Genomic DNA, 287,774 nt, shown 5'->3' on the forward strand with positions numbered 1-287,774 from the left:
AAGGAGCAGCCCTGACCACAGAGTCCTCAAGCTGAAGCGAGGTGGGTGCTGGAGGGGAGTGCGGGACTGTCGTCATGGAGATGCATCGGCTAGATCCCCCTCCAAGGAAGCCTTGCTGATTGGCTGCAGGACTGCTCAGCAGACAGGCACCAGTGGTCAGTGCTGTCAGCTTCAGCCTCAGCTGTAGAGTGGCCTCACAGGTGGCCACGTCCTTCCCAGGGCGACCTGTGTCCAGCGACTGAGCAAAGAGGAGGTATAAAGCCCTGGACCTCTGTGCCTGACCTGAGACACCGACAGACAGTCCTGAATCCAGAGCTCCCCACCACACCTGCAATACGGTTCAGCTGGTTCCTGGGCCTGGTCCTGCTTCCTCCCTCTTCCTTTCATAGGTGTTGGTCCCTAATAAACATAGTGCACCCCCAAATTCCATTTCAGGGTCTACTTCTGGAAAACCCGATCTGTGATGATGGGTCAGGGGATGGGGAGCACCTTGAGATCTGGCTCCTTTTTCTCTCTTTTCCTCTCTTGCAGCTCTGAGCTCAGTCAACACCACCCCCACTTCCTACCAGCTACCTAACCATAGGCTGAGGGGGGGCTTTTCCTGTTGCTTCAGGCACCAGGGCCCACAACTGAAAGCAACAGGCAGTAGTACCCCCCATCTAAAGAGAGCTGACAATTTAGGTACAGCCGCCTTTCCGGGGCTTATTAAGAGGTGGCAGAACCAGCCCCGTTGCCCCAGCAACCACCACAAATACCTCCTCCCCCCACCAAGCCTGAGGAGGAGAGAGGGTGGTGGAGAGATGCGGGATTGTCAAAGGCAGACAGCAGAGTATCCTGCTCAGGATGGTGAAGGTCAAGTGGATATGTTGAGCCAAGCTGGGTCTCCCATCTGGGGGCCCTCAGAAGAGTTCTCACATGAGCCTGCGGCCAACCAGCCCCAGATACCTGCCACACAGAGGACAGGTGGGCCAGCCAGTATCAGTCAGGGAGGCAGTGACTGCAGAGAGGATGACCCAATGGCTGGTTAGGGAGAGTGACATCCTCCCCCCTCCCCTTCCCTCCTGACCACCCCTCACTGGAAGTGTTGGTCATCATCAGAATCCCAGCTCCAGTACAGGTGAGTTTGAAAATATAAACTACCTTTTAATTAACCAGAAAGGAGGATTTGAAAGAGTATGGTTGAAGAGAGTAATTGAGAAAGAAAACAATTTGAGCAATTTTTTAAGTCCCACCAAATGTTTTAGAATTGCGCCACCCTCCTTAGACTTCAACTGGACTGTCTGCCGCCCTATATGTACTCCAGAAAGGGTTGAGGACATCAGGCAGAAGCCACCTCTGCTCTGTCCCTCCAGCCTAGGGACTTTAGTGGACTGTGGATGCCAGCATTTCCCCCTCCCTGCAGTCTCAGCAGTGACGGTGCTGGGTTGAGCGGTTCCCATTTGGCAGATGGCAATTTTTTTTTTTTTTTATGTTGGGAGCAAAAAATTTAATATGTTCTGATATGGTGCTCAATGTAGGTATAAGAAACAAGCACTAGTTATAAAGCAGAAACTAACACACCATTGTAAAGCAATTATACTCCAACAAAGATGTTAAAAAAAAGAAACACTTATCTTTTTTTTTTTTCTTGAACAGATATCAAAGATTTTACTTAGCTCATTAATTAAACAGGGAACCAGAAGGATATTACAACAGATTCAAAAGACATTACAAAGAACACACAAAACACATCAAGAGTGTTGAAATAAATTTGTTAATATATATAAAACTGGTTTCTTGAGAGCAATCAATAGTACGTCCACTCGACAAAATTAATTTGTATTTCTATGAATAAGAATCACTTCCACTACTATCATTTTTCTATAACTTGCCACATTGTACAATAGTTCAAAGAAAATGAAAGGCACAGATGACCCAGAAGGGTGCACTGGACACTAAATAATCTTTTTTGCCTATTTCAGAGTCAACAATTTTCTTGACAGTACTTATTTATTTATTTTTAAAAAATTTTAAAATTTAATTTTATTTATTTCTTTACACAGCAGGTTCTTATTAGTCATCAGTTTTATACACATCAGTGTACACATGTCAATCCCAATCGCCCAATTCATCACACCACCACACCCACCCCCTGCTGCTTTCCCCCCTTGGTGTCCATATATTTGTTCTCTACATCTGTGTCTCTATTTCTACCCTGCAAACTGGTTCATCTGTACCATTTTTCTAGGTTCCACATATATGCGTTAATGTATGATATTTGTTTTTCTCTTTCTGACTTACTTCACTCTGTATGACAGTCTCTAGATCCATGCACGTCTCAACAAATGACCCAATTATGTTCCTTTTTATGGCTGAGTAATATTCCATTGTATATATGTACCACATCTTCTTTATCCATTCGTCTGTCGATGGGCATTTAGGTTGCTTCCATGACCTGGCTATTGTAAATAGTGCTGCAATGAACATTGGGGTCCATGTGTCTTTTTGAATTTTGGTTTTCTCTGGGTATATGCCCAGTAGTGGGATTGCTGGATCATATGGTAGTTCTATTTTTAGTCTTTTAAGGAACCTCCATTCTGTTCTCCATAGTGGCTGTATCAATTTACATTCCCACCAACAGTGCAAGAGGGTTCCCTTTTCTCCACACCCTCTCCAGCATTTGTTGTTTGTAGATTTTCTGATGATGCCCATTCTAACTGGTGTGAGGTGATACCTCACTGTAGTTTTGATTTGCATTTCTCTAATAATTAGTGATGTTGAGCAGCTTTTCATGTGCTTCTTGGCCATCTGTATGTCTGCTTTGGAGACATGTCTATTTAGGTCTTCTGCCCATTTTTGGATTGGGTTGTTTGTTTTTTTAATATTGAGCTGCATGAGCTGTTTATATATTTTGGAGATTAATCCTTTGTCCCTTGATTCGTTTGCAAATATTTTCTCCCATTCTGAGGGTTGTCTTTCCGTCTTGTTTAAGGTTTCCTTTGCTGTGCAAAAGCTTTTAAGTTTCATTAGGTCCCATTTGTTTATTTTTGTTTTTATTTCCATTACTCTAGGAGGTGGATCAAAACAGATCTTGCTGTGATTTATGTCAAAGAGTGTTCTTCCTATGTTTTCCTCTAAGAGTTTTATAGTGTCTGGTCTTACATTTAGGTCTCTAAACCATTTTGAGTTTATTTTTGTGTATGGTGTTAGGGAGTGTTCTAATTTCATTCTTTTCCATGTAGCTGTCCAGTTTTCCCAGCACCACTTATTGAAGAGACTATCTTTTCTCCATTGTATATCCTTGCCTCCTTTGTCATAGATTAGTTGACCATAGGTGCATGGGTTTACCTCTGGGCTTTCTATCCTGTACCATTGATCTATATTTTTGTTTTTGTGCCAGTACCATATTGTCTTGATTACTGTAGCTTAGTAGTATATTCTGAAGTCAGGGAGTCTGATTCCTCCAGCTCCGTTTTTTCCCCTCATGACTGTTTTGGCTATTCGGGGTCTTTTGTGTCTCCATACACATTTTAAGATTTTTTGTTCTAGTTCCATAAAAAATGCCATTGGTAATTTGATAGGGATTGCATTGAATCTGTGGATTGCTTTGGGCACTATAGTCATTTTCACAATATTGATTCTTCCAATCCAAGAAGGTGGAATATCTCTCCATCTGTTGGTATCATCTTTAATTTCTTTCAACAGTGTCTTATAGTTTTCTGCATACAGGTCTTTTGTCTCCCAAGGTAGGTTTATTCCTAGGTATTTTATTCTTTTTGTTGCAATGGTAAATGGGAGTGTTTCCTTCATTTCTCTTTCAGATTTTTCATCATTAGTGTATAGGAATGCAAGAGATTTCTGTGCATTAATTTTGTATCCTGCAACTTTGCCAAATTCACTGATTAACTCTAGTAGTTTTCTGGTGGCATCTTTAGGATTCTCTATGTATAGTATCATGTCATCTGCAAAGAGTGACAGTTTTACTTCTTCTTTTCCTATTTGTATTCCTTTTATTTCCTTTTCTTCTCTGATTTCTGTGGCTAGGACTTCCAAAACGATGTTGAATAACAGTGGCGAGAGTGGACATCCTTGTCTTGTTCGTGATCTTAGAGGAAATGCTTTCAGTTTTTCACCAATGAGAACGATGTTTGCTGTGGGTTTGTCATATATGGCCTTTATTATGTTGAGGTAGGTTCTCTCTATGTCCGTTTTCTGGAGAGTTCTTATCATAAATGGGTGTTGAATTTTGTCAAAAGCTTTTTCTGCGTCTATTGAGATGATCATATGGTTTTTCTTCTTCAATTTGTTAATATGGTGTATCACATTGATTGATTTGCGTATACTGAAGAATCCTTGCATCCCTGGGATAAATCCCACATGATCATGGCGTATGATCCTTTTAATGTGTTGTTGGATTCTGTTTGTTAGTATTTTGTTGAGGATTTTTGCATCTATATTCATCAGTGATATTGGTCTGTAATTTTCTTTTTTTGTAGTATCTATGTCTGGTTTTGGAATCAGCATGATGGTGGCCTCATAGAATGAGTTTGGGAGTGTTCCTTCCTCCACAATTTTTTGGAAGAGTTTGAGAAAGATAGGTGTTAGCTCTTCTCTAAATGTTTGATAGAATTCACCTGTGAAGCCATCTGGTCCTGGACTTTTGTTTGTTGGAAGATTCTTAATCACAGTTTCAATTTTATTACTTGTAATTGGTCTGTTCATATTTTCTATTTCTTCCTGGTTCAGTCTTGGAAGGTTATACCTTTCTAAGAATTTGTCCATTTCTTCCAGGTTGTCCATTTTATTGGCATAGAGTTGCTTGTAGTAGTTTCTTAGGATGCTTTGTATTTCTGCGGTGTCTGTTGTAACTTCTCCTTTTTCATTTCTAATTTTATTGATTTGAGTCCTCTCCCTCTTTTTCTTGATGAGTCTGGCTAATGGTTTATCAATTTTGTTTATCTTCTCAAAGAACCAGCTTTTAGTGTTATTGATCTTTGCTACTGTTTTCTTTGTTTCTATTTCATTTTTTTCTGCTCTGATCTTTATGATTTCTTTCCTTCTTCTATCTTTGGGTTTTGTTTGTTCTTCTTTCTCTAGTTCCTTTAGGTGTAAGGTTAGATTGTTTATTTGAGATTTTTCTTGTTTCTTGAGGTAGGCTTGTATAGCTATAAACTTCCCTCTTAGAACTGCTTTTGCTGCATCCCATAGGTTTTGGATCGTCGTGTTTTCATTGTCATTTGTCTCTAGGTATTTTTTGATTTCCTCTTTGATTTCTTCAGTGATCTCTTGGTTATTTAGCAACGTATTGTTTAGCCTCCATGTGTTTGTGCTTTTTATGTTTTTATCTCTGTAACTGATTTCTAATCTCATAGCGTTGTGGTCAGAAAAGATGCTTGATATGATTCCAATTTTCTGAAATTTACTGAGGTTTGATTTGTGACCCAAGATGTGATCTCTCCTGGAGAATGTTCCATGCACACTTGAGAAGAAAGTGTAATCTACGGTTTTTGGATGGAATGTCCTATGAATATCAATTAAATCTATCTGGTCTGTTGTGTCATTTAAAGCTTGTGTTTCCTTATTAATTTTCTGTTTGGATGATCTGTCCATTGGTGTACGTGAGGCGTTAAAGTCCCCCACTATTATTGTGTCACTGTAGATTTTCTCTTTTAGAGCTGTTAGCAGTTGCCTTATGTATTGAGGTGCTCCTATGTTGGGTGCATATATATTTATAATTGTTATATCTTCTTCTTGGATTGATCCCTTGATCATTATGTAGTGTCCTTCCTTGTCTCTTGTAACGTTCTTTATTTTAAAGTCTATTTTATCTGTTATGAGTATTGCTACTCCAGCTTTCTTTTGATTTCCATTTGCATGGAATATCTTTTTCCATCCCCTCACTTTCAGTCTGTATGTGTCCCTAGGTCTGAAGTGGGTCTCTTCTAGACAGCATGTATATGGGTCTTGTTTTTGTATCCATTCAGCAAGCCTGTGTCTTTTGGTTGGAGCATTTAATCCATTTACGTTTAAGGTAATTATCGATATGTATGTCCTTATGACCATTTTCTTAATTGTTTTGGGTTTTTTTTTGCAGGTCCTTTTCTTGTCTTGTGTTTCCCACTTAGAGAAGGTCCTTTAGCATTTGCTGTAGAGCTGGTTTGGTGGTGCTGAATTCTCTTAGCTTTTGCTTGTCTGTAAAGCTTTTGATTTCTCCATCGAATCTGAATGAGATCCTTGATGGGTAGAGTAATCTTTGTTGCAAGTTCTTCCCTTTCATCACTTTAAGTATATCATGGCACTCCCTTCTCGCTTGTAGAGTTTCTGCTGAGAAATCAACTGTTATCCTTATGGGAGTTCCTTCTATGTTATTTGTCATTTTTCCCTTGCTGCTTTCAATAATTTTTCTTTGTCATTAATTTTTGCCAATTTGATTACTATGTGTCTTGGCGTGTTTCTCCTTGGGTTTATCCTGTATGGCATTCTCTGTGCTTCCTGGACTTGGGTGGCTCTTTCCTTTCCCATTGGAGGGAAGTTTTCGACTACAATCTCTTCAAATATGTTCTCTCGTCCTTTCTCTCTCTCTTCTCCTTCTGGGACCCCTATAATGCGAATGTTGTTGCATTTAATGTTGTCCCAGAGGTCTCTTAGGCTGTCTTCATTTCTTTTCATTCTTTTTTGTTTATTCTGTTCCACAGTAGTGAATTCCACCATTCTGTCTTCCAGGTCACTTATCCGTTCTTCTGCCTCAGTTATTCTGCCATTGATTCCTTCTAGTGTAGTTTTCATTTCAGTTATTTTATTGTTCATCTCTGTTTGTTTGTTCTTTAACTCTTCCAGGTCTTTGTTAAGCATTTCTTGCATCTTCTTGATCTTTGCCTCCATTCTTTTTCTGAGGTCCTGGATCATCTACACTATCATTATTCTGAATTCTTTTTCTGGAAGGTTGCCTATCTCCACTTAACTAGTTGTTTTTCCGGGGTTTTATCCTGTTCCTTCATCTGGTACATAGCCTTCTGCCTCTTCATCTTGCCTATCTTTCTGTGAATGTGGTTTTTGTTCCACAGCCTGCAGGATTATAGTTCTTCTTGCTTCTGTTGTCTGCTCTCTGGTGAATGAGGCTATCTAAGAGGCTTGTGAGTTTCCTGATGGCAGACGGCATTTTAAATTCTATTTGTGAATTAGCTCATGTTGTCTTCATAAACAACTCTGTAAGGTACATGCGATTGCTCTCCATATTTTTGGAAGAGGAAGTTAGGACACAGAGTACTTAAGTAGCTTGTTAAGTCCCTTATCTAGTGCCTCAGTTAACTCCTGCTGCTATAACAAAATACCATAGATTGGGTGGCTTAAACAACAGATATTTATTTCTCATTTAGTTCTGAAGCTAGGACGCCCAAGATCGGGGTGTTGGCAGATTTGGTGTCTGGTGAGGACCTGTTTCCTGGTTTGCAGACAGCTGTGTTCTCCTTGTGTCTTTTCACATGAGAGAGGAAGGGAGGGAGGGAGAGGAGCAACCTCCCTGGTCTCTTCTTAAAAGGACACTAATCCCATCATAAAGGCTCTACCCTCATTCTTGATCTAATTATCTCCCCAAAGCCCCACATCCAAATACCATCACATTGGGGATTAGAGGGGATTAGAGTTCCAAGATATAAATTTTGGGAGGACATGCACTTAGCAAATGGCAACAGCAAGACTGAAGCAGACAGTTTAATTCCAAACCCCTTACAGGCTTGCCTTCTATACTCACTGTCTCCTGAGCAAAATCGTACCCTCTGGGGGGGGGGGTCTTGTTCTATGGTTTATACCCCACTTTTCTGGATTTTGAATTACCCCTTCTCCTCTGGCCTTCTTCCCACATAACATGACTCTTCTAACTTCTGCCTGACCTTAAGCTTGTTATTTAAAGAGCAGCCCATTCCTGCTGCCGCTATGGCTTCTCCTCTTTCTCTAGAACTGCTCCCACCCGGTCAGTAATGACCCAGTTGATATCTTTATAGATTTGCTGCTATTGACCACTCTCTTCTTGAAAACTCTGCCTTGCTTCCTTTCTCTGACATCTCTTCCTGTGAGGTTTGTCTTCCCCCTGGATACTCTATCTGACTCTGGTTGTTTTCTAGCCAGCTCTCTTGCTGTGCCTTAATATAGGTGTAACCCTGGATCCCATCCTGAGCATTCTTCTCAGGGCAATTCTCTCCATAGTCCTGTTCTTTCCTGGGCCTTCAATTACTGCAGCTATGGGGACTCTGTATTCAGACAACTGCACTAAAACCTATAGATCTTTGCTTAATGGTCTGTTCCATCACGGCATCCCTCAGGCAACCTAAACTCAGCATTTCCAACACTGAACACATCATGTCTCCTTAAAAGCCTGTTCTTGACATAATCCCCATCAGGAGAAAACTGTTCTTTCTCTCAACCCCCATTAATCATTCCCCCAATCCTATTGTTTCTACCTCTTAAACTAGTGAAATTTTGGGGTCTCCAAATCTTTTTACACTCTTAAAAATCATTGAGGAGCTCCCAGAGTTGCTATGTATATGTGCTGTATTCAGAGGTATTTTCTGTATTAGAAATTGAAACTAAGAAATTTCAAAATATTTATTTAAAATAACAGTAGACTCATCACATATTAACATGAATAAAATATTTTTATGAAAATAACTCCATTTTCCAAAACAAAAAAAAATTAATGAGAAGAGTTGCATTCTTTTAAATTTTTACAAAGCTCTTTAATGTCTGGTGTAATAGAAGACAGCTGGATTCTCATATATGCTTCTGTATTCAGTCTCTTGCAATATATTATTTTGGTTGAAGTATATGGGAAAATATAGCTTCACACTGATAAGCAGTTGGAAAAGTGAGGGGTGTTTTAATAGCTTTTTCAGATAATTGTAAATAATTTTCTTTGATACTACACCTAAGCACAAGTAGTTTCTTAAAGGTTAGCTGCAATGTGGATTCTGAAACCTTATAGTGAACTTTTTGCTCTGTTTTATGAAAATCTATTGGTTATTTTACACTTTGGATGGCCCTTTCACCCATCCATCATTTTGTGACATTATACACTGGGCTTTTGATAATATTGCTTCACTGAGTTATGCATATCTTTCAAATGTTGACACATTTCCTGCTACAATATCAAATAATCACATTTGATGTTATCATCGTTGTATTAGTTTCCTAGGGCTGCTGTAACAAAGTACCCCAGACTGGCGGCTTAACAGACATTTCTTGGTTTTTTGCTGCATTGCTTTAATCTCTGCCTCCGTCTTCACATGGCCTCCTTTCATGTATGTGTCTGTGTCTATTTATCCAAATCTCTTTTTACTTAAGGACACCAGTCATTAGATTTAGGGCTTATCTTAATCCACTATAACCTCCTCTTAACTTAATGACATCTGCAAAAGCTCTCTTTCCAAATAAGGTCACATTCACATGTACCAGGAGTTAGAACTTCAGCGTGTCTTTTTGAGGGGACACAATTCAACCCAAAGCAACCACCTCATCAAAAAGATCTTTAAGAATTGGGAAGCTGTCACATTCACAGTCATGGAAACAAGCTTTCCAAAATTCTAATTTTTGCTTGAAAACGCAAATTTCACCATCAGCAACAATTACACCTAGGAACAAATACTACAACAGAAACAAGGAACAGTTGTTTTCTCTAAAGTGGCAGGTTCACATTGTTCATTTTCAAGAAAATGTCTCCCAAATTCTCAAGTCTGAATAACCTGAGTTAGTCTTTTTTTTTTTTGGGTGAAAATGGTGTCCCACGAAAAAAGTGGTCAGTCTGACTCCCAACTCACTTGTGAAAGTATTTTTCTTCGAGACAACCATCATATTTCTCTCCTCAACTGAAGTGCTTTATGTATCTTTCCTTTTGCATTATACGGAGTATTAATTAAAAAGGGGTGTACTCAAAGATTAAGAGTTAATGAAATTGATCATTTTTATTGCTTCATCCAGGATATTTAAAAGAGAAATTGACTCATTTTTCTCTGTGAGTGCATGGTGGTGAAGAATGCAGGACTCTTAGTGGAACTCAGTGCCTTCTTGATTGTGCTAAGACACCAGCAGTTTTACCCATCATCGTGCTTTTGTATTATCAGTGCAAACGTCAACACAGTGAAAAAGCCAAATATTGCCTTAATATTACTGTGAAAACAGTTTTGACCTCACAGCCCCCCTGAAAGGGCTTTAAGGACCGCTACTGGTCTGTGGACCGTACTCTGGAAGCACAGTCCTGGACAGTTCTCCCCGACTCTGCCTCTGCCTTACAGACCATCAGTTCTTAGGAAGACTATCACAGTACCCATAACCAATGCCTGTCTCTAGAGCTGTCCTCCACATGGCAGCCAGGAAACTCCTAGAGAGGCGTATGTCATTGGGACATTCTTCTGTTTCAAACCCTTCAGTGGTTCCCATGGATTTTAAGTTCAAATTCCTCAGCATACCATGGCATCGGAGGTCATCTCTGATCTAACAATGACTTACCTTCACCACCTCTTCTCCAGCTGCATTTCCACATGCTGTTCAATCCAGCCCCACTGGTTATTTTAATCCATCATGCTGTTCCCCTGACTGGAATGCCCTGCTCTCCTCACCTCTTACCAGGCTAAGTCTTACTCCTTAAAAGTCATCTTCTGTCACCTTTTCCAGGAAGCTTTCCTTGACTACCTTTTTGGATTAGCAGGTTTTTCTCCTCTATGTTTCCATGCCATCATATACTTATTCCATCATAGCGTTTCTAATAATGTACTATGGTAGTAGTGAATAATAATAATAATAATAATAATAATAATAATAATAATAATAATAATAATAATCATTATTATAACCATGAACATTTATTTACTACTTATTATTTGCTGGACATGGTGTCAAGCTCTTCAAATGCCTCATCATTTATAGCATATTTATCTATTACTTGCATTAAGACTTAACTCCAGGGTGCAGGAGGTAAGATAACAAAATGGTTAAGTGCGTGGTTCTTAAAGTCTAGGAGATAAGAGTTTACATCTTAGCTTCAAGCGATGTGAAGTTAAGTTTCTCATTTTCTTTTCTTAAAAATCTTTGTTTTTACCAAAGCATGTTCTGTAGAGAAGTACAAGGAAGAAAGCAAAAAAATGACCCCAAATCCCACCATTCAGAAAAGAAAATTACTTGTGAGCATGATTGTAGATATTTCCAAGTGGATCCGTATGTTAGAATGATACACAAAATAAACAAAAAAAAGAAGCCATTGGATTGTATTCCATAATCTATTGCTTGAAAGTTAAAAAAATACAACAACAACAATAATAAAAAATGAGTGTAATTCAAAGGATTGCTGACTTTCAGAGAAAAGTTGCTTCACCACGAGGGATATTGGTATATTGGCAGCTCCTTTAAATCCCTCTAAAGCAGGGCCCAGCCTGGGCCCAGCAGTCTGCATATTGACCCACAGAAGGGCTTTACCTGGCTGTGTACAGTTTATTTAAAGAAATAGAAGCTCAGTGCCTTCGTGGGAGCAGGGGTGTACACACTCTCATTCGTGGGATTTCTGCTCATCCCTTGTTATCTCACCCTGGCCACCTCCCATGGTAATGAGCTATAGGAAAGGGTGGGGTGAAGTATATGAGCTGGGGAGCCAGACTGTCTGGGTTTGAATTCTGCCTCCATGACTTGCTAGCTTTGGGGCTTTGGGTAGGTAAGTTAACTTCTTCGTGTTTCATTTCCTCTTTTGTAAAATGGGGCTCAAAATAGACTCTACTTTATGGGGTTATGGACAGTATTACATAAATTAATATGTGTAAAGAGCTTAGAGCAGTAAGCATATGGTAAACAGTAAATGTTTGCTATTATTACTTGCTATCTGGCTCTGTGCTAAGTGTAAGGAGAAAAAGGATTATAAAAACCATTAAAAGTTGGAGTTAATTTGCTTTCAAACATCGTATTTTAATTTTGGATATCACCAACTGATGGCCTACTAGAAAATATGAGACCAGCAGTATTACACTTCTTCCCACCTCTTTCTCCCCTCCTACTGTTTTTCACTGGTCAGTATTATTTCTTTGCAAAGGTTGTGACAGTTTCAATCCATTCTGTCCTGTAACTTCCCCTGTTACTCAACTTTGCTTTGATATTCACATGGGTTTTATGCTCACCACTAGGGTTTTTGCCCCAGCATTTCTATTTCTGAGTGTTTTATTCTGATTCAACTCTTGGTCAGGTAGAGCTTATGTTTTCAAGAAGGGCTCATGCATGCATGCTATATTCCTTGCATATTTGAGAACATCTGCCTTTTGCATTTATACTTGAATGGAATTTTGAAGGGATGTGATATTTTGGGGTCACTTTTTCTTTCCCTTGGAACTTTGTAGACATTGCTCCACTATCCTCTGCCACTGAACACTGCAATAGAAAATCTATTTTTTTCACCCTTATAGGTGATTGGACTTTTCTTCCTGAATACCTAAAGAAACCTTTTTTTTTTTTTTTAATTCCTTAACTTAAATTAACAAGCGCATGTCTAGATTTCTCTCTCTCTCTCTTTTTTTTTTTTAACCAATATTATTGGAAAACAGCACATCTTTTGGATTAAAAGGTTGAATTCTTACATTTTGGAGAAATTTTCCTCTATTACATTTCTACACAGTTTCTCGACTTAATTATTGTAGCTCTTTACTCCCAGGACACCAAAAATTCTTGTGTTAGATAGTCTTTGTCATCTATTCTTTGTTTTAAATTTCATGTCCTTTCTTCAATATTCATCATGATTATCTCAAGTCTTCCCTCTGTGAAAATAATTTGATGTTCAGCTGCATCTATTCTGTTACCTGTTTATTTTTCTAAGTTATTTGTCAGATCCGAAGTAGGATTTTGCTACACACCTTGTCTCTTTGACACTTTAATCTCCTTTGGTTTGATACAGAATCTGGGTGACTTCTCCTTGAAACTTATCCTCTCTTATCTAAAACTCAGTTGTCTTCCCATCAGAACTATAGCTCAAGGCTGTGAGTTGCTTGCTGTAGTTTTAGGTCATGGGGAGGGGATAGGGCTGCATCCAGCTTTTGTTATAGGACCCGGAACCTGTGCTTTTCCGAGATCCCATTAAAATCTGTAGTTCCAGTACCCACGCCACCCAGCTGGGTGTGTGTACCACTCTTGTGGGCTTGCCCCACCCAGCAGTGATCCGGAAACTGTCCAGCCTTGGGTGTCCTCCTTCACTCCACCACGGTCCCACGGTGTTCAGTGCTGCCTCTCCCAGGTGCTTTCTCTTGACTTCTCTCCAACTTGCCTTTTCACCCTCTCAGTCATATTCTTTCCAAATTGGAATAGGGGGTGTTGCAATTCCTGAAAATTATCAGGATTTTTCCATTTCATCTCTTTTCCTCCAGACTACTTCTTGGGAAGGTAAGTATGAGATTATGAAGCATGTGGCACCACATCAGAACTCTCTTTTCCTTTCTTGGACAACTTCTTTTCAAGATTCATGGCCTAAGGTTGAACCTCTTTCCTTGTTACTGCTGGTGGATTTAAAAAAATGCCTTTACTTGGCCTTTATTTTGGAAGGATATTTTCAATGAACATAGAATTCTGGGTGTCCCCTGTCCCCTCCCCCAGCGCTTTAAAGATGTTCCACTGTCCTCTGGTCTCTATAGTTTCTAACAAGAATTCAGCAGTTATTCAAATGGCTTTTCCACTATGTCATGCATCATTTTTTCCTCTGGTTTCTTTCAAAAACTTCTCTTTATTTTAGTTTCCAAAAGTTTGACTATGATATACCAATGTGTGTCTTTATGTATACTTATGCTGCTCTGGGTTCATTGAAATTCTTGAATCTATAAATTTGTCTTTCAATAAATTGGGAAAAAATTAAGCCATTATTCATTCAAAAACAATTTTTTGGCCTCATTTTCTCTTTTTTCCACCTTGAGAATTCAAATTACAAGTATGTAGACATTTTTTATTGCTCCACCAGGTCCCTTAGACTCTGTTTATATTTTTTGATGTCTCTTTTTCTTTCTGTTCTTCAGGTAGAAAATTTCTATTGATTTGTCTTCAAGTTTTTTGACTCTTTTTTTCTTTTTTTAAAAATAAATTTATTTATTTATTTATTTATTTTTGGCCGCGTTGGGTCTTTGTTGCTGTGCGCGGGCTTTCTCTAGTTGTGGCGAGCGGGGGCTACCCTTTGTTGTGGTGCGCGGGCTTCTCCTTGCGGTGGCTTCTCTTGTTGTGGAGCATGGGCTCTAGGCGCGTGGGCTTCAGTAGTTGCGGTGCACGGGCTTCAGTAGTTGTGGCGCATGGGCTTAGCTGCTCCGCGGCATGTGGGATCTTCCCAGACCAGGGCTCGAACCCACGTCCCCTGCATTGGCAGGCAGACTCTCAACCACTGCGCCACCAGAGAAGCCCCAGTAATTTTTTTTTTTTGATGTTTTGTTGTTTTTTTTCTTCTGCCATTCATTGTGTAAAATGTTGGGTGTTGGGTGAGGCAGATCCTCTAATCTAGAGGCATTTTGCCATTTTTACCCAGAAGTTCTCTTGTGAAAATGTCTTATCCTTCCTTAGCCTCAGCTTTATAATGTATAAAATGGAGGAAACAGTGTCTTCTTGGTAGAGTTATTGTAAGTGTTAAAGGGGACAGTGCACAGAAAGTGTTTTAACACAGCGCTGGCAGTTAATAGATTATTACCACTATCTTTGGTGTCCATATCTCATCCCTACCATAGTGCCTGGGGAATGGTTAGAGGTTAACAATGATTGTTGAATAAATGAATTAGAATGTAAAAATAGAGAAGGAAGAGAATGGATATAAGAAATGGTGGAATCACAGGAAAACTGAAGAGACACTTCAAGGCTGGCATTTCCCCCTTGGCCCTGGGCACGTAGCAGACACACAGGCCTGTGGCCAGATGGCTCTTCCCTCTGGCCAGGCGGAAGTGTAACAGAAGTTACACAAGGTGTTCTCTCCAACTTGTGTGCTGATTCATCATGCAAGCTGCAGCATGAGGCCAAGCCTTCAGAACTAGGTAAAGAGTCTCCACATTCCTGCTTTTTACACTTTCCAGGAGGTACAAAGGAATTCTGGGGGGATTCTGGAGCCAGAGGGGGGACCCCCCCCAGATTTGTGAGCATGGGAGGCAATACCTGAAAACCGCATTTATGCGGAACAATATCAGAGACAAAATGAAGAGGCTTGGGGATGGGAGAGGCCCCTCATTACCCAGACATGAGAAGCCTGCTAACACTCTACTTTAGGGAGAAATCATTCCCCACACTGGAGGGCCGAAGTGCCAACTCTCAGCAGGCAGTTACATACTCCAGAATCATAATGGTGTTTAGTAGGGCAGAGGGGTGGGAGCGTTTGGGTACCAGCAGTGGCCATGCTTCCACTCAGAGCGCTGGTTGGGCCACCATGGCAGGATGGCAGCATCAGCAAGGTCCTGAGTCTGGGAACCTTCTTCACCTGAGAAAAACACAAGACTTTAAATAAAAAATATTATTAATTGAACTGTATACCTAAAGATGGTCAAAATGGCAGATTTTATGTTATATGTTACTACAGTTAAAAACAAACAAAATTATTAAAATAATACATGCCCATTGTAGACAATTTGAAAAATAAAGAAAGATTGAAAGAAACAAAATGATCCCTATTCCTTCCTTCTAACATTTTGGTAATTTCCTTTCCTTCTTTTTACATACAAATTGTCTGTAATGTGTGTGTTTCTTGGGTAATTTATTATAATCTGAGCATATTTGTTATTAAGTATTGTTTGAAAATATCATTTTAATGGATTCAAAGTGATTCATTGTATGAATTCATGAAATTGTATTTGATTGTCTCAGTGGCTGTTTAGGCTATTTCCAATATTTGCAGAAAAAGAACACTACAATAATCATCTTTCAACATATGTCTTTGTTTAATAGATCCTTTGAAAGTGTAAAAATTTTTCGTTTCTTCCTCTCTCATGCTTCTCACATTCTACACTTCCTTAAATGCCGAGATCAGGTCTGACCTCTATGAGGAAAACTTCCCTGAGCACTTCAGCCTGCAAAACTCCCTTCCTTCTCTGACTCCAATTGCATTAATTTGTTCATTCATTCATTCATCAAATATTATTTGATGGCATACCAAGTATGTATATGTAAATGTTCATCAAATATTAATTTTTTACTCTAATAATGTGATTACTTATATAATAATTATGGCTAACGTCCATTGAGTATTTACTCTGTGCTGACTTTTTTTTTTTTGCAGTGGCTTCTCTTTTGCAGAGCACAGGCTCTAGGCGTGAGGGCTTCAGTAGTTGCGGCACGTGGGCTCAGTAGTTGTGGTGCACAGGCTTAGCTGTTCCATGGCATGTGGGATCTTCCCGGACCAGGGCTCAAACCCATGTCCCCTGCATTGGCAGGTGGATTCTTAACCACTGTGCCACCAGGGAAGCCCTGTGTTGACATAGTATTTTATTTTATTTGTCTTAAGTCTTTATTGAATTTGTTACAATATTACTTCTGTTTTATGTTTTGGTTTTTTGGCCACGAGGCATGTGGGATCCTAGCTCCCCGACCAGGGATCGAACCTGCACCCCCTGCATTGGAAGGTGAAGTCCTAACCACTGGACCACCAGGAAAGTCCTTGTGCTGACATTTAAAAAAATTACTTTATGTTGTATTATCTCATCTTTACAATACTATCTATGCTTTACCTATGGGAAAGTTAAGGCACAGAGAGATTAAGTAACTTGCCCAAGGTTGCTCAGCTATACTTTGGGTGACCTAGGATTCAATTCCAGATAGTTTGGCACCAGAGTCTATTAACTATGTTAACAGTTATATATGCTGCCTCAGCTGGACTGTTCTAGGGACAAAGCAAGTATACGTCCTGTAGTGTGGAGCTTACTTAGGGCTTGGGTGCCCCACTGAGCTCTGAATCATGAAGCTGTTCCTTCATGGCTGTCTGAGGGTAACTCTTGCTTCTGCATCCTGTGAACTCCTACAGGGCTGGGGCCCTGTCTCCCCCTGCCTTCTACCCCCAAGAAGCACACAGCTAGTACCAAGGGTTGCTCAGTAATGCCTTTAAGCCAATGGATGGGGGTAGCCGACGGAGATCTGAGCACCTAGAGTGCAGGTTTTGCTTTGGACTCCATCATTGTGCAGGTGGTGTTTCTCTATCACCCTGGAGTCCATTTCCTCATGAGGGACATGAGATAATCTTTGACATCCTATGAGTGTAGAAAAATCTCCCAGTAATACCTTGAGTTTTTCTCACATGGTGATGAGCAACCACTAGCACAAGACCCTACTGTGGCCTCCAGCTCTCTGAGTTAGTCCAAGGCCTATAATTTCAGGGTTAAACATGAGAAAATTGTCTCCATGTTGCTTCTTTTTCAATATGCCCAGATGTGAGCAGGCATCTTCAGAAGCCAAAATGAAGTGCTAATTTTCTCACGGACATTTGTCTATTTCATGAAGTAGGTATCTTAGATGTTTGGGCTCCTGTAACAAAATACTATACATTGGGTGACTTATTAAGAACCAAAATTTATTTCTCATAGTTGTGGAGGCTGAGAAGTCCACAATCAAGGCACTGGCAGATTCAGTGTCTGGTGGAGGGTCTGCTTACTGTTCATAGATGCTCATCTTTTCTCTGTGTCCTCGTGTGGTAGAAAGAGGTAAGGGGACTTTCTCAGGCAGCTTTTATAAAGGTGCTAATCCCATTCATGAGGGCTCTACCCTCATGACCTAATCACCTCCCAAAGACCCCACTTCCTAATACCATTTTTTTTTTTTTTTTTGGCCTCACCGTGTGGCATGCGGGATCTTAGTTCCCCGACCAGGGATCAAACCTATGCCCCCTGCATTGGAAGCACGGAGTCCTAACCACTGGACTGCCAGGGAATTCCCTAGGTTTTCTTCTCAACGTATGAATTTTGGGGGGACATAAGCATTCAATCTATAACAGCAGATAATCATAATTACAATGTTTAATTTTTAATGGGATTAAAGGAAGAAAGAGAAGAAAAAGAAGCAGAGAAGTAGGAGGCTTCTTATGCAAGGTCATAAGCATTTGTATGTGTGTGTGTGTTTTAATTGGCCCTAAGGTTAAAAAAAGTTAGTTTTTCTTCTTTTTTTGATAGGGTTCACATCTAATAATTATAATAGCTTCCACTTTTTGAGTTCCTATTAGATGCCTCGCACGGCACATAATCACTGATACTTACTGTGGTCCTTCAAGGACTATAGTACCTCCGTTTCATAGGCTCAGAGGGGTTAATGGCCTTTCTGAAAGCCACCTGCCCAGCAAAAAGCAAGGCAGCAATCAAACTGTGTTTTGCTCCATCCCAAAGCCTACTGATGTGCCACTACAGCAGAGCTAGCTACCGCCTCATTAGTTATTTAGGGAACGAGCTGTGTCATCAACATGATGGAGAGGCACACGGCAGAGGTATGACCTTTTTGGAATTTTATTAAAGACCTTGGAGGGGATCAGAGAGGCAAATGTCAGCTAAGAGGAGCAAGTCTTTTTCCTGGCCATGGATGGAGCCAAGAGGGACCCCTACTTCTTTACCCCTGTGATCCTGGATCAAAGTTTGGGGAATGGCTAAGTGAGGAGAAAAAATCCTGAACCAATTCAAATCACCTCTCTGAATGTGTTACGAAAAATGTATCCTGATTTGTAGATTTATTTGTTTAAGACAAAGAGTGCTTCTGTGAAATATCTAATGCATTTTATTTGAAAGAGCACTTAGTTATACATTTAATGAATGAAAAATAAATGACCCCAGGAAATTCTGCAGGTGTTAATAAGACTTTGGAGAAGGAATAGGTCATTTTGGACTCAGGGCTTCCTGGAGCAGCTTAGGGTTGAACTAGACCTTAGAGGACGGGTTGTGTTCGTGCAGGCGGAGGCGAGATGAAGGAGGTATTTCAGAGGAATGAAAAAGTATAAGCAATTCCTAGGTGGAAAGATAATGGGGAGATGAGTCAGGTCATCCTCACATCACGTTGCCTTCAAGGAAAAACTGATGAGCGTAGTGGTTAAAGAGCGGCTTTGAAGTCATATACATGCTGGTTCAATCCCCAGCTCTGCCAATTACAAGGCATGCGGCCTTCCACCAATTACTTAAACTCCTGAAGCCTCAGTTATCTCGTTTCCAAATGCAGTTAATGATGCACCCTGCACAGGGGCTTTGTGAGGATTTACTACTGCATAGTTTAGTTCCTGGTTCAATAACTTGAGGAATTTATTATCTCTCAGATCATTCTGGAACATGCAGATCCTAATCTTAACATGCTCTATTTCACCTCAGTAATCAATAACTAAGAATTACGATTTCTTCTGCCTCCTGAGATCTAAGAAGCAGTAAAGCCACCTCCCCCTCTATGCCGAAACCCTGGGTGAAGGAAATGTATTATCAGAGGTTCAGCTTCACACAAAGCTATCTCGGATTAGGGACTTCCTTCTTCCCAGCAACAACAGTAACATTACACCAGTCTTCTGGTCATTTCCTACAATCTCTTCTTATCACTTTCTATGTTTTTCTTAGCCTCTTGAAGAGACAGGCTGCAAAGCTAGCCCTGACCACTAAGAAAAGTCAGAAGACAATGAGCAGGTACCGATTCCTCTCAGGGGCCTCGTTACGGGAGGCCCATAGCAATTTCTGCTTTTTCTCAAGTCTTTGGCTCTCTCTATACTTTCTGGGCTGCCCTGTGGCCCCTGATTAGCATCTACAACAGAGTCAGATGTAGACTTTAGTCCAAACTTTTATTAGCTAGGTGCTCTTTGATAGGTCATTTGAGTCTTGTGACCTCAGTTGATTTATCTGCAAAATAGAGATCAATTGAAAGATATGTTAGGCAAGTGCCTTGGACGTTCTCTAAATGAGTAACACATATTTAAGTGGGGAGATTAAAATCAAGCAGGTGCGCTGTGCCCCTTTCTCTTGAACTCAACCATCAGATGAGTCCCAGATTCTGCAAATAAAAATCCCTCCTGAATGTGGTCTTATGACCTTCACATCTTTCTTGGGCAAGGAAATGAGTTTCTTAGTATTCATCCTTCCTGTAAGTTTGAGAAAGACCTCACAGAGGAACTGCCAAAGATATACGATAGATGATATCCCTTGCTCCCTGGAAATACAGCCTACTTGATGGGATCCCGAGCTGAAGTTGATACAACCCTTTGAATACAAGTGACTGTAATCCTCATCCCCAAACATTCACAAACACACACAAATCTTCGGCCTCAGTGGGCCTGCCCTGGTGTCCCTGCCTTCTGGATGGAGTCATTCTGAGGCCTTCAGTTCATGACCTTGCGATGCTCTGAGCCATTTAGGTTAGAGAGTGCAGGCTGTTATTAGCTTTATAGACCCCCCTGCTTGCTAATTGAACTAGACAGTTGATGCTTTATTATAGCACCATGTAATGGATAATGCTTCTTCATTCAGGGGCTACTTCCTGCACTGAACTTTGTCAGCGCTCCCTGAATGCTCATCTAATTGCCCACACACTTAGGCCATAGCAGAGATAGTTACCGGCTAATTCAAATCACCAATCTCCCCACCAGCTCCTGGTACGTGAACGCTACAGCTCTACACTCGGGTTTCTTGTGGGAAGTTACCAAAGATTTTGTGCTGTACGCTATACAAAGAGGGGTTGGAAAATTAATGTAGCTTTGCAGGAGGCATCTGTACCTTAGAAACTATCCCTGCAGTGGGGAAATACGACCTGGGCAAAGGTCATTGTCCAGCTGGTTGTGATCAATTAACTATTGGTGATGATGGTTAATAAGATAGCAGTTGAGGCTGCAGCCTCGTCTCAGCTGTCTAAAGTTCATAATCCCATGGCAAAGGGTCCCTTACTCGAGGCAGTGCCAGGAGAGAAGGCTCCCCTGCTCATGGAGTACCACGTGGTCAGCCATGGTTGGTGGCCTTTTACCCTGTGGAGGAACTTCTCTGGGACAACCTAGAAAGCCTTAGAAGTAACCTAGTGATTTGTCCGCAAATGCTGCTGATCATCGGCATTGCCTGGGGAGAGTGTTAACAATTACAGTCACCCAGAATCCGACCCCAGAACCACTGGGTGAGAGACTAAAACTTACATTTTACAGGATTTTTGTAGGTGATTCCAAATGTCAGCCAGGTTTGGAAACAACTTATTTAGTCCAACTGCCCTCGTTTCACAGAAGTAGTGCCTTGGCTGAGGTCTGCATGCTGAATCGTGGGAGCTGGGAGTAAAATGCAGTCTGTTGATTCTTACGTTGGTATCCTGTGTGTTGTGTGGCTTCTCTCAAAAAACATCAGCTGTCTTTGGGGAGAGATGTGTAAAATACATGTGGGTGAAACACAATAAACAATGGCATAATCCTCTGAGTGTCTAAGTCACCAGAAGCTAACACTGGCCATTAGCTTACTGCAAGAAATTAAAACTTGGTTAAGAATCCGGCTTCACCACTTACTGCTTGTGTGACCCTTGTTAAGTCACTTACCTCTCAGTTTCCTCATCTACAAAATATGAATAATAAAGTCAAAAGTAGCTACCTAGGGGCTTCCCTGGTGGCGCAGTGGTCGAGAATCTGCCTGCTAATGCAGGGGACACGGGTTCGTGCCCTGGTCTGGGAAGATCCCACATGCCGCGGAGCAAGTAGTCCCGTGAGCCACAACTACTGAGCCTGCGCGTCTGGAGCCTGTGCTCCTCAGCAAGAGGGGCCGCGACGGTGAGAGGCCCGCACACCGCGATGAAGAGTGGCCCCCGCTTGCCGCAACTAGAGAAAGCCCTAGCACATAAACGAAGGCCCAACATAGCAATCAATCAATCAATAAATCTTTAAAAAAAAAAAAAATTGCTATACAGAACATCTTTAAAAAAAAAAAAAAAAAAAAGTAGCTACCTAATAGGGTTGCTGCAAGGGTTCAATGAATGACAGAATGTCTGAAAAGTGCTTGACGGAGCACTTGGCATGTAGGAAGTGCTTAGTAACTGTTAGCTTTAATTTTCGAGCATTTACTATGTGCAAACACTATACTAAGAGCTTGATGGCTGTCACTCCCAAGGTCCAGCCCTTCTGTGAAGCAGGCATTCTTGATCAAGCCTTCCCAATGGGCAGCTGGGGGAAGGACTGACTGGGCTTGTACCTTTGGCTGCACTGGTCTTTTGAAATTTGGCATTCTGTGATTGCTGTCCACATAGGTGATATGTAGAAATATGTCATGGTGAAAATATCCTCTTGGAGGTAACAGTTGTGGAATTTTTGTAAATCTGACTAAAGCTCCTTGAGGGTGGAGCCTGTCCCTTGATCATCTTGGTGTCTTCTATTCATCTCGGTGTTCCCTGATCTAGTCTAGACCCTTTCTTGGCCCATAGTGCTCAATAAATGTTTGTCAAGTAGAATTAAATATCATCTCTTCAAGTTAATTCGATGCCTCCTTCCAAGAAATACTCTTCTCGTGGGTCATTTATCTTAACTTTCTTAATTCTTCATGGCTTATCTTGGCATGCTTTCGCAATGGACTTTCAATCCACTTTTCCTCCTGTCATGCATGCTGTAAATGGTTTATTGCAGGACTATTTATAATAGTGGAAAAATTGAAAATGACCTTAATGTCCAGCTGTGGGAAAATGGTTGAATAATTTATGATGCACTCATATATTGCTAATAGCTATCACTTACCCATGCTTACTGTGTCATGTACAGTAATTACACTTTTCGTGTAATTAACTCGTTTAATCTTTAGAACCACTTTGTGAGGTAGATACTACTATTCTCATTTTACAGGTAAGGAAAGAGAGCCAGAGAGGTTAATTAATTTGTCCAATGTCACACAGCTAGGAGGTAGCAGAGTCAGGATTCAAACTCAGGCAGCCTGACTCCAGAGTCAGTATTCTCAGCCATTAAACTAAACCATCTCTCATATTGACAACAAACAGTGCAACAAACCGTTAATAAATTGCGTAAGAATATTTGCCTTGCATCTACTAAGGGCTGAAGTGAATGAATACATTTATTGTTCAATATACAAGGGAAAAGCTTATGATATACTCTAAGTGGGGTAGAAAAGCAGGATATCCTTTATATACATTATGATCTCAACTATGGAAAGAAAACTGTACAGGAAATAACTGGAAGAAAATAGGCCAAAAGGTTGATTCTGCTTGCGGCTGACGGGATGACATTCTTCCCCACTTGATTCTTTACACTTGTCTGACTTTTCTATTTGTCAATTAAAAAAAATTTTTTTTTGATTTATTTTTGGCTGCGTTGGGTCTTTGTTGCTGCGTGCGGGCTTTCTCCAGCTGTGGAGGGCGGGGGCTATTCTTCGTTGTGGTGCAGTGTGCAGGCTTCTCATGATGGTGGCTTCTCTTGTTGCAGAGCACCAGCTCTAGGTGCATGGGCTTCAGTAGTTGCAGCACATGGGCTCAGTAGTTGTGCCGCACGGGCTTAGTTGCTCTGCAGCATGTGGGATATTCTGGGACCAGGGATTGAACCCGTGTTCCCTGCATTGGCAGGCGGATTCTGAACCACTGCACCACCAGGGAAGTCCCTGTGTGACTCTTCTAAATTTCCTAAAGCAAACTTTATCTGTAAAATGAGAGGGGAAAAAAACCTGTTAGAAATCGATGTTTAAAAATGTGAGGCCGTACAGAGGCAGGTTTGGGACGAATCACCAATAGGTATCAAACACTTGTTTTCACCGCCCCCCCCCACCCCCCCCCACCCCGGGCCAAAACCCTTTGTTAATTTCAAAGACGTTTCATTGGCTCACCAGCCCTCTTGCGCCAAGCCTGACCATTCCCGCAGGTTATTCTGACGGTCATCCTCAGGTCATAAATACACAGGAGGCAGCTTCTACTTCGGGTCTGGTAGAAGTCCCTTGGGAAAAGCCAATTTCCTGGATCTTTTTGAGAGAATTTATTACAAGCATCTGCGATTCCTCAGAGCTCCTTTCCCCCTGTATTTCCTGCCATCGCTGGTGCATCTGGTCTCCTGGGCATAGTTTTTGAGTCTTGCCCCCAGGGTAGCAGGGCAGCAGTTTGGGCCGCTGCAGCCTGTGAAGTGTCAGCAACGGTTTGATGGGCTTGTCTGGTCTTTTGCAGCTCTGGGGACAGATGCAGTATGAAGGACAGAGGCCTTGGTTTCAAAGCACAGCTCAACACTCACTAGTGGGCTTTAAGCAACTCACTTTACCTCTGAGCCTCAGTGTTCTCATCTGTAAATGGGGATGATCAAGAGGCAAATCTACCTCACAGGTTATTGTGAGTCTGAAGAGGGCTCAAGTGGGAGAATGTATATGCAGGCCATCAGCAAATATAAAGGTCCAAATATAAAGTTATGTGAAGTTTTCTTTTCTCCTCCCTCCTTTCCTTCCTTCCTTCCTTCCTTCCCTCCCTCCCTCCTTCCTTCCTTCCTCTCCCTCTCTCTCTCTTTCATTCTTCCTTTCTTTTTGTAGTTTCCCACTTTCTCATACCTTTTGGAGTCGCTGACAGAGGCTAATTAAAATGAATTAACATTAAAATTAAGGGAGCCTGTTAGAGGGAAGGACCTGGGAAGGGGAAGGGAGCTGGAAGAGCATCACAGCAGGGGGAGGGATGTTGAGGAAGGAGGTGTAAAAATGTGACAGGGTGAATGTCAGGAGTAGAACTCTGGGGAGAGGAATGTTGTAAGCGGATATCTAGGAAGTTTGCCTCAAGATGTTTGGTGTAACACCATTTTGTCTCCTTCAGAAAACTTCTGTAAAGACATCTCTCACTTTTTAATGTTCTTGAAGTGAGATTTGTAGACATTTCCCCCCCACCCCCCACCCAATGTATTATTCTCTTACTAAGATTGGCCTTAAGGCAAGAATAGGAAAAGGAGCTCAAGAAGAATTAGGCACACTAGGGTTCCAGAATGATTCCCCTCCCCCCAAGTGAGGATTAAATGAGAGCGTGCAACAGAGGCTGGCTTGCACACAGGAGATGTTCAGTACATGGCAATTATTATTATTATGAATCAAGAGACATTTTGCTAAAATGTAAGTGACTTAGAAAAGAGACCTGGTTTCTCACTGTATCTTCTAGGCCAGAGCTGGACAGGAGCTGACTGGGTGAAGTGCAGTCCAGCCACACACGTGGCCCCATAGTGTGTCCGTTTCTCTGACCTATCCTGATCACACCGTGCCGATTCCCCACTCTGAGGTTGTGGAGCCATCAGGCCACTGCTTGCTGCACCAGCCATTTCCCTGTCCTGCGGCTGCAGTCCTCCCATGAGGCCTATCTCTACTGTCCAGCCTCTGCCCTCTAGTGTTCTTCTCCCCTGGCCCACTCCATGCTCCACTGGACCATCCATGTAGGGACAGCAGGAGCAGTCCTCGGGTGCTTAGTTTACAGATGCTGTTACTCTATTTCTGTTTTCTGACTTGGGTTTTAGAGACTTAGCTGTGTCTGGGTATCTTCATCCTTGAAGCCGGCAGCACTGAGGCCCAAGGTAGGGGGCTCAGACAGACCACAGAGCGGTTCCTTTAACCTGGAGCCTACCTTTATGTTGGACAATAGGTGCTGAAAGTGTTGCAGGAAGGGGGACCCCTTCCAGGGCCCGAGAGTGGGCTCTTGTCTAACATTTGGAAATGAATTGTTCGAGGAGACACACGTGCTGACAAAGCAAGAAACTTTATTGAGGAGCGCCTGGGCGGAGAGCAGGAGGGTGAGGGAACCCAGGAGAACTGCTCTGCCACATGGCTCACAGTCTCGGGTTTTATGGTGATGGGGTTAGTTTCCGGGTTGTCTCTGGACAATCATTCTGACTCAGGGTCTTTCCTGGTGGTGCGCGCATCGCTCAGCCTAGATGGGTTCCAGCAAGAAGGATTCTGGGAGGTTGGTAGGACATATGGACTGGCGTCTCCTCTCTCCTTTTGACCTTTCCGAATTCTTCCAGTTGGTGGTAGCTTGTTAGTTCCGCGTTCCTTACCAGAACCTCCTGTTGTAAAGATAAGGCATGCAAGTGGTTACTATCGGGCCTGACCAGGGTGGGCGGTTTTGGTCAGTGGTACCCCTAACAAAAGCATGCAGAGGAGGGAGAGCTATCTAAGGGCTTGATGAACATCTATAGTGGGGTGAGGAAGAAGAGTTTAGAAGGTTATTTTCAACTGCCTGCGTCTCCTTTCGCCCCCACCCAAGACTTTGTAATAACATTAACCTCCACTTCAAGAGTGCTATGAAAATATTGTTTGCCAGTGGATTGTTGTATACGAATGTTAAAAAGCAGGGAGGCATTATTTGCATTAGCCAGTAAACTGCCTAAAATGATGACTGAGAAAGGCATGACCTAAAATATTATTCATGGGCAAAGGCTGAGATCAGTGGGGGGCAGGGAGCTGAGATGGTGTCCAGAGGGAAAGTAGGTATCTATGCTTCTAAGGAAAACATGCTGTCAAGGCAGGGGCTCCAGAGACAATGAGGAGTGAAGCCTCATAAACAGGCTCGGGAGGACCGGACCATCCCCCATCCAATGGTCCAGCCTCTTGCTTCTCACTTATGGGTGAGAAGGCCCCAAAGGCTCTGAAGACACAGCAACCTTGAGGGAGCAGCCCCCAAAGGGAATAACCCAGAGCTGCTCCCAGCCTGGAAATTTGCCAGCGGCACTGCTACTTGCCTCCTCATCTGCCTTGGAGCCCCAGGATCTTCCTGGGCTTCTACTGTCATCTCTGGTCATCCTAGTCCTGCAAGCCAAGAATTCAGAGTGAGCCTGTCTCCTGTTTTCTCCATACCTTGGCTGGAGTTCTTCTGGTGATGAGAACCTTCTAGAGAAAACTCTCCCCTGTTTCTTGTTCTTGGTTCCTAAGTAGTGTTGACACAAAAGTGATGCTGAGGACGGAAATGATGAATGCTTTCAATTAATGTGGAGGAGGTTCAAATTCTGGCTCTTCCATTTCCCAGTGACTTGAATTTCCTCATCCATAAGATAGGGCTAAGGCCACCACGTATCCTAGGATGAGGAGAGAGCACTTTTGCTCCCCAAATGGTAGCCATTGTTTGGATGTCCTTTTCTTATTCCCTCTGTCATTGCTACCACTCCTATTATATCTCCACTGATGTTAACTTCCAAGTTGGTCTCTGTGTTCCGTGCTTTCATCTCTGATCCTGCCATCCATTTTCCAGGAGGCTCACTGCCGGAGGAATCAGTGTAAAACACAAAGAGGTATGTCATGCCCCAGCACAAAGTCTTGTTTCCATTTTTTTCGGAATAAAGTCAATGTATCACCCTCCCAGAAACAGTCTTAAGAGTTTGTCTGTTTCAACTCATTCATTTTACTGTGATGCGCACCTTCTCCACACCAGACATAAACAGACTGAGGAGCTTACATTAGAGTGCATAGCTAGTTGGTCATAGAGATTTGAATTCACTCTGCTTGTCACCCTCTCCAGCTGGAGCTCTTTGTACTGAGCAGTAGTGCATCCTCAGCAGCTGGGAAGGGCCAGCAGTGACAGCAGGAGGGGTCCAGGATCTGGGGTGGGGGGGGAAGCAGTGTTTGGAAGAAGGATGTTGTTGATGAGATGAGGATGCCACCTCCCCTTTCCCAGGATGGTGGTGGGGAGAGGACAACTCGATTTGGAGACAAAGTTCTGGGCCTGGGCTTCACGCATTCTAGTGTGAACTGGACTCTTGTTCCCAGAGGACCCACACTACCTTCCACTCTCCTTGTCTCCTCTCCCCCACCACTCCTTCCCTCCAAGTACAGAGCCGGGTGCCAAGTGGGCCCTCGATAGACCTTTGGGAGATGATTATTGCCTCTGGTAGTCACGTCTTTTCTACGGGGACTGCATTGGTGGCCAAAGGTCGCTTCCGGCCCTCCTACAGGGTGGTTTTCTGTCTTAGGGAAGTGGTCCCCGGGGTCACCAGGGATGGTCAGTGTTTACTGATGACGCTTGCTCAACAAGTGGTTTCCTCTCATCTCCTCCCGGCAGCCCCAGCTCAGCCCCAGTGAAGGAAGGACCCTCACTCCCTTTTCCACCCTCCCTGAGGCCTCCTGCCCACCAGCCTGCAGACAGCTTGGCGTGGAAATCTCCACGGGTAGGGACTCGCCGACCCTCCTTCCCTTCTGTATCTGCAGTGTGTGGGAGGTTCTTGTCACACCCTGTGAAATAGATTTTGTTGTTTCATATTCTACATAAGAAGAATTCGAGGCTTCAGAGAGGTTAAGGGACGTGCTCAGGGTCATGTAGCCAGTCAGTAGCAGAGGCAGGATTTATAGTCTCTGCTTGCTAGGAGAGTGCTGGATTCAACCCTCCGCCACCTGTGAGGATAGGGTAGAGCCAGTATTTGGGAACCTTGCCCTTCCGCGTTGCCCCTCCCCCTCGGCCCGCCCTCGGGGGAGGGGGGGCGGGCGGGGAAGCCGGATCCTAGCATCACTCGGGGGTTAAGTGCACCACCTAACCAGGCACCCCTAATCCCGAGGCCTGCTCGCTAGCGACCTCCGGAGGGCTGGGCCGGTTTGGGGCGCGGTGTGGCGAGGGGACCCACCCCGTTTTCCCGACTATTTGCATAACGGAGACGGCTAGTTTCCCCCGCCCCTTCGCCGCACTCTTCTTCCCTCCTTCCCGCGTCCGCGCCACCCCTCATCCCGTGTCCCCCCTGCTCCTCCCCAAAGACCCTCCTTCAGGGACTCTTGCATTGGGGCTCCCAGCGCCCGGGCTCTCTGGCCGCCGCCGGGCGAGGAGTCCGGAGGCATCCGGGGGAGGGGAGTCCCGCGCAGGGCCGGGCTGGGGAAGACGCCTGGGGCACTGCCCCGCGCTAACAAAGGGAACCCGCTGCCTGCCGGCTGGGGGCGTGGACCTGGCGGAGCTGCCGCAGCTTCGGCGGCCGAGAGCGCAGCGAGTGAGTAGGGCTGCGGTGGGCGGCGGCGCGGCCCGAGCCCCCCGGGAGGAGTGGAGCGAAGGGGCACAGGATGGGAGCGGAGCGGCGGGGTCCGGGGCGAGCCTAGGGAGCAGGGAATCGGTGTCCAGCACCCCTCAGACGCCTTGGCCGCGCTGACCGGCCACCCTTTGGCTGGGGGTGTCTGTGGATTAATCCGGGCGGAGGGGCCGCCCTGGCTTCTCCCAGGCTCCACTAGCCTGCTGACCCACAACAAACACACGTGCGCGCGGCCGCGGGGAACCCCGCTTTGTCCACTGCACAGTCAGCATGGGAGGGGGATGCCTTGCAGAGTCCAGATTCCTTCACATCTCGCCTGCCGGATTTACAGACGGAGAAACTGAGGCCCGCGGCGGGGGTGGGGGCACAGGTACCATAACAAATGCACGTGCGCCCAGTGCTGTGAGCTTGGCGCGCCGCAAGCCCTTAGGAGCCGCCCTGCGCAACCCGGCCATTGTCTCAGCTGCCGGGGAGGGAGCGGCGCTGGGGGCGTCACTTGCTGGAGGAAGACGACAGACCCGTTTAAAAGGTACCACTTGGGTATCAGACCAAATTGCCAGACTTAAAAAGGGAAACACGAAAAGAGAAGGAAGCTACAAAAGATTACCCCAGGCCGGGAGTGTGTCCCCGGCCGTGGTGCATGAGTTGAGATGACCCGGACCACCCCTCACTTCCACCTCACGGTGGTTTCTTAGGGACAGGGGTTGAATTAAAGGTCTGTGGGTCCCCCTCCAAAAAAAAGGACCATGCCCAGCGCACCATTGTCTCTGCACTGCCTCTGTTGGGGACGGCGAGTACCTCCTTAGCCTGCAGAAAGAGCAGTTCGATTTAAACGGCGCCCAGCGCAGTCTTGGGTTTCGCTTGCGCTTTGCCTTAGTAGGTCCCTGCGTCTGGCCAGCCCCGGTGTCACTGGCCCCTTTTGGCTTGTTGTGTGTTTGTACAAACAAGGCCAGCCGAGCACTCTTGTTCTAGGTGGGGACGCTATTATTTTCAGTTCTCTCCGAGTTTATTTGAGGGAAATTCCGAGGTCCGGAAAGAGAGGCCTCTTGTTTGTTTTGCTTTTTCTTTGCCTACGTATGCTCAGCTCAGCTTTGCAGATTTTAGTTCATCAGACCTGTTCAGGCAGCAGTGAGGTGGTTGGGAGGCGGGGGAATGCATTGGCTCGGTAGGTGATGGTGTGGGTGCAGAAGGAAGCCCGTCAGGCTGTGGGAGTGGGTGGTGTGCGCGGGAACCTAGGCACCGCCCCCCTTGTGCTTGCGGAGCGGTCGGGCTGCGGCGTCACCTTGGCCAGCTGCGCAGGAGATTAACCTGTCCCTTGGGCGGGGGGGAGGGGGGCGGAACTGGAGGGCCTCCGGCGCTGCGCCCCGGTTTTTGGGAGTCTAGAGAGCATCCAGTGAACCCTCTTATTTTACAGGCCGGGAAACGGAGGCCGGGAGGGTTCAGCTCCTTGTCCAAGTTTAAACCGAGTGAAATCGGCCACCTACAGAGGACTTGAGTCCGGGTCTCCCAACTCCCACCCTGCACACTGCCGTGCGGTCGACTAAAGGCAGAACCGGGATTCTGTGGTTGGCTGAAAAGGCAGTGGCCTTAGGCAGAATAGAGTTAAACAAAGAACGTTCAGATTGAAAGCTGCACCCTTCCATTATCCCTTTCAAGAGTTCTTTACCCATTTGAGAAAAGATAGATTTAGTAATTCCTTACTCTCCTAGCCTTTCATGAGTGTAGTTAGTTTTCTCTTCTGGCTGCCCTTTCCCCTCAAAGTTGGAGCCCGGCCGGCTGTGGAGACTTGGACGTTTTGCCTGTCATCCCTGTGCCAGGAGGCCTTTGTTTGGGCATAAGCACTCCAGGAAGAAAGTGTCTCCTAGGGCGCTACTCCTGAGTCACTTGTGGGAGAACAAAGCATTGTTTTCATTGATTTTATTTAATTAAATTTTTAAAAATGAGAGTCCCACGAAGTAGCTACTTATGTTTGCATTTGGCAGAGGAAAAGTTGGAAAACCAACGAAAACACGTTGAGTCTGGGTTTCCCCAAAGCGAACGTGCTGTTTCACCCTGTCCCTCTTATCTCCTGATTGCACCTGTTTCTTTTCTTAGGGTTTCCAGGCTGTTTCATTTTTGTGGTAATTGCACTTGGCACTTGATTAGAGATCTCATCAGGACTCTCACCCTGTCAGGAACTTACGGAATCGCCTGGCCAGTTTTTCTAAACGGAAAAGCTGAAGCTCAGATGGGAGAGATTACATGCCTAAGGACACACAGCAAGATGTCTGCTTTTAGTGCCTCTTTTTACGTGAAAGGGAAACTGTTGCATCAAATGAGTTTTTGTTGGTACCCCAGAGTACAGTCAAAGTTATGATGGTTGTCATAACAACACCCTTTAAGTCACAGAATGAATTCCTTAAGGACTTAAATAGGTTTTGGTTATTAAACAAAGCCCTGGATCCCAATGGTAGATACGGTGAGGAGTATTATATTGGTAGTTATCATTGGGGATCGGTTTTCTTTAGTGTTTACTAACTGGTTCACTTTACTCTTGCCCTGGACTCCTCTGCCTTGTGCTTCCCCAGTAGGGAGCTGTTTTAAACTATGATTGTAAAACGAAAGGCAGCAAGAAGTCAGAAGAGAGACCCCACTTAGCTCTTCATGCTACTTAATTTCTTGGGCTCCGGTGTCCTTCTTTGTACAATGAAAGTCCCTCCTGCCCAGTCTCTGCACAGGCTGTTTGGGGGCAGTGGAAGCTGCTTGGCCCTTAGAAGCAGAGGATCGGGTTTGGGTCAACCCTCCTCTCCTGTGTTCGTTGCGGACCAGGCGGTTGCATCTACACGGTATAATGTAAGGGGAAGAACATGTATGCATCTCCTGGGGCTGTGGTGGGTATTAAGTCACGTGACTCATGCTTACACCTTTTCCGACCTCTTGTCAGGGTTGGGTGCTCACCAGCTTTTTAGTGGTAGAGAATGATGGTTGGAGAATAACCCCATTGGGTAAGCCCTGTGCTTAAATGAGAGACCCAACCTAGTCAGTAACTGGGGTGAATGTCTGCCAGACGGTAAAAAGGGCCTTTGGGCGGTTGTGAAGTGTATGTGACTCTAAGGTAAATAAACCTAGTAAAAAACAAATAAAAAAACCGAACCCAGAACTTTCCCACCCAGGTAAGTGCAATCTAAAGTCTTTCTATTCATGCACTCCATATTTACTGACAAGCAGGCAGGTCAGTGTGGGGATGGTTCCTGTACTGGACCTGGAGTTACAAAGGGCCAGATCCACTCATTGGCCACCCACCCCTGCTTGGAACACATTTGGATCTCCCCTCAGAAATTGCCGTCAAACACAGATGTGGAGAACAAACGTATGGACACCAAGGGGGGAAAGCCGCAGGGGGTGTGTGTGTGTGATGAATTGGGCGATTGGGATTGACATGTATACACTGATGTGTATAAAATAGATAACTAATAAGAAGCTGCTGTATAAAAAAATAAATAAAATAAAATTCAAAAATTCAAAAAAATAAAAAATAAAAAGAAATTGCCCTAAAGAGCCCACAGAAAATAGATCTAATTTATCTCAAAATTGACCTCTGTGGTGGCGGGGTTGTCCCTTTTCTTCATAAGTTAAACCAAGAGCAGGTGGTCAGCGAGAGAGTGGAAGAGGGAAGGCTTCAAAGAGAATGTGGATCTCTACAAGTGTGAAGATGTGGTTGCATTAAAAAGTGACAGGAATAATTCATTAATGAAATTTGCAGTAATATTCTGGAACATTAGAGTCCTGAGAATTTGCTTAGACTTGGTATCAGTGACTTATTCAGTAAGAACTGAACTGGGGGAAAAAATACCGTTTTTCTTGCTTGTCTGCAGGTATACTGCATATATTCTGACTTGGACAGATGTACTTTTTATAGTTGTACATGTAACAGTAACATAGTAAGCCATGTGGTATCATCACATTAAAATACTGGAGTGACTTTCTAAGTCATTACTAGAAGGGTCAGGTTAGCCTTTAGAATCAACTTGGTGATTTAAATTTTGTTTGTCATTATGATTATAAAAATATAGCATGCCCAATGAGGACAATTTGGAAAGTACAAAAAAGTATAGAGAAACAGCAAAAAAAATTCCATCATTCAAAGGCAACCACTGTTAACAATTGGCAATTTTCCTTCTTGTCTTTTTTTTTTTTTTTAGTGGATTTGTTTTTTCTAAATGGTAGAGAACATACTGCAAGTACAGTTACTCTTGGCTTTCTTACTTAACCTTTTCACATACCCATGTTACAGTTTATATCCTCATTAAAGCTGCACCTTTTCATTCATCACCATATCAGCATCTCCAAGGTCACATGGTCCCATGGGATCTGATCACTCCAGTGGGCATTTCAGTGAAGGCCTGTAGAGGAAGGAGTCTCCAGCTTCTTTCCCCTTTCCCAACCATGCCTCAAGCATCCAGATACCATTTAAAAATATATATATATTTTTCATGTTAGAAGAACCTAAAGTCTAATGGAAAGAGAAGGGCCCTGCCTGTGGCCTTGGGTTCTAGTCCTGCCCTTGTGACAATTTATTTTTACACCCTGGTTTTCAGTTTCCATATGTGTTAAAATAAGCAACTCCAGGGTCGTTTATTAATTCATTCCTCCCATCTTCGAGTGCCCACTCTAAACCAAAACTGTATAAGAAGAGCTCATGGTCCAATGGAGAAGATGGGGTGACAAAAGACTAGTTCAGGGTATCCTGGGAATGCAGAGGAGGGGCAACCACCCCAGACTGGAGCGGTGCGGAAGGCTTCCTGGACGAGGGCCACTGTGGGCCTGTCAAACTACTTCTAATTCTTCTCTATTGTAATTGATACCATGATTAATGTTTGTGAATAAATCTCTGTCCATATTCCAGATAATTCCCATAGGATTGTGGGAACAGTAGGAATTAAGAGCGTAATTCAGGATTTGAATTCTTGTTCACCAATTACCACCAATATAGACGAGCTTCAATTTCCTTCTCTGTAAAATGGGCATAACAGCCCTTACCTCACTGGACCATTGTAAGGATTAAACAAAATCATAGTTAAAGGGTCCAGTACAGTGCCAGGTTTACAGGAAGTCCTCTGTAAGTGATAGCTATTAGTGTTATAATTGGGATTTTCACAAGCTGCAGAAACTTTTGGTCCTAATATTTTTTCTTACCATGATAGCAGGCAGAAAGTTAATTAAAGTGGTACCTCCTACCAGGTGACAAATTGAGAGAGAAATGATCACTTGCATGCTGCATTACAAAAGTCTTCTTATGGAAAATTTCCAACACATGAAAGTAAAAAGAATGGTGTAATTACCTCCTTCCCCCCATTTATAATCATTTACCTTCAACAATGATCAAAACTCATGGCTGGTCTATAACCCCACACTCTACCCCACATGACTTTGAAGTACATCCCAGACACCTTTTCAGCTTAGCCATAAATATTTCACTGAGTTGCATGATGCATATTTGAGGCAATGGGTCGTGCTGCTCTTGGAGCCCGTGTCTGCTGTCACTGTTACCTATGGAACCGTGTGTGTGTGTGTGTGTGTGTGTTTGTGTGTGTGTGTGTGTGTGTGTGTGTGTGAAAGAGACAGAGAGAGAGATAGAAAGTGCCAGTAAAACTTAAGTAGTCTTACTGCTCAAGTGAATTTTCCTGCTGTGTCCCGTGTCCCAAAGAGATGCGATAAAAGGAGCACTGAATTTAGAGTCAGGAGACCTGATTTTGCATAAAGGCCCCACCCTTTACCATTTGTATGCTTTTAGCAAGTGACTTCTGAATTTCTTTAAACACATTTATAAAAAATTTGGTGAGTACTGAATGAAGTAATCCATGTGACAGCCCAAGCAACTCAGCATTAGTTGGCCCTGAATCAGACTTGAACCCAGCCTTCCCTGCCCAGAGGCAGAGTTTCCATATGGAATGAAGGTCAGAGGCTGACGGCCTGGTGGTACTAGGATGCCTTCAAGTAGAGTTGCTGCCTGTCTCGTTCTGAAGATGAGGTCTTCACTCAGATGAGTAGCTGGCACCCCATGCTTGCGACTCTCCTGTCTTTCACTCAACCCCTTCCCTCTGATTTATGAATGAGGGCAAGGAAGCCCAGAAAAGGTAAGACCCTGCCAGCTGTGCCTGAGAAACAGATCTTCTCTGATGCCTCTTTTCCTCCATGGGAAGACACCAGGCTCCCCTTTCTCCTCCAAGTTTGTTGTCTTGGTCTCTCCTAACTCACTGTTGCTCCCAAGTAGGAATTTTTGACTCAACTAAAAGGAGAAAATTGGTTTGATTTAGTAATTAAATTAAAGTCCTCTCTTTAATCCACTGGGACTCCCATTATCTCCGGGCCTGCACCGTGACTTGCGGTCTCCTCCGGCTGTCTCGAGCTAGCTGTGTGGCCTTGGGCAGGACGCCTGCCACCACAGGGATTCGACTCGCAGCTCTCTAGGCCCCTTCCAGCTCTGAGATCATCAAATGGGGAACAAGTATAAAAAGAGGAAACGATACATAAAGTTAGGGACTTCTTCACACAAATAATAAATGTAATGTTTTCTTTTAGAATAGGGTAAAAAAATTAACCACCTTACCTTTTGTCATTTCCCCCAATCCCACTTCTCTGCCAAGTGACTACTGTTTGCAGTTTGTTGTGGGTCCTTCAGCCCCCTTTGGATGTACATATGTATGTATTCGTGGTTATATGCAGATACATTTAAAAAACTCAGTAAATGGATTACATTGTAACTGCAACTTTACGAACTTGCCCTTTTCACTTTACTATAGGTATTGGAGGTCTTTCCATATCAGTATATACAGATTATTTTCTCATAGCTGCATCACAGCCTGCATCATGGATGTGTTTATTTAACCAGTCTTCTGTTGATGGATATTTATCTATTTCCATAAAAATATATTTCTAAGTGTATTTAGACCTTGGACATATGGAACGCTGGTTGTAAATGTTATGGTTAAATGAAGTCAGTCCATCAAGCTCTGGAAAGGGTGGCGAGAGAATGGGTGCAGGAACACTGAGAACCATGCCCTGGAAAGCTGAAATGAAGGGCTCCCGGGAAGCTACTAAGAGCCGGCTGTTTGGATGGAAGGTTATTTTTGGAGTTGGCCTGCCTGATTGGGTGCCCTAGGCTGCAAGTGCAAGAAACTGAACTGCGTCATCACCTTCTCCTCATTCCCCCATCCCTGGCTCTTCCACATTTGTTTCTCTTCTCAGGGTCGGTGGCATCTGGTGGGAGGACTGGAACTTGAGTGATGGGAGGGAGGAGAGAGAAGCGAAGAAGAGGAGGAATTGATCTCAGGCTCTGGAGAAAGGAATGTGCCGGTTCTACTCTACCTTGTTGTTCAGACCCATCTGGAAAGTCATGTTTCACCGGGTCCTGTACAGATCATGATAAAATGAAGCACACCCAGAACTGGGCTTACTTGGAAGACAGAGGTTTAGGACACCATATTGGAGGTAGAATAAATGTGGAAACTGGAGTGTTCTAGCCTGCAGGAGATCAAATAAGAGGCAGTTTCTTCATGTGGAAGAATGATTAGAGTTACACTGTGTTGCTGCTGGGGGGAGGAAAACCAGTACAGAGTTGCAGAATGGCAGATAAGGAAGAACTTACTCAGCAGAACTGCCCAACCAGGGAACAACCTAGGTTGCAAGACAGTGAACTCCCTGCCATGGGAGTATGTAAGCAGAAGTCTCAAGTGAACTTGTTTGCCATCAGAGGATCCCTGCTTTTCAGAGAGGTTGACCTAAATGCCTGGTAAGGCCCCTTCCAACTCTGAGAGTCTATGACTGTGGGGCAAGAAGCAGAGAGATGGAAAATAGGACTGAGGGGGTGGGACGAGTTACGGACAATGTGACTGGAGCTTTTTTCACCTGCTCTAAAAAGGTGGAATAAAATGGAAGCCTTCAAAGGAGACTTAGACCATTGTTTCCCCTGGATCTTGGCAACCCTCCTCCTGTTTTGTCCTTGGCTTCAGCTCAACTTGACTTTATATTCATAAATTATTTCCACAGAAATAAATATATCACATACACTTTAGATGACCAGGAAATCTGGCAACCAGAAAAGAACTACATGTCCCAGGAGGATGATTGTAATATTATTTTTATTTTTTTTATTACAGTCTTTCTAAATTTGCATCCATCTCCTGGTTTCCCTAGCACAGGACTGAGACGTCATTCAGCTTTAATTTTAGGAACACTCTCCCCTTTGCAACCTCTCAAAGGTTCTCTGAGCTGGAGTTGAAATGCTTGTCTCTTTCTTTCCTGTGGATGAGGAAGAACCTCTTGGACTTAAGTCTTAGCCAAGTCTTAGTGAGGGAAACATGGCAAGTTTACCATCTTCTAGGCTTTTGCTGTGCTCCTGACCCTGATAAGGCCCTGTTTGTTCCCTTATCCAGTCCTCATAGCCTTGGTGTTTTGGTATCATCAGCTCCATTTTGCAGATGAGAAAGCTGAGCTTCAGAGAGGGCTAGGGAACTACCCCAAGATTCACTGCTGCTAAGTAGTGATGCTGGCACTGGGTGTAGCTCATTCCCTACATCATGTTACAGGTTTTTCCACTGCTAATCATTCCCAGTCCTTTGGGGCTGAGAAGCCCTTCGTCCTTGTGTTACACTGGGAGCTTGGCGGAATTTCTCCTTATGGGGCTGATGAAAGCTTTCTACCATTCCCCTAAGAACAGATGAGTGAAAGAACTCATGGGACAGCCATGTGTGAATAGCTTGACATTCGGATTCAACATACATTTGCTTATTCCCCTTTTTCGTAAGAGTTATTTTCGTCAAGGCTGGTTTGCCTTTTTTTTTTTTTTCCACCTGCCTTTTAAAGCACCTGTACTCATTATCTGGTTATAACCGGAATAAACACACCCACCGGTAGTGAGCGTGGCTGCAGAATAATGGGTACCATTGCTTGGCTACCTTTGATGCCTTTAGGTGGTAAGTGGAACTCAATATTGGCATTGTTAAGGGCTTATCTGCAGCTGTGCTTGTAGGCGCTTGAACAATCTCTTCTCTTGTAAAGTTTATTCAACATTATGTTGTTCACTAAATGTTTATTGTGTGCTAGGCATTATGCTAGGCATTGGGAGTATCTACCCTAAGAACACACATTGTAGATATGCACACACGCATTCAGTGTAACTGGCGGGGCCTTAGAAGTTAGTGGCAGACAAACTTTCTGTATCCTTTCTCAGAGTCCTTGCTTTGTCCATTCGTTCAAGTAACACTAGGTGCCTGCTGTAGCCCATGCACAATGCTCATTTTTAGAACATAGACCCAAATTGCCCCACAGTTCTCTTCCTTTAAGAGCTCAGTTGGAGGTGGGCATGCAGATGTTAATAACAATATAATGTGATAAATATTATGATTTGGATGTATACAGAGGTTGAGAAGATGGTACAGTGAGATTGGGTAAGCTCTCTGGAGGACCTATGACCTACCTAAGCTGGGTTGTAGAGGGTAGTAGCTGCTAGCCTCTGGGAAAAGAGCATTTGAAGGAGAAAAGGGAGTGCAGGAGTGAAGGTGTGGGGTAGAGAATGGCATGTGCGGGGGAGCCACTAGCAGGTTAGTGTTCCCAGAGGGGAACACATAAGGCAGGAAGTGCTGGGAGATGAAGCTGGAACCGTTATACCCATCATCAAATATAATTTTCTTAACCTCTCTATGGTGGCATATACTATTATCATTTCTGTTTAATAGGTGAGGAAACAAAGGCTGAAGGAGGTTTGGTGACTTGTTCAAAGTCAGACAGCGAGTGAGTTGAGGTGCTTGAACTTGAATGTAGGCCTGCTCAACCCTCACAGCGGTGCCTGCAGGGGCCGAGAAGGTCTGCCTTGAAGACTGAGGTGATCCTTCTGTCTCTATTAATCTTTCAGAAGTCACACCCTTGCTGAATTCTCTTCCTCCACCTGCCTTATGGTGTTCTCACTAGTGAGTCTGATGTTGAAGGCCTCTTCTGAGTCTCGGTTCTAGTTTTCATCCTCCTTTTCACTCAGAGAATCAGCAGCCCAGAACTCTTCAAAGAAAACCTTTATTGCCCAACCAGGTGTAACAAGGGAGAAGGAGAAGATTCATCCCCTTTCTCAAAAGGTCCAAGTTCATTAAGTAGCCCAGGCATTACCTGTGGATCCTTTAGTTCAGAGAAGCCCTTTGGGGGCTGGAGAGGGAGCAGTCTGGGTGGGCTGGAAGAGTCTGGAGCAGGTGGGCTTTGAGCTGTCCCTTGAAGGGTGGGTAGGATCGGGAAGGTGGAAGGCATGGCACGTAAGTAATATTATTCTGTCTCACTCAGTGATAAATGGCTTATTCTACCCATCCCCCAAGATAATTTCTGGGTTGGAGTTGGTTCTTGGGCTGAAGAGGCAGTAGGAAGATTCATTCTTTTATTCATTCAAAATAAAGTTTATTGGGGCTTCCCTGGTGGCGCAGTGGTTGAGAGTCTGCCTGCCAATGCAGGGGACACGGGTTCGAGCCCTGGTCTGGGAGGATCCCACATGCCGCGGAGCAACTAGGCCCGTGAGCCACAATTACTGAGCCTGCGCGTCTGGAGAGGCCGCGATAATGAGAGGCCCTGCGCACCGCGATAAAGAGTGGCCCCCACTTGCCACAACTAGAGAAAGCCCTCGCACAGAAACGAAGACCCAACACAGCCATAAATAAATAAAAAATAGTGTTTAAATAAATTAAAAAAAAATTAAAATAAAAAAGCCAGCTTGTATATCACCTGCTCTTTAAAATAAATAAATAAATAAATAAATAAAGTTTATTGAAAACTAATCAATTGAGAGCTCAAAGATGAGATGATGAAACTACAGAATGAAATAAAAAGGGCAATTACAGAGCTAAGGAAAAAAATTGAGGATACAAACTACATCATTAGAGGAAAAGTTAATAAAGGAACAAAGTAGAATCCACTGAAAACTAAATTACTAACAGAGAGAGAAGGCGTGAGGAAAATCACAGTATATGCTGAGAAAAAGGATGAAGAAACTAATCAGAGAAAATCAGAGATCTAAAGGTTGTAAAAAGATTGTAAAAAGATCACTCAGAAGGGTAATTGGGCTATCTGTGGAGGCACAGGTCACTTCTCAGTGCTCCATTGACCAAAACATAATCACGCAGACAAGCCTGGCTGCAAAGGAGCCTGGGAAAACATCTCCAGCTGGGTGGCCATGTACCCTCTTAGAGCTCAGATTTGGAGAAGGCCTTTTATTACTGAAAGGAAGATGAGGAAAATGGATATTGGGAGCAGTTCATTTCTGCCCCAGGGGAAAAGTCATGCTGGTCTCAGACTTGATTTGCAGCAGAAGCAAAACTTGAGAACATGGAGCGGAAATATTTACAGAGTTCCAAGGGAAAGGTCGTGTGACTGAAGACTTTTACACTCAATTACATAACTCTGCAAGGATAAGGCAGGTAGCCATTCTCATCTCTTCCTGTAACACATATGAGCCCTTCATGGGAAAACCTACTTGATGATGAAAAAGATTAGTCAAAAGCACCCTTTGGAAGGCATGGTGATAGGTCATTTGGAGAGCCCTTCTTCTACTCAAATAGAGAAAACCTTGGCATGGGTGGGCTGTAAGTCTAAGGAACAGAATGGGAGGAAGTGAAAAGAGTGTAATGGAAATGGAGAGCCGCGGGAGGGAGTGGGAGGACGTTAGGTGATAACTTTCCCTCTCTCACACTGCGTAAGTAGGGTGTTAGTATCATGGCTCCAACCTTTCAATTAATTTTTTAACCCTTTATTTTATTTTTAAAAATTTTATTGGAAAAAGAATCTAAAAAAGAATGAATATATGCACATGTATAACTGAATCACTTTGCTGTACACCTGAAACTAACACAACATTGTAAATCAATTATTTTTTTTCTCTTAAACTTGGAGGAGTCTTTAAGGAAATTACATCTATTTTGATGTAGAAACATTTATTAAAAGTTCAGCTTTTCCTCTATTTTACTTTTCTGTTTAATTAAATTAAAAAATAAAAAAAACCCAGCTGTTTTATTAAGCAATCCCATCCATTCTTCTGTCATGCATTCTTCCATCCTCCACACTTCTGTCCAAATGTAAATGTAGAGACATGCAACGAAGGCTATTAATCCATTTTTTTTTTCCTGGATGCAGGGATCTTCGGTGATTTTTAGCTCTGTATAATTTTGTGCATTGATTGATTTAAAAAAGTAATGAGCTGGTCTTATTTGTTTTTGTCTTTTTTTTTCAGTTTTTTACTTCTTTAATCTTTTTTCTTCTTTTTTCAATTGAAGTGTAGTTGATTTACAATGTTTCAGGTATACAGCAAAGTGGTTCAGTTATATATATATGTGTGTATATATATATATGTGTATATATATATATATATATATTCTTTTTCAGATTCTTTTCATTATAGGTTATCAAAAGATACTGAATATAGTTCCCTGTGCTGTACAGTAGGGCCTTGTTGTTTACCTATTTTATGTATAGTATTGTATATCTGTTAATTCCAAGTTCCTAATTTATCATTCCCCCCCACTGGTCTTATTTGAATCAAACTACTAAGGCTAATTTAAAAGGCATCATTAAACACTAATGCTCAGGGTGTGGGGAGTGAGGTGGGAGATACAAATAGATGAACAAGGCCTTGTCTTTTCACAGAGAAGTTGGTGAGTCAGTTACGTGAACACTGGACTCTAGGCAGAACAAAATACTTTGTAAATTAGATGGACAGTTGGGGTGTTGGGGTCCCCAGGACAGTGGGGAAGTTTTCACGAAGGAGATAGTGTTTGAACTGGATGTTGAAGGATGAAGAGAGTCCCTATAGGTGGAGGATGGGAGGCAGGGCATTCCTGGCCTGGAGACAGCAGGAGCACCAGCAGGGAGGAGTGAAATTATGTGGTGTGTCTGGGTAACCCTGGGTAATCTATTGTGGTCAGAGAACAAAGGGTGAATGAAGGAATAGCTACTGTTCATTAAGTGCCCACAGCGTTCCAGGTGTGACACATAGATCTCGCTAGGCTGCCCAACAGCCCTACAGAATGGTGATAATTATCCCTACTGTGCCGATGAGGAAACTGAAGCTGAGAGAGACTTATCTGCCCAAAGTCGCTCAAGGGTAAGACTGTGATTGAACCCCCTGAGCTGTCTGTACTCCAAAGCCCATAGTCTCTCTCCTGTGCTGTGATTTGCAGGGCACAGAAGATCTGAACTAGCCACCTTTGTGAAACATAACATATACAAATACAAATAAATATCAAAACATTTTTATAGGTAAATATGTTTTATGTATTTCCATACACGCAGACCTATGACATAGCCATATATTGGTTGGCCAAAAAGTTCGTTCGGGTTTTTCCGTACCATCTTACCGAAAAACCCAAACGAACTTTTTGGCCAGCCCAATATATCGCATGTAAATTTTCTAGGTAAATTTTTAGGTAAATATAAATCCTAAATTGTGGTTCGGACTCTACTGTCCAGAAGCTGTGTGGTCGCACGCTACTCAATTCGAACTCCAGTTTCCTGATTCATAAAAGGGAATAATGATTCTGGTGCTGCCTCCCCTCAGATTTGTTTTTGTGTTCCAGTTAGATCATAGATGTGAAAAGATGAGAAAGGATAAAAGAGCCACCCAGAAAGGTTTGTTATTGCTGACACACCCCTCGCTCTTCTGAGAGCTTCCAGACATCTGTTCGAGCACCCACAGGTGTCTGTAAAAACTCTCACAGTCATGGACACGGTCCCTCAGGCTTGCAACAAACAATGTAGTCAGCCAGCCAGAAGCTGTGCTTTCCTGATTCAGATAACCAGCTGGGGGCTGTGGAGGGAGCTGGGGGGGCTGTTGGGGGGTGGGGTGGAGGGAGGGGAGCGAGGCAAGCAGTCGGTCTGGCTCCCCCCACTGCAGGGTGGGGGAAGGCTCCTGCCTCCCTTCCTGGTTGCTGGGTAAGTCTGGGCCAGAGTGGAGTCGGGATGGCTGTCAACAGCTTGGTGATTTATACCGGGCAGAGAAGGGTGTTTCAGACATGCCAGGCTGCGGGAAGGAACGTTGGAGCTGCCAGGCGAGCAGGCCCCTGCCACGTCTGTCTGGTAGAGGCTCCTGGTCTGGAAAAGGGACAGGAGGGACAGAGTCATCAGGGGACTCTGGAGCTGGCTTTAGAAGTACTAGGAGCGCTGATGAGGACAAGGCAGGGCCCTGGCCCCAGAGAAACTGGGCTCTGATGCAACACATCAGGGTGGACGGGCAGCCAGCCCTTGGCACTGGGCTAGAGTGGCTCAAGGCAACTTACTTGTGCTCCAGGAAGGATTGGGATTGTTCCAAGGTCTAGGTTGGGGCCTGCTGTGCTCCTGGGGGCCCAAAGCCCTGTTGTGTGTGTCGTGTGTGGGGCGGCAGTGGTGGAGGTTTTAGAGAGAGCCAAGCTACGCCTTACTGGCGAAGAGATCACTTCCTTCCTCACCCCCCTGGTCTCTGCTCTGCCCAGACAGGCCTTTTAGCTCAGCCTCAGCTCAGGATGAGTCCCTCAAATTCATGGCACCCAAAGCAAAGAGAAGACCTTTCATCTCCTACACTGTACTTACTAGGTTCTACGAAGTTAGCTATGTTAGACAACGTCTCCCCGACGGCAGGGACGCTGAGGGGGTTCTCTGCACAGCGCCCCACCCTTAGGAGGCCTGGTGGACTGAGCTCAGCCTTCCCAATGCTCCCCGCCCCCACCCGCCTGCTGAGACCAGGATGCGGTCTGCACGTGCAGGTGCTCTCTAGGTAAAGCCAAGGTGTGAGAGCACATGGCAGGAACACCCTGGGGCTCCCCTGGGCCCTTCTGCCCCACTGAATAGATCTTTTTCTACCTGTCACTTCCGGCCTTGGGAGTGAGAGACAAGCAACAAGGTGAAGTAGGGAATGCTCTCTGGGCTGATCCGTGGAGCTGAGCCCTGGCCGGGGCAGTCAAGTTTGGGACCTTGCTCTTCCTTTTCTTATCCTGCTGGGAACCGGGGTCATAGGAGTGTGTCCTAGGGGTGAGAGGGAGGAAGGCGGTGAGGGAGCTCTGAAAAAAGCAGTTAGGCTGAATCATCTTGTATCTGAGCAGACTGCAGGATCGCCTTTGTCAATTGTATGCTGTTGGGAGGATGCTGGCCCAGGGCGAGAGTGGGGGTGGTTAATGATGACGGTGTTAGGAATAAATCCCCAGAAGATGTTTCCTGCTGGAGGGTTTGTGGCGGTTCCTTTTCTGCTCTACACAATGAACAGCTTATTCTGGCCTGTAGATTTGGAGGAGAGGAAATAACAGGTAGGGAGGAGACGGATGAAAGCTGCCTCTTAGGGAAATGCTTCTGGGCTCGGAGGGTCCCACCCTTGTCTCCCAGCCAGTCCAGGGGACTCACAGTGGGAGGGCTGGGAGGCAACTCCATCACCATCTGTAGGGTCACCTTTCTCAGAAAGCCCCGACCTTGAGAAAAAAATCATAGGCTTTGCAGCCAGACAGACTTGGGTTTAATTCCAGATGTGCCACTTCTCAGCTATGTGAATTTGGGAACTTAACTTCTCCAACCCTCAGCTTCTCCTCTGCAATCTGTGTTCATCATTCCTGCCTCATAGCATTGGTGTGAGTACGATGTAGTGATTAACCTAGGGCAGCATGTAACTAGTGATGAATAAATGGTCGCTCTTTTTAATATCGCAGCACTTCTTAATAGTTATTCTCAGTTATTGGTCACCAAGCGGGCCAGACACTCTGCTAAGCCCTGGGGATATGAGGATACACGAGACCCAGTCTCTCCCTGGAGGAGCCTCCATCTAGGAGGACAGACAGGCACGTGGGATCAGGGACCAGATGAACAGGAGCTGCACGAGGTGCTTCGGGAGCAGGAGGCAGGGGTGGGGTCGGGGAAGAAGAGGTGAGACCCCAGCAGGAGGCGTTTGCCAGGCAAGTAGAATGTTCTCCCCAGAACTGCAGCAGCAGATAGAAGGAGGTTCACAATTGGGACTTGTCAGTAGATCCACCCATAAGTGGGGGACAAGAGCCAATAGTAGGGGCTCCCCAGCAGGCGAGCTCACAGGGCTTCTGCCCTCTGCTGGCATTCGAGCCTGGGCAGTCTGGCTCAAGATAGAGTCTGCAGTCTTTTTTTCCAGTGGTGGGGTGAACGTGGACAGGGACCCAGCCTGGCTGGACTGGGGCACTTATCACAGAGATCTCTCCAGGCTCAGGGCTAGGGTCAAGGGGGGACCTCCCTGGAGGGAGCAGAGATGATTACCAGACAAGAATTGCAAACATGGAACCTACTAAAATAGAGGCTCCAGATGGTGTGGACTGGAGGGGCTTCATGAAACGCTGGCACAGAACTGTTTTATTAACACTGGGACACTGGGAGGGTGGGTAGGAGGGGTGACCTGGGATTTCTGCAGTTGTTGGGAAGCCCAGCGACCCCATGTGCAGTGCTCAGTGTCGCATAAAAAGAACCAGAGGAGACCTCCTCGAGCTTCAAGGATATACATTTGTGGTTTTAGTTATTTGCAAATGACTTCAAAACCCTATGATGTACACTGATTGGGTGAATCATTTGGATGAGATAAAAGCAAAATTATGTTTGCTACAAGGATGGTTTATATCACTTAGCTGGTGATATAATAAACATAGCAGCTTTCATTTACTGAGCTCATACCACCATCCTGACTGGTCTCACTCTAATTCATGACCATGACCCTTAAGTGGACTTTGGTGTTGTCAGGTCATCTTACTCTGTTCCTTTGGTCCAGGGGTTCTCAACTCTGGCTTCCATTGTCATTACCTGGGGAAGATTATAAGAAGTACTGCTGCCTGAATTCCACCCCAAACTAATGAAATCTAAATTCTTGTGGGGTGGATCTGGGCATGAGTATCCTTCTTTAAAGCTCTTCATTTATTCCAGTGGGCAGCCTTGGTTGAGAACCACTGCCATTCTCTCCAATCTCCATGACTGTTTCACACTTTTTTCTCTCTCTTTATATTTTTAACACCTCCTCTCCCATCTCTATTCTCAGTCGAGAAACTGATTTCCCACTTACCTGAGAAAATAATGACAAAGGATTGCTTTCATACCTTTCCACCATCAAATCTATGCCCATATATTCTACTTTCTGCCTGTTGCTACGGTTGATGCTCCTTTTTAAGACCACCCCCTCCACTTGTGTATTGCATCTTGTTCCCTTCCTTAGTTAAGGACTTGACTCCGCAGTTCTACCTTCTCTTTCCAATGTTCCTCTCTTTATGGACCACTCCCATCTGCCCCCCGACACCATCTGTCTATCTGTGGCAGTTGTTTCTCCCACTGACCCCACACATATGCACATACACATCTTCTCCTGACCGCATCTACCCCTCCAGCTACTGCTTCATTCCTCTGCTCCTTGAAAGAGTCATCTGCCCTTGATCCCTGCAGTTCTCTTTTCTCATTTTCATTCACACTCAGTCTAACCAGTGTTTTGCCTCCATCACTCCACAAAAACTACACCTGTCAGGTTTACCAGTGACCTCGGTGTTGCCAAATCCAATGGTTAAGTCTCAGTCCTTATCTTGATGTGTCAGTAGCATTTTATGTATTTGATCACTCTGTCCACCTTGAAAAAGTTTCTTCTTCTGGTTCTGGAACATCACCCTCTTTGGTTCTCCTCTTCTGTCACTGGCTTCTCCTTCTCAGTTTCTTGTGTTGGCTCATCTTTGCTTGTTCACTTTGGAGCACTCCAGGGAGCAGCCCTTGGACTTGGCCTCTTCTCTGTCCCCTCACTCCCTGGAGATCTCCTACCATCTGAATGCTGACAACTCTCAATGTATAGCTCCATCCCAGACCTTTCCCCCGAACACCACACTCATGTTTAACCATCTACTCAACAAGCCTCCTTACACGTCTAACAGACATCTCAGTGATGACAAGTCCATGGCTGAAATGCTGCCATTCTCTCTCAAACAGCCTTCCCCACTTCAGTAAATGACAGCTCCATCTTTGCAGTTGCTTGGGCTTAAAACTATGGAGGCGCCCTTGACTCTGATTCTCTCATGCTGCACCCAATCTGTCAGCAAACCACGCCAGCCATACTTGCAAAATACACCAAGAAACTGACTGCTTATTTGATCCACCAAATTCACACTGGTCCAAGACAGATCAATCTCTACTTCTAATTTTTAGAATAGTTTCATACCTGGGCCTCCAGTGGTAGTGTGTCATTTTTCCACTTAAAACCAACAAAGGCTTCCTATTGCACTTTGCAAAGCCAGAGTTCCTAGAAGGGCCTCCACGGTTCTGCATGAGCCAGCCCGCAGGTCCTCCCAGGCTAAATTTCCTGCTCTTTTCCACCTCTTAATTCTGCTTCACTTTACTGACCTTACTCCTTAAACATAAAGCACATTTTTACCACAGAGCCTGTTCCCTCCACCTGGAACACCCTTCCTTCATATATTCCCATTGTTTTCTCCATCTCTTCCTTTAGGTTCTATTTCAATGTCACCTTATTAGAAAGGTCGTTCTGATCACCTTACATAAGATAGTAATCTGGTGCCTGTTTCTTCTCCCATCACACCTGGCTCTCTCTTTCCCTTTTATCCTGCTTTGTGTTTCTTCTATGGCACAGATGGTCATCTGACTTATTTATTCTGTCTCTCTTCTCACTAGGAAGTTGTTTTTGTGAGGGCAGGGACTTCATCTCTTTTGTTCATGATTGTTCTCCTAGGGCCCAGAGCAATGCCTTAGGAATAATAGGCACAATACCTAATTGTTGACTAAATTCAACTAAATCCACACAACGGCACTTCAAAATTAGTTGGAATAACCCACGATTTACAGATGAGGAAATTGTAGCTCAGAGAAGTTAAGTAACATTTTCAAGGTAACACAGCTTGCTAGCTTAGAGACTCAAACCTTCCAAGTGACTGTGTCATCAGACTGTCTCCCTGTTAAGCCTGGCCTTCCCCCAGCACCCACAGCTCAACTTACCTCATTTTTTCCACATCTCATTGCAAGCAGGCAGCCCCACAGAGTGACAAAATCCTTGTGAAAATGCCGCAAATGTGCCTGGAGGTGTAGGAGGTGTATAGGAAATGCATACACAATCCCTTATTTGCAATACCCAAATCCCCAAATCTGTGAAAAACTACGTTTTATTCTTAACCCATTTGGTGGCAAAACCTGATCTGGACTAATGTGAGGCTATTTATAAATCCTTGTTTAACGTACTTGGTTAAAATATTTATTGTTTTGTTGCAGAAATATTAATCCATATAATTATGGAGAGTTGCCGTGCCACTGCTGCAGGTCTTTAGGCAACATATTGCTTTTCTAAAATAGGAAGAATTGTGAATTCTGACACTTATCAGGCCCCAAAGATTCCTGATATGTGGTTGTGAACCTGTGTTAATGCTTTCCTAAATGTCTGGCATTTGAAACTATGCCTAAGAAAAAATTAAAAAAATTTTTTCCTGGTAACTACAATTTCTTTTAAGGACCTTTCCAGGAACAGACTCAATTTTACGATCTGATTAAGATCAAGCACAGCAGGCCAAGCTGAGGAGGGCATGCATGAGATGCCATTCTAAAACAGAGGGCATGAATAAAAGTCCACATACTGAACAGTGAGACCACCCCTTCCCCAACCTTCCTTTTTTGTTGTTTCCAACAGTGCTGGCAAGCTCGGGTTATGAGATTTCCCTAGTCATGAGATTAGTCTATGATTAAATTTAACAGCCTAAGAGGAAAGGCCTATAGATATTGATATTTACAGTTCTTCAGATAAAATGGAGAGATTATTTTCAGTCCCCCCTGGTAAGACCCACCAGTCCAGCAGCCCTGCCCAAGCACACAGAGCTTCTGGTCAACTTTTTAGTGTATCACTTTTCTTCTTTTTTTTCTTCTCTCTTTTTTTTTTTTTTTTTGGCCGTGCGGCTTGTGGGATCTTAGTTCCCTGACTAGGGATTGAACCCGCGCCCTTCCCAGTGAAAGCGTGGAGTCCTAACCACTGGACCGCCAGGGAGTTCCCAGTGTCTCACTTTTAAATTTAAGGTAGAGATCAACCGATATCTGAGAAAGTTTGAAACATGAAAGACAGAAACCAAAAGAGACAAATAACAACAACAACAGCAACATAAAAGTATCATAGAGACAAGTGAAGATATTCCATTAATAAAATAAAGACTGTGCAATAAAAGGAGTATTCAGAGAATAAGAGAGAGCTCTTGGAAATTAAAAGTATGTTAGCAGAAATAAATGAATTGGGAGAGGGTTTGGAATATGAAGTTGAAGAAATCGTGTAGGAAGTCAAGTAAAAAAAGGCTATGAAGTAAAAAATAAGAAAGGATCATTCTAAGAAGTTCAACATCTGAATAGTAGGACTTACACGGAATGTACACAAAAGGAATTAATCAAAACACACCACATGGCTCCATGGTTCAGCTGTGAACAACAATTTATCTGGTCATGATAATGTAACTTCTGATGCTGACTTAATAAAAAAAACAGTCTAAAGCTATTAGGAGAATGTGGGACGGAGAAGAGTTATGTGGGGTGTGGTAAAAGAGAACTAAATCCTCATTTTCTGTAATAGGAAGTCAGTGGATAATATATAACATTGAAAAAACAGAGCCATATAAGCATGCTATTTAGACGCACTGATGTAACCCCAGAAATAGATAAAAGAGTTGAAAGTTGTTGCATTTGAGCAGCAGAAATTAGGGGGGTGGAGGGGTGGGACAGGGCCTGAAATCATGTATGCAGAGGGCTTAGCGTCGCCCCACATATCCACACTGGCACCAGAAATAAGCACAGTCAAAATGGAGTGACTGTTCGCTGCAGACAATATAGTGACAACACAGTCAAAGTTCTCAGCAGGAGCACCGTCCTTTGGATGCTTTGCACATGGCAGTGGCAGAAGAACTTCCCCTTTCTGGTTCTCTGAAAATAACATCCTACGCCATTTCTCTTTTTGTCAGAACCTGTGTATTCAGTGCTCAATTCAAATTTAATTTCAGCTCTTTTATTGAAAGAGCTGGGCCTAGCTCTCCCCTAACCCACGGAAATAATCCATGAAGTCTGCTGATTTTAGCAGAAGTTCTTACTGTATCTTGGGTGTAGTGTCTTCTGATTGGACTGCAGGGCTCAGCAAACTTGTAGTGACCCAGATCCTGGAATGTTTTAGGCCCAAGGACTGATAAAAGCTCTTAGCTCACTTAGCTTCCAAGTCCAAACACAATCAGAACAATTGGTCACATCTCAGATAATGTGGATTAATGGATCCAGGGTTAACAGGATTATCTTTTTTTTTTTAAAATTAATTAATTAATTAATTTTTGGCTGTGTTGGGTCTTCGTTTCTGTGTGAGGGCTTTCTCTAGTTGTGGCAAGTGGGGGCCACTCTTCATCGCGGTGCGCGGGCCTCTCACTATCGCGGCCTCTCTTGTTGCGGAGCACAGGCTCCAGACGTGCAGGCTCAGTAGTTGTGGCTCACGGGCCTAGTTGCTCCGCGGCATGTGGGATCTTCCCAGACCAGGGCTCGAACCCGTGTCCCCTGCATTAGCAGGCAGATTCTCAACCACTGCGCCACCAGGGAAGCCCAACAGGATTATCTTTTACCCCAAGGCTCCTGTGTGCTTGTGGTGATTGCCCATTTAAGCCAGGGACCTGGGGCCAGGGCCCTAACTCTGTGACAAGCTAACCCATTCTCTCACTCAAAACTGAGCCCTTTAGTAATGGTCTTGCCAGGAGGATACTTACCTGTGGGGATGCTAGGGTGTGAAGTTCTTAGTGTGTGTTCTTGGCTCATTTTATGAACTTCTTTGGTTCTGGGTGGGGTCTCTAAATCCTGGCTCTGGTCTGGGGTCAGGGCCTCACACAGTGTGCCTCTGAAGGAAATGCTTGCTGGGGGCATGAGGACAAGGCAGCCTCTCATGTGTCTGCTCTCTTCCTTAGAGTCATGTTTGGGTGCTTCTGGGTCTGACTGAGCACAGAGGAGGAAGGGGATTAGCTGAGAAGCTGCCAGCGACTATAAGGTGTGAGGACCGTGTGGGCAGGAGTGATGGCAGGGAGAGATCAAGCAGAGAACACACCCTGAGTATGAGGAAGGAGGTGGGTGAAACTTCGGCTGAGGGAGAGTAGTGAAACTACATCTTGGTGTCAAGCCAGTGACCCTTGCAGGGTAGGAGGGAGGTCAGGGAGCAGAAGTGGTGTCCTGCATTAAATGGGTGCTGTGTTAAAACTACAAGGAAGCACATGAGTCTGTAGGGGGCTCAGGGACAAGGGGGATGCAAGAAGACCCTGGGATCGAATGTGTAACACTCGTAGGGTGATAGGAAGTGTTGGTATAAGCCACTTAATAGAAAATTCTTATAATACAATAGAAAAACCTGAAGTTTCTACAGCTCTGCTATTGTTTATTTCTCATGTTTCTGCAATGCACAAGATACACTTGCAATCCAGAACTGTCCTTTCCCGTTGCCTCATCTATCAAAAGCCCAGCCACAATGTTTGGAAGAACGTTAAAAAAAAAAAAAAAAAGGCTTTTGAGCAGCCACAATGGATGGCTAACGCCCTATCACAAAGCCACGCACTGATTCATGGGAGAGCCCCTCTGGTCTCACAGCCCCATACGGCTTTTAGTGAGTCAGAGGCAGCTGGGACCCTTGGGCGGGTCTAAACCAAGCTCTTCAGAGGTCTATTGAAGGGATTCAGGGAATGCTTACAGGAACAAAAATAGGAAGTACAGACGAGCCTCGAAGCCACTGGAAAGTTCCTAACCATCTGCCTTCTCTGGGCTGCACGGTTTCCTGTTTGCCTCTCCGCGGGCCTCTGTCCTGTTCTCTGTGTAAGACCAGCTTCCTTTCCTTCTGCAGGGCCTCGCGACCCCATCACCTGATCTTGTGCATGGCATTTGCTTCTCACATTGTGCCCACTACCTTTCCTTCAAGGGAACTGGGTCTACCACAAGTTCCCTTATTTATGGGTGAGTTGCTTTTGTTTGTTTGCTTATTTATATTGACGTATAGTTGATTTACGATGTTGTGTTAGTTTCTGGTGTATAGCAGAGTGATTCATCTATATGTGTATATATATATATATATATATATATATATATATATATATATATATATATATATCTCCTTTTTCATATTCTTTTCCATTATGGTTTCCTAGAGGATATTGAATATAGTTCCCTATGCTATACAGTAGGACCTTGTTATTTATCTATTTTATATATAGTAGTTTGTAACTGCTAATCCCAAACTCCTAATTTATCCCTCCCTCCCTCACCCCCCTTTCCTCTTTTAACCATAGGTTTGTTTTCTGTGTCTGTGAGTCTATTTCTATATTGTAAATAAGTTCATTTGTATCATTTTACAGATTCCACATACAAGTGATATCTTGATATTTGTCTTTCTCTGTCTGACTTCACTTAGTATGATAATCTCTAGGTCCATCCATGTTGCTGCAAGTGGCATTATTTCATTCTTTTAATGGCTGAGTAATATTCCATTGTGTATATATACCATCTCTTTAACCATTCATCTGTCGATGAACATTTAGGTCACTTCCATATCTTGGCTATTGTAAATAGTGTTGCCATGAACATTGGGGTGCATGTATCTTTTTGAATTAGAGTTTTCTCTGGGTATATGCCAGAACTGTTGCTTTCTTACCCTTGCTTTTCTTACCAATAATAGCAAGTAGCACAAGGATTAAGTGATTAGTAGAGTTTGCTTTGCTTCATCTGCAGCTCGCTCTGAAATTGCTCAGCCCCAGAGGGGTAGGTCTGGGTGAACAGATGGCCAGGTTGAGCCCTGGGAAGGAGGCTGGAGTTCTGGAAGGGGTTCTGAAGTGGCCGGAGTGACCAGGGGTGGGAGGAGCGAGGGTGTTTACCCTCCTGCGTGTATTAACATATGTGCCTCTGATGCTTAGCTGCCAACTTGGCTTTGTTTTTTTTTTTTAACTTCCTGCAGGCAGAGTAGAGTGAATTGGGTAGAGATCTGCAAAGAGCATCTTAGAGAGAAGCAGTGAAGTCCTGCACCGCAGCTGAAATGAACTGGCCCACTTGAACCTGCCCAAGTTCTGGGGCAAGGCCTCTGTCCCAGCGCTGAGGTAAGAGCACTCGAATCCCAGCTTGGGGACAGAGAGGGCAGAATGCCTCCTGTTGTGGGGTGGTGAAAACCTCCTCTTCTCAGTCTCAGGAAAGAAGGGGCAGTTGTTTCTGGTTCAAACCATCAGCTTCCATCTCAGCCCAATCGGAGGCAAGGTCATTTGGTGGCTGAAGAGGTTTTGATTTTTCAGAGCAGGTCTTTTGGAATCTTAACAGGATGTTGTATTTTCTCAATTGCTGGTGAAATTTGAACTCCAAAGGGAATGAATTTATCCTCCAGGTAAGACTGCACCAGATTCAGGGGAATGCTTAACGTTGGTGCAGCTGCTCTGTTCTGCAAGGGAAGTCAAACTTTCAGGAAACACACACACACACTCTCTCTCTTTCTCTCTCTCCTACCCAAGGAAGACAGAGTGACAGAAATTACGTGGGGAGGTTATTGGAAAACATTCCATTAAGCTCACTAAAAAATGACTTTAAGGGACTTCCCTGGTGGCACAGTGGTTAAGAATCCACCTGCCAATGCAGGGGACACGGGTTTGATCCCTGGTCCGGGAAGATCCCACATGCTGCAGAGCAACTAAGCCCATGCGTCACAACTACTGAGCCTACGCTCTAGAGCCCGCGAGCCACAACTACTGAGCCCTCATGCCACAACTACTGAACCCTGCACGCCTAGAGTCCGTGTTCTGCAGCAAGAGAAGCCACCGCAATGAGAAGCATGCGCACTGCAATGAAGAGTAGCCTCAGCTTGCAGCAACTAAAGAAACCCTGCACGCAGCAACGAAGACCCAACACAGCCAAAAATAAATAAATAAAATAGAGGATACAGGGCATGCAGGTCTTCAAGGGCCTGGCTCAGGTTCTTTTCCATGGCCATGGCAGGTTCCTTAACGTCCAGGGTTTTGCCCAGTGCATCTTGGGATGGCTTTTGCATGTCCTGGAAGAGGGCACCGCCACTGTGCTGGTTTTGCATCTTCAAGAGATGCTGGGTGCCCTCAGTCTTCTCCACAGTGGACTCATGGAAGAAGTGACCCACACCCTCCAGAGCTGCATCCCTGAGGGAATATAGAAGCCCAGAGAGAGATGGCAGAGGAGTAAGACGTGGAGATCACCTTCCCCCCCACAAATACATCAAAACTACATCAACATATGGAACAACTCCTACAGAACACCTACTGAACCCTGGCAGAAGACCTCAGACTTCCCAAAAGAGCCGTGTGGCTGACAGGGTCTTGGTACTCCAGCCTGGTGTCAGGCCCGAGCCTCTGATGTGGGAGAGCCGAGTTCAGGACATTGGACCACCAGAGACATCCCGGCCCCACATAATATCAATCAGCAAGAGCTCTCCCAGAGATCTCCGTCTCAATGCTAAGACCCAGCTCCACCTGATGGCCAGCAAGCTCCAGTGCTGGACACCTCATGCCAATCAACTAGGAAGACAGGGACACAACCCCACCCATTAACAGAGAGGCTGCCTAAAATCATACTAAGTTCACAGACACCCTAAAACACACCACTGGATGCAGCCCTGCCCACCAGAAAGACAAGATCCAGCCCCATCCACCAGAACACAGGCACCAGTCCCCTCCACCAGGAAGCCTACACAACCCACTGAACCAACCTCACCCACTGGGGGCAGACACCAAAACCAATGGGAACTACGAACCTGCAGCCTGCGGAAAGGAGACCCCCAAGCACAGTAAGTTAAACAAAAGGAGAAGACAGAGAAATACACAGCAGATGAAGGAGCAAGGTAAAAACCCACCAAACCAAACAAGTGAAGAGGAAATAGGCAGTCTACCTGAAAAAGAATTCAGAGTAATGACAGTATTTTGGATAGTAAATCCAAAATCTCGGAAATAGAATGGAGAAAATAAAAGAAACTTTTAACAAGGACCTAGAAGAACTAAAGAGCAAAGAAACAATGATGAACAACACAGTAAATGAAATTAAAAATTCTCTGGATGGAATCAATAGCAGAATAACTGAGGCAGAAGAACGGATAAGTGACCTGGAAGGTAAAATAGTGGAAATAACTACTGCAGAGCAGAATAAAGAAAAAAGAATTAAAAGAATTGAGGACAGGCTCAGAGAGCTCTGGGACAACATTAAATGCACCAACATTCGAATTATAGGGGTCCCAGAAGAAGAAGAGAAAAAGAAAGGGTCTTAGAAAATATTTGAAGACAGTATAATTGAAAACTTCCCTAACATGGGAAAGGAAAGAGTCAATCAAATTCAGGATGCACAGAGAGTCTTATACAGGATAAATCCAAGGAGAAACACACCAAGACACATATTAATCAAACTATCAAAAATTAACTACAAAGAAAAAAATATTAAAAGTAGCAAGGGAAAAGCAACAAATAACATACAAGGGAATCCCTATAAGGTTAACAGGTGATCTTTCAGCAGAAACTCTGCAGGGCAGAAGGGAGTGGCAGGACATATTTAAAGTGCTGAAAGGGAAAAACTTACAACCAAGATTACTCTACCCAGCAAGGATCTCATTCAGATTTGATGGAGAAATTAAAACCTTTACAGACAAGCAAAAGTTAAGAGAATTCAGCACCACTAAACCAGCTTTACAACAAATACTAAAGGAACTTCTCTAGGCAGGAAACACAAGAGAAGGAAAAGACCTACAAAAACAAACCCAAAACAATTAAGAAAATGGTAATAGTAACACACATATCGATAACTACCTTAAATGTAAATGGATTAAATGCTCCAACCAGGGGCTTCCCTGGTGGTGCAGTGGTTAAGAATCTGCCTGCTAATGCAGGGGACACGGGTTCGAGCCCTGGTCTGGGAAGATCCCACATGCCGCGGAGCAACTAGGCCCGTGAGCCACAACTACTGAGCCTGTGCATCTGGAGCCTGTGCTCCGCAACAAGAGAGGCCACGACAGTGAAAGGCCTGCGCACCGTGATGAAGAGTGGCCCCCACTTGCCACAACTAGAGAAAGCCCTCACACAGAAATGAAGACCCAACACAGCCATAAATAAATAAATTAAAAAAAAAAAAATTAAAAAAAAAATGCTCCAACCAAAAGACATAGACTGGCTGAATGGATACAAAAACAAGACCCGTATATATGCTGTCTACAAGAGACTCACTTCAGACCTAGGGACACATACAGACTGAAAGTGACGGGATGGAAAAAGATATTCCATGCAAATGGAAATCAAAAGAAAGCTGGAGTAGCAATTTGCATATCAGACAAAATAGCCTTTAAAATAAAGACTATTATAAGAGACAAAGAAAGACACTACATAATGATCAAGGGATCAATCCAAGAAGAAGATATAACAATTGTAAATATTTATGCACCCAACATAGGAGCACCTCAATACATAAGGCAAATGCTAACAGCCATAAAAGGGGAAATCAACAGTAACACAATAATAGTAGGGGACTTTAACACCCCACTTTCACCAATGGACAGATCATCCAAAATGAAGATAAATAAGGAAACAAGCTTTAAATGACACATTAAAGAAGATGGACTTAATTGATATTTATAGGACATTCCATCCAAAAACAACAGAATACACTTTCTTCTCAAGTGCTCTATTCTCCAGGATAGATCATATCTTGGGTCTCACATCAAGCCTTGGTAAATTTAAGAAAATTGAAATCATATCAAGTTTCTTTTCTGACCACAATGATATGAGACTAGATATCAATTACAGGAAAAAAAATGTAAAAGATACAAACACATGTAAGGTAAACAGTATGCTACTAAATAACCAAAAGATCACTGAAGAAATCAAAGAGGAAATCAAAAAATACATAGAAACAAATGACAATGAAAACACGAAGACCCAAAACCTATGGGATGCAGCAAAAGCAGTTCTAAGAGGGAAGTATACAGCAATACAATCCTACCTCAAGAAACAAGAAACATCTCAAAAAAAACAACCTAACCTTACACCTAAAGCAATTAGACAAAGAAGAACAAAAAAACCCCTGAAGTTAGCAGAAGGAAAGAAATCATAAAGATCAGATCAGAAATAAATGAAAAAGAAATGAAGGAAACAATAGCAAAGATCAATAAAACTAAAAGCTGGTTCTTTGAGAAGATAAACAAAATTGATAAACCATTAGCCAGACTCATCAAGAATAAAAGGGAGGAGACTCAAATCAATAGAATTAGAAATGAAAAAGGAGAAGTAACAACTGACACTGCAGAAATACAAAGGATCATGAGAGTTTACTACAAGCAGCTCTATGCCAATAAAATGGACAACCTGGAAGAAATGGACAAATTCTTAGAAAAGCACAACCTCCCGACACTGAACCAGGAAGAAATAGAAAATATAAACAGACCAATCACAAACACTGAAATTGAAACTGTGATTAAAAATCTTCCAACAAACAAAAGCCCAGGACCAGATGGCTTCACAGGTGAGTTCTATCAAACATTTAGAGAAGAGGTAACACCTATCCTTCTCAAACTCTTCCAAAATATAGCAGAGGGAGGAACACTCCCAAACTCATTCTACGGGGCCACCATCACCCTGATACCAAAACCAGACAAAGATATCACACAAAAAGAAAACTACAGGGCAATATCACTGGTGAACATAGATGCAAAAATCCTCAACAAAATACTAGCAAACAGAATCCAACAGCACATTAAAAAGGATCATACACCATGATCAAGTGGGGTTTATCCCAGGAATGCAAGGATTCTTCAATATACACAAATCAATCAATGTGATACACCATATTAACAAACTGAAGGGTAAAAACCATATGCTAATCTCAATAGATGCAGAAAAAGCTTTTGAAAAAATTCAACACCCATTTATGATGAAAACTCTCCAGAAAATAGGCATAGAGGGAAGCTCCCTCAACATAATAAAGGCCGTATATGACAAACCCACAGCCAACATCGTTCTCAATGGTGAAAAACTGAAACCATTTTCTCTAAGATCAGGAACAAGACAAGGTTGCCCACTCTCACTGCTATTATTCAACAGAGTTTTGGAAGTTTTAGCCACAGCAATCAGAGAAGAAAAAACAATAAAAGGAATTCAAATCGGAAAAGAAGAAGTCAAACTGTCACTGTTTACAGAGGACATGATACTTCACATAGAGAATCCTAAAGATGCTACCAGAAAACTACTAGAGCTAATCAATGAATTTGGCAAAGTAGCAGGATACAAAATTAATGCACAGAAATCTCTTGCATTCCTATACACTAATGATGAAAATTCTGAAAGCGAAATTACAGAAACACTCCCATTTACCACTGCAACAGAAAGAATAAAATATCTAGGAATAAACCTACCTAAGGAGACAAAAGACCTGTATGCAGAAAACTATAAGACACTGATGAAAGAAATTAAAGACAATACAAACAAATGGAGAGATATACCATGTTCTTGGATTGGAAGAATCAACATTGTGAAAATGACTAGACTACCCAAAGCAATCTACAGATTCAGTGCAATCCCTATCAAACTACCAATGGCATTTTTCACAGAACTAGAACAAAACATTTCACAATTTGTATGGAAACACAAAAGACCCTGAATAGCCAAAGCATTCTTGAGAAGGAAAAATGGAGCCTGAGGAATCAGGCTCCCTGACTTCAGACTATACTACAAAGCTACAGTAATCAAGACAGTATGGTACTGGCACAAAATAGAAATATAGATCAATGGAACAGGATAGAAAGTCCAGAGGTAAACCCATACACATATGATCACGTTATCTTTGATAAAGGAGGCAAGAATATGCAATGGAGAAAAGACAACCTCTTCAGTAAGTGGTGCTGGGAAAACTGGACAGCTACATGTAAAAGAATAAGATTAGAACACTCCCTAACACTGTATAAAAAATAAACTCAAAGCGGATTAAAGACCTAAATGTAAGGCCAGACAGTATAAAACTCTTAGAGGAAAACATAGGCAGGACACTCTATGATATAAATCACAGCAAGATCCTTTTTGACCCACCTCCTAGAGAAATGGAAATGAAAACAAAAATAAACAAATGGGACATAATGAAACTTAAAAGCTTTTGCACAGCAAAGGAAACCATAAACAAGACGAAAAGACAACCCTCAGAATGGGAGAAAATATTTGTAAATGAAGCAACTGACAAAGGATTAATCTCCAAAATGTACAAGGAGCTCATGCAGCTCAGTATCAGAAAAACAAACAACCCAATCCTAAAATGGGCAGAAGACCTAAATAGACATTTCTCCAAAGGAGATATACAGATTGCCAGCAAACACATGAAAGGATGCTCAACATCACTAATCATTAGAGAAATGCAAATCAAAACTACAATGAAGTATCACCTCACACCAGTTAGAATGGGCATCATCAGAAAATGTACAAACAACAAATGCTGGAGAGGGTGTGGAGAAAACAGAACCCTCTTGCACTGTTGGTGGGATTGTAAATTGATACAGCCACTATGGAGAACAGTATGGAGGTTCCTTAAAAAACTAAAAATAGAACTACCATACGACCCAGCAATCCCACTACTGGGCATATACCCAGAGAAAACCATAATTCAGAAATAGTCATGTACCTCAGTGTTCATTGCAGCTCTATTTACAGTAGCCAGGACATGGAAGCAACCTAAGTGTCCATTGACAGATGAATGGGTAAAGAAGATGTGGCACATATATATAATGGAATATTACTTAGCTGTAAAAGAAACGAAATTGAGTTATTTGTAGTGAGGTGGATGGACCTAGAGTCTCATACAGATTGAAGTAAGTCAGAAAGAGAAAAACAAATACTGTATGCTAACACATATATATGGAATCTAAAAAAAAAAATGGTTCTGAAGAACCTAGGGGCAGGACAGGCATAACGACCCAGATGTAGAGAATGGCCTTGAGGACATGGGGAGTGGGAAGGGTAAGTTGGGACGAAGTGAGACAGTAGCATGGCTATATATACACTACCAAATATAAAATAGATAGCTAGTGGGAAGTAGCACAGGGAGATCAGCTTGGTGCTTTGTGACCACCTAGAGGGGTGGGATAGGGAGGGTGGGAGGGAGCCACAAGAGGGAGGAGATATGGGGATATATGTATACATATAGCTGATTCACTTTGTTATACAGCGGCAACTAACACAACAATGTAAAGCAATTATACTCCAATAAAGATGTTAAAAAAAAATTGTTGGTGACCTGAAATTGGCTATAGTGAGAAAATTGATACCACAGAAATTAGCCTTTGCTGCAAACCAGGGCTTTTTTGTTTTGGAGATTCAGATTACCAGCACACCTCTGGTTCCAGTGCTCGCTCTACCCCCGACAGGCTGGGAGGCATGGGACAAGTCCCTTCACCTGTGCATCCCTTTCTTTCTCTTCTATGAACAGTAGGTGCTCAATAAGCATTAGTTGAATAAATGAATAAGACTGAGGTTCTGTTCTTATTATCCCATAAGTTAAGGTCCCATAAGACAGTGAAAATGGAATGCTTTGCATATTGTGAATTTCCCTGCCTGTGGAGGGAGGGGGTTTAATTGATTGGTAAGCCTTTTGTTTATTGATGAAGTGAAGTTGGCTGGCATTTCCCTTTTTGGCTCTCACCTCTTGGGAAATCTGTGAATTACTGACACCCTTTCATAAGGGCAGATGAAAACTCTCCATTTACTGACCGACATCTGGGGCAAATTTCCTTCCTGGAAAAATCAAGAAGTCAAGAGTAGCGTGAAAAGGAAGCCCTGGCCCTGCTGGGTATGAGAGCCAGGGCTGAAATCAGAGCTTTGGACTCACAAGCTTTGATGGTGGGGTGGGGGGGGAGGGGCGGGGTTAGAGGAGCAGGGGCACTTCCTGCCAAATGTGAATTTTAAACAAAAGCCTCTTTCTTCAAGGCCCTGCTGTCAGCAGATTAGCGCTAATTAAATTAGCATAATGCAGCCCCAGCTTCTGCCCCCTCCCTCTGCTTTCTGAACCTTCTGGCTCCTTCTCCCAACCTCCTTTAAGTATCTTGAAAGAGGGGATGGGGAGAAGGCAGGGCATCAGTTAAGCACCAGTGTACTGTGTAGAAGTGTAGTTTGTAAAATTACAAAAGTGGAAAGGACTATAGGGGCCACCTGGTGCCACACTTTCATTTTAAGAAGCCAGTTCACACAGCCATGCTTATCGGTGCCTGAGGTGAAGGTGTGTGCTCCGGGGGAGGGAGGGACATGGGCTGGTGAGACGGGCACTGCTCCTGAGGCCACTTGCTCACTGAACCTTTGCGTGTGCCTGGCAAGGGGACATGTGGGTGTTCTCCAGGTGCCAGCCCTGCGTCCCCCTCCTCAGCCCCTCCCCTGTGTCTGCTGCCCCAGCCCCAGTGCACTTCACAACGTGCCTCTCCAGTGCACTTGGAGTTAAGTCCTCTTCCTCATCAGAGGCTTGCCTTTCTAGGTCAGTGAAACCAGTTGAGAAGATGTTATCTGAGGACCTTTAAAGTATATATACACGAGGAAGGGTAGAGAAGGGCGTTGACTGAGCTCAGGGTGGTTCCAGGATCTGTGCTTGTGCTCTGGTCTCTAATTCTGTAATGGCCTAACAAAGTGGGTATTTCTATCCCCATGTGGCAGATGTAGAAACTGAGTCTCAGAGGTAAAAGAGACGTACTTGCCCAAGATTTCACAATTCAAAAGTAACAGGGATGTAAACTAAGCCTGTCTGTGCCCTCTGCAGCTTCTCAAAGTTCGTGAGTGTTCTTTACAGTAAGTACTTGCCCCCCAGTACTTGTTCCCCCAGGCTCCTTTCCCTTGGGGAACATCATTTCATCTCTGAGGCTAGGGGAACAGCTGCAGCTGGAAGTGCTCGGAGCTTTATGAAAAGCTTCACTGTTCCTTTCTAACCCCAATGGCTGTTCCCTGTGCAGTAACACAGCATCAGAGTGAGGGAGAACCCATAGAGTGCTGAAGCCTAGTTCCCTCATCCATGGGATGCCCCAGGCCTCTCCGACAGTGAGAAGCAGGGGCCTTCTTGGCCTCTGTCCTCTCAGTGCTCTTTGCAGGGGGAATGTACCGAGTTAGGTCTGCTGGGTTTTCCTCCATGTTTAAGCAAGAGATTATTCCTCTGGCAACAGGGATTTAATTCAGTTTTATAGATATTTACTGAAAGCCTACTGTGTACCCAGCCAAATATCCTGGCCTGTTTGGGCAAGAGATTCTGGCCCAGCCTTGGGCACATGGATGTGACAAGGGACAGGGGAGGAGCTGCCTACATCAAGACTGTATATGACATACCTTAGCCAGTAACCACTCAGCTCCAATCTTTCCTGCAAGAATTCGAAAGGGAGAAATTATGTCTCAAATGGCTCTGTGTGTCCCAGGGTTCCCAGAACCCTGAAAACTGGGAATGAAGCAGCAAAGGGTGGGTCAGGGTCTATGGAAGGTCCTTGCAGAGGGGTTGGGGCAGGGGGAGGAGGTGGAGTGGCTGAGGGAGCGATTTGGGTAGCTGCTAAGTGGGCTGGCTATGTTTGTCTGTGGAGCTGGGGTCTATGGGGGAGCCGAGGGTACAGTTTTGTAGATATTCTAGAATCCTTTTTGTCTGTAGCACATGATCAGTACAGAAGGAGGAAAAGCTCACTTCAGCAGAGCCCTCAGAATATGAATTAGGGCTGAAAGAGTTCCTTGGAGAGCGAGTTGGTTGGCCTTCACATCTTATATCTGAGGGAGGGGGGCCCAGAAAGGGAAAGGGCCTTGTCTGTGACACAAGTGGAGCTGGGGTCTATTCTGAATGTCTGGTCAGGGTCTGTCACACCAAACCACTCTGGCTGCAGAGGGAAGAATGTTCTGGGGAGGAGGTACAGCCCACTCTCTGCCTTAGCCTGTCTGGCCCAGTACCTGTGATGGGCTGGTCTTGACCGTTAGAGGAATTTGTGGCAATGGCAACCCAGAAGGGAGAGGGTGTCATCTCAGTGATGCCGGAGATCCCCTGGCATCCCAGTGGTTCTTTCAGATTCCTCCTTGAGGCCTTTCTTAGGACAGGAGTCTTCACGCTGGAAAGTCACTATTGTGGGAAGGCATCACAATGCAGAGAAGAGTGCCCCAGCTTTGAAGACGTTTGATCTGGGTTTGAGCCTGGCTTGACCGTAGCTGCATGACTACCTCGCCTTTCTGACTCAGTTTCCTCATATGTAAAATGGGCTGAATAATACCTAGTTTGAGTGAAGATTAAAAATTATTTTTATAATGTTCTTCCCATAAAGTAGATGCTTATTAAATGATACCCATTTTTTTTCCATGTAGCTCTATTAAGGTATAATTGAGAGACAAAAACCTGCATATACTTAAATTGTACAATTTGGTGAGTTTCGACATATGTATACACTTATGAAGTTCTCCGCACAAGTCAGGTTAATGAGCATAACCATTAACCCCCCAAGTTTCTTCCTTCACCTAATCCCTCCCTTCTGCGCCTCTCCGTGTCCTGCCTCCCATCCCTAGGCAACCACTAATCTGCTTTAGTGCTATAGATTGGTTTGCATTTTCTAGAACTTTACATAAATAGCACAATACAGCATATGCTTTTCTTACACTCAGCATAATTATTTTGATATTCATCCGTGTTTGTGTATCAGTAGTTCATTCCTTTATTGCTGAATAGTGTCCCACCATATGGAAATACCAAGATTTGTTTATCCATTCATCTGTTGACAGAGTTTTGGGGTTGTTCCCAATTTTTGGCTGTTAAAATAAAGCCTATATATATATTTGCAGCAACATGGATGGACCTAGAGATTATCATACTAAGTGAAATAAGTCAGGCAGAGAAAGACAAATATCATTTGATATCACTTACATGTGGAATCCAAAAAAATGATACAAATGAACTAATTTACAAAACAGAAATAGACTCCCAGGCATAGAAAACAAACTTATGGTTACCAAAGAAGAAAGTGCGTGGGGAGGGATAAATTAGGAGTTTGGGATTAGCAGATACAAACTACTATATATAAAATAGATAAACAACAAGGACCTACTGTATGGCACAGGGAACTATATTCAATATCTTGTAATAACCTATAATGGAAAAGAATCTGAAAAACAATATACATATATATATACATATATATATATACATATAACTGAATCACTTTGCTGTACACCTGAAGCTAAACAACACTGTAAATCAACTATACTTCAATGAAAAGTTGTTCGGTTTGAAAAAAAAGCCACTATAACATTTGTGAAAAATTTTTTGCGGGGGCATATGCATTCTTTTTGGGTGAATACCTAGGAGTAGAATGGCTGGGTCATATGGTAGGTGTATGTTTAGCTTCTTAAGAAGCTGCCAAGCTTTTTTCTAGAGCAGTTGTACTAGTTTATACTTCCACCAGCAGCATATGAGAGTTTCAGGTGCTCCACTTCCTTGTCAACACTTGGTGTGGTCAGTCTTTTTAATTTCAGCTATTCTAATAGGTGGGTAGTGATAGCTCATGGTTTTATTTGCATCTCTCTGAAGATTAATGATGTTGAGCATCTTGTCATGTGCTTATTTGGCATCTGCATGTCTCCTTTGATGAAATGTCTGTTCAGATCTTTTGTTCGTTTAAGAAAATTGGATTGTCTTCTTATGATTGGATTGTAAGAGTTCTTTATATATTCTACAGACAAGTTTTTTTATTTGCAATATATTGCAAATATATTTTCCAGTTCTGTGGCTTCCACATGGTAGGAGACAGTAACACATAAAGTAAGAATTACAATTCAGTTGACTAGTGCTGTGCTCAGGAAGTACAAAGGAAGATCAGTAATCTTAGCGTGGGAAGTCAGGGAAGCTTCCAGGATGTAAAGGTATGTGACTTGGGTCTTAAAGGAAATTATAAGTTAGCTAGGCAGGGGAAGGGCAGTCTAGGTAGAAGTTTGTATGTGCAAAGGCATGGAGATACAGAATGTCATGGTGCATACCAAATTGTAAGTCATTTGATTGGAGCCCTGGGATTTTTGGAGTAGAAGGATGTGGGCTGGAATCCCAGATGCCCTCTTACTGTCTGTGCACCTCTTTTATTTATGTATTTTTAACTTTTAATTTGGAAACAATTATAGATTCAGGGGGAGTTGCCAAGATAGTACAGAGAGGTCTGGTGTATCCTTCATTTAGCTTCTTCCACTGGTTTCATCTTATACAATTATGGTACAATATCAAAACTAGGAATCTGAGGTTGGTACAACTGTGTGTAGAGCTCTTTGTCATTTTCTCACATGTTTAGATTAGTGGAGCCACCACGGCAATCAAGGTACAGAACTATTCCTCCACACAAAGGTCTCTCTCATGCCACCCATTCATCATCACACCGGCCCGGCCCTTTCTCCCTTTTCTCATCCCTATAATTTTGTCATTTTGAGAGTGTTCTGTAAATAGAGTCATATGATATGCAACCTTCTGAGGCTGGCTTGTTTTCACTCATCATAATGCACTCAGGTCCATCCGGGTTGTTGAGTGTACCAATAATTTGCTCTTTTTTACTGATGAGTGGTATTCCATTGTATGGATGTATCACAGTTTCACTATTGACCTAATGAAGAACATTTTAGTTGTTTCTAGTTTTTGACTATAACAAATAAAGCTGCTATGAACAATTGTGTACAGGTTTTTATGTGAACATAAACTTAATTTTTTAATTGATTTTTAAAAATAAATTTATTTATTTTATCTATTTATTTTTGGCTGTTTTGGGTCTTCATTGCTGCACGCAGGCCCTCTCCAGGTGCAGCAAGCGGGGGCCACTCCTTGTGGCAGCGCGTGGGCCTCTCACTGCGGTGGCCTCTCTTGTTGTGGAGCACGGGCTCTAGGCACGCGGGCCTCAGCAGCTGTGGCTCGCGGGCTCGAGCACAGGCCCAGAAATTGCGGCGCACGGGGCCCAGTTGCTCCGCGGCATGTGGGATCCTTCCGGACCAGGGCTCAAAGCCGTGTCCCCTGCATTGGCTGGCGGATTCCCAATTACTGTGCCACCAAGGAAGCCCATATAGATTTAATTTTTCCAAAAAAACAGAAGCCAAAACATTTTTTCTGTATTTTTCCAGGATAAATGCTCAGGAGTGCAATTGCTGAGTTGTATGGCAAGTGTATTTTTAATTTTTTAAGAAACTGCCAGATTGTTTTCTAGAGTGACTGTATGGTTTTCTGCTCCCACCAGCAATGTAGGAAAGATCCACTTTTTCCATCTCCTCAGCAGCATTTGGGGTGTCCTATTTTAATTTTAGCTGTTCTAATAGGTGTGCAGTGGTAGCTCATGGTGGTCTTCATTTCCACTTCTCTAGGGGCTAGTTGTGTGACTCTTACCCTTTCTGCTCTCAGGTCAGGTCGGCTGTATGAATCTAGACCCCAGCCTGTACTTTTTAAGTGTGAGAAGCAAAAGGACCTAGTGCTGATAGTCCCCTCCCACCATTTCTGGAGCTGCCCTGGAAGTCTGGCTTCCCTTGTTTTCTGATCCAGTTAGCCGGCTACAGGATCTTTCTTCATTGTCCTGGGTGGCTCCAGGAAAGTGATATTTTATAGAGCTGAGTATTTTTCCAGGGGAGGTATTTTTTGTTTGTTTGTTTCCCATAGATGAGCAAACAACCTGTAAGTGTTGATTTTTTACCGGGCTGTGGGTTAGGTTCTCCTCCACCCTTTCCCTCCCTGGTCCCCATGTGCCAGCATCTGTACTTACTGGCAGCTGAGTTGAAGAAACCTCTGGAGCTGACCCAGGATGACTTTTCTCAGTGTTTGGAGGTCTGAGGTGCCAAGGGAAGCTGCCATGGCCTCAGGCCCTCCCTGTGCTCGCGATCTTCTCTTCTTTTCACTTACAGATGGAGAGGCAACTTTAATGTGCTGGGGAAAATAATAATGGTAGCTGAGAATTATATAGCACTTATGATGTACCAGGTACTAAGTGCTTTATGTATATTTACTCATTTAATTACCACAACAACCTGACAGATCTGGGTTCCAGGTGCAGAGCCTCAGTTTCCTCACTGTAAACAGGGCAGTAACAATACCTAGTGGATAGATTGGGAGGGCTAAGTAGGGGTGGTGTAGTGAGTTACCCCCCTGGAGAACGCTGGTTCCCTCTCCTCTCCAGGGGCCCTTAACAATCATGAACACCCAGCTGCACTGCCGTGCTGCACTGAAAGAAAAAGGGGTGTCTGTATCCCTTGTTCCACTTCAGTCAAAGATGAGTGTCCATTCACTCATTCAGCATCCAATCAACTTTAAGAATGAGCACCTACTGTGTGCTTGCTTCCGTACTAGGCACTGTGAGCACCAGAGCTAGAGTCCTTGACCTCATGCAGCACGTGGTCTACAGAGAGAGACAAATATGAATTTAATAATAACACAACTGAGTGTAAACTCATGAATTGTGGGATTTCTGTAAAGGAAATTCTCTGGTGCTGTGTGAGTGAACCAGTCTGAGATCGGAGGATGCGTCCTCGGGGAAGGGATTCTGGCTTGGAGTCTGATTCCTTAGCCTTGATCTACTGCAGAGGCCCATGTGGAACGTTCTATAGGATCAGCTCACTTTAAGCTGCACCCTGACTGTAGACTGACCCAATGCCTGGCCATCCCAGTGCTCTCCCTCCCCACCCTAACAACCCAGACTATTCCGTGAGGTTACCCATCCCCAGCCATTCACAGCTGCCGCTGATCCCATGGGGGCCGAGACTAAGCTCAGGGCCACACCTTACAGGGCTGTGTCATCCTTTCTTGTTGTTTCTTTGTTTTTGAATGTGCTCATGACTCAGTCAACTTATTACACAGTGAGCCACCGTGGTAGAGTTATTCATCATACAGATTTTTTAAAAACCATCTTTATTGAGGTATGATTTATATTCCATGAAATTAACTTGCTTTAAGTGTAAATTCAGTGATTTTTAGTAAATTTCCTGGGTTGTGCAACAATTACCAGAATCCAGTTTTAGAACATTTCCATCATTGGTTGGGTCATCTTCAAATGGAAAAGGCAAGGGATTATTTTTCATGGCAATAGCTCCGTAACTATTTTTTATGGAATTAGTTCTGTGCTCCCAGCAGGAGGATCTCATTAATTAATTCAATTAGTATTTACTGAGAGCCTGCTGGAGCCCACAGCTGGGCTAGGTGCAAAAGGCAATAAAGAGAGAAACAAGTGGAGATGGCAGCTTCCCTGTGGCTGACAAGCTTCCTATTGAAGATACATTGTTAAATGTAACCTACCTGCAGCTTACAGTTTACTTGTGGCCCATGCAGGGCAGGTGATTGTTTTCTACCTTGTGGCTCGTAATTGATGAGGCAAGGGCCTTGCTTTTGCAATACCTGCTATTGTACTGAAATTATCGGCCAAGCAGAAGGAGGGAAGTGTACTCTCCAACATCTGCAAACCGCTGTAGGCTTTGGCAAGCCTGGATGCAGGATCTGGGAGGAGAGGGGATTGGGTGTGCTGTTTGCAGTGCGAAGATTCGACAGGTGGACTTGGGGTGAGTGGTGAGGTGTACTGAAGGAGGAAGAGAGTGCGGGGAAAGTCAGGGGGTTGCGGCTCACCAGGTGGCCTACAGCTTAGGGGTGCCTCTGCATGCAGTGGGGTGTTGCTTGGAGGCGTGGCGGTAAGGCGGGAGTGCAGGCTTGGATGCTAGACTGAGGAATTTGGACTTGGTGGAGCAAACAGGGAAGGTGCTATTTTAAGTCTTGGAGGAGGGCTGTGACTATTCAGAGCTGGGCTTGGGAGAGTAATCTCGCGTGAGCTGAGAGATGGGAAGTGGGCATGGGTTAGGAGGCTATTGAGAGCGTCCTAACTTTAGGTGACGTGGACCTGATGCGAGCAGGGGAAGGGCGGCAAGGAAAAAAGAAGTGGGTGGGAGAGAAGAACCTGCCAGGTAGGGGAGAAAATCTCTCTGTCCCAACCCCTTCTCCCAGGTTCCATACCTGCCTTATGCAGCTGCCTTTTGTACATCAACCAACCGCTCAGATTCAGCCTGTCCAAAGCCTCCTCCGCATCATGCTTTCCCCTTGCCTGGAGTACTTTTCTCTCCCTGTCCCATTCCTCTTGCCCAGGAGGAAGGAGAGGAGCCAGAAAGAAGCGGAACACTGTCCCTTTGGAAGGCAGCGCCATAGAAGGTAGTGGCAAGAAATTTCCAGGGAGGGAGGTGCCAGATGCAAAGGAGGTGAGTGAGTACCGGCACTGAAGATGGGCCGGGGACTCAGGTACACGTGTGAGGCGAGTGAGGTGCCTCGGGTGCAAAATTTAAGGAGGCACTGGGTGCCAACCTGGCTTGCACAACCCTGAGAGTGAGGGTCCTGTACTAGGTTCCTGGAGAGAACCGGTAGTTGGGAGGATGCTGGTGACTTTGGAGAAAGCATTAGCTTTCAAAAAGTTAAGGACCAGGTGTGGAACTGTTTCTTCAGAAGAACACCTGCCATAGGAAGCTTCCTGAAGCTGCCTGGGGACCTGCCTGTCTGCTTTCTCCCCACCCCGAGACAGCCCCTCAGTGTCTCCACGGACTCTCTAGGCTTCCTGGAGCACAATGTGAAGACCACTGATTAAGTCTAGCCCCCCATCTTACCAGAGAATTCTGAGACCCAGAGAAGTACGTGACTTTGTCCAAGGTTACACAGGGAGGGGTGGCCTTAGGGGTCTTCTTTACTTTCCTTTGATTTATCACCTTCAGTTGCTTTACCTTCTCTTTTCATTGTTCCTCCCAATCTCCTCCTCCCTCTTCCAACTATGAGAATTGGCAACAGTTGATATTCAAGGACTCATCTATATTGGAGGACTGAGGGCTAATTCTGAGCAGCCTGTTTTCTAGAGTGCCTACCGCCTACCAAGCATTCTTGTAGGGGCTTTTCCATTCATTATTTTATTCTTATAAGAACTCTCAAAGTACTTGTCATTGTCCTATTTTCCTGATGAGAAGACTGAGGCCCAGAGAGGACAAGGGGCTGGCTTAGATTTGCATGGTTACTAACTGGTGCTGCCGGACCCGGAGCCCGTGTTCTTCCTCCACCACGTATCTCTTTAGTTATTCATACACCTGAGTGCGTTGAGGCCAGGCACTAGTTTGGTGCTGATATGATACAAAGGAGACAAAAGTCCTGCTGAAACTTACTCCACTTGTCCCACTGCTTGTGCAGGGGATTGACCTGCGCTTCTTAAGGTCCCCTGCCTCAGGGTCTCTGGGCTGCCTGTGGTGGCGGCTGTGTTTGGGGCTGTTGCTGAGATGCTATCCGCGGCCGAATTCATTCCTCAGCCATGTCTCACGGACTCCTTTCTCTGTGCCTCTGGGTCACTGAAACATTCCACTGAAATCACTCATAGGTGACATAGGCAGTTTATTCTGCAAGGAACACATTTTCCCCTACATTTCTTAGCTTTTATCACCAACCATTTCCTTTGGCCACCACCCATGAAAAGAGCTCTGACTCAATCCCATGATTTAGCCCTGATAAGGCAAGTTATTTTGGCCTCCTCTGCTCTCAGCCCCAGTGAGAATTTGGACTCAATGTTTTCACTTCTCACTTTAGACTGTTTGCCAGAGTTTGTGGAAAAAGCTATGTATTATTAATGCCTTGGCTGGGAATGGCTGTGCCCTGCCAGGTTGTCATGTGAGCCCTCTGAAAAGCCCTAGGCTGCAAGGCCCCAAGCTCTCCTGGGCCCAGGGGCTCTGGTGGGAAATGTGATCCTATCCTACAGAAACTGCAAACAGCCACCGAGGGCAGAGAGAAACTTGGAAGGGATGGATCAGGGTCTCACCTAGGAATTCGTAACTGCTTAGAGTGTATCTCATGGGGCTGATTCCATTCTGCTTCAGTGGGACCCATGGTTTTTTGAAGGTCTTTTAGTCTGATGTCCTCCTCCCCCATAAGACAAAAATGAGCTGATTTAAAATCAGCTAAGTAATATTAAATATTAAAATCAGTTAAGTAATATTTAGAGATCCATCTTACAGTGGATGATATGCTGGCCACTTGAAATAAGTGATGTAGTTTTAATCCTCAGAACAAGTCTTTGAGGTAGCGTTTGTTATCTGCATGTAATGGATGAGAAAACCGCCTCTGAGATGTCAAATGAATTACACAAGGTCATGCAGGTGGTAAGGAGTAGAGATGGCATTCGAACCCTGGTCCATCTGGGCCAAAAAGCTCATGTTCCTTTCAGGACATCGTGAGCCAGCAGACATAAAATACTTCCCTGACCTCCTCTGGTTTATCCCTATAGTTGGTCCCAGCTCCTCTGTCTCTCATCTTTGTGGCTTCCCATCGCTCTGTAAAGATCTTCTGGAACTTGTATTCCAGTGGAGACTTGACTAGAGTTTAGTATTAGTTGGGTCAGGGTTTGGTGGGGTAGATGGTGAGGCTGCAGGCCAGCCCAGGGCTGAGGAGAAATGGTCTCTGGCACCTTCTCCTCTGTCAAATGAAATGGCTCCTCTTCATGCCCCATCAAAGTTCCTTTTTAGTGCTAGGAGCTCAACTCGGAGTTTAGAGAAAATAATCTAACAATATCACTTGCTTGCTTAGAAAACCTCCATCAGTCCTAGGTTTTTTTCCAGGATAAACTGGGACTAGATACACTTATGTCTGGAGGAGATAATCCTGTTGAACCCCATTTCCCATCCCTGAAGCTCTCATACCCTCACCCTTCACAGCTTCTCACCATTCCTTAAGTACAACAGGCCCACTTTCATGACTGAGCCTCTGCACTGTGGGTTTTTTTTATTTCTGTTGGGCATACCTTTTTCTGCCTGGTAAGCTCTTATTCATCCTTCAAAACCCAGGATGAACTTTACCTTTTCTGACTTCCTCTAGCAGAGTTGGCACCACCCCAGCTCTTAGTTCTTAATGACTTACTTGATCTTTCCACCTATCAGTTTATGGGTCTTCCCCTTTCTCTAAGGCCTCAGGAGTAGGAACTGGACCCTATTTATTTCTATATCACCTGTACTTGGGGCATATTTGTATGGACAAATGAATACGGGCTCCTTAATTAAACTGTTTAAGTATGAGTCACAGGTGACCCCACTTTAACTGAAATGCAAGGTCACGGGACTTTAGAGAAAGAGAAGCGATAGGCTAAGGCTGTGGTGCTATTAACTGATTGGCAGGTGAGCCAGGCAGTGTGCTGGGAGCATTCCTGCAAACGGACCCCATTGCAGAGAGAGAGGGTCCCAGAGGAATGAAGCAATAATGCAAAGTCTCGCAGTTGAGGAGCGAAGCACGGCCTGCCCAGCTCCCCAGGACAGCCTCTTCAACTCTGTCCCCAGCCTGCCTCCCAGGAGAGCTAGGTACAGACCTGGAGAAAAAGTGGGCATTCTGAATGGTCCCAAAAGGAAGGGGAGGGGGGTGGCATATAGGGGAGAAGCAGAAGCAGAGGCAGGAGGAAGTCCAGGGCAACCTTTCTTTCCTTACTGTGGCGCTGGGGGCGTCTTGCTGGCCAGAGCTCCTGCCCGATGTTGGCTCCTGAGGATGCAATCCGAGCTGAGTCCGAGAGTGAATTTGGAGCCAGGACCTGGTCATTCTGTGCCACTGGGCCTCTTGCCCATTTAACTCCTCCTTCCCCTGCTGCTGGGTGTAGGCACTTAGACTTTAGAGATGGTCAGACCTGAGTTTAAATCCTTGTCTCACCCATTTTAACTGCAAATTTTGTAGCACTCAACAAAAATAACAGGGTTGCTATGGAGTCAATAGGGTCAGTGATGATGACACTATTGGCAGGGTTTGTGCTAAGTGGTTTATGGCGTTTCATTTATTCCTCTGAATACCCTAAAGGTAGATGCTGTTATCATTCTGAAGTCACAGATACAGGACTGAAGCTCAGAGAGGCTAAATAACTTGCCCAAGGTCACAGAGTGAGTAAATGATGGAATCAGGTAGTGGACCCAGGTTTGCCACACCTGATCCACTAGGCCGCCAGTCTCCAATTTGCCTGATCTTAGTCACCTGGGGCTCTCTGATTCAGCCTGGGTGGGGCCTGGGGAGCAGTGGATATAATAGGTACCCAGGATGATATTAGGATCTGGCAAGTTCAGGAAACACTATATGGTACTTTGCTGCCTGTAAGGTGTGACTTACTGCTGGCCCACAATAAATATTGGCTGTAAGTATTATGACATGAATTGATTGAAAAAATATCATGCAAAGACTTTCATCTTTTAAAAATTCATTACTCTTAGAACTAGATCTTAAAGGTAGAAGTCAAGGGAAGTAGATTCTGGATCAGTGAATCTACATTCTAAAACTATAAACTCAGAGCTATCTGCAGATGGAATGAGCTGCCTTCAAAGATCCCTGTTGCTCCTGTTCAAGCAATCTGTGATACCACATAGTGGGTGTGCTTTAAGGACTCGGGGCCAGGTGTGTGTCTGCCCTCTGCACGCATGTGCTGGGGAGGACTTGGGTGTGTGAAGGTTCCAGCGGAGGTTGAGTTTAGGAGCTATGCAAAGTCAGAAATGATCCCAACTCTGGGAGGGAAAGCAGAGGCCAAAGCAAGTATATATTTTGGGGCCATAGCTTCCTGTGTTGTGTCCTGGGCAACCTGCACTGGTCTCCTCCATAGCTTCAGAGCCTCTAGACCCACAGTCCTGCCATCAGGGCACTGAGCACTTCATGTTTCTCAGGGACTGCTGGTGGGCAGATGTCTTTCTATCTCTTCCCAGTATTCCCAGGTCTTCTTGTCTTTGTTTTTAAGTTCTCAAGGCCCATCCTGTGAGCACATACATTACAGTTCATAGTCAGGGAATGTTGTCCCATGAGAGCCTGGAGAAAGGCTTGACCCCTACCCTGGCCCATTGATCTTCTGTTTCCAACCTCAACCTTGATAAAACTCAGCATAAGCTTTCTTACATACCAAGAGCAGTCGATAAGACCCTGCTAAAAGCTGAAGGAAACCTACTGAATGATTGCCCAGGATACTTCTGTTTCTAAGATCCATGATAATAGCTGCCACCTTGAACACTGATTGTGTGCTGGGTGTTTCTTTTCTCATTTAACTCTCCCCACAACCGTATGATAGAGGTAACACTATCCCTGTGTACAGACGAATAAACTGAGGCCCAAGAATTCAGCTAAGTTGCCCTAGGTGACAGAGCCAGTAAGCAGTGGAGGTGGACTTCAAACCTAGCTCTATGTGACTCACAAGTTAAAACTTATTATGTATATATAATTTTGCCTTATTGGAATAATAGGAAGTTTTGCTTCTCTTGACGAGGAAACTTAGGGACTGGTTACCCTGACTGGTGACAGAGAGCAAAGCTCTATACAGAGCGTATCACAGGGATGGCAGATCCTTATATTCACATTTGCAATCATCCCTAACCTTTATTAATGTGGACAACCATGACCTTCCTCAAGGCATCTTTTGGTGATTGTGGCAGAGATAGATTTCTGTTACTAGTGACTCTCGGTGAGACTCCATTAATGCTAAGGATGGTGGCCGACTATGCTGGGGAACGCTTGTCTGCAAACGGTTGGGCTCTGCGGCAGGCAAGTACGTTGAGGTCCAGGAATTTGTTCATGAGGAGTGAAAACATGTGGGAAGATGAAGTGAGAAGGTGAGAGGAAGGGAGCGTGAGCTGTGCGTCATTTCATCAACCTTGAGCTTGAGCTCAAAGGGCATCTGTGTGTATTAACTTTGATAAGGAGACCATCTGAGCCCCCATCTCCGTCGGCCAACACAAAGAGATTGTATCTTCTGATGTACAGATCTGTTGTGTAAGGAGAACAAAAATCATCCAAGAGTGGCAAAGGAATTTGAGGGCTTTCTCCAACTCAAGTTTTATTTTCTGTAACTGTGAACAGATCTTATTTTTAGTTTTACATCATTTGAGTACTCAAGATGGAGGGTCCTCACCACCCTCTCCTTTCTGATTGACTATCTGCCATTTTTTTCTTCCAACAGCTCCTTTGGGCTCCAGTTTGAGCTGGGCGCCCTTACACACTACCATTTCTCATCTGCTATCCCTGACCACTGATGAAGCCCCCAGGGGTCTGCCTCACTTCTCAATCTTCTATTCAAAAATCCTGCTCACATCTTTCTTCTTGAAGCCTTCTGGTTATAGCCAGCCATTTCAATAACAGCACCTGTCTTCATTTCTAACTCTAGCCAAGATGGTATCTTTTCTTGGGGCTCTTTGTGTAAATATGGTCAATATCATATATAGTTTGCTTTGTCATTAATCTCATTACATTTATTCAGCTATTTTGTTTTCTGCCTCAGGTGCACTAAGTTTGTCTCTCAACTCTTTGAGGGCAGGAAATGTAGTTTATGTGGAGGTGGTGATGACTGTATTTTAATTTCAGTGTCCAGCAGGTAGCCAAAAAAATTGTTTTTTCATCTGTGCAACTGATGTTTATTGGATGATTTCCACGGTCTGGGCGTTGGACACAAAGGCACTGGGGCTATGGAGCTAATCATTACTTGATGGTTGAAATGCTTACAGTTTTAAGGGAAGCCAGACATGTAAGCAAATTAAAATTATATTTTAATTTTATTTGAGCTATAATTGAGGTTTAAATAGAATTTATTGGGAGCTCACATGAGAAATAATGAGACGAGAGATGGAGACAGATTTAAGAAATGTTTGAGAGTAGCAATAGTAGAACTTTGTTTCCTATAGAGTTTGACTTAATACCTTTACGGGCTTGTTCTAGGGGCAGTGAGGTACCAGGATGAACACGTGATCCAGGAGCACCCTGAGTAAAGGATGAGTTGAATAGGGGATAAGAAAGAGAGAAAAAAGCTTAGCAAGATAGTAAGTGATGGAGAGACTGAGGGAGAGGATTATAATTACTAACATATATTGAATGCTTATTACCATGTGCAAGGTAATTAATATGAATTGCCTCATTTTTCCCTCATTATAACCTTAAGAGGTAGGTACTGTTATCTCCATTTTTACAGATGAGGAAACATCATCAGAGCAGTCGAGTAGCCTGTTAAGATCACACAGCTGAGAAGTGGTAGAGTCAAGTTTAAACCTGTGGACTCTTGTTCCAGAGTAAACACCCATATGCTTGGGTAGAGAAAAACTCAACCAGCTGATCAAGAACCTCCAAAGGGCCCTCAGCGCTGATAACTCCCACATTTATACCTCCAGCCTGGACCTTCCTCCTGACCTCTGTAATTTCCTATCAGGCTGCCTATTTACACTCCACTTGAGAGTCTAATCTCAAACTCAGGATGCCCAGAGCTGAACTCCTGATCTGCTCTTCCCACATCTTCTTCTCTTCTGTTGAAAGCAGCACCATCCTTCAGTTGCTTGGACCCCAAACTTTGGAATCATCCTTGCTGTTTTCCTCTCATGCCCACGTCCAATCCATTGGGCTTGATTTTTGAAGCACATCTGAATCATATCCACCTCTCACCACCTCCACTGCAGCCAAGCCACCGGCAGCTGTCACTGGGATCTGCCTGGTGGTCTGCCTGCTTCTGCCCTTGTCCCCTATCCTACCCCCACAGGCAATCCTGGCAACATTGAATCACATTAGGTTGCCCCTCTGATCAAACCCTTGCAGTGGCTTCCAATTTTACTTGGAGTAAAACCCAAAGTCCTCACCCTTGTTGCCTCTGTTCCTCTAGGATGCCCTCTCCCTGTGCCCTCCCCTGCTCCTTTCCTTCCAGTCAATACACAACAGTGCATGCCTGCCTTGGGGCTTTGCATGGGTCTTACCCTTGCTTTAAATGGTCTTCCCGAGAGATTGCAGGGCTCACTCCTTTGCCACCTTTGATTCTTTGCTCAAATGTCCATTTCTCAATGAGGCTTACTCTGCCCTTTTAAAAATGGAAACCTGCCTCAATTCAGCACTTGTGGTCCTCCTCTTCCCATACTCTGCTCTGCTTTGTTTCCTATAGCACTTAGCATCTTCCCAGATACTAAATAATTCACTCATTACATTTATGGTTTTCTGTGTCTCACTCTGCTAGAATGTAAAGCTCTAAGGGTAGTGTTCTTCATCTGGTTAAGCATCTTAAGCACTAAGAATTATGCTGAACACATAGTTAGTGGTTAACACATTTTACAAAAATGAGTAAATTTGGGGTGTAAAGTTTCTGTACAGGTGTCTGGTTTAAATTTTGTTTTTAAATGTGGTCTAGAGTCTGGGGGAGGTGCCCATGGGTTTGCGTAAGGGGGTACAGAGTGAGGGGAGACCGTGAGGCTGAGGCTGGACTCCTGGGGATGTGGACACTTCAGGGCTGGCAGGAATCTGGTCACCAGAGGAGGCTGGGTTGGGGAGGGAGGAGGGAAGCTGGGAGGATGCCTGTTAGAGGGAGGGAGTTTGAAGAAAAAGAACCAGGGAGGCCTCACTGAAGTAGGTGCTGGAGAGGAGTCTTTAGATTTTGCAATTAGAAACGCAACTTCAATGGAATGGTGTGGGCTGATTCCAGTGATCTGAGGAACAGGTGGAAAGTGGGGGAAATATAAGCATCTCAAGAGGCCCTGCTCTGAGGAAGAAGAGATTAGGTTGTTGCTTGAGGAATTGATTTGTTTGAGGGTGTTTTCTTAATCTGTAAAAAAAAAAAAAAAAAACCACCAACATTTTGAGTGTGGGCCGGTGAGGAAAGGTGAGGAAGTGACACAGGAAGGAGTGGGGAAGTGAAAAGTAAGCTAATAACATCCAGACTGGCAAATGGGACATCGAGCAAATTATATCTGGTCCTTGCCAAAGAGTTGCTACTGAGTCCAAGCCCCAAGCTCAGGGCCTGGCACATAGTGGGCCCACAATATTTATTATTATTATTTATGAACCACTGACTGTGGGCAAGTGGCATTTCTCTCCTCTTAGCAATGCTCTCCTTAGCGTTTTGAGCAGCTAGCTGTATGCGGTTATATTTTCGTTTCCTCTTTTCTGCACCATGGTTATGCTTTTAGGAGATAAATCTGTAGGTGACTCACTTGGGTGACTAGAATGACGTGTTACCCAAGAGTTCTGTGTGGTTGTAATGGTGACCAAGTCTGTTTGGGCTGCTTATAAACAACAGACATTTATTTCTCACAGTTTTGGGGGCTGGGAAGTCTGAGATCAAGGCGCCAGCATGCTGGCGTTCTGGTGACGGCCTACTTCCTGGTTCATAGCTGGCACCTTCTTGCTGTGTCCTCACATGGTAGAAGGGATGATGGGGCTTTCCTGGGGCTTTTTTAAAATAAGAGCACTAATCCCATTCATGAGGATTCCACCTTCATGACCTAATCACATTCCAAAGGTTCCACCTCATACCTTCACATCTGGGGATTAGGATGTCAATACATGAATTTGCAGGGGACACAAACATTCAGACCATAGCAAATGGTAAGTCCAGGGAAACAGAGGCGTTGGCCAAGGGTGGCAGAAAGACCATTTGACTCTTGGTCAGTGCCTAGCATTGAACCAGCTCCACCTCACACCAAGTTGTACTACCCCTGGGAGCTGGATCTAAATGATCCAAGTTTGTTTCCTTTGGATTTTTTTTTAAAATAAATTTATTTATTTATTTGTTTTTATTTTTGGCTGTGCTGGGTCTTCGTTGCTGTGCGCGGGCTGTGTAGGGCAAAGGCTCAGTAGTTGTGGCACGTGGGCTTCAGTAGTTGTGGCTCGCAGGCTCTAGAGCGCAGGCTCAGTAGTTGTGGCGCACGGGCTTAGTTGCTTCACGGCATGTGGGATCTTCCCAGACCAGGGATCGAACCCGTGTCCCCTGAATTGGCAGGCAGATTCTTAACCACTGTGCCACCAGGGAAGCCCTGGATTTTTAAAAAAAATTTAATTAATTAATCTCTTTATTCATTTTTGGCTGCATTGGGTTTTCGTTGCTGCACACAGGCTTTCTCTAGTTGTGGCGAGCGGGGGCTACTCTTCATTGCAGTGCGTGGGCTTCTCATTGTGGTGGCTTCTCTTGTTGTGGAGCATGGGCTCTAGGCACGCGGGCTTCAGTAGTTGTGGCTCGTGGGCTTCAGTAGTTGTGGCTCGTGGGCTCTAGAGCACAGGCTCAGTAGTTGTGGTGCACAGGCTTAGTCGCTCTGCGGCACGTGGGATCTTCCCGGACCAGGGCTTGAACCCGTGTCCCCTGCATTGGCAGGCGGATTCTTAACCACTGTGCCACCAGGGAAGCCCCACCTTTGGATTTTATAAATAGAATAGTGTCAGGAAAAGAAGAAATAAAGGGAAGTATGACTTACAAAATGTATCAAGAACTAAAGTCTTTCTTTTTCCTTCTTAAAAAAATGGTATGCAAAGAATGCAGGTTTAATTCCCTGATGGTGGCAAATGACATAAAGTTCACAGATGTCCAGGGAGAAGGCAGAACAATTAGATTCCTATTTTTGTAAAATATTTATTTATTTCGTTGTGCTGGGTCTTTGTTGTGGCACGTGGGCTCCTTAGTTGTGGCATGTGAACTCTTAGTTGCAGCATGCACGTGGGATCTGGTTCCCTGACCAGGGATTGAACCCAGGCCCCCTGCATTGGGAGCACGGACTCTTAACCACTGAGCCACCAGGGAAGAATTGGACTCCTATTTAATTCCTACCTTCTCTGAAAAGGCATTGGCAGACTGCGTAGGAAAGAATGAAAGAAAAAAATCCCTACTATTTACAAAATATCCTATGTGCCTGGAATTATGCTGGGCACACGTGCACATTACACTCATCCTCATTAGGGAAAGGGCATTATATCAGTGTTCAGTGTAACCTACCCAAGGCCACACAGCCAACAAAGGGAAGAGGGGATTGAAACCCATGGCTAAAGAGGGATGAATCTAAGAAATGTAGCTACTTGAAGTTAGCCAGAGTCCCTAGTGCCCTGCACAGTGTCTTATTCTCAGGAAAATCTTGAGAAATATTTATCAAAGGATAGTTAGTTGGTTTAATGAATTACCAGGGCCCTGAGAAAACTTGCAAATAGTTTTGCTCAAGTGCTATTGGAAGTCTTCAACATCTTCTAGAGGGTGGGAGAAACCCAGGGAGAGAAAGACATTTGAACTTTCAAAAGGAATAATTACAAACCATCAGCATTAGGCGATCACTAAGATGACCTATGTAAAATGCCTGCACATGGTAGCACTCAATAAGTGATAACTGATGCGTAAGGTAATTATTAAATCAGTACATCGCCGCTGCTTCTCCTCACCCCAGGACACAAGACATAGGGTTCCATGACCTGACACTTTCAATTTGGGGTTCATATTGGAAAGCACCATAGCTTTTCTCTGTCCATAATGTCTTATTATATAAGATAATGTTTTTCCCAGTTGGCAGTCCCAGCGTCTTGCCCCTCAGTTTAGCAGCTCTTTGTGGTGTCTGCACAAGGAAACTTGTGTATTGCCCCAGAACCTATATTTTAAAGACCATCCCAAGTACCCACTCAGTGGCCAATCATTTTTGTGTGATACCATAGAGAAACTTTATGTTGATTATGATGATAATTAACTTAGAACTCTTCTATCAGACAGTGAACATATTTGTATCCTTAATAACTGAGGATTTATATTCTCATAAACAAGATGGAAAATGTGGGCTAGATGGTGGTTCATTTGGCTTGAATGTACTGCTTTTATAATCATCACTTAAGATAGTTATAAAACGGACACAGACACAAATGCTAATTTGTGTCTGTTGGGAAGATAGTGCCTATCTAACCCGTGATTTAGAGCAGTACGTAGACAGGGCTTGCTGATCCCATTTATGGATAATTTAAAGCCAGGAGGGGTAGCAAATGTTGGGTGTGCCAGGCTCAAAGTTCTGTAAGCTTCACAGGCTAGAAGAGGGACTGAGTGTGGGAAGATAAAGTGGAGCACCAGGATAAATAGAGGATAAAACGTGAGCTCCAAATACCAATGGCGCACTAAGGCAGCCCAGCTGGGAGGTAGGCAGTAGGGCTTGTAAGAAAGTCTGGTGAGCTTGAGTTCAGTGGATGCTCAACTAACCGAGGGTCATTAGCATGAGGCTGCTAAGAACTAACCAGAAACGCTCCACATTTGCATGGTGGGGTATGGTCGGCCTCCTGTTCCATATTAGTCAGGCCACACCCGGACACTGTGCGGAGTTCAGAAAACGTGTTATTTAAGGAAGGAATGGTTCAAAGAATGAGAATGCTTAGCTCGAAAAAGAAAAGGTTTAGGCGGTGTAATAGTTTTAAAGCATTGTTTTATGGAAAAAAGAACAGACATTTGTTTTCCTCTTGGGAGGAGATGAGTCCAATGTAAGTAAAAAGATTTTTATAACTAATATTTGGCTGTCTGCAGATGGGCTGCCTTGGAAGAAGAGCTGATCGCTATTACAGGTGTGAAAGCAGATGCTGGCAGGCTGGCCATTTTTTGGGTGCTCTTGAATAGGGAATTCATTCATCAGGTGGTGGGTTGACCACGTGACTGTTCACTAAGGTCATTTCAAACTGTGATGGGCTGCTACACCTCAGAGAGCACTCAGACGCCACACATCATGTACAAGGGAACCCAAATAAGCATGTACCTGATGCGAGGGGCTGGAGTGGAAGGCTTGGGCTCTGGGCAAAGAGCTAATGGAAACCTTCCTATAGTTGACTTTCTTGGCAATTAATGAAAAATTTGAATTCTAAAGTACCCACAGGTAGCATTTCCTATTTAAAAAATGGCGGCATAACTACAGGGCACTGGAATTTGAATCTACATCTGTCACTCTATTTCTGTATTGTAGATAAGTTCATTTGTATCCTTTTTTAGACTCCGCATATAAGCGATAACATATGACATTTGCCTTTCTCTGTCTAACTTCACTCAGCTGACTGATTCCTTTTTTTTCCTTTTGTGGGAAGGGACCTTTCCATTGAAGCTTTTAGTTTATAATATGGGAGAGGTAGGCAGGACCTAGCCAGTCGCCTTCTCGTGGACTTTTTCTGACTTGGCTTTTCAGTCAGGCCAGGCATTTTTTTGCTTTATTTGGGTGGAGTGTGATTCTGGTATAGGCACCTCATTCATGACTCATTCATTCAGGGCATGCAGAAGTCCTTGCTAAGGACCCAGTCTAGACCTAGCAGTGTGGTAGGTGCCCGGGCTTCAGAGAGGACTGGAATGCTTCCTGCACTCTGGAAGGTCACACCCTCTTAGAGAGACAGACGTAGAAACTGAGAGGGTGTTGGGATGGGGTCTTCACAGGGTGCTGTGGGAGCACAGAGGAGGGGCTCCTATCTCAGACTGGGGGTCAGGGAGACTTTGGCTCCTATACTAAATTACCTCATAGTCAGCACACTCTTAAGAACCAATCAGACCCATTGGTTCCTCCCACATGTTCAGTCAAAGGATGCCTGTGGCCCCTCCCTGAATGGCCCAATGTAGACCTTTCACAGTTGTCCCATGTGAGGACTGTCTTCTCTAGCCTCCCCAGGCCTCACCAGTGAAGTGTGTGCTCTTGTGACCTGGGTTCCTTGGAAGCATGAGTTAGTCGCCTGATGGTCTCATCCCATACTGGGCGGGGGTATGAGCTGCCATGGTGCCTTCTATGGTGATCCTTATTCATCTTGCTTCCTTTGCTACTATAACTCCATTGCTGGGGATGGGGAGGGGGCGTTGAGCTCATGGGCAGAAGCGGGTTCCACTGAGTCACAGAGCTTGGCCTCTGCTCACCTTCCCACAATAGAAGCCAGCATGGACTTCCATTCCCCAGCCACCTCGCCTCCCTTCTGAGATGACAGAGGGTCACTGCCTATAATCTTTTGGGATATCAGTGGATCCCACCGTTTGAGAGGCCTTCTGGGTAGCACTCTACCATCTCCCTCATCTCCAGCTGACCTCCCATACGGCCAAATGGAGTTTGAGGACAGGAATCCAGTTCCTCAAACCAAACCTTCAGATTCTGCTGTGCACCTGAGAACAGTTTCAGTATTCAACCATAAATATCTTTTAAAATTGTAAACATAGTGCGTGACCATGATCTAAAATATCCACGACAAATATCTGAGGCCTACTTGTCTGGGAATACAAAAACAAATTAGACATGGTCTTTGCCCTCAAGGCATTCACAGCCCACTGTCCTATCCAGGTCAGATGGTTCCCATTACTGGTCATCACTTACGAGGTGAACCCTTTACTAACCCCCTCCAACACCACCCATCTCCTCAAATCCTTCCGGGGATGGTAGAATTTGAGGAGATGGACTCGTGTGACAGAGGATGGCTGTGTTCCCCCCATGCCCACTCCCCATGATGCCTGGAGCTACCTATGGGCTGGGACTCTGACTTGAGTGTCCCTGTCCCCACAGCACCCAGCCTGGGTTGGGGCTTTCTTTGCAGGCATTTGATAAACACTTGCATGAGGAGTTGTATCAAGTTGTATCAAGTAACGAGTTCATAAAGGAATCCATTCCAAGGTCAAACTCCCTGCGGGGTCCCTGTGTCACTGCTTGGCTGGCCCTCGGGCAGAGCACATCCTTTGTCAGTTCACTTTCATGAACAGCCAGTCTAATTCAATTATTAAGTTGCCATAAATAACCCAATGGACTTGAGATTTAAAGAAAAAAATTGTCTTACAGGGCCTGTTTTATGCTGGGGGGAGGGTTATGAGGTCACTGGGACTTCTGTCATTCCAAACAAAAAAGTCATTTCCTGTTTTGTTCTCTCAAGTATGTCACATGGAGCGAAGAGATGCTGGAATAGCAAAGGGAATGCCAGAGAAACTGGAAGTAAAGCTCAACAGGGCTGCAGACTTGCAGAAGTCATCCTGGGAGATCATGGAGTACGGTTTTTGTCTGCTTTTCAGTTAGGCAACTCAACAGGTTTTGTTTTTTTTTTAAATTATTTAAAAAATGTTTTAGAAGATCAAGGGGCCTTGTTAAATAACTGTGCCTTAAAGGCCTCATTTGTAGGCAAGGGTAGCAGCGTGGTAGAAAGGGCTAGACTTGGGGAGTGAGATCTGAATCTTGGTTCTGTCCTTTTCAAGCTGTGTGGCCTTTGGAAACTCACTCCATTGCTCTGAGTTTCAGCCTTCTCATCTGTAAAAATAACCCACAGAGTTTTTCAGAAGACTTAAAATAGAGAGTGCCTAGGACATCATAGGGGCTCAGGAAGTGAAACTTACAATAATGGTGATGCATATGGGTAGACATAGCGATGCTTCCTCATCAAAGATGGTCTCTGTGACCTGAATCACTCTGCATGCTCCTTATCGTCCATATATTCCCATGTGTTAAGATGTGATTTTCTTCTTCTCCTAAATATCAACTCTAATACTAGAAGCTTGGTATAGCTTCCTCTCAGGCAGCATATGGGTACCCAGTGGCATGTCAGTTCTACTCAGCACATTTTTAAAAAGGGAGACATTGGGAAAGAGAGAGTAATAGCAATAGTGCCCACAGTTCTGACAGCCACTCAGTCAGCTTAATTTGAGGCTTGCACAAGTGCAGGTAGGGAGACTTGAACCAGGGTTCCCTCAGTCTCTGTAGAGTGAGCATCTTGTGTTGGATATGATCCCAGTGTTGAAATAGTTGTCTTCTTCATGCACATGTTACTGAACTCAAGATAATTATTTCTTCTGGTCCCCAGAAAAAGAAATCATAATCTCCTCCAGGGCTGGAGAATAACCCAGCGTGTTGGATTCACTGAGTGAACTTTTATATGAGTGTTCCAGGGTTGTATAAACAGACTATGTATTCTGTATTTTATGGGTGATTTAAGATAGGAGGACTTTTTGTCTGTTTCTTTCCTTTACTGCACATGAATGTCCTTACAAAATAAGGGCTTATTTTAATTGACTTCTAATTCAGGTTTATTAATTCAAATTTATTTTTTCATTTTATCTATCAATATTTCAATATGTATTTTTAAAAGGGACTTTTTAAAAATAAAAGCCACTTAACTATAATAGACTATTATCACATTTAAATAATGAACAAGTCCTTTGTATAATCAGATATGGAGTCAATATTTAAATTTCCCCAACTGTCATATGTATGTGGATGTGTGTGTGTACACAGATATGTATGCATATTTATGTGTGTATATATGTACATGTATATAATTTTAAAAACAATGTGTTTATTCAAATCAGGATCCAAATAAAGTCACTACATTGCAGTAGGTTCATACGACTTTTAAAGTTCTTAAAATGCTTTTAATCAATAGTTTCCCAAGAGAGGGGCATTCTCGAGCCTAAGCACTGATTTTGTAACCAACCATTGGGTGACGTGTGGCTCCACCATCTCTATACGCAGAGATGGATGTGAGGCCCACAGATGTGACCTCTGCTCAGGTGCCTATTTACTTCCATTGCTCAACTGTCCCTTTCAGAAACACCCACTTCCTGATCTTTTATTCATTCTTAAATGAAAAGATGAGCTTTTGAGATTCTTCTTTAAATATCTGAAAACCAATCTGAAGGATGAGTTCAGCTGCCGAAATCTCAACTTCAGATCTTCACCCAAGAAGCTTTTTGTATTTGCTTTTCCTGGGCCATGCAGGTAGAACACCGTGTTTTTGATGAACTGAAAGTTTGCAGCTTAGCTTAACTAGAAATAATATGCATCTCACCTTGGAATTGGGAAGAAGCATGCTTTGACGTAGAGAAGGCTGCCTGACCTCCCACACGATGGTGGAGCTTTGTGCTTTTCATGCCTGCTGGCCTCGGGAGGAGGTAGATAGAGTGTAGACGGTAAGGAGGTATTTCTGGGTAAAAATAGTAACAGGATGTTTTGAAACAGGGCTCCTGTTCTCACAAGCCTCTCTCTGCAAATAGCTGAGGTTTCTGCAGTTGGCACCGGTGGAACTTAAGTTCCTAAGAGCTCATTGCACACCTCCTTGAGTGGACCGTAGGGTGAGCTGGGCGAACCTGAAGTAGGCAAGTCAGGAGGGCAATGGTGTTTCCATCTGTAGAAAGGACCTCTCAGCCAGGGACCTCTCACGATCAGACTCATATTGTTAGATGGCCCATTGTACATCCTATGCTGATGTTCACCTTGGATTAAATGCCCTAGCATTCCATGCTCACTCATATCTTTATGCCCTTTTGTTTTGCAAATGCCTCCAAGAGTCCTTCCTGTTGGCCGTTTCATACCTCTTCCCCACCTCCACCCTTCTCTGCTTCTCCCAAGTAAGGTGCACCCTCCTCTTGGTCCCTGGTGCACTTACACGTATTCAATTCCTCCATTACCCACATGTCCCATGTTGCGTTGTCAGTTTCTTTTTTTGCCGGGCCATCTGCACTGCTGCACTCTGAGCTCCCTAAGCTTACTACCCAGTACACAGGATACGCTCAGCTTGCGTGGTGGCTTGGGGGGTGGTCTGCCTGCAGCACTCTGCTTGGGCTATGTTGTGGGCACATGAGAAGGAGGAGGTGTGTTCTTGGGAAAACTTGTTTCCAGAGACCTGAGACATGGAAAATAGTTAAATAACAGTACAGAATGGAAGGCAGAGAATAGCAGGGGAGGCAGACAGGACTGCCCAACCTCCTTCCTGTGCAAATTATAGTACTTAATCCTGGCCCATGCGGTCATTTACAGTTTATCTAGCACTTTCACACACGTTTTCATCATTGCCCCCTGTTTTGTGAAACTGTGGCTCAGAGAGTGAAATGACGTGCTTAGGGCTATCCAATTAGTAATGGTAGAACCAGGACTGGGGCCCAGTCTTCCGCTTCTAAATCTAGTTTCCTTTCTACTCTTGGCCCCCAGTCTCAGGTTGGTAACCTGGAGCCTGGAAAGGAGAAGGGACTCACCTGGAACTGCAGGTGTGATGAAAGACTTTAGACAGCGCTGATAGCGCTGAGTGCTCTATGTGGCCCATGAATAGGAGGGGAAAACAGACAAAGAACATTGAGCGGTTACTATGTTCAATGAAAATCAAGTCACAAATGTGGGCCACATATGTAATTTTAAATTTTATAATAGTCACAATAAAAAAGTACACATGAAATTAATTTTAATAGTATATTTTAGCTAACTCTATATATATTCAAAATATTATGTACTTTCTTATGTAATCAATAAGAAAAGTATTAATCCAACATCTTGCTTTTTTTTGCCACATGAAATTGTCAGACTCTGGTGTGTATTTTACATTTTTAGTTCATCTCAACCGGGATTAGCCACACTGCTGGGGCTCTGTAGACACATGTGGCTAGTGGCTACTGTATCGGGCAGTACAGTATTTTTAACATGTTTCATGCATTTCAGGAATCACATGAAGAATTTATTACAGTACTGCCTAAGAACTGAGAAATGTAACCGGGAGAGGTTAGGTAGCTTGTCTGGGGTCATGAAGCTGGAGAGTGACAGAGTTGGATACTGACAGAGCAGATCTGTCCCTCTGCTTCCCACTCTGGTGGCCTGCCACTCCTCAGGCAGAGAGGAAAGGAGGGGTGCTTGATCCGGGCCTGGAACGATGGCAGAATTGAATAGGTGGAAGTGAGTAGTGTTCTCGATGTTGTGACGTTACCCCTGAGTGATTGAGCTGCTGCTGGTGTGGATAGTATTGCGAGTGGTGGGGAAGGGGGCCCAGGGGCAAAGCAGAAGTAGCCCATTTCCAAACCATTGTTAAATTTGCTTCTGGAGGTAGCTGAGAGATTCTAGGGAAGTAAGGGGAACCATCATCTTCAAATGCATATGCCAGAGTTAAGGGAGTCCTTTGAGTAGGTGGAGAGCCTCTCTTCCGGGACATGGGGTCATTAAGGACACTTTCCTTTTAGAAGTTATGTGAAGAGTCTGTTATAATACATAGAGAGAGCTCAGCTAGCCAGGGCTGGGTCATCAGGTACCCAGTACAGTAAGTCCCCTGCATACGAACGAGTTCTGTTCCGAGAGCATGTTCGTTAAGTCCAGTTTGTTCCTAAGTCCAACAAAGTTAGCCTAGGTACCCAAGTAACACAATCAGCTATATAGTACTGTACTGTGATAGGTTTATAATAGTTTTAACACAAATAATACATAAAAAGCAAACAAACACAAAAAACAAAGAAACATTTTTAATCTTACAGTACAGTACCTTGAAAAGTACAGTAGTGCAGTACAACAGCCGGTGCTTCTTAGCAGTAGCAGCTACATCTCTGCTGCTTTTACACTTGCTTCCAGACATCCTGGACTTCAAATAAAGATACTGTACTACTGTACTGTATACAGTACTATACAGTAAAGTACACAAAAGCACAACCACTTGTAGAGGATGCACGCACGTGACAATGTACGCCAGACACGTGAACTAACGTACGTGACTGGACATGCAAACGCATGTTCGCATCACTGAAAGTTCGCATCTTGTAGGTTTGTATGTAGGGGCCTTACTGGAAATGTATTTGCCCTCCCCTGTGCTAAAGCAGAAGATCCTGTGGAGAAGGCCCAGTTTTATCTTTTTTCCAGGAAGACTACCATATCCTAATGCAGGAGAAACTGAATTGGGAGGGCCACGGGCTTCTCCTGTGGGCAACCAAGTTGGTTCTAAGTTTGTTTTTCTTGTTTTATTCATAAACATTACAACAGCAGTAAAGACACACGTTGAAAATCCTGGCATCCTGACACATTGCTATTCATTTTACAGTGTTCCCTTGCAATCATTGTCCTTTTGTGGAAAAAAATAAATTTTTAATATAATTTTAATGTGGACAAAGTTTATTTTATTTCTCCTGTTATCATAAACATTTTTCCATCTTTATAAGGCATGTAGTATGTTAATGGCTTCAGAGAATATGACTAAATTCTATATCACAGTTTGCTTATTCCTGTGGCTAGATATTTGGGTTGTTTCAAAATTTCTTGACATTGTATTTGATGCTACTGCCTGCAGCCTCATGCTTATTTTCTTTTATATCTTTTATAATTAGATTGTGAAATTATAAATTTATAGTTGTCACTATATCTTATTTATAAATATAGATATAATTACAAATTTAAAACTATTTCTTAATAAGAAATTATCCAGCCTTTGAATTCTAAGCCAGAAGGCTTACAAACATTTTAAAATGTATTGGTTCTTCTGGCATATTACTTCTGTTTTCTTGAGGTGTTGCTTCTGTTCCTCCTGCCCCCGCCCCCAGTTTTATTTGAAATGTAACTGACATACAGCATTGTGTAAGTTTAAGATGTACAGCATAAACTTCTGTTTTCTCAGCAACAAGTGACGTGTGAGCTCACCAGTTTTGCCACAAAACCACCAGCACTGGGTATGAAAATTTACCTAAAGTTTTGCTAAATTTCACAAAGGTCAAAATGTGTCAAGTGTTTGTGTGTTCTTCCCCACATGCTTCTTAGAACACCACTGATGTAACTGACCAGAAGAATAGGTGAGGCTACCATCCGTGCAGGGTGCTTCCTTGGAGGAAGGTTGGTTAAACAGTTTTTTTTTTGCAGACTGATGGTGAGGGCCAACCCCAGATACCCACAGCCTTTTTTTTTTTTTTTTTTTAATTTATTTATTTATGACTGTGTTGGGTCTTTGTTTCTGTACGAGGGCTTTCTCTAGTTGTGGCAAGTGGGGGCCACTCTTCATCGCGGTGCGCGGGCCTCTCACTATCGCGGCCTCTCTTGTTGCAGAGCACAGGCTCCAGACGTGCAGGCTCAGTAATTGTGGCTCACGGGCCCAGTTGCTCCGCGGCATGTGGGATCTTCCCAGACCAGGGCTCGAACTCGTGTCCCCTGCATTGGCAGGCAGATTCTCAACCACTGCGCCACCAGGGAAGCCTCCCCCCACAGCCTTTAAGTCCGGACACGGCACTTCCCCAAAGCTCAGCCTCAACCTCTCACAGCTGCACAAAAGCACAAAGCTCCAGTCCGAACCGCATAGAGCCTGTGGGAAAGGGATGACCTTCCTCTTTTCTTCCACACCCCGGATTGCACATGGATCTATCACAGGCTTTGGAGTCAGGAAGATGTGTGACACTGGGCACATTATTTAATCTCCCTTTCATCTAAAGGCGACAACAGTGGTAGTTCCCTATAAATTTTCTGGAAGGATTAAATGTGTCAGTACTTGAAAAGTACTAAGAACAGGGTCTGACATAATCAGTACTCAATAAAATGTTGTAAATGTGGGTTTGAATCTCAGTTTCAACACATCCTAGATGCCTTCTTCAGGCAAATTACTTAATCTTCCTGGCCTTGAGCTTCCTCATCTGTAAAATGGGATTATAACACCAGCCTCACAGAGATATCAGGGGATTTTAGTGAGATAATGTATAGAGAGCATTTAGCAGAGTCCTGCACAAAAAGGCCCTCCATGAATGTAATGTCAAGAAAAACATTGCTTTTTAGTTTTATTTTCTGTCCTTAACATTGGTCTAAGCAGCAGTTCTATTGTAATTAGCTCAGATTTTGACATATGTGTGGTTACAGTGTATTTTTATTGTCCACGTTGTAGGTTTGGGACCATCCTGAAACAAATGGGAGGCAAACATTTTCATGTCCCTGAAGCTTTTAACAGGTTTTAATGAAATCTTGTTTTTAAGGTTAGCGAGAGCATAATTTCAGAGAGGGATGATATTTCATATGCTTATTAATTTTGTGGCTTTCCCCTACAGTTGGCATCAAAGGAAACTGTCAGGTTTATGGAAGATATCAAGTGTTTTTTATGCTCAGCAACACAAATCAAGTCTGTCTGAATGATAAGGTAAAAACCCAGCCTTAGGGAAATGCAAAAAATGACCAACGAGGTACTTGAACACAGCACATCCCATTCGCCTTCCTTTTGTCTGTCCCAACTCCTCCTCCTCTTCATGTCTGAGTTGAGATCAAACATGGGAGGTGATCCCCGGGCTCCTCGAACCATCCAGACTGCATGGCTGGCTTCTCCGTGTGGCACATGCTCTGTGGCTGTCATTGCTTCTTCCCTGTCTCTCTCCCTCCGGAGGCAGAGACCTCTGCAGTCACCCCTGCATTCTCATTGCCTAGTGCCGGGCCTGACCAGCATAGCACTCCATAAGTATATGTTGGCTAAGTGGAGAAACTGCAAAAATCTGCCTGTGAAGTTAGAAGGTGTGTGTAGAGTAATGACAGGTGCATCTGCAAAGTGAGGCAAGTGGGCTGAGGAAAAGGAACGCAGTAATATTTACGTTTGGAAAATGCAAAGGACTTTTCCCTTGCCTACACTTTCCTGTACCCTGTGAGGCATCAGTGTTCCCTCATCCCAGCTGTTTCTCGCCCCTAAGCAGCTTCTCTCTTTCAACATCTCGCCTACTCCCATCTGTTCCATCCACCCTTGCCAAGGATTTGGAGTGAGGCTAGTTCTGTTGTGCGTTCATGTCCAATTTATATCCTTCCGGTTTTTTGGGCAAAATCTGGACTCCAGGCACACCAGCAGAAAGGAGGAACGTTTCCTTCTTTAATCCTCATGCCCTGTGGGTTTGAGAAGGGCCAGGGCCTCCCTGGCTTTCCTTGGATGGTGGTATCTGGTGGCGTGGGGTGCTAGGCAGGTAGAGGAATAATCTTGGTATGAAACGAGCCTTTGCTATTCAAATGTTGTCTTCAGGGCCTTCTGCTTTGTCACTGCTCGTCTGGGAAGTCAAATCTAACCTAGTAACAGGATTCTTTACTGAGCACCCACTATATGGTGGACAATATACTGAGAGCTTCACAAATACTGGCTCAGGTACTCACATTTGTAAGACCAACGTGAGTCCCCTACAACTTCTGAGAAGCCTGGACAGACCCTGAAGCCAGCAGCAAGACACAGACTCAGTGGTAGACGGAGAATTTGTCAGGAAGCCAAGAAATCTGAGTTCCGCTTTGGCTCTGTCACAAACCAATACTCTGTAGCAGTGGGCCTCAGTTTTTCCAGCTATGAAAATAGGATGGGGAGGGTTTGATCAGATGTGTTTAAATTTCCTTCTGTTTCATGCCATCAGTGTGTCGACTCCAGTCCAACCTGCTCTCTTCTTTGCCTGAGTGAATTTTGGATTGTGGGTTGGAATTATATAGTTTGGTAGTCTGAGTGAGTCTATCTCCTAGTGATACTCTGATCTCCCAGTGACAAAAACCTCGTTCTCATAAATGCTTCCTAACCCTGGGCCTACCATATTGGTGAGATACGAAGCTTTTCCCCTTGTGTGAGGTCCCGAAACAACTTGGCTGCATGTATTTATCCTGGGACAGTTGTTTCCAGGCCTGGATCTTAAGTCTTTCTCACACTGAAAACTGAAATTAGTTGTCAGGGCCACTTTTAAATAACTTGGCCTTTAAATGTGTTGAAGTTCTTATTATTCTCCCTTTTATTATTAATGCTTTTGTGTCTGGTCTAAGAAATCTTTGCCTACCTCAAGATCATGAAGATATTCTCCTATATTTTCTTCTAGAAAGTTTATAGTTTGAATTTTCACATATAGGTCTAGGATCCACTTCAAATTAATAGGGTGAAGGACAGTTCAAGATTCATTTTTTCCCCTATATAGATGTCTAGACACTCCAGAACAATTTATTAAGAAGACCTTTCTTTCCTCCATTGAATTTCACTGATACCACGTTAAAAAAATTAAGTTACTGTAAAAAATTAAGTTACTGGTTTTTCCAGATTCTGGTCTTTTTCATTGATCTGTTTGTCCTTACATCATTGTCTGGATTACTGTGGTTTTATAACAAGTCTGGTAATTTAAGTCTTTTAACTTTGTTCTTCTCTTCTCAGATTGCCTTTGCTCTTCTAGGTCCTTTGAGTTTTCTTATAAATTTTATAGTTAGCTTGTTAATTTCTACAAAGTGACTGTTGGGATTTTGATTGAAAATGCACTGAAGCTATAGGTCAATGTAATAGGGTTCTCCAGAGAAACAGAACTAATAGGATATGTGCGCATTAATCTTATTAACACCCTTACAGACATACCTGGAATAATGTTTGACCAAATAAATATCTGGGCACCTGTGGCCCAGTTAACACATAAAATTAACCATCACAATCTATTTGGGGGAAAATGAACATTTTAACAAAACTGAACCTTCCAATTCATAAACATGGTATATGTTCCCATTTCTTTAGGTCATCCTTAATTTCTATCAGTAAAGTTTGTAGTTTTCAGTAAGAAGTCTTGTCCATCTTTAATTTAATTTGCTTCTTGGCATTCAATGTTTTGTTATTATAAATTGTATGTAAGATATATTTTCCAATTTTTGTGTACTCGTACTTTTAAATAATACAGAATTTTTGCAAGAAACATAATTCCCAATTTGTCAGACAGCAGTGATGTTTAGGAGCTATCATTCTGGATGTAACCATAAATCATCACTAAAATATCCTATTCATCTCTATGCTACTTTACCATTTCCAAAGCATTTCCTTCCTTTGGGCCTCACAAGGGCTCTCAGAAAGAGACAGGGGAGCTATTATTATTCCTATTTTCATATAAGAAAATTTGGCCTCAGGGATATTATCTAAAGGTCCTGTGACTGGCAAGTGACAGTGCCAGCCCCAGAACTCAGAACTTTCCTAAGAGAGAGGTCCTGCTCCTGATACTGAAGTCATTCTATATAAAGGTAACCTTTTATTGAGAACACGCTGCAAATGCATCTGGCTTTATGGAGAATCTTCTGCCTATGGCCTCTGTGGACAGCGTAGAAGGCAGGGAAGAATTCAGCAGAGGGAGAAAAGCGGACCAAGGTAACTATAAGCCACTAGATCACGGAGGGAGGACAGGGTCACCGTCAGCCCATAGAGCACTTTTTTGTCTATTGGGAAAGATGCCCTTCTACCAGTGCAGCTAGAATGTGAGGGCTGTATGCAGTGCACACCTTGCACAGTCATGTGTGGCATCCCAGAGAGAAAACAGCAAACACAGAAGCCTTAATTAGGCAGGAATTAATTAATGTTGAGGAACCTAATTTAGTGAGTATTTTGTTTTTTTTCTTTTGAGAAGTTCAGCAGAAGTTGATTCACTAAAAGGGAATTCGCTAAAAGGGAAGAGACTCTCTTCCTTTAATTTTCCTTTTACAACCTTTCCAGTTTCCTTCCTTTCTCCCTCCTCCTCTTTCCTCTGTAGTAAGCGCCAGGCCCTGTGAGTGCAGAGATAAATGAGGGGGCATTTCCCCCTGGGAACTTAAAGTCTTACAAACTTTCTGGACTGTCACCAACAATCAGGAACGTAGTTTATGTTATTATAGTTATATAAAAAAAAAACTTTATTTAAAAAAAAAATTTATTTATTTATTTATTTAATTTATTTTTGGCTGCATCGGTTCTTAGTTGCAGCACGTGGGATCTTCGTTGAGGCACGCGGGATCTTTTGTTGCGGCACGTGGGATCTTCATTGCGGCGCGTGGGCTTTTCGTTGTGGCGTGCAGGTTTCTCTCTAGTTGTGGCGTGCAGGCTCCAGGGCACGTGGGCTCTGTAGTTTGCGGCACACGGGCTCTCGAGTTGAGGCACGCGAGCTCAGTAGCTGTGGTGTGCGGGCTTAGTTGCCTGACAGCATGTGGGATCTTAGTTCCCTGACCAGGGACCAAACCCACGTCCCCTGCATTGGAAGGCGGATTCTTTACCACTGGACCACCAGGGAAGTCCCAAAAGTCTTTATCTTTTAGAAATATATACTGAAATATTTACAAATGAATGCCATGTTATTTGGGATTTGTTTAAAAATAATCTAGGGGGTAGGAATGGGTAGAAATATAAACAAAATAAGATTGGCCATAGTTGATAATTATTGAATCTGGGTCATGGGTCCATGGGAGTTCATTTTGTGTCATCCATCCATATCCGTCTTTCTAATGATCTATTTCAGACAAAAGTTTCCTGAAGCACTGTTATTAACATGCAGTGAATTCAGATACTTTCAAATCTAGTTTACTCTGTTTTTAAAAAGCTGGTAGTGATGTTTTAAATTGGTTTTGAGACTCATTAATGTAAAATAATATGTATTTTGAAAAACACTGCTATAGTGTGGGAGAGAAGGACTGTAAAATAAGTGATTACCATCCACCCCGAAGTGGTACTAGGGTGTTTATAGAGAGCTATGGGACACAAAGGAGAGGGAGGGACTGACCAAACAGGGTCCTGGAGGGTCCAGGAGAGCCTCAGAGACGTCCTTGAGCAGTTTGCATGGAAGAGGAGGCATTTATGTGTTGAGAAGATGGTAAGGAGAGATATTTGAGCTCAAGGATGAGGGCATTGGTGCAAGTGGGAATTGGTGAGGTGGGCTGGGTGAGTCTTAGTTAGGTCAGTGCAGCTAGAATGTGTGGGCTGTGGAGGAGTGGCCGGAGATGAGGTTACAGATAGCAGCAGAAAGCACTAAAGGTCTACGTTACGGGACAGCTTAAGGAATTTGGAATTTATTCTGTGTGTTTCAGGAAGACATTGGATGGTAAACTGAGAAATGACCCTATACCATTTGCCTTTTATGAAGATTCCTATCAGCTATGTGGAGGTAGACCAGCCTATCTTATACAGTCATGATTTACGATAGAAAACACAGACCCAAAGGAGACCCGGTCCTGGAAGCCAAATCTCCCAACGCATCTCATGCAGTTATCTTCCCACTCTGCCACATGCTTCTCAGAAGATCCACACAGATACACAAATTGGACTCTTACAAGTATTTACTAAAGCAAAAATTATAGTCACTTTCAGGACATAGTAAGAGTTGGGAATAGAGCAAGCTCTGTCTGCTCTTTCCTCTTCCCTCTGCAGGGTTCTCTCATCTGCAGAGTAAAGTTATGGTAGCTGTGAGAGATTGATAATAATCACTTACACTTACAACATGGAATTTCTCTAGGTGCTTTACAACTATTAACTCAATGTTCACAACAATTCTATGTGGTAATTATTATTATTTCCATATCATAGATGAGGAAACTGAAGTACATAGAAGTAAGTGATGTGCTTATGGTCCCACATCCAGCAATTAGCAAAGCTGGAATTTAGGTGAAGTCTACTCTCTTAACCACCATGATGCTTCTTGGCTAGGTTTGATTTCATTCCTTGAACCCAGATGTTTGAACAAAGATAGTCATGAAAAGATTCGGCTGTCAGCTTGATTCTCAATATTGCTAAATCTGAATCTTCCCTAATTCAGAGGAAGGAGAAAGTTTTTCTAGCTGGGAGAAGAAGGATGGCTTCTTGGAAAGAAGTGGTATTTTAATGGAGCTTTGAGAGATGGGTGAAATTTTGAGAAGTAAAAATTGCTGAGAACAAAGGACTCAGTACCAGCCAAGGTGAAATAATCCAACTACCACCTCTGTCTACCACTGTTTATAATGAAAAACTGGACTGAATGCAAAGGTCAACTACATGAGAACTTGAAAAGTAATAGGCAGATAAGATACTGGAGTCAAAACTTGAACAGTGACCCATGATGGCCCTTGTCACGTGGAACTGCACAATTGTTTGGGAGGCTAAAACTCTGAGATAACCCCATCTTTCCAGTCAGAGGAACTAGGAAAATGAGCCGCTGGAAGCCAGAGAGTGTGAGGAAATTCCTGAGAGGAAAGAGCTGGAAAAGGGGACCCACTAATTCTGTGTATGGATTGGCACAAGTCCTGGGTGTGCTACAATGTGCGCATGTGTGGAACAGATCCCAGGAAGCACAGCAAAGGTTTTGAGAACCTATCTGTGTTATGAACCACTAGCCGAGTCCCAGATAAATCCTTGAGTTGCCTATGTGACCGGCATACCCAACTGGCTTAGCAAAGCCTTTGAAAACTGAACTGACATCAGAGCTACCAGTCACAAAAGGTAAGACAGAATTTTCTATCTGAACCTAAGTGGGCTACATGCCTGCTAAAACAAATAAACAAAAATATCAACGTTTCAGAAGAATTTAACAGAATTCAGAGCCTCATTACATAATATCTAGAAGTCCAGGATGCAATTCAAATTTACTAAATCTAAGAAGTACCAGGAAAATCTGAACAATACTCAAAGGGAAAGACTATCACCAGGTGCTACCGCTGAGATGTCTCAGATGGTAGAACTCTCAGAGACTTAATGTAGCTCTTAGAACCATTCTCCACTCTTGAAAGACATGAAAAGATAGAGGTTTTCAGCAGAAAAATGGAAACGATACAAAATAACCAGATGGAAAATTTAGAATTGAGGAGACAACATCTGAAGTAATGAATTCACTGGGTGGGCTCAGTGGCAGAATAGAAAAAAGTCAGTGAACTTGAAGAGGGAACAAAAGAAATTATACAATATTTTAAATATATTTGTAAATATGTTTTTTATTGGAAAGAATGGATAGAATCTCAGGATCTGTGGACCAAGATCAAAAAGTTGAAAATTCATGTTATTGGGGTCCCATCCTAGAGGTGAAAAGAAAGATTTTCATGCAGCAAAAGTATTTGAAGACAGGATGGCTGAAAGTGTCCCATATTTGGTAAAAGACATAAATTTACAGAGTATAGAATCTCTGTGTGAATCCCACACAGAATAAACCCAATGACAACTACTCAGCCGCATCATAATCAAACTGCTGAAAACCAAAAATAAAAAAATACTGAGAGCAGCCAGGGACAGATGATACATTACATAAAAGGGAAACCTATTCAAATACTGTGGAACATCTTTAAAGTGGTAGAAAAACAACTGTCAACCCACAATTTTATGTGTAGAAAAAATATCCTCTGTGAGTGAAGGGAAAATAAAGATATTCTCAGATGAAGGAAATCCAGGAAACTCATTTCCAGCAGACCTGGTGTTAAACGCTGAAGGAAGTTTTCCTGGCTGAAGGGAAATGATACTGGAGGGAAATGTTGAACGTGAGGAATGAAAGAAGAGCAAGAGAAATAATAAATATCCAACACAGTAGGTACCCCATTAGTGAAAATACACTCAAAAATACAAAAGTGAGCAAAAATAATCTAATCCCATGCCACAGGGGTAACTATAGATTACTGGCAATATTTTGAATATATTTCCTTCAAGTCATTTTTCTTTGTGAATGAGTATTTCTTTCTTTTTTTCTCTCCTTCTTCTCCTCTTTTCCTCTAAGGTCATATAGTTTTATAATATTTTTTTCAATTCACATATATTATGAACACTTTCCTATTTTGTTGAGAAATCTTATTAAAAACTTTTTTTTTTTGGTTTGATAATGGTATTTTGGTTATATTTTTAAAAGGAGTGCATTTTAGAGATCCATAGTGACATAATGGATGCAGTGATATGATGTCTGAGATTTGTTTAAAATACCCAAGATGAAGCACTGGGGTCTTGTGTCAAAGAAACAAAATTGGTCATAAATCAGTCATTGTTGATGCTGGGTAATGAGTACATGATGGTTCATTATACTACTGTCTATAGTTTTCTATACGTACATTTTAAATTAAAAAGCTTTTAAGAAGCCTTCACAAATGTGATTTTTAATTGTTTAATCACATCCTGTCCCGTGGACATTCCATAAAAATTGACTAACCTGCTATTGTTGTGAATTGAGGTTGTTACAGGTTATGAGTGGGCTGAGACTGAACTACAGTCTTTGACAGGTTCTCTGATTATTTCCCTTTTGAAGATGTAATTGCTAAGTTAAAAGAGAAAGGACATTTTTAATGCTTTGATACATTTTGCAAATTGCCCTTCGTTTTTGTTCAAGAGATATATGGGAGTGCTGTTTTCAGCTCTAGATTATATGTATTTTTAGCTTCTATTAATTTGATAGAGGGGGAAGGTAGCATCTTGGTTTTTTCTTTTAACATCTTTATTGGAGTATAATTGCTTTACAATGGTGTGTTAGTTTCTGCTCTATAACAAAGTGAATCAGCTATACATAAACATATATCCCCATATCTCCTCCTTCTTGCGTCTCCCTTCCAACCTCCCTATCCCGCCCCTCTAGGTGGACACAAAACACCGAGCTGATCTCCCTGTGCTATGTGGCTGCTTCCCATTAGCTATCTATTTTACATTTGGTAGTGTATATATGTCCATGCCACTCTCTCACTTCGTCCCAACTTACCCTTCCCCCTCCCCGTGTCCTCAAGTCCATTCTCTATGTCTGCGTCTTTATTCCTGTCCTGCCCCTAGGTTCTTCAGAACCATTTTTTTTTTTTAGATGCCATATATATATGTGTTAGCATATGGTATTTGTTTTTCTCTTTCTGACTTGCTTCACTCTGTATGACAGACTCTAGGTCCATCTACCTCACTACAAATAACTCAATTTCATTTCTTTTTATGGTTGAGTAATCTTCCATTGTATATATGTGCCACATCTTCTTTATCTATTCACCTGTCGATGGACACTTAGGTTGCTTCCAAGTCCTGGCTATTGTAAACAGAGCTGCAGTGAACATTGTGGTACATGACTCTTTTTGAATTATGGTTTTCTCAGGGTATATGCCCAGTAGTGGGATTGCTGGGTCGTATGGCAGTTCTATTTTTAGTTTTTTAAGGAACCTCCATACTGTTCTCCATAGTGGCTGTATCAATCTACATTCCCACCAACTGTGCAAGAGGGTTCCCTTTTCTCCACACCCTCTCCAGCATTTATTGTTTGTCGATTTTTTGATGATGGCCATTCTGACTGGTGTGAGGTGATACCTCACTGTACTTTTGATTTGCATTTCTGTAATGATTAGTGATGGTGAGCATCCTTTCATGTGTTTGTTGGCAATCTGTATATCTACTTTGGAGACATGTCTATTTAGATCTTCTGCCCATCTTTTGAAAGGGTTGTTTGTTTTTCTGATATTGAGCTGCATGAGCTGCCTATATATTTTGGAGATTAATTCTGTGTCAGTTGCTTCGTTTGTAAATATTTTCTCCCATTCTGAGGGTTGTCTTTTCATCTTTTTTATGGTTTCCTTTGCTGTGCAAAAGCTTTTAAGTTTCATTAGGTCCCATTTGTTTATTTTTGTTTTTATTTCCATTTCTCTAGGAGGTGGGTCAAAAAGGATCTTGCTGTGAGGTCTGTCATAGAGTGTTCTGCCTATGTTTTCCTCTAAGAGTTTGATAGTGTCTGGCCTTACATTTAGGTCTTTAATCCATTTTGAGTTTATTTTTGTATATGGTGTTAGGGAGTGTTCTAATTTCATACTTTTCCATGTACCTGTCCAGTTTTCCCAGCACCACTTATTGAAGAGGCTGTCTTTTCTCCATTGTATATTCTTGCCTCCTTTATCAAAGATAAGGTGGCCATATATGTGTGGGTTTATCTTTGGGCTTTCTATCCTGTTCCATTGATCTATATTTCTGTTTTTGTGCCAGTACCATACTGTCTTGATTACTGTAGCTTTGTAGTATAGTCTGAAGTCAGGGAGCCTGATTCCTCCAGCTCCGTTTTTCTTTCTCAAGATTGCTTTGGCTATTCAGGGTCTTTTGTGTTTCCATACAAATTGTGAAATTTTTTTGCTATAGTTCTGTGAAAACTGCCATTGGTAGTTTGATAAGGATTGCATTGAATCTATAGATTGATTTGGGTAGTATAGTAATTTTCACAATGTTGATTCTTTCAATCTAAGAACATGGTACATCTCTCCATCTCTTTGTATTGTCTTTAATTTCTCTCATCAGTGTCTTATAGTTTTCTGCATACAGGTCTTTTGTCTCCTTAGGTAGATTTATTCCTAGGTATTTTATTCTTTTTGTTGCAGTGGTAAATGAGAGTGTTTCCTTAATTTCTCATTCAGATTTTTCATCATTAGTGTATAGGAATGCAAGAGATTTCTGTGCATTAATTTTGTATCCTGCTACTTTATCAAATTCATTGATGAGCTCTAGATGCTTTCTGGTAGCATCTTTAGGATTCTCTATGTATAGTATCATGTCATCTGCAGAGAGTGACAATTTTACTTCTTTTCCGATTTGGATTCCTTTTATTTCTCTCTGATTGCTGTGGCAAAAACTTCCAAAACTATGTTGAATAACAGTGGTGAGAGTGGGCAACCTTGTCATGTTCCTGATCTTAGAGAAAATGCTTTCAGTTTTTCACCATTGAGAATGATATTGGCTGTGGGTTTGTCATTTATGGTCTTTATTATGTTGAGGTAAGTTCCCTCTATGCCTACTTTCTGGAGCGTTTTTATCATAAATGGGTGTTGAATTTTTTCAAAAGCTTTTTCTGCATCTATTGAGATTAGCATATGGTTTTTATCCTTCAGTTTGTTAATACGGTGTATCACATTGATTGATTTGTGTAGATTGAAAAGTCCTTGCATTCCTGGGATAAACCCCACTTGATCATGGCGTATGATCCTTTTAATGTGCAGTTGGATTCTGTTTGCTAGTATTTTGTCAAGGATTTTTGCATCTATGTTCATCAGTGATGTTGGCCTGTAGTTTTCTTTTTTTGTGCCACCTTTGTCTGGTTTTGGTATCGGGGTGATGGTGGCCTCGTAGAATGAGTTTGGGAGTGTTCCTCCCTCTGCTGTATTTTGGAAGAGTTTGAGAAGGATAGGTGTTAGCTCTTCTGTAAATGTTTGATAGAATTCGCCTATGAAGCCATTTGGTCCTGGGCTTTTGTTTGTTGGAAGATTTTTAACCACAGTGTCAATTTCAGTGCTTGTGACTGGTCTGTTTATATTTTCTATTTCATCCTGGTTCAGTCTCGGGAGGTTGTGCTTTTCTAAGAATTTGTCCATTTCTTCCAGGTTGTCGATTTTATTGGCATATAGTTGCTTGTAGTAATCTCTCATGATCCTTTGTATTTCTGTAGTGTCAGTTGTTACTTCTCCTTTTTCATTTCTAATTCTATGGATTTGAGTCATCTCCCTTTTTTTCTTGATGAGTCTGGCTAGTGGTTTATCAATTTTGTTTATCTTCTCAAAGAACCAGCTTTTAGTTTTATTGATATTAGGTATTGTTTCCTTCATTTCTTTTTCATTTATTTCTGATCTGATCTTTATGATTTCTTTCCTTCTGCTAACTTTGGGTTTTTTTTTTGTTCTTCTTTCTCTAATTGTTTTAGGCATAAGGTTAGGTTTTTTATTTGAGATGTTTCTTGTTTCTTGAGGTAGGATTGTATTGCTATAAACATCCCTCTTAGAACTGCTTTTTGCTGCATCCCATAGGTTTTGGGTCATCGTGTTTTCATTGTCATTTGTTTCTAGGTATTTTTTGATTTCCTCTTTGATTTTTTCTGTGATCTCCTGGTTATTTAGTAGTGTACTGTTTAGCCTCCATGTGTTTGTATTTTTTACAGATTTTTTCCTGTAATTGATATCTAGTCTCATTGCATTGTGGTCAGAAAAGGTACTTGATATGATTTCAATTTTCTTAAATTTACCAAGGCTTGATTTGTGACCCAAGATATGATCTATCCTGGAGAATCTTCCATGAGCACTTGAGAAGAATGTGTATTCTGTTGTTTTTGAATGGAATGTCCTATAAATATCAATTAAGTCCATCTTGTTTAATGTATCATTTAAAGCTTGTGTTTCCTTATTTATTTTCATTTTGGATTATCTGTCCATTGGTGAAGGTGGGTTGTTAAAGTCCCTTACTATTATTGTGTTACTGTTGATTTCCCCTTTTATGGCTGTTAGCATTTGCCTTATGTACTGAGGTGCTCCTATGTTGGGTGCATAAATATTTACAATTGTTATATCTTCTTTCTGGATTGATCCCTTGATCATTATGTAGTGTCCTTCTTTGTCTCTTGTAATAGTCTTTATTTTAAAGTCTATTTTGTCTGATATGCAAATTGCTACTCCAGCTTTCTTTTGATTTCCATTTGCATGGAATATCTTTTTCCATCCCGTCACTTTCAGTCTGTATGTGTCCCTAGGTCTGAAGTGGGTCTCTTGTAGACAGCATATATATTGTTCTTGTTTTTGTATCCATTCAGCCAGTCTATGTCTTTTGGTTGGAGCATCTAATCCATTTACATTTAAGGTAGTTATCAATATGTGTGTTCCTATTACCATTTTCTTAATTGTTTTGGGTTTGTTTTTGTAGGTCTTTTCCTTCTCTTGTGTTTCCTGCCTAGAGGAGTTCCTTTAGCATTTGTTGTAAAGCTGGTTTAGTGGTGCTGAATTCTCTTAACTTTTGCTTGTCTGTAAAGGTTTTAATTTCTCCATCAAATCTGAATGAGATCCTTGCCGGGTAGAGTAATCTTGGTTGTAGGTTTTTCTCTTTCATCACTTTAAACATGTCCTGCCACTCCCTTCTGGCTTGCAGAGTTTCTGCTGAAAGATCAGCCATTAACCTTATGGGGATTCCCTTGTATGTTATTTGTTGCTTTTCCCTTGCTGCTTTTAATATTTTTTCTTTGTATTTAATTTTTGATAGTTTGATTAATATGTGTCTTGACGTGTTTCTCCTTCGATTTATCCTGTATGAGACTCTTTGTGTATCCTGGACTTGATTGACTATTTCCTTTCCCATATTAGGGAAGTTTTCAACTGTAATCTCTTCAAATATTTTCTCAGTCCCTTTCTTTTGCTCTTTTTCTTCTGGGACCCCTATAATTTGAATGTTGGTGTGTTTAATGTTGTCCCAGGGGTCTCTGAGCCTGTCCTCAATTCTTTGCATTCTTTTTTCTTTATTCTGCTCTGAGGTAGTTATTTCGACTATTTTATCTTCCAGGTCACTTATCCGTTCTTCTGCCTCAGTTATTCTGCTATTGATTCCTTCCAGAGAATTTTAAATTTCATTTATTGTGTTGTTCATCATTGTTTGTTTGCTCTTAGTTCTTCTAGGTCCTTGTTAAACGTTTCTTGTATTTTCTCCATTCTATTTCCAAGATTTTGCATCATCTTTACTATCATTACTCTATATTCTTTTTCAGGTAGACTGCCTATTTCCTCTTCTTTTGTTTGTTCTGGTGGGTTTTTCCCTTGCTCCTTCATCTGGTATGTATTTCTCTGTCTTCTCATTTTACTTAATTTACCGTGTTTGGGGTCTCCTTTTCACAGGCTGCAGGTTCGTAGTTCCCATTGTTTTTGGTGTCTGCCCCCAGTGGCAATGAGTTTGGTTCATTGGGTTGTGTAGGCTTCCTGGTGGAGCAGACTGGGGCCTGTGTTCTGGTGGATGAGGCTGGTCTTGTCTTTCTGGTGGGCAGAACCGCATCTGGTGGTGTGTTTTGGGGTGTCTGTGAACTGAGTATGATTTTAGGCAGCGTTTCTGCTAATGGGTGGGGTTGTGTTCCTGTCTTGCTAGTTGTTTGGCATAGGGTGTCCAGCACTGTAGCTTGCTGGTTGTTGAGTGGAGCTGGGTCTTAGCGTTGAGATGGAGATCTCTGAGAGAGCTTTCGCCATTTGATATTATGTGGGGCCGCAGGTCTTTGGTGGACCAATGTCCTGAATTCAGCTCTCCCACCTCAGAGGCTCAGGCCTGACACCCGGCTGGAGCACCAAGACTCTGTCAGCCACCCGGCTGGTCTTCCTAAAGCTGGGCTGCCTGCAGCAGCCTGACCATTGGAATATTCAAATTGGAAATGTTGCCTTTGCACAGGGTGCTAGAGGAGATCTCCGTCGCTCCATACCAGAAATAAAAAAGGATGGACAGCTCTTCTTATCCATGATGCGAAGTTAAATTCTGTTCCTCCAGGGAAAATTTCAGGGCACTGCCCCTGCCACCACCAGTGATAGAGACGGTTTGGGAAACATTAGAACCACCTCTAAGTTGGGGTTTTCATGAATCTGAAGTGGCTCCTCCACTGTCTCTTTCCCTTTCTGCCAACTGAAGCAGAAGACTCTGAGGCTTTAGAACAGGGCAGTATTCCTCAACATTGTCGAGGCCATCAGAAATGAGGAAAGTATGAGAAATTGTCACAGCCAAGAGGCGTCTATGGAGACATGAAGACTAAATGTAATGCTTGGTCACCCGCGGCTGCCCAGGTCTGCGTCCCTGGCAAGAATTGGCTCCCGGGCCCGAGCTTGTTATTTTATTTTAATGTGTATTTTTTTGATTTTCAGTGACATTGAATCCCCAGCCTGCCACTGAGTTGGTCCCCACCCTTTTAGGGAGAAAGCAGGGGAGAAGAGTAGAAGAAAAGGGATTTATGGCCCCCTCCCCATTCATCGCTTTGAAGATGAGAAGCAAATGCAGACACAGAGAGCTCTGGGTTCAGATCCTATCTCTGCAACTTCCTAGCTACTGACTTTGTGCAACCTTCACCTCTCTGAGCCTCAGATTTTTTCACTGAAGGATAGAGCATTCATACTGTCCTCCATGAGGGTGAGGTAATAGAGATTTATAAAGAAAGAGTCTGGTGTGCAGTCTGGTCAATCTGAAGGTAGTAGCTTTTGTTGTCTGTGGGGAGCTGAAGCTCAGGATATACAAGCACCTCCTGGTGCACAGAGGCAGCGAGGAACTCAGAGCTGGCTCTCCTGTCCAAGGACGGCCCCTGCAGGGACTGCTGCTCATGTTTAGGTCACCGCCTCTTCCCCTTCATTCTTCGCAACCTCCCTGTGGGGTGGTCTTCTAATCACCTCTGGGCAATGGAGGCAGCTATCCCAAGCCAGGAAATTAATCCTGGGGAATTGGGTGACCTTGGGGGAGTGAATTCTGACCGCTACTGTATTTATCTGGTTCTGCGGGAATCCACCTTTCAGAACTTGGCTCGGGATCAGGGTGGACTTCAGGTGGGTTTGTTTGGCAGTGTCTCCCCTTATTCTCTGGAGCAGAATTCAGAACAGGAGCATGCTCTTTCCAGGACAGCCCAGCCAAGCTGGGTCTCTGCCTCAATTCATTATCCTTCCCTGACCCCTCATCTAAATTGGACATGTTCTTTTTTTTTTTTAATTTATTTATTTTTGTCTGCATCGGGTCTTCTTTGCTGCGCACAGGCTTTCTCTAGTTGCGGCGAGTGGGGGCTACTCTTCGTTGCAGTGTGCAGGCTTCTCATTGCAGTGGCTTCTCTTGTTGCGGAGCACAGGCTCCAGACGCGCAGGCTCAGTAGTTGTGGCGCACGGGCTTAGTTGCTCCGCAGCATGTGTGATCTTCCCAGACCAGGGCTTGAACCCGTGTCCCCGGCATTGGCAGGTGGATTCTTAACCACTGTGCCACCAGGGAAATCCTGGACATGTTCTTGTTACACACCTATAGAAGGTTAAGTGCAGCTGATACGGAAGAGGCGGCTGTGGCTCCAAATAAGCTGTCCGCCCGCAGCACAAGAGAGAACCCACGGCACTCTTCTACTACTGCTTTGATCGGTGGTGGGGGGCGCTACTCTTCAGGTTATTTGAACGCCACATGAGTAGGCCATCTGGACCCAGGCTCACAGTGAGGCCAGAAAACCCTACCACACTCTCAGCTCAGAGCGTGGGTGCAGCTGACTGGGCTGAGAAGTATTTCTCCTGAAATCAAGGTTGGGTGCCTAGGCCCTGGTGCTATCAGCCTACCCTGGTTTTGCTCTGGAAATACCTCATTGATTTCCCGTTTTCTTACCTGGACACATTCCACTTGCAAGAGACCTAAGGGTCGAGCTGGGAGGTGGAGTGACTTTGGCTTATTTTCTAAGTTGAAGGAAAATTCAGAAAAAAAGTCAGCAGGCTTTCTTGTGAGAATATGGGTCTACTGACTTTTTCTGTGTCGGGCAGCAAGCCAGCCCTCTACTCTGTGGCTGTGAAAGCAGAACTTCTCCAGACGTTGGTCTGCAGAAGGCTCTCAGGTGTATCCATGCTTGGAGAGAATTGAACAATTTTGTGTTTTCATTTTGATGATCATCGAGAAATGATTCTTATACCAGTTATAATTCACATCAATTCATAGTTGAATGACCCTTTAGTAGAAGAAACCATTGGTGTCTTAAGTAAAGGTTTGTCAAACAGCAAGCATTTCTTTTTCCTCTTTCAAATGGAAGGGTGCTTGATAAAGCACAAGCTTCATTTCCTATGGCTTTACAGAAGTGGTGAACTCATGCCACTGTCTTGGAGCTTTAAAGCTCCTTTTCATCTCTTATTTCCCTTGTGTTTCCACCACAACCCTGTGAAGTAAGGATTATTAAGCCCCTTTGATCATGAGGAAACAGCGGTTCAGAAAGGATGAGTGACTTCCAAGGATATGCAGTGATTTGGCTGGAGGGCTGGGGGACCTCACATCTGTGTTACGGTTTCGGGCTTTTCCATGAGTTCAGCCTTCCCAGTAACACCCCCTTGTCTCTGACTCCTTTGAGAGTCCCAGATTCTGGTTCCCATTGCTGTGGGGCAGTGTTTGAAATGGTTAATAGTGAAAGAGGCTGATACCAGTTTTGTTGAGATGGACATCAAGGTCCCATGCTTAACTAGACAAATATTGAGTCATGCACTCTCGGACAGTCCATCTCCTCTTCTCAGAAATGAAGACTTCCTCCGTCCACAGCAGATAAGCCATGACCAGCCTCCGGTCCCTCCTCCTCGATTCCTGGCAGGTTCAGGTTTACCAGGCACCATTTAATAAGCACCTACTATGTTCTGGGCATGGCAGGATCCTTTTTTCTAACCCTTACAGCAATCCTGTGAGGTAGGTGGCCTTGCACACATTTTACAGATAAGGAAACTGACGCCCAGAGCACTCATGTTATTTGCCTAAGGTCATACGGTGAGGACAAATGAAGCTGGGATCCAAATCTAGATTTGTCTGACTCCAAGGCTGGGTTCACAGGAAATTTAGCACCACTCTTCCAAATGGGGCCTTGTGTGGGGTCTTCCTCATCTCAGTCCTGGTCCTCATCTCATCAGTGCGTGGGGTGGAGGAGTAGAGGAGGGGGGCCGCAACTAGGTTTTCTTGGCCTCTGGGCCCTGAGTCATATCTGAGTTGAGGTCCTGGCTCTGTCTCTTAACAGTGGGGTGATTGTGGGAAAATCCCACAACCTCTCTGAGCCTGTTTCCTCATTTGTAAAATAAGTTCGGCAATCATAGTGTTATTCTGAACACTAAACGGGTGCTTGGCACCGTGCCTGGCCCTAGTAGTTGTGTAAGAAGAAGTGGCTCTTATTTGTTTATTGGTCTCGTACTTTCAGGGAGTGGAGAAGGGGTTGCGGGAGGGCCAAGGCTGCTGAACTCACACAGCCCCCCACCGGCTCCGCAGCACCCTTCTCTGCTCTGGAGCTTTTGATCTGCTCTCCACCACACCCCTGGTGAAGGCCAGACTCTCCCACCTGATACTCACGGTGCCGCACAGTGAGGCCTGAGGCTCCCTCTCAGCTTCGCCTCCCGATGCTTGGCTTTGCGTACCTGCTTGGGCTGACTTGACCCTCTCTGTGCCCCAGTGCCCCACCCTCGCCCACCTCCAGGCCATTTCCCTCCCATCTCACAGGTCTTTCCCATCTACTGAAGGCTTCTTTGATCCCAGACTGGATTCAGGCCCCTCCTCCTGGGCTAAGATTCTTGAACAACTTCTTTTCAAGAACAAAACATTCACTTATTTGGCAAAGTAAGCGGAGCCACAGGCCCTGACTCAGGTCCTGGGAACACAGAGGTAACTACATGGTTCAGGTGCCCACTGTCTAGTGGGGGGAACAGACAAAGTAAGTAGTGCATTAGGTATTTGGTCCTTGTCTGATTTCTTGTGGTATTTAAGACGATTAGCATCTCGAGGGCAGGGGGAGTACCAGTTACCTCTGGGCCCGCTGTTCTGAGCTCACAGTTACCAATGTCTTGGTTGAATTGATTGATCTGAACAGATGTGGTCAAAGGTAAGCTCACAGTTCTGGCACGCCCAGGCCAGCACCAGTGGGGGGCTTAGGGGAAGGTGGGGAGCCCAGGGGCAGCCTTCTCCCATCTGTGGCCCTCCCTTCTCCCCCTCCATCCTCCTAAGTCACATTCTGTGATGGAGTCAGCATTCAGGGTTTGGCACTTTTTTTTGGACAATTTGCCATTGGCTTCTAAGGAGGGAAGCACACTGGCTTTAGAGCCAGACATTCCTGGGCAAGTCATATGACCTCCTCCAGCCTCAGTTTCCTCTTGTATAAGATGTTGAAACAACAGACTCGACATTCATATGTGAGTTCTCTGGAGATCTTTGAAAATTCTCCAAATCATCTTCATCATTCTTACCAAGTTCTCATTTATTGACAACGGCCCTAAGGTGAGGCATTTTGATGTCATTTGACAGATGAAGACATGAGGCACATGCTACAAGAGCACCTAATTTCCCCCATTTATGCAGTCATGCACAATCGAGCTATGTTAAGTGACTTCTGTCCTGTATTGATTTCATGAATATGGAGCTGTAGGCGTTTGTAAGTCTATTAAAATAAATTCATCATTGGGTATAAACTTTCCTGAACATAGACTAGCAGTCTGGTTTCTTTGGGAGCTGTAGCTCACAAGCAAGTGGTTATTTCTATCACGTCCTGATACATGAAGGGCATGGAACTCCCTGCGCCCTGGGTCATGGCCTGGGGGCGAGCTCTCTCGCAGACTAAGGGACGGGCCCCTGCCAACTTGCTATTGCACATACCTCACTCCTGAGCAAAATCAGGAGACCTTTGGTGGTGTTCTCAAATAGTCAAAATCCCAAATGTTGACTCTGTAAATGCCAAAGGTCAACTGTGAGGACAACAACCGTCCAGGGCTGCTGAAGGATTTGGTGAGATGATATGGCACGAGTCTAGCGCTCTAAGTGTGCCCTGGGCTTAGAACTGCAGCACTGTTGCTTTCCTTTTAACTGAAACCATTTGCTTCTAGCGGCGTTAGTGGGCTCTGCTGTGGCTGAGAGAGTCATAAGTCAAACAAGATGAACCTCTGAGCACAGGCATTAGGAGCATGGTCCTTATATTCAGACAGTTCTGGATTTAAGTCTTGCCGCTGCCACTCACTACCAGAAGCCCTTTAACCTCTTTAAGATTCAGCTTCCTTATCTATGAAATGGAAAGGATAGCAGTGCCAACCTCAGAGGACAGTGAAGGGAGGGAGGTTTAGGGGTGGGATCAAGCAGTGAGTGCTGAGATCTGGCCTCTAAAGAAAAAGATCCAAATTTTCCACCTGCCAACATAGGTGCACATATCAAGTGGTCTTTCTGTATGGGAGGTGGGCAGGGAGGTGGATGTGAAAAACCCCAGAAAACCAGCCCTTGCCTTCTAGAAGGGAACGACTGTGGGGCAAAAGCGGACTGGAGTGTATAATCTCTAGGTCCATCCATGTTGCTGCAAATGGTAATAGTTCATTCTTTTTTTATGGCTGAGTAATATTCCATTGTGTGTGTGTGTGTGTGTGTGTGTGTGTGTGTGTGTGTGTATACCACATCTTCTTTATCCATTCATCTGTTGATGGACACATAAGCTGCTTCCACGTTTTGGCTATTGTAAATAGTGCTGCTATGAACATTGGGGTGCATGTAGCTTTTTAAAAAAAATTTATTTATTTTTATACAGCAGGTTCTTATTAGTTGTCTATTTTATACATTAGTGTATATATGTCAATCCCAGTCTCCCAATTCATCGTCCCCTCCCCTCCCGGCTTTCCCCACCTTGGTGTCCATACATTTGTTCTCTACATCTGTGTCTCTATTTCTGCCTTGCAAACCGGTTCATCTGTACCATTTTTCTAGATTCCACATATATGCGTTAATATATGGTATTTGTTTTTCTCTTTCTGACTTATTCCACTCTGTATGACAGTCTCTAGGTCCATCCACGTCTCTACAAATGACCCAATTTCCTTCCTTTTTTTCCTTTGTTTGTGGTTTCCTTTGCTGTGCAAAAGCTTATAAGTTTGATTAGGTCCCATTTGTTTATTTTTGCTTTTATTTCTATTGCCTTGGGAGACTGACCTAAAAAAACAGTGCTAAGATTTATGTCAGAGAATGTTTTGCCTATGTTCTCTTCTAAAAGTTTTAAGGTGTTATGCCTTATATTTAGGTCTTTAAACCATTTTGAGTTTATTTTTGTGTACTGTATGAGGGTGTGTTCTAACTTCATTGATTTACATGAGGCTGTCCAGCTTTCCCAATACCACTTGCTGAAGAGACTGTCTTTGCCCCATTATATATTCTTGCCTTCTTTGTCAAAGATTAAATGACCCTAAGTGTGTGGGTTTATTTATGGGCTCTCTATTCTGTTCCAGTGATCCATAGGTCTGTTTTCATGCCAATACTGTGCTGTTTTTATTACTGTAGCTTTGTAGTATTGTCTGAAGTCTGGAAGGGTTGTGCCTACAACTCTGTTCTTTTTCCTCAGGATTGCTTTGGCAATTCTGGGTCTTTTGTGGTTCCATATAAGTTTTATGATTATTTATTCTAGTTGTGTGAAAAATATCATGGGTAAGGCATCTATATTTTTAAAATGCTTCCTAAGTGCTGGTAATGCTCAGGCAAGATGGAGAAGCACTGTTGTAAGTGGTTTCCTTCACCTACACTGAACTTCATGGCTATGGGACTAGGGGTGAGGAGCACCTCTGAGGACAGACTTGATCAGACTCTTTCTCTTCTATATTCTCTTCCCTTTTCTCTTTGCATGTGGCCTATTTGGCCTTGGACTGGTTCTAGGAAAGAGATCAGTTTGCTAAGGTGAGAGGGGTAAACAGTTGTCACCTTGGTGACCTTAAGGAGGGGCCAATCACTTCAATGATACTGGTATTTAGGAAGTGTTAAGGAACTCTGGCCCTGATTTCCTCCTGCCCAACAGGTAAAACTACATGGAAGGAAATAACAAACAGCCCCTGACACAATACCCAGCTGAGGAGTTTCTGGAGGAAAATATGTTTAAGACAACATTAGCAGACATCATTGTTCTCACTAAAGATAGTTAAACTGGCGTTTGAAGAGAGAGATGTAGGTCATCAGACTCTTGTTACCAATATTTTAGAGAAAATTCAGTCTTTGGTCTTTCAATAGAACTCTTTTCCTTCCTGCGTTGTTGCCATTTGGTCCTCCTTTGCTCTTCAGCACATGAGAATTCTGGGTAGCTAATTACCCTGCCCAGCTAACACAGTGCTGCTATTCTGTCCCCAGGGAGGATCTTTCTGATGTAACTGCTGCTTTGCATTCAACTGCTGAGAGCTGAGATGATGGGGAGGGAGGCTTGTGTCTGTTTGATTTGGCAGTCACTAAAATTCTGCTTTTACATTGCTGTTCTCCTGATTTTTAAGCACTTAGGAGCCAGATTTTTCCAGATAAACTTAAGAGTGCCTTAATTTCGCCTAGTTGGGTGCAGATGGGGGTAGATTTTTTTTTTTTTTTAAGCATCCTTCCATATCTAGCCAACCAGTAGAACCTGTTTTTTAGGAGGCCAGCTGGGATCAGAAAGTTCTAATTTTATTGGGGTAAGTTTCAGGCCATGGACAAACCAGAATTCCTTGCCCAGGATTTCCAGAGACCCGCCAGACACTTTCAGGATTTCAGAAAGCCAGACAGGAGAAGCACATTTATCCCAACAAACCTGCACAGGCCAAGGAAATCATCAAGTTTCTTTGCATTAAGGCTGAACTTGTATCACCTGATTGTGATAACAATGACAATCTCATGCTGGTCCGAACCTCTTATTGGCAGCAACATCCTTGTCCATTTGATAACAAACGAGAACTCAGATTATTAGTTAAATTTGGCTGACAACACTTTCAAAACTTGGGGATCATAACAGGGGGAAACAAATACAAGATGTACTAGATGTGGAAGAATTTAGGAACCGGTGGCTTTGGCTAAATTAAGGGGCGCTTCTGTTATTTCACTGTGCTAACGTCATGCTGGGATGAAGAGAGAGCTGTGTGGATGGTGAAAAATCTATACTGAAAATTCTGATGAATTCTCAGAATTCTACTTAGACCAGTAGCAATAAATATAAAGTCTCTACTTAGTAGCTCATTTAGTTACAGTAAACAAATAGACTCACAACAAATAAACTCACTTCTTACCTTGCCCAGAAGTGACACATGTTACTTTTGCTCACATTTTATTGCTGATAACTAGTCAAACAGTCCCAGTTCCACTTAGATGCAGGGTGTGTGTATATGCACACTTGCTGAAAAATATAATCCCTGGCTGGGCCACCACTTTAAGCAACAGCTCTATATGGCAGAGAGCGCATCTTCTGTCAGGTGGCCAGCTATCACTGACATGAGGAAACAGGAAGAGGAGTCATTGCAGAATTAAGTGGCAACTCAGGTGACGCAAATTAAGAGTTCATGCTCATAAAGAAACAGGAACCCATTACAGGGAGGTTTTTGGAGGCCAGGACACACAGACTGCTTCTTGGAGGTATTATGCTTAGCCAAGGGCAATATGGTGTCAAGGTTTCTAGTCTAGGGACAGAAAGTTTGGGTCCTAAAGTACAGATGAGGGTGAAGTTTGCACACTGAGAGGTTAAGGAGGTGGGGATCGGGGCAAAGTATGGGTTGGCTAAAAAGTTTGTTCGGGTTTTTCCATAACATCTTATATATATAAAGCGATGTCACCAGAAGGTCCAAGATGGTCACTGGCAACTCTAGTTGACCTGGTAAAGCAGAGAGGCGCTCAGGGGCCATTTCAGGGGCCCTGAGTAGAGAGATATATGTTGGATAGCTGGACCAGGCTCGCAAGTTAGAACAGTCTGGCTTGCATCCCAGTTTTGACCATTTGTAATATCTTAAGCATATGGTTTAAACTCTCTGAGCCTCAGTTTCTTCACTCATAAAAGAGGATCATTAATACCCCACCCCACTGGGTGGTGGTAAGACTTAAATTTGGTAACATAAAATGCTAGCGCCCAGTAAGAGCTCAGTAAACGGGATCCTGGGCCTTCCTCACCTGAATTGTTGCAATAGTCTCTCGAAAGGTCTTTCTTTTTTTAACCTTCCCCAACCTGCCACCTACCACAGTTGATTCTCAGTGTAGCAGCCAGAATGATCCCTTTCAAACATAAGTCAGCCAAATCTTATTTAGAGTGAGAGATAGAGTTCTCACACCAGTCGAAGGCCCTCCGTGATCTGTACTTACTACTTCCCTGCCCTCCTCTTATGCTGCTCTCCTCCTCACCCTGTCTCCTCCAGGCCCCCGTCTTGTTCTTCAAACAGGTCAGGCATGCCTCTGTCTAGGGATTTTGCTGTTCCCTCCACCTGGAACTCTCTTCCCTCAAAAATCTGCATGAGCCCTCCTTCACCTCCCTCTAATGTTTGCTCAGATGCCTTCTCAGTGAGGCTTTCTCTGAATATCTAATTTAAAATGGATACCCCCAGCCCCGCTGTCCCTCTCCATCCTCCCTGCTTTAAATTTCTGGGTAGCAATTATCCCCTTACAAACACCACATATGTGTTTATTTTGTTTTCCTCTTCACTTACGCTCTCACTGGAAGGCATATTCTGGGGGGTTAGATTTCTGGCTGGTTTCTGCACTGTCGAAACTTTTTCTGCATCTCCACTTTGGCTCACCATAGAAAATAAGCATTTGCTGGATGAATGAACCTATTATGAGGATCGGAGTATGTTGTTCTTATAAGCTCTGGGGCCAGTGCAACACGGAGTCCTCCCTGTTCATTTCCCCACCCCAAACTTCCTTAGATGACCAAGGCTTAGCTCCTCTTAGATATGAAAACATTGGGAGAACCACTGAACTTGAAACCACTGAATCTCAAGAAGCCTTGAAATCAAACACTAAGTTCACAGGAAACAGAGCAAAGGGAAGTAAGTTAATACCATGAGGAAGTCGTCAGCCAGATTCAGTATGTGGCACATTCCACAGGACAAATGACTTAGTTTTTTCAACAAATTTAATATCATGAAAAAGAAAAAATAAGGGAGTGGGGAATTGTTATAGATTAAAAGAGAGTTGAGAGTGGCATATCATCCAAACAAAATGTGCCTACCTTTTTTGGATCCTCATTCAGGAAATTTAGTGTAAAAGACATTTTTGAGAGAATTGGTAAAAATTTGAAAGTGGAGTGGATATTGGGTGATAGTGGCATCGTGGTCATGTATGTGGGTGCGTGTGTTTGTGTGTATGTGTTCTCATGTATTCTCTGGCAGAACCCAACATGTGGGAGGTGGGGGGCAGTACTATTATAGAGAATTCAGCTCCGCAGAAAATGATTTTGAGGGCCTATGTTCTCAGTTTTCCCAAGGATGGTACATAGCTAATACTATTCTAGATGCCAGGGAGGTAAGTTAATTCATTACATAAATGGATGTCTTAGGACATTAAGGCTTAATTTTCTCATGGCACCCCAGTCGGGAAGAGCTGGTGGGGGGGGAAACTGACATGAAGTCTGGTGTTTGCTTTAAATTATTCCAAGAAAGAAAGGGGGATGGGGGATCAATGAAACGAGATTGGCAAAATGTTGATAATATTTGGAGCTGGGTTATGAAAACATGGAGGTTCATCATGCTGGTCTCTGTACCTTTTCATTTTTTTATTTTTTAAAAAATGTTTGGCTGTGTTGGGTCTTCGTTGCTGCACGCGGGCTTTCTCTAGTTGCGGCGAGCAGGGGCTACTCTTTAGTTGCGGTGCGCGGGCTTCTCACCGTGGTGGCTTCTCTTGCTGCGGAGAACAGACCCTTAAGAGTGCGGACTTCAGTAGTTGTGGCACGTGGGCTCAGTAATTGTGGCTCGCGGGCTCTAGAGCACAGGCTCAGTAGTTGTGGCTCGTGAGCCTAGTTGCTCCATGGCACGTGGGCTCTTCCCAGACCAGGGCTCGAACCTGTGTCCCCTGCGTTGGCAGGCGGATTCCCAACCATGGTGCCACCAGCGAAGCCCTCTGTACCTTTTTGTATGTGTAAAAACTTCCATAATACAGATGTCATTTTTTCCCCAAGATTAGGAGGAGGTGAAACAGTTCTTTCTGAGGAGGAAAGAGCCCTATTTTCTTTTCTCTCTACGTCTCCGTGGGGTGTGGAGGAGAAAGGTGGGTGGGTCTGTTGCTTGGGAGGAGCATGGTGTTTATTCAGCCCTCCTTATCGGCCCTTTTTTGTTCCTTCCTCCTCGGCTTACCCCTGACTGTTGGAGTGGAGCAGAGTGGTCTTAGTTGGTAAGACCGGGGGGCATGCCTGCTGGGGCTGGGGCTTCTACTGCTTGTATGTACTGGGGAGTGGGCATCATACAGAAAGGGAGATGATGGGCTGTGAAGTGCCTGCTTTCCGCTGGGCACCTGTCAAATTGGAAGGCACAAATCGCTACAAATACGTGTCCGCTAAAGGTGCAAGGTTGAAGGCAAAGCACAAGCCAATGGCCCGTGGTTCTCCTTTGCCCTGGCTCCCTTAGTCCTGAGTCCGGAGCTCTCCCTCCCTGTTCCGAGTGGCTGGCTCTGATCCAGGACCATGGAGCAGCTGCCCTGTCCGCGGTGGGGACTCAGCATCCCGCACAGAAAAAGGTCTGTTCTCCATGCTTTTAGATAACCTCAGGGAAATGTACTCGGCCGTTTCAGTCTTCTCCGCCAGGGCCTGCCTGGCTGGGAAAAGATCTACTCTCTGTGAAGAGACCTTTTTTTTTTTTTTTTTTTTTTTGCAGCCTGGGTCTGGAACAGCTGGGGCAGGCAGGAATGAAGGCCCCTTTATCTTCAGGGCTCTGATCCGGCAGGATTTCCCCCTGCCTCCCATTAGCCTGGCAGCGGGGCTGGTCCTCAGGTAAACACTTGTCGACGCAGCCACTCAGGCACCTGGCAAAGTCTCTCATGGTTTCCTTTCACTCCCTCCTCAGATTCACCAACTACAGACTGGTTTCCGTTGCTTATCTGACTTTTTCTGTCCTTTTGAGTAAAACTGGGACTTGTCAGAAATGTTTTGATACAACTGCTAATGTTTTGACCTACACCGGCTGCCACTGGTAGGTGGCCAGGGCCTGGGAGGCTGTTTCCGACAGCAGCCTGGACCAGCTCTGCCGGAGCCCCTGGGAGGTGAGCCAGCGGCACCCACCTCAAGCGCTATTGTTGCCGCAGGGATTAAATGAGTTTTACCCAATTACAGGAACTTTACCGTTTGTAAAATACTTAGCACGTGGTAAAAGTACAATAATCCTTAGCCAGAACAAAGTGATAAAGTCTACCAGTAAATTGTCAGCACAACCCTGCAGAGGCAAATTTTAAAGTATTATTATCCGTACTTCACAGATGAAGACACAGGCTCACAGAAGTTGACCAAACGGGTCTAACATCATGCAACTGACAGATAGAAAAGCCAGGATTTGACTCTGGGCTTTTGAGATGCCAGAGCCTGAGGTCTTTCTCCAAAGCTTGAGCTTCTCAAACTATTGTTGGTAAAGGACTGGGTTTCTTCCCCAACCTCTCACACATCAATAATTTTAAAAATACAATAAAAGGGAGTTATTAGAATAATGAAATGAAAAAGGCATTTAAAATACAAGCCATATTTTTAAAGTTATTAGACTCATCAGGCATAAAATTACTCTTTCAAATTACTATAAAAGTTGATTGCACTCAATTTCTATACTTTTCCCATCCTGGATCTAGATAAAGCTTTCTCAGACTAGCACTTCTGATTGCGTCAGAATCACTTGGGGGCGCTTGCTAAATGCTGGTCTCTGAGCCCCATCCCAGACCACTCGGAACAGAATGACTGAGGTAGAATTCAGGAATCTGCATTTTAACAAGTAATTTTAATAATGTGCTCTACATCTGATCATCATTGTTCTCTGCAATGCTGCCTCCCCTCTACAGATTATAGAGGATAATCTAAATAGTGAAGTGAACACAATGTTTTATTCTACTGTCTCCCAACCCCAGCCCTACTATTTTGCTTTTGTTTTTAATTATTAGGGACTTCCTTTCTGTAGAAACTCAGCAACAGAAACTGCTTCCGAACTCATTTTAGTGCACGTCAACAAATGTGTTTTGATTGCAAACTACAGGCTGAGTAGAGGGGGAACAGATCACAAGGTGCCCACATCCAGTAGAAAGCAAGTGTCGCTAGAACGAAGTCCAGAACCTGGGGCACTTTGGTGTGTAGAGGTAGGGGAGATGAGGAGGAACCAGCATCAGAGACAGCTGAGGAGGAGTGACCAGTGAGTGGAGAAAAACGAAAAGGGTGTGGGTTTTGGAAGCCAGAAGGGGCAAGTGACCAACTGTGTAAATGACCGACTGTGTAAAGTACGGCCGATGGGCTGAATAAGATAAAGACTTAGCCCTGACCATTTGATTGGTAGCATGGAGGTCACGGAGGTCTTTGGGGACATGACAAGAGCAGTTTCATCGAGATGAGGGAGGCTTGATGGAGTTGGTTCAAGTGAGAATGGGAAGAGGGAAATTGGAAACGGTGAGTACAGATAGTTCTTTCAAGGAGTTTTACTGTAAAGGGAAGAAAAAGGGCAGGGGAAGTGAAATGAGGTAAAGAGGTTTTGTTGGAGGGACAGGGAAATGGAGTTTATTTAGACCTCATGCAATGGCTAAATATGTGACTTTTGTAATGTCATGTATCTTTTTCAGTTAATTCCTTCAGTAACACGGGAACATTGTCGACGTAAGTTTTTTCTTCACACTCTTTCAAATGCTCCCTAATCCCAAATGATATTGTCAAGAAGAGTCTGCAAATCACTCTCGTTCCTTACATAGCTTAATTTGAATATATTTGACAAAAATGACGCTGCATTTTTTTCATATTTGCTTTATTTTTGGCTAAAGTATTTTTAAAGTAAATTTCACCTCTACTTCAAATGCGTAGGACTTTTTTTTCTAACATAACCACATATATAATCATAATATAATAATACTACTATTAAACCTAACAAAATTAATAGTGATTTCTTAATATCATATATAATACCCAGTCTGTATTCAGATACCCCCATTTCTCCCCAGTGTTGTTCTGTTCAAACCAAAGGTCTGCAGACTGCATGTGATTGTTGTGTTTTTCTGTGGTTTTTAAGTCATTTGTTTTTTGTGCCCATTGACTTGTTGATGAAACTAGTTCAATTGTTCTATAGAATGTCCTGCTTTCTGGATATATCTGGTAAATTAGGGTGTCTTTTAACTTGTTCTTCTTTCTCTTGTATTTCCGAAAAACTGGAATTGCATATAAAGGCTTGATCACTTACAGATTAAACATTTCGGGCAAGAATTTTTCATTCGTGGTGCTATGTGCTTCATACTGTCTCACTTCAGAAGGCAAAAACTGTCTAGGTGTCCCATTGGTAGTGATGCTGAGACTGATCTGGGTCAGGTGGTGACTGCCTCAATCAGGAGAGTTTTTTTGTTTTTGTTTTTAAGGAAAGGAGAAATAATAGCATACCTATATGCTGATGAGCATGATCTTGGAGAGAAAGATACCTATTGATGCGGAAGAAAAAAGGGGGATTTTTAAGAATGTCCTTAAGTAGACAAGAGTGTGTAGGATTTACGGAAAAATGTTGGATATTGCAAGTGTTGGATGCAGCCAATTAATTCATAGTAATGAGATCATTTGGGCATAAGTGCAGGTAAGGTGAGTAGCGGTGGTACAAAAGCATGCGTGTGGAAGTTCTACTCTGGTAGCTTCCTTTTTTTCTATGAGTAAGTGGCAAGTTCATCAGGCGAGGGTGAGGATAAGAGGAGTTTTTAGTGGGGAGGAAGTCATACAATCCTCTAGGACAGTGGCAGATGAATTGACTGGAAAAGTAGCATATCATTGCTGTGGAGCATTAAGGAGCTATTTGCAGTTAGTGATCATGAACTTGAAGTGACATCATTAAGCATCGTTGCATGATTTTCTCTAGCCGTGTTCAGCTGCCTGCTTGCAGGTGTGGAGTAGGACAGAGAGTTGGATTTAACCAGGATTGGGGCTTATCCAAACATGTGTGATGAGAGACGTCAACTGAATGACTGACCGTGGAATTTAAGCTGGATAGGAAGGGGAAGGATGGCAGGGAGGAAGTGAGAGACAGTGGGAAGGTAGTAGGATCAAACACAGAAGATTGTTAGAGTTGGGTACTGGTTGGACTAAGCTGCAGAGATAGGAGTGGTGATTAGAGAAGGATGCCTGAAATCGAGGCATCCCTTGATGAGTATATTGAAGGGCGTATCCCTTGAAGGGAGTATATTTTTTGGAAATGACAAGATCAAAGCTATGACCTTGGGGGTGAGTTGCTGAGGTCACAGTCATTGGAGTTGACTAGAATAATTCTATAAGTGATTGTTAATGCCACCAAGAGTTATGACAGAAATAGTGTTGGAGAGAATTCTAGTGAGCCGGGAGCTAACATATTCAAGGAATGAGGAAGATTGTCCTGGGTGGAGGAGAAGATACAGCAGCAAGGTGGTCTGCACAGGGTTGCCACAAGGATGAAATGAGTGGGTGCACGTGGAGTTCCCAGCACTGAGCATGGGCTGAGCACGGGCTCAGCAAGTGCTCCTGGTTTTCATTCTGAGTCTATATGGCTCCAGAGAGCTGAGCTTAAACTGCTGGGTTTATTTTTACAGGGAGGTTGATTTCTTTTCATTTTAAGACCTTTCTAAGAGGCAGAGCTGCTCACATAGCCATGTGCAACCTGGGGAGGTGGTGAATTTCCTGTCACTCAGTGTACTCACCAGACGGAATGAATACCTGCCACGGCAGTGCTGTAAAGGGGACTCCGGCAATTGAAGGTGATGGGTGGGTAGGTGGTGGGGGTGATGCTGACAACTGAAGGACATGGGGACGGGAAGGAGTGGTGTCCGAGCTAGCCTCATTCTTTCGTTCAAACATGACTGAGCACTTCCCAGTTATGGCGCAGAGCCTGGCTGGATGCAGGGGACCAGAGATAAATCTTAAAGGCTGGGACAGACCTGCAAACGAGTAAGTGTCATGTGGTCTGATGAGAGCCAGCACAGGCACAGCAGAGCTGTGACGATCTCCGTGGGGGTCAAGAAAGGCTTCAGAGTCCAGGGGCACTTGAACTGGTATAGGAGGCTGAGTGGTCATGGCCCCATGTGAACAGGGCAGGAAAGGACATTTCAAGCAGAAGGGACTCTATGTGCAGGGTTACAAAGGCATGAAAGAGCATGGGACATTTGGAGTGTCATGAGTGAGTTACTCTGGGCAAATTACTCATCACACCTGTCTCAGTCTCCCATTTGTAAAAATGGGGATAGTAGTGGTATCCACACAGTAGGGGATGGCGAGGGGTAAATGAAGTGACGTGGATAATTTTTGTCACAGTTCCTATTGCAATCCCTTTGGGTGTATTATCTAACTTGATTATTTAAATAATCCCATGAGATGGGCTCTGTTATTATTATTCCCATTTTACAGTTAAAGAAGTTGAGTCCTAGGGGATTGAGTAGCTTGTCCAAGGTCATGTAACTGGGGAAAGGCAGAGTTTGGACTCTTGCCCAGCTCAGTCTAATTCCAGAGTTCTTACTCTTAACCCCTAAGCTATAGTCAGTGCTTTGAACATAGCTAGTATTAAATACCTGGTAGCTGTTATTGTCGTGAGTGCTAAAGTTTCTCCCCCAGAGAGTTGAGGATTCTGTTACCACTTGTGTAGCTGGTTGAAGATCACCCCTGCTACTATCTCATGAGCAGCAGTGACTATTTTTGGAAGGCCCTCATCATCTACAACAGATGTAGATCAACAGTTATACCACTTGTTTCAATTGGTTGATTTTTGGAAATCAACGGTGGGGAGTGATTTTTAATCTCCTTAGAGGGCAAGTTGTTCCGAGCAGATGTGATGTGTGGGAGGAAGATACGGGTTTGCTGCACTCCTCTGATGTCTGTGCACTGAACCCTAATAAAAGTCTCATGCCCCAGCAGCTCATGCATTGAGGGAATGGCAGTGAAACAGCATATACAGGCAAGAGGCGGCATCCAAAGTGCCGACGGCTGCCCAAAGTGTTCTCAGTGAGGCTGCTGAGAAAGAACGCTGTCCATCGATGGTGCCTGAGATAAGCATAGACCTCGTAAGGGCTGGCAACACTTCCCTCATTCATTCATTCAACCAATAGCTATTGAGTACCTGCCATATGCCAGACATGCATCGAGCCACTGAGGGTAGTAGTGAAGAAAGGCCAACACTTACAGAGTTTACATTTTTGGTAGGAGGAGACAAATAGTAATCCTGCTTGCATAATCACAAACCCCCCTGCCTCAAAGGAAAGTTACATGACATGAAAAGAGGGATAGCTTTCAGAGACTTTTTTTTTTTTTTTTTTGGACTCTACCAGGAAGCTGCTAGGGAGCCAGTAGAAATTAATTTAACTTTTTAAGAAAGTAATCATGCCATAGAATCAAGAGCTCATGACTATGAACCAAGTTATTGTACTTCCAGGAAATAAAACTGAATAAATAATTCAAAGGGAGAAAAGGTTAATACTTAAGCTTCCAGCAGTAGGGAAATAATATGCTACATCCACCAGATAGAATATATACACAATGGTGTGTGAATTTAAGTAGTGACATGAAATAAAATGCTTAAAATATTATAACAAAAAAGTGAAACACAGAATGTTACCTGTACATATTTAGTCACATTGTGACTAAAAGTTATGCATGTCCAGATATCTAGAAAAAATGTACATGGTTGAGACCTGAAAACAGGTGTTGAGCAAACTGAGAAGAGATAAATTCTCATCTTTCAGTTTGACTTTCTTTATGTTGAGTAATTTAGGCAAAACTGTTGGGGATATTGAATTGGTTATAATATTACTTCTGTTTTATGTTTTAGTGTTTTGGCCATGAGGCATGCGGGATCTCAGCTTCCTGACCAGGGATTGAACCTGCACCCCCCTGCATTGGAAGGCAAAGTTCTGTCTGACCACGGCATTGCCAGGGAAGTCCCTTAACCGTAGATTTTTCACCATTATAAATCATTTTGAAACTGAAAGCTATTTTTCTTTTTGCACATGCATATTGCTTTATAAAACTCATTCTTTACTTCATGAATCTTCTTCCATTTCTCACCACAGCCGTGTAAGGTAAGGAATTATTTTACATATGAGGAAACTGAAATATATAACCTTTTCTCCCTTTGAATTATTTATTCAGTTTTTTCCTGGAAGTACAATAACTTGGTTCATAGTCATGAGCTCTTAATTAATTCTATGGCATGATTACTTTCTAAAAAAGTTAAATTAATTTCTACTGCTCTCTTGAAATATACCAACTTTATTACAATCTACCTGGCAATGAGTACTAATCATTTTGAAAACTGCTGGTTAATGTTAATTTTACAAACTAGTATCTTAATGTTCAGTTGCCTCTTTTGAGTTTCTCTCAACAGTAGTCATAATTTCATATGCCCATTAATTGTATTTTCTGTTTTGTGATTTGTCTGTTCGTGTTGATTGCCTGTTCATTTCTAGAGGCTTTTACTGTTTGAACCCTTTGCACACCTTGAGTTTATCTTCCTTTTTACTACAGTAATTTTATTGTATACAAGTTGGAATTTTCATGCAACTGACTATTAAACTTTTCCTTTGTTATTTTTCTACATTCCATCAGAAAGAAGAGAGCTAACAAATATAGAGTTCTAGTTTTAGCTTTTAAAAATTATATTTTAATAATTTTTTTCCAACTCTAAGAGTAACACGTGTACACTTTAGAAATTTTGGAATATACAAAAAAAGTATAAAAAATGAAAACTCTCATTACTCCTTATTCTACCATCCAGGGTGTATTTTTTTTTTTTTTTGTCCTTTCTCTTTCTCACACGTGAATTCTAAAAAATGTATTTTTTCTGAATTTCAGTTAACATTATACTGATAGAACTTTCATGTATCATTAAATATTCTTTGAAAATAATTTTTTTAAAGTTTGTTTAGAGTTCATTTGGGGATGAACTGAATCCTCTCTTCCCCAAATTGCTGTTTATGTATGCCCAAACCAGTGACTAAACAATCCTTTCTTCCCAGATTGGTCTGTGGTGCTTGCTCATGTTCTTATCTAGTATCGGACTATTTCTAGGCTCTCTGTGCTGTTTATGGACCCAGAGCACTGCACCTGTAATTGGCTTTTGTCTCTCTTTTTCTGAGCCCTTGGGGCTTCCAGGGCCCGCACTGGAGTCTAGCAGACGTCCCTGTCTGTCTTGTTAATCTTTAACTCTGCCCCTGCTGGAAAACGGCACTTAACTCATCTTTTTTTTTTTTTTTTTTTCTCCTTTGTAGATGCTTTTTCATCATCCTGAGAAAAATGAGCCTTGGCCTCCAGACCCAATAAAGCAAACATTTCTCCCATGGGGAATAGTGCTGGTTCCTGAGGACCTGGAGGGCCTGCAGCCCCAGGGGGATTAGCCAGAAGCAGGTAAGGAACACCTGGAGGCGTGGGATATGGAGGCAGCACTGGGGTCCATTTTCTATTCGGGATCGGCAGGCAGAGTGCGCTGGTGAGAGCCACAGAGGGGCTGAAGGTCTGGCTACAGCTTTGCTGTTTTCTTCTTCTTTTTTTTTTTTAGTCCTTAGTCAATGAGGTGTGGAGATAAGTGATTTGCCTATTTTGCCTATTTCTATAAACTATAAATATAAGATTTAAAGTTATTCTGTAATTCAGTCTACCTTTTTAAAGCACCTACTATGGCCAAGCCCTGCATTTGCTACTGGGCATCCAGTGATGAGTAGCCTAGGGCGGGAGCCCTACTTTGGCTGGGACTTTTCTTTCTGTCGGTTCAGTGTTGGCTTGTTCTCTGTAGGTGATAATGCGAGTTGTTACTTATTCTTCTAGACGCCTGGTGGGCTCGTAAGTGTTCGTTGATACGGGCCCATCAATTCAAGAACCCTTTATTGAATACCCACTGTGTTCCAGGCATGGTGCCGGGCACTGGAGTGTCAGAAATGAGCCAGGAGGAGTTTCCCTCTAGCAGGGGGTCAGCATGAAAAGCAAGCATTACTAAACACGAGAGGCAAGCAGCAGGGAGCAAGAACAGTGCTGCTGTTCTCGCTGGGAGAACAAGAAGGGGAGGTGGGCTCCACAGGAGGCCAGAAGCAGAAAGGTAATGCTGTCTGGTTGCCAGGCAAATGGACAAGGGGAGAGATTACAGCAGTGCAGAGCCCTAGAGGCTTAAGAAGGCAATCTGGGATGTGACTGGGAAATTAAAAACTTGGACTGATTTCCCAAAGAATCTGGGGAGAAATATTTACTACTCCTTTCCTTCAGTTTGGGCTTCTTAGATGAAACTTCTTCAAGTCCTGTCTCTCTAGAGCAGCTTGAGAGATGAGAGTGAAGCTCTAAGTGCCTATGATCAGAAGCTCCAGCCAGCTGGTAGACTTGGAACCTCAACAGAGGGTGGTGGTCAAGAGAATTGGGAGCCCTGACATGAGGTTTCACATGAGTGCCCTGAGGCACTCACGACAGAGCACTGGCCTTGAAGGCTGAGGCTTTCTTAAAGTTGTAAGACTGTGTTATGGTTGAAGGTTTGGGGAATTCTTCTTTCCTGGGAAACTCAACCTTGGAGAGTAGGTGCTGGCAGGCAGTCGAACACAAACCCTTAGGCTCCACCTCCTTAACTCCTGTCTTATTTCACTCATACACATAAAAGTTAAGTCCCAACTCCATCATTTCCAAATCACTCATGCAACTTTGAAAATTATTTATATTTACAAAACCGTAGTTTCTTCAGTTGTAAATGGAACTAATAAAATTTGCTCTGCTCATCTCACAGGGTTATACTGGGTCTCATAAACCTAATTGCTGTGAAAGGGTTGCCTGACTGGTAAAACAGTACACATGAGTAGTGTCAGTGCTGATAGTGAGGGTGTTTATTCTGTGACTTTCCAGCAGTTGTGTCACTAGAGATCCTGATTTCTGAGTCCTAGTTGGTCAACACTGACTATTCACTGTGCTTTTTCACAATGCCTGTTCTTTAGTCCAACGACCATGGACTTTTAGTCAGATAGACCTGGGTTGGAATCCTGGTTCTAGCACTGATTAGCTATTGACTTCAGAGAAGCCCTGTATCCTTGCTAAGCCTGTTTCCTCATTTTCTCAAGAGGGGTTGTTAATACCTATCCCATAGTGGTATAGTAAAAATTAAATGAGATAAAGCAGGTAAAGTGCCTACCATATAGTAGGTGCTTCTCAAATGCTACTTTCCCTTCTTTTCTAGTTTTTCCTCAGCTGTCTTAGTGTCCTATGATTAGCTGTGTTGGGTGTCTGGGGAAATTGAATTGCTTAGTTTTCTGATGATGCAACAAGCGCCTCCCCCATTTCACGATCTCATGTTTGAATTCTCCCTCTGTGTACATTTCATCACTTCCAAAACTTTGGCGGCCCAAGGTAAGCACCCATCCTCCCTAGAGTCACTGGTTCCTGAGGTCTGTGGTGGTAGGAAGCACTGTTTGGTGCTTAAATTAGAGTCTCAGTGAGGTGGGATCAAGATGGTGGAGTAGGAGGACCCTGAGCTCACCTCCTCCCACAGACACAGCAAAACTACAACTACATATAGAACAGCTTTCTCTGAGAATGACCTGAAGACTAGCAGAATAGCTCTTATACAATTAAGGATATAAAGAAAAAACACATCAAGGTGGGTAGGAGGGGGTAGAGACACGATCCAGTCAGGACCCACACCTCTGGCAAGTGACCCACAGAGGAAGAGGATATCACAAACTTGGAGGTCCTTCCTAAGAGCAAAGGGTTCAAGCCCCACATTGGGGGCCCCAGCCCTGGGGACCAGCATCAGGAAGATAAGCCCCCTTAACAGGTTTTCAAACTTATGACTGGGCGAGCTGGAGGGCTATAGGAAACTGAGACTATGCTCATTTTTTTTTTTTTTTTTTTTTTTAATGAAAGACCTGATTTCATAGTTTCTTTTTTTTAAAATTAATTAATTAATTAATTTTTGGCTGTGTTGGGTCTTCGTTTCTGTGCAAGGGCTTTCTCTAGTTGCGGCGAGGAGGGGCCACTCTTCATTGCATTGCGCGGGTCTTTCACTGTTGCGGCCTCTCTTGTTGCGGGGCACAGGCTCCAGATGTGCAGGCTCAGTAGTTGTGGCTCACGGGTCTAGTTGCTCCGCGGCATGTGGGATCTTCCCAGACCAGGGCTCGAACCTGCGTCCCCTGCACAGGCAGGCAGACTCTCAACCACTGCGCCACCAGGGAAGCCCGAGACTATGCTCTTAAAGAGCTTGTGCACAAACTTACTTGCTCCCAGTCCCAGTGCAGAGGCAGTGGATTGAAATGCACTTGACATTCTAGCCAGCCAGCCAAGACCACACCAGCACACCCCAGCCTACCCTTCAGCCTGTACGTGGCTCCTCCAACTGTCCCCCATTTGCCAAGGTAGCAGCCCCTGGTGCACCCTGGGAGAAGTCCTGGCCCACACCAGGCTGTAACTCTAGCCCCTGCAGTTCCAGCACTTCCCAAGATGGCGGCCGCTGGTGCATCCTGGGGACAGAGTAATATGTTCCAAATGAAAAACAAAATAAAACCCCAGGAAAACAAAACAAAACAATGAAACTGACATAAGTAATTGCAATTTACCTCATACACCATACAGAGTTCAAAGCAAGGGTCATAAATATGCTCACCAAACTCAGGAGAAGAATAGAGGAATATGAGAACTTCAACAAAGAATTAGAAAATATAAAAAATAACCAGTCACAGATGAAGAATACAATAACTGAAATGAAAAAAATACACTAGAGGGAATCAGCAGCAGATTAGGTGATACAGAACACGTAAGTGACCTGGAAGACAGAAGAGTGGAAATCACCCAATCAGAGCATCAAAAAGAAAAAAGAATTTAAAAAATTGAGAATTGTTTACTGTAGCTCCGGGACAACATCAAGCATACTAACATTTGCATTATAGGGGTCCCAGAAGGATAAGAGAGGGAAAAAGGGGTAGAAAAAAAACCATATTTGATGAAATAATGGCTGAAAACTTTACTGACCTGGGGAAAGAAACAGATATCCAGGTCCAGGAAGCATAGAGTCCCAAACAAAATGAACCCAAAAAGATCCATATCACAACATATATTTTTTTCACACTGCAATAGAGATTTATTACTTTTTTAAATTTTTAATTGAAATACAGTTGAAGCTAATACAATATTGTAAATCAAGTGTATAGCAAAGTGATTTAGTCAATTTTTTTCAGATTTTATTCCATTATAGGTTACATATCAAGAGGTCATAATTAAAAGGGAAAAATTAAAGACAAAGAGAGAATTTTGAAGGCAGCAAGAGGAAAACAAAGAGTAACATACAAGGGAACCCCCTTAATGCTATCAACTGATTTTTCAGCAGAAACTTTGCAGGCTAGAAGGGAGTGGCATGATATATGTAAAGTGCTGAAAGAAAAAACCCTACAACCAAAGATACTCTACCCAGCAAGGTTGTCATTCAGAATTGGAGAAGAGATAAAGAGTTTCCCAGACAAACAAAAATCTAAAAGGGGTCATCACCACTAAACTGGCCTTACAAGGTATGTTAAGTGAACACCTTCTTTAAGTGAAAAAGTAAGGTTATAGCAAGAAATAAAAAAATATATGAAGGAAGAAAATCTCACTGGTAAAGGCAATATATGGAAAAGGCAATGGATCAACTACTTGAAAATCTAGTATAAAAGTTAAAAGACAAAATTTGTAAAATCAACTGTAACTGCAATAATAGTTAAGGGATACACAAAAGATGTAAAATATGATGTCAAAAATATGAAATATTGGACCATAAAAAACATAGAGCTTTTAGAATATATTGAAAATTAAACGACTACCAGATTAAAACAAATCTATATCTATGTATCTATCTGTATATAAATATATGTGAACTTCATGGTAACCATAAAACAAAACTTACAATAGATACACACACACACACACCACACACACACATGAAAAAAAAAAGAGAGAGAAAAAAAAGAAACAGCACCAAAGAAAAGCATCAAACCACAAGAGAAGAGACTAAAAGAAGAAGAAAAGAACAGACAAGAACTACAAAAACAACTTGGAACAATAACAATGGAACAGTAACAATGGAAATAAGTACACACCTATCAATAATCACTTTAAGTGTAAATGGACTAAATACCTCAATCAAAAGACATAGGGAAGCCAAATGGATTTTTTAAAAAAGCCCTATATATGCTGCCTACAAGAGACTCACTTCAGAACTAAAGACACACACACCGAAAATGAAAGGATGGAAAACAATATTCCATGCAAAAGGAAATGGAAAGAAATCTGGGGTAGCAATACTCATATCAGACAAAATAGACTTTAAAACAAAAGTTATAACAGAAGACAAAGAAAGGCATTACATAATGATAAAGGGGTCAGTCTAAGAAGAGGACATAACATTTGTAAAGATAAGAACACCTAAATTTTTAAAGCAAATATCAATAAGCATAAAGGGAGAAATTGACAGTAACACAATAATAGTAGGGGGCTTTAATACCCCACTTACATCAATGGATAGATTATCCAGATAGAGAATCAATAAAGAAACATTGGCCTTAAAACACATTAGACCAAACGGGCTTAATAGATATCAATAGAACATTCCATCCCAAAACAGCAGAATACACATTCTTTTAAAGTGCACATGGAACATTCTCCAGGATAGATTACATGCTAGTCCACAGAACAAATTTCAATGAATTTAAGAAGACTGAAATCATATCAAACATCTTTTCAAACAGTGGTATGAAACTGAAAATCAATTGCAGCAAGAAGACTGGAAAAACACAAATATGTAAAGACTGAACAACATGCTACTAAAAACCGATGGGTCAATGAAGAAATCAAAGAAGAAATAAAAAGGTACCTTGAGATGAGTGTCAATAGAAACATAATAATCCAAAATCTATGGGATGCAGCAAAAGGAGTTCTAAGAGGGAAGTTTATAGTGATACAGGCATAACTCAAGAAATAAGAAACATCTCAAGTAAGCAACCTAACTTTACACCCGGAGGAATTACAAAAAGAAGAACAAACAAAGCTCAAAGTTAGTAGAAGGAAGGAAATAATAAAGATCAGAGGAAAAGTAAATGAAATAGAGACTCAAAAATCATAGAAATGATCAATGAAACTAAGAGCTGGTCCTTTGAAAAGATAAATATAATTGACAAAACTTAAGCTAGGTTATTAAGAAAAAAGAGAGAGGGCCCAATTGAATAAAATCAGAAATGATAGACAAGTTACAACCAATATCACAAATACAAACAATCAGAATACTTTGAACAATTATATACCAACAAATTGGACAACCTATAGGAGATGTATAAATTCCTAGAAACATATAGTATTCCAAGACTGAATCACGAAGAAATAGAAAATCTGAACAGTTCAATTTCTAGCAATGAAATTGAATCAGAAATCAATCAAACAAACAAAACAAACCCCAAAAAACCCAACAAACAGAAGTTCAGGACCAGACAGCTTCACAGGGGAATTACCAAACATTTAAAGAAGAGTTAATACCTATCCTTCTCAAACTATGCAAAAAAAAAAAAAAAAAAAATAGAAGAGGAGGGAACACTTCCAAATTCCTTCTATGAGGCCAACTTTACCCTGATACACGAACCAAAAAAGACACTACAAAAAAAGAAAAATACAGGCCAATATCCCTGATGCATAGATGCAAAAGTCTTCTTCAAAATATCAGAAGCCAAATTTAACAATACATTAGAAGAATCATACATCATGATCTAGTGAGATTTATTCCAGGGATTCAAGTATGGTTCAATATCCACAAATCAATGTGATACACCACATGAACAAAATGAAGGCTAAAAATCACATGATTATCTCAATAGATGCAGAAAAAGCATTTGACAAAACTTAACATCCATTCATGATAAAAACTCTCAACAAAGTGGGTATAGAGGGAGCATACCATTTATAATAATAATTATTATTATGATAAAGGCCATTTATGACAAACCCACAGCTAATATCATACTCAACAGTGAAAAGCTGAAAGCATTTCCTCTGTGATCCCCACTCTCATCTCTTGTATTCAGCATAGTACTGGAAGTCTTAGCCACTGCAATCAGAAAAGGAAAAGAAATAAAAGGAATCTAAATTGGAGGGGAAGAAGTAAAACTATCACTATTGGCAGGTGACATGATTTTATGTATAGGAAACCCTAAAGATGCCACCAAAAAACTTAGAACTAATCAATGAGTTCAGTAAAGTTGCAGGCTACAAAATTAATATACAGAAATTTCTTGCATTTCTATACACTAATAATAAATTATCAGAAAGAGAAATCAAGAAAAGAATCCCACTTACAATCATATCACAAGAATAAAATACCTAGGAATAAATTTAACTAAGAGGGTGAAGACCTATACTCTGAAAACTATGACATTGATAAAAGAAATTGAAGACAGCACAAACAAATGGAAAGATATATTGTGCTTGCTCATGGATCAGAAGAATTAATATTGTTAAAATGTCCATGCTACCCAAAGCAATCTACAGATTCAATGTAATCCTTATCAGAATACCCATGACATTTTTCACATATCTAGGACAAGTAATCCTAAAATTTGTATTGAACCACAAAAGAACCCAAATAGCCAAAATAATTTTGAGAAAGAACATAGCTGGAGGTGGTAGGCTCCCTGACTTCAAACTATACTACAAAGCTGCAGTAATCAAAACAGTATGGTACTGGCAAAAAAAAAAAAAAATCAGACACATAGATCAATGGAACAGAATTGAGAGACTGAAATAAACCCACGCACATATGGTCAGTTAATCTCAGACAAAGAAGACAAGTGCTCACTATCACTAAACATGAGGGAAATGCAAATCAAAACCACAGTGAGATAGCACCTCACACCTGTCAGAATGGCTATCATCAAAAGGACAAGAAATAAGTGTTGGCAAGGATGTGGAAAAAGGAAACCCTTGTACACTATTGGTGGGGATGTAAATTTGTGCATCCACTACAGAAAACAGTATGGAGTTTTCTTAAAAAATTAAAAATAGGGCCACCATACAGTCCAGCAATTCCACTCCTGGGTATTTATCCTAGAAGACAAAAACACTAATTCAAAAGATTTATGCACTCCAATGTTCACTGCAGAATTATTTATAATTTGCAATTGCCAAGATATGGAAGCATCCTGAGTGAATGGATAAAGAATATGTGATATATACATACATATATACACACAATGAATATTACTCAGCCATAAAAAGAATGAAATCTTGCATTTTCAGATATGGATGGGCCTAAGGGATATTACGCTAAGTGAAATAAGTCAGACAGAGAAAGACAAATACTGTATGTTTTCACGTATATGTGGAATCTAAAAAACCAACCAAACAAAACAGAAACAGACTCACAGATACAGAGAACAGTCTAGTGGTTGCCAGAGGGAAGGGCGATGGGGGGGATGGGAGAAATAGGTAAAGGATATTTGAGGTACAAATTACCAGTTATAAAATAAATAAGTCACAGGAATGTAATGTACTGCACAGAGATTATAGTCAATAATATTGTAATGGTGGTACATAATCTATAAAAATATTGAATCACTATGTTTCACACCTGTAACTAATATTATAACTGAACTATACTTCAATTATAATTATACTTTAGTTATACTTGATGAAAGACCTGATGTTCAGGTTGATGAGCCATGGCCAGTGCTCCACTCCGCCATCGTTTGCTGTCCCACATTGCCTCAACGTGGCCCTCATGCCTAGGGGCTGCTCTAACCTTCTGTGCCTTTACATTTACCTAGTTCACAGCCCATGAACACCATTCTCGTTTGGTCTTCCCAGCACTCAGCGAATGAGACAGGGCAGAGATGGTTACTACACAGAAACTTAGGTACGGAGAGGTTAAGAGGCTTGCCTAGGGTCACCAAGAATGGGGACAAGAAGCCAGGTTTTGTGATACCCAGTTCAGTACTCCTACCACCTTATCCTTGATATGCTTAGGAGCAGGCTTCATTGAAATGGACTATAGATTCTTTCTTTTTCCTGAATTTTTTTTTAATTGAAGTATAGTTGATTTACAATGTTGTATTAATTGCTGTTGTATAGATTCCTAATCAGTTAGCAAAACCCTGGGGGTGATTGCTTAGACTCATTACGGTAAATAAACCTAGATACTTGGGAAGAATTTAATGTTTTCCAGAAGATACAGACATTGTTTGAGTTCAGAGTACTTCCATTTTCCATTCAGTTTCACAATAAATTCTGGGAAAACTAAGTAGGTCTTTACCCAGATATAAAGGGGCCTATTCAGGCTCTATTTGCTTAGTGAAATTTTCCAGAACTTCCAGCAGTTCTGTACATGATACAGTGAAAGGGTCATGGATTTAGGGAATCAAGTGCACTTGGATTTGAATCTCAATTCTACCATTCACTCAGCTCTATGATCCTAGGCATTTCTCTTAATTTCTCAGAGCCTCAGGTGACTTATCTATAAAAATCGAGATTATAGCACCTTCATGGGTGGTAATGGTCAGGGCCTTTCTGCACAGCTCAGGAGATGCCCTTCATATTAGATTATTATAAACACAGTGCGAACTGAAGTTGTACATCACAGTGCCCCCGGTTTATGATGAAATTGAATGAAATAACCTCTTGTGTGCTTAATGCATTTTTGTTTTCATTTCCTTAATTGGTCACTTATCTGCTATTTTACCAGGAGTTCCCCTCTTCCACCGTGAGGTGAGTCAGTTTTCTGCCACTTTCTAGTACTCATGCAGAACTCCATAAACCTGAATGTTATATTGTGATGCTGACCCTTGGCTTTCTTCTCATGCAGGAGTCTAGCACCAGAGCCCTTAGAGCAGTGGTCCCTGACCTTTTTGGCACCAGGGACCGGTTTCGTGGAAGACAATTTTTCCATGGATGGGAGGGGGAGGGCGGGGTGTTGGGGGATGTTTGGTTCAGGCGGTAATGCGAGCCACGGGGAGCGATGGGGAGATGAAGTTTCGCTCGCTTGCCCGCCACTCACCTCCTGCTGTGTGGCCGGTTCCTAGTAGCGGTCCTCGGCCCGGGGGTTGGGGACCCCTGCCTTAGAGAGATGCATCACAAACCTATGACACTGTCTATGGCAAGAGGTCTCTTTCTGGCAATTTTAAAAGGAGGCTGGGCCTTTTCAGGGAGTTTGGCTTCTTGTGATGTAGAGCCCTCAGCCTGCTCTGCCTTTTTCTTTTAGTTTTTCAAGCATGTGTGCCTTCCTTGAACAAATAGTGTAAGGCCCTACAAACCGAATGTGTAAAATGTGAGTCCTGACCTCAAGAAGCTCAGAGAGCAGTCGGGAAGCTAGACCAAGACAACAGGAAACTAAGATTCAGCGAGTACAAAGGAGTGGTGGGCGAGTCCATAATGTGCTCACGGCTCGGAGAGGAAGACAGGAGTGTCTGAGCACTACTTTCTACATTTCAAGCCCAAACTGAGGGTGATTTTTTTTTTTTTTTTTAAGACTTGCTGAAGGTTGCAGACCTGGTGGGAGATAGACCTGGGCTGGAATTCAATTCTTGTCACTCTAAAGCCATTGCTCAGCCCGTCATTACTTTTAGATATTCTTTACATCATTTTCTGCCTTGTCTCACTTATTTTTTTAGGCCTGTTTTCCTGCTCAGGACAGCGTGGCTTCCTTGAACATGTCTTTCATTATGATTCACACTAACTTGAAGAAAAAATTCAGCTGCTGTGTGCTGGTCTTTCTCCTGTTTGCAATCATCTGTGTATGGAAGGAAAAGAAGAAAGGGAGTTACTATGAGTCCCTTAAACTGCAAACCAAGGAATTCCAGGTGTTGAGGTCTGGTTCCCAATCTGTGTCTTCAAGTGGCACCCACAGCCCCCAGAGCGGCAGCCGGGCCCTCAGTGGTCCCAAGGCCAAGCCGGAGGCTACCTTCCAGGTGTGGAACAAGGACAGCTCCACCAAAAACCTTACCCCCAGGCTGCAGAAGATCTGGAAGAATTATCTGAGCATGAACAAGTACAAAGTATCCTACAAGGGGCCAGGGCCTGGTGTTAAGTGTGGTGCAGAGGCCCTGCTTTGCCGCCTTCGGGACCACGTGAACGTTTCAATGGTAGAGGCCACAGATTTTCCCTTCAACACCTCTGAATGGGAGGGTTACCTGCCTCAGGAGAACATTAGGACCAAGGCTGGGCCGTGGGGCAGGTGTGCTGTCGTCTCATCAGCGGGATCTCTGAAGTCCTCCCAACTGGGTCAAGAAATAGGTGGGTTCTGGGCTGTTAAGACTGTTGTCTGAGCAGCCAGTGCTCACTCATTTGGAGCATCTGGGCATGTGGACAGTACTGGAGGCTAGGAGTCCCAGTATGGCTCCATGCACTGGCGGAGCGGGCCCAGATCAGTGTTTCTCAACTGTCCTTCATGAGTCAGAGGTGGCACGGGGGCAGTGGAGAGGGTGGGGATCCAGTCTTCCAGCACCTTTATCAACTGGAATGGCTTTATTTTGATCTGTCTTAAATATTGGTGTTCTACAGAAGATTTTGTTTGAAAAGAAAGTTCCACTGCTACCAATAAGCAAAACACTACATTGACATTTAAAAATATTTAAAGCATAGATCTCTACTTTTCCTTCAGGTCCTGAAATTCTGTAATTTACTGATTAATTAGCGACTAATTGTCTCTTTTGGCCTCAACTACCTGGGTAATTTTTAGTTTTTCTCTTTGAAAAGAATTAATTGGGGACTCTGGACCAACTTCAGGAGGTCCATGAATCCCTAAAATCATGTGCAAAAATATGTGCTGATTAAGAGTGTATAACATGTGTGTATAAGTGTAAATCAGTCTGCATTTTTCCAAAGAGAGAGTCCATAGCTTTCAGTTGTGACCCCAAAAAAAGGTTAAAAAAATCACTGGTCAGGATATATCAATTTGCTTTTCTTGAAATTCTTCACAGTTAATAAAGATTTAGGGATAAATTAGGAGCTTGGGATTAACATATACACAGTATTATATATAAAACAGATAACCAACAAGGACCTCCTGTATAGCACAGGGAACTATACTAAATATTTTATAATAACCTCTAAGGGAAAAGAATATGAAAAAGATTCACTGAATCACTGTGCTGTACACCTGAGACGAACACAACATTGTAAATCAACTATACTTCAGTAAAAATAAACCAAAAAAAAGACAGAAAGTTTATCCAGATTTGTAAACCTGTGTACAACACAGAGCTATGGATTTGCCTAAAGCTCCTTAGTTCCCTTATTTTGAGAGAATGTGTTTTCCATGATTGCGAAATGAATCAGGCTAAAGAAAGCAAAGCACAGGAAGCCTAGCTCTTCTGTCAGGCTCTGGAAGGTACTGGAGCAGGTGAGGTCATGTGTCTCCTTTTTTTATTTCCTTTATATGACTGCCAGGAAAAATGGTCTGAAACCAAGCACAGGCTCTCAAAAGAAGAAAAGGAGAAGCAAATTGGATTCTCTAGAGCAGAAAGAAGTGGTGAGGTCATATTTCATAACTCTCCAAATAGGCAGCACTTTGGAAGAAAAGCTGCCAAGATAACCAGTCCCACCCCAACTTCTGCTCCTGCTTTTGCTTTTTTGGTTTCTTTTGGACTTTGTTTTCTAGAAACTAAATGTAATTGGTTTTTGTTCATCCATAATGGAACTACATTTCTTTCGTTCTTCCCAAGTCATTATAGTCTGCCTGGCTGGAATCATGTTGCAGTTTCAGGCAGAGCCTAATACTCCCATGAATTGGAACTATAATCTTTATTTTTATGGACTCCATAAAACGTTGGAGCTTTATGGATTTAACTAAACATTAATTAAAATAACCTTTTTCTATAGACTGGAGTTATAATTTCAAATATGTATTTCCATGGAAGGACTTTGATCCTGAGATCTAACAAAAATTGCGTGCTACACTTCAAATGTCCTGCCTTTTATAGGGTTATTTCCTTTGGGCATTTAGTCTAACAAATATTTTAAGGAATTCATTCATGTATTCTTTTATTCGGCCATGGACTCATCAACAATACCAAATAGGAACTTAGAATACAAAGAGGAGAGAGGAAGGAAAGGCCCTTTGTTAAAGGCCTCTGAGCTCGACAGGCCCCAGCCTTCCCACTACACCTGGAATTTGTCCAGCTTAGTCCCAACTGTTGAACATATCAAATGGTTTCAAACTGTTTGCTCTTATAAATAGTACTGCTAAGGAGGTTTTGGGGAAGACACCTTAAGTGACTACTGCTGCCCTCCAAAGGGGAAGTATCCTCAGGAGTGGCGGTAGAAGACCAAAGTAAGATATGTTTTATGGCTCTTTTTTTTTTTTTTGGTCCATTACAAAATTGTTTACCAGAGGGACTGTAACAATGTGTTGTGCCTCCGGCAGCCCCACAAACCAGCCAATGCTGGGCACAGTCATTTTCAATTGTCTTTGATACGCATACATGTAAAGTGTCTTAGATTTGTTTGAATATTCATTTCAAGCAATAGCACATTTAAAAAATATTAGAATTAATAGGAGTAACATGTATGGTGCACCTGCTGTGTGCATAACAAGCCTTGCTCTTTTAATCCTCCCAGTAATCCTACGCGGTAGGTACGATTATTGCTCCCATTTTACTCAGGAGCTAAGTGTGGACACTCAGAGAGTTTACGCAGCTGGTTAACGGTAGACTGGGACTTGAAAATGGGGTGTTTGACTCCAAGGGGCCCACACGTAGCCTCATCTCTGCTCTTGCGCCTCATGGTGATTGTAGCTTTATAACAATGAATGAATCCCTTTTCAGGTTAAAATAATCCCTTGATACTCTTCCTGACTTGCTCCCCTGGAAGAGAGGAGAAGAGCATTCTGAACTGAGGCAAAAGCAAGAAGCAAAGGCTGCATGGAAAAATGTGCAGAGTACGTTTAAGCATCACAGATAATCCTGTTTGCCTGGGACGTAGGGCCCCACAGGGTGAAGAGGGCTGAGCAATGAGGTCAGAAAGGTAGCCGGGGGTAAGTTCTTAGAGAATGTTGATGGTCTTAAGGACTTTGGATTTCATTCTTTAAGCCACGAAGAGCCCTAGAAGGTTTTTGAGCAAGCGAGTGATGGGATCATGTGGGTTTTGGAGAGATTTCTCATTTCTCTGAGTCCCCTTCTCCATAGGGACTGCTGTATAGCCTCTCTGCTGTTAGGGACTATCGTCTCATCCAAGTGAGAAGCGCCAGGCCTGTTGAACGGTGGTAGTGGAGGTGGGATGAAATGGTCTGACATGAGAGGCATCATGAGGTAGAAGAGACAGACCTTGGTCCTAACTAGAAATGACCTCGAGTGAGAGGCAGGAGCCAGGGTCTCTGGCTTGGGAGCAGGCTATATTGTATCACAGGGGACCATGCTTCTGGAGGAGGACAGGCTCCATCTTGGATGTGCTGAGTCCGAAGTGTTTGTGGATTTCCCTTCATAGATATCTATGCAGTTGGGTATTTTCTTCCAGGAAAGTGTCAAGGTGGGAGATGAGATTTAGGAGTCATTTGTATCAAGGTGATAGTGGTAGTCCAGGAAAGAGGACTGATGAGAAAACCTAGAAAAGAAGTTTACATTTGAAGGACAAGGAAAGAACAGGGACAAGATAGATAAATAAATAAATAAATAAATAAATAAATACAAATTCTGAAGGGCCAGTGAGAAGGGCTGGAAGAGAAGTAGGCAGGTACCATATGATGGAAGGCAAGGGTGGGGGATGGAATTTGGGCATATTTGGGGGCAGATGGAGTTCTTGGGCAGAGTGAAGACTGGGTTGAGCAGCTCAGAGAGCACGACTGTTTATATCAGGGGTGAGCAAACTTTTCCTATAAAGGGCCAGATAGTAAATATTTTTGCTTTTGAGGACATACAGTGTCTCTGACAATGACTCTGCTATTTCAGTGCAAAATCAACCATAGACAGTAATAAATGAATGTACCTGGCTAAGTTCCAATAGAACTTTATTTACAAAAACAAGGCAGGTCAGATTTGGCCTGTGGGCCATAGTTTGCCAAACCTGATCTGTATCATATCTAGTTTTCCTAACCAGAATCAGAATGTAGTCTTCCATACATGGTTATATGATTCATTAAGCTGACTGGAAAATATAAGAAATGTTTGGTCCAAATAATGATAAAATTTCTTTCACCACAATTTCTAGCTATTTAGAGTTCTTATACCTGGACACAGTAGATTTTGATGTATTTATGAATTTACTAACAAGCTGATTCTATTGAATTTTCTAGGCATGCAGTTATATCACGTGCATATCGTGGCGCATTTATTTCTTCCTTTTCTAATTTGCATCTCTGCTCTCTAATTCTAAGTTACAGAGAAATGGAGGCCCCTGTTTTCTACAGCCTTCCCCCTTCAAGGCTTGTTTTCTGAGATCCCAGTAGCTGTGGATTTTTCCTAGACATTTCCTGGAGACCTATTTGAGGTTGAAAATCTTTTAGTTTTCAATAGCAATAGCAAAGGACAGTTTGGCAAACAAGGATCTGATCCCTTTTTTTTATGAGCTCAAATTTAGTGGTCTGTTTTAAAGTTCTCTTCTTTAATTGATTTTTTTTTAAATCTTAGAATAAAATCCAAACTTCATACCTGGCCTCCACAGCCTGCATGATCTGCTTCCTGCCAACCTCTTTCATTGCACTTTTTATTTTTTCTTTCCTTCACTCACTTGTCCCCAGCCAAGTCCTTACCCTCCTTGGGGTCTTGACACTGCTGTGTCCTTTGGCTGGAATTTACTTTCCTGGGCCCTTCCCATGCCCTGTGGGTCTCAGCTCAGGCGCAGTCCCTGAACAATCCCTCTATCTAAAGGAGATTCCCTCGGGGTCTCTGTTACACAGCTCAGTTTATTCGTGTCATAGTATTTTTTGTTAATTTTTATTTTTTTATGGAAGTATAGTTGATTTACAATGTTTCAGATGTACAGCAAAGTGATTCAGTTTTACGCGTGTGTGTATATATATATATGTGTGTGTGTGTGTATTCTTTTTCAGATTCTTTTCCATTATAGGTTATTATTTTGTGCCATAGTATTAATCACAATCTGTAATTATCTCGAATGTGGGTTGTTGTGCTTATCTATTGTCTGCCTCCTTGCAGTAGATTTCGAGGTCTCTAAGGGCAAGGACCCTGATTTCATGCTCACAACCATTGTCTCCAGCACCTAGAACTGCGTCTGGCAAAGAGTATGAGCTTAAGCAGTATTTATTGAAGGAATAAGAGCATTCTCCTTTCTCATGGTCAACACCAAGGACCTATCTCAAGCCTCCTGTGCTGGGCGTTCTCCATCTGCCCCCCCAAATTCACTCTCCATGCTTTCCTATGACTCTGTGCCCGGGGAAATAGAAATTTGGACTGTGTCAACTGGGTGTCCTTGCTCTCTGGCTTTGATTTGGGACTGGACAGTAGTAACGCTGGTACAAAACTGAGAAGAAGAAGGAGAGTGAGGCCAGGGTGTCTGTCCCCCTCCTCCCCGCCCTCGCAGAAGAAACCTGTAACCACAGGCTCCTTCTCTCCCTTGACTATAAGTTTCAGCCCCTTTCAGGTGGCCCTGTGTCTCCCCTTTTCCCTCCAGGCCTGGAAGTCAGAGGGGAGGAGGAGAGGCTGGGGTAATGATTCCCTTCGCAGTTCCCACCAGGTGGGCTTCCTCAGATGGGGTCTCTGCTCCTCCTGCTGCCTTAGGTGTAGGGGTGGGATTGGCTCCCTGCTGTGGCCAACCCTGGGGTATGGTCCCTTTCCTTGTCAATCTCTACCTTGTTAAACTCGACCTACAACTTTGTAAACAGTCCTTTTATTCGACTCTCAATGACTCCATTTGAGCTTGTGATTCTTGTCTACTGGGACTCTCAGGTTTATTCACCTGTGAAATGGGAAAGTTGACCAAGTGGAGTTTCTGATAAATCAACATTTCTAGTGTGGTTACTACTGGTCACTTTTGAAATCAGTGACTGATTCTGACAAAACCTGTTGCAATCTGAGTTGTGTAAAGATAAACTTCCTGCTCGATTTGCAGTTCGGTGTGCTGTTCTGTTATCTGATAATGTTTGGACTATGAGCCTCTCAGGTAACTTTTAAACCATTTTGATAAAAATTTTGTCCTGGGATTGAGGATAGGGTTGTTTTTGTGAATGAGATGTCTAGATTCCTGAGGTTTGGTATATACGTTAGAATTGAAATAAAGAGGGAGGCTTTCTTCCCTTAATTCTGTGGGTATTTTCCATTAGATCCTCTTACATTGAGCCAAAATCCACTCCTACCCCTCTTCTCCTGATGCCACCTTTGTGCATGAAGAACCACCCAAAATAAACCCGCACAGAGAGAAACAGAACAACAGAGGTTTGGGCTGACCTCCAAATCTTGTGCAGATTTCAGTGGTGAACCGAAGCTTGTTGGATCAAATAAGCTTGAGATGAGCTCTCATAGGATCACAGAGGCTCAGGGTTAGGATGGATCTTAGAAGTCATCAGTTCCCTCCCCCATCAGATTGGTCATTGCCAGGCAGAGAATCTTCTCCAAGTCTTCCAAACCCTGCTTAAACAGCTAGAAGGACAGAGAACCAGAGCTGGGGAGTGCGTAGATCTTTAAAAAGATGGTCTGTTTGATCTTGGCTGGATTTAAGACATTGTTTCTGACAAAGAGCTTTTTAAATTTTTAACAGAAAATATGGGGTTTAGTCTAGCTCTATGACCTCTTTTCCACCTCTGCCACCACCCAGGTTTGTGACCCTTCCTGGCGCTCGTGGTCCTAAATGGAACACTTCAGGAGCTGTCTTGGATGCCAGAGTGAATCTCTTTCATTTGCTGTGCAATGCAACCTTTTCAGAATGCCATGGGGCACTTTGCACTTGTGGGTTAGACCAAGCTTATGGTAGGATCTTCATTTTTCTGACAGGGATAGAAGTATGACCTACTGGTAATACCAAGAGAATCTGATTTGCTCCTTTGGTAACTGGAATAGTGATTCCACTATGAGTAGTGCACTGGCCCTGTCCACATTGCCCCTGTGCCCGGGCACACTGGCATCATTGAGTGGGTTTCGGGAACACCACCATATGGACCGCTTTAGCCTTCGCAGTGGTTGGGCAGAGAGTTGATCACCTCTGTCTGGAAACTTTACCTGATTGCACTATACAAATATGATCATTGTCACCTGTGTACCAGGAGGAGATAAAGATTAGGATGTGTTATTCTCTTGCCCCTCCCCTTCCTCCTGCCCTCTCTCCCTCCAGACTGCTCTCTCTGCATATTGCTGATGCTCACATCATCATCACTGCTGACGTGTTCTGTTTCCTTGTGGTTTATAGATGATCACGATGCAGTCCTGAGGTTTAATGGGGCACCCACAGCCAACTTCCAACAAGATGTGGGCACGAAAACCACCATTCGCCTGATGAACTCTCAGGTAAAATTTCTTCTGTGCAGAAGTATAGTGAGAGAAGTTTCCTTCCTAACACAATCATGGACGGTGCTGAGTAGAGTGCAGTGGTCAGTACAGAGACTCTGCAGTTAGCTTGCCTGCCATCTAAACCAGCTTTGCCTCTCTTAGCTAAAAGATCATGCCTAAGTTACTCATGCCTCTGTTTACTCATCTGTAAAGAGGGGAGAATAACAGTACCTTCCTCACAGGGTTGTTGTGAGGAATACACGAGAAAATCCATGGGCTCTGAAGTAGAATGTATTTACTAGGAGCACATCAAAGCCACCGGCTTAATTAAGTCCCTTGCCCTTCCTGTGTCCCGGATTCCTCATGGAGAAAGAGAAGACAGTGACTCCATGATCCAGCCTGGCACTGTGGTCATGGGAAAGCCCCCGTGGCATTAGTCTGCATTAATGGAGGTGTCCAGAGAAAGCTGAGTTCTGCTGTCCCTGTGGCCGCAGGTCACATCCAGAGTGTTGCCCGAGGGACAGCAGAGGATATCCAGGGAGAGAGAGGAGTGTCGTGAAAAGTAAATGAACAAATGCACGTGGGTGTGCTTTATATGCTGTAAAACCTTATCCAAGTATTCTAAGACAGCATCACAGTGTAATTATGTGTAATACAGCATTACAATTCAGGTATTACCTCATGAATCCCCCTAGACTATTCATTTCCTGAAGTATTTCCAGGTAGCATATGCTGATTTCTCTATACTAATGGGAACTTGAGAAGTACTCTTGCCACAAAGTTCTGCTAATGGATTGAATTGGTGGAAAAAACTGGATTGCACATGTATCAAAAATAGCATGATAGGGCTATAAACCCATTCACCTCACTCCCGACCACCAATGTTTGTCTTTTTTCTGAGTATACATGTAAGCCTTGGGGGGGTTTATGTCAGTGTTTAGACTCTGTACACTTTCCTAGGGCTCGTGGGTGTGGATTGGGTCCTGGAAGTGACCCTAAGTGCCCTTGCAGCACCGTCCCAGCAGAATATGCATTTCTCTTCCCCTCTGCCAGGCCTCCACTTCCCTGTTTCTCTCAGCAGTCTCTTCACTGCCTGACCTTCAGGAACTTACCATCTGGGCAGAAGCTGCTTCCTGCATGGCCTGCTTTCCATCTGAGGCCCACAGTCCTAGGAACCTTTTTATGATGGGACTTCACTCCTTTGCAAGAGGCCACCATCTTGTTTTCGATTCTTCTTCTAATACTTCTATTATTATTTGGATGATGATGATGGATGTTGTCACTTTCTAACACTGTAACATCCTCCAGCAGCCTCTCTGTGCTTCTAATACCTGTTTCTGTTCAACCTTGTGTTTGGGGTTTTTACATTACTTTTATGATAAGCTATAAGAGGGCAGGTTAAAAGAAATAGATTGGTCGGCAAGAAACTCTCTGGAGCAAGTGGCACTTGAGCTAGACTTTGAGAGATGGGCAGGATCTAGAGAAACAGTACTAGGAAGGCATCCAAACAGTGGGATTGGCAGGACAGAGCTGCACAGCAGACGAGGGGGCACTCAAACAGCCCTGGCAGGGTGGGGATGGGGTCTGGATTCGTGTTGCACCACAGAGGGAGGTGAGGCTGGAGCTTCATGGCTGCTCAGACTCTGGCAAGTCTAGAAAATCAGGCAGAGGGGTTGGGATGAGCTTTCCCTTCTTTCTCCTGTCCCTTCTTGTGCTGCGGTCACAGAAACCTGGAGCTGGAGGGCTCCCCAGGGAATGCTAATGCCTAACTTCCGCTTCTGTATAAGATGATACCTAAATACCCAGGAGAAAGGTTTATCTACCCTTGCTTCCTAACACAAACAGGGACGGTGCTGCGTAGAGCGCAGTGGTCAGTACGGAGACTGCAGCTAGCCTGACTGCCGTGGAGACCAGCTCTGCCTCTCTTAGCTAAACGATCACGCCTAAGCTCCTTATGCCTCTGTAAAGAGGGGAGAATAACAGTACCTCCTCACAGGGTGGCGGTGAGGAAGAAGTGAGAAGATCCGCGCAAAGCATTTAGCGGCCGGCACTTACGCATACGCGTTACCTGCTCTGATATTTACGAGTGCGGAACTGAGGTGGGTGCGGAGGGTGCGCTGGTGAGCGAGACAGACCCAGCCCTGTTCTCGCGATACCATCCAACAGTCATACAGACAAATATAAAGTCACAACAGACAGCTACAAAGGAGAGGGTTAAGGTGCTCCCAGAGCCCATAGAGGGGACTCTTCCCTAGACAGGCAAGTCAGGAAGAAGTGAGGAGGTGAGTCTTCACTGCGCGCGAGGAGTAAGGGTAGACGGCGAGAAGTGCGGGAAGAGGCAGCAGCGTGGGTGAGGCCTGTGTGGAAGGGAGCTGGGACGCCCCAGGGCCCGGGAAGAGGTGAGTCTGGGTGGTGGGGATGTAGAGAGGGACGAGGCTGAGGGTGAGAAGGAGCCGGGCCACGGTGCTTGTTTTCTTCTCCGAGGCATGGTCAGACTCGCATTTTGTAAACCCCTCTGGCTTCCATCTGATCAGTGCAGTGGGGGCGGTGGATGGACAGACACACTTCGGGGGCTCTTGCACTCGTCTGGACTAGCAGTGCTGGCAGTTGCGCCAGAGTGGAAACGAAGGTGACTGTGAGAAAAGAATGGATTTGAGAGCTACTCAGCGTGTGCAGCCATCAGGCTCTAGTGTGCGGGTGGGTGTGAGAGGTGAAGGGAGGGGGGCCACAGGTGCGCCTGGGTTTCTGGCTTGTGTAACTGGCCAGCTAGTCACTGAGACTGAAAGGAGTACTGGGAGATGATTTGGGTTGTGAGGGGTAGGGTCAGAGAGGGGCGGCAGGGATAAAAACTGTGGTTCTGCATATGGTTGATCTGAGCTGCCTTTTACGTGTCTGTGAAGAGAGGTCCAGTAGGCGGTTATAGAGATGGGACTGGAGTTCGGTGGAAAGGTCTGGGCTGCAGATGAGGATTTGTGAATCGTCTCTATCTATGTGGCAGTGAAACAGTGGGACCAAATGAGGGCACTAGAGGGAGAGTAGAGAGAGGAAAAGCCCATGCAGGGGGTTTGGGTAATGAGAGCAGCGAGAAAGAGGTCAGAGCCATCAGACGCTGCTGAGAGGCCAATTTAGATGAAGATCGAAAAGCATCGTTCTCTCCTTAGCAAAATGGAGGCCACCGTTGGCCTCAGCGACAGCCGTTGGGGAGAGCGGTGAAGCCAGAAGCCAGATTGGAGAGTGTGGAGGAGTGGGGAGGGAGGAAAATGTGGAGAGTTCTTGCAAGAAGGCTGGCTCCGGCAGGCAGAGAGAAATAGGGCAATAGCTGTAGAGAGTTGAGGGTTCCAGGGCCAGTTTTTGTTCTTTTCATTTTTTAGATTGCAGAGAATTGAGTATGTTTAAAAGTCAATGGGAAGACAGTCACAAAAGGACAATCACTGTATGATTCCACTTATATGAGGTCCCTGGAGTGGTCAAGCTCCTAGAGACAGGAAGTAGAATGGTGGTTACCAGGGCCTGGGAGGAAAGAGGAATAGTTGTTTAATGGATCTAGAGTTTCAGTTTCAGAAGATGAAAGAGTTCTAGAGATGGATGGTGGTGATGGCTGTATAACAGCATGAATGTACTTAATGCCACTGAACTGTACACTCAAAAATGGTTAAAAGAGTGCATTTTATGTTATACATATTTTGTCACACACACACACACACACACACACACACAAATTTAATGAGGAGAAAACCAGTTGATAGAGAAATTGAATATACTAAAAAGAGGAGATAATTAAGTCAGTGGTGGGAGTGGTGGATCCAAAGCCTAGTGGAGGATTATCCCCAGCAGGAGGGGTCAGAAGGGAAGAAGGACGCAGGGGAATAGCTGGAGGCAGTCTCTAGTGGAAGGATGAAGGGGCTTCGATTTTCTCTGCAAAGTAGGGTACAGAGAAAAGGAGGCTTTTCGTAGGGAGGCCGAGGGGAAGAGAGGTTTCAGTAGAGGAGGTTTGAGCCAAGAAGGTTTGAAATTGTCATTGAGGAAAGAGTAAACCAGAGGAATCTCTGGGTCTCCAGGCCATGCTAGCCACTTTGAGGTTGGGGAGCGTGGATTCAGAGAGAAATCCAGCTCTGTTTGCTCAGGGGTGGTATGATCTGCAGATCAGTAGGAAACTGCAAGCAAGAGAGGGAGCACGGAGGAGGCCTGAAAATTCTCTCGGATTTGGGAGGCTACTCCCTTCTCGGGCATCTCTTCCAGGTGTTTAGTGAAGAACTAACCCTCAGTCCTCAAAGATTCTGAAACTTTAATTTCTAGCAATTGCTCTCCTGGGTATATATCCAAAGAAAACAAAAACGATGCTGAGAAAAGATACATGCACCCCAATGTTCACTGCAGTACTATTTACAATAGCCAAGACATGGAAGAAACCTAAGTGTCCATCAACAGATGAATGGATAAAAAAGATGTGGTACATATATACAATGGAATATTACTCAGCCATAAAAAAAGAATGAAATTTTGCCATTTGCAACAACATGGATGGACTTGGATGGTATTATGCTAAGTGACATAAGTCAGAGAAAGATAAATATTGTATGATATCACTTATATGTGGAATCTAAAAAATAAAACAAACCAGTGAATGTAACAACAACAACAACAAAAAAACAGACTCAACAGATACAAAGAACAAACTAGTGGTTACCAGTGGGGAGGGGCAAGATAGGGGCAGGGGATTAAGGGGTAGAAAACTACTAGGTGCAAAATAAAAAGCTACAAGGATATATTGTACAGCACAGGGAATATATTTTATAATAACTTTAAATGGAGTATAACCTTTAAACATAGTCACTATATTGTGACTGAAACATATAATATTGTTCACCAACTGTATCTCAATAAAAGAAAATAAAGCCAAGGTAAGGTTGCCTGGGAATTAAGAGACAGACCTTGATCAAATTTCTCCCTCAGTACTTCCTGCATGAGTGACTTGAGCAAGTTGCCTTATCTTTCTGAGCCTCAGTTCCCTTATTTGTAAAGGGAAATAAGAAAAGTTACCCTGCTGGGTCTTTGTAGGCTCCAGTGAGATTACTGAGCGTGGAGCATGTCACTCAGAGGCCCGCATGCTGAAGCAAAGGCTCTGTAAAGGGTGGCCGTCGTCACTAGTGCAGCATGAAGGCCTGCCTGTGTCTGCTGGGCAGTCACTGTGCCCTCCCATTTCCCAGGCAAGTGGGCATCTTGGCTCCCAGCAGGGATGTCAGCCAGCTTGGGGCCGCTTCAGAGGTGCCCAGCAGAAGGGAGAAAATTAAAGGATAATTTTCAGGAAAATGTAAGCTCATGACTATCATACAGATAGTGTCTATTTTATTCATATGAGGAGGGAACCAGGCTGATGTTATAACCGGCTCAGAGGAAAAGTCAAAACAGTACAAAATTTGAATAAAGGAATGCAACTGTCTTTTGTCACGAGGTGGGCAGGAGGAAGAGGGAATTTAACTGAAACTCTACTGGGCAAGGTTGAATAAGCGTGTCTGTAGTTCGCTACAACTTACAAAGCGCTGCAAAACAGCTCTCATAGGATTAGAATCTGGTGAAGAGGACGGGACTGCTGCAGACAATGCACAGTTTTCCACTGAGGTACAGCGTTTTCCCTGCACTTCTGGATGGCTGTGGTCCCTTTGCCGGGGCTGAGAGGGGGTGGCCGACTTCCCAGGGTGCCCAATCCACTCTCAGGAAAGCCCTTCCCATCCTCTTCAGGCACGCTGACCCTCCTTCCTCTCTTTCTGTAAGTGGCACTAAACATCAAGCCTGTTGCTTTAACACTGGTCACGGGCAGCCGCGTGACCTTGCTCCTTGTGATACTGACATGTGACTGATGCCCTTCTATTATGGCCCTTTCTCATCTTGGTATCCTAGGAAGCTGGCAGTCTGTCTCCTCTATCTTTTGTCCCAGTTGGTTATCCCAGCTGTTTTGTGTCTGTTTCTGGGCAAACTGAGTCCCCACCATCGCACCCAGACAGCACCTGGCACCCCAAAGTTCCTGGGGGAATAGCTGTGGGTTTGGTAAATTGTGCCTTTGAGCAGCTCATTTTCCTCCCAGAGGGAGAGCTCCTCTGGACGGCAGCTGGGGCCAGTTTTGTTTGTTCAGCTCCCAGCCTCCTCACATGCAGAGGACAGCCTTTTGTGCATCTGGCCTGTGACAAAGCCATGGAAAACAAAGAGGTGGTTTCTTATTGAGAAGATGGCTTTTTAAAGAGAACGGTGTCATACCGTGAAGTTTCAGCAGCTCTACGCAGGCACGTATGTGCCAGGTGTTGTTACGAGATTCAATAGGGAAACCACATATAGCTAAATGTGGGTCTTTAAACAAATTCAATTGTGACTCTAAGTGTAAAGGTTTCGTGAGACTCAGCTGAGCCCCTGCTGGGCCCAGTGGCTTCCTTAGAAGCTCCTGTACAGGTTTGGGAAGAGAAAACCTACACCCTGTGCATAGTGGTACGTGCGCTGACTGGACTTCACCCAGGGCATTCCCAGATCACTCAATGGGGCTTATCTTGAGATATTAGCTGGTGCCACTTACTAAATACTTCTGTTGTCTAAGGGCCATACCTGTCTTATCATATTTCATGACAACTCTGTGAGGTGTGGTCACCAAACACCATTTTACATGAGGACACTAAGGTTCAAAGAGTTGAAGTGAGTTGCTCTGGGTAGCTCAGGAACTAAGCCATAGGGGCTTCCCTGGTGGCGCAGTGGTTGAGAGTCTGCCTGCCAATGCAGGGCACACGGGTTCGAGCCCTGGTCTGGGAAGATCCCACATGCCGCAGAGCAACTAGGCCCGTGAGCCACAATTACTGAGCCTGCGCGTCTGGAGCCTGTGCTCCGCAACAGGAGAGGCCGCGATAGTGAGAGGCCCGCGCACCGCGATGAAGAGTGGCCCCGGCTTGCCGCAACTAGAGAAAGCCCTCGCACAGAAACGAAGACCCAACACAGACATAAATAAATAAATTAAATTAAATTTAAAAAAAAAAGAAACTAAGCCATAGAGGTGGATTTGGATCTAGGTTTGTTTGCTGGCGGCACATTAACTCCCCTGAGCTTTCTTTAAGCTCTTCTAGGTCGCTGATATTTTTCAGAAACAGAGAAGGGGGCTCAACTTGATGATATTGGACACAGGATGCCTTCTTACTCCAAACCTCCGGGTCATAAGTGGTTTTCCACATGCCAGAGCTGCCCTTGGTCTTCTCTTCCTTGTGTAGCCCATCCATCTGGTGTGCAGCCAGCTACCTAGGTTCCATTCAGTCAATCGAATAAGCTCCCACAAGACCCTGCCTAGTATGGGGGAAGAGCAGGAGAATGCAATGCTCTCCTCCTCATAAGGGCTTCCATTTAGGTGAAGAGAAAAAGACACACCCTGCTCCCCAACATACACACACACAAAGCCAGTAAATGTGCAGTGCAGAAGCAGAGAATATTCTTTTTGCATGAGTTTGACTATTTTAGATACCTCATATAAGTGGAATCGTGCAGTATTTGTCCTTCTGTGTCTGGTTTACTTCACTCAGTATAATGTCCTCCAGGTTCATCCATATTGTCATATTTGGTAGAATTTCCTTCTTTTTTGATGCTGAGTAATACTCTATAGAAACAGATTGTTGAATGGTGGTTGCCAGGGGCTGGGGTGAGGGACAGATGGGGAGCTGCTATTCAATGGGTATAAAGTTTCAATTGTGCAAGATAAATAAGTTCTTAGAGATCTGCTCTACCTTGTGCCTATAGTTAACAATACTATATTTTGCACTTAAAAATTTGTTAAGAGGGTAGATCTCATGTTAAGTGTTCTTACTGCAATGAAAAAAAGCAGGGTGTACTCCAGTGTGGGGCTGGTACCCAAGGCCTGGAAGTTTAGACCAGGCAAATCTTTGGCATGGAGTTCTCTCTGTGAGGGCATTACTGAATCTTGAAGGGAACATTCAAAACCTATATTTAGTTTGTGGAAAATAGCTATCTTTAAAATAACCTGCTATCTGACCTCACACCGCATTTCAGCTCAGTCACCACGCACAACCAGTGCTTACATCAGAATCTCACTCAATCATAAAATGTCTACACTTTGACGTCATTTGCTAGGAATTTTTGCATCTGTGTTCATGAGGGATATAGGTTTGTAATTTTCCTTTCTTGTTATGTCTGTCTGTATTTTTGATATCAGAGTAATGCTGTCATTGTAGAGTGAGCTGGGAATCGTTCGTCTAAAATTTTCTGGAAGGGTTTGTGTAGAACTGGTGTTACTTTTTTCCGGAATGTTTGGTAGAGTTCACCAGTAAAGTCATCTGGGCCTAGAATTTACCTTGTGGGAAGGTTTTTAGCTACAAATTCATATTTCTTTCATTGATACAGGGTTATTCATGTTACTTGTTTCTTCTTGACTTCTTGAGCTTTGTTAGTCTATATCTTTCAAGAAATTTGTTCATTTCTTCTACGTTATTGACTTTGTTAGCATAAAGTTGTTCATAATATTTCCTCATTATCCTTCTAATGTCTGTGGAATAAGATGTGATGTCTGACGTGACATGACATCCTTTAAGGTGATCCAAATGGTATTGGAAATCCCAGAGCCGAAAAGGACTTTGGAGATCAACTAGCCATTCATTCATTTCAGAATGAATTATGGATCACCTGCTCCACGCCAGACTTTGTGAACAGGGCTAGAACTCAGCTGCCAACAACCGCAGCAAAACAGAAACAGACGTGCTCCCTGCCCTTGTGAAGCCCAGGGTCTTGCCTGATTGTTTCATTTTACAAATGAGATAACTGAGGCCTGAGAGGAGAAGGTGAGCTGTACAATTGCACAGAGGACAATGGCAGCCAGGCCCATGAGGCTGAAGCCTTCCTAACGGCCTGTCCAGGGCTCTTTCCTGGCTCTCTGGTGACACGTTCTAAGTCCATGTTTTCTCACTCCCATCGTATAATTTATCCATCTCATTTATCGCCTAGCTGTCCCACTATGAGAGGAGGCATTTTGGGCCTGTTTTGTTCATTGATGCCCAATGCCCAAGTGCCCGGGATAGTGCCCATTATGTAGTAGATGTGCAAAAAATATTTGTTGAATGAAGTATAGTCCAAAGAACCTCCTGCTCACTCAGTGGATTGCCTCCAAACTTCCTCGTTTTTTTTGTTTTTTGAACTTTTTATTTGAAAATACTTGAAAACTTCCAGAAAAGTTGCAATAATATGACAAATACAAAGAATGCCTATATACCATTTATCCAGATTCACTTATTATTTTTTCATTTTACCCCATTGCTATATCATCTGGTCTATCCATCTTTCATAATATTTTTTTTTCATTTGAGAGTAAGTTGTATACATCACAGACATCAAGCCCTAAATATCTGTTACAGACTGAACGTTTACAGCTCTCCCACAAATTTGTATGTTGAAGCCCTAACTATCCAATATGATAGTATTTGGAGGGAGGTGGGGCTTTTGGGAGAGAAATATGTTTAGATGAGGTCCTGAGGGTGGGGCCCCCATGACAAAGGGATTAGGATCCTTATAAGAAGAGGAAGAGAGACCAGAGCTCGCTTGCTCTCCGCCATGTAAGGACACAGTGAGAAGGTGGCCATCTGCAAGCCAGGATGAGGGCCCTCACCAGGAACCAAATCTGCTGGCACCTTGACCTTGGACTTCCCAGCCTCCAGAACTATGAGAAATAAATATCTGTTGTTTAAGCTACCCAGTCTATGGTATTTTGTTATAGCAGCCTGAGCAGACTATGATTTTTTGGTACCGAGAAACAGAGTGCTGCTGTAACAAATACCTGGAAGCGTGCGAGTGGCTTTGGAACTGGGTAACTGGTAGAAGCTGGAGGAGTTCTGAAGGGCATGCTAGAAATACAGACAGAGGGAAATCCTGGTGAGGACTCAGAAAGAAAAGAGGAGAGCTGGAGAGAACGCCTCTTTTTAGAGAAGACAAATAATCATGAACAGAACGCTGGCAGAAATATGGATGATAAAGGCCATTCTGGTGTGGTCTCTCAGATGGAAATAACATGAGGAACACGTTATTGACCAATGGAGAAAAAGTGATCCTTGTTATAAAGTGGCAAAGAACTTGGCTGAACTGTGTTCTAACGTTTCATGGAAGGTAGAACTTGTGAGTGAAGAAACTGGATATTTAGCTGAGGCAATTTTTAGAAATTGCCTTAGGGAAAGCATTGAAGGAGTGGCTTGGTTCCTCATGACTGCTTTTAGTAAAATGTGAGAGGAGAGAAATGAATTGAAGAAGGAGTTGTTTAGCAAAAAGGAAACAGAACTTAAAGATTTGGAAAATTCTCAGCTTATCTATATTGCAAAAAATGAGAAAGCTTGTTCTGAAGAAAACAGTAAGAGTATGGCCCAACAAGCATTTGATAAAAAGGTCAGTGTGGGAGTGAACCACAGACCTAATCAGCCACCCCAGCAGAAACACTGCTAGCGTGAACTGAACGAGCGTGGATACAGGGCAAAATGAAGGCAGGCTGTCAGACTTACATTCTACAGGACCAAACTATAGAGCTCTTTGCCCGCAAACATACACCATTCTTCAAGACAAGGGAAGAATGAACCCAATGGTGATTCAGAGACCATCAGGGCTGCCTCCTTGGTTTCAAAGGGGGCAGGGCACTGCCTTGACCTCAGTAGGCCATATGGCAGCTGCCCAGGGCCTTGGGGGGGTGACTCCTGCCCGGCAGAGCCACGCAGGTGGGACTGATGCCCCACCACATCCATAAGGCAGAGCATCAAACCAGAGAGGATTATTTTCAAGCCTTAAGATCTAATGGTATGTACTTTTCTAGGCTTAGACTTTCTTGGAACCTGTTACTTCTTTCTTCCTTCTAATTTCTCCCTTTTGGAATGAGAATCTCTACCCTATGCCTGTTCCACCACTGTATTTAGGAAGCACATAATTTATCCAGTTTCACAGGTTCACAGCAGAAGAGTTTTACTTCAGGTTGAATCGTTTCGCTCTCTTCTGGTTTAGATAATATTTAGATAAGACTTTGGACTTCAGCCTTTAGAGTTGATGCTGGAATGAGTTAAAACTTTTGGGGATGTTGGGATGGAATTAATGTGTTTTGTATGTGAGAAGGACATGATTTTGGGGGATGCAGGGGTAGAACGTTATGGACTGAATGTTTCTCCCCCAAATTCATATGTTGAAGTCCTTCCTAACCCCCAATGTGATGGTATTTGCAGATGGGGCATATGGGAAATAATTAGGTATAGAAGAGGTCTTGAGGGAGGGGCTTCCACGATGGGATTGCTGTCCTCATAAAAAAAAAGGAGAGAGACTAGAGCTTGCTCTCTTTTTACCATGTGAGGACACAGGGAGAAAGCAGCCATCTGCAAGCCAGGAAGTGGGCCCTCACCTGGTAACTGAATCTGCTGGTACCTTGATCTTGGACTTCCCAGCCTCCAGAGCTGTGAGAAGTAAATGTCTGTTGTTTAAGGCATCCAGTCTGTGGTATTTTGTTATAGTAGCCTGAACTGACCAAGATAATACTTTAATGTGTACTTCCTAAGAATAAGAGTATTGTCTTATGTAACCAAAATATAGTTATCAACTTCATACATTTACACTGATACCATACTTTAATCTGGCTGCATTGCGGTTCTGTTAATTGACCCAATAATGTCTTTTATGGCATATTTTTTCTTCTAGCACAAGATCCAGATTAGGATCACGTGTTGCATCTAGTTGTTACGCCTCTTTAGTCTCCTTCAACCTAGAATATCTCCATATCCTTTGTCGTTTAAGACACTGACATTTTTGAAGAATAAAGTCCTTCTTTAAAGTTTTTTTAAAATTTAGGGTTTATCTGATGCTTTCTCAGTATTAAATTCAGTTTCTGCATTCCTGGCTGGAAAACTACACAAATGACACTGTATCCTCCTAAGAGCATCGCATCAGGAGGCATCCAGTGTCCATCTGCCCTTCAGCTTGGCTATGGTGTTGTTTGATTTGGCCACTGTATAATTACATTTTTCCCTTGCGGTCTATGAATGAACACTTTAATACTGTGCCATTATTCTGCTCCAGATCAAAATTCCCTCCTATGTTTAACATTCATTGATCACTTTTGCCTGAGCCAGTCTTTACTATGATGGCTGAAAAATGATGGGTCTTTTAACTTCAGCTCTCCCTTCTCCATGTCATCCAGCTGGCACTCAGAATTTTATTATTAGCAAGAAGCCTCCCTTCTCCTCCTCCATTTATTTCCTTCCTCCCTCCCTCCCTCCTTTCCTCCCTCCCTTTCTTCCTTCTTTCTTTTCTTTTTGTATTTGTTATTGGTAAGAACTCAGAGATTCCTATATTTTCAATGGTTTCTAATTCATTACTGTTCTGAACTACTTAGGTGTTCAACTTGTCCCAGATCTGGCTAGTGGGAGTTCCTTCAAGCTGGCTCTTGTTTCCCCATGACATGCATGCCCTCATCATTTTTTAAAATACTTCTATACTTTCTGGCATAACAAGATGTTCCAGTTCATTCTGTAGCCTATCTATCTGTTGGGTTTTTAATATTTCATCTTTATTAATTTTATCCTGAATGCACACACCAAGTGTTCTGGATCAGAGACAGATTTCTTATTTAAATACCTTAGAGTAAGTAAGAAGTGCATTAGTCTCTGCTTAAGTTCTTATTCCTAGTGCAATGCAATAAGAGCCAGGCCAATTATCCTACATGAGTAGCCAGGTACCCTATAAGCAAGGGACAAAAAATAAGTGATTTTTTCCCCTTGCTTATAAAAGGCAGGAGGTAGCTGTCCTCTTCCCCTCCTGAAAAAGAGTCCCCTTCTTACTCCAGCCTCTTGGAATATAAATAAACTTACTTAGAGCTGTCTCTAAGTTCCTGGGCTCTTTCCTCTTGCTCCGGTCTTCCTGGTCTCTTAGAATATCTTTGTATTAACCTAGAGATATAGTCTGAGCTATAACCATTTAGCTTCTTGAGGAGACAAGCGAAGTTTTATTATGTTTTGAGCCAGAGAAGAGCAATTAACTAGACAAATAGCTATCGATTTTATTCTCATTGTTTATAAAGAGTCTCAGGAGTCTGGGGCTTTTTGCAGGAGTGCTGAGAGATCCTGGGAAGTTTTATTTCCCCATACTATCCTACCCTAGTTCTGGGATATGCCAGTTTTCCCCAAGGAGCCCTGGTTCCTTTAAGTGAAAAATGGTATTAGAAACCAAGATCTAGGTACTAGATATGTTCATGCCTAACGAGGTTGTCTTTGCTTCTTGGCCCTTTCAGCAGGTAGAGGAAATATATGCATGTACACACACAATACACATACATGTGTATTCATTCATTTACATATATGCATACCCGTGCGTATGTATACGCATCTACATAGGCACATGCATATACATGCAAAGATACCTATTTTAGAAATGACAGACTCAAATTGATACCTCAGTCTTTGCACATGAAGGTATCCCTTGCCTTCCCCGTTGTGTATTTGTAAGCCCCGCTTCTTTCAAAGTGAGAATCCCCCTTCTAACGACATCAGCACACTGATTTATTTGCTCATATCTGTAGTACATCTAAAGTAATTTGAAAATTGTTTTGCATATCTCTACATAAAGCAAACCTATCAAAGCTTAGGATTTGTTTGCAGTTCTCTTTCACAGCCCGCCCAAGACTGAGGGTATATGGCCAAATAATGAGGTAGCCCTAAGTTACCTCGATTAGTCCTTCTGTTTCTCTTCACTTCGATTATGAATTCATTTGAAATTCAACTGTATTCATTTTGTTCCAGTTCTATGTTTTTCTTTTCCTTACTTTAAAAAAAATACACAGAATATTAACATGCTTCCACAATTCAAAACTATCCAAAAAGGTATACTCGGAAACGTGTTACTCACTACTGAATTCCTTCCACCCTGTTTCACCACCACCCTTTGTAGGTAACTGACTGCTGTTGTGTGATTTATACTTCTATGTTTCTATTTGTAAAGACAAATATATAGATATATATATAGAGAGAGAGAGATATAGATATATCTATCTATCTATATCTATATCTATCTATCTATCTAGCTAGCTATCTCTACGTTGTAATTCACCTTACTCCTTACAAGAATGTAGTGGACTATATATGCTCTTTTACACTGTGCTTTTTCCCAGTACCTTCTGGAACCTGCTCCATATCAGTTCTTAGAGATCTTCCTCATTCTTTGTTGCAGCTGCATAGTACTCCTTTGCGGGGGAGCTTCACAGCTTATTCTTTCAATCTCCTTTGCTTGAACATTTAAGTACTTTCCAACATTTACTTCCTCTAATACATTATGGTTCTTTGGATGACCTTTCCTGTGACTCCAGGTAGAATTACGGGCCCCTCTGATTTGGGGTTTGTGGTGGGTTTCAATTTGTGGTGCCCTTCTGTTTAGCACTTCCCTGTCCAGGTCCAGTTTACAATGGTCAGGCCTTCCCTTAAGGCCCAGAGCCTTCATGTCATTTCTCAGGTCTACAGAAGACCTTTGATAGACCTTTGAAGACCTTTGTCTTCCTAGAGCACTAGCTAGCTTTGCAACTGTGGCAAATTTGCAAATCTGGCAGCCAGAACACGAACTTTATTTTATCGTCCCTCAACATTTTTGAAAGATCGCCTAGGACAGTGGGAGGCCAGACATACCTTGATTTGCAACCCAGCTCCATCCCTTCCTAGCTGTGTGATCTTGGGCCAGTTTCATAACCTCTCAGAGCTTCCTTTTCAAGCCCCGTTTGGGGCTTGGAAATATTGTGAGGGGTAAACGAGAAGACATCGAACTGGACTGTTGTCTGAGCTTAACAAAACCACTAAGTCTAAACTCTATAGTTAAGATATATCAATATCTACACATACACACACACACACACACGGTGTATTAGTTTCCTAGGCCTGCCATGCCAAAACGCCACAGATAGGGTGGCTAAAACACAGAGATTTATTTTCTCAGTTCTGGAGGCCAGAAGTACTAGATCAAGGTGTCATCAAGGTTGGTTTCTGACAAGGGCTCTTCCTGGCTTATGGATGGCCACCTTCTCTCTATGCCATCACATGTGCATGTGGGTTGGGGGGAGAGAGAGAGATCTCTGCTGTCTCTTCCTTTTCTTATAAGGACATCAGTTTTATTAGATTAGGGCCCCATCCTTATGACCTTGTTTAACCTTAATTACCTCCCCAAAGGCCCTATCTCCAATATAGTTACACTGGGGGTTAGGGCTTCAACATATGAATTTTGGGGGGGACATAATTCAGTTCATAACAGAGGGGAAGAAAGACCTGGTAAGAAAAAAGACTCACATATTCACAGTGGGACTATCTGAAGAATGCAGTTATGCATGATTATTTTCTTCTATATGTATGTAGATAGTGTGTATGTGCGCACGTTGTGTGTGTGTGCGCGGATTCCTGTATTTTCTAACTTTCTGCAGTGACTATTTCTTACTTTGTGACTGGAAAGCTTACTTTAAACAGGTTTCTAAACAGCAACAGTCCATCTCCCAAGTGTAGTCTTTTCCTGGCATGTGCTCCTTGGGGGCTCCGTTGCTCTGGCAATGACTTGCTTTCCTCATCCTGAGGCCCTGGGGAGCCCTGAACTCAGGTCAGACTGTGCATGTGGGTCAGTAGAGGAGCATTTGAGAAGAGCTTTATTTTTAAGTCACTTGTGCTGCAGTTGGACAAATGACAGACTGAGATGTTGTCCAGACATGGCTGGTCACGCAGGCAGGGACTTACAGGATGGTCATGTCCTATAAATAAGGCACCTGGAGCCCAGAGAAGGTAAGTGAGTAGGGATAAATCAACTCATGAGTAGGGATAAATCACCTGGTGTCAGGTCCTCTGCACAGAAAGAAGCATAGCTTAAGGCTTAGACTTTCAATATACCGGCAGATTTTTTTTTGAGTGGGGGGTGGAGTGGGATGGGACAGGGAGTGAAATTGTAGAGTTCAGTCTTGAAAGTCATGTATAAAATAGTGTGAGGGTGCCCCGCTTCCCCCTGGGGCCTCCCTGTCACCCGCTCAAACATGTCTACCTTGCAAAGCCCTGTCTGCCAGGACGCGCACTCTGCCTTTGGACTACAGCGCTGAATTCCTGTGCTGTGAGTTACCGTGTTCTCCACAGAAAGAGGACAGTGCTTAATGTTGCAAGGTGTGGGGCCCCTCCTAGTGCCTATGGCCTCTCACCTGTGGGACTCTAGGTCAGTTGCCTCATCCTTGAACTTCAAATCCCCACTCCAATCCCAAAGGCACATATCAGCTGCTCTTCTTTCCACGTTCTCATTTTAGGAAATGGCCTGAGGTCCAGGAGTCACCTTGACCCCTTTTTTCTTCACTTTCAACAACCAGTTAGTCTGCAAGTCTACAGCTGACAGTTGTAACTCTTTTTCTTCATTTCCCCATCATTTTTTACCTAGGCTATAGCAGCAGCTTCTATCTGATCTCCTTTTCTGTAAAAACTCTAGTCCAGAACACTGGTCTGTTTGGATTCTTCTCACTTACAAGCCTTCATTGGTCCTGTAACCTACTGAGGAAACCCTAAGCTCCCTGGTGTGGCCCCTGCCTACACTCCTCTGACCCCTTCTGGCTCTCCTTTTGTATCTAAGCCACACTGGACAAACTGCAATTCCCAAAAAAGCTATTCACTCTACTAATTAGAATTAGGTTTGGCTGCAAGTGACAGGAATACTCTGCCCACCTCTCAACACTAGCTTAACAAGATAAAAATGTATTTTTCATGTAAAGGAAGTCTAGAGTTGGTATGCTGTTCCAGAGAGTCAGGAACTCAAGCTTCTACTCCCTTGTGCATCTGCCTTTCTAACATGTGACTTCCACTTCACAGTCCAAGATGGCTGCTCAAGCTCCAGCCATCACATCCACTTTTTGCCAGCAGGAAGGAGGAATGAGCAAGGAAGGGCATAACCCTGCCTCTAAGAACAGTTCCTGGAAGTCACACTTGCTTACACACCATTGGCCAACATTTTGTCACATGGCCATACTTAGCTGTAAGAGAGGCTGGGAAATTTTTATTTCAGGTAGTCTTTATTTTAGGTAGCCATGTGTTGAGGTATCTGTTACCAAGGAGGAAAGAGAGGATGGGTATGGGGTGACACCTAGCAGTCTCTGCCATGTATTCTCACATCTGGGGATTTGCACAGGTCGTTTCTTCTGTCCAGGTCCTCTTCCCTCTCCCTCCTCACTCCCTTGACTTGGCCTAGTCTGATTTGTTCCTTAACATGCACTTACCTCATGGCCATCCTCACTCTGGCACCCTGTGACTGCCTAGGGGCTCCTTAGCACCCAGTACAACTGCATAATCTCTGGCCAGGGTGGGCCCACCACCCATAGCTCTTGTTTCAAAGATACACTGGGGAAATGAGATTATATTCTTCAGGCTCCCAGGACCTTCCTACATCTGGGGGAAGGTATGGGGACGGGGTAGCTGAATGACCTTAGAGGCTCTTGGCAAATTACCATTCTTGGTTGTACAGACCACCCATCTTCCCATAGTCAGTCTCCAGATACTGCAGGGACATTGATTAGGTCTCAGCCTTCGTGATGGTGAGTGATCTAGGTGGGGAGGGACTTTTTTTGGGGGGGGACCATGCTGTGTGGCTTGCAGGATCTTAGTTCCCCGACCAGGGACTGAACCTGGGCCCCCAGGCAGTGAGTGCGCCGAGTCCTAACCACTGGACCGCCAGGGAATTCCTGGGGAGGGATTACTGTTGTGATTCTTGCTTTCAATTCCAGTCAATTCTCGATTTGATTTCTGCCATTTGTTCATTTTACACCTGGGCAACATCATCTCCCACCTGCTTTTTAAGGTGACTGACAGCTGATCACACGAAACAACTTTGTCCCTTAAGAGGGACACAGCTTCTTTCATTGCTAAGCCTTCGGGGCCCCTTCTGTCTCTTTCTCACTCACTCCTGTGCCGCATTTGATCCTCAAGACACCTCCTGTTTGAGAGAGCAGGGCATTGTTACCTGCACTAGGCCTAGGGCGACTGTCTGACTTGCTCACGGTCATCAGACAAGTGGCAAAGCCAAGAACTGAGCCAGGTCTTTCTGTAATAAGTCTAGTAGTTTTCACCTTCTCCTGCTACACTTTTCATATTTTGATAAGTACTTTAATTAACATTTCTGTTCATAATTTTCCCCCAAATTTAGCTTCTCTTAGGATAAATGCCAAAATGTAAAGTTACTGAGTCAAAGGGTATACAGTAAATACTTTTTTAAAAGGCTGTTAATGGATTTTGCAAAACTGATCCGTCCCATGGAGTCTTAGCACAGTCACATTTTGCCCAGGCCAGCCTGAGAGCAGGGGAGCCTGGGAGTGTGGGGAGGAGAGGAGCAGTGGCTGGTTCCCCAGCAGGGTGCACGCGAGCATTGCCCCAGCCTGGTGAGATTCTCACGTTTAAGCGTATGTTTTTGCATATGCCATGGTCCCTCCACATGAGCCGACTACTTCATTTGGTGCTCAACCACAGATACTGCCATCTGGTCCAGTGCTGCAGAAACCATGGCCTGTATTAGATTCTGAGATGTCCTGTGTCCGTCTCCATCATGCTTTGTAATAACTGCGTGCTGGATTTTTATAGGTGACTGAAGGGCTTTTCAGAGATCATTTTGGTTATATGAGATTCTGACTTTAAACCTCACTCCCCTGACCCCCATATAAGGTATGACTGCAGGGGACTATACCCAGAGCCATATTCACTGTACCCTTGCTCCAACAACCTCAGAAGTCTGAGTGGAACCCTTTCTGCTCCATGGCTGATGAATTATGACAAAATGTCCTTTCAGGTCCACAAGGTTCTGGCTGGCATCTTTGACTTCTTCTTACTCAAGTTAAGTGCTGCACCAAAACTCAGAAGCTTCATGGGGCTCTGGGGCCTCAGGTGGTACTTAAGATGTGTCAGGTATTACTACAAGCCAACATTCACATGTAAATGTCCAGGTGACAGCTTGTCTGTTTCTTCCTGCAGTTGGTCACCACAGAAGGGCGCTTCCTCAAAGACAGTTTGTACAATGAAGGAATCCTAATTGTATGGGACCCGGCTGTTTACCATTCAGATATCCCAAAGGTAAGTGGGTGTCCGTGGGAAATTGGGATTGAGTCACCTGTTTGTCTATAGATTTCCCCGAGGTCCTGGGTTTTAAAGTCACGGCTGACCTGGACCACCCTGAGGGCTGGCTATTTCCATTTTAGGGCACCCCACTTCTGGACTAGCGGTTCAGAAGGACCCCTGTCCTACACCAGTGCTCTCCATGCCCACCCTGCATTGCCATGTATTTGTCTCCCAATTGTGGTCTGTACCAGGTGTAACAGTGGCTGCATTTCCCTCCGTCTGGGGTGGATTGTGTTCATGTAATACAATTATTCCTGACGGGCACCAGCAGGAATAGACAGTGGTTACTATCACTTCTATACATAATATTACCACACTCGCCCCACACTTCCAATTTCCGGATGCTTCTCATTTCACTCTCATAGCTAAATAAAGAAGTAGATAGATAGATAGAAGCATGGTTATTCCCATTTTACAGAGGAGGAAAACAGAATATGTGTATGTGGGGGCGGGGGGGGGGTGGTCACCTGCCCTGGGGCTTGATTTGCTAAGCAGAGGGCCCAGATCTGCAACATCAGCTTTTCCAAGGAAGGAGAAAGAGTCTCAGTCCTGCTGGAGTCTAGCTTCTCCAGAACGGCCCTCTCACTGTTACACACGTCATTTGGCCTCTCCCTGATATGGGCTTCAGTGGCCACAGGAGAGTGGCTTTAGGGAGGAGGGACAGAGAGCACTGTTCTTGGGACACTTCATTCTTTTTTTTTTTTTTTTAATTAGTTAATTATTTATTTTTGGCTGCTGTGTTGGGTCTTCATTTCTGTGCGAGGGCTTTCTCTAGTTGCGGCAAGCGGGGGCCACTCTTCATCGCGGTGCGCGGGCCTCTCACTATCGCGGCCTCTCTTGTTGCGGAGCACAGGCTCCAGACGCGCAGGCTCAGTAATTGTGGCTCACGGGACTAGATGCTCTGTGGCATGTGGGATCTTCCCAGACCAGGGCTCGAACCCGTGTCCCCTGCATTGGCAGGCAGATTCTCAACCACTGCGCCACCAGGGAGGCCCGGGACACTTCATTCTTATGCTGGACACACCAATAGCTGATGGGCTCTGGTGATCCCTGGCACCATCCCGTCCTCTCACTACCTCAGTTTCCAGTTTTGTACTGATCTCACTTAGAACTGAAATTTGCCTGGGTCAGGTCAAGGACTGTGAATCCACAGATGTGACAAGCTGTGCCCCAGTTTTCACCCCTTTAAAAAAGAGAGGTGGGGTTAGATAGGGCCAAGAGGCCTCCTCAGCTCTGATATCCTTCCCGGATCCTATGATCCTGAAGTCTGAAGCCGTTCCAGGGTCAACAAGCTCAAAGCTTGGTGAGCTCAGGCTGTGTGCTGGGCCCCCCCACTATCAAGTGAGAGCTGTGATGTGGAGGAGAAGTCCGGAATCTGTTCTGATGAAGGGGCTGTGCCTCAGGAGTCTGCCTTGGTCCTTCCCCACCTCCCCTCAAGTCCTCAGACGACGAGGATGACCCCCTGGGGGCAGCAGTGGCATTGGCACGTTGCTCTCCTTGAGAAGACCTCTTCCTTCTTTTTCAGTGGTACAAGAATCCCGACTACAGTTTCTTTGATAACTTCAAGAGTTATCGTAAGCTGCATCCTGATCAGCCCTTTTACATCCTCAAGCCCCAGATGCCTTGGGAGCTGTGGGACATCATTCAAGAAATCTCCCCCGAGCAGATTCAGCCAAACCCCCCGTCTTCTGGGATGCTTGGTGAGTCCATGTCTGGGGAAAGACCTCTTGTGCTTGTTTCTAGAATAGATTAGCCTTCTACTGGGGTCTCATTCGTTCATTCGTTTGTTCGTTCACCAAACAGTTGCTAGGTTTTTGCTGTGTTTGTACACGGAGGCAAGTTCCAGCTCAGACACAGAGATCAGTAAGATAGACTCCACCTCCTTAATTTCAGGGTGTCCGGTGGGAGAGTTCAGTCAGGTGTCTGCGGCAACATTCGATTTGTGCCGGGAAAGAGTGACCAGCCCGCTGCCATAGGAGAGAGGACCCCTTCTAGAGGGACAGTCTGAGAACTTCGAGAACTTGGCCCAGGCCTGGGAGAGGGGAGGATCTGGCAGGTGGAGATGGAGAAATGGGAAGCACAGACAAGAGGAGGCAAGAAAACAGGAGGAGCGGGGCTGAGACTCGGATGAGGCCAGCGAAGCACTTGCTTCAGGTGTACGATTTAAGAAGGTGCCAAGAAATTCAGAAACAAATGATATCTTAATACAGTATCTTTAAAAAAAATCACAATTAATGCAAAATTTTATGATAGACAAAATATCAAAATTTTAGATAAAGACAGGGTCAATAATAATGTCATTATTGTCCTGAGCCATATTAGAATCTGTGGAAAAAGGAAGAGTCAATAATATTTTATTCAGAATTTCAAAAATCTGTTCACCCTAGTGACCACCCTAGTCGTGGCCCTGAGACAAGCCTGAGTGGTGAGGCTTAGCCGGGTTTGGGGGCCACGCATGGAGCTGTGGGTGCCGACACGGGGGTGGGCTGGGGTCAGAGTGCTGGGGGCCCTGCACGCTGGCTACAGACTTTCTTCTTGGACCTACTCCACACCTCTCCACCCTCACGGCCCGTCTGCCCTTCCCTCCCTTTCACTTTGAGTTCAGCTGGACCAGGGGCGCTTTCCACGAGCCTCCAGGGCTGCCTACGGCTCCCCGCCCCCCCGCCCACCCCGCGGTCCCCGGCCCGCCCACCTTCCCTACTGGACTGGAAAGTCCCTCAGGGCGGGGACTGCGTTTGCCTCATCCTTGTGGGTCTGGCGCAGGATAGCCCTGAGCTAAATGTTCCTTGAGCAAATGAACAAATAGATGTTTACTATCAGAGGCATTTCCTGACAGAAAGAGATGGAGGCGCTTTCAGCATCCCACCGTCTTCATACCTTTCCCTTCCACTTTTGGATGGGTGCATTAGGGGGCTCTCCCTGGACCCCTTTTGAGCAGAAGTAGATGGAGAGCTTCCTGGGACGCTTTCTCATCGCCCTACTGCCTGCCTTTGCCCATGCTATTCCCGCCACCACCAGGCTTTCCCCCTTGCCCACCCCTCATGGCCGGAGCCCCTGCCGGGCCCCATACCAGTGCTCCGGGAGGTGTACCAGAACCCTCTCTCATAGAGGGCTCCCTCCCATCATCTCCAGAAGCACTTCTGCTGTGCCTTCATCAGTTAGTTGCAGAGGTGTCTCTTCTCCCCCATTGAACCAGGAGGCAGCCAGAGGGCAGAGGTGGGGCTTTTCCCATGTCTGATTCTTCTAGAACAGAGTTGCTGCTAGCAGTTTACAGTTTTGCTGTTAGTGAGACCTGTTCATCATAAAGATTCCCTATATTTACGGTTGACAAAAGCAGTCTAGAGCCATGATGTTATTGCATCCTAACGATAGCCTATGTGGTAGGAAGAGTGGGTAGATCACCCCCTTGGGGCAGATGAAGAACCTGAGGCCCCAAGCAGGACGTGTCCGGCAGGAGATGACCAAGCCAGGTGGGGACAAGCGTGGGTGGTGGCAGGCGTCTCCCGCCTCTTGCTGGGTCTGCACCCCGAGTGTTCTGTACCCCTCCCTGAGAGCACAACCTGGCCACACCCTCTCGGCTCCTGTCTCCCACCTGACTGAGCAGAGCGCATCAGTACAGACCATGGCATGCTCCCGTGCCAACTGTCCCTCCTCCCACCTGAGGCACGAAGCCTTCCCTCCCCACGCTGTTTCTCCAGGTACTGAGGTAAGAAACGCCTCCCAAATTACCATCTAAGAGGCTGATCCAAGATACAGAGATGCTAGAAAGTCACATCTGCAGGGAATGGTTCTGTCTCCTCAGTCACGCTGTCCTCTCTCTTCGTATAGCTTTTGGACAGTGATCAGTTCACTGACTGATGATGGAGCCCTTCGACCCGTTAGCGTTTAGGGAGGACCTGCTGTGCACCAGGCCCTGACCTGGGCGCTAAGCAGGGCAGCACGAGCCCTACGAAGGTGCATAGGGCCCTGCACCCAGAGGAACAGCCTGCTGGACTGGCTTCCCAGAACAACTCAGACTGGGAATCACACTCAGCAACTCCAGACAGACACCTCCCCAGATCTGGGGGCGCGAGCTGCTGGGCTCCCTGGGCAGAACCCTGGGGAGCTGGGGTGGGTTGTCGGGCAGGACTCACCTCTGCTCGCCTCTCCAGGCATCGTCATCATGATGACACTGTGTGACCAGGTGGATATTTACGAGTTTCTCCCATCCAAGCGCAAGACTGACGTGTGCTACTACTACCAGAAGTTCTTCGACAGCGCCTGCACGATGGGCGCCTACCACCCACTCCTCTTTGAGAAGAACATGGTGAAGCACCTCAACCGGGGCACGGACGACGACATTTACCTGCTTGGAAAAGCCACGCTGCCTGGCTTCCGGAGCATTCGCTGCGGAGCGTAAGCTGCCTGGCCAGGCCCCCTCACCCTTCTCCATCGGGCATTTTACAGCTGGTCTCCTGGCCACCCTGGGCCCAGGAAGGCTGTTCCTGAATGATCACTGCCTGCACTCCAGGCAGCAAGAACCTTCAGGAACCCAAGGGCAGGGACCCAGGCCCAGCCTGCCCTTTTGTCATGGGGGTGTGTGAATCGAGAGCTTCCCGCCACACTCATGCACACACGCCCAGGATTCCTTCCAGAGTCCTCTCTGCCCCTCCCCTGCACAGGTAAATGCAAGATCCACCTTTGCCAGCAGGGCTGCCAAAGCTGGGCTGCTTTTCCCACTGGAATGATGTTATTCTTGCAAACCAGTGCTCTGTCACGCTTGAAATCTATACCTAGACACTGATTTCATGTTTTAAACAAACTCTCCCATATTATGATTGTGCCCATTACAAGGTGCCTCTGAGGGGCAAGTACGTGTCACAAGGCATAGGAAACACAGTCAGTTCCTCCAGAACTAAGCTGCTCCTAAGGTCCATGCCCTGGGAGAGGCAGTGTTCCTATCCCTCCGGCTGGTTTGGCGGCCCTTGGCCTTGGTGCTGGTGAGCAAAGGGTCTTGATGAACCCACAGCCCTCTCCATATGTTGAGGAGATGAGAGTACAGAAAAAAAGGTACTGTCTCCATCCTCAAGTTGCTTACAGCTCAGTGCGAGTGACAGAATGGATTCAGTGTGCCCGGTGCCCGGTGCCCTGTGGGCTTGTAGGGTGGTGGGCTTGCTGTGCTGCTATCTTTGCACCAGGAGGGGCCACACACTTCCTGTGTCAGTGGGTCGCAGAGGGCTTCACGGAGCTGGAGGCTGTGGAGTGGATTTTAGAAGAGGAAAAACATGTCAAGCAGATTCTGTCTGAGTCATCTGAGATGTGTTTTCCTTTCTGCCTTTATTACCCATATTTATTCGCTAAGATCTGCCTGAATTTACAGGTTCAAGTTATTTTTTGAGGAAGCCCCCTCCCTCATATCTGAGGCAGCAAGTGCAGCCCCATGACAGATGCCAGGCAAGCCAGATGCCAAAACCCTGATTTCCCCAGGCTCGCCTGGTCTGAGCCTAGCCTACCAGCTGGGTGTGCACACCAAATCGCAGCCTTCCTGTTTGATGCCTACCCCAAACCTCCTGCAATCTTGTTTTTCCCTTTAGTCTTCCTCCTCCAAAATTACTTTTAAGCATTTTCCACTTTAAAATGTCCTCACCCATTTTTTTTGACCTTCATGGGCCTTTTGTGAAAGGTCTCTCAGGGACTGGGAATGTGGTTTCCTAGGACTTAAAGTAGCTCTCAGAGGTCAGAACCTTGGAGATCATGACTGATTCTCACCAGATGTATCAGATTGCTGTACCCTCCACCCCTCCCTGCAAGGGAGCAACACCAGAGTCTCCAGGCAGAGGCCTACCCGCTGTGGTCTGTCTACACACTTCCTGGACCATTGTGCTAAGTCTCCTGCCCTGATGGGGAGCCACACTGGGCTGGACCAGGCTTCTGGACTCCCAAAGCTAGCCCTGTGTGCTCAAGGGCCTCGAATGTTTGAGCTCCAGACCAGCTGTTTTGGAGCTGGAGTCCTCATTCGCTGCCAAACCATTGGCTTGAGTAGGCAGTAGAAAGAGCTCTGGAGTGAGAAGCCCTGGGTTTTCAAAGTGATGTTCCCCTATTACTCGCTATGCCACCATGGGCAAATTCTCCTCTCTGAGCCTCTGTTTCCACGTCTGTAAAATGGGTGATAAGCCTGCCTCACAGGTGCTGTGAGGGTTACCTGGCATATTGCAGGTGCTCAGTACATGCTGGATTCCTCCCTTCCTTTACTAAGGACCTGCTCTGTGCTCACATCTGGGCAGGACCCTGCTTTGAAGGCCACAGAGGGGGCCTTGTCCTGAGGGAAGTTAATGTCCTATTGGGAGGCTACACCTACCCTGCTTAGAACACCCTGGAAACCATCCGAGGGAATGGAGGGTGCAGAACGTGCCCCTCCTTCTCCCTGCCTGCAGCTTAGGCCTGATCTGCTCGGGGATGGGCAGAGCACTTGGGCCACTGGCTGCTGTGTAACATGAGTCTTTTCCATGTCTCTGGGCCCATGAATTCCTCACAATCTTTGAATCATGAGCACTGAGTGCAGAGGAAGGTGGCATTCCATCATCAGGAGAGAGATGGTGTGGACACTAAGACTACACTGGGTAGATGCTAGCTTTTAATTGTTATTATTAAGGGATCAAATTAATTTCATTCTGTGCTTTCTCTACATGGAAACTGGTAGAATGCAAATAAGATGTGGATATTATCATTAGTCTGATAAGATGTTTAATATTTGTGACAGGTAATTTAAAAATTATGACCGAGTCCTGTAGGAAAGCCACTGTCTCTAAGGTGTTCTGTCTTCTTCAGTAGCCATCTGTTCATTCTATATCATGAGGTCCTCAAATCCTTCTATCAATCAGATAAGCTATTGATATTGGTTTGGAGTTGAGACATCAATCTCAGAAACTTCTGAATCATGACTAAGCTAATTCTGAATTACCCAAAGATTACGTAAAATTTTAAAATAAATGTTTTTTAAAAAGCTTGTCCCTCTTTTCTTACTTGCTAAGGGAACAACTGCTCATTGTCAATTCTTGTCTCCAAAGAGGACACAACTGGAATTCCAAACCCCCAAATCCTCCCCCACAAGCTCCTCTGGCCTTTTAGCCTCTCTTTTCAACACTCCAGGAAAAGGAATGCTTACTTACATGGCAGGACGGCATCTTTGAGATAGTGACTGGTTTATTTTCTTCCTTTTGCTCTTGCTGGGATTCAAATGATGACGCTGTCGTTCATCCAACACCTCAGGGAAGGGCTGCAGTAGGGCAGAAAGCGAATGAAAAGAAGGTTGGTTTCAAAAGCCTAAAACCCTTAAAGGAATGATGTCCCAAGGGAATAGCCAAATTGTTTACATACAAATCCTGAGGAGGAGCGGGAGTAAGTGGAGAAAAACATAATTCCTCTTCCCCATGAACTGCCCACCTCCTGTTATGGGCTGGATATGTCCTCCTAAAATTCGTATGTTGAAGTCTTAACCCCCAGTACCTCAGAATGTGACCTTATTTGGAAATAGACAATTGGTTAAGATGAGGTCATACTGGAGCTGGGTGAGCCTCTAATCCAGTATGACTGGTGTGCTTACAAAAGGGGAAATTTAGAGGTAGACATGCACACAGGGAGAACGCCACGTGAAGATAAAGGCAGAAATCAGGGTGATGCTTCTACAAGCCAAAGGTTGCCAGTGAACCACCAGAAACTAGAGGAGAGGCATGGAAGATTTTCCCTCACAGCCCTCAGAAAGAACCAACCCTGCTGACACCTTGATCTCGGACTTCCAGTCTCCAGGACTGTGAGACAAAAATCTCTACTGTTGAAATCACCCGGTTTGTGGTGCTTTGTTATGGCAGCCCTAGCAAACAAATATTTCCCCACCCCTGCTTATAACTCCTTACCTACAACAGAGTCCCCTGGAGTGGGGCTGGAAAGAACACTGAGAGGCACCAGGCTGTCTCAGGACCTGGAGAGAGGGCCCTGTGCTGTGTCCCCAGCCAAAGCTCTAGCAAGGACCAGCAAATCCTTGGAGAGTGAGGCTTTCACGGGTCTCTAGTCCAGGCAGATTGGACCTTAGGCAGCCTTGAAGAGCTCCCATGCCTGGAGAGGTGAAGAAGCAGCTGAGTGATGAGACCGTGAATGAGGGACCCCTGAGTAGTGTTGAGAGGTCAGCTAACACGGAAGACTACTCCCCGACCCCTGCACCTAATGCCTTAGCGTTGCAGGTTCCCTGGAACTCAGATGTAACGCCATCTCGACTGAGATTGGGTTTCTGCCTTAATCTCAGGAGAATGGGAGCTCAAAAGAGGAGTGAAAGAAAAATAGATTTCAATTAGTTTGGAAATTGAGATTTGTGCTTGCCAAATTTACGGTGGCCTTAAATCTCTATAAGGTCCTTTCAACTGGTGAGCTGGGCCTTGGGGTGGCACTAGGCTTCTCCGTTTGGGTCTTGGGGGGAGCTTCTGCAACCTCCCCAGGCTGCCTTTCCCCTGGTTCCTACTTTGGTATCTGCTGGTTATTTTAAGGTGTGTATGTTAGGGGTGAAGGAGGAAAAATGGGACCCAGGCTTCTCTTTTCTTCACCAGCCACTTAAGGAGAAGAAAGACACAAGTCACAAAGAGAAAGACACAAGTCACAAAGAGAAAGACCAATAGAGAGATTCGTACCTGCATCCTCCATGCCCACCCCACCCATAGATCCCCTTACTGACTGAAGCCCGACTCCAGGCTCTTTGTTCTTGCAGAACGCTTCACACCTTGGCAAGTGTGCTTTACCCACACCAGTAATGGCTCCACAGCCATAAGCAGGAGGCGGAGAAGCAGTGCACTGGGACTCTGGGACTGCCACCCCCACCCTATTCCCAGCTCCCTGCGTGGCTTTGGTTTCTGCTTCGTCTGTGACTCTCACGGCAGCCTTCGAGGATGTTCTGTGATGTGATGGGGAGTGCATTATGGCCCCAGGGACACTTTCCACTCTAACTGGGGCAGGAACACCCTAACCCAGAATATTCATCCTTATGGGCTTGGGTAATGGCATCAGTTTCAGGAGAGAGGAAAAGGCCTCACCTGCACCCATGAAATCCCATCACCCAATGCGTTTATGCTGCCATCCAGTCCTTCTCAGGATTGACTGGAAAACAAGTTTAAAATGGGGAGAGGAATTCTATTCAGTCCAGCAAGTGCACAGTGAGCACCCACTGTGGCTGGCATTGGGAGACAGTGACAAAGACTCCCAGCACCTGCCCTCCAAGAAATCAGAGCCTGGGAGACTAGACCTGCCCTGTCTGTGTGTAGTAGTATCAGGTTCAAGTGAGAGAAGAGAGCTGCCATTTTCTGAAAAGCTAAGCCTGGAAAGTATGGTTATTGTTGTTAGGCATGAATTTATAACTGCATAGAAGAAAAATACTATGCAAATGCCAAATATGAAGGAATATGATCATACAAGGTAAAAGCACAATAATGAAGTTACAGAAGAAAGATTCATTTTGGCTGGGATCTGGGGAGTCTTAGTGGGTGACAGTCTTGAGGTACAGGCAGGATTCCCCCTTTTCTCTTTAAGGAAAATGCTTTTCTTGATTATAAAAGTTACACATATTTACTGTCAAAACACAAAATCATGAAGAGGAAAAAGTTCATCTCCATCCAAAGATAATCCCTACTAGCAGTTCCCAAAGCTACAGTAGTCAAAACAGTATGGTACTGGCACAAAAACAGAAATACAGATCAATGGAACAGGATAGAAAGCCCAGAAATAAACCCACACACCTATGGTCAATTAATCTACAACAGAGGAGGCAAGAATACACAATGGAGAAAAGACAGTCTCTTCAATAAGTAGTGCTGGGAAAACTGGACAGCTACATGTAAAAGAATGAAATCAACCATATACAAAAATAACACCATATACAAAAATAAACCCAAAATGGATTAGAGACCTAAATGTAAGACCAGACACTATAAAACTCTCAGAGGAAAACATAGGAAGAACACTCTTTGACACAAATTGCAGCAATATTTTTTTGATCCACCTCCTAGAGTAATGAAAATAAAAACAAAAATAAACAAATGGGACCTAATTAAACTTAAAAGCTTCTGCACAGCAAAGGAAACCATAAACAAAATGAAAGACAACCCACAGAATGGGAGAAAATATTTGCAAATGAAGTGACCAACAAGGGCTTAATCTCCCAGATATACAAACAGTTCATGCAGCTCTATGTCAAAAAAAACCCAATCAAAAAATGGACAGAAGATCTAAATAGACATCTCTCCAAACAAGACATATAGATGGCCAAAAAGCACATGAAAAGAAGCTCAACATCACAAATTATCAGAGAAATGCAAATCAGAACTACAATGAGGTATCACCTCACACCGGTCAGAATGATCATCATCAAAAAGTCCACAAATGATAAATGCTGGAGAGGGTGTGGAGAAAAGGGAACCCTCCTACACTGTTGGTGGGAATGTAAAGTGGTACAACTATGATGGAGAACAGTATGGAGGTTCCTTAAAAAACTAAAAATAGAGCTACCATATGATCCAGCAATCCCACTCCTGGGCATATATCTGGAGAAAACCATAATCCAAAAAGATACATGCACCCCAGTGTTCACTGAAGCACTATTTACAATAGCCAAGACAAGGAAGCAACCTAAATGTCCATCAACAGAGGAATGGATAAAGAAGATGTGGTACATATAAACAATGTAATATTACTCAGCCACAAAAAGGAATGAAATAATGCCATTTGCAGCAACATGGCTGGACCTAGAGATTATCTTACTAAGTGAAGTAAATCAGACAGAGAAAGACAAATATCATATGATATCTCTCATATGTGCAATCTAATTTTAAAAAACGATACAAATGCGCTTACTTACAATACTGAAACAGACTTGCAGATATCTAAAACAAACTTATGGTTACCAAAGGGGAAACATGGTGGGGAGGGATAAATCAGGAGCTTGGGATGAACATGCATACACTACAATATATAAGATAGATAACCAACAAGGACCTACTGTATAGCACAGGGAACTCTACTCAATATTCTGTGATAACCTATATGAGAAAAGAATCTAAAAAGGAGTTAATATATGTATATGTATAACTGAATCACTTTGTTGTGCATCTGAAACTAACAGCATTGTAAATCAACTATACTCCAGTAAAATTTAAAAATACATACATACACACACACATATATATGTAGAAAATGCAAGAAAAAGACCATATCCCACTTTTTTTTTTTAATTTAAAAATATATCATAAAAATGCCTCCAGATCATTTAGGCAGCCAGCTGTGTCAGGAATCAGTCCCATCCACCAGCAGATAAACACTAGATCCAGGACCCCCTGGCCCTGCAACCATCTACCCCAGAACCCGGCTCTGCCCACTAGTGGGCCAGCACTAGCCCTGGGACCCCCTGAGGTTCTGCAACCAGCCAGCTCATGACCTGGTCCCACCTACCAGTGGCCGGCAGCCAGGGCACAAGGTAGGGCCTGGCAACCAACTGGACCGGGGACCAGCCACACCTAACAGACTACCAACAGTAGTCAGTTTTATGTTTCCTATGCTTGGGGTTATTTGAGCTTTTTGGATATGTAAGTTTATAGTTTTAATCAAATTTGGAAAATTTTTGGCCATTATCCTCAAACCTTTTTTCACTTCCTCTCTCTTTGTTCCTTTGGAAACTCTAATACAGTAACAGATTGCTTAATGCTCACTGATGCTCTTTCCATTTTGTATAATTCTAATTTTTTCTGTTTCATTTTGTATAGTTTCTGGTGTTACATCTTCAGGTTCACTAAACTTTTCTTCTGCAATGTCAAATCTGCCGTTAATCCTATCCAGAGTATTTTTCATCTGAGATATTGCAGTTTTCATCTTTCTGCTACTTTCTTGAAAATATAAAATATACTTTTAGCAACTTTTAATGTTCTTATCTACTAATAATATCAACTTTTATTTCTGGGTCAGTTTTGATAGATTTTGCTCCTCATTATGGGTAGCTTTTTCCAGCTTTTTTGAATGTCCTGGTAATTTTAGACTGGATGCCAGATATAAATATTTTCTTTTTGGGTGTTAGATACTTCTGTAGTCTAATAAATATTCTTGAGTTTTGTTCTGGGGTGCAAGTAAGCTTCCTGGTAACCATTGGTTCTTTTTAGGTACTGCTCCTAAGCTCTGTTGTTTCTCATTTCTCAGGGATCACTGTTCTTTGTTACCTGATTTCCAATGTCTTCAAAACTGTATTTTACATTTTTTGTAGTTCTTTAGCTGTTTCATGCAGGAGGGTAAATCAAGTCTCTTTATCTTGGCCAGAAATTGAAACATCTCTTCATTAAAAGTTGAAGTGAATAAATGTTATAAGAGTTATACTTAAGCTGAATCTGGACTCATTCAACCATTTGGCTCTGTCTCAGAGACTGGAGAAGGGATACTATGGGCCTCTATTTTCCTCATTGGTAAAGAGCCTCCAGAAAAGGGCCTCATCCAAAGGGAAGGGGACGGAGCTGAGGTGAACCTGCCTGGCTTAAGGTCAAGGGGCCACAGTAGGAGGGCGTCGGATGCTGATTGTTCTATAGCCCTGTCCCATGGAATAGGAAGAGAGGACTGTAGTGAAAGTATGAGAAGACCTTATAAGTTCATACTCCCCAAAATATCTATGGGATACTGAAAACGCAGTGTGGCGTGAGCAAGTAAGGAGAAGCAGCCAGAATGGCTGGTGCCTGGCACTGGTGCTCATAGAAGAAAAAAGAAGAGGACAGTGATGGCTGTCATGTAGACATCCACTTCCTCTCAGCCCTGTTTCGGTAGAGATTTGTGGTAGCTGGAGCTTCTATTAAAGGGCCAAGGTCAAAGCACGAAGCGAGATTTTGGGAAGCAAAAATGGCCTCTGACAGAAAAGTTCCACATAAGTGTGTGTGTACATACTCAGGTCAACCAGGAGAGGGGTGGGGGGCAACATGATCGTGGGAACCGCAGAGTAGTGTGGTTGCTTTGAGTAAGTGCATTTTCAAAGACTTTAGCTACAAAAGTGACCCACTCTTTCCAGACATGAGATGTGGTCTATCTTTCTGTGGTGCTGAGGTCTGTGTTTGTCTCTAATGACTACATCTTTGCCCTGGGCAGCCTACAGGTGGGCCTCTCCAGCGGAATAAACAGGGTCAGGGCAGAAAGCCCAAAGCTCTCACTGTGCTTCCTCAGAGGTTTGTTTTTACCACTTGCCAAAAACGATTGAAGGAGTCTTAAAACAGGTGGAAAAAACGTACATTAAGTTCTTTATCGGGAAGCTCTGAAACCCACTTGTCAAAGGTCTATCCCAAGGCATAATTAAATAAATGGAAAAGGATCAGTCTTAGGCACAGCACAAAAATAGCTGAAAGTCTGTTAAATTCTGCAGCTTAGGTTGAGACAAAGGCTGTGAACCTTCTTGAATGTCTGTGGAAGTAGATCAAAACGGAAATGTGTGCTAGGTCTTTACATGAATACCGTTTTTCCAAATAGGAAATATCCCATTCTTGGAACATATGGCACAGCAAAAGTGGGTGGCCCTGAGCAGCACTGAGTAATAAAGTAGTATTCAACTGAGAGTTCTAGGTAAAAGTAAAAACTTAGAGAAACCCTGAGTAGCCACTTTTACAATAAAATAATCCAACTGTAGTAGATCATAATGCTCCAGGCAGCGCTTACCAAGAGAAGGGAGTTAGTGGTTTGGCCTGTGGTGACCATGCTGATCTCACTGTCTGCCATATTTGGCTAGCAGTTAGTAATCTCAGCTTTCTTCCCTTCAGTTTCACTCATGCGAGTTATTTCTCACCAGACCACGGTAAATTCCATCAGAAGCCACACAGCAGTATTTCATGTTTACCAGCTAGAAGAACACCAACAGTGCTAGCCCACTACTCAAGAGTGGTAACACTTTCTAAATTTACCCTTACACTGAAGTTTCTACTATGGCCTAACTCAGCAAGCTTCACTTAGGACAGACTCTCTAGTCCGGAGCTAAAGTTCACTTAAAACTCTTTGAGCCTAGGGCCCACCGATCCTGCCAGCTATCTCTTTGCACCCTCTTCTTCTAGAACTTAAAAAAACAGTAAATTTGTTCCTTCATTCATCTATCCATCCACCCATCCACTCATCCATTCAACTGATGAATATTGGTGCCTACAATGGGTCCAGTTCTGTGATGGAGTTACAAAGATAACATTGACAACAAGAGTGACAAGGAGAGTGATTGGCACCAAAATGACAATATAGGAGACCCCAAGCTCTGTCCCTGCACAGAGACCAATAATTAGACAGCTAGTCATGAAGAAAAATAGCTCTGGGAGAGCTCTGGATTCCACTTAAGAAATTTTAGCACATAGTGGAACAAAAACCCTGAGAATAAGTGCACAAGAAGAGAAGACAATTTGTTTCATCATGCCTACATCATCCCATCCCTCAAGCTGGCACTTCTTAGTGCCAAGAGGGAACTTCCCAGATAGAAAGAATTCTCCTTTCTAGGAAAGAAACAGTCAGGTGAGCAGCTTCTCCAGCCTTTCTGGGTGCCACACACCACTGTGGGGTGCTTAGGTTTCACCCCACAGACAGGAAAAGCTGAGATGTACAGAGATGGCTAGGAACAAAAAGAAAAGCGGTCATAGAGTGGGAGCCATCACAGTTCACAGTGACCTGCTCTATAGACAAACCCAGCAGCCTTTGCCACTGAAGAAGAATCAATGGCTAACACAGCTGCCACAGACCCCCTGCAGATTTCACCAGCTTTTGCCCTATAGGTACTTGTGCTCGCTGAGGCCAGCTGCCTGAGTCCCTCCCTGATCCATCACCTTCCCCACCCCCCATATCCCGTCTCCCTCCAGAGCCTGGGAACTGCACTGGCAGCTAGCTCAGGCCTCTGAGGCTGCACCAGTGTGAAACACCAGCTTAGACCCCTGCGGATGACCCCTACTGCTGTGCGTGCGCTCACAGCTAGCCCCTCCAGCTCACTTTTATGCTGCCAGCCTGACATCCATCACTAGCCTTCACCCAGCTGCACACCTGGGGGGAGACTGTACAGCCACTAGGAGAGCATGCTGACAGCCAGGGCTCCTATAGCTCCTTGTGGGCCCAGATCAGGCCCTGTCTTATGTCACTTACCTGAACGACTGTACTTACCTATAGCTAGAGGTCCTCCAGCTGTGCACCTGTGCACCTCCAGCCCAATCCCCTTCACCGTGAAGTTCACACACCCAGGGGAAGACTGTACAGCCATGGGAGAGCATGCTGATAGCCAGGGCTCCAGTAGCTGCCAGTGAGCTTACAGTTGTCCCTGGCCCTTGCTGCCTACACTGGCCCCCAGCATGTTGTGTGTGCCTGCAACTGGCACCTGCCATGATACAGGCACCTGCAGCTGGCCCCTACAGCCAAGTGTGTGCATACTATCGCCACTGCCTGCCCTGGTCCCTAGCTGCTGGACCTGCAGACACCACTGAGGACCCCAGCAGCTCTTGCAACCACTGCAGACTCCCCACAGTCCTTCCCAAGGACATACAGTTGTTGACGCTGGGAACCCCAGTGGCCTGAGCTGAAGAGACAGGATGCCCCTGATGGACCTGTGTGCTGCCACATGCCCCCAAACTTGGCACCCTGCACCACTAGACCTGACATCACAGCATGCTCCAGTGTGCACCCACCCACAGGTGAAGGTCTTCCCTTACCAAAGTCAGTCCACAAAGTCTGGAAGAGGCAACTGCTTCTTTAAATGCACAGACACTTAAACAAGGCTACCAGAATCATGAAGACTCAGAAAAACACGACTCCATCAAAGGAATACAGTAAACGTACAGTAACTGGCCTCAAAGAGATGGAGTTCCAGGAACTGTCTGATGAAGAATTCAAAATAATATTTCTACAGATGCTCAACAAGTCAAAAGAGAACACGGATTAAAATTTTAATGATAGGGGAGGACCTTCAAGATGGCAGAGGAGTAAGACGTGAGATCACCTTCCTCCCCACAAATACATCAGAAATACATCTACATATGGAACAACTCCTACAGAACACCTACTGAACGCTGGCAGAAGACCTCAGACTTCCCAAAAGGCAAGAAACTCCCCACGTACCTGGGTAGGGTAAAAGAAAAAAGAAAAAACAGAGACAAAAGAATAGGGACGGGACCTGCCCCTCTGGGAGGGAGCTGTGAAGGAGGAAAGGCTTCCACACACCAGGAAGCCCCTTCACGGGCGGAGACTGCGGGTGGCAGAGGCAGGAAGCTTTGGAGCCACGGAGGAGAGCACAGCCACAGGGGTGCGGAGGGCAAAGCGGAGAGATTCCCGCACAGAGGATCGGTGCCGACCAGCACTCACCAGCCCGAGAGGCTTGTCTGCTCACCCGCCGGGGCGGGCGGGGCTGGGAGCTGAGGCTCGAGCTTTGGAGGTCAGATCCCAGGGAGAGGACTGGGGTTGGCTGCGTGAGCACAGCCTGAAGGGGGCTAGTGTGACACTGCTAGCCGGGAGGGAGTCTGGGAAAAACTCTGGACCTGCCTAAGAGGCAAGAGACCATTGTTTAGGGGTGCACGAGGAGAGGGGATTCAGAGTACCGCCTAAACGAGCTCCAGAGTCGGGTGCGAGTCCCGGTTATCAGCGTGCACACCAGAGATGGGCATGAGACGCTAAGGCTGCTGCTGCAGCCACCAAGCAGCCTGTGTGCAAGCGCAGGTCACTATCCACACCTCCCCGCCCAGGAGCCTGTGCAGCACGCCACTGCCAGGCTCCCGTGATCCAGGGACAACTTCCCCGGGAGAACACATGGCACGCCTCAGGCTGTTGCAATGTCACACCAGCCTCTGCCGCCGCAGGCTCGCCCTGCATTCTGTACCCCTCCCTCCCCCAGGCCTGAGTGAGTAAGAGCCCCCTAATCAGATGCTCCTTTAACCCCGTCCTGTCTGAGCGAAGAACAGACGCCCTCAGGTGACCTACATGCAGAGGCGGGTCCAAATCCAAAGCTGAACCCCAGAGCTGTGCAAACAAAGAAGAGAAAGGGAAATCTCTCCCAGCAGCCTCAGGAGCAGTGGATTAAATCTCCACAATCAACTTGATGTACCCTGCATCTGTGGAATACCTGAATAGACAATGAATCATCCCAAAATTGAGGCAGTGGACTTTGGGAGCAACTGTAGACTTGGGGTTTGCTGTATGCAACTGACTAGTTTCTGATTTATATGTTTATCTTAGTTTAGTTTTTAGTGCTTGTTATCATTGGTGGATTTGTTTATTGGTTCGGTTGCTCTGTTCTTTTTTTTTAATACTTTTTTATATTTTTATTTTAATAATTTAAAAATTTATTTTAATAACTTTACTTACTTACTTATTTATTTATTTATTTATTTTTTCTTTCTGTTTTTTCTCTCTTTTCTTCTGAGCCATGTGGCTGACAGGGTCTCGGTGCTCCAGCCAGGTGTCAGGTCTGAGCCTCTGAGGTGGGAGAGCCGAGTTCAGGACATTGGACCACCAGAGACCTCCCAGCCCCAAGTAATATCAGTTGACAAGAGCTCTCCCAGAGATCTCCGTCTCAATGCTAAGACCCAGCTCCACTCAGAGACCAGCAAACTCCAGTGCTGGACACCCCATGCCAAACAACTAGCAAGACAGGAACACAACCCCACCCATTAGCAGAGAGGCAGCCTAAAATCATAATAAGTTCACAGACACCCCAAAACACACCAACAGACTCAGTCCTGCCCACCAGAAAAACCAGATCCAGCCTCACCCACCAGAACACAGGCACAGTCCCTTCTTCCAGGAAGCCTATACAACCCACTGAACCAACTTTACGCACTGCGGGCAGACACCAAAAACAACGGGAACTATGAACACGCAGCCTGTGAAAAGGAGACCCTAAACACAATAAGTTAAGCAAAATGAGAAGACAGAGAAACACACAGCAGATGAAGGAGCAAGGTAAAAACCCACCAAACCAAACAAATGAAGAGGAAATAGGCAGTCTACCTGAAAAATAATTCAGAGTAATGAGAGTAAAGTTGATCCAAAATCTTGGAAATAGAATGGAGAAAATACAAGAAATGTTTAACAAGGACCGAGAAGAACTAAACAGCATACAAACAATGAAGATGAACAACACAATAAATGAAATTAAAAATTCTCTAGAAGGAATCAATAGCAGAATAACTGAGGCAGAAGAACGGATAAGTGACCTGGAAGATAAAATAGTGGAAATAACTACTGCAGAGCAGAATAAAGAAAAAAGAATGAAAAGAATTGAGGACAGTCTCAGAGAGCTCTGGGACAACATTAAATGCACCAATATTCGAATTATAGGGGTCCCAGAAGAAGAGAAAAAGAAAGGGATTGAAAAACTATTTGAAGAGATTATAGTTGGAAACTTCCCTAATACAGAAAAGGAAATAGTCAGTCAAGTCCAGGAAGTGCAGAGAGTCCCATACAGGATAAATCCAAGGAGAAACACGCCAAGACACATATTAATCAAACTATCAAAAATTAAATACAAAGAAAAAATAATAAAAGCAGCAAGGGAAAAGCAACAAATAACATACAAGGGAATCCCCACAAGGTTAATGGCTGATCTTTCAGCAGAAACTCTGCAAGCCAGAAGGGAGTGGCAGGACGTATTTAAAATGATGAAAGGGAAAAACCTATAACCAAGATTACTCTATCCAGCAAGGATCTTATTCAGATTCAATGGAGAAATTAAAACCTTTACAAACAAGCAAGAGCTAAGAGAATTCAGCACCACCAAGCCAGCTTTACAACAAATGCTAAAGGAACTTCTTTAGGCAGGAAACACAACAGAAGGAAAAGACCTACAAAAACAAACCCAAAACAATTAAGAAAATGGGAACATACATATCGATAATTACCTTAAAGTAAATGGATTAAATTCTCCAACCAAAAGAAACAGACTGGCTGAATGGATACAAAAACAAGACCTGTATATATGCTGTCTACAAGAGACCCACTTCAGACCTAGGGACACATACAGACTGAAAGTGAGGGGATGGAAAAAGATATTCCATGCAAATGGAAATCAAAAGAAAGCTGAAGTAGCAATTCTCATATCAGACAAAATAGACTTTAAAATAAGGACTATTACAAGAGACAAAGAAGGACACTACATAATGATCAATATGGATTGATCACAGGGATCAATCCAAGAAGAAGATATAATAATTGTAAATATTTATGCACCCAACATAGGAGCACCTCAATACATAAGGCAAATGCTAACAGCCATAAAAGGGGAAATCGACAGTAACACAATAATAGTAGGGGACTTTAACACCCCACTTTCACCAATGGAAAGATCAACCAAAATGAAAAAATAAGGAAACAAGCTTTAAATAATGCATTAAAGAAAATGGATTTAATTGATATTTATAGGACATTCCATCCAAAAACAACAGAATACACATTCTTCTTAGGTGCTCGTGGAACATTCTCCAGGATAGATCATATCTTGGGTCACAAATCAAGCCTTGGTAAATTTAAGAAAACTGAAATCCTAACAAGCATCTTTTCCGACCAGAACGTTATGAGACTAGTTATCAATTACAGGAAAAAAACCATAAAAAATACAAACACATGGAGGCTAAACAATATTCTACTAAATAACCAAGAGATCACTGAAGAAATCAAAGAGGAAATCAAAAAATACCTAGAAACAAATGACAATGAAAACACGACAACCCAAAACCTATGGGATGCAGCAAAAGCAGTTCTAAGAGGGAAGTTTATAGCTCTACAATCCTACCTCAAGAAACAAGAAACATCTCAAATAAACAACCTAACCTTACACCTAAAGCAATTAGACAAAGAAGAACAAAAAAAACCCCAAAGTTAGCAGAAGGAAAGAAATCATAAAGATCAGATCAGAAATAAATGAAAAAAGAAATGAAGGAAACAATAGCAAAGATCAATAAAACTAAAAGCTGGTTCTTTAAGAAGATAAACACAATTGATAAACCATTAGCCAGACTCATCAAGAAAAAAAGGAAGACTCAAATCAACAGAACTAGAAATGTAAAAGGACACGTAACAACTGACACTGCAGAAACAGAAAGGATCATGAGAGATTACTATAAGCAACTATATGCCAATAAAATGGACAACCTGGAAGAAATGGACAAATTCTTAGAAAAGCACAACCTCCTGAGACTGAACCAGGAAGAAATAGAAAATATAAACAGACCAATCACAAGCACTGAAATTGAAACTGTGATTTAAAATCTTCCAACAAACAAAAACCCAGGACCAGATGGCTTCACAGGCAAATTCTATCAAACATTTAGAGAAGAGCTAACACCTATCCTTCTCAAACTCTTCCAAGATATAGCAAAGGAGGAACACTCCCAAACTCATTCTACGAGGCCACCATCACCCTGATACCAAAACCAGACAAAGATGTGACAAAAACAAAAAAACCAAAAAAACTACAGGCCAATATCACTGATGAACAGAGATGTAAAAATCCTCAACAAAATACTAGCAAACAGAATCCAACAGCACATTAAAAGGATCACACACTATGATCAAGTGGGTTTATCCCAGGAATGCAAGGATTCTTCACTATATGCAAATCAATCAATGTGATACACCACATTAACAAACTGAAGGATAAAAACCAGATCATAATCTCAATAGATGCAGAAAAAGCTGTCGACAAAATTCAAGTCCCATTTATGATAAAAACTCTCCAGAAAGCAGGCATAGAGGGAACTTACCTCAACATAATAAAGGCCATATATGACAAACCCACAGCCAACATCATTCTCAATAGTGCAAAACTGAAACCATTTCCTCTAAGATCAGCAGAAAGACAAGGTTGCCCACTCTCACTGCTATTATTCAACATAGTTTTCGAAGTTTTAGCCATGGAAATCAGAGAAGAAAAAGCAATAAAAGGAATCCAAATCGGAAAAGAAGTGAAACTGTCACTGTTTGCAGATGACATGATACTATACATACAGGATCCTAAAGATGCTACCAGAAAACTGCTAGAGCTAATTAATGAAGTTGGTAAAGTAGCAGGATACAAAATTAATGCACAGAAATCTCTTGCATCCCTGTACACTAATGATGAAAAATCTGAAAGAGAAATTAGGGAAACACTCCCATTTACCATTGCAACAAAAAGGATAAGATACCTAGGAATAAACCTACCTAAGGAGACAAAAGACCCGTATGCAGAAAACTATAAGACACTGATGAAAGAAATTAAAGATGATACCAACAAATGGAGAGATATACCATGTTCTTGGATTGGAAGAATCAATATTGTGAAAATGACTCTACTACCCAAAGCAATCTACAGATTCAATGCAATCCCTATCAAATTACCAATGGCATTTTTTACGGAACTAGAACAAATCATCTTAAAATTTGTATGGAGACACAAAAGACCCCGAATAGCCAAAGCAGTCTTGAGGGAAAAAAACGGAGCTAGAGGAATCAGACTCCCTGACTTCAGACTACACTACAAAGCTACAGTAATCAAGACAATATGGTACTGGCACAAAAACAGAAACATAGATCAATGGAACAAGATAGAAAGCCCAGAGATAAACCCACGCACCTATGGTCAACTAATCTATGACAAAGGAGGCAAAGATATACAATGGAGAAAAGACAGTCTCTTCAATAAGTGGTGCTGGGAAAACTGGACAGCTACATGGAAAAGAATGAAATTAGAACACTCCCTAACACCATACACAAAAATAAACTCAAAATGGATTAGAGACCTAAATGGAAGACCAGACACTATAAAACTCTTAGAGGAAAACATAGGAAGAATACTCTTTGACATAAATCACAGCAAGATATTTTTTGATCCACCTCCTAGAGTAATGTAAGTGAAAACAAAAATAAACAAATGGGACCTAATTAAACTTAAAAGCTTTTGCAAAGCAAAGGAAACTACAAACAAGACAAAAAGACAACCCTCAGAATGGGAGAAAATATTTGCAAACGAATCAAGGGACAAAGGATTAATCTCCAAAATGTATAAACAGCTCATGCAGCTCAACATTAAAAAAACAAACAACCCAATCAAAAGATGGGCAGAAGACCTAAATAGACATTTCTCCCAAGAAGACATACAGATGGCCAAGAAGCACATGAAAAGCTGCTCAACATCACCAATTATTAGAGAAATGCAAATCAAGACTACAGTGAGGTATCACCTCACACCAGTTAGAATGGGCATCATCAGAAAATCTACAAACAACAAATGCTGGAGAGGGTGTGGAGAAAAGGGAACCCTCTTGCACTGTTGGTGGGAATGTAAGTTGATACAGCCAGTATGGAGAACAGTATGGAGGTTCCTTAAAAAACTAAAAATAGAACTACCATATGATCCAGCAGTCCCACTACTGGCCATATACCCAGAGAAAAGCATAATTCAGAGAGACACATGCACCCCAATGTTCATTGCAGCACTATTTACAATAGCCAGGTCATGGAAGCAACCTAAATGCCCATCAACAGAGGAATGGATAAAGAAGATGTGGTACATATATACAACGGAATATTACTCAGCCATAAAAAGGAATGAAATTGGGTCATTTGTAGGGATGTGGATGGATCTAGAGACTGTCGTAAAGAGTGAACTAAGTGAGAAAGAGAAAAACAAATATCGTATATTAACACATATATGTGGAACCTAGAAAAATGGTACAGATGAACCGGTTTGCAGGGCAGAAATAGAGACACAGATGTAGAGAACAAACGTATGGACACCAAGGGGGGAAAGTGGCGGGGTAGGGGTGGTGGTGTGATGAATTGGGAGATTGGGATTGACATGCATACACTAATATGTATAAAATGGATAATAAGAACTTGCTGTATAAAAAAATAATAAAATTCAAAGAAAAAAAGAAACAAACCTATACCCCTCCCAAGAGTTAATGATTACATTTTTGCTTGCTTAGTGGGGTTTTTTTTTTTTTTTTTTTGGTAATATAACCAGTTTATCCCCAAATTCTGACAGAGCTGCAAAACTTTTCTCAGTATATTTATTTATAAATATTAGACATTCTATTACCTTCATTTTTTGAGGAGGGGTTGTGAGGGAGTCATCCCTCCTGAGCTGGTGATCTCTAATCCTACACTAAACAAGGTGTTGCCACAGAATTTCATTTCATCATCATCATCTCAGGAATTCCCTTTGCCTTTCTTCTCTGTTAATTCTGTCCCTTTTTTTCCCTATGAGTGCTTTATTGTTGGTTTAAGCCTCCTTGCTTTTGTGAGATATACCTAAACAGTGGTTTCCAGAGGCAGAGGGCACATGGAAGGAGAGAAGGAAGTAGGGAGTAAAGTTGGGGATGGCTTAGAGAAAGCATCCCCATAAGGAAATGTGAAGATAGCACCGTGCGGTAATGCAAGAATACTGTGTGCTTCTGCTATTCCTGAGACAGCAATAAGCTTCAATCATACTGAACTGGAAAGGTGAGGGTCTTAAGATAAATCTTTACATTCTTCCATGCACATAATAGGCTTAGATCTCAAATATAGAACATACAAAAAACAAGCATTAAAGAAATTGTACTTTGCCATATTGACAGAAGAGGGCATCATTAAACTAAGAATCTTGTAAACTATCACAAATCTGCAAAAAGAATTGAAGAAAATGGAATAAATCTATGCGAAGCTACTTAGAAAGACAGAGAGAGAGAATCAAACATCTCAAGCGATGAAACTCCTCCACCATTCCAAGAAAGATAAAAAACAAAACAACACAAAAAACCCAAACAACCATGAAGTGAAAGAAAATTGCAACACCATGCAATTTTCTAAATAACCCCAAAACGAGTATTTGGATATAAGAAAAGCTATCTTCAATCAGAAATTAAAAACATAAATGGATTTGGAAAAAAATAGGAAGATATTTTAAAAAGTTACTTGAACTCAAGGAATAAACAGAACAAGAAGAAAAATTATCTCAAAATTGAAAAGTAAACTTTAAGCATTTGTTTCCTAAGGCTGCCTTAACAAATTACCACAAACTGGGTGACTTAAAACAATAGAAATTGGTTCTGTCACAGTTCTGGAGGCCAGAAGTCTGAAATCAAGGTGTCAGCAGGGCTGGTTTCTTCTGGAGGTGCTCTCCTAGTTTTCATCCCTCTCTCCTAGCTTCTGGTGACTGCCAGAAATCCTTGATGTTCTTTGTTTATATATGCATTATTCTAATCTCTACCTCCATCTTCATATTGCCCTCTTTTCTAAATGTCTTCGCCCCCTTCCCTTCTCTTCTCTTCTAGGGACAATTGCCATTGGAATTCGGGCCCACCCAGCTAAACTAGGATGATCTCATCTCAAGATCCTTAACTTAATTACATTTGCAAAACCCCCTTTTCCAAATAAAGTCACATTAATGGGTTTGAAGTGGACATATCTTTTGGGAGGCCAACATTTAACTCACTACAGCACACAAGGGAGAATGGGCTCAAACGGAAATTTAATAAGCAGCACCGAAGAAAGACAAACAATCAGCCAAGAAAAGGAAATACGATAAAGTAAAAAGAGTCAGGAAGGAAATGATTGACACAGAAGACAGGCAATGCAATTTAGATATAACTGGAGCCCTTGAAGAAGAATTATAAAACAACGGAACTATTATTTAAAATTATAGTTGAAGAAAATGTCCCAGAAATAAAACGTGAATCTACAAATTGAAAGGATTTGCTATATAGATAAGAAAGTTAATCTGAAATGGTCAACTCCAAGATAACCTAATAAAACGATCTCATTCCTTCATTGTACATGTCTATTCTTTCACCAAGCCCCCACTGGCTTGATTACTATAGCTTTATCGTAAGTATCAAAATCAGGTAGTACAGAGTTCTTCAACATTGTTGTTTTTTTCAAAGTTGTTTTAGGTATTCTAGGTCCTTTGTATTTCCATATAAATTTTAGAATCGACTTGTCTACTTCTACAAGAGAGCCTATTATGTTTCTGATTGGAATTGTGTTGAAATTATAGATCAATTTCAAAATGACAATTTAACAATATTGAATTTTCTAATCTATGAATACAGTGTATATCTCCATTTATTTAGGGCTTTGCTTTCTTTCATTGGTGTTTTGTAACTTTCAGCATACAATCCTGCACATATTTTGAGATTTATATGTAAATTTTTCATGTTTTGGTATAATTGATACTATTTAAAAAATTTAATTTCTAATCATTTCTACAATATATGTATTCAATTGTATCTTGTGGCTTGACAACTTCTCTTATTAGTTTCTAGTATCTGTTTTGTAGGATATTTCACAGAATCTTTGGGATTTTCTATATGGAAAATCATTTCATCCATGAATAGAAATGTTCTATTTCTTCTTTTCCAATATGTATGGAATTACTTTTTCTTGCCTTACTGAACTCCAGTTTGATGTTAAATAGGAGTTTTGGGAGTAGACATCCTTGCTTTGTTTCTGATCTTAGCAGCAAAGCAGTCGATCTTTCACCAGTTAAGTATAAGACTGTAGGGTTTTTGTAGACTTCTCTATCACAGAGGGAATAGAAATATGCTGAGTATTTTTTTTATCACAAATGCATATAATATTTTGTCTGTTACCATGTTTTTATTTTTATCATTTTTATTTGACTCTTTTTTATAGTTTTCATTTTTATGCTGAAATTCTCCCTCTGTTCATATACGTTGCCCACCTTGTCTGCTAGACCCTTTAGTATATTATAGTTATTTAAGTCCAAGTTCCAAAATCTGAGTCATATATGAGTCCAGTTCTGTTGATTACTTTGTTTCTTGACTATGAATTATATTTTTGTTTCTTTTTGTTTTTGCTTTTTGTGTTTTATGTATTTTGGTTGAAAGCCATACATTGTGAGTAGGACAGTAAAGATTAAGGTAAGTAGTATTTATGCCTGGAATTGGGTGATCTTCTTCCACAGGCCATACATATAGGAGGGGTCGAGTCAGTGTAGTCAGGAATTGAGCTGGGTTTGGGTTTGGTTGTTCTATATTCACTTTCAGTTCACCACTGGCATCCAATTCTAGTGTAACTTTGTTCTTATGGAGAGACAAGTTTACCTGAGAGTTTCCCTCAATGTTCCTGCTCCACTCTCAGCTTTAGGCCTTTACTGTTTGCCTTTGCCTGTATTTCAGAGAGGATATCTCTCCACCCTCAGTAGTAATTGCATCGCTTCTTACTTACTACCAGCGCTTGGTAGCCTGGTTGGGGCAGGATGATTTTATCTTGTCTCGCTCCCACCTCAGTCTTTGGTAGGCCCTATGTCCCTGGGTTTTGGAGGTGAGACCTTCTCAGTGATCCTGCCCTCCCCCAGTGGTAGGAGACCTATAGTAGTCTGAGCCCAGGATTTTTTTTCTTTCCCTGCCTTCCAGCCACAGTTTTCCTGCCCTTAGCAGTTTAACTCTTTTGTTCTGAAGGGGATAAGTTTCCAGGCAGGGGTATCTGCCTTTCCTGTAGTAGTGACTGCTCCTTTCCTTCAGGCTTGTACCTCAAGGGATGCTGTCTCCTCTAATCTCCTGCCCTGCCAATCAGTCTTTTTTGTGAATAAATACCTTCTGGGAGTCCACTGAGAAAAGCTTCCAAGTAGGGACAAACTCACTTATTTCTATGTCTCCTAGGGATACTATTCTCTCAGATTATCCTACAGTCATATTCAGACTTTAGCAATTAGTTAAAAATGTTAGCTGAATTTTTCTTCTCTACTTATGATGTGGCCTCATTTTCTTCCTGTGCTTTGCCACAACTGAGTCAGTGTTTGTGTCTTGTGTCTCTTTAGAAACTCCTGTATTTCCTTAGAGTTAAGATAACCAGTCATTCTGTAACCTTGGTTATCTAATGAGTTCAAGAAAAGCTGCAATTTTGTACATTGTCCTGTGTTTTCTAACTGTAATAATGAAAGTGATTTTTATTTTCATATTTTTATATCCTAAGCAGATGTTGGTAAGCTTTTCGTTAGTTAACCCGGCTAAAGGCTTAACAATTCTATTGATCTTTCAAAAAACTAGTTTTTAACAGTATGGAGGGTTCCTTAAAAAGCTAAAAATAGAGTTGCCATATGATCTAGCAATTCCATTCCTGGGCATATATCTGAAGAACACTCTAATTTGAAAAGATACATGCACCCCAATGTTCATAGCAGTACTGTTAACAATAGTAATAGTTTCCAAGACTATTGTTCCAAGGCATGGAAACAACCTAAATGTCCATCGACAGATGAATGAATAAAGAAGATGTGGGATACACACACACACAATGGAATATTAGCCATAAAAAAGAATGAAATAATGCCATTTACAGCAACATGGATGGACCTAGAGATTATCATACTAAGTGAAGTAAGTCAGACAGAGAAAGACAAATATTAAATGATATCTCTTCTATGTGGACTCTAAAAAAAGTGATACAAATGTACTTATTACAAAGCAGAAATAGACCCACAGACATAGAAAACAAACTTATGGTTACCAAAGGGGAAAGGGGTGGGAGGGATAAATTAGGAGTTTGGAATTAACATATACACACTACTGTATATAAAATAGATAACCAACAAGGATCTACTGTATAGCACAGGGAACTACACTCAATATTTTGTAATAACCTATAAGGGAAAAGAATCTGAAAAAGAAAAAAATATATACATATAGAACTGAATCACTTTGCTGTACACCTGAAACTAACACAACATTGTAAATCAACTATACTTCAATAAAAAAATTTTAAAAAGAAAAAGAAAACAAATTCATGGTTACCAAAGGGGAAAGGGGGTGTGGGAGGGATAAGTTAGGAGTTTGGGATTAGCAGATACGAACTACTATATATAAAATAGATAAACAACAAGGTCCTACTGTATAGCACAGGGAACTACATTCAATATCCTGTAATAAACCATAATGGAAAAGAATATGAAAAAGAATATATATATGCATAACTGAATCACTTTGCTGTACACCAGAAACTAACACAACATTGTAAATCAACTATACTTCAATAAAAAAAATTTTTAAAAAGCAAAAAAACAGTAAATAGTTAAAAACAAAACACCTAGTTTTTGGTTTTGTTGATTTTTTCTATTGATTTTCTGTTTTCAATTTCATTAATTTCTGCTCAAAATCTTATTCTTTCTTTTATTCTGCTTACTTTGGATTTAATTTGCTCTTCTTTTTCTAGTTTTCTAAGGTGGAAACTTAGATTATTGAGTTTAGGTATTTCTTCCTTTTTAATATATGCATTCGATGCTATAAAACTTCCTCTAAGCACCACTTTTGCTGAATCCGACAAATTTTGATAAATTGTGTTGTCATATTCATTTAGTTCCGAACATTTAAAATTTTTTCTTGTGACTTCTTTTTTAACCCATGTGTTATTTAGAAGTGTGTTGTTTAATCTCCATATATTTTGGGATATTCACTAATCTGTTACTGACTTTTAGTTTAATTCCATTGTAGTCTGAAAGCAGACATTGTATGATTTTTATTATTTTAAATTTGTTAAAGTGTATTTTATGGCCCAGAATGTAGTTTATCTCGGTGAATGTTCCATATGAGCTTGAGATAAATGTGTATTCTGCTGCTGTTGGATGAAGTAGTCTACAGATGTCAATTATATCCAGTATGATGATGCTGTTGAATTCAACTATATTCTTACTGATTTTCTGCCTGCTGGATCTATCCATTTCTCATGGAGGAGTGTTAAAGTCTCCAACTATGATAGTTGATTCATCTATTTCTCATCTATCAGTTTTTGCCTTACATAGTTTGATGCTCTGTTGTTAGGTGCATACACATTAAGGACTGTTACGTCTTCTTGGAGAATTGACCCCTTTATCCATATGTATTGCCCTTCTCTATTTCTGATAGTTTTCTTTGCTTTGAAGTCTGTGTCTGAAATTAATATAGCTTCTCCTGCTTTCTTTTGATTAATGTTAGCATGTTATATTTTTTCCATCCATTTACTTTTAATCTATATGTTTCTTTATATTTAAAGTGGGTTTCTTGTAGAAAACATATAGTTGGGTCTTGTTTTTTAATAATATACTCTGGCAATCTCTGTCTTTTAATTGGTGCATTTAGACCATTGACATTCAGAGTGATTATTGATAATAGTTGGATTAATATCTACCATATTTGTTACTGTTTCCTATTTGTTGCCCTTGTTCTTTGTTCCTATTTTTGTCGTCCAGTTATACTTCTTTTTTAACTTTTTAAGAGGCTGCCTCAGAGTTTGCAATATACATTTACGACTAATGCAAATCTACTTTTGAATATCACTTAACAGTAGTGTCAGTACCTTATAACAGCAGAATAATCCTAATTCCTCCCTCCGGTTGTTTGTATCATTGTTGTCATTCATTTCACTTATATATAAGCACAACTAAGCATATATGTGTGTGCATATATTATGTATGATATATCTGTAAGCATACATAATTTACTACATTGTTGCTATATTATTATTTGATAATAATTCAGAATAAGAAAAATGAAAGTTTTTCTTTTACCTCCACTTACTGCTTCTTCAGTGCTCTTCCTTTCTGTATATAGATCCAAGTTTCTGACCTACGTTTTCCTTCTCACTAAAGAACTTCTTTTAACATTTCTTACAAGGCAGACGTACTGGAAACAAATTCCCTCAATTTTTGTTTGCTTGAGAAAGTCTTTGTTTCTCCTTTACTTTTCAAGAGTAATTCCACTGGGTCAGAATTCTAAGGTACAGAATTTTAGGGTGGTGGTTTTCTTCTCTCAACAATAAATATTTCACTCCATACTCTTGTTTGCATGGTTTCTGAGAAGTTGAATGTAATTCTTATTTTTATTCCTCTATAAATAAAGTATTTTTGGGACTTCCCTGGCAGTCCAGTGGTTAAGACTCTATGCTTCCACTGCAGGGGGTGCAGGTTCGATCTCTGGTCAGGGATCCCACATGCCGCATGCTGTGGCCAAAATTTAAAAAAGTATTTTTTCCTCCGGCTTCTTTCAGGGTTTTTTCTTTATCTTTGACTTTGTATAGTTTGAAAATGATATGCCTAGGTGTAGTATTTTTTGCATCTATCCTACTTGGTGGTATTCCCTAGGCTTCCTGGATCTGTGGTTTGGTGCCTGACATTAATTTGAGGGAAATTCTCAATCATTATTATTTAATATATATATATATTTTTTAAATGTAAATGACTGCTTATATTTATTTATTTATTTATGACTGTGTTGAGTCTTCGTTTCTGTGCGAGGGCTTTCTCTAGTTGCGGCAAGTGGGGACCACTCTTCATTGCGGTGCGCAGGCCTCTCACCATCGCGGCCTCTCTTGTTGCGGAGCACAGGCTCCAGACGCGCAGGCTCAGTAATTGTGGCTCACGGGCCCAGTTGCTCCGTGGCATGTGGGATCTTCCCAGACCAGGGCTCGAACCCGTGTCCCCTGCATTGGCAGGCAGATTCTCAACCACTGCACCACCAGGGAAGCCCTATTTCATATATTTTTTTCTGTTCGTTTTTTTCTTCTTCTGATATTCTCATTATATGTACAGCTTTTATAGTTGTCCCACAGTCCTTGGATATTCTGTTCTAGCTTTTTTTTTGGTCTTTTTGCTTTTCGGTTTTGGAGTTTTCTTTTGATATATGCTCAAGCTCAGAGATTCTTTCCTTAGCTGTGTCCAGTTTACTAATAAGCCCATCAAAAGCATTCTTCATTCCTGTCACAGTGTTTTTGATTGTTAGCATTTATTTCTTAGAGTTTCCATCTCTCTGCTACATTGCCCGTCTCTTTTTTTTTTTTTTGTAAAAACATGATACAATTGTCTTCTAAATTACAGTGTTTATAAGATAGCTACCAAACTTGTTTCTGTTTTCTTTTAATAAATTTATTTACTTATTTGTGGCTGCGTTGGGTCTTTGTTGCAGTGCGCAGACTTCTCATTGTGGTGGCTCCTCTTGTGGCAGAGCACCGGCTCTAGGTGCGTGGGCTCAGTAGTTGTGGCTCACGGGCTCTAGAGCACAGGCTCAGTAGTTGTGGCACAGAGGCTTAGTTGCTCCACGGCATGTGGGATCTTCCCAGACCAGGGCTTGAACCCGTGTACCCTGCATTGACAGACAGATTCTTAACCACTGTGCCACCAGGTAAGTCCCTGCCCATCTCTTCTTACATGCTGTCTACTTTATCCTTTAGAGCCCTTAGCATATTATTCATAATTATTTTAAATTCCCTGGGCTGATAATTCCAACATTCCTGCCATGACTGGGTCTGATGCTTGCTCTGTCTCTTTAAATTGTGTTTTTTGCATTTTAATATACCTTGTAATTTTTCTCAATAGCTGAATGTGATATACTGGTTAAAAGGAACTGCTATAAATAGGCCTTTAGAAATGTGGTGATAAGCTGTAGGGGAAGGGGAAGCATTTATAGTCCTGTGATTAGGTCTCAGTTGTTTAGTGGGCCTATACCTCTGGACTGAGAACTTGGCAAGGTTTCTCAGTTTCTCTTCTCCCCCCCTTTAGGTGGAACAAGAAGGCTAGAGTGGGCTGGAATAGTACACTTCCCTTCCCCTGAGATAGTCAGGCTCTGATAAAACCCTAGCAGGCTAGGCTCTGGTTAACTAGTTTCTTCTGAGGGCAGGCCTTGTTACAAAGAACAGAGTGCTCTGGCATATTTTGAAATGATTTCTTTCCCCTTCTCCTGAGGGAAGTGTAAGGAGATTTTTCTCCAATATTTATTGTGAAAATCTGGTCAAGCTCCTAGATGTAAACTCACAAAATTGTGCCCGCCCCTAACCATCCATCCTCCCCCAAGACTAGGTATCTCTGGTGTTTTTAACTCTCAGAGTTATCCACAATGAGCCTCTAGTAATTTGTCAAATTACAGTTCATATATTCCTACTCTTGTACTAGTTGCCATGGTGTTTTCCACTTGTGGGACGTTTCTGCTTAGGCAAGCCATGACTCCCTGTATTCATCTGTCTGTCCAATCCTGGGAGCAACCATTTGCCCTGTGTCCACCCACCTCTTATAGATCCAAGAGGAGTTGTTAATTTTTCAGTATGTTAAGCTTTTTGCTTATTGTTGGGACAAAGTGGAGACTTCCAAGCTCATTATTACACAGCTGGGACCAGAATTCTGTGAGTTTTTAATATATTTAATTACAGATCTAGGATTTAAAGTTTGAGTTGGGAATAATAATATATGTTTTGACAAATTAGAAATAATGCATTTAAAAATGGAAGTTTCAAGAAGAGGTAAAGATGAAAGTAGATCCTACCTATTACACAGACACTGTGTAGGAGTTCAGAGGTACTACTGAAAAGGAACACTGGAAGGTAAAAAGTTAAATAAAACCACAGCTAACATCATACTCAATAGTGAAAAGCTGAAAGCATTTCCTCTAGGATTGGGAACAGGACAAGGATGCCCACTCTTGCTACTTTTATTCAAAATAGTATTGGAAATCCTGGCCACAGTGGTTGGACAAGAAATAGAAAAGGAAGGAACCCAAATTGGAAGGGAGGAGGTAAGGCTGCCACTGTTTGCAGATGACATGATACTATACTTGGAAAATCCTAAAGACACCACCAGAAAACTACTAGAGCTCATCAATGAACTCAGTAAGGTTGCAGGATACCAAACTAACATACAGAAATCTGTTTCATTTCTATGTACTAACAACAAACTAACAGAAAGAGAAATTAAGAAAACAATTCCACTTACCATCAGGTCAAAAGAATAAAATACCTAGGAATAAACCTACCTTAGGAGGTAAAAGGCCTGTACTTGGAAAACTCTAAGACACTGATGAAAGAAATGGAGGATGACACAAACAGATGGAAAGATATACCATGTTCTTGGACTGGAAGAATTAATATTGTTAAAATGACCATACTACCCAAGGCAATCTATAGATTCAATGCAATTTTTATCAAAATGCCAATGGCATTTTTCACAGAACTAGAACAAAAAATTTTTAAATTTGTATGGAAACACAAAAGACGCTGAATAGCCAAAACAATCTTGAGAAAGAACAGAGCTGTAGGAATCATGCTCCCTGACTTCAGATTATACTACAAAGCTACAGTAATCAAAACAGTATGGTACTGTCACAAAAATGGACACATAGATCAATGGAACAGGATAGAAAGCCCAGAAATAAACACACACACTCATGGTCAATTAATCTACAACAAAGGAGGCAAGAATATACAATGGAGAAAACACAGTCTCTTCAATAAGTGGTGGTAGGAAAACTGGATAGCTACATGTAAAATAATGAAGTTAGAACATTCTCTTAACACTATACACAAAAATAAACTCAAAATGGATTAAAGACCTAAATGTGAGACCAGAAACCATAAAAATCCTAGAGGAAAACATAGGCAGGACACTCTTTGACATAAATTGCAGCAATATTTTTTTTGGATCTGTCTCCTAAAGCAAAGGAACTAAAAGCAAAAATGAACAAATGGGACCTAATTAAACTTAAAAGCTTTTGCACAGCGGAAACCATTGAAGACAACCTACTGAATGTGAGAAAATATTTGCAAATGATATGACTGATAAGGAGTTAATATCCAAAATATATAAATAGCTCATACAACTCAACATAAAACAAACAACCTGATTAAAAAATGGACAGAAGAACTGAACAGACATTTTTTCTGAAGAGGAAATGCAGATGGCCGATAGGCACATGAAAAGATGCTCGACATCACTAATAATCAGGGAAATGCAAATCAAAACCACAATGAGATATTCACCTCACACCTGTCAGAATGGCTATCATCAGAAAGAACACAAATAATGAATATTGGAGAGGATGTGGAGAAAAGGGAACCCTCCTACACTGTTGTTGGGAATATAAATTGGTGCAGCCACTGTGGAAAACAGTATGGAGGTTTCTCAAAAAACTAAAAATACAACTACCATATGACCCAACAATTCCACTCCTGGGTATATATCCAGAAAAACAAGAACACTAATTCAAAAAGATACATGCACCCCAATGTTCATAGCAGCATTATATACAATAGTCAAGATGTGGAAGCATCCCAAGTATTCATCAACAGATGAATGGATAATATATATATATATATATATATATATATATATATATATACACACACACACACACACACACATATATATATATATATATATATATATATATATATGGGTATTACCCAGCTATAAAAAAGAATGAAATTTTGTCATTTGCATCAACATGGATGGACATGGATAATATTATGCAAAGTGAAATGTCAGAGTAAGACAAATACTGAATGATATCACATATGTAGAATCTAAAAAATAAACTAGTGAATAAAACAAAAAAGAAGCAGACTCACAGATACAGAGAAAAAACTAGTGGTTATCAGTAGGGGGAGGGGCAAGATAGGGGCAGGGGATTAAGAGGTAGAAATTACTATGTATAAAATAAAAAGCTTCCATGTTTTGGCTATTGTAAATAGTGTTGCTATGAACATTGGAGTGCATGTATCTTTTCAAATTAGAGTTTTCATTTTTATTTTCTTCAGATAAATATCCAGAAATTGCTGAAACATATGATAATTCTATTTTTAATTTTTTGAGGAAACTCCATACTGTTTTCCATAGTGGCTGCACCAATTTTCATTCCCACCAACAGTGCATTAGCATTCTCTTTTCTCCACATCTTCATCAACACTTATTTGTCTTTTTGATAACAGCCCTTCTTACAGATGTGATGTGATATCTCATTGGATTTTTTCTTTTTTCTGTTCAGCTTGGGTGATATCCACTACTCTGCCTTTCAGTTTGCTGATCCATTCCTCTGCATCATTTTATCTATTGTTGATTCCTTCTAGCGTATTTTTATTTATTTATTTAAATAAATTAATATTTATGTATTTACTTATTTTTGGCTGCATTGGGTCTTCGTTGCTGTGTGCAGGCTTTCTCTAGCTGCGGTGAGCGGGGGCTACTCTTCATTGCAGTGTGCAAGCTTCTCGTTGCAGTGGTTTCTCTTGTTGTGGAGCACGAGCTCTAGGCACGTGGGCTTCAGTAGTTGTGGCACACAGGTTCAGTAGTTGTGGCGCGCAGGCTCTAGAGTGCAGGCTCAGTACTTGTGGCTCATGGGCTCAGTTGCTCCGAGGCATGTGGGATCTTCCCAGACCAGGGCTCAAACCCATGTCCCCTGCATTGGTAGGTGGATTCTTAACCACTGCGCCACCAGGGAAGTCCCTCTAGTGTATTTTTAATTTCAGTTACTGTATTCTTCAGCTGTGTTTGGTTCTTTATATTTTCTAACTCTTTATTAAAATCCTGTGTCTATCTATTCTTCTCTTAAGTTTGCTGATTATCTTTATGATCATTACGTTGAACTCTTATTGGGTATCTTTACTTCACTTAATTCTTTTTCCAGGGTTTTATCTTGTTTGAAACATATTTCTCTATCTCCTCATTTTGCCTAATTCTCTATGTTTATTTCTATGTATTAGGTAGGTCAGTTACATTTCCTTGATCTTGGAGAAGTGGCCTTATGTAGGAGACATCCTATGGGGCCCTGCAGCACACTACCCTCTGGTCACCAGAGCTAAATGCTCAAGGGGTATCATGTTATCCAACTTTCCCTCATCTGATAGATGAGAAATAGTATTTCATTGTAATTTTACTTTGCATTTCTCTGAGTAAGGCTAGATATCTTTTTATATGTTTTAAGAGCCATTTTTTATAACTCTTTTGTGTATATATGTGGTCTGTTAAAACCTTTTGCCCATTTTTCTGTCATATGTGTGCTCTGGGCATCAGAACACTCCATGAAAATGAGGAACTTGATCCATTACAAGATCAGGGTCTCCAAAAATTAGACAAATCTGTCATTCATGAGAAGCAAAATTATTTTTAATGTGGAGATAAGGAAATCTCCCCATGGGTCTTCATAAAGATATTAGACACATGTTTATGAATATATACACATGAATATATATTTATATTTATGTACATAAATGAATTATATTAAACAAATCTATCTGTTGATTGATATATATACATACACATACTAATTTTAGCATTTCTTTTTATTTTTTTTAAACATCTTTATTGAAGTATAATTGCTTCACAATGGTGTGTTAGTTTCTGCTTTATAACAAAGTGAATCAGCTACACATATACACACGTTCCCATATCTCCTCCCTCCTGCATCTCCCTCCCTCCCACCCTCCCCATCCCACCCCCCCAGGCGGTCACAAACCACCGAGCTGGTCTCCCTGTGCTATGTGGCTGCTTCCCACTAGCTATCTATTTTACATTTGGTAGTGTATATATGTCCATGACACTCTCTCACCCTGTCACATCTCACCCCTCCCCCTCCCCATATCCTCAAGTCCATTCTCTAGTAGGTCTGTGTCTTTATTCCCATCTTGCCACTAGGTTCTTCATGACCTTTTTTTTTTTTCCCTTAGATTCCATATATATGTGTTAGCATACTGTATCTGTTTTTCTCTTTCTGACTTACTTCACTCTGTATGACAGACTCTAACTCCATCCACCTCATTACAAATACCCTCATTTCATTTCTTTTTATGGCTGAGTAATAGTCCATTGTATATATGTGCCACATCTTCTTTATCCATTCATCCGATGATGGACACTTAGGTTGCTTCCATGTCCTGGCTATTGTAAATAGAGCTGCAATGAACATTTTGGTACATGACTCTTTTTGAATTATGGTTTTCTCAGGGTATATGCCCAGGAGTGGGATTGCTGGGTCGTATGGTAGTTCTATTTTTAGTTTTTTAAGGAACCTCCATACTGTTCTCCATAGTGGCTGTATCAATTTACATTCCCACCAACAGTGCAAGAGTGTTCCCCTTTCTCCACACCCTCTCCAGCATTTATTGTTTCTAGATTGTATGATGATGGCCATTCTGACCAGTGTGAGATGATACCTCATTGTAGTTTTGATTTGCATTTCTCTAATGATTAATGATGTTGAGCATTCTTTCATGTGTCTGTTGGCCATCTGTATATCTTCTTTGGAGAAATGTCTGTTTAGGTCTTCTGCCCATTTTTGGATTGGGTTGTTTGTTTTTTTGTTATTGAGCTGCATGAGCTGCTTGTAAATCTTGGAGATTAATCCTCTGTCAGTTGCTTCATTTGCAAATATTTTCTCCCATTCTGAGGGTTGTCTTTTGGTCTTGTTTATGGTTTCCTTTGCTGTGCAAAAGCTTTTAAGTTTCATTAGGTCCCATTTGTTTATTTGTGCTTTTATTTCCATTTCTCTAGGAGCTGGGTCAAAAAGGATCTTGCTGTGATTTATGTCATAGAGTTTTCTGCCTATGTTTTCCTCTAAGAGTTTGATAGTGTCTGGCTTTACATTTAGGTCTTTAATCCATTTTGAGTTTATTTTTGTGTATGGTGTCAGGGAGTGTTCTAATTTGATACTTTTACATGTACCTGTCCAATTTTCCCAGCACCACTTATTGAAGAGGCTGTCTTTTCTCCACTGTATATGCTTGCCTCCTTTATCAAAGATAAGGTGACCATATGTTTAGCATTTCTTAATGGAAGTTGTAGATAAGATTATTTTATTCCTGCATCACTTCAATTGTTTCTTCCTTACAGTTGTCCTTTTACTTCCTTATTGGGTGACATTTGGCTTTATGTTCAAGGGTCTTTTTGCAGTTTTAGTTCAGTTTTGTCCTAGCGATAACCACTTTGCTGGGGTGAATACCCACACGGACATAAGCTTTCTCCTGCTGCACATGTTCAATGTGGATGACACATCTTCCTATCACCTGGACCACCTTGCCAATCTGCTGACCTTCTAGTGTCCAATCCAGTGTCCTCGCACAAACTGAACTTCAACATCCTTTCAGATGGGCATGAATCGAACATTGTACTTCTGTCTCAGCAACTTAGAAAGTGGGGAAGGCAATCTTCCTATAAATGTGGGAAGACACATTGAATTGCCTTTTATTTTTAGGGTTCTTGCTCTAGTCAGAAGTTACACAGGGATTAAACTTCATTTTGGCTACTATTGTTTTAGCAATGACCACAAGAGGAAAAAAAAAAACCTGATAGATACTTTTACTTATCTTCCCACTCTTTTCTATGATCCTCACTAGCTCAAAATTCTGTCAAGAGAAAGAAGGCAAGTGAGGGACTGAGCCTGAGGAGCAGTGGACCAGTCCTGTGCAGGCTGCAGATGTCCCACAAACCAGCAGCCGAGGGGGACGGAGCTCTCTAATGCTTCTGTTACGGTTGGTGCTGGTGCGTGACAGTTACCTTGATTTTATGGGCCTCATCAAAAGGAGAGAAGATCTTATTTGACCACAGATTCCATTAGAAGACATATGGCCTGTGCTCAAAACATAACCTGAGTTAGGAAACTTATTGTCTTGAATCTGTACGACTAAAATTTTTTTCAATTATCAGTGCTAGAGTGTAGTCAAAGCCCTTGGTGCTGCCAGAAGTCAGCCCAGACCTCCACTCAGAAAGAGACTGTTCCAAGGTACAGATTCTGCTGACCCAGCCAACTAAACCCACAGCAGAGTCAGGCCACTGAAACTCAGCATTTAATGAAAAACTTACCTTCTTATTGCCTCACAGGTTACAGAGTTTTTTTTCTCAATACCTTTCAAGATTCATAACCCACCAAGGAAAGTAGCCTCTAATTTTCAGATGAAATACTAAGGCTCAGAGAGGTCTGCTCCAGTTGTCCAGTATGATACAACTGTTGGGAAGAGCCATGACTTCAAGGTACCAGGCTCCTTGTTCTCTGCTTTTTGTTTCTGGATTTATTCTGACAAGATTCTTCCCAGAAGCAAGACCATTTCTACAAACAGAGTCCATGATTTCAGAATGAAGTCTGACATTTTAAAATTTGGGAGTAAAGATTTGTTCAGTTAGCTAGGCTCAGGATACAGAAATACATAATTTTATACATGGATCCCTTTTTCCTCCACCACAGCTTTTCCCAACGTGATGCCTACAAATTCATTCAACCCAGTATAACCACTCCTGTAATGCACAGTGCAGCTCTTTCCTCCACTGTCCCACCACTGGGTTGTCTTTATCTACTTTGTCTTAGGTCTTTAATATTGCTCTAATTCCTGCAGACGTAGGATCTATTTTTCAAAAATTTATGCCCTAAAAACATCAATGTCCTAGGCCTTTTCATTTTCCAGTTTTATTTTCCATTTTTTCTAAGTCTACAATTATACCCACTCATGTCTTTTACATTCACCTCAGATACATTTCTGTGCTCAAGTCAGCTACACATTTACAAGGTAGAGCCTCCCATTCAATTTTGGGAATAGGGAATTCCCTTCTAATATCAGAGGAAAAGATGCTACTGACACCTTAGTACAAAGAAAAACATACCCTTCCTTTGTAAAGATGTAGCCTTGCACAAGGGCATGGCTTGGCAAGGGAAATTCTGACAGAGCTTTAGTCCCCACTAACTTCCTTGGCTAGGCATCTTTGTGTAACACCCCAACTGCACAATCATACCAGGTAGCCCTCGGTCTGGGATCCATGAAGAATATACCTTGAGATTTTGTTTAGTGGCTGACAAGCCAAGTAGACATGGTCATCTCACAGTCTGTAATTACATCTGCAAGATTTAATATTCTCCCCAGTCTATTTAATTAGTCCCATGAGGGTAGGAACTCTGTTTTTACTCACTCCATATGCCAGTGCCTGGTACAATACTAAGCACTCATTATTTCTTCAATCCTTTTTATAACTGTGGCTTCAATTCTTTGGGCAAAGCAGAAAGTTTATAACTCAGACATGGCCACTGCTCAAAAGTTTATCTATGGCAAACATGGGGACCATTACAGAGAAGAGTGAAGATGGACAGCCAATTCAAAAGCAGAGACTGCTAACTGTAATAGCTAGCTAAGCTTACAAATTCTGGGCTAGCACCTACAATTGCTTCTGAATACTCTCTCATTTAACTAGAGTCACAGTATAAATGACTGAATCTGTGACTGGCTCTTAATGGACCACTGTGATATTTACAATTTATCAGTTACCTCCTGTTTTTTCTAATCCCATTCTTGTGTCTTCCTCCAATCCATTTGCCATACCACAGCCAGTATGAAACCTAACCTGATTAATGTATTTTTCAGTTCAAAATCTTTCAATGTCTTTCTTGCTTAGGAAAAAAGATAAAATTCTATCATGCTTTACAAAGCCCTATGTGATTTGGCCTCTACTTACCTTTGCACGCTCATCTCGAGTCATTCTCTTTACTTTCTATGCTCTGGCCACCATCCTTTCACTTCCTTAGGCCTACGAGGCTCACTGCTGCTCAGGGCGTTCACACGTGCTGTTTCCTCTGTCTAAAATTCTTCTTCCTCCCACCACAATCGCCAATTACCTGACTCTTGCCTCTCCTACAGTTCTTAGCTTAAATCGAGTTCTGATTGGCATACTGAGTGCATAATATAATGTAGGTCTCTCCTCTCGCCCACTAACTCTACTTCCTAGCAGCCAATTCTTTTCTTCCATAGTTCTTATCCCATTCTGTCCCAATCTATACATCTGTATGATCTGATTAGCATCTATCTCTACCTGTGGACAGTAATTCCACGAAGGTCTGTTTGGCTCGCTGGTATACCCTCAGCGTTACTTAGGGGTTTGGCATATAACCTGGATTCTAGTGTTATATTGAATAAATGAAAGTACAGGTTTTAAGGATCACAGAGACATGTTAACGTGGGATGGGGGAAGGTAACATGAGGAAGTAAGAAGTAAAAGCAGACAAGAAAGAGCATCCCTGGCATTACAGCCAGGGCTCATCTCATTGCCATTCAGATCCCACAGCAGCTCAGGATCAGTTCTTGAGCCGCAGTAATCTGAGTCATCCAGCAGCTATGACGGTGTCTCAGCAACAAAAGTAAGCGCCCCTTGGTTCCTGCAGTTCCTGACTTCTTCCTGCTATTCATTTCTCAGCAACACTCTTCTGTTTCTCTTGTTAACTATCCATCATGAGGAAGTTATTTTAATCTTAAAAAAATTGTTCTTATGAAAAAAGTTAACTCATTAAAGAAAAATTAAAGAAAAAAGAACACTAAAAAGCTATTATCCCATTTATCTAGAAAGAAAATAACAGCTTGATATAAAAGCCTTCTAGAGAATACATATGTACACACAGAAATTACCTTCCTATAAACTGAGACATTTACAGATACAATTTTGTAACTTCTATTCTTAATACACAAATTTTCTTGGAACTTTATAAGTTGTCACAATAACCCTTTATATTTGGAGATCTTAAATCTGTTCCAGTGTTACACTATTACAAATAATACAAAACAGAAATAGCTGGTTGAAAATAAATAGGAATCTAAAAAGAAAGTAATTCACTTCCACAAAACTTAAAATATGAACATATACATTTAAACTGGTAATGTGTTGTAAAACCACCTCATGGTATATTTATATTACTACTATTTTAAAAACCAGTACCTGTGGATATTAATTAAAAAAAAATCTAATTGTCAAAATTGTCTAACTTGCTGTCTTCTGAACTTCTTTCAAATTGTGTGCCACCACTCCATTGGAGGATCTTAGACCTCCCATTAATAAGAAATGTTAACTTCTGAACTTAGGGTTAAGAGGCCAAATAATTATTTTTAATGGATTTAGATGCAGAAAAAGTCTAGGTCTCAGATAGTGAGAGTAAATTATGGCAGCACACTCCTACTGTAAACAGTGCTAGGGATACGTGAGCAGTATGGATGTGTTGTGACACAGGAAATTTTTTTCCCCAACCCTAAGGAGGCAGGGGTAGTGGTAGTGGGGAAAAATTATGGAGTCTGTCTGAGTTCACACATAGGGCCTATCTGCCTGTTAAACCAGCCTTTTCACATGTGACCCAAGCTATTCTCTTGGCTTTCCTCCCATGGTCATCTTGTTGCTAGGTGTCTATTCTATGCCCACCATCTCCTCTAAGGTGCAGGAAGAAACTAGGGCAAAAGGGCATATGCCCTGAGGCTATCCCCTTTTAAGGGGCTTTACTAGAAACCCTTCCACACCTTTAACTACACTTCATTGATAAGAACCCTGTCGCACTGTCATCCTTATCAGTAGTGAAGGCTGGACAATGTAGTTTATTAGCTGAGAACATTGCCACCTCCATGCAAATCAGGATTCTGTTAATAAAGAAGAAGAAAAGAATAAAGAAGTAGTTAAGGGCTTCCCTGGTGGCGCAGTGGTTGAGAATCTGCCTGCCAATGCAGGGGACACGGGTTCGAGCCCTGGTCTGGGAACATCCCACATGCCACGGAGCAACTAGGCCCGTGAGCCACAACTACTGAGCCTGTGCGTCTGGAGCCTGTGCTCCGCAACAAGAGAGGCCGCGATAGTGAGAGGCCCGCGCACTGCAATGAAGAGTGGCCCCCGCTTGCCGCAACTGGAGAAAGCCCTCGCACAGAAACGAAGACCCAACACAGCCAAAAATAAATAAATAAAATAAAATAAAATAAAATAAAATTAAATTAAATTAAAAAAAAGAGGTAGTTAACTAGCAGTCTCTCTTATACACAGTTTTGGAAAAGATGGCTTAAGGAGACTTCTGGGAATTTCAATTCCCAAAATAACCAAAGCAAAATGGGGGGAAATGTAAAGAAGTTCTCAGTAGAAAGACCTACCGGTCTGGCTACTAAAAGATAGGGTACAAAAAGCCCAAATTGATGGGCAATCCATAAATGTTATAGTAAGGAAATACCAAGAAAACTAATAGCGATTGCCAACCTTACTGTCTGCTCTTCAACCCTAATACCCAAACTTCAGACAGTCCTGAAACAAATGCCCTAGTGGGGAGGCCAAAGTCCTCAGACTAGGACACTCTCCTCATTGGGAACACTTGGGAACAGGAGGCTTTATGTACAGGTAACAGACTAGTAGGTACATAGCGTGGGGTACAGAGTGGGGTGTGGTTGAGACACAAATGTTCCATGGAAACCAAGCCACAGGGATCTCTGCAGGAGTCTATAGGCTAACAGACATAACAACGGACAGGTCTGGAAACACTGAATGGGTAATAAAGAAAGGAAAGACATAACTACTATCTCTGCCCCATCCTCTCCTCTTCTCCCCATATAAAAAAAGAACCTTTAGCTACCTATCAAGTTCACCCTAGGTTGACCAAATGATGACTTTGGACAGCTATAGAAAGCATCTAGCTGACTTGGATCTACTCTTTGTATGATTTTACCATTTCTTCTATAACAATTTCTACCATTTCTACTCAGAAAAAGCTTGGAAGGATGCAAGGGAAGAAATCGATTGGGCTGCCACCAAACCCAATGAGAGGACCATCCCCTCCCTCTGAGAACACTGGTTTTACTGGCTAGGGTTCTTGAAATCACTCTCATTTGAAAGTCTTCTCAATGAAGACTTCACTGTAGTAAGACAAAGATGTGCAGTAGGACAAAAATATTTATTGATTTATTGTACTATTCCAGGTATTAGTTCCCAGTAAAGTGAATGAGTACAGGGCTCTCCTCCAGGGGCTCTTGGGCTAGGAGCTCTTACCCAGTGTTGTCCAAAATTTCAATGCCAACACATACAGCTGTTAGCTGGAGCTAACTCTGCATGGAAACTTGGAAAGAAATTCAAAGAGATATCTGGTACCCACATTGAAGATAGTGAAGATAAATTCTAGAAGGTCTGGCTATAATACCAGTATAAATAAGGTTATAGCCAATAAGCTAGAGGTCCTCATTCTAGTATAATACAACAGCACTGGTTATAATAGCAGTTCTATCTTGAAGGAATGATCACACTAGACATTTCAGGTAATTCAGAACACCTGTAATAATTGGCTTTTCTCAATAAAAGACTAAATTGCATATATTTGGCCATATGCCAAGTTATCTAATTAGTCTAGAGGCTGCATATATAGAATAATACAGATCTCAACTGTGAAGATACATACTTCATTCCAGAACAATTGAAGGGTGTGAAATCATGGTACCAAGTAAAAATCCAGGCAAATTTCAGAACCTGGATAGTTTATGCAAAGGCTAAATTTAAAAGTGATAATGGAGGCCCTATTGCAGTTATAAGAGAAGATACATGTGGGGATGGGAGCACATTAAACTTACGAAATCTCTATCAGGTGGAACAGGGTTAATTGTAGCTGGCCATTTAACTGGAGCTGTCAGAGAAATGACCCATTCCCCAAACCCTGAGACACTTCCTGGACCCTGCTGTCCCTGTCCTAAGCACAGTCCCCAATCCTATCTATATATGCTTCTCTTGAGTCTGAGCTGAAGGGAATAGGCACCAGTACTTGTAACATCAAGGATGCTCATAAAGATCTTATCCTATAACACCCATATTAAGTACCAAAAATTGGACTCTGGGTTTTGGCAAAAAGTGTACACCCACTCCTAATTCTCCTACCTATTGGATATGAGGACCAATTCAATGGCTGCACGAAAAATACAGTAGGTGCTGCTATTTGGGACTAACTAGACCAGCACTGGGAGCCACTAAATGGCTCCCTAAAGTCCTTATTGGGATCTGGGACAGAATTTATAATTTCCATAGTTTAGATTGACAAAGCAACTCAGAGATCTGTGATACAGCTACTATATATATGCAACAGTAATGCTGAAGAAATGGTAGTCGTAAGATATACAGTGGTCTAAAACCACATGTCCTTAATATTATATTCTAGCTAGGAAGGAGGACCATGTGCTATTAAAAAGGAAAAATACCTATATCCCAGACAATTCCCAAAACATATGGGATTCAATAAGATATATCCATGAGGAAGTGGCTAAGCTGAGTGAATTTCATGTGGTCCTGGTTTTCCATACTTTGTGATAAAGTGGGAATTTATATTAAGGAAGTTTATTATTTGTGAACTAAATATTTCTATTTTTAAGTGATGAGATAAATGAAAATAATGATGGCATCATGTTGGTCTGGAGTCATCATATTGGTCTAGACAAAAGTTGTCAACTAAGGGGTGGACTGTGGTGGGTCATGACTTACAATTTCAAAAGTCCGTGACTGCGAAGGCCCTATGGAAGGCCCCTTGTTATTTGTAGCTCTGAACTGGAGAGTTCCTACATTCTGTGTTTCAGTTTGAAGGTCTGTATTCAAAACATGAGCTTTAGGTCCAGTAACAAGGTAGCTAGAGTATAGATTTACTGGTTTACCTATCAATGACATCACCCTCTAAACTGATAAAAAAAACAGACTGAGGAGACTCAGTGCCCCTCTAATCTGGCGGGACTCCCATCCTGCATTAGTCCCATAAACCCACAGATTCAGGGCACATCTCAGGGAGAGAAAAGAAAGGCACTGGGAGCAGCACCTGTTGTACTACCTTAAGGCATACTCTGCTCTAACTAGCTGAGTTATAGCCTTCATCTGAGATAAGCTAATTCTTGCTACCACCAGGGTTAAATCCTGACCCACAAGCTTCCAGGGGTCATGGGCTCTTACCACAACCAACCCTTCCCCCTTTCAGGGAATCCTGACGTCATCAAGTGACTGTCAAACATCCTTAAAATTCTCTAGAAATAGCTGTCAGAGTGTGTTCATTCCTACCCCAAGCCTAGCCTACAGGGATTGTTATAAATCCCAATTGTTAAGCACTAATTAGAGTACTCAAGATGAAGCATCTCACCACATCCTAACAACCTCTGACCTCTAAAATGCCTACCAGTTTACCTTCCGAATGGTCAAGTGCAGGATTAGTGTATTTCTGTTTCCAATCCCCTTCACAAGACACCTGAAGATAAATATAACAGACTCATCCTTACCCAGAAACAATGTGTTCTGCCTTGTCAGGAACAAGCTGGGAAGGGGCATTTCCTCTTTGAGAATCTTGCCTACCTCAAGGGATCAACCTGACATAGGGAAAAAAGGGGATGTGATATACTTCGGGGGCGGGGGAGAGAGGTGGTTAAAATATCCATCAAATGCTTAGAACTTGACAGTAAATAAAGTTTGGGGCACTCCATGTGCTATCCCAGACAGAAACCTTAATAGGGATAAGAGTGTAAACCATTTATGCTTCCTAAATTTCATGTCTCCAGACTTGTGAAAGCTATGGAAAAACTAAACCTCATAGAAAGTGCCACAAACTGTGAAATGGATCCTGTACTAGGCACATCTCTGCATTCTGTGAGGCTTTCTGAAATTGTGGGAAGCATTCCTTGGAACCCACTAGTAAAAATCAGAGCATTTCGGAGTGATTAAATGTCATAAGTATGCAACCCTGGGAATCTTTTCACAAGGAGAGTTTTTGTATCAAAATCATCTTGTGTGTCCCATGTCTGGATAAAGGTATAAGCTAAAAACAGAAGGTGTTTTTTTTTAAGGATAGCAACATCCATGTATTTTTAATGTTTTGAAAAACCACAGTATTTTGAAAACCTGCTGTGCATTAATAATGTATTTTGCAGATTTCCCGTTTCTGCTAATGGTCATTTAGGTTGTTCACATCAGGTCTACAGCTGAAAACAACTAAAAAACTGGATAAAATATATTTAAAATAATCTTTTTAAAAGCATCAAAGAGATTATAAAATAGTAAGGAATTATCAGCAAAAAGTAAAGAGAAGTCAAGAATCTAGAGAAGTAGACACGCCTGAAGCTAATCCCAGAAAATTAGAAACTCCATTCTGATGGCCTTTCAGGGTGCAGAAGGGGACAGAAAACAAAACTCTGGGTCCATGCAAGTTGGGGAGTCTGACAGGAGACCTTCCCCTACAACAATCTGGGTTCCAGGATCTCAGAGTGAAGGTGAACAGAATTGGAATAACCTGAGGAGAATTAAAACAGAATAACAATCCCTTGAGTATTCTAGGAAATAGCAAATTTGGAACAGGTGGTCCCAGACTGGTAGTGCCCATGGGTGCCTGGCAGAAGTAAATGCAAATAGTCTTTGGAGCAAAGTATTTTCATTATAGGCCTCACAATTATTCCTACAAAATAACCTTTCAAGTGCAATGACTAGCACAGAGTCAAATATACCCAGGATATAGGAAAATTAAAATTAGTGAATCAAGCAGACAACAGAAAGAGATCATCAGGAACTCTAGATGTAGGGCTCAGGATCTGTGTCTTAGTAGGCCACCCAGGTTTTTCTGATATATGCTACAGTTTGAGAATCAATGCTTTATACTTTAATCATATAAATATGCATCCTACAAAAAAATGTATAAGTGTATTAGGTCTGGGGAAGGGCCCAAGAATTTGCATTTCTAACAAATTCCCAGATGATGCTGATGTCAGACCATACTATGAGAACCACTGGTATAGAAAAAAGGAATTATTACACAGGAATAGGTTTGGAAGCAACATGCAGAAATTTCCTGGAATGCCGGCAACTTTCTATTTCTTGATGTCAGTGGTGATTACACGGTGTAATCATTAAATTATATGTTTATAGTTGAATGCACAGTGAGATCACTGACTGTCCTTCTTCCATTCAGTCATATATGTCAAATGCCAATGCACTAATCTTACCCACCATCATCCTGCCACCCTCATTTAAAATCAATTTCTAAAGTAGAAAGTGTAAAAAGTTAATAAAGTTGTGAGATGTAAATTCCTCAACTTTAGTTCCTAGTGTAATTAGCTCACAAAATTAAATTCCTACAAAACTAAAAAAACAACTATCAAACTTTTAACAAGAAAAAGTGTACAATATAAGAAATTCCTGCTTTTTTCCCTAAGTGAAAAGAAAGGGGGAACTTCCTACTTCAAAGAGGAAAAGATGCAAATACAATCACTTTTTGCCTTTGTGAGAATATCAGGTTCATATATAAATGAGTGCCACTTAAGAGCTATATAACGTCATCTAGCTCACCCCGTAGGTATAAAGAGGATATCAGTGATTACTGTCAGGCTAGGTTAAGACTTCATCCCATCCATAGTTTTAAACTATTCTTTGTTATAATAATCACTTGGTTTGAAAACCAATCATAAGTCCTCAAAGCATCCTACTCTTGAAAGAAAGTCAGAGTCCCTGCTACAGACTCATCAAAAGCTGTGGATATACCTGTTGACTGTCCTACTATGTGCCCTCTGGATTACCAGAACTGGTTTGGAAGATTGCAGGATTTTCTAGTCATTTGTGAATCTTATTGTGTTTCTTGTGAGTTGATGATGTCCTTGTCACTTTCAAACCAAAGTTCTTTATACATACCGTTCATTTGTTTTATTCTCACTTTATCATAAATGGTACTGATAAAATTTTTCAGCCTCAATTTTTTTCTATATGGCAAGTAGCTTCCGAGTAATCTTCAATTTTAAAACTGAAAGTATTCAAGTATTTTATACAGAAAATACTTGACACAGAAGTAGCAATCTCCCTGCAAGTTGTTTTTTCCACATTTCCACCATTACCAGGCTATCTGCAAAACAGGAAGTTTCCACCAAATATTTGATCACACTGGTCTGTGTAACTCATATTCCACTGACTTGTAGTAAGTTCAAGGCACCACTGTAAAATTTGCTGAATCCTTTTCCTTACTTAGCATGTCCTCTTTTAGTTTTCTGCGCATCTTTGTTTGGTACGTAACCTAAAATCAAAATGTTATTTAAAAGGCTTTTTTCACATATACACAACTCCCACCCCCATACACCCTCCTGCAGGTTGAAATATTTACCTCTTCTGTGTCTTTTTAAAAAATAATTTAAAAAATTATTGAGGTAACATTGGTTTATAATACAGGTTTCATATGTACAAAATTACATGTCAACTTCTGTATATACTACAGCTTGCTCACCATCAAAAGTTCAGTTTCCATTTGCCACCATACAGTTGACCCCTTTTACCCATTTCACCCTTTCCCCCTTCCCCTTTCTTGTAAACACTACTCTGTTCTCTGTATTTGTGTTTGTTTTTCTTCAGTTTGGTTTATTTTATGGTTCTTTTATTTATTTGTTTGTTTCCTTGTTTGTTTTTATGTGTCTTTGATCACTGTCATAGTGGTTAAAAGAACCCTGGAAACAGACTGCATGGGCTCAAGTCCCAATGCCACCACTTGCTATCAGTGTGATCTTGAACACTATTAAACCCCTTTGTGTCTCATTTTACTAATCTGTAATATGTGGATAGTAATAGCTGGCATCATAATTATGAAGTTATCATCATGAATTTTTTCTGTGTGAGGATTCAATACGTTAATGAATGTAAAACTCTCAGAATAATGCCTGACATATAATAAACATTATGCAAGTCTTAGCTATTACTATTATAATAATAATTATATCTATAGCCATATAAACCACATAGTTGTTGAGATTATATATGTTCCTAGTCTTATGATTTGTGTTTTTACTATACTAATCTAACTATCTTGACCATTTAATAGGAAGATATCACATACAGAGCTTACAAGCTCATCAAGAGGCCATAAGTATTTCTCCTGGATGCTCAAGGATACTCAAAAGATTAACTGAGAAAATGATAGAGCCTTCCTTATTACACAAAATACAGAGCATTGCCTTGAAGCTGTGTACCATATAACCATTAATGCTGGCTGTAGGGATCATAAACACTCCTGGCTCCCATGTTATCTGAAACAAAAACGCCAAACCCAGATGTACCACCCATAGCAATGTAAATCATATATGTCCCCAGACATTTGATAGCAAAGTTCCACACGCATGTGCATGCACACATACACATTTAGCCAGAGATGGTCAATATTCTTCTTGTAGAAAGCTTATTGTTATACTCAGCCTTCTTCCTCATCAACAAAAGACCATAAAGTTTTTTTTTTAAGTTTCACTCAAAAATCTATAGGAGATGCTTGCCTGAAGGGGAGTAAAGTCCAAATATGGTGCTAGCTAAATGATGAATAGAGTTTGTGGAAAGAACAGATGTGAATCTACCTCTTCAACTAGAGTTCATTTAAGTAATCAGATAAATCTGCTCCTGGCAAACAAAAGAATGGCAGAGACTAAACTTATTTTTCTTATTCTCTATTTTAGGGAAGATTTCACAAGAACCCCTCTGCCTTAGTAAGAAACAGATGTTTCCCCATATGGCTTCTTACTACCTCAAGAACCATTTTTGTTCAGATTCAACACGCATAAATATTTCAGTAATTTGGCTTCTGCCGAAGATGCAGAAATCTAGAAGGAACATCGGTCTCACCTTAACAACTAGAAATATTACAAAATAACTTTTCTTAAACCTATCAGAGATCTGAGGTTAGGGTGACCAAGTGGACTTTCCCGGGTTTAGTACTGAAAGTCTCCTGTCCTGGGAAACTTCTCAGTCCCAGGAAATCTGGGATGGTTGGTCACCCTAGCTAGGGTTGCAGACTAATCAAGTAGCCTGAAATTCAGGGAAAGACTGGCCCCACCACGGACAGACAAGCTGTAGGCACAAAAGAAGAGATATCAAGTACAACACAAGGTGCTAAGAAGTCAGCTAAAATTGTTAATAAATTGCTAAAGGCCAAGTGTGGACTAGCATGAGAGTATAGAACCCCTGGGAGCCTCAGACAAAAAGTGAGTTTGCTCCCAATTTCAGTCTCTTCTCCATGCTCTCTACTGGGTACTGATGAGAAAGATTTAAGACAAAGCAAGAGAGCAGAGAGAGTCTCTCTTGGTGGTGAAGGCCTGTTGGAGGGCAGAAAGCTCCCACTGTAGAAAGGTAAAAGTCCTGCCCAGACCCTTCCTTACCTATAAATAATAGCCACTGGGGTAGGGACAGCAAGGCCTATTGCCTCCAGGGACCTTTGATTCTGAGTAAGGGTAGGAGTAGCGGAGGACAAACAAACAACTCCTACTTCTGGGTAAGGAGGGGAAGGAAACGTCTTGGCCCAGGATCCCATACCATTACAGTTAGAGGGCTCCTACACTGCAAGAGGGTCAGGAGACTCTCATCTTCTCAAGACTCACCAAAGATGCAAGGCAGAAATTTTGTCTGTCACAGGGAGACTGAAAGTCTGAGAAAGCCCCACTCTCAAGGCCTAAGAATACAAGGCTTGCCTAAGAGAGGCTGGGCCAGAATGACTAAGAGTCCTCTGGCCCCCACTCCCAAGCTAGCAAGCATCAGGCAACAAGTAAGAGGAAAGGCAAAAGCATGGAGAGAGATCTCTTCGAGATGCAGATTCAGAGGAAAGGCTGGAAGCTGCGAGTGAAACAGGAACATGGAGAAAATCCCTCTAACTCTGCAGCCCACACCCTAAGCATAAGGTAACACTAGAGGAAATCAAAACTAGTCATGTACTGAAGGTGGAACAATAAAAACCAAACCCACCTTAACTACTGGTTAGATTGATTCAACACACCACATTACTGACCTAGCAGAAGAAACATGCTTATTTTGAGGCATACGTTCTCTTTACCATAATCTCTACTCTTCTACACAAGATGCCTGGTATATGTGACATATAAAAAGGAGGAAAAAAAAAACCCAAAAACCCAAGGGCAAGAGAGAAAGCAATTAACAGAACCAGATTCAGAGAGCACTTAAGTGTTGGAACTATGAGAGAGGAAATTTAAAATAACTTTAACACATTAATAATCACATATACTAAAGGTTCTAGTGGAAAACATGGCTGAACAGATAGGAAATTTCAGCAGAGATTTGGAATTCCAGAAGAAGAGAGAGAATAGCAGAAGTAATATTTGAAGAAAGAATGGCTGAATCTTCAAAAAAAACAACAATATACACCAAACCACAGATCCAAGAAACCCAAATATTTTCAAGCATGATAAATATTAAAAAATGCACACCCTGACACATCATACTCAAACTGCTGGAAAACCAAAGTTAAAAAGAAAATATTGAAGGTGGCCACAGAAAAAAGATACAATACACAGGAACAAAATTAAGAATTACAGTGGGGGGGACTTAGAGACCATGCAACCCAGAATACAATGGAGTGACATATTTAAAACAATGAAGGAAAAATACTGTTAACCCAGAATACCATGCCCAGGGAAAATGTCTTTCAGATATGAAGGAAAAATTGACTTTTTTTTTTTTTAAACATCTTTATTGAAGTATAATTGCCTTACAATGGTGTGTTAACTCCTGCTTTATAACAAAGTGAATCAGTTATACATATACAATATGTTCCCATTTCTCTTCCCTCTTGCATCTCCCTCCCTCCCACCCTCCCCATCCCACCCCTCTAGGTGGTCACAAAGCACCGAGCTGATCTCCCTGTGCTATGCGGCTGCTTCACACTAGTTATCTATTTTACATTTGGTAGTGTATATATGTCCATGACACTCTCTTACCCTGTCACATCTCACCCCACCCCCTCCCCATATCCTCAAGTCCATTCTCTAGTAGGTCTGTGTCTTTATTCCCGTCTTGCCACTAGGTTCTTCATGGCCTTTTTTTTTTTTTTTTTCCTTAGATTCCGTATATATGTGTTAGCATACTGTATTTGTTTTTCTCTTTCTGACTTACTTCACTCTGTATGACAGACTCTAACTCCATCCACCTCATTACAAATACCTCCATTTCATTTCTTTTTATGGCTGAGTAATATTCCATTGTATATATGTGCCACATCTTCTTTATCCATTCATCTGTCGATGGACATTTAGGTTGCTTCCATGTCCTGAAAAATTGACCTTTTAAGACAGATCAAAAAAAGAAAAGAATAAGACGACATCATCAACAATGCATGCTCATGCCAAAGTCAAAAACTTGGATGAAACAAATTCCTTTCAAGGCAGAAGCTACCAAGGCTCACTTAAGCACATAACCTAAATAGTCCTATATCTATTGAAAACATTGAATTTGTAGTTAAAATTTTCTAACAAAGAAAACTATAAGCCAAGATAACTTCACTGCCAAAAGTCAAAGAGCAGGACAAGACTAAGCTCTTCTTAGTACACATCTATTTGATAGATATCTTACTTGGTACCAGGGGCAACACCCGGGCTTCAACCTCCTGGAAATTGTAAAAAGTCCAGAATTCCAAGTTATTCTCTCCAAGGCATCACTTCCAGGTATTCCCAAATATTTCACATTCTTTGATGAAGACACCTCAATCCTATCTTGGAGTGCTGACCTGATCATGGTTGAAAGGTGCACAGAAGTTTGGCCTTTGCAAGTTGGGTGAGATCATGGAAGCCTCAGAAGCTCAGGCAGTATTTTGAGCTAGATTCTCACCAACTCAATTTGCCAAGGCTTTTTCCGCTTAAAGCTTCATCTCTTGTCTAGACATGTCCATGTGATGGTAGGTCCTCCTGCACTGATGGGACAGAGTCTCATTTCAGTCATCCACAGGTGTCTAAGGTTGTGGAGATCCAGGTTCTGGGCTTTGGTCAGATAGTGTAGCTCATGAGGCAAAGTACTTCAAGAGGACAGCTGAGAGTAAGGCTCATAGTTGAAGGGGTAAGCAGTGGGTGGGCAAAGCCAACTCTTGGGTCAAGTAGCTCACAAATGAAGCCAAATCATTCAGTGGAAGACACAAACCTAAAACTGAATCACTCTGGAAAATGTGGGCAATATGAAAACAAACTGAACCATGCCATGGAAGGCACACCAAAGGATGGGAGAATGTCAGCAAATGCTCTGCTACCACCACGGCTGTTGGGCAGACCCCTTTCACAGAAGTTTGAGGCAATCCAGTGATACTGAGAATCTCAATCTGAGCTGAGGCCTGGGCCTCAGCTCTCTTACGTACACATTTGGAGCTACTTTCCAGTGAACGAGAGGCTCTAGGAAGACTGGGTTAAGGCCAGCATCTAATACACGTTGGTTTAGAGCTAACATCTTCACTCACCACACTGCTTTTAAGAGCCATTCAAAACACTGGAGATTAAGATATTGGAGTCCACCCATTGTACATTTCCTAACTAAAGGGAGTTGCTCAAGTGAGAGCTTAAATTTACAGATAACCTTCCATTCTTATCTATACTTCAGACCAGAGCACCAGGCAATTTCTTCACCAGAGCTAGCTGCTTTTTAAGGTGGTATGACAGACAAAAAGAAGTCAGGCCAAGGCTGCTGTAATCCCGTAATTTGTAACAACATAATGACTTGGAGTAAAGGTTGGGGAGGTGACTACCTTCCCCCTCTTACTTCTTCCTTCCCTTCTCCACAGGTTTTCAATAATTTGCTTCTGCCAATCTGAACAGTTAAAGAGCCAAAGTAGCAGACATAGCTCTACAAGCACCTGAATTGATTCTAGTGGCCACAGCTGACAGAAGTTTGACCCTTTCTTTCCTGTAAAAGTGACTATAATTCTGAAATTCTAGATTACTTATGGTTAGGCTGTAGTTTTTTAAATGCTGAGGCCTTTAGTTCGAGGCTACTGGGTTAGTAAGGTTGCAGGTGATGTGGGTGACAGGGCAATGGCAGGTAGGGGTACTTTCTGGGGGATGAAGGGACATGTGAGTTTCTTAAGGAGAGGCAGCATTTTCTGAACTTTTAAAGTAAACAGTTTCCAATACTCCAAAACCTTTAGAAGAGAGCTCTCCAAAAGAAACGTAACGTGAGCACACATATAAAATTCTCCACTAGTCACGTTAAGAAGTAAAAATTAACAAGTGCAATTCATGTTAACGCTTAATATATCCAAAATATCATTTCAACATGCAATTTATTTTAAAAAATAGAATATTTTACTATAAAAAGTGAGACTTTGAAATCTGGAGTTCTTTGCACATTTAGAGCATATCGTATTTCAGACAGCCACACTTCAAGTGCTCAGGAGCCATCTGTAGTTTGTGGCTACAGAATTGGACGGCCCAGATTTAGAATCTCCTTCTCCGAGTCTCTTACATCCTCTGAACCATGTCAAACAATGCAGCCTCTGCTCTCTGCATTCCCCCACACCCACCTGCACCAGCCCTTCCAGGGCACCTGTAAAAACAGTCCCAGAGCACCCACCCATCGATACACGATTAGCTGATTCCTTACCTGTTTCTCTCCTTAGGCAAGGAGCCAAACATTGTTGCCCGCAGAGGTGTGGCATTTCCACATTTTGCACATTCTTCAAAGACCCTAAAATATGAGGAGGAGTGGGGGGTGAGCACTGGATCACAAAGGTCTCAATATTTCAACAACTCTCAGTTTAGTCAGTATAATCATCCCTCCGCTGTCTCTGGATGTCTTAGTAGCTACTGAGAGGTCTAGAGAAGAACCCTTGTAATTATATTTTTGTATAATTGAATGTCACCAAAGAAAGCCTTTGGGAAAAGAAGAGAGTTGGTGCATATTTGGCTGGGCCCAGTGAAAAATGAAAATAGGGGGCCCTTTGTTCAAAAATGAAGAATTCTAAGATTTCGACTACAGAGCATTAAAGCAAGCACAGGGCCCTCTCATCACGGTGTCCTTCTGAGCCTGGAGCCCTGTGACTGCACAGGTTGGCCCTTTACGAAGCTGGTCCTGGTTGAGGCTTATGTCTTTGGAGGAAGCAGGGAAGTGGTGAGATTCCCTGGACTATCCTTGAGGAACTGGACCTTAAAAGAGACTCCAAAATCATTATCTACTGGAATTCACTGGGGAAGAGTTTTTTGTTTTCTTTTTTAACATCTTTATTGGAGTATAATTGCTTTATAGTGTTGTGTTAGTTTTTGCTGTAAAACAAAGGTAATCAGCTATATGCATACGTATATCCCCATATCCCCTCCCTCTTGCGTCTCCCTCCCACCTTCCTTATCCCACCTCTAGGTGGTCACAAAGCACGAAGCTTATCTCCCTGTGGAAGAGTTTTTGAGCCCGTGAGAACCCCTTGGGAAGAGGTAGTGAAGGGATAAAGTAGGTAGGTAATACACGTACCTTCGTTGATTAAACCACTGATTAATCAGTGTCACTCACATGCCGGATGTTCATAAGGTCAAGCTTCTGTGGACCCTAGTGGGGCAACAACAGACTGACATCTACAAAGGTGACCTGCGGGCCTGAGCAGGAATCCCTTCAAAACTACGTCATAGTCAACTTTCCCACTCTCCAAACCAGAAACAGGTGGTGACGATGAGTGCCCTCCAGAAGCTACCACTAGTATGGGAGTTTGAGCTGTGGCGTGGTTTCTGGCCACCTACCCTACTTGGGCGGCCCAGGCCGAGGCCGAGGGTGAGGAGGGAACTTTCTTCCCCACGGCCAGCATTGGCTCTTTCCGGCGTCCGCGCTTCTGCTTCTCCAGGCGAGGGGCACGCAGACTTCGAGACGTAGGAGATTAGGGCCGGGCCTGTTGGCCACCCTGACCGAGGCACCACCAGGTCTGGGCGAAACCAACCCAAACCACATCTATTGTTCCCGAAGCCCGCAGCGGCGTCGCAAAGGGCGGCTGGGGCCTCGGGGCACTTGAGCCTCAGAGACCCTTCTTCCCCCACTGGCGTCCGGGGGCAGCAACGGCCCAGGGCGTCCACCTGCAACAGTTCAACCGAAACTGGGGCCTGGAAGAGCAGGGAGGCTCTGCCCGTGGTTTCCCGGGCGACAGGCCCCGCCCCCGCCCGCGCGTTCGGCCTCGCCCCTCTGAGGAGCAGCCGGAGGGCGGGGGGATTCCGGGGTGTCATGCGCTTTGGGACGCCGCGGGGTTCCTATTCTTCGTCTGTTCTCAGTTTGGCCGCAGCGCCAGTCCACCGCCCGGCAAGGGCGCTTGGCACACGACAGGGACTAATACTCATGTGTTACATAAACCAGTAAAAGATTCTCACACTTTGGCAGGTGAGGGCCAGAAGCCCCCAACCAGCGAGAAGGCGCCCTCTCGTCCGCTGAGCAACCGCCCGGCTCTCATCAGCGATTCCTCTCATCAGCCTCTTCCTCGATCACAAGGCCGGGAGTCAAGATGATATGCTCACATCACAGATTTCTTAGGCAACTAAATTTTAAACGCACTTTATTTAAAAATAGTAGTGACAAAATTAATAAGATTCCTGCTAATGCAATATCTATGCTAATTTAGTTCTATTTAAAGGAACGTCAAATCTCCTCTGTTACATGTTAGCAGTTTGCCTCTTGCTCATCTCTGCGGTAACTGCAATGATACATCGAAACCTTTTTCAAACATATTTGTAGTTGAAGATGCTATTCTAAGAAGTGTATCTTCTTTACAAACAAGTGGATATGAAAGTTTGAATTGTAGATATAAAACCCTTCCTAATTACACCGATTACATCATACAGCAGTAGAACAGGTATCCTGCAAATGTTGTCTGATGCTGTTTTTACATAATCACAAGTGGATTGATCACATAGATCTTTAAATCTAATCATCATACAAATCTGGAAATATCAGATGGAGCCAGGATAAATACCAACCATCCCAGGCACCAACCAAAGTGCTTAGTCGAATGAGTCCTGCTGCCACCTGTGTTCAGATACTGGCACAGAACAATTACAGTCATTATGGTGTTAATCTGTATAGAACATCTTTCAAGGGAAAGTACCAGGCAGCTTGTTCAAGTGAGGGTGTGGGTGTGGCTTGGTTCCCAGCAGAAGCCCAGACACTTGCAGCCTTGGACATATCATTTCAAAGTCACTTTCCAGTACTGGCTCATCAGTTGTAACAAATGTACCACGTGAATGCAACATGTTAATAATAGAGGAAACTGGGATATAGGGACATTTTACCCTCAATTTTTCTGTAAAGCTAGAACTGCTAAAAAAAAAAAGTCTATTAATTTTTAAAAAGTCACTTTCCTATTGATTAAGAAGATATGGTTAATAATTACATACCCCCAACTTGACTCATAAAAGAATTGGGAGCCCAATCCAATACATAAGGGTTGAATTTTACTGAATTATGTTTCTTTAAAAAGTTTACACCACTTCATCAAAATCCCCTAGGATAGTTGTTAAAAAGAAAAAAAGCAAACAAACCAAAAAACCCATGACTCTGAATCTCAGGGGTGGACTGGGTGCCTAAGAATCTGCATTTTAGTCATCATGCGAGTAGACAATTCTGAGTTTGAGGATCATCGTTTTAGGTTGTCAGAATTCATCAGATTAAAAAAAAAAGCCTATCCTTATTTAACTCACACGAAGATGGAAATTTTGAAAGGTGTTAGTAAATGAGATTAACATGATTTAACTTTGTTGTTAAATCTCACCATAATTTCCTTCATTTAACGAGATTGATCTTATTTTCTTGCAGTTTAAGGACTTTAACTTTTAAATGTATTTAAAAGATATGTCAATCTTCTACTTTTACTTTTTTTGATTGAAATAAAGCATTCCAGTCACTTCAAATAGTGAACAAAATATTAAAAAAATTTTTTTCTTTATAGACCTGATTTCCTTATGCAGGCTAAGACATTCAAACCCTTATTTGTTTCAAAAAGAGTCATGTACTACAATGTTCATTGCAGCTCTATTTACAATAGCCAGGACATGGAAGCAACCTAAGTGTCCATCGACAGATGAATGGATAAAGAAGATGTGGCACATATATACAATGGAATATTACTCAGCCATAAAAAGAAATGAAATTGAGTTATTTGTAGTGAGGTGGATGGACCTAGAGTCTGTCATACAGAGTGAAGTAAGTCAGAAAGAGAAAAACAAATACCGTATGCTAGGACATATATATGGAATCTAAAAAAAAAAATGGTCATGAAGAACCTAGCGGCAGGAAGGGAATAAAGACACAGACCTAGTAGAGAATGGCCTTGAGGACATGGGGAGGGGGAAGGGTAAGCTGGGATGAAGTGAGAGAGTGGCATGGACATATATACGCTACCAAATGTAAAATCGATAGCTAGTGGGAAGCAGCCGCATAGCACAGGGAGATCAGCTTGGTGCTTTGTGACCACCTAGAGGGGTGGGACAGGGAAGGTGGGAGGGAAATGCAAGAGGGAGGAGATATGGGGATATATGTATATGTATAGCTGATTCACTTTGTTATAAAGCAGAAACTAACACACCATTGGAAAGCAATTATACTCCAATAAAGATGTTAAAAAAAACCAAAACCTTATTTGTTGTTAATGTGAGATTTAAAAATACCATTCCAAGTAATTCTCTTAGTTTTAGTAATGAATTCTATAACGCTTATGGGTTGTGATGTTTTTTTAAGAGTCTTGGTGACTTACTGTTGATAAATGATGCGACCAGTTGATGCTACGTATTACTAACCAACTGCAGCTGATACTCAAATGATGCCATCAAAATGTGGTTTTATAAATTGTTCCCTTGAAATAACTTGTGTATCAAATGTTAACAACTCCATTGTATCCATTGTCAGTAATTCTGAAGGCAAAAAAATACCTTCTATCAGCTTTTTAACAATTAAATTTTATATTTTGACATAATTGTACATACATTCATGTGCAGTTGTAAGAAATAATACACAGAGATCCTCTGTGCTCTTTACCCAGTTTTTCCCAAAGGTAACATCTTACAAAAGTATACTATAATATCACAACCAGGATATTGAGATTGATGTAGTCAAGATACAGAACATTTCCATCACCAGAAGAATCCCTTCTGTTGCTCCTTAATGGTCACACCCACTTTCCACCTATCCCCACTCCATCTTTAATCCACGATAACTACTAATCTGTTCTCCATTTCTATATATAATCATGTAATTTCGGGACTGTAATATAAACGGAAACAGTATGTAACCTTTTGGGATTGGCATTTTTTTACTCGGCATAATTCTCTCGAGATTCATCCCCATTGTTTCCTGTATCAGTAGTTTGTGCCTTTTTGTTGCTGATTAGTATTCCATTATGGATATACCACAATTTATTTAACTATTCACCAGCTGAAGGACATCTGGGCTGATTCCAGTTTTTGGCCTTTATGAATGAAATTGCTGTGTACATTTGTGTACAGGTTTCTGTGTGATTAATGCCCAGAAATGCAATTGCTGAATTGCATGGTAAATGCATGTTCAGTTTTTCAGAAACTGAAAAACTGCTTTCCAGAGTGGTCATACCATTTTATATTCCCACCAGCAAGTTACGAGTCATCCAGTTTCTCTGCATTCTCACCAGCAGTTGGTGTTGTCACCAATTTTTAATTTTAGTTATTCTGATAGGTATGAAATTGTAAGATATTTAAGGTGTACAACAAAATGGTTTAATATACATATACATTGTGAAAGTTTCCCTCTCATTGAATTAATTAACACATCCATCACATATTTACCTTTTTTGGGGGGAGGGGGGTGGGAATATTTAAGTTCGACTCTCTGAGCAAATTTCAATGATACAACACAGTGTTATCAACTATAGACACCATGTTATACATCAGATCCTCAGACCTTATTCATCTTATAACTGAAAGTTGGTTCCCTTTTACCAACCTGTCCTTATTTTACTGTTGCATTTTGAGAGTTTTTAAAATATATTCTAAATAGTAGCTCTTTGTCAGATACGTGTTTTGCAAATATTTTTCTCTCATTCTGTAGCCGTCTTTTCATCCTCTTACAGTCTTTCACAGAGCAAACGTTTTAGCTTAGTTCTGTCATATTATTTAATTTTGTGTTTTAGTATTTTAATTTCTACCATGCAATGTTTTGTAATTTTTCTGAATGTGTGTGTTTATTCTAATACTTTGAAAATTATTTCTTTTTGATCTAAAGGTTATTGTTATAACTGTAACTTAAAACCTTTAATCCTATGTCTGTCTAGACAGAATCTAACTCCACACTGTGAGCAATCACAAATTAGTATTTTCCTTTTGCTCCCCTTTTACCCCTCCATTCAATTTTAGTTGCCATTTTTCTTAGCATCTACCTTTGTATTGCTAAATAAACTTCCATTATTTTTACTTGATTTATCAGCTTCCAATGATATCTTTTGACCTCTTGCTATAAAGTATCAGTGAATTCAGCAAATATTAGTACCTATTTATTCTCCCAAATCTTTTCTCAAATCTGTTATATATGTTGTTCCCATATAGTCAGAATTATTACATTTACATTTGGCGTTGTTACCATAATCCCTGCATTTGCTTTAATCTTTGTCCTACAGTAAAGTGGATCAGTCACAATGCCAGTCTTATTGTTGTCTTTCTCATTTATCTGTTGGCTGACGGAAGTTCATCATCTAGTATTTTCTACAAGAAGGGCTCATCAGATGTTCAAAATGTTTATTTTTTGCCTTTGCACTTGAGTGACATTTTGAGTGTTTTAAATATTCTTTGTTTACAATTTCTTTTGAGGATTTATAAGCATTGCTCCACTATTTTCTGTTGTGGAAAATTTGCTCTTTGGAAATCTGAGATCAGCCTTATATTTCTCTTTTGAAAATGATTTAGTATTTTTGCATAGTTCCCCAAAGAATTTTTTGTCTTTGAAGTTCAGTTGCATTGGTTTATAGTATGTCTCTGTGTTACTTTTTCCTAGGACATTGTGCGTCCTTGCAATTTTGCAATCAAATCTTTTTTTTTTTTTTAAATTTCATGGTGAAATAGTCACAGTTTTCAAATTGTCCAAAGCAACTTTTTTCCCTGATAGATGTCTTTCACATCCTGTTTGTTTTTTCTTTTCCTCAATTGTTTTTTTTTCTTTTTAAAATAAATTTATTTATTTATTTATTTATTTGTTTTTGGCTGCATTGGGTCTTCATTGCGATGCGCGGGCTTCATCAAACCCGTGTCCCTTGCATTGGCAGGCAGATTCTTTACCACTGCGCCACCAGGGAAGTCCCTTCCTTACTTGTTTTTAATATGATCTTTGTATAGACCTTTGCAGTTCCTTTTGGTGATCTCATTTTTGACAGAGGTGAGTTTTTTCTGCATCAGATATTTATTTCCAGGAGATTCATATGCAGGTGGGTCCAGGCCTACATTTTAAGTGAGCAGAAGTTTTCTTTTGATTCTGGATTTTAAGGGGGTTTAATGAGTTTTTACAGCCTTTAGTTCTTCCCAATAACGGAAAAGGGCAGCTATGGGGGTTTTCACTTTGCAAGTCTCTCTTCTCCCTCAACCACATAGGTAGACTGATACCTGAAATTATGTCTTGCTAGTGTAATTCAACCTTGCCTTCTACACTTTTTACATCAAAACCAGGTCCAGGGAACCTGACATTGTCTGTATACTATATCCCTTCAGTTACAAAAATATTAGATTTTGCAACTCAGAGTATGCACCTGTCCTTAAAAAGCGTACTTTATGTACTTTATGATCTCTTTCTGAGATCTGTAGCTGTGGGCATCCTCTTCTCCTCTTTCTCATATACTCCTCATAGAATTCCAATGTTCTCCCTAACCCATCCTGTTTCCTCTAGTTTTGTGACTAGTGGTTTTAGCAACCTCCTAGTTTCTTTGAAGGAAGAGTTTGCATTTCTGCTTCTCATCCTACTGGTTGCTTTAGGTTGATTTCCAAGGAAAGGAAAAAATGGAAACCTTATGCCCCATTGTCAAACCAGAAGTCCTCAAACTAAATTCTTACTTTGCTGAAGTTTAGTCAATTGCAGTTTCCAACTTCCAGCCATGATAACTTGCTGGAGATTTTTTGGATGCATTAGAGACAGGAGTATGTGAGGGAAATGTGGCCAGTGAGAAATTTCCTGTGGTGGATATTTATCTTACTGCCTATTTCCTTTTGAATATCTATATGGTGAATCTTCCCTGATCTTTGTTTTATCAATGAGCCTTTTTTAGCCAGAGAAATGATGATTTTTTAAGGTTCCCTGTTGCCTGTGTGATACATGTTATCTCAATCTTTGTTGTCTCCCTAGTTCCCATCTCATTTGTGAGCCACCTGAAAATAACCCTGCCCTAAGAAATGAACTTGATGTACCTCATATCTTCTCCCAATAATGGACTTCAATGTTTCCTACCTCCTGGAAACACCTGAAAGGAAACCACACAAGGACACTTTAGATTGTGACACTGGAAGCAAAGCCTTACAATCTGCTTGTCATGAAGGGATTGCTCCTCTTTGGAATCCTTCCTCGGTTGCTTTTTAGGGTAACAGATTTCCCCAAATCATCACACTAAAAATTCCCTTCCTCTTTCTCCTGAGTCAGATCCTCTGTTTCCTGTATGTTCAAATCTTCCCCTCTTCCCCTCTCTCTCTCTCTGTTTTTTTTTTTTTGGTTGTAACACCTCTTCTGATAGCTTGCTGAGAATGAGACCATGAGAGGAAAAGAATATTTTGAGACATCATATGTCTGAAGATATCTATTCCTCCCTCATTTTAATTAAAAAATTTGTTGGGTATAAACTTCTAGGTTGGAAATAATATTATCTTAGAATGTTGGAGGCCTTGCTCCATTTGCTGGCTTCTAGGATTGTGGAAAAATCCAATGACTAACTGATTCTTGAACTTGTGTATGTAACCTCTTTTCCCCATCTCTGGAAAATTTTAGGATATTTTCTTTATTACTACTATTCTGAAATTTCATAATAATGTCTTATTGTGGTTCTTTTTGTAGTTAATGTGCCACACCCCTGTTGGTTCCCTTAAATCAAGAAATCTGTGTTTTTCAGTTTTGGAAAATTATTTCTTTCTATAATTTTCTTTTTCTGGAAATTTTACTATTTGAATGTTGAATCCTAGATTTAAAAAAAAAATACTTTACTGTGGTCAGGACACTTAACATGAGAGCTACCCTCTTAACAAATTGTTAAGAATATAATTCATGGTTGTTGACTACAGGTGCAATGTTGTACAGCAATCTCTAGAGCTTATTCATCTTGCTTAACTGAAACTTTATGCCCGTTGATTAGTAACTCCCCATTTCTCCCTCCTCTTAGTCCCTGGCAACCACCATTCTACTCTTTGACTTTATGAATTTGATTATTTTAGATACCTCAAATAAGTGGAATCATGCACCATTTCCATGACTGGCTTATTTCCATTAGCATAATTTCCTCAAGGTTCTTCCATGTTGTCACACATTGCAGAATTCCCTTCTTTTTTTAAGGCTGAATGGTATTCCCTTGTATGTATATACCACATTTTCTTTATCCATTCATCAATGGACATTTGGGTTGTTTCTTCAACTTGGCTATTGTGAATAGTGTAGCAAAGAACATGAAAATGCTAATATGTCTTTGAGATTCTGATTTCAATTCTTGAGGATAAATACCCAGAAGTAGGATTGGTGGATCACATAGTAGTTAAGGGGTTGATCTTCAAAATATATAAGGAATTCCTACAACTCAATTAGCAAAAAAAAACTAATAACCCAATTAAAAAATGGGCTAATGACTTGAATATATAGTTTGCCAAAGGAGACATACAATTGGCCAACAGATACACTTAAAAATGCTCAACATGATTAATCATCAGGGAAATGCAAATCAAAATGACAATGTGATATCATCTCATACCTGTCAGGATGGCTATTAGTGAAAAAACCCACAAGTGTTGATGAGGATGTAGAGAAACTGGAACCCTTGTACACTATTGGTGGGAATGCAAAATGGTGTAGCTGCTATGAAAAGTAGGATGGAGGTTTCTCAAAAAGTTGAATCTCTTGGATTGATCCTCTAATTTCTTTATTTCTTCTCTCTTATGTTCTCTTTTTTTTTGTTGTTGTTCTGATTTCTTAGAAATCTACTCAACTTTACCTTCCAATTCTTTTCTTACAATTTTAATTTCTCCTAAAGGCTCTTAAAACTTCTAAGAACGATTTTTGATTTGAGTACTCTTTTTAGAGTTTTCTGTTCTTGTTTCATGTATGCAATATCTCTTTTCTTTTTCCAGAGGGCAAAACTCATAGTTTTGAGTCATTTTTCTCTGCTTCTTGCATTGTCTTTCTTTCTTCAGTTCCATTTTTTTTCCTTTGGTCTCCTTCTGTGGCTTTCACATTATATTCTTTCTTCAAATGTCTTGTGAACTTTGGCTGCCTTTTCATATTTAAGAGAGGCGCTAAATGCTGATTGGAAGTGTATTGGTGGGGCTTGCAGGCTGGTGGGCCTCACTGTAGGGTAGCTGGATAGCAAAAGACCCAGCCTTTTTTTTGTGTGTGGGGGGATTACCCCATCATGTCAGTATCTGTAGGCTACTTAGTTTACCTACAAAGGAGTCCTCCCAAGTCCTACCTGGGGAAGGAGATAACAACACACTTGATTTTCAACATTTTGGAGGCCAAGAGAGAAAAGAAGTCACTTTAAACAAGCAGGTTTTTCTCTAATCTTCCTGTTTTGAGTGTGTTGACTCATTTTTACTCTTAGCCATTTCTGATCCTTCTGCCTCAGTCTACCCACTTCATCATTTTCTGAAAGTAAACTTCTTGTTTGTATGGTTATCTGGCTGCTTGAACTGAAAGAAGAAATCTGGGATTCTAACTACTCTTCAAACAAGCTTTCAGCCAGTTCTTTTGAGGTTTAGCCTCACTCAGAACCCGTGTCCTCAGAGATACCAGAGGCTTATAATTCCCCAAATTCTGGGTTTTGACACCTTATTTATTGCAGTGCTTTTCAAACTTAGCATGTATAAAAATCACCTGAAGAGGCGGTTGAACCACAGATATCTGGACACCCCCTCCCAGAGATTGTTATTCACTAGGTCTGTGGTGGGCCAGAGTATTTGCAGTACTAGCAAGCTTCCAGGTGATGCTGGTGCCTCAGGTGAGTGATGCATTCTGCTTTTACCTGCAGGCACTTCACTTCCAGTTTTCTGACTACTAATGATTTACTTTTTAAAAATACTCATACAACCAATTCTATTTTCCAAAATTGTTTTAAGTTCTCCTGATGTCTGTAGTCTCACTTTCCATTCTGTCTGTCCTAATAAATTTGAATTAAAAATTTCTTTAATCTTGTCTTTATGTGGTGTGGGAAGGGAGTGGAAATAAAGGCAAGCATTTAGGTTGCTGCCATTTCTAACCAGAAGTCTAATTTGATTAAATGTAAGTTTGGGGCAAATCCTGATAGTGACCTTAGTTTTAAGGTTGGAAATAGTATAATTGTAATATAAACTTGTCCAGCACTGGCTTAAATAAAATGGAGTTTATTTTTCTCACATAAGTCAGAAATGTCAGTATAAGCAACCATCTAATGTTTTTGACCTTTTTCTCATGGTTGCAAGTTGGCTGCTAGTTCCTGACCAATACAGAGGGTGGATCTCAAGGAATGAGAACCAGAGACTGTTAGGTTCAACGGTGTCTCCCAAAGAGGAGATTCTTCCACCCCGACAGTTTGGGGGACTGCAGTATCAGTTTAATAAAGGAACCACTTCCCCAACAATCATCTTTGGGAGTTATCAGGGCAGCTGTGGTTTTCCTGCTTCTGTCCTGGCACTCTACTGCGGGGCATTGCTCTATCTGCCAACCACAGGCTCTGCTGAAACTCGTTCTGTTCATTTCACTGAATTCTGCTGTTCACGATTCTGCATTGTCACTTTTCAGCTGCATACCATCCTCATTGCTGGACCCTTTTGCTACTTGCTTTCTTTTGGACACTACTATCTTTTCTCAGGAACCACCATCTCCCATCAGGTACCACCTTGTCCCACTGGGCATTGCTGATACTCTCCTGGGTACCACAGCTTCCACTGGGATTGGTGATCATGATGCAGTGGTGCTATCATGTGCCAAAGCTCCATGGCATTCCAGAGGGGAGAACACCCTTCTTCTTTGTGTTTTATATTTGGTCACTGGGCACTGCAACCATGATGCTGTGCCTCAGTGTTCAACACAATGATTAGTGAACTAGTGCTTTTACTTTCATTCCACCTTCTACTTCATCTCCATCCCCCAGAGCATATGACAAGCCACTCAGTGGTGAGTTATACTCACAATGGTCCCTCTCCATCTGATATTACTGGGTAAGCAAGTCATTCTGTCCAAACTTTTCCCCCATTTTCCATGCTCACTGCTTTTAATGAGCTAGTTTAGCCAATTCACCATTTATCCAGATAGAATTTGATCTCAAACTCCCGTTTTTAGTTCATCAAGGCAGTGGACTCCCGAGAGATCCCTTCAGAGGAAATAATGCTCAGGTGTGCAGCAGGACGGGTGTAAGGGAATTGGTTGGTTGATGCATTCATTTATCCATCCTACCTACTTCTACTGTACCTTGAGGCAAACTTCTTTATATAATGTGATAAATACTGACCCCTCACTAACTTTTAAAATTTCAATCTGCTGAAGGTAGCCATGGGCTGAGATGGCTAGTGCCCCAGCAGTATAGTGGTATGGTTGTGACAACCAGTGTTTATTGCTTAGGAATAAGGTGCTGAAATTAGATGAAGCTTGAGGAAGTCAGGCTGGGCTCAAGAGGGTTTTCATTAAATCCTCAAAGGTGACAGATGGTTGTGAGCTCTTCAACCCTCAGCACAGCCCTGTGATCCTCCTCCTGCTCCGTCACTCATTGCAGCTCCACATCTCACCCAGAAGTGTCAGTCTAGCAGCTCACCTCCTGTGAGGTCCATGGAATACAGGTCTCACTGCTGAGCAGAGGCTGTTCACCTGAGCTGCCAGGGTGTCACCAAGGGGAAGTTCTTTGCTCCTTCTTTCTCCTTCCTCTACATTGATCCATTTCCAATAATTTTTTGTCTCCTTAAACTTATTTCTTTGCTTCTTTGTCTCTCTCTTGCCTGCATTTCTCTTTCCTTATGTCTATCTTCTTTGCTGCTAAGAATTCTGTATCTTCCCTTCTCTGTCTTTGTTCACTTCATTTGAACACATTATAAGCACGCTATGTGCCAGGGCATGTGTTAGGTGGTGGGTATATAAAGGTGAGTAAAACAAGGTCCTTGTTTTCCTGAAACTTAGCTCATTGTTGGCATTGTAACTATAACCCACAAGATAAAAAGAATCATTAAGTGACTATGGTACTTCAGAAAACCACAAAGTGACCCTTGGGGTCAGAGGAGAGAGAAATTGTGACTGGGAGAATCAGGGAAAGTTTTGGAAAAGGTGGCATTTGAATTAGGCTCTAAAAAATGGATTTGCTTTAACAGGAGGAGCTGGAGAGGAGAAATGAAATTCTTTTGGCGATTACTTTAAAGCTGATCTGTAGACCCTAGGCGTTGGATTTAAAATGTCTTAGTGAATAGAAAAAATTTAGATCTCTGAAATAGAATAGGTGGACAGAATGAGGTAGGGGTGAAGTACAAGGGGGTTCTCTGGGCTTATGACTTGAAGTAAGGAATCTGTAGGTGTTTGCTGCTTTCCTTGCTGGTGAGGTCATGGCTTGTCCATAAGCCCTCTGAGCTTCCAGCTGCCTCCTAGCCTTGAACACACAGCCCTGGGGCTGGCATGTGAATGGTGGGGCTGATCTGCAACACTCCAAGGACCATGCGAGTCCTGAGGTGGACACCTTCCAAGGGCTTTGTCACTTGATTTGTATCACATCCCTCTGCATCTTCCCTTTAACTGAGATGCCAGGGAGATGCCACAGGAGAGGGTGGAGGTTCATCTGGAATTGTTGGATGGGAGGGGGCAACAATTTTCAAGGGCACTTTTTCAACTGTACTTGCACCCTGACCCCGGAAAATACTAAGTGAGAATTAAATGTGGTTAGAACCTGATAGCACCTGTTCACCATCATCCATCAAGTGCAAACCTTTAAAACAACAACAAAACAATAAACCCTGGAAATATCATTCCTGAAAGAGTCTACTGGGGGTCAACTTCACAAACTATTTGAGCTGGGATGGATTTTAAAGAAGTGCTCTAATCACATTACACTTTCATTTTTGTGTGGGAAAACTGAGAATAATATCACATGGTGTGTACAGTAGTTCTGAAAATACAAGTTTCCTAACACCTAATTCTCTGCTCATCTCATTAACCCCTTGGTTTTTGTTGGAATCACGTAAGAGGAAACATACTGTAATTATTAAAAGCCTGGGCTTCAGAGTCAGACCAACTTGGGTAACATTTTGGTGCTGTGTGGTTTTGGTCAAGTTCTCTTTGAGCCTAGGTTTCTTCATCCTTTAAGTGCATATAACTATGGGATCTACTACATTGGTATTATATCAGGATTAAATGAGATAATGCATGTGAAGAGTCTGCACATAGCTACTCAACAAAACTCATCTAGTATCATTAAGTTATACAGATTATTACATTTTTGCACTGTGTATCTTATCTCTCAAGAATTATTTTATACCTTTACATTGTTTCATAACTATGTTTACAGTGATTACCTCCACTGTTTACCACAACTTCCCTTCTATCCCATCTTTCCTTTATCCTTTGCTGGATTCCATCCAACCCCTCCCCCCCCCCCCAAACCCTGCCAGGACCTGCCCTTACCCCTAGCTCTCCTGCTCCATTTGGTGGATTGTTGCAGATTCTGGCAGGGCTCTTACTCACTTTTCTCTCAGGCCCTCTTTTCATATACAACTAGTTGGGCAAGACGTTTCTCAATCTCACCCTTTCTGCATCATTCCCTGAAAAAATGTCTTCAAGTTTCTGGTTCACTGATGATACTGTTCCTTGTGGTCCAGGGCTGTTACAGATGATTACTCAATATTTATATTCTTTACTGTGTTTTTATGAAGTTTGGGTGGAAGGGGTACTAAGAGTATGGACTCCAGAAAGCATCTTGGCAAGGATACCTTGGCAGATCCCCAGCCCCCGTGTGCCAGCCCCAGGGGATGGAGGATGGGTTTGTTTCTCACAGTTCTGATTCCAACAGAAGTCCTACTCCTTGCTCAGGGAAGCATGTCCCCCTCACACAAAGGTCTGGATGGCCCTGGAGAGCACAGGGGCTGTATTCCTCTGGGAGCACCTATGCCGTCATTCCTTGGCCAATCTGCCCATGCATGACTCGGGCCAAAGTCTGAATTTTAGCTAGACTAATTACTAGATTCCTCTAGGAGAAAGGTCTCTCAAAACAAATCAAAGTTGGGATTCAGATCCCCAGAGTTGTGCCTTTAGATAAATACCCTATGTGGGGAAGGCACCATTTGGCCAGGAGAAAGAGGCGGAGTTAGAGAAGAAGTAAAAATGGCATTTTTTAGACGCCAACTCCTGATAACACTTGGAAGTTTTCCAAACCATAGCAACCTTTGTGGCTGAGAAAGCGAGCAGTGATAAGGTGCTGAGGAGGGTGTGAAAATTAATAATGAAGACCTTAACTAAAATTGGAGTCAGGAAGACCTGGAGAGGGAGCTCTCATGCCCTACCACTTGTCCTCAATTACAGACCCCAACAGGAAGTTACATCTTCAGCAGGAAGTGACATTACTTTACTACCCTGGCAGGAGGGAGGAAGATTTTCTTCTCACCTAGCAACAAGCCCAGCCAATGGAAAACACCAGAGCTCAGCCAATGAGGAGCCATCATTACCCTGAACTCTTCCTTCCTTCCAATGAACTTTCATCTTTCTCTTGCTGATAGTTCCTTGTCCCACCTTCCTTTCTATAAACAGTCTTTCATTTTGTATAACTCCTCAGAGTATCTCTCCACTTGCCGGATGAGATGCTGAGTCATTTAATAAGGCTCATTTAGATCTCCAAATTTAGATCTCCAAGTTTACTCAGTTGAATTTTTTTTTTTTTTTTTAACAAGGGTAACTAAAGTTTCTGCTTAACTGATCAACTGACCTGCTTATGGCATAATTTTTTTTAACATCTTTATTGGAGTATAATTGCTTTACAATGGTGTGTTAGTTTCTGCTTTACAACAAAGTGAATCAGCTGTACATATACATATATCCCCATATCTCTTCCCTCTTGCGTCTCCCTCCTCCCACCCTCTCTATCCCGCCCCTCTAGGTGGTCACAAAGCACCAAGCTGATCTCCCTGTGCTATGCGGCTGCTTCCCACTAGCCATCTATTTTACATTTGGTAGTGTATATATGTCCATGCCACTCTCCCACCCTGTCCCAGCTAACCCTTCCCCCTCCCCGTGTCCTCAAGTCCATTCTCTAGTAGGTCTGCATCTCTATTCCTGTCCCGTCCCTAGGTTCTTCATGACTTTTTTTTTTTTTTAAGATTCCATATACATGTGTTAGCATACGGTATTTGTTTTTCTTTCTGACTTACTTCACTCTGGATGACAGACTCTAGGTCCATCCACCTCACTACAAATAACTCAATTTCATTTCTTTTTATGGCTGAGTAATATTCCATTGTATATATGTGCCACATCTTCTTTATCCATTCATCTGTCGATGGACACTTAGGTTGCTTTTATGGCATAATTTTGAGGGAACATCTTTCTCTGAGTAACAGGGTAGATTGTGCCCTAGACTGTCCCACCTGTTTCCCCAACATGGAGACCATGGATGTCTCTAGGGCATTAGCAGTATGTCTGGCAGGTTCACTGAAGCCCAGGATTCTTGCCAAGTAACCAGGGGTGCAGGGATGGTGGGGGAGGAGAGGAATGGAAGTTAGACTAAATCTGAAAGCTGGCAAAGAGAGAGAGAATAGGGTTTACGTAAACGTCTCTAATAAGATGGGCAGTTGTGAAGTCTTGAGTCCATCCCTCTGATGGATGTTGAGGGTCATCAGCCCTGCTTTGGCCCCAGCCCTGCCTTTCACAGCCCTGTCTGTCCACAGATCTACAGGTAAAAAATTCTCTCCTGACATCGAGTGTCTCTTGGTATCTTTCTTTTCCACCATTATATTCTAGTTGCAGCCCACTACAAGACTGAGCCCCCCTGAGGTCTCAGGGCTGACTGCCCAACCCCTCACCTGGCCAAGGGCAATTCCCCTTGTTCTTCTGGATTCGCTATTTCTTCCCAGGAACTCTGTGCTTTCCTCTTTTACACTCTTTCTGTCTTCAACCCTCTTCACCTCTTTCTGTTTTTCCCTTCATCTTTTCTCCCTCCTTTCTTTTTTTTTTTTTCCCCCTCTCCTACTGACCTCTGTTACTAACTCTCCCTCACACTACTTCCTTTAAAAATTTCTTTCTGGACTTTCCTGGTTCTTTTTCTCTTTCTCTCTTTTTATCCCCTCTCTCAGTGTCTGGCTTCTTCTATAACTTCAAGCTTTTCTTTGCTACTTTATTTCTTAATCTCTGTTTCTTTCTACCTGTCTCTGTGTTTCTCTCTTCTTGCTCACATTCTTAACCTCTTTCTTTCCTTTTCCTTTTGCTGAAAAAAAAACCCTTAATGTGAAATGTAAACATATGTACAAAGAAGGACACAAACCATTAGTGTAAAGTTTAGCAAGTAATTATAAATTGGGCACCTATGTAACTTCTGCAAAGGTGAAAAATAGATTAATTCTAGGATTCATAGCCTCCAGTATGTACCATCCTGACCATGAGCACCTCAGTCTTCACAAGCCTCACTTTTGTGACTATCATTTCCTTGCTTTTCTTTATAGTTTGACCACCTATTGTACGCCTTCTAAACAATGTAGCTTTAGTTTTGCCTATTTTTGAATGTTATGCACATGGAATCATACCATATATATTCTTTCATGTCTTGCTTCTTTCACATTAGGTTTGTAAGATTTATCAGTGTTGCTGCTTGTAGCTATAGTTCATTCATTTTCATTGCTGCCTATTACTCATTGGATGGACATACTGAAATTTATCCAACTATCTGACATCAAATTGTAGTTATCAGGATACTTGTTTTGCCTTTAAAAATAAGAGCTGGGGGCTTCCCTGGTGGCGCAGTGGTTGAGAGTCTGCCTGCCGATGCAGGGGACACGGGTTCGAGCCCTGGTCTGGGAGGATCCCACATGCCGCGGAGCAACTAGGCCCGTGAGCCACAACTACTGAGCCTGCGCGACTATAGCCTGTGCTCCGCAACAAGAGAGGCCGCGATAGTGAGAGGCCCGCGCACCGCGATGAAGAGTGGCCCCCGCTTGCCGCAGCTAGAGAAAGCCCTCGCACAGAAACGAAGACCCAACACAGCCAAAAATAAATAAATAAATAAATAAAAATTAAAAAAAAAAAAGAGCTGGAATTGCTGCCCTCTGGTGTCTTTCAACAACTATAACAACAACATTGTATATATCCTTTCTTACTCCTTACAAGCAAACAAAGAGCTCCAAAAACCATAAAGAGTTTCACCAGGCCAGCTTGCTCAAATTACACCTGGGGGCTGAGGAGACCACACCTTTAAACTGCAAAGAGATCCACCGAGGGAGAGGCTTTTATTACCACCAGCACCAAGCTCAGTGCTGACTCTATTGAGGTTTGAGTCACCAAGACTGAAAAGAATTTGGCATAAATAGATTTGCCAAATATAGTTGGGATGTGCTCAGGCGTCTAAAAGAATGTTTTTCAAAAAGATATCTTTTACAGTGTTATTAACTCAGATACCAAGTCTTACTCTGAAAGCAGGCTGGGGAAATTCATTTCAACAGATATTTTATTCTTTTATTTACCTGATGTTTACTGAGTGCCAGACATTGATCTAGGCTCTAGAATACAAAACTAAACAAAAACAGTAAACAAACAGGCATATAACTATGAAATAGTTATTTTATCGCCAGTTAGTGACAAGTATTAAAAAGAAAACAAATTAATGGTAAAGAAATAGAGGGTAACGGGCTGATTCTTGGAAAGCCACTCAGAGAAGGTGACATGCAGAAATGTGAGTGATGTAACAGAGCAAGCCATGTGAGGGTCCAGGGGAAGAGCGTTAAGTAAAGGGAATTGTAAAGGCAAACGCGTTGAGGAGGGAAAGAACTAGTTATGCTTGCAGAATAGTGAGAAGGTCAGTTTGATGAAAGCAGAGGAGGGAGGTTGAGATTAGCAGGAGGTGAGGTGGAGAGACAGGTAGGACATTGTAGGTGTAGTGGTAAGAAAATTGGATTTTACTCTGAAAGTGATGGAAATCCATTGGAGAGTTAAAGCAGGAAGTGATATGATTTAATTAACGTTTTGAAATGATCACTCTGGCTGCTGGGCAGAAAATTGATTCTAAGGGGATAAAAGTGGAAGCAGGGTGGTAAAAAAGAAAACTATTACAAAAATCCTGGCCAGAAATGGGATAGCTTTGGACTGGGTGAAATGGTGGACATTGTGAGAAGTGGTCATATTTAGGGTGTATTTTGAACACAGACCCCACAGGACATGCTGATGAACTGGATGTGGGGAATGAGGGCAACAGGAGTTCAGGATGACTCCCAGTTTGGGCTCAGCTGGTAGTGGAGGGGTGGAGATCAGAGTGGTCATGGGGAGAGACACATCTAAAGTTCTACTGGGGTGCATTAACTTTGAGATGCTTACTACACATCCAAGGGGACATGTCCAGTAGACAGGTGGTACGTAAGTCTTGGATTGAGATTAGGGCCAGAGGTATACATGTGGGAGTCATCACAGGAATAAATGGGACTGAATGAGATTACATAAGGAGTGAGAGTAGAAGAAAAGAGCGCTGAGGACTAAACTCTGGGGCACTCAACATTTAGACAGCTGGAAGCAAGGTGAGGCCAGCAAAGGAAACTGAGCAGGAACGGGCAGTGAGGGAGAAGGGAAAGCAAGAGAGTTTAATATCCCAGAAGCCAATTTTTAAAAGTAGTTTAAAAAGGAAAGTAATACGTTGCCCTCCCCCACCCCCCAAAATGCTATTGAGAGGTCAAGTAAAACGAGAATTGAGAATTGACACCTGGTTTTTCCGAGAGGGAAGTCATTGGTGACTTTGGCAAGGATGACCTCAGTAGGGGTGATGGGATGGAAGCCTGGTTGGGAAGAATTGACTTAAGCCCAGAAAGGGGAGATGTAGAGATTTTGAACGATGACATTCAAGATGTTTTTAAGAAATGCAATCCATGCTTATAAGAAGCTGAGCTTACTAAAGATTAATGAATATTTCAGAAGGCGTCTGTGTCTTTTGAATTTGTATCTGCTACACTATAGGTAGGCAAAGAGAAAAAAAGTTTAAAAAAAAGTCTCCATGGTTTGCTGGCAGGAAAACCACTGAAAAGTTTTAAAGAAATCTTCTCTTTTGCATTTAAGTGGCTTAAAAGTTAAGTGGAAACACAGTCACCCTAGATTTTGCATCACTAGGAGACAGAGTACTGACCAGATATGTGACATCATCTGCTTAGGTGATGGCTTGGCTCAGGAGGGGGCACCAATTAATGGCTGTGATTTCGCATACAATCTCCTTTAAAACACAAAATTAATAACCTTATAGATTTGTTTCATCTTATTTTTTCATTCTTAATTTTTTTTTTTTTTGACTTTGTTCTTCACAACTTTATTTTTCTGCTTTCTTAATTCCATAACACTTTTTCTCAACTTAAAAGGAACTACGTTGTGACTATCTGGAAGAATAGGGGGTATAGCTATATCCTTAATCTCAACATTGACAAGAGAAATTTTACTGTGCCTTTATTGATCAAAGTACTTTAACATACTGTTTCTTACTGTTGGAATCTAGCAGTAGTCTGCTTTGTAACTTTGTAAGGTCATTTTCTTCCTTTTTTTTTTTTTTGAATTTTTGAATTCTATTTTATTTATTTTTTTATACAGCAGGTTATTATTATTTATGCATTTTATACATATTAGTGTATATACGTCAATCCCAATCTCCCAATTCATACCACCACCACCATCCCCACACTTTCTGACCTTTTTCTTTGACCACATTTTCTCACCTACTTAATGTAATTTTTTACTGCTTAATTGTTGTATTATTTATTTTTAAAAACTGCTTTAATATTTTTTTGGAATAAGGGAAGTAATAATTTCTTAGCTGACCCATGTAGTTATTGAAATGTCTGTAACACTTCCCTAAGGAGGGAGCGAGTAACTTTGGAACACAAGGAGAGAGGAAGGCATAACAAACCCCCTACTGACCCCACCACTGAACTACAAACCTCAGCCCTGGGAGGAAATCTGTAGCCTGGAGAATTTTGGTCCTGCAGCCAGATGATATAAAGGCCCAACAGATATCTCTTGGGGTATATCAAAAGGAGAGGTTTTGTGGCTATGGAGCAAAGATTGGAGATAAAAGAGAAGGACTTGACTGTGGCCCAGCCAGTTGTGAAGACTGTTGTGTACATTGTCAGGTTCTTTCTAAGCATCCCTCCATTCCCACTTCGGTAGCAGTCGTGCTGTTTGAGCGGGATTGACATCTCTTATCTCCCACAGCTCCAGAGCTGGGCCATGATTGGGTCAAACAAAAGTTTACACCACTGAAATTCCCAGTGGTGTAATTTCAGCCCCTTTGCACAGTGATTGGATCATGTAGGTGATTGCCTTAGTTGGTCTAATCAAAGTGGGGGCCAGGACCATTATTCTAAGATGGGGGAAAGAAGCTTTTTTTCTTCCACTGGATGTGAAAAAAGAAACATACATTGTCTGGTTCATGCTGGCAGGCATCTTGCAACTACCAGGGCAGCCAGACTTAGTTTAAGTTCCTGCCCCAAAAGATAGAACAGAAACATGAAAGGGAAAAAGCAAAATAAAATGGATTTCAGTGATTCTGTTGAGCCACATGGTCAAGCCTTCTTGAAACTCAACCTACCCCTGGTTGAAGGTACCTAAAAGATTGACTTTTAAGTAAATTCCTTTAATTGCTTATACTATATTGAGTAATAGAATTTCTATTACTTGAAATAATGTAGAAGCCTCTATAAATTTCCCCCCCCGCCAACCTTGCCCTGCCTCCTAAAGAGCAAAAGATTGATTCTAGAAGCAGAGGCAGGGCTGAATGTCCAGTTGGTGGGGAATAGGGGCCCAGCTACAGGACACAGATTGAAAACTGCTGAGCAACTGAAGAGCAGAGGGGCCATGTCTGGAAACCATGAAAGAGGGAGTCCTCAGTGTTTGGAGGGGGAGGGAAGTTCTCAGAAAGCCTGGCTGACATCAGAAAGGGCCTGGCTGTAGTCTTTGGAAAGCAGACAGGGCAAATAGAGTCTACCCAGGCTTCTCGCTCCTGATTTCACCCTCCAGAGCCCCCACTCCACTACAGAGGATAGGAAAGCTCTGGGTCGATTCTATGCGGGCAGATATATCAGAGCTCCAACCCCTCAACGGCCAGTGACAGGTGGACTCCGGAACTGATATGGGAAAAAGTGGACAAGGGAGGCCACATCACTGGGTCCAACTTAGGGAGTTGGAGTAGGCTTGTGTTACTCTGCTCTCCAACCCTCTTTCCTACTCCCCCAGGAAGCATCCCTGGTCCTGACTCATGGGGAATGCTGCTGAGGCTTTTTCATAACTTGGGACTTGGCAAAATATTGGATGCCCTTTGACTCTCTCTTCAGCCTCTTTTACCTTGTACAGCATTTCTCACCCTCCTGTCTTCATTCTCCCTCAAGCCCTCTCCTTCCAGAATTGTCTTGGTTTTGTGTAAAGAGTGTTGTGCTCAGAGTCAGATGATCTAGGGTCTGAATCTTAGTTCTGCCTTGTAATAGCTCTGTGACCTTGGTTAGTTGCTTGGTGCCAGTTTCCTCACTTAAGGAAAAATGCCAGGATGCCAGTTTCCTCACCTGAGGAAAAATTGGGGGAAGGGAAGAGCACAGTCAAAGGCATGGTGTGGATTTAGAGGTCATGTTCAGGAAGTGAAGAGTTTGGATCTGGCTGACCTGTCCAGCGTTTCTTGGAAACATCCTCAATCATCCTTAAGTAAATGTACCTTTGCTTCCAAATTACTGTCATATTTCCGAGTGACGCTAATGTTTTCTCTGAGTCGAGTCTTTGTATGCACGGTGTGCTTCTCCAGATTAGTGTTCATCATGACTTTTTATTATACTTCTGTTTCAGCCACCCTGAAGGATGACTGTTTCTTCCCTTTATCACTCAGGAAACTTTGTAACTTTTATATATACCACACAGCCTCGAATTTAGATCGGACTATTTCAAATATACTATCTAAGTTCGGTGAAAATTTGTCCACTTAGATTTGAATTCTGTAGTATCTCGTAAGAGACAGAATCTTAATTGTATTTTTAAAGACAGAAAATATGGCTGGACACATTACTCTGGGTATAGATCATGTTCAACGTAAAACGGGGCTTAGTTTGGAAACCACTGAGAAATCAATAGCTCAGAGCATGTGAGTCCTTGAGGAGGCTTCTTAATAACCTGGTCCTCATTTTTTCATTCAGAGAGTATTACAAAGGGCCAACTCCCAGCTCTGCAGAGACTTCCCAAAGGAGAAGATCAGAGAGCCATCCTCGGTCCAGAACATTTCAGAGAAAGCAGAGTGCAAGCGTGGGTGATATGCCTACACTGCTTCTCTGGCCTGAGCTCTAGCTGTTTCTGAGAGTCACAGTCTAACAGAACTAAGAGAGCTCGATTGTGAAGGGAAGCGTGGCCCGGGAGGTCAGTCACAGCCCCAGGGAATCCTTCCTGGGTTTGTTTTGAATGTGTTGTTGAGGATGGTGCTTTTCATGGCACTTCTCAGTGGCTCCCTAATGAAGACCCATAGGAGAGGTTTTGCTTAGGACTCAGCAGCGAGGATGGTGCTCTACCGGAATATCTGGTTTGTTTTTGCTGTGTAGACACTGAGAACCTTCCCACTCTTCCTATTTCCTTTTTACAGTGTTGGCTACAAACATTGAGCCAGATTTGTGGCCACACCTGTAACACGTGTGTAGGAGTACATGGAATTCATTTGTGCACCAACTCCAGTCCTGGATCCTTCTTACAGTTTACTCTCTTTTACCCCCTGTTTTGTTTTTACTGATTTAAAAATGTTTTAGTATGAAATTTCCAAACACACTTAAGAGTAGAGAGAATAGTACAATAAGCTTCCACATGTCCATCCCCCAGACTAAAGTGCTCAAGATTTTGTCACATTTGCATTATTGGTTCATGCCTGGAGAATTCTGAAGCATTCCCAAGTACCTTGTCATTTCAAGCTTAAATACTTCAGTATGCATCTCTAAAAATTTTGGATTCAATCTATAATCAAATTTCTCACGTTATCTCAAATATGTTTAATAGTCTATTTAATTCAATCAGTATCCAAAGAAGGTCCACATATCACATTTGGTTGTACATCTCAATTCTCTTTTAATTTATAATAGTTACCCCTTCCTCACTTTTCCTTTGCTATTTATTTGGGGGAAAAAAATCATGTGTCTCGTAAGATTTCCCACATTTTGGACTTTGCTGATAGCATCTTTGTAGTGATGTTTGAGATATTCCCCCATACCTTACATTTCCTCTACACTATCTTGAGGCCTGATCCATTTCAGATTTAATTTTTTGACATGAATATTTCATGATTACTGTGGTACAATTCCTCTAGCATTATATCAAGAGGCACAGAACACCTGGTTGTCTTTCTTTTTGTGACTGATTCATCCTGTTCCCTTTTTCCCTGATAGGCAAGAACTTTCTTTGGTTATTTGTTTATTATTCCATTTATTTTTAATATATGCAAATATTTATCTCTCATTCTTAGACCAAAGGTAGATCAAACTCTATATGTAGCTCTGCCCCTTGGTTTTTTCTTTTCTTCTTTTTTTAAGAGTATATCCTGGAGATTATAACAGTCTATAGAGACAATCCTCATTCCTTTGTTCAGCTCCATAGTTCTCCATTGGGTGGATGTTCCATATTTATTCATCTAGCACCCTACTAGTAAGCATTTAGGTTGTTTTCAATATTTGGCTACTAAAAATAATGTTGCAGTGAATAACTTTTTGTGTATACCATTTTCTATTTTTGCCATTATATTTTAGGCCTAGATTTCTAAACTTTGGATTGCTGGGTTGAAGGGAAATGCATATATTATTCTGTTATATATTTTTGGCTGTTTTAAAATATAGAAAATATTGTAATATTTTGTGCATCTTTGAATGCTATTTTAAACTTTTTTTCAAGAACTTGGGGGCATAAATTAATTTTTATTTTCATTATTATAATAATACTTTTTGAGGCAATAAATTTATGATTGTATGTATATCGATCATTTATAGGCATAATTTTCTGTTGTGAAAATTGATATTAACCAGGAATTATCTATATACTTCCCTCTTCCCCCCAGTCCACCAAAGCCAACACCATAACTACCAGGTCAATCTTTCCCTACTCCCCCAGATTTCCCCATCCCTTGCACTGTAAACTTGTCATTGCCAGTCCAGCTTCTACACTTTTGTGAGGATGGGTCAAGAAGGATTTTACGGCAGAAAGAAATGACCTAGGGAGAAAAGTAGAGGGATGGGACATAAGAAAACTGAGGCTATAGAGGCTGGAGATGGGCAATGTGGTGGAAAGATGGGGGTAGCAAATGAGAGGTGCTAGAGGACACAAAGATTAAGTGGAAGGGATGAAATAGGAATATGAGAAGTGTTGCTTAAGTTTGTGAACTTGACCACTTTGTCTCCTTTTGGAAAAGCAAGTGAATAAAATTCTTCTATAATTTCTTATTTGGCTCTCATAATATGCATCTTGAACACAATGCCATGTAGAGATGGACCTTTATGGACTATAGCACCAAGTCTTCATAATGTAAACACCTAATGTGTTTACAGATAACACTAGATTGAGATTTAGTTGGCTGTCAGTGTGAAATCAGTTATGTATGAATTAATATATATGGATCAGCTATGTACTAATTGAAACCCATCCACATACTTGCAATGTAGGTATGTCTCTTTCTAATTACGAGCAGACCTATAAAGCAAGGCCGAGTTCTACCAGACACCAGATGTCCACTTACATCCTAATGCTTGAATCCAGTTCTTCTGGAATGAAACTATATGAATCACTGGCAAAGTTTCTAAAAAAGAAGAAAAAAACCATAGCAACAGAAAATAAAGCCTGACTCTAAGCACAGCCAGTGTATTAGCTAAACAGGATATGCCAGGTTGTCAAAATGTTGGCAAGTGTGGCTGTCATCTAAAAAGCACCTGAAGTCAGGTTGTCCACGATGAATGCCCGAGGAGCTGTCACATCTGCGCTGCACAGGATTCCTTCATGGAAAATGAGCCTTCTGGGTCTGTCCCTGATGGCCTTGAGGGCTGACTGGAACCCGTTCCATGAGGGTAGCATTCTTGTAATCCTCTATTTAGTTGATTTCCATTTGTGGAAAACCTGGGGCCCGAATTCAGGATTCTTTCTTCCAGAGAGTTTAGTGTTTTGTTTTGTTTTTTGTTTCGTCTTTATTGGAGTATAATTGCTCTACAATGTTGTGTTAGTTTCTGCTGTACAACAAAGTGAATCAGCTATATGTATACATATATCCCCATATCCGCTCCCTCTTGAGCCTCCCTCCCACCCTCCCTATCCCACCCCTCTAGGTGGTCACAAAGCACCGAGCTGATCTCCCTGTGCTGTGCAGCTGCTTCCCACTAGCTATCCATTTTACATTTGGTAGGTATATATGTCAATGCTACACTCTCACTTTGTCCCAGCTTCCCCTTCTCCCCCTGTGTCCTCAAGCCTGTTCTCTATGTCTGCGTCTTTATTCCTGTCCTGCCACTAGGTTCATCAGTACAGTTTTTTTTAGATTCCATATATGTGCGCTAGCATAAGGTATTTGTTTTTCTCTTTCTGACTTCACTCTGTATGACAGACTCTAGGTCCATCCACCTCATTACAAATAACTCAATTTCATTCCTTTTTATGGCTGAGTAATATTCCATTGTATATATGTACCACATCTTCTTTATCCATTTGTCCGTCTGTCGATGGACATTTAGGTTGCTTCCATGTCCTAGTTATTGTAAACAGTGCTGCAATGAACAATGAGGTACATGTATCTTTTTTGAATTATGGTTTTCTCAGGGTATATGCCCAGTACTGGGATTGCTGGGTCATATGGTAGTTCTATTTTTAGTTTAAAAAAAAAAAAACTAAAAAAGAGAGTTTAGTTTTTAAACTACTATTTGCAGCAGGCTGGGCAAGTCACAGATCTGCGATTGCTTTAGCCTCTTTCCTTGTCCCAAGCTTCATCTGGGAACCTGGGTTCATTCTGCTTTACTTTTGCTCAAAGTTTAGCTCTGGATTATTGCACTGATATTGGCATTTACCCTGAAGGCAACTCTCCCTTTTTCTGCCTACCGCTAGTTTCAGCTCAACGTTTTAAAAGTGAATGTAAAATTTCCGTGTATTTTATCTCATTCATGCTCCCAAGCACTCTGTTAGGTAGGAATCATTATCCTGTCCCCACCTCCCACCCCAAATCAGCCGAGTGAGGAAACAGGCTTTAGAGGATATAAACTTTTCCCAAGTTACACTCGTAGTAAGTGGCAGAGCCTTGATTTCAGCCTTGTCTCTTTGACTACAAAATGCATGCTCTTAACCACTGTGCTTCCTGCCAACTCCTCCTGGGGGGGACTAGGACCATGGCCTTCAAGCAGCCACTCTGCTGTTTCTCTTCATGGCAATCCACCCTTCGTGCTGCCCACCAACTGTCCGTTTTGAAACATGGCTAAGACAGCACCAGTCTAACCATCCTTGACATGCCATCTCCATATTTCCCACCAAAATGTACAAAAAACCACAAAGGACACAACTGCAAAAGCACTGGGAATTAAGGATGGTGATGGACTATTTGCTAGTGTCTGGGAAATTTACCACTAAGTGAGATGTGCAGGGGCTTAAAATGACAAACTTTTCATTTTGACCTGTGAAACAGTACAGCAGGACTAGCCATGATAATGCTGGAAAGCAGATCTGACACTCCCCTCCCGCAGTTCCTCTCTCCAGGCCATAACAACCCTTCATCTCTAAGTCATCACATCCACTGGACAGCAATTCCCTGGGTGGGAGGGAAACAGAGGAAGTGTCTGTGTTAGTTTCTTCCTGGCACAAAATATAAAATCAACCAGACATAGAAGCAGAGCCTTGGGGGCAGTGCACTCCGGGGCTTTGTTTCCTGAGACAGCACTGCCCTGTCCCTCCCTCCCCACACATGCCTTTCTTGTGCCAAGAGAAGTAATAGATGGGGAGAATTGGAAAAAAATTGGGCGTAGGGCCAGTTGGGAAGGAACTCAACAGATCTAGGCAGGAGGAGGGGGTAAGTTACCAGGTTTTGTTGAAGGAGGCACTCAGGACAGCCAGTAAGGGACAGGCTTCTATGTTGCTTCAGAGAAAGAAAAAGAAAAAGATTTTAGAGGGATGTGCTATGGTAAATGGGAAATGGATGGGTGAAAAGAAAGTTTAGGACATGTTGCTTTGTGTTATACAATGTAATTCCCCATCTGGCACCTCTGTGAGAAATGTCAATAAAAATATAGATTATTTTCCATTGCCTTTTTGGATTATGCTTCTTTCGGTTGTAGCGCTGTTTAATGAATGACTGTTAAGGTGGTCCAAAGTTATCTCCCCTTCACAGTCAGACAAATGGGCAGCGGAAGAATTGAAAGATTCCTTCTTAGTCTGAATGAGTCACTCCTGATGCCTGTCTATAGGACAATCACCTCCCTCCAGGGTGTGACCTGAAAGAGGGGAACCCAGGCAGGCATGGAAAGAGGGCATTCATGCCACCTGTTTGCTGGAAAACGTTGAGCCTTTATGGATCTTCTTTCAAATTTGAGCAAATAGGTGAACAAATGAACAAACCCCAAATCAAGCCAAATAAAAATAAAAACACAATCCAAATGGAATCTATAAAAACAATTAAGCCACAAAAAAGCATAGTAATACTCTACAGCTGCAAAGGAAGTACAAATTTAAGAGAAGTTACTATAGGAAGCAAAAGGATGCTTTAGAGCAATCTGCTTTCCTTCTTTTTCCTCCAACTCTGTTTCTTTCCTCCTGTGGCTCCCTTGTTTCTCCCAGTCTTTCACTGTTCCATACTTTTTCTCTTCTCTTTACCCCTCTCCACATGTCCTCTCTCCCTTTCTTCCTCCCTCTGCATCTCATTTTCCCTATTTTCCAGTTATCCTTTTGAGTTTCCATAGCCCTTGCTAAGGATGACATGGTGGGCATCTTTAAATCTTCCCCTCATTCTCCATCCTGTGTCATGGGAGGCGTGTTGGGATCTGAACTTCCAGGTCCTCTCAGTCCCTGAGCCACCTGGGATGGGGGAAATCTCTCTTCCTGTGGCTCCCTCCTTTGCAGAGTTTAAGTGCATGTCTTACATCAGATTCCGTTAGCTCTATGTTCACTTGTTAAGGAAGCCAAGATGCATCAGGTGTGTGGCAGTGGTGATGCCCTATGTAGAGTCCAAGCGTGCCTTGGATTGAGTTTCCTGGAAACAAGCTCTGAGATGGAGAGTTGTGTGCAGAGTTTATTGGGAAGTGCTCTCAGGAGTTACACCTGTAGGGAGGTTAGGAAGGCAGAATTGGATAGACAAGAAAGGAACATGTGATATGGTTGCAACTGAGCCTCAGTCTACCCTATGGGGGACTCTGGAAGTGAGATAGCCCTTTGGAGTTGTCTCAAATCAGGCCGGGGGGAGGGGCAGGTCTTTGGATCCTTGAATCAGCTAGTCATTGGCCTTTGGGAGCCTACTGTGAAGGGCAAGTCCCAGTGAGCCATCAGCATTTCCAGTATTCCTAGTTGAGGGATGGGAGCATCGGCAGAGAGTTGGGAATTTGGGTGGAGAGCTGGAGTGATATCCTGGGGACAGACATAATATGGCTGTTTTACCTTCAGCCATCCAATACACTCCTTCTTCTGCAGCCACAGTGATGAATGAGACAGAGGGTTATCAGACGTGGGTTTGGTCTTCATTCAAGGTACAAAGAGATAACGACCAAAATAACAAAGGAGTAAGAAAAAGACCAAGAAAGGGAGATATCATCTTTGGGGGATGATGTGGGAAGGTTCCCTGCAGGAGGCAGCACTGAACTGGGCCTGAGAAATAGGCCAGATTTTGATAGGTAGAGATGAGGGGTAGGTAGCAAGAATGTAGGCAGGGAGTTATTTGGAAGCACTTTAAGTCTTTGCAGGTCTTCAAGCCCCATGTGATTGTGAATAAAGAAGATCTAATTTCTCACAGTAAGTGTCTTTTAAAGACATTTACTTTGGATAAAGCATAGAGTGGATAGAATGGAATGGAAGAGAAGCCCAAGGGACCTTGACCTGGAGATGTTTTCATATATTAACACCTCGAAGATATCAGGAAGCTACAGGTGTGGAGGTGTTCCCCAAAGACTTTTAGTATCTTGTATTTAGTAGAAGTTTATTCACAGAGCCATTTTCTGAGGCTTGAGTCTTGAAGTGAGGGTTGGGAAAGCTCCAAGAATCATAACTGTTGCTGCCTTTAAATATCTGAAGGCTGCCATGAAGTGGGGGGGAGTGGGTGTCAATGTGGGTTCAGAAGGCAAACCTAAGGTCACTATATGGATGAAACAGGAAAACAGATGGTTCAGCTCATTGAAAGAAAGAGTTTAATGGAAGACAGTGCTTTTTCAAAATTAGGCAGGTTATGAAGTAGTGAGTTGACTATAGGAGGAGGTATTCAAGAAGAAGATAGAAACAAGATTAGAGAGAAGATTCTTTGGAATTGACAGTTGACCTAGATGAACTTTAAAGCCCATTCCAGCTCAGAGGTGATATAATAATGCCTAACATTTATTCAACATTTACTATGTACCAAATACTATTCCAAGCACTGTGAACATATTACCTCATTTATTCCTCACAAGTTTATAAAGTGGGCACTATTATTCTGTTCATTTTATAGATAGAAAATTGAGACTAGGGAGATCAAGTCATTTAGCCAATTGTCACCCGGCTAGGAAGAGGTGATGCTGAGATTTGAATGCAAACAGGCTGACTCCAGAATCTGGTTTTCATCTCCTGTGAGACTGGGATGTCAGAACCTGTGGCATCATTGCCCAGCCCACGTGATGCAGAGACAGTCAGTAGTCAGAGCCCAGAACAACAGTGATAGACTCTGATGTGTTAGCAAATGTCCCCTCCACTTGGTGAGTTACTTAGCTCAGTAATCTATAAAATGTCTACAAATAATGTTACCCAAGGGACACATCACTGCTTCTTACCTCAGGGAGGAATGAGATAATCAAGCCCTTGACAGTCTCTAAGTGATGGGTTACTCAGCAAGTGGAGAGTAAGTTTGCAATGTGTTTCTTTGCTTCTCTTGTGAGGTTAGAGGGGGACCAAGAATGTGTGTCCTAGTTTTCCTATCGGAGTGGAGGTCCTTGAGGGCACGAAGTGTAGACATATTTCTTGGGGCCCAGCAGATCCCTTCTCGCCTCTTGCGAGTCAGCCTGGATTCCCAGACAAGAGCACTGAGCCCATGTGGTTCTGGCAGACACAGCCATGCCCTTAAGGGGCTTGTGAACTATTAGAATTGCTGTCACAGTCACAGCTCGCTCACACTCAAAATAACATGGCAAGTGTAACAGAGGCACCAGAAAGGGTTTGCAGTGGCTTAGAAGACAGCGAGCATATTCTCACAGGGAACAGTGGGGAATCTTCCCAGGGCAGGCAGGATTTTAACTCATTCATTCAACACCAACTTTCTTAGATGCTGAACTTTACATGTCAGTGAGTAAGTCAGAGGGGGAACTTGTTCTCAGAGAGCTCCTCTTTTCTTGGGGAAGACAGATCATCCTGCCATTACCCAGCACAGTGGTTAAGAGACTGTGATGGCGCTGCCATCAGACTTCAAATCTCCTCTTCACCACCTGCTGGCCAAGTGACTCAGGGCAAGATGTTGAACCATTTCAAGGCTTATTTGAGTCATCCATGAAAGGCAGAAAAACAAGAGCTTACTTTATAGGACTGATATGAGAGTAAAGTGTAAACCTTTAGCAGGGTGCCTGCTTGGCATACAGTAAGTGCTCAGTAAATGCTAGCAATCCTTATAAATGTTGCAGTAGGGAAAATGTGGGCTGCGACGGAGAACATAGGAACTCCCGCCCCTGCCGCAGTATAGGGGAGCAAGCATACCAGGCTGGGTAAGATGGTGCTCTGAGAACAAGGCATTTCAGACAGAAGAAACAGCAAGAACAAAAGAGGAGGGGGGACTCCAGGTCCTGTTCTGGGAAGGGAGGCATCGGCCAGGTGGGTTGAGCAGGGATAATGTGGTGAGAGCTGTGTCTGGTAAGTTAGATAGAGAGCAGGTCATGGGTGAACTTGAGTGCCACGCTGAGTAATTAACCCCGGGATGTGGCCCTCAAGTGTGAGGCGGGGGATGATTTCCATACTCGTACATCCTTCTTTTGTAGACTCTGCTGAATTTGCTTGGAATCAGAAAAAACCTGGAAGATACACCAATTCAGGTAGAGATATAACCTTGAGTCGTCTGGATGACGGGGTGCTTATTTCATAACTTTGGTTATTTAAAAATTTGAGGGGTTTTCTAAATAACCATCAGTCCTTATTTCTTCAGAAAATATTTCATAAAGAAAAATTTTGGCATAGCAATATCTATTCATTGGGAAAACAGAAAGTAGCTCCTTATGTATGTTTCTGAGTATCTGGCGGGGGCGGGGGTGGTTTGAAGAGAGAAATCCTGCCTTTGCCAAAGCTATAGGTGCTTCATATAATTGTGGGCCCATAAACTGTTAGCACAAAGAAGAAACTTATAGACATGTGGTATAGTTCTACCAGTTTTAAGGTCACAGAAATGCAGGACCCGGAAACCAGCTTCTCTGGATCACACAGCAAGTCAGTGACAGAATGCAGACCCCTTATTTCTCCTTGCTCTCATTCATTCCACAGTTCTTGCCAATTCTCTCTCTCTCTTGTAGTTTCTGAGAGTTTATATATGTAGACATGTACTGAGTATCATATTTACACCTAAGACAGGCCTTATATAAATGCAGGGGTAGGTGGCACCACATAATCAGACCAGATGCCAGTTGCTTCCAGAAGCATGGGTCACAGATGTTTAAAGTGCAATTCAGTCAAACAATGGCAAAGAGTCCAAAGAAAATACATAGTAAAGGTACTACTTAAATCAAAAAGGCTATGGATGCCAAAGTCTTAAGACTAGTCAGGAACAGTGGCCTGGGCGATGCCCAGGTCACTATGACCCATGAGCTTACTCTGGTGCAGACTTGGCTAGTTCTGGGCTGAGTTGTTCATCTGTTTGAGTCTTCTGGACTTGTTCCCCACGGGTACTCAGAAAAGGGGCTTCAGGCTCTTTGGTCTTCTGTCTGGTGTGAAAGTCATCTTCCTTCTGGTGGGGCTTGTCAGGGCTCCTAGAGCAGGTCTTGGCTCCTGGAAGCTCACAGAAGAGAAAAGCAGCTTCCGGAGCTGGTGCCCCAGACAGCTGGCAGGAAGGCTGGCCTCACACCTGCCTTGTGGGCCAGTCTCCCAGTCCCAGTCTATTGCCTCAGGCTTCCCTTTCCTACTTCTCTTCCTATCTGTGTCTGGTACTAAACATCCTGCCACCCAACCCCGAGAAAAGCATAGCTTGTTCCCATCTCAGGCAAAGGGCTCTCTCTCCCTGGAACTTTTCTCTCTCTCATTCATACGGGAGTCACACTCTTTTCGAGGAGTCAGTCTGGGCCTAGATTTTGGTCCCAGGGAAGAAAATAACTCCTCTGGGACACTGAAGAGAGAATCTGGAGTCTGAAGATTCTCAGCTCCCAAGTGGCTAAGAAGTGAGGACCCCTTTACTCTTCTGCTCCTGAATCAGATCTACAAAGGAATTAACTTAGACCCTTGAAAGATCAATACTGGCTTCTAAGAGAAAATGAGAGCAGTTTTTGGTAAGACAGTAGACTTAACCAGTGTGACTGGCTATGAAGGATGCACCTGGGTTTTTCACTGTTCCTTTGTCCTGTTTGCAGGCTGCACATAACTCTCCAATTCCATTCACCTAAATCAAATATTGCAACCAAAAGTTACATATAAACTTCCAAATTAACCTCCAAACCAAAGCCAATCAAAAACTGAGGACCTAGAAAGATGAATACGGGAGAGTAAATCCTTCCTATTTTTTCCACTGAGGTCAATAGTCTTCTCTCAATAACCAAGTCATTGTTAAGTGGCTGGGATTATAACCTGATATCCAGCAATGCACTCATACATCACTCACTCAACAGACATTGAACATCTACTACATGTTGAGCAGTACTCTAGATGCTGGGGATCCCTGTGGTCTTTTATTTTGATCAACACTATAAAATTCACCTGAACACTGGTCTAAGAGAGTAAAGAATAATTTGTCTTTGTGTCCCACAGCCATGTTACATTATCTACATGCTAGAGCATCTAGCATATAAGAGTTACTCAATGGATGGATGTTGAATGAAGGGAACTTTAGCTTTTATGGTTCATCAAGACTGTTTAACTCCTTTAACAGAAAAGTCTTTTGTCCTGAGAAGCTAGGCCTCTGGATAACAGAACTGCTAATTACCTGCATGTTATGTATACACCATGTATTTCAAACATAGGCATTCATTGGTGAGTGCATCTGAGGCTACAAGAGGAACATGTTTAGACTATTTTTGTACATATAAGGTTGTCATTATAGTGATAGGAAGATGTATGGAAAAATTCAGACCACAAAGGCTTAAACTAGATGCCTACAGTTACAAGGTACAAGAAGCATGGGTTCATGGTTTCAAAGCAAAAAATTAGAAGAGGACGATGAGCAAAAGAAAAAATGCTTATTTACTTTCTATTATGGAAAGGTTCGACATAAAAAAGTAGAGAGAATGGTATAATACATGCACATGTATCCACAGAGTCAAAAATGATCAACTCGTGGTTAATCACGTTTCATCTATACTGCCACCCATAATATTTTGAAGGAAATCTCAAATATTATGTTAAAGAAAATGTTTTAGAATGGCAGAAGCCTGCTGGTTGTTGAAGCTGGGTGATGGGAACGTGGAGTTCCATTTTTTGTTGTGGTTGTTTTTCACTTTTATATGTGCTTGAAAGTTTCCGTGATACACCGATGAAAAAATAGGAACTGTTTTGTTTTTGCCATTACAGAAAATTATGTCAGAGAATAGAATAAATAATACTCTTTCCCCTAAAGTTGTGTTTCAGCTTCCATATAAGGTATTCTTAATAAAAGCTTTCAAGTTTAAAGAATAAAAAAAAGCAGTGGTGCTCTGACAATATAGACTTTTACAAATTATTTAAACAAAGGCTTCCAGCAGAAAAACTATAACACATTTCCCCCCCCCCCAAAAGTAGTTAATTTATCGACTGCTTACTGTGGGCTAGGACTTTGTTAAGCGCTCCACGTTGCAAGGGGCAGTGAATTGAAGTTTCGGGGAGTGAGAGGTTGGCATACAGCCAAGAAGAGCTTTCCAACAGCCAGAGCTTAGCTAGATCTGCTGCCTCTGGAGACAGTGTGCTCCATGGCCCTGGGGGTGTTCATGTCAGGCTGGGTGACTGCGTGACAGTCAATGGGCTTCTGTGATTACTTGGACTTCAGTAGTAACCCTAATCCTGGATCACTGGGTCTGTCTGAAGACAGACAGTGAATGGTCTCCTCACTCTGGGCGAAGAGTTGCCTTCACACTAAATTAAAAACTGATCATCTTATGTCTATGTAAAGCCTCACATGTGATAAATCAGAGTCACTGGTACATCTGATCAGGGTTGGACTAGATAAACTCCCAGACCTCTTCCACTCCTTGACTCTGTTCTATATACACTTCTGTCTTTTCAGGTCATGTGGTAGAGGCTGAGCCAAAGTAATTGAATGTAACTGTGATCCAGGATTATTCTGTGGCTGCCGTGAGATACACATTCGCTGTCCAGAGCAGTTTCCCATCGCTTCCAAAGGAGAGAACCATATTTTCTCTTTTCATGGCTTTTCTTGGAAAGGTCATGTTTGGAGGGAGGATAGTATGTGGTGTGATGGAATTTTCTTTCTCCTCCATTCCTTCTTCCTTTACCTTGCTGAGTAGAGGATCTTTGATATAAGAGAATGAAGGGACAGAAACCTTGCTAATGAATCAAAGTTATGCAATGGTAAGTAGTCACTATTAGTAGGAGGAACATTTATTTGCTTGTAGATGCTTCACTCTAAAGACTGAATCAGGTCCCTGAAGAGAAAGCAGAAGAGGAGAAGACAGAAGGGAGATCAGATTCTATGGCCATACCACCCTGAAAGTGCCTGATCTCATCAGAAGGGAGATCAGAGAGAGAAGGGAAAGTTCTAGACATGCATCCTAGATGGATTTTCAGTGGACTGATGGGTGACTTCATGGAAAAGTAAAAGAAAGTTGTACCCTGTCCTCTGATAGTGCCCTGGAGGATAGTGGCACATAGGACTCACAAAATTGAGCAAGAGCTTAGAAGAGAAGCTCAGTGGTGGTAGTGAGGGCAGGAGGGGAAGGAGAGGAAAGGATTCCTATACATCGTGATAGGGCAGGCAGGGGTGGGTGGTAGTAGTGGGCTGAGTATTTGCGATGGTTTCCTTTACTGGGTTTCAAGGTGAGCAGCCCTACTGTCCCTTTCTGGTTATGTTTTGAGGTTGGGCTTGCTGGATTTAGTTTACTATTTGACTGCTTTGCCTCTCTGATCTTTAGTTTCCTTTTTTGCAAAATAATGTCAACCTCTACTTACATCATAGAATTTGACGTAGCTTTTTCAAGACACTAAGCTTTGGAGGATAAGAACAAACGATTGGGCACTTTGGTGGATAGTCTGCAAAGGTGGCCACTACCAATTCCTGTCCTCCCTGTAGGTATATGCCACTTCCCCTTCAAGAGGTGGAGTTTATTATAGGCTTTTGCACAGAAAAGGAAACCATAAACAAAACCAAACCATAAACAAAACCAAAACAAAACGACAACCACAGAATGGGAGAAAATACTTGCAAACAGTATGACCAACAAGGGCTTAATTTTCAAAATATACATATAGCTCATACAGCTCAGTATCAAAAAAACAAGCAACCCAATCAAAAAATGGGCAGAAGACCTAAATAGACATTTCTCCAAAGAAGATATGCAGATGGCAAACAGGCACATGAAAAGATGCTCAACATCGCTAACTATTAGAGAAATGAAAATCAAAACTACAGTGAGTTATTACCTCACACCAGTCAGAATGGCCATCATCAAAAAGTCTACAAATAATAAATGCTGGAGAGGGTGTGGAGAAAAGGGAACCCTCCTACACTGTTGGTGGGAATGTAAATTGGTGCAGCCACTATGGAGAACAGTATGGAGGTTCCTTAAAAAACTAAGAATAGAGTTGCCATATGATCCAGCAATCCCACTTCTGGGCATATGTCTGGAGAAAATGAAAACTCTAATTTGAAAAGATACGTGCACCCCAGTGTTCTTAGCAGCACTATTTAGAATAGCCAAGACATGGAAGCAACCTAAGTGTCCATCGACAGATGAATGGATAAAGAAGATGTGGTATATATATACATATACAATGGAGTATTACTCAGCCATAAAAGAGAATGAAATAATGCCAGCATTATTGGCATTATTTGAAGCAACATGGATGGACCTAGAGATTATCATACTAAGTGAAGTAAATCAGAGAAAGACAAATATCATATGATATCACTTATATGTGGAATCTAAAAAAATAATACAAATGAATTTATTTACAAAACAGAAACAGACTCACAGAATAGAAAACAAATTTATGGTTACCAAAGGGAAGAGCAGGGGTGGGGGAGGGATAATTTAGGAGTTTGGGATTGACAGATACACACTACTATATATAAAACAGATAAACAACAAAAACCTACTGTATAGCACAGGGAACTATATTTAATATCTTGTAATAACCTATAATGGAAAATAATCTGAAAAAGAATGTGCATATATATATCATATATATATATATATAACTGAATCACTTTGCTGTACACCTGAAATAACACAACATTGTAAATCAACTATACTTCAATTTTAAAAAAAAGGTGGAGTTTATTTTCCAGCTCCTTAACTCTGGCCCTGTGATTGCTTTGACCAATGGAACATGATGGGAGTGATGTTTCAGGATTTCTGACCCAGCCCTAAGTGGACTGATGACTTCCATTTCCTTCCTCTTGGAATGCTCCTTCTTGGAAACCATCCACCATGCAGTGAGGCAGCCTCAGCAGCTGAGGAATACCATAATAGTGAAAAAGGCGTTTTGAAAGTCTGCAAATGACAGAGCATTGTGAAGAAGGAAGGGAAACCTAGATCCATAATAATTTTCTATTCCAGTGAGGACAAAGTTCTGCCCATTTCCATTTCCTTGATGGAAATGGTCCGATAAAATCAAACTGCTACCAGGTGGTTGGCTGGCTCCCCATGGAATCATGTCCCAGTCAAGGGATCACTGTTGATCTCTGCTATTGTCATTTGGACACTCAGCAGTGAACTTGGAGAATAACTTATCTGCCACTGTGATATTCTGTATAGCATTCCTTCTGACCAGGAACTGATTTTAAAGCAAATGAAATCTGGCAATGGGTTCATACTCATGGAGTTCATTTGTTTTACTCTATCTCCCATCACTCTGAAGCAGCTGGCCCCAACGAACAGCGGGGAGGCCTTTGGAAGACTCAGTTATGGAGCCATCTAGGTGACAGCACCTTGCAGGGCCGGGGTATTGTTCTCCAGGATGTGGCATATAACTCTGAATTAGCAACCAAGGTTTGGTGCTGTTTTCCTCAGCTCCAAGAATTCAGAGGTGGAAAAGCTCTCTCAAAATTACCTCTGATGGTAGTGATTTTACTTTTTTTTTTTTTTTTGGTTTATTCTTTGCTTCCTATCCCCGACAACTTTGGACTCTGCTGGTGTAGAGGTCTTGGTTCCCAAGGGAGGAATGTTTCCACCAAGGTAGAAAACAATGGTTTCATTAAATTGGAAGTTGAGACTACTACCTGGGCTCTTTATACCAGTAAATCGACAGATCATGGAGGGGCTTACTGTTTGGGTTCAGCAAAGGTAGGTCTTTCTGGGAAGGAAAATTCTTTGTTGTGGAACTGTCAGGTACATTCAGATCCTAGGCACTGCGTGCCAGCAGATACTTCTAGTCATTGCTCCAACCCCCAAACATACCCTTCCTTCCCAAATGCCCTTTAGGGATATGGAATTGTCCCTGGTTGAGAATCACTTGTCACTAGTGCATTGTTTCAAGAGTGACAATGTTTATTTTTTATAACATTTTGATAAGCAATAATAGAATAATAAACTTCATAAAATATTTCTTATTGAGCCAAATAACAAATTAGAGACATGGTTTTCTTTCTCTTCTCTCTTTTTTCCCCTACCACTCTATGTTCTAGTTGGGGATTTAGTTTTAAACCATTTTATGGATTTAAATTGTGATCACAAACTTTAAGAAACTGGCCAAGGTGAGGCCATTGGCTTTAAAGATGTCTAGATTTGAGACAGGTTGGGACCTGGGACCCTCTGCTGCAGTGCTTGCACCTGGACAAATGTCTCCTCAAGCAACAAAATATGAAGAAACTATAAGGGATTAAAAATAACTGCGTGCATGGGCAGTTGGGGCAAATTATGAACAACAAGATACAAAAAGACTAAAAACCTAACTGCCACTGAGGAATCTAGAGCAAAAGCAGCGTACTGTGCATGCCCCCTGCACTCAACACCACCAAAGGGGTGGGCAAACCACCTAAGCTACCCCTCTGGCGTGACCCCTGGATGCACCCCTACCCTCGCCCCATAAAGAACCAGCTCGCTGCCCCCCTCAGGGAGTGAGCCAGGGAACCTGTTACTTGTTTTCACTCCCTCCTGCTGCAGCACAAGTCCCAGTAAAGCCTTGCCTGAATTTCTCATTTGGCCTCTTATCAATTTCTATTGATTAAAGAGTCTAAGAACCCTGTCAATAACAGATTGGCAATCTCTAAATTGTGGATATCATGACATCAGAGTTCATTTGATAGAGAGCAAGTTGCAATACCATAGGGTTATTTGTCTTGATAAAAATATGATTTTATTAGAGAAGACATTCTGCTATACAGAAGGATGTATTACATTGCTCTCTGCATAGTAAGCTCAGGTTCTAAATTAAACTTAATTTGTGCCAATGGGAATTGCATCAGCTGGTTATGCACACACATGTGCGCTCACACGCGCGCACGCACACACACACACCCCTCTGGTGAGTCTTACCTTCTGTGTTCTTGTTTTTCATCATGATGTTTATTGTAGCAACGACTGCAAAATATTTCTAGAGAATTTGTTCCTGGTGTTGGGTAATACACTTTGGCTCCAGGGCAAGTTCTAAAATCTTCTATCAGCTTTACATACTTTCTGGAAATGTCCTCAGTTTCCAGTCTCTCCTTGGCCTGTGGCTGCAATGTAAGACAGCTCGCATCACACCTCTGAGACTGGTTAAGTCAGTTTACTTCTCTGAATTATTGACTGCCTTAATTCAGAAGCAAGAATACTGACTTGAAGGATAAAAAGTTTAATGAACTTTAAAATCCCTTCTAGTGTTAACGTTCAGTGGCTCCGATTTATTTTCTGTCCTTACTGTGTCCGGTACAAAGCTAGTGGAGTGACACCTCCCCAGAGATCTTCAACTATGTAGCAGCCCCCAAGGAGACAGACCCTGACTCCAGGCACTACCTGCAATGCCTCATTAGAAGCATCCCGCTTCCATCCAGTGGCCTCCATCCGACCTCCTGCCCTCCAAGGATTCAGGTTTCTAAGTATAAAGCTCTTTGAATTCATACATGGCTACAGCCAGAGGGGACCTCAGCCTTGCCATCTAGTCTAATTCTTCATCGAACAAATGAACAAACTGAGGCCAAGAGAAGTGACTTGTCCATGGTCACAAAGCCAGCCAGTAGCAGGGCTGGGATATATATTGACATATCCTGCCTTCCAGTTCAGTGTTCTCTCCACTGAACCTGGGTGCCTGTCATCAAATGATTACAGCTTCACAGGAATGGTGCTCCTAGAGATGGCTTTCTGCACTGTATTTCTTTTGGTAAGATGTCAAGCTCCATTTCTCTTTCAGCTCTAAAATCTTTACACTGGGCATCAGGGGTCTGTGGACACTTGCTGCACGAAGCTCAGCAGAAAAGGAGCCATCTGCAGTGATAACAGGGAACCTGGTGGGTTAAAGACACTCACTTCTCTTTCGAGGGGCTATGGCCTCAGCGTGGCCTACTGAACTATTTGCCGAAAGGATATGAATTTCAATTCTCTGAGTCTGGAATGACCATATCCAGAGATGAGAAGGTAGAAAGACACATTTATTTAGCAAATGTTTTGTTTTGATGTTCTATGCTGAGCAGTGTAGTGATTAAGCTGGGGCTTTGGAAACAATCATTTAGGTTCAAATCCCAGTTCCATTCATTATTGGCTGTTGAATCTTGGGCAAGTTATCTAATCTCTCTGCTTTAGCTTACGTATTTGCAAAATGGAGCTGCTGCTGATATTACCTATGTATAGAGATTATTATTAAGATGAACTCAATTAATATGTATACAGCACTTAGAAAAATGCCTGATACCTAGTATGTGCTATATAGTGATTGCTGTTACTATGCAAATTAAAATAGTCACATAAAACATCAACATACATTTTGAAATGATACATATTAAATATATTAGAATAGCTACCTATGAGGATATAAGAGCATTCCAAAAAAAAAAAAAAAAAAGAACCCAGGCAAATAATTCCAGAACTCCTGTTTTTAATCACTAGAGACGCTGCCTCTTTTTTATCCCATTGCCAATCTGAATAAACTGAGGCTATAATAAAGGATGCTAAGGCATCAAGCATTCATGCAGAGGCAGGAGGAGAACTTGGAAGACAGTCTCCAGAATGAGATGGGAGATTTAGGCCCTTCTTTTTCATCCCTAAACTTCAGAATCTGTAGGCTGTCTACAAGTGAATACTGTTTGAAGAGGCTGCTCAGATTCTGCTAGCCGCACCAGGCTTCTGCAGGGAGTAGAGTCAAGAGTGTGTTTTCCAAATGCAGGAAGCATCATCTCTGATGCCTGAAATGCAGGTCCATGAGCTTCAGCAATAAGTTTTACTCAAATAGGAAGCAAGAGTGTAACTGTGAGAGACTGAAAAAAATTAATGCTCCCAAATAGAAGGTTGCCTAAATAAATTACGCCCAACCATATAACAGCATATAGGCAGCCTCCAAGCTGGAATAATTAATGACCTAGACCTAGAAAATGATCTAGAAAAATATTTGTGATATATTGTTATTTAAAAAATAGATCACAGTGTACTATGTAGAATGTGTGTGTATATATACACATACATGCATACACACACATATATATACACACATACATGTACAGAAAATAGCAGGCAGGGTGTGTACATCATAATATTAACAGTGACTATCTTGAGCATGGGTATTAGGAAGAGTCTTACTTTTGTCTTATTTTATCTATATTTTCCAAGTTTTCTAAAATAACCCTGTATGACTTTTATAAAGGAAAAATAATGTATTAAAAAATAGCCAAAGAGGCACCAATAGTAAAGGTTGTTTTTCCCATGGATATTATGTTCCTCTTCTATAATCAAGTTGAAAATTATCTTTTCTATTCCTTCCAGGCTGATGCAATGGCTCCCACCTTTGTGCACAGGTGGCTGCTTTTATACATGGCTGTCACAGCATGGATCCTATTGCATTCTGGTTACTGGGTACATACCCAGTTACAACCATCTGGCATATATAGAGCCTGGCACACGGGTATGTTTGACACAAATGAATTAATGAATCGGTAGGGGCTCAATAGCTTGCATTTGGCTACGAGCTCTGCCATTTATAAGCTAGGTGAGTCCCAGTCTCCTGATCTGTACAGTGGCAATAACAATTGTGGGTCAAGAGACCTCCAGTAGTTTTCGTAAATGGCAAAGTGCTTGTCACAAGATGGGTGAGGGTGCAGAAAGAGGGTTTATTATTATTGCTGCATCTATTAACTGGTCTACATCTTCCCATCCCTTATTTCTCTTTGGCTCCCTAAGGCATCATGGTTACCATAGCAGCCAGATGCTGATGATACCTCCAGGGCCAGCAAGGTAAAGCTGAGCCAGTTCCCAGGTCCTCGTGCATGCCCTTGGCAGGCCAGAGTGAGATGGTCTGAAGCTCAGCCTCCTTTCAGGCACCCCACCCTGACTAGGGTCACTCAGATCCAAAAACCCTGCCTCTGCAGCCTCAGTTTGGGGGCCCTGAAACACCCCTTCAGAGACTCCCTCCTTCCCAACCTCTGTCTCTTGGCTCCCTGCCTGGTTGCCGTGGAAACAGGTTCCACTGCGGACAAAGGAGGGAGCTGGGTCCTGCTTCCTCCCGGTCCTACTGATGAGGATTTTTAGACCGTGGAGACTGCGCTGCCCTGCCTTGCACCTGCCCTCACTTCCCGTGTTCTCACTCAAGTGGAGCTTGCCCTCCCTCGCCACTGACAAGACCATGTGTAAAAGTGTGACCACAGGTGAATGGAAGAAAATCTTCTACGAGAAGATGGAGGAGGCAAAGCCGGCTGACAGCTGGGACCTCATCATCGATCCCAACCTCAAGCACAATGTGCTAGCCCCAGGCTGGAAGCAGTACCTGGAATTGCATGCCTCAGGCAGGTGAGTAGCCCAGGAAGTAGGGGCCCTGCAGGCAGCCCCTGGGACACCTTCCAAGAAAAGACAGAAACATGGGGAACCCAGGTGCTAGGGGTCAGTCTCGCTGTTGGCCCAGTGCAGACTGGGAGGCAGAGAAAGAGTAGCTACTGGGAGTTGGGACACCTAAGTTTGATTCCAGCTCTTCCGCTGAGCACCTGGTAACTTTCCCTCTCTGAGTCATAGTCTCCCCTTCTGGAGAAAGAGGTGGAATATATTTATTAGTTCTAAACGCTGGTATTTTACGTATTTTTATATTTTAATAACCTCTTAACACAATTGAAAGCCAACAGAAGGGGCGGCTTGTGGGTCAAGAGACCTATGTTCTGGTCCTGGAACAGTTCAGTTTCAATCTATTTAATTCAGCTTGACTTAATATAAAATATTGAACACGTGAGGTGTGCTGGGAACTAGCTCTACTCTTTATGACCTTTGAGAAATTCCGCTTCCTTCTTGGACCTCACTTTCCCCACTTGCGGAAGGAGGGGTTAGCATAGATCCTTGCCTCTCGGTTCATGACCAGCGTCAGCAGCATCACCTGGAACTTGTTAAAGATGCAGAATCTTGGGCCCCATTCTAGACCTGCTGAATCGGAATCTGCATTTCAGCAAGGTCCCTAGGTGATTCATACGCACAGTAATGTCTGAGATGACTTTCCAGCACTCTTGTCCATGGGTGGATTATGTAAAGACTTACCTCTGGGACATAAGATTCGGAGGCTGAGTGGTGCAGCCTGGGGGTCAGAAGCAAGGCCGTCCTTCCTTCCCTAGTTCAATTTATTCAACAAGAAACATCTACTGGGCCCCTGTTAGGTGTTGGATACTGGCTCTGCCTCTAACTCACTGTGTATACAGCTTTCTTACTCTCTTTGCCTCAGAGTAAAACAAAGCTTAATTAGGTGATTTCTAAGGTCCCTCCAGTTTTGACATTTTCCATTCCAAGTTTTCTAGTCTAGTTTGGGAGAGGGGAAACAGTCCCCAAAGGGTGTGAGTAAACGAGAAGAGATGAGAATGGAAATGTGGAGCCCCTTAACCAGCTGATGGGAGAGATGCAAAGGACTGGACACTCGCTGTGAGGGCCCAGGAGCTTCTCAAAGACCTGGAAGGTGTGTGGGGCTGAGTGGGGAGGGCTTGTGCATCCTCCCGACCTGGCTGATGACCTGAGAGCCCAGCTGGCGCCAGTTAGCTCACTCTGGGCGTGAACTGACTCCACTTCCAGGCCCTCAGATACGTTAATCCTGGCACCGGCCCAGAGGCTGAGAATTGATAATGGTGTCATTTTCTCTGGATTTGGGTCTAGCCAGTTCATAGTCAGTGTTGACAGGTAAGAGTGTGTGGATGGAGCTTGCGTTTTCTCTGTGGTGCGGGCCATCCCTGCTATCAGACTCAAAGGATATTTGAGCAGGAAGGACTCTTTTAGTGCAACGTGCACATTTTACAGATGAGGAAAGGTGCCCAGAGCCAAAGGCCCAAAGGCAAGGCCTGAGGGCGTTGAAATGGAGGGCACGGAGGCTCCTGCAGAGCACAGAGGGGGGGCCCAGTGATGGCAGAGCGCTGCTGGATGTGCCAGCTGCCTCCTGAGGCACCTACTCTGCTCCTAGCAGAGCACACAAATGGGAGGGCTGGGAAGCCGCCTGGGGAAAGCTAATGAACCCAGGGGGCCGTAAACACAACACCTCTACCTCCAGGCTCTGCCTACCGCCCCTTACCTCCTTCCTGGATCTGTTTCCACCGCCTCCACTCCGTCCTCTCCTCCTGCCTCTCCTCGTCTCCACAGGTTCCACTGCTCCTGGTGCTGGCACACCTGGCAGTCGCCCCATGTGGTCATCCTCTTCCACATGCACCTGGACCGCGCCCAGCGGGCGGGCTCGGTGCGCATGCGCGTCTTCAAGCAGCTGTGCTACGAGTGCGGCGCGGCGCGGCCGGACGAGTGGAGCATGCTGGAGGAGAACATCGAGAGCCTGGTGGACAACCTCATCACCAGCCTGCGCGAGCAGTGCTACGGGGAGCGCGGCGGCCAGTACCGCATCCACGTGGCCAGCCGCCAAGACAACCGGCGGCACCGCGGCGAGTTCTGCGAGGCCTGCCAGGAGGGCATCGTGCACTGGAAGCCCAGCGAGAAGCTGCTGGAGGAGGAGGCGACAACCTACACCTTCTCCCGGGCTCCCAGCCCCACCAAGTCGCGGGCCGAGGCGGGTTCTGGCTGCAATTTCTGCTCCATCCCCTGGTGCTTGTTTTGGGCCACGGTCCTGCTGCTGATCATCTACCTGCAGTTCTCCTTCCACAGCTCTGTCTAAGATTCCCTGGTTGGGCCCAGGCGGATGCTAGGGGCCCAAGGCCTGAGAGGCCAGCCAACTGGTGGGAGGGGGTGAAGAGAGACCTGGGTTGGGAGTGGGGATAAGTTCTAGCGCCGGTGCCACCACTGACTCAGTGGGGACCCAGGATAAATCACCCTGCTTTTCCATCTATAAAAGTAAGGGTTTGGGCTAGATCATTGGCTTTTCAAAGTGAGGCCCAGGACCCCAACGTTCTGCATAGGTGCCTCGGGGCTTTTGGATTTGGAAGGGGTGAGCGAGTGGGTTTCCCATCGTGGTCAAACCGCCCATCCCCACCTCCTACCTCCTCCTCTAGAGCAGCTCCACGTTAGATGGAGTTTATTTAAGAGTTTTGTATGAAAAAGGTCCAACTGCGTTTAAAAAGTTTGAAAATTACAGGACTAGGTGTGATCTCAAGGGGCCTTTCCACAGCAATGAGCTCCTCCTTGCTATCTCATTAACCCAGCCCTACCCCTCATTATTGCCCACATCTGGAGCTGCAGCCTTACATTATTAGCCTCTGCCTAGTGTGTGAGTCTCATCCATAGCTCTGTCTCCATGCACACAGCAGAGGTTCCTCTTGAAGGGAGAGAGGTGGAGGCACTAGGCTGCCCCTTTGTTCCTGGGTATGCGGGGCCCCTTGCTTCTGTTTTCCACACTCCCAGTTTCCAGCTTCCTTCCACTCAGGGTGGATTCTGGGGCCTGTCTGGTGCAGAGATGGTGCTTGGGGTGGAGTGCCATAGAGCTAGTCTTCCCACCCACTGCATATGAACCATCAGAGAATTTAGGAGAGGTTCAGAAGGTAGAATGTTAGAAGAAAAGCACAAAATCCCTAGGAAACAAATATAATGACTCTCCATTATAATGAAGAGTCTTCAGAGTTCAGGGACCAAGTCGGACTGATTCTCAGTGGTTCTGATGGTCAGAATACAGGAAGAGGGGCCTGGCTTCTTGGGCTATTTGTTGAAACCCTTGTTGAGAGGCTTTCCCATATGGGCCAGGCATGGGCCCTCTCACCAAAGATCAGCTGTCCACCTAGAACCACAGGGATGGGGGGCCATTAGTAACAGAGGGAGCATGAAAGATGTGAAGTGTTTTGCCCTAGAGAAGTGCATAGATATGTGGGAGAATCCTAATCGCCTTCAAATGGGATGCCATATGGTTTAGAAAGGGAGGAGAGGAGGCTTTCTGATGGTAGGGGTACAGAGTGTGATTTGGGGAGGGGAGGCAGAAAGCAGGAAGTGGGACGCCACCCTGTACTTTTGAGGGTCCTCGTTCACCTCACCTTTGTTAATAACTTGACTCCTCCTCCTTCCCCACTGCTCCCCTTTCTAATGGAAGGTCACCACCCACCGTCTGTAGTGGTGGAGGGAGGAGGGCCACTTATATAAAGACAGGGTACTTTAATAAAGATGGGATTTCTTCAATCAGGCTTAGTAGTCATTACTGTGTGCTTGGGATTCACCAGTGTCCCTGATCTGTAATGGGCTGTTGGACACCCCTCCCATCCCCTCTCTCCCCTTTCTGGGGTCCCCATATAAAGCTTGATCTAGCTCCAGCTTCAAGGTCTGAGCCAACCGTGTGCACAGTCAGGAGGGATTCAGGCAGCCCTTGGTCAGCCATCCAGGGGACTCAGCATAAGATTAGTCTTACTCTTGCCCTTGCTCTGATTCTAGTAACTGGCTGGTGACTTCCTTTGCTTCACGTACACAAGTATTCATTCCTTTATCCAGGAGGCATATCCTGAGTGCCTCCTCTCTGGCAAGGCCTGATTTGGGTGCTGGGATCCAGCGGGCACTAAGGGGTAGGCCGTGTCTCTCAGAGATCTCTGCTTACTGCAGATATTCTCAGCCTTGGCTGTACTTTAGAAATCCTGGGGAGCCTTTAAACAAATGTCAGTGCCCAGCCACCACCTCAGACCAGCAGAATCAGAATTTCTGGGTGTGGGGCCTGAGCATCTGAAATTAGAATAAGACCCCCAGGTGATCCACCTGAGCTGCCTGGTGTAATGCCTCCTAACTGAGGAATAGGCTTCCTTCTGCACCCAGGCTTCTAATAATGAGCCCAGAGATCTTCCTTGATGACCTGCCTTGGATTCTCTAGGACTTGGGCACAGCTTCCCACTCACTCCCTGGGGACTTGACCCTCCCTCAAACCTCCCTGCTCCTGCCTGACCGCCTGCTGCATGGCTTTATCCTGCTCTGAGAATCTCCAATTTTGAGCTCCGCCACCCTTGCCAGATGCTTATCAAGCTTGGTTGTAGTTACTTGTCTATAGCTATACTCCCTGCTAGAGTGTGATCACGGCTTGGAAGTGACTTACTCCAGTCCCCACTGCCAGGTAGTGGTAGAGCAAGGGTCCAACCCTCGACTGGGTTTACTCTGGAACTCTTTCCTAAAGCATTAAGCCTCTTCCTGCTCTGTAGGAAGATGTCTACAATCTACAAACACCTCCTCCGTCTCCCTTATTGTCCCTTATACTTGCTAGGCTTGCTCACAGCTTAGCCCTTGTCTTGGCAAAGGCTTCTCTAGGGCAGTTCTTTCTTTGCACACATGGCCACATGCCACATGATGAACTTGTTAGATGTACCCTAGGTTTTATAAATAAACTCCTCAGGGACATTCCAGGATCCCAGGCCTCTCCCACTGGTGCTTCTGTGTATTGGTCTTGACGTTCAAGCCAGGAGGAGACCTACAGGCACTGAATTGGTGTTCCAGAGGCTGCAATCCTTAGTGTAGGGTCAGCAAGAAGTGCTGCCTTGATCACTTCCTTCAAACTCAGCAGGACGGAGGAACAGCCCAATGGGAGAACTCTTCTTGGGGCTCAGGAGTCCTGCAAACCCAGAAGATCACCAACTAAGGATGATTTGCTGTGAGACAGATTAGAGATGTCTTGATTGATGCCCTTATTTTATGGAGAAGAAACTGAAGTACTAGAGAAAGTACGAAAGTTGAGCTGCACTGTACAGCGTGGAGTAAGGCAAGATCATGAAATCTGGGGTTAAGAAAGACTTGAGTCCTAGTTCTGCTACTTACTAGCTGTATGGCCTTAGGCAAATTAGCTAAGCTCCTTGAGCCCCAGTTTTCCTCCTCGTTGAAATGGGAATAATCGATCTGCCACGGAGGGCTATTGTAAGGAATAAATAATACACTATCTGCGACGTTCCAGATACAAAGCCCATATTCATTCTCTTCTTTCTGATGAGATTGAATGCTCATCCTCTTCTTCCTTCTCCTTTTCCTTTCAATTGGCAGCCTCCCCTTTGAGTCCTGAAGGGCTTTCTCTTTGTGATTTCAGTTCTGTTGGTAAATACTTTAGGAAAAAAATGGCAGGCAAGGGTTAACTTCCCAGCCCAAGAGTTAGAACTAGTTTATTTTAATATATGTAGCGTCGTTTCTTTTCTTCTCCTCATATATCTTGCAAAACAATGACTTCATTTTCCCAGCAGCATGGTAGCCACTTTTCATTCTTCAAAGATAGCTATTTAAAAAATCTCCCCAAACTGAAAACATCAGTGATTTCTGGGCTCCATTCCCATTGGCTGAATATCCCAGAAGGAATTTAGTTCTTTTCCAAGTCCCATTCTGGTTCTCTGCAGGACTCCCAGCTAAGAAATTTCCTTTGGGATCATTTTTGGCATTGCGTGGGTACTGCCACATGCATCAGGGAAGTGAAATCCACCTGCTGTATGGCTCTTTTGTGACAGGGCCTTGTGAGGCCTGGTGGGTTGGTGGTTGCGGTATAGAAATCTCATTGGCCTGAGGGCTGGAAACCTGGGTTTCAGCCCTGGCTTAGCCAATATCCAGGCATGTAGGTTGCTGACCTTGGATGATCTAGTCTTTCCCTTCCCCTGGGTCTCAGTTTCTTCATTTGTAAAGCAAAGAGGTAAGGTGAACTGAAGGCTCCCTGCTAGCTCTGACGTTGCTCAAAAACTGTTGCTTAGGGCTTCCCTGGTGGCGCAGTGGTTGAGAGTCTGCCTGCCAATGCAGGGGACATGGGTTCGAGCCCTGGTCTGGGAAGATCCCACATGCCGCGGAGCAACTAGGCCTGTGAGCCACAGCTACTGAGCCTGCATGTCTGGAGCCTGTGCTCCACAAGAAGAGAGGCCACGACAGTGAGAAGCCCGCGCACCGCAATGAAGAGTGGCCCCTGCTCGCCACAACTAGAGAAAGCCCTCGCACAGAAACAAAGACCCAACACAGCCAAAAATAAATAAATAAATAAATAAATAAATAAATAAATAAATAAATAAATAGAAATAACAAGTAGTTAACATTGTATATATATTAAAAAAAACCAACAAAAAAAACTGCTGCTTAGCCTTTTTTTTTTTCCTCATTAAACTTTTTTAGGGTCTCAAATTCTGTGACAGGTTTTTGGTCAAGTTGTTTCCATTAAAAAGTACTGATTTTAAAAACTAATACCTTAAAACTGCCACACACAAAACAAATGGTCCACAAAACATTCTCCTTTCCTTCTGAAGGTTTTACCATGCATTGTTATCATTAACCAGTCTTTTGCTATTAAACTTAAATGGCCAATTGAGACAAACTGTCCTGAGACCGTTCTTCCACCACTGATTAAGACTGGGGTGGCAGGTATTGGGGATAATAGTCATTTAGCCTCTGAGCTTTCTGGGCAGACTTGGTGACCTTGCCAGCTCCAGCTGCCTTCTTGTCCACTGCTTTGATGACACCCACGGCAACCGTCTGTCTCATGTCACGAACAGCAAAATGGCCCAGAGGAGGATAGTCAGAGAAGCTCTCAACACACATGGGTTTGCCAGGAACCATATCAACGATGGCAGCATTACCAGATTTCAAGAATTTGGGGCCAGCTTCCAGCTTTTTCCCAGAACGATGATCAATCTTCTCCTTCAGCTCAGCAAACTTGCAAGCAATGTGAGCTGTGTGACAATCCAGCACAGGTGCATATCCAGCACTGATTTGGCCTGGATGGTTCAAGATAATCACCTGAGCTGTGAAGCCACCTGCTTCCATCGGTGGGTCATTTTTGCTGTCACCAGCCACATTGCCACAGTGAACATCTTTGACAGACACATTCTTGACATTGAAGCCCACATTGTCCCCAGGAAGGGCTTCACTCAAAGCTTCATGGTGCATTTCAACAGACTTCACTTCAGTTGTCACATTGACTGGGGCAAAGGTGACCACCATGCCAGGTTTGAGAACACCAGTCTCCACTCAACCCACAGGGACAGTGCCAATACCACCAATTTTGTAGATGTCCTGGAGGGGCAAACGCTAGGGCTTGTCAGTTGGGCGAGTTGGTGGCAGGATGCAATCCAGAGCTTCAAGCAGTGCGGTTCCACTGGCATTGCCATCTTTTCAGGTGACTTTCCATCCCTTGAACCACGGCATGTTAGCACTTGGCTCCAGCATGTTGTCACCATTGCAGCCAGAAATTGGCACAAATGCTACTGTGTCGGGGTTGTAGCCAATTTTCTTAATGGAGGCACTGACTTCCTTAACAATTTCCTCGTATCTCTTCTAGCTGTAGGGTGGCTCAGTGGAATCCATTTCGTTAACTCCAACAGTTAGTTGTTTCACACCCAGAGTGTAGACCAGAAGGGCATGATCACGGGTCTGCCCATTCTTGGAAATACCAGCTTAAAATTCACCCACACCAGCAGCAGCAATCAAGACAGCACAGTCAGCCTGGGATGTACCTGTAATCATGTTTTTGATGAAGTCTCTGTGTCCTGGGGCATCAATGATGGTCACATAGTACCTGCTGGTCTCGAATTTCCATAGGGAGATATCAATGGTGATACCACGCTCATGTTCATCTTTCAGTTTGTCCAAGACCCAGGCATACTTGAAGGAGCCCTTTCCCATCTCGGCAGCCTCCTTCTCGAACTTTTCAATGGTTCTCTTGTCGATCCCACCACATTGGTAGATCAGATGGCCAGTAGTGGTAGACTTCCCCGAATCTACATGTCCAATGACAATGATGTTGATGTGAGTCTTCTCCTTTCCCATTTTTGCTTAGGTTTAGTGGTGGTTTTCATGACACCTGTGTCCTGGCGGCAAACCCGTTGCAAAAAAGCTGCTAAGCCTCGGGCATTTGGGATAGTGCCCTGACCCTGACCCCTCTAATAGGCCATCTAGCTGTTACACCAAGATTTCAGTCTGCCTAGGTCAGCTTGGGGTTGGACCTTCTTATCTGAATGTCCATAGCATCTTCCTTTCCTTTCCTTTCTGGAGCAAATTGATTTATACATCTTACTCTGACTCAACCTCGCTCTAAAGGTATTCACATTTTGAAAGGCAGTTATCTTGAGAGGTGTCCCCTTATACAAGGACTTGGGTGGTAGCGTTGGAATTTCAGTCTGTGTCGTATCCCTTCACTTCTAAGCCCAATAATTCTTCACTCCCATCTTAATAGGCTTACAGTATTATTTTGAGGACATAAGAAGATATTCCCTATTTTCAAGATTTATTCACTCAGCAAATGTTTATTGAGTACATATTATGTGCCAGGCATTGTTCTAGGCACTAGAGATATAGTGGAGAGTAAAGTGACTAAATCACTGACCTTATGGATAGTAGAAAAACTAGACAGCAAACAATATAAGTAAGCTGTGTGGTATACTAGATAGTGTTAAGTACTAAGGAGAAGAATAAAGTAGGCAAGGGGGACAGGAAGGGCAGGGGATGGAGTTACAATTTTAGATTAGGTAGCTAGGGAAGGTCTCACTAAGAAGGTGACATTTGAAAAAAGATGAAGGAACTGAGTAAGGCAAAGGGCATGTGCAAAAGCCCTGAGGTGGGAGCAGCCTGGAATGTTGAACCATGAGGAGGCCAATGCAGCTGGAATGCAGTTCAGGCTTAGTAGTCATTACTAAGTGGGAATGGGGGTCAGAGCATATAAGCCATAGGTCATTATGAGGACGTTGGTTGTTGCTTTAAATGAGACAAGAAGCCATTGGAGGGTTTGAGCAGTGGGGTGATGTAATCCAATTTAGTGTCACTGTGTTTAGAATGTCCATAGAGGGACAAGAATGAAAGAGGAAAGATTAGCTAGGAGGCTCCTGCAGCAATTCAGCAAAGAGAGGATAGTGCCTGTTCCTGGGTCGGGACCTGTACCAGGGTGGTAGCAACTGGGATTGAATCTGGCTGTATTTTAAAGTAGAGCTGAGGGGGTTTGTTGATGACTCAGATGTGTGGTGTGTGAGAAAGAGGAATCAAACACGCCCCAAGATTTTTGGTCAGGTCAACTGGAAGAGTGGAGTTACCGCTTTCTGAGATGGGGTTGGCTGTGTAAGGAACAGAAGTGGGGGCCATAACAGGAGCTTGACTGTGGACACGTGAAGTCTGAGATGCTTTTTGGGCATCCTGTTAGACACTGAACATGAGAAATGCCAAGGCAGTTGAATATTCATACCTGTGGTTCAGAGGAGAGGACCAAGCTGGAGATGCAAGTGAAGTCATTAGCATTTCAATGATGTTAAATGTCATGAGATTAGATGAGATTACTCAGGGTGTGAGGGTAGAGAGTACAGACAGGAGGCCCGAAGACTGAGCCCTGGGGCTGGCCATGTATAGAGGTTGGAAAGAAGGAGAAACTCGAGGGGGACTGTGGAAACTGAGCAGAGAGCATGATCCACTTGAGCATTCAGAACCATTAGGCAGCAGAGCTGGGGCTGGAGCCCACGTCTTCAGGGTCAGGGTTCAGAATTCTTTCCACGCATCCAAAGCACCTTCTCTCTCATGGCACCAACTTACTCCTTGAATTGGAATCCTGTCAATGTCCCCTGCGTCCCCTGTTGTTTCATCAGGTCTGAGCAGGATGTGGATTTGTATCTTGTTTGTTTTGTTTTGTTTTGTATGTTTAAAGTATTTCGTAATGATGAAATACACTGAAATAAAAAGACTTAATGGGAGGCCTAGACCGCCAATATGGATTTGGGCCTTGGACAGGCAAACTCAGAGCAAAGGGAGCTGTTGTTGGAATTGTTTAAGGGAAGGATTCTGTGGTCTGGGATCCTGTTGGCAAGTCTGGGCCACATGGGAGCGTTTAGTGGACGTGGATTAAATAAGCTGGATAGTCCCAGGAGATGGGCAAGATGGAATAATGTCACAGGATAAACAGCTGAATGGGAGGTGAGAGTCCTCACTTTTAAAATAGGTCAGCATCATCTAAGACCTTGGGCCTGGACTGCATCTACGCTGTACCCTTTGGATCCCCGGGGCTTGCTCTGTTTGGTGCTGGCCTGTTGGCATGTTACTTTGCAGAGACTTCCCCTGGGACTGGAGGATGTTGGAGGGTAAGATCTGTTCCCACCCACACTAATCTGTTCATCATCCTGCACTTGCCCTGGGCAACACCCAGGCTCGACACATCTTCCCCTGTCTTAACACTGTCTTGTCCTAACACCCCACTTCTCAGAGAGGCCTCCCTAGGAGACTTTGCCTAAATATTAGCAGGGTCCCAGCTCCTTTTCCTGTGATCAGCAGCTCACTGCTGGGAATTGAGCCTGTGTTTTTGCATACAAAAGACATTTTCCTTATCTTCTTGAAAAAAGGCCAACACATACCAGACGCAGGAGGTGGTCACAAAGGCCCTGTTTGTCTCTTTCCCTCAAGTTCAGAGAATGCCCTGGCTTCCTTTCTGGAGAGAGCACCGGTGCCAGAAAGTCCAGGGACCTGAAAACAGTTACTGCCTTCAGGTTTTGGTCCCTGCCCTTTTCCCCCTCTACTCTCTACTAATTCACCCTCAAGTGCGAACAGAGGTTTGAATCTCTTCAAAGTGGCTCTTCTAGGCCCAGCCCTAGGTTCTCAGAGCCCCCGGAAGCCGATTCCTATCCTCCCTCTCCTCGGGCCCGCCCTTGTTCAGGACCAGAGGGTGCCTCACTTGTTGTTGGGAAGCCATACTGAGTCTCCCTACCTTTAAGCTCTTCTCCCGCAGTTTACTCTCTGCACTAAAGCGTGATTTGAAAGGTAAAGCTCATCACGTCTCTCCTTGGTCTAAAACCCTCAAGTGTCTCCCCATTCCCAAAACCATGCTGAGCATCCCAGGTCAGTACTTCCTGATGCTCTTCTTTTTTCTCCCAATTTCTCTGGCTCTCCAGGGACACCAAGTCACTCAGTTTCCCCCAAACACCCTATCATACCCCTGCTTTCTCACATGCTATTGCCCATGCCTGGGATGCTTTCCCCTTCTTCAGTTTACCACTGCAAAGTAAAAGAGCACTGCTCTTGCCAGGAAGACACTATTGTAGAAATGTCTTAGCGATGGTGTTGCTGCTGAGTCGCAGAAAACTCCTGGATCTAGGGCTAGAGCAGCAGGGTGTCTACCTCTCCTCCGCCTCTCACCAGAAGCATGACCTGGGTCAAAAAACCCAAGCTTGGGAAATAAAGGCTCCCAGCATTCTTCAGGGGTCACACATGAGCAGGACAGCCTGGAAACGTGCATCTCAAACTGGGTGCACATTAGAATCACCTGGGGGAATTTTAACTACCACTCCCAAGCCCCCAGTGCTCAACCTTACTCCAAACTGATTATATCTGAGTCTCTGGAGGGTGTGAACCAGACATCAGTATTTCTTTAAGGTGGTTAAAAAATTTTAAACCAGGAGTTTTCTGTGTGCTGCCTAGTTCAAGAACCACTGGTATAGAACCAGTGGAGCGAGAGCCTGGGCTCCAGAGTCCATCAGAACTGGTTTCAAATTCCAGTGCCCCTAACCTCCTAGCTGCAAGATCTTAGGTCACATTGTTTTAAATACAAACTTTTAATTTTAGAATACTTTTAGATTTTTAGAAGAGTTGTGAAAATGATGGAGAAAGTTCCCATATACGCTTCACCAGTTTCCCCTGTATTAACATCCCATGTTAGTGTGGTGCATTTGTCACAATTAATAAACCGGTATTGATATATTATTCTTAACTATTCAGATTTCCTTAGTTTTTACCTAATGTCCTTTTTCTGTCCCAGGATGTCATCTAAAGATGTCTTCTTAGGCTCTGTATTAGTTTCCATAAAGGGCTGCCATAACAAAGCACCTCAAACTGGGTGGCTTAAAACAACAGAAATGTATTGTCTCACAGTTGGCAGGGCTATGCTCTCTCTGAAACCTGTAGGGGATAATCCTTCCGTGTCTGTTCCTAGCTTCTGCTAGTTTGCTGAAACTAGCATTCCTTGGCATTCCTTGGCATTCCTTGGCTTGCCGCTGTGGGATTTCAATCTCAGCCCCCATCGTCACATTGTGTTCTGCCCTCATGTGTCTGTTTCTCTGTGTCTCATCTTCTCTTAAGGACACCAGTCGTCACCTACTCCAGTATGACCTTGTTTTAACTAATTACATCTGCAAGGCCCCTATTTCCAAATAAGGTCCTGTTTGGAGGTACTAAGGGTTAGGACCTCAGCATATCTTTTGAGGGATACAGTTCAACCTATTACAGGTTCCTCTTGGCTGAGACAGTTTCTCAGACTTTCTTTGCTTTTGATGATCTCCAAAGTTCTGAGGAGTGTTGGTCAAGTATTGTGTAAAATATCCCACAGCTGGGAGTTTTCTGATATGTTTCTCAGGATTAGAGTGGGCTTATGAGATCTGGGGAGGTAGAACACAGAGGTGCAGCAACATTTTCATCACAGCATATCAAGGTCACAAACTAGCAGTGTGACTCATCTCTGTTGATATTAACTGTGCTCGTGTGGCTGAGGCAACGTTTTGTCAGGTTTCTCCTCTATAAAGTGGCTCTCCCCTCACCCCATTTCCATACTGTACTCTTTAGAAAGAGGTCACCAAATGCAGCCCACACTTAAGGGATGGGGAGCTATGTTCCACCTCCTTTAGGGCAAAGTATTTACATAAATTATTTTTTATTCTCTTCTATTTTTTTATTCAATTATTTATTCATATAAGTATATATTTATGGGTATTTATTTTATACTTTGAGTTATAATCCAATAATATTTTGCTGCTCAAATTATACCAGCTTTTACCATTGGAGCTCTTCCTGTTGGTTCCTGTGTCACACACCCCCATCATTGTGTGACTTACTTAATTTCTGGTACCAGATACTTTTGTATCATCTTGTATATTTCCTGCCCTGGTCCTAGAATCAGCCATGTCTTCAAGGAGCCCTTATTTCTTTTATTGGAGAATAGTATTAGAAACCAAAATCTGGACAGTACGTGTGCTCATTGCTACTGGGGTGTTGTTGTGTCTAGGTAGAGCCACATTTTTAACCTCACCATGCTTCAGTTTGCTCAGCTGTAAAATGGGGATAATAATAGTACTTTTGTCATAGGTTATTATGAGGACTAAATTAGAGAATTGTGTAAGAGCTTAGTGTAGTCTCAATCATATGGTAAATACTCAAAAGTATTTTAGTGATTATTTCCCATAGACCTTTTTATTTTGAGCTAATTTAGTTTCCAAAGTTCTTTCCTATATGCTAATTCATCTGATTCAACAACCCTCAGACAGGGGTAGGGCAAAGATTTTTCTGCCAGTTTATAGATGGAGAAATTAAGTGGATAAAGAAGTCAACATATGCTTGCATTAGAACCTAGGTCTCTTGATTTCAAGTCCTATACTAGACCCAGATTGGCCACTGTCTCTGCTGCATGAGGGGTATAGATTTTCCTTCCAAGATTGTTGCCTACCTTTACTTGAAGGACTTCTTAGTGTTGCTGATTCTTTGATTCCTGCCACCTGGGAATAAGGTTAACTCATGGCAGAAGGAATGTACATACTCCAATTCAGAACAGGCCACTCATAGACCCGGTGCCATATTTTCTGAACCAAACAATTGAACACATGATCTGAAAAAAAATGTTTTTTCTATTCTAGGTGTGGGTGACAATCAAGAAATACAATTTGGATATTGAAAGATTGGCATCCTGGGATATTTTGATAACTTACAGGAACAACAGAACAAGGTATTTAATCAGAACTGACCTGAAAAGCCTAAGAAGTGCTTTTGTATCGATAATTTGATCTTCCCATCATAATCTCTCTCTCTCTCTTCATGGTTCAGGGATCCTAATTGGATACAGAGAAATGTTGATAAACGAAAACACAACTCACCAGAACTATCAGTACGTGAAAAACATACAAGCCAAACAGGATGCTTTGACTCAATACAGATTTTATTGGAAGTAATGTGTAGTTACAGCTACACATGTTGTAGAGCAACAGCTTCTGTTTCTAATGAAATCGGGCATGATCATTATTGCTGATAACAACGTTCATGGTACAGAATCATAGCTTTAGATATGCTAAGTATATTCTGGGAGGTGGATTTTGGTTGTATAGAAGAGATCTTTCTGAGAGCACGTTTTGAAGTTGAAATTGGCTATATTTGGAGGTAGTGAGTTTCCCATCTTTAGATATGTTCAAGAACGAGGTCATAGAGTTAGACAATATGGTCCTAACAGACACTCCAACCCTCTGCTTCTATGACTCTGTGAGACATTTGGTTTTCTTGGACCTTAGCATCAGTGCGGGGGCTGGTATATCTAGTAAATGTTTGTAGATCAAGGGTAAGCCCAAGTCCAGCAGCACATCTAGACATCCCTTAGAATCAGGATGAAATTGCAATTGGGGGAATAAACAGGATAAACTGGGTAAAGCCAGAAGTCAGTATTTGTACACAAATTCCGAGGCTGCTTCAAGTCTCAGGGTTGTCTTATTTTAAGGAGAAAGTTTCTTTTAGACGTTGGCTCTGATCCCGGAGTCAGAGCACTGGTCTGCTGGACATGTCCTCTTTGTGAGGGAAGAGAGTGTAATCTGAGGAAAGCCTGAGTGGACATGAGCTCTTGTTGTCCTTCTACCTGGAAGGCCTCCCTGTGTCTTACCTGTGGAAATGCCCACCCTCTTCAAGGCTGAGCTCCAAAACCATCTCCTCTGGGATGCCTTTCTGATGCCCCCTCCTCCAACGTCTCCATACTAGAATGGCCTTTCTTTCACCTCTGCGCTGTGCTGACACATAGCACTTGGTGGGGTTCATTCTGTTCATGATAGACACTTGTGTATGTGTCAGCTCTTCCTGTAGGAGCTCCTGGAAGGTATGAATCATGTTCCCCTCATCTTGGTGGTCCGCATAGCAGTCAGCATAGCCTGGCACATGGGGGCACCCAGGCACTGCTGTGAAATTGGAAGGCATGGTGTTTGGAATGCCTTAGGGTAGTTCCAAAACTTTGCATTGCAGTTCTTCTCTGGTGTCTGAAATAGAGCTCCAGTTTGCTTGACAAATGTCTGGTGGGATCGAGTATGATTGTCATCTTACATTTACAGAATAAACAGCAGGGCACAGAGAGGTAGAATGACTTGCTCAGAGAATCAAAAGCAGGCTGTGAATTGCCGTCCCTGAGTGGTGAGCTTAGGGCTTAGTGTCCATAAGTTCTCATTCCTCAGTATCATCTTCCTTCAGCAAGAGACCCTGAACGACTCCAGCAGCTGCAGTGCAGGTCGAGAAATGAAGTCTCGCATGAAGACCAATTTTGATAGAACAGAAGCCAGGGACTTGGGGCTTCTGATCCCTTGAAGGGCTTAAATCTCAGAGCTCTGGAGGGGAGGAGGTCCCTGGAAGCTTCCTGAGAGAGGAGGTGGCTCTCGGAGAGGAGAGGCATTCTGCTTGGGAGGCACTTATGACCCTGCAGGGCTGTGGTGTTCAGGGTGAGGAACAGGGGTGAGGAACCAGGGGAATGGTGGCTTGGGGTCAGCTGTGGACACAGGGAGGGAGAGTGCAGGGGGCTGAGTCTAGCCTCCCAGGGCCTACCTTGTGCAACTCAGGTTCCCAGGAAGAAAAGGAGGCCGGTGCCTAGAGCAGAGGCTCTGCTTAGGAATAAGGAAAGGCCCCTTGGCTAGCACTTCGCCAGGGCTAGTCCTTGGGAACTAGGGTGTGGTGCACAGGGGTGGGTGTTGCAGTAGCAGCAGTGTTTGGTCTGCAACAAAGCTCTGTTGAACCTAAGGCCATTTTTGCCTTTCGGTTATTTTGGCTTTAACTCATCTCTTCAGGGAGAAATGGCTTCATTGGATCCTAGATTGTCAGAGCTGGGAGGGTCCTTTGGGATGAGGGGAAGGGAGTTGCATAGAGTCACAGGGAGCTGGGGGCAGAGTTGGTTCTAGAACCTGGTGTCTGACTTCCTAATTCACCATTCCCAGTCTCCCCACCCTGTGAGAGTGCCTGCTTCTCTCAGGCACTCTCACAGTTTGGTATCTAGCTCATGGTCGTAAGTGCATCACTATGGGACGTGCCATAGACTAAGAACATTGTCTCTTTTACCTTTTTATGGGGAGGGGTGGGGATTGGGGTTGGGAAATGCATGGTAGCAAAGAAGCATGGAGCATTCGGGGGCAGGTGAAGGAGATGGTCAAGGTTGAGGGGAGCGGGGCACACTGATCAGCCCTAAGGCCCAGCCAGGATTTGTAAGAGAACGTAATGTGCCTGGTAGACACACTGGCCTTCTGCTAAGTCATATTTATTGAGCACTTAGTTTATGCCTGCACTGTGCTACGTGCTATATGTATATTAACTAAATTTGATCCTCATCAGACTTTTATGAGGTAGGTAAGGTATGCCATTTCCATAATATGGACAAAGAAACTGAGGCTCCAAGAGGTGAAGTCACCTGCCCAGTGTTACAAAGCTAGTAGGTGATACAACCTGGATTCTGACCACCCTGCTACTCTGCTTCTTTAAAGAGAGTGAGAAGGGGGCTGAGATGCCCCCTTTATTGGCCAGTAATAGATGGGCTGAATGAGGTGCGTGTAGGGCAAGGGGCATCTTGCATCAGATAACTATCCTCTCCTGCTGACCGACCATGGACAGGTGAGGAACTGAATTCAATTCCTCATCCCGGTGACCCTCTGTATCCAGTCCTTGTTGTGGAAGATGTAGGAATACACTCCGTAACGGTCCTTCTTTCCGCAGTCCACACCCCAGGACACCGTGCCCACTAGGTACCATTGGCCTCTCTCTGTATCCAAGGTCGCCATGGGCCCTCCAGAGTCACCCGCACAGGCATCCTTCCCGCCTAGAGGAAGAAGTGAGGCAGGTTAAAGTGTCTCCTTCCCTAGCCCCAAATCCAGAGAAGCTGCCTTCTCTCCACAACTGCCTTGTAGTTCAGAGAATCAGGCACCAGGGGGCGCAGTAGACCATTGGACCCAGACCTGGACTCTCAGCTGTTGTGGGTCAGACCTCCTCAGACCTCAGTGATTTTAATAGGTGCAGGTTAGGACTCTCTCATTTCATAAGGCAAGAGCTGGGCTGGGAGAAAGGAATTATGGAAATTCCTTACTTAGCCCCCTTCTCTCCGATGCAGCTTCTTCAGTGGAATCCTTCCTCTCATGACCGTCCTTCCTCTCCCCCACCTCACTCCTCCCTTTACGCCGCTACTCAACCTGCCAGCTCCAAGGTCTCCAGTCCTTCCACTGCCAGGCTCGGCTCCCCTCCCTGGCTGGTGGTGCCCTGTTGTACGTCGGCCTCTTGACTTACCTTCCTTCTCCCCAGCACAGATCATGTCTCTGGTCACTTTCCTCTTCAGTGGGGTATAGGCCTCCTGGCAGATGCGGTGGTCAACAACTGGGATTTCGATCTGGAACACAAGGCCACTGTCGGTCCCCACCCCTGGCTGAGGAGCCCTGCTGCTCTGACACCTCTAGAGCTGACTCATCCCCATCCCCTTCCTGGATGAGCCTGGGTCTGCCTTAGGCCTGGCCTCACAAACTACCTATGGTACAGGTGAAGGAACACTGAATGCAGAATCAGGAGATCCATGTTCTGGTACAGTCTTAGTCATGAACTTGCTGTGTGACCTTGCACAGGTCATTTGCCCTTTCTGGGCCTCAGTTTTCTCATCTGTAAAATGGAGATAATAATACTTGCCTAGCACATGTATTATCTCAAATATGGCAGTGTATGCAAAACCTATGGGCAGTCTTCTTTTCCTCACTCTTCCCATTATTGGTTGTGGGACCTGGGGCACGTAGCCTTCATCACTGTTTTCTCAGATCTCTGAGACTCTGTTTCCTTATTCGAATAATGGGAGTCACAATATTTGACATACTAATCACATAGAGTTGTTGCGCAAAGAGGAGATGAATGAGCAGATATTCTGTAAACTACAAACACTGCATAAATAGTAGGTGGTGTAGGGTTAGTGAGGCTTACCTTGCAGCAAGCATTCACTTACGTTCTCCCCCACCACAGTGTGAGCCTCCAGACACTCGGTCTGTATGTTGTCCATTTCTATCTCACATAGCTTGCTTGGAACGTGGTCAGTACTCAGGAAATGTTATTTTGAATTGAGGTGATACATTGTTACATAAAGTAAGGTATTGTGATTATTATTGCCCTTGACTCAGCTTGGGGGTAAACATTGGAATGGATGTCTAGAATAAAAAGAGGAAACATATGAGTCTCATTCAGCCAAACCAAGAACTGAATGGGTCACACCACCCCCAAAAGCACAACTCCTGTTGGCCCTTGCTGGGAGGGGACCAGAGGCATTCAGGTCTCTTTGGGGCCATGGCCTTCCCAGAGAAGTGGGGAGAGGAAGTCAGGCAGGGTGGTCGTGAGCACATGTCCTCAGCAAACTGTTGAGTGCCTGATTGACCTCTATCCATCGCTCATGCATCATTTGAGTGTCACTTCCTCTGGGAAGCCCTTCTGTACCCCTAAGACAAGGTCAGAGCCCCTGCTGTACATTCTGGAGCATCCTGCACCTCTTCCTCATTCCATTGATCACACTGATAACTACTTTCTGTCTATCCCACCTGACTGTAAGCCCAAGGAGGCCAGGGGCCAGATCTGTCCTCTTACCTCCCAGCATACCTAGTAGTTAATACAATGTCTGGTACACGGGAGGCACTGAATAAACACTCTAGAGTTAATGATTGAAGGGCTAAATTGCTGTTGCCAATCCAGAATTTTAAAGTACGCTAAAATAATGGATGTTGAAGGGTTTAGAGACTAGCTGTGGCAGTCGTAGAATCTGGTAACGTCCAAGCCAGGCAGCTCCTGGAGGACATCTAGTGTTGCCCCTGACTTTGCAGCTTGAGATACTACACTGAGGTCTAGAGGGGCAAGATGACTCGTTTAAGATCTCGCAGCAGGTTACTAGGAGCCAGGACTTGGAGCCATGGCTCCTTACTCCTGGTTCGGTGTTCTTTTCTGATATGACAAGAATGTAAACTTCTAAATGCAACAGTCAAGTTCATTGCTGCAAGGACTGCAGCTCTCAAGGCCCATTCCTTGGCCCATTCTTGGTTACTCTGTTATGTGAATCTTCATGATGTATATAGATGGATCACCTTTGGGGGTGTCCAAGCCGGCTGTTTTCTGGAAGAATTTCCATAAATTGAGACTTTAATAAGCTACAGAAACATTAAGCAATGTTTAGAGACTAGAGCCCTATGACATGTAGAACAAACAGATCAAACTAGTTGGGATTCAGTCTCATTTAACTTTGAAGGTGAGTTTGGGCCCCTGGTACCTCTCTCACCCACCACCTGCCGAAGCCTCTAACCCCCTAAGGGGCACTATGGTGCAGAAAGGTCCAATGCAGGGCAGAGGTGTCACCCTCTGAAGGGTATATATTGAACTTCACCTCCATCAGGGTCTCCGGGAACCTTTGCAAGAACTGCTTCCCCCAGCCACTGACGATGACCATGGCCCCTGGAGGAGAGAAGACACAGTGAGAGCAGAGAGGCTGTCTGTGGGGTTTTCAGAGGGTGGCATCTTGCAGCCCCATCATCCTCTGCCTGTGGAGGAAGGGCTGAGTTTGCCCCCTCAGAGAATGGCAGCATGGTGGGGAGGAAGACTGCTGCGTTGGAGGTTACCCATGACAGAGGTTTAGGCATTTGTTTCTGTGAGACGTTAGCTGGTTTATTTGTTTAGTTGCCTGTTCTCTCCCACTCCCAACTAGCTTGGAACCTAGACTCCATGAGAGCAGTAATCTCATCTATCTTATTCGGCGCTGTATCGCCATGCCTACAGCAGTGCTGACACATAGTAGGTGCTCAATCAATAACTGAATAAATACAAAGTCCAGCTTAGCCCACAATATGCTATGTTCCCTCCCCTTCTGAGCCTCAGTTTCTCCATCCATAAAATGAAGAGGCTGGACTTGGTATTCTCTAAAACCTCTCCCAGCTCTGATATTCTAGAAGTCTATGAAGTTGGCAGATCTCGAGGCAGTGTGGAAATGGGTTGAGCACTGATAGAACACTTATCTCTTCATTTGTAAAAGAGCCTGGATACTGAAAACAACATTGGGCTTTAAGTTGGAAGATCTGAATTCTATCCCCAGATCTACTTCTTACAAGCTGAATCTTGGGTAAGTCACTGTACCTTGCTGAGCCTGTTTTCTCATCTGGAAAATGGGACAATACCACCTCACAAGGTTTTTATAAGTAGTACATAAATTAATTAATGTAAATCAAGTGGCACATGGTAGGCGCATGGCATCTGATGAATCAGAGCCATACCTGTACCTTTCCTGTTGGCTTACTTCCCCTGAATACTTCTCAGGTTCCATTCAGCCATTTTTAAAAATAACTTCTTTGAACTAAAGGAGGTTATCTGTGACATGGCACCACTGAATTTAGAACAGGATGAAACAAAAGCCAACTGCCCTGGGTTGGACTCTCACTCTATATTGGATATGTTTGATTATTATTTCATTTAAACTTCACAACCACCCATGGGATATTATCCCCAGTGTAGAGGGAAGGGCCTTGAGGTTAGGCAACTTCCTTGAGGTCACCCAACTAGGAAATGGCAGCATGGAGATTTGAGCCTGTGCTGGTGATTAAGCTATTGTCTCTCAGCTCCAAACGTACCCTTCTACGCTCTGCTTTGTGATGCTGCGAATGAGACTCTGAAGTGGCAGATCTGCTTTGTCAGGGGCGTTCCTGAAAATAGGGGGCACTTCCAGGAAGGCTTGCCATTCCTGTTGGCATCACCCTAGCAATAGTTCCTCACCCCAGCAGCGGCGGTTGGTTCCAGCTATTCTCCCTGGCACCATCAGCACAGGGCCTCTTTTGCAGCGTCTGAGTTCCTGCTACACAGGCCCCTGTCAAGCTTCTAGGTTCTATACCTCCAACTTCTTCTCTTTGTTCCTCCAGCCCCAGGAGTGGTGGTTTCTTCCTGCAAGTGCTATCTCTATTATCTCAGCATCCCCCTTTACTTCTCCAGTCCTCCAATACCCTATATTAAATTCTCTCTGATATAATAACTGGTCTGGTTTCTGTTTTCCTATCTGGACCCTGACTGATATAGTGCTTGCAGTACTGATCAAGCCTGCCTGTTTACCTTGGAACCAGTTTTGACTCAGCTGTTTTAGGGGAGGCAGCTGAGGAATCACACAGACATGGTCAGCTGGCTCAGTTGGCACCAGAGCCCGAGCAATGCTGGAGAAGAAGGCTCTATGGAGGCACCAGGTGCTCTGCAGAGGTGGAATCACAGGTGGGGGTGGTACCTTCCTGCGATGGCCCCTGGGGCAGACAGATGGGCATCACAAAGTCATTCAGCACCGGGCTCTTCAACAGCTCCACCAGAGCCATGTCATTCTCAAATGTGTTGGGGTTATACAGGGGATGGAGGAAGATTTGTTTGACGTTGAGACTCTGTTCATTCTCATCTGACCGGTACCTCCAATGCTTGCCTGGGCAAGAAGAAGGCATGTGAGGCATGAGGGCAATGCAAGCTTAGAGGATAAGGTCACACCTTGTTTCCTGTCAGCCCCTGTCCCATTCAGCCCATGTTCCCAGCCTTAACCCTTATACTGCCCTTCATCTACCTTTTTCAAGGCATCCCATCCTACCTGCCCTTCTCCACATATTCTCATGGCTCTGACCTCTGTCTTTCTTCATGACCGGATCCCATTGCCTTATAATACTCATTCCAGTGCCCATTGCCATATGTCCAAGCCTTCCTTGCCTGGGTCATGTGTTGCCTCCCTCCATGAAACCTCTCAGAGTCTTGAGTTAGATTCTTCAATTAGAAATCTCTTCCCTACGAACTCCCATGCCCTTTATCTGCTCCTCTCCTATAGAACTTACTGCTTCCTACTTTATATTAGAGGTCTCTGTGCTCATATTCTATTCCTTCATTAGACTCTAAGTCCCTGTGGGCAGGAACTTGTGTAGTTAGATCCTGGCATAGTGTCAGGACATAAAATATGTGGTGAACTAAACTGAATCAGCTGGTGGTCTTGATTTTACAAAGGAGAGGGGAAGCTTGGATTGTTTGTGTATGATCCACTTGAAACCATGGATTCACAGAAGCCTGAAGCATTTTTGGAAATTATCCAGATGGGGCTCTTTACTATAAAAACTGAGGCTTCACCTTCAGTGACCTGCTCATGGTCCCACCACCTGAGAGTCACAGCCTTGGGCTTAGATGCAGGTCCCTGGCCTCCAGTCCTGACTCTTCCTTCATCCCAGGCACCTTCCCTGATGATTGAGTGAGTGAGTGGACACACCCCATCCCCAGAACCACAGCTGGCTGCAGGAATCACCTTGCTCCGCACTCACCCATGATGATTTTGAAGGCAGAGGGGCTGAGCAAGTCCAAGCCATGTAGGGTTGCCTCCTCTGAATCCAGCAGTTGGTGAAGGCAGTGAGCCGCGGTCACAATCCATTTGGAGCCTGAGAACAGAATTGTACACACACTCTGTCCTCACGGCCCCATCCTGCTTCCCACAGTCTCAAGCTGAGGGCTTTCAGACCTCTCCTCTCCATGGCACCCCTCTCCCTTGCATTTCACAGCCCCAAGGCAGAAACTCATATGATCCTAATCTGAAAATGGGGAGTCGAATCTGTGATTTCATCTGCCTTATCCAGCCTAGGCCAAAACTGAATGTTTTAAAGATGATTTCAGGTCTCCCTTAAACCCATGGGGTTGGTGAGCTCTGGACAGCCCAAGGTGTCCACAAGAAACTTCTTGCTCACTGGTTGCCCCTCAGGCCTTGCTGCTCAAGGTGTGGTCCCTGGACCAGTAGCCTCAACCTCACCTGGGAGCTTCTTGGAAATGCAGACTCTGAGGCCCCACCATACGTCTACTGAATCAGAATCTGCATTCAGTAGTAAAATCTGAGGATTTTAATAAGATCTCCAAGTAATTTCTATGCATATTAAAGTTTGGAAAGCACTGTTGTACGTGGTTCTTCTCAACTTTGGGTGCACATTTAGAATCACCTGGGGAATTAAAAACAAACAAGCAAACAAATCACCAAAAATAGTACCTGGGCCTGAAGCCAGACCATCTATGTCATGGGAGTGAGGCGCAGGTACAAATACACTTTAAAAGTGCCCCCAGATGATTCTACTGCCCCCAGGGCTGAGAACCACTGCTCTGATCCAAACCTCTCATTTTATAGACATGGATTCTGAGGGCTGGAGGAGAGCAAGGATGTCTAGGGCAACTCTGCAAGTTGGTGGCAGGGCCAGGTCCAGACCCTGGGTCTCCTGATGGTCAGCTGAGCACATCTCTTGCATCTTGGCTGTCTCTTTCCCTTGATGGACAGGTTCCTGCCCTTTGCTCAATATAGGGTCAGGCTTCGGTTCATCCTTAAGGTGGAACAGATGACAAACCCATAAATAGCTGAGCCCAGAGACATGCTGGGTTGAGCCAAGCAGATAGAAAGGCACCAGGGCTTTGGGGTGGGGTATCAGGGCCAAGTACAGAGTCCAGGGCAGAGTCCCTTTCTGGAGCAGGTCCCAGGCTCCACTGGGCCCTCTCAGGAGCAGCTATGTTCTCTGGCTACTGGCTTCTGGATAGAGCTCCGCACAGGCCACCCTCTTTTCCCTGGTGGCATTTTTGATACCTGTCCACAGCCAGGGGCTGTTGGCTAATTTTCCAGGTAGGTAAAGTGGGATGAGGTACCCAGATTAGGGAGCGTGCCTTGGAGCGGGGCTCTGGGCCATTTAGATGAACCTAGGGTATGCAGTGGTGAGTCCAAAGACATGGCTTTGCCTCGCAGCTCTGCAAATACTGAGTCCCTGAGCCAGAACCCAGGCTTTAGGGTGGGCACTGAGCGGGAGCTTCCTGTCTGTCCCTCAGCTCCTTCCCTGCTTCCTCTGCCCTCCCCTGTCTTTCCCTCCCTCTACAAAACTAGACAGCAGAGGAGGAGAGAGATTCTAGACAAGGAGAGCTGTGGGGAGGGCTGAGTAAGTCAGATCTTGTAGCTTGGCTGAGGGTACAGAAGTGGGAATAAACACTCAGTAGACACGAGTGCTGAACATCATTGAACTGAAACACTCAAGGCTTCAGAAAACGAATCTAACTCTTAAAACCGTGGGCAGTAATCCATCTATTTACTTACATTCTAAGAAAACCAGAAATGTCTTTGCTCCCTTCTGCTCTCCCTGCCGGCTCCTCCCCTCTCTCTGCTTCTCTTCTGATGCTTTCTTTTCTGGGTCCTCCCTGCTTTTCTATGCCTTTCACAATTCTCTCTCTCTGTCTCGTCTCATGCCCCACCAGTTTCTCTTCCTCTGGTTGTATTTGCTTCCTTTCATTTTCCCCTTAATTTCTCTTCCCTTCCCTCTCTAGTTCTCTCATACGCCCTCTGTCTCTCTGTCTCTTTCTCTGTCTTTGTCCTTGTCCTTCTAACCCCTCTCTCTGTCTCTCTGCCCCTTCTCATTCTTGGTCCTCTCCCCTGCCTGCTCCCCACTGGGCTCCCCTTTAACCTGTGCTCACTCTCTGTGCCCCTTTGGGAGGCCCCATAGGGTGAGACCACTCATCTTTGTGTTTGTGGGAATATAAGGATCAGACCCTCTGCTGGGTCACCATCTCACATATCTCGGGATGTCCAGACTGCAGTCTCACCAGAGCCTGCGCCTCCCCTCGGGGATCCCGGTCTGGGAGCTGTCCTCACCTGAGTGTACCCTGGAGGAGGAAGGTGGGTCAGGGCGAGGCGAGACCGGCAGCCCCAGAGCTGCCCAGGCAGAAGTGGACCCATCCATGCCTTCTTCCTCTGTGATAGGGTCAGGGGGACTCTAGATTGCTATTAATTTTTATTATGATGTCAGAGCTGGGATGGACCTTAGATCATTTGGACTAAACAGGCAGGAAGAGCCATCAATCATTTCTTCCCTGCCTTTGCTCCCACTCCCAATTACGTTCAGTCCATTACAAAATTCTGACAATCCTATTTCTCAATGGCTTTGAATCTGCCTCGTTTCTATTCCTCATCCCCTGTCCTTTTTCTGAGGCTAATGACTTCCCTCCCCACTATTGCACTATAGCTGCCTCACTGGACTCTTGGCTTCCAGATTCACCCTTCTTTCAATCCATGCTGTCTCAGGAGAGAACTTTCCAGAACATGCTTATAAACCTGGAGCAGCATTCAAGATAAGATCTAAATTCCCAAGCATGGCATTCAAGGCTTTGTAAATCTCCCTTCTCTGACTCCTCCAGGGTGGGTTTCCTGGTTCCCCCTGGTCCCACGGCGCTGGCACACCCTCACTTTGAGCCGCATGTAAGTGCCTTGTGTTGTAATCCATGTTTAAGGGTCTGACTCTCTCACCCTTCTCAGTGCCAGAGAGTGACCAGGGCTCGGGAAGTGTTGTTGGCTGAAGGAGCCAGCTAGAACAGAACACATGTCTCCTGGCTCCAGCTAAGGTTTCTTTCTACCACTTTGTACTTCTGGGTCCCGCTACTACTATGGAAGATTCTCAGTGAAGAAATCTTGTCAGTCTCCAGGAAGAGGGTCAGGTCCCTTTCCTTCTACCCTACCCTCTAATCCTGGGTTCCCCACCCCTTCCACCTTCTCCTTACCTAAAAGGGAGCCCCCGCAGAAGGGCTGCCCATTCAGGTGCGACAGCATGGCAATCCATGGAGTGGTGCCCTTCTGGGCTGGGCGTCCATTGAAGATCCTGGCCATCAGATTCCGGGAGAACTTGGGGATCCCACACACTGCAGCCAAGGGAGGGAGGACAGATCACACTCTGGGCTCCATCTTGCCCTTTGCCAGAGCTACTAGCACATCACCCTCTGTTAGGAACATCTGTTATTCTTGATTTCCCAGCATCCATTGCTCCTTTCAGTAACAGCACCCCAATTTTCCTCTGGGGCCCACTCTTCCCCCATTTCTTGTCCATATAGCCTGAGTTGCAATGATCTTACCTCTGGTTCTAGGGGTAGGAATGTGACCCAGACCTGACTAATGAAAGCCTCTTATACTCTGGTCACAGCGATTGCTCAGAGATGGGAATGTAACCCTGGCCAGGCCAATGAAAGCCTGCCTTGGGAATTTTGCTAGAAGGTCCTTCTCTGCTGGGGTTGCTAAGCTGCTGGCTATAAGCCCAGATTTGCCAAAGATCACTTCATGGAAAGTTTGTAGAAAAACTTGCTACTAATGGAAAAACCAAACCAAACCAAACCAAAAACATCCTCCTCTCCATCTGCTCCCTCTGTAAACTTTCTTCTCTTCAGAACTAATTCTGGGCTTTGGATCTCCTCAGTTCCAAACTTTTGGGGACCTGGCTTTGAGGATTCGCACCCCTCTCCTCTGTCTTGCATCTCTCCTTTGTCTATGCCTCCAAAACATGATCAAGACCTCTCATCCTAAAAATTAAATTTCCATTTTCCCTGATTCTCCTTCGTTCCACAGTCTCTCCCTCTCCTCTCTTCCATAGTCAAGCTTCTGGAAAGAGGAGTTGACACCCTGTATCCACATCCTTCCCTGTCCTTTGGAGGTGGATTCAAAAGAAGAAAGTGCCATGCTCCACACAAACTTGGACATAAAGTGGCCATTTGAATATTTAATAGGTCTGTAATCATAGATGGAGATAGAATGACTCTGGGCCCATAACTGGAACTTCAAAGATGATATTCACATGTATAGGAGAACACTATTTCTGAGATTTTATCTCACGTATTCTTCATCTCTAGGAAATCTCCTCGCCTTGTGGCTGCCCGCTGTTAAAGCTGGAGCATCTGTTATTTTAGGTGAGGCTGGATACAGCTTTGACTTTTGGAAGAGCAAAGCAGAAGCCAAAGTCTGGAAATACAAACCCATTTGAAGAGTCAGACTCTGTGGTAAGAATAAAAGATTTGTAGGTTTCAAGGAAGCAAAACCTGGAGAACTGAGCATATAAACCACAGAGAAGGGAGGATGTAAGGGCAGTGTGCTATCTCAGGAAAGAGATAAAAACCTAGGGGAAGCCTGGAGAGAGAAAGAGAAGGAGGGAGGGTGTGGGAGGGAGGGGGAAAGAGAGAGAGAGAGAGAGAAGAGGGAAAGAAGCAGGAGAAGAAAGAGGTGGTGGAGGAGGAAGAGGAGGAGGATTAAGGATGAGGAGGATAAAGTAAGAGGGAGGGAGGGTTAAGGACTTCAGCATGAGCGCGGGACTGCTCCCTGGATCCTCTCTCAGAGTTTACAGTAGAGATCGGGTCCCAGCACCCAGGAAAGTCCAGCCTGGAAGCGTCCTCTGGACTGTCCTGGGTCATTTGCACTGTTGATCACTTTATCCTTCTTGACACGTTCCCTCCTTGGCTTCTGAAGCTCCTCTCTTCCTGTGTTTCTGATTCCTCTTTCTTGTCTCTTTCTTGGGGTTTCTCTTCTCCTCTCCATGCCGTCCATGCTCGTGTTTCCCTTTTTGAGTCCTCAGCCCCCTTTTCTTTTCTCTTCCAGTAGATAATGCCATCTCCTCCCATGCCGTCATACCATTTAGACCCTGATGAATTTCAGATCAGTGTCTCTAATCAGCCCTTTCCTCTGAACTGATCCTTACGTCTCCAGCTGGATTGCACGTAAACTCCTCAAGCACAGAAAACCCAAGTCCCGGTCTCCACCCTTCACCACCCATCTGTCTCCCCTTTGTTATTCCAGATGTCTGTTAACGTCTGCACAGACTGCATCCTCGTTGCCTCCCTCTTCTTCAACACCCGTATTTAATCAGCCACTAAACTGGTAAAAAAAGTCACCAGAAGAAGCAGAGAGTAATGTCACAATGTGCTCTCCCTGCAACCTCATGACACCTGTGTCTCAATATGTCACAACATAAAGTCCAAATATCTAGAGGAAAGTAAAACTCTGAAATGTAATAGAATACAAGACATGATAATCTTTGAAATCAGCTACATATAAAGTATAAGGCATAATGTAAGATTCTTTTAGCTCTCAATAGTGTAAAAAGCATGACAGTTTCATTATGATACAAACCCCAAACAAAGGCAAACTAGGAGCGCATTGTATGGGGAGCCCTCACTGACAGATTAGCTTGTGTCACTCCACACCTCTGTGTCTGCACTATTTCACACGATGCCTCTACACCAAGCCCTGCCCAATACACTACTTAGACGTTTTCAAACTCCCTCACGCCCACATCTGCAGTGTCACGCCCACATCTGCAGTGTCACGCCCTAGGTCCCGGGGGTTTTCACCACCTCTCTCCAGAATGGTTGCTGCAGTTTCCCAACCGCTCTCTCTAGCTCGGTCCTTCCCCCCACCCCTCCACTCTTCACAGCATGCTGCTCGCGCTCCAACCTGCTGATTCAGAATTTCCCATGGGTGAGACCCAGGAACCTGCATTCCTAACAAGCACCCCAGGTGATACTGATATACCCCAAACTAGAGAAACACTGGTTACAGGACAGAGCACAAACACAGAATGACCTTCGAGGCTCTGTCTGCC

The 287,774-nt window shown here is 43.1% G+C and overlaps 2 protein-coding genes and 2 pseudogenes across 3 annotated transcripts; 2 read left to right on the top strand and 2 right to left on the bottom strand.

Moving 5' to 3' along the window:
* Positions 1 to 28,546: 28,546 nt before the first annotated feature.
* ST6GAL1 (ST6 beta-galactoside alpha-2,6-sialyltransferase 1) lies at positions 28,547 to 167,747 on the top strand. 2 transcript variants are annotated; one of them, XM_068546425.1, is made up of 10 exons: positions 28,547 to 28,816; positions 51,690 to 51,799; positions 52,794 to 52,932; positions 122,095 to 122,344; positions 123,533 to 123,668; positions 133,901 to 134,522; positions 141,582 to 141,679; positions 160,657 to 160,755; positions 162,326 to 162,500; positions 164,952 to 167,747. In XM_068546425.1, the coding sequence occupies exons 6-10, from the start codon at positions 133,940 to 133,942 to the stop codon at positions 165,197 to 165,199; spliced, it is 1,203 nt and encodes a 400-aa protein (XP_068402526.1). In that variant the 5' UTR covers positions 28,547 to 28,816; positions 51,690 to 51,799; positions 52,794 to 52,932; positions 122,095 to 122,344; positions 123,533 to 123,668; positions 133,901 to 133,939; the 3' UTR covers positions 165,200 to 167,747. The 2 variants fall into 2 exon arrangements, with proteins under 2 accessions (XP_068402526.1, XP_068402527.1); XM_068546426.1 differs by lacking the exon at positions 133,901 to 134,522.
* Positions 167,748 to 198,339: 30,592 nt separating this feature from the next.
* On the bottom strand, positions 198,340 to 198,780 carry LOC137765668 (large ribosomal subunit protein uL24-like; annotated as a pseudogene).
* A 59,761-nt stretch (positions 198,781 to 258,541) lies between these two features.
* RTP1 (receptor transporter protein 1) lies at positions 258,542 to 261,142 on the top strand. Its single transcript, XM_068545453.1, has 2 exons — positions 258,542 to 258,813; positions 260,623 to 261,142. Exons 1-2 carry the CDS (start codon positions 258,542 to 258,544, stop codon positions 261,140 to 261,142), a joined length of 792 nt encoding a protein of 263 aa, XP_068401554.1.
* A 4,374-nt stretch (positions 261,143 to 265,516) lies between these two features.
* On the bottom strand, positions 265,517 to 267,167 carry LOC137765670 (elongation factor 1-alpha 1 pseudogene; annotated as a pseudogene).
* Between the last annotated feature and the right edge of the window lie 20,607 nt (positions 267,168 to 287,774).

This window comes from Eschrichtius robustus, chromosome 6, assembly GCF_028021215.1.
Source record: "Eschrichtius robustus isolate mEscRob2 chromosome 6, mEscRob2.pri, whole genome shotgun sequence".
NCBI lineage: Eukaryota > Metazoa > Chordata > Mammalia > Artiodactyla > Eschrichtiidae > Eschrichtius > Eschrichtius robustus.

Coding starts and splice junctions, on each gene's coding strand:
- ST6GAL1 (XM_068546425.1), top strand. CDS start 133,940: ATGTCTTTCATTATGATTCACACTAACTTGAAGAAAAAATTCAGCTGC. Junction 134,523..141,581: donor CCAACTGGGTCAAGAAATAG/GTGGGTTCTGGG, acceptor TGTGGTTTATAG/ATGATCACGATGCAGTCCTG. Junction 162,501..164,951: donor CCCGTCTTCTGGGATGCTTG/GTGAGTCCATGT, acceptor TCGCCTCTCCAG/GCATCGTCATCATGATGACA.
- RTP1 (XM_068545453.1), top strand. CDS start 258,542: ATGAGGATTTTTAGACCGTGGAGACTGCGCTGCCCTGCCTTGCACCTG. Junction 258,814..260,622: donor GAATTGCATGCCTCAGGCAG/GTGAGTAGCCCA, acceptor TCGTCTCCACAG/GTTCCACTGCTCCTGGTGCT.